This window comes from Triplophysa dalaica, chromosome 21 (genome assembly GCF_015846415.1).
Source record: "Triplophysa dalaica isolate WHDGS20190420 chromosome 21, ASM1584641v1, whole genome shotgun sequence".
NCBI classification, from domain to species: domain Eukaryota; kingdom Metazoa; phylum Chordata; class Actinopteri; order Cypriniformes; family Nemacheilidae; genus Triplophysa; species Triplophysa dalaica.
The window spans coordinates 8,933,019-9,175,032 of NC_079562.1; the positions used below are offsets into that span (position 1 = coordinate 8,933,019).

General features: G+C 37.9%; 7 protein-coding genes and 1 long non-coding RNA gene across 29 annotated transcripts; 4 read left to right on the forward strand and 4 right to left on the reverse strand.

The window, feature by feature from the left end:
• The first annotated feature begins 7,025 nt into the window (after window positions 1-7,025).
• mdm4 (MDM4 regulator of p53) lies at window positions 7,026-14,031 on the forward strand. 3 transcript variants are annotated; one of them, XM_056735076.1, is made up of 11 exons: window positions 7,026-7,175; window positions 7,652-7,740; window positions 7,850-7,924; window positions 8,037-8,170; window positions 8,368-8,417; window positions 8,860-8,924; window positions 10,436-10,541; window positions 10,661-10,821; window positions 10,967-11,155; window positions 11,232-11,300; window positions 11,425-14,031. In XM_056735076.1, the coding sequence occupies exons 2-11, from the start codon at window positions 7,666-7,668 to the stop codon at window positions 11,986-11,988; spliced, it is 1,488 nt and encodes a 495-aa protein (XP_056591054.1). In that variant the 5' UTR covers window positions 7,026-7,175; window positions 7,652-7,665; the 3' UTR covers window positions 11,989-14,031. The 3 variants fall into 3 exon arrangements, with proteins under 3 accessions (XP_056591054.1, XP_056591056.1, XP_056591055.1); XM_056735078.1 differs by having other exon boundaries at window positions 10,982-11,155; XM_056735077.1 differs by having other exon boundaries at window positions 7,063-7,181.
• Window positions 14,032-20,013: 5,982 nt separating this feature from the next.
• lrrn2 (leucine rich repeat neuronal 2) lies at window positions 20,014-67,538 on the reverse strand. 2 transcript variants are annotated; one of them, XM_056734459.1, is made up of 3 exons: window positions 66,990-67,538; window positions 38,130-38,275; window positions 20,014-24,253 (listed from the first exon to the last, which is right to left on the reverse strand). In XM_056734459.1, exon 3 carries the CDS (start codon window positions 23,931-23,933, stop codon window positions 21,765-21,767), a length of 2,169 nt encoding a protein of 722 aa, XP_056590437.1. In that variant the 5' UTR covers window positions 23,934-24,253; window positions 38,130-38,275; window positions 66,990-67,538; the 3' UTR covers window positions 20,014-21,764. The 2 variants fall into 2 exon arrangements, with proteins under 2 accessions (XP_056590437.1, XP_056590436.1); XM_056734458.1 differs by lacking the exon at window positions 38,130-38,275.
• A 46,946-nt stretch (window positions 67,539-114,484) lies between these two features.
• si:ch211-86h15.1 (uncharacterized protein LOC558435 homolog) lies at window positions 114,485-123,063 on the reverse strand. 5 transcript variants are annotated; one of them, XM_056734464.1, is made up of 7 exons: window positions 122,748-123,042; window positions 121,922-122,355; window positions 121,770-121,837; window positions 117,945-119,028; window positions 117,528-117,862; window positions 116,854-116,970; window positions 116,306-116,678 (listed from the first exon to the last, which is right to left on the reverse strand). In XM_056734464.1, exons 1-4 carry the CDS (start codon window positions 122,926-122,928, stop codon window positions 118,632-118,634), a joined length of 1,080 nt encoding a protein of 359 aa, XP_056590442.1. In that variant the 5' UTR covers window positions 122,929-123,042; the 3' UTR covers window positions 116,306-116,678; window positions 116,854-116,970; window positions 117,528-117,862; window positions 117,945-118,631. The 5 variants fall into 5 exon arrangements, with proteins under 5 accessions (XP_056590438.1, XP_056590440.1, XP_056590442.1 ...); XM_056734463.1 differs by having other exon boundaries at window positions 117,433-117,862; XM_056734462.1 differs by having other exon boundaries at window positions 116,303-116,678; window positions 116,854-117,862.
• A 9,955-nt stretch (window positions 123,064-133,018) lies between these two features.
• On the forward strand, window positions 133,019-135,088 carry myog (myogenin). Its single transcript, XM_056734926.1, has 3 exons — window positions 133,019-133,693; window positions 134,291-134,396; window positions 134,628-135,088. The coding sequence occupies exons 1-3, from the start codon at window positions 133,160-133,162 to the stop codon at window positions 134,741-134,743; spliced, it is 756 nt and encodes a 251-aa protein (XP_056590904.1). The 5' UTR covers window positions 133,019-133,159; the 3' UTR covers window positions 134,744-135,088.
• A 270-nt stretch (window positions 135,089-135,358) lies between these two features.
• ppfia4 (PTPRF interacting protein alpha 4) lies at window positions 135,359-209,538 on the reverse strand. Of its 12 annotated transcripts, none has more exons than XM_056734719.1 (30): window positions 208,409-209,537; window positions 164,517-164,618; window positions 163,397-163,561; window positions 163,031-163,105; window positions 160,473-160,556; window positions 156,431-156,652; window positions 155,918-156,052; window positions 154,918-155,052; window positions 153,671-153,754; window positions 151,885-152,016; window positions 150,088-150,150; window positions 149,532-149,623; window positions 149,278-149,410; window positions 148,439-148,665; window positions 146,014-146,242; window positions 145,624-145,659; window positions 145,283-145,413; window positions 144,163-144,281; window positions 143,735-143,816; window positions 142,354-142,435; window positions 141,962-142,162; window positions 141,726-141,788; window positions 141,325-141,351; window positions 140,479-140,654; window positions 140,278-140,375; window positions 138,761-138,936; window positions 138,554-138,622; window positions 138,263-138,443; window positions 137,946-138,040; window positions 135,360-137,294 (listed from the first exon to the last, which is right to left on the reverse strand). In XM_056734719.1, the coding sequence occupies exons 1-29, from the start codon at window positions 208,655-208,657 to the stop codon at window positions 137,982-137,984; spliced, it is 3,627 nt and encodes a 1,208-aa protein (XP_056590697.1). In that variant the 5' UTR covers window positions 208,658-209,537; the 3' UTR covers window positions 135,360-137,294; window positions 137,946-137,981. The 12 variants fall into 12 exon arrangements, with proteins under 12 accessions (XP_056590701.1, XP_056590700.1, XP_056590697.1 ...); XM_056734718.1 differs by having other exon boundaries at window positions 137,946-138,043; XM_056734716.1 differs by having other exon boundaries at window positions 155,918-156,064.
• A 379-nt stretch (window positions 209,539-209,917) lies between these two features.
• tmem183a (transmembrane protein 183A) lies at window positions 209,918-213,281 on the forward strand. Its single transcript, XM_056734839.1, has 8 exons — window positions 209,918-210,114; window positions 210,298-210,387; window positions 210,787-210,951; window positions 211,068-211,227; window positions 211,322-211,502; window positions 211,589-211,669; window positions 211,765-211,920; window positions 212,041-213,281. The coding sequence occupies exons 1-8, from the start codon at window positions 210,051-210,053 to the stop codon at window positions 212,224-212,226; spliced, it is 1,083 nt and encodes a 360-aa protein (XP_056590817.1). The 5' UTR covers window positions 209,918-210,050; the 3' UTR covers window positions 212,227-213,281.
• A 429-nt stretch (window positions 213,282-213,710) lies between these two features.
• tfeb (transcription factor EB) lies at window positions 213,711-241,358 on the forward strand. 3 transcript variants are annotated; one of them, XM_056734793.1, is made up of 10 exons: window positions 213,711-213,916; window positions 223,275-223,358; window positions 229,262-229,527; window positions 231,527-231,808; window positions 232,739-232,831; window positions 235,367-235,484; window positions 236,752-236,808; window positions 237,376-237,451; window positions 237,612-237,759; window positions 237,907-241,358. In XM_056734793.1, the coding sequence occupies exons 3-10, from the start codon at window positions 229,321-229,323 to the stop codon at window positions 238,420-238,422; spliced, it is 1,497 nt and encodes a 498-aa protein (XP_056590771.1). In that variant the 5' UTR covers window positions 213,711-213,916; window positions 223,275-223,358; window positions 229,262-229,320; the 3' UTR covers window positions 238,423-241,358. The 3 variants fall into 3 exon arrangements, with proteins under 3 accessions (XP_056590771.1, XP_056590773.1, XP_056590772.1); XM_056734795.1 differs by having other exon boundaries at window positions 236,758-236,808; XM_056734794.1 differs by lacking the exon at window positions 213,711-213,916 and adding an exon at window positions 221,564-221,915.
• LOC130410222 (uncharacterized) lies at window positions 231,838-233,429 on the reverse strand. Of its 2 annotated transcripts, none has more exons than XR_008904993.1 (3): window positions 233,245-233,429; window positions 232,664-232,808; window positions 231,838-232,537 (listed from the first exon to the last, which is right to left on the reverse strand). It is a non-coding gene; the product is annotated as an uncharacterized LOC130410222 (long non-coding RNA). The 2 variants fall into 2 exon arrangements; XR_008904992.1 differs by having other exon boundaries at window positions 232,660-232,808.
• Window positions 241,359-242,014: the final 656 nt, after the last annotated feature.

Here is a 242,014-nt window from a genome sequence, read left to right on the forward strand (position 1 = left end):
CAAAATGAACACAAGTATGTTAATGTGGGGAAGCATGCATGGGTTTCATATAAAATTCAATGTTTTGTTCCTTTTTTACAATTGTTCTGTATTTTTATATTAAGTACTTTTTAATATTTTGGAAAAATATAAATATAGGCCGGAGAGTTGTGACAACTTAACAAAATAAGCAGTTGAGTACATATTGCAGTTTTTAAATATATATAAATTAATATTTATGCCACGTTTGTAACCAACATGGGGTGTCAGATTTGATGTCTAAGTTGAGAAAGTTGTGTTTACTGTAAGTCAGGGGGCTGGTGAAGTTCTCGATAGAAAAGTGAGCTTTTTTGCCTTATTCCTAATTGTCTGCTCCGACCCTGCAGCCATAGATAAATGTTTTTATGTGCTGGTCATGGTCAAGTCTTTATTCGATATTATTATACCCACATAATTGAATTACACAGACTAAATCATAAGACTACAAGTTTTTTGAGGTACTTCCTGTCTAAACTTAAAAAAAAATGTATTTTATATTGTTTAAGGCAGATACATAATTGTTATTTATGTAAAATCCATCAAAAATGGCAAAGAGCAGGTTATCTAAAATATTTGATTTGATTTGTTTGTCCCCTCATAAAAGCATGTCAAAGAGCTCCTACTCATCCTGCTTTGTGTTGTTTTAGCTCAAATTTGTCTTTGTGCAAACATTATTAAATACATGTTTTTCATGAACAAGGAATGCATTTGATCTTATGTGGAAGTGATCGTGGTTTCCAATTAGAGCTTTATAAAAATTCTGCCAAAGTGTTGTTTTGTACAATCAGTTCTGTTAAAAAGGCATTGTTTTCCCTTCATGTTGTTTTTCATTGGAATAATTTATTAACTGGACTCCATCCTTACTTCTAACGTTTTCTCTTTGAGGACATATGAAAGTACAGTCTTCTCTTTATATTCTTTCATTGCTTGGATGTACAGTAATTGTACACAGTGGGTACAGAAAAAAGCGATCAAATGATCTATCAATTGTTTTCTCTTTATTTTTTGTTCCCTTTAACAGCTCTGTAGAAAATGTGTTATTGCACATGTTTCTCTCTTGCATTGTGTAAACAGAGAATTGCTTCAAGGTGTTGTGCAATAACTTTAACACATTACAACTCTACTGACATTGACTGACAGGTTTGTTTTTTTGGATCGGGAGGAACGATACACCACACCTGTAAATAAAAGATTGTGTTTTAAAACTGGAAAATATAAGATTAAGTTATAACCATTTCTTTTGCCTATATTTAGTCAGATATCATCTTGTGTTGAGTCAAATGCATCCAATTTCTGTTATTCATAAAAAAAGGTAATATACCCTGGTGTTATTTTTGTATAAACATAATATCATCTATGTGGCATGCATTACCTATAAAAAAATTGGTGGTTCAAAGCAATATGTACAACCTGGTGAGATTGGTATTTTTAGTGTCCTGTGTAGCTTAAACCATGCTGTACTGGGGTGGGGGAACTGCATTGGAAAAAAATGTAATTGTTCTATATGTTTGTTCAATGTGCTGCATGATTACATATGGAATGAGGCGTCCCCAAAATGTTTACTGTTTCCAGAATGAATGTTACACACACACAGACACTCGTGCACACATTTACTTTATTAATAGATTCTATGGAGAAACACACACTGACTTAATGCTGTTTAAGAGCTTCATGCTAAAATAATGTGTTATCTATACTGAGATCTAATTTCTTGTCTAGACATCATGAGAGCGCGGCTCCATAACGTTTCCTCATCATTTGGAGTGGGAATTTGGGAATGAATGTCAGAGTACGTGCTTAAAATTTTCTGGTCTTGTTTAACCAGTTAAGTCTCGCTCTCAATTTCTGGCCATGCTGTGTGGCTTTTTAGTGAACTGTCTAATTGCAGAGTGATACAAGCTTTGTTCCGTCACCTTATTGTGTGGCTGCCAACTCCATCCAGACAGCTCCCTGTCATCCATGCATGATCCATCAAAGATGAAAGAGGATAGTGCAGCCCTTCTCTCACAAGTGTGGAAAAACAGCTAACACGTCACGCTAGTAAAACTGAAGGAATTGCATTTTAAAGGTAGGGAACATCCCATCCGATACATTTATTCCCTTGATTCCTTTTTATTCCATCCTGTCCTCATTTTCCTCTGCAGTGAGGGCTTTGAAAGAGAGAGTGACAGGGCGTTGTTATAACAGCTTTAAGATATTTACGAGCTCGGTAACATGTCTTTGGACTCAAAAATGCTGGCAATATGTCTTGCTGTTTCTCTTAATATTGTAAATGTGAGGTGGTCATCAGATGTTCCATGGTCGTTCAATTATGTGTTACGTGTAATACCGAACAAGTTCTCTTTGAGGGACAAGGGCTCTGGAATGTCTGCAAGATGTACATCATCGGACACAAAAAACAATGATAATCTGTTTACAGTAACTGCCATAGCAGAACTGTTTAGTGACAGCAATTTAGTGTTGTGCTTTTACTCTAAACATGTCATCTTTACGATCACAAAAGTGCCAATGGACAAGCTACACCACTGTGTCACCTTTGGGTGATGATTTAGACAACTAATCAATTGAAATTGAACAAGAAACTGTCTTTGAATATTGCTTTTTGATGAAATGTGGCAGCCTTAATTGATTTCACAAAAATCTATGAATATTTAGTACTGAAAAAGCTGCATGCCTGTGCTTCTCAGTTTACAGTCTGGCTGTCTCTTTTAGATTACATGGAAAATGTGTAGTGTAGTATTAAGGGCTATAAGGTGACTGTAGGGAAACACATTGTCGCTAAATCTGTTGCGTCTAATGATGAGAAACTTGTATCTGACTTAAAAAGTTGTGATCAATGTTGTTGGAGCGTAAATGTATTGGTTTTACATTTTCCATCAAAGCATTACTCATTTTACTCGCCTTCCTGTCACAGTGAACGAAAAAAACATCACAAGTAGACACATAAACTACCACAGATTGACAGGAGTAGCTTTGCTAATTTGAATTCATGCTTTAAGTGAATTGTCAAACAAACTTGGTATCTGAAGAGAAAATGATATCTAGCTCTGACTTTAATGAACGGCGTCTGCTCTCAGTGTGTGTTTTAATTGGCAAAAGGACCTCCATTTTGCTTTTCTAACAATCCTTATCATGCTGAAATGTCAGTCCTGCTTGCTTCAAACTATGCAACAGATTCATTGGATTGAAAAACTGTATAATGAATTATGTATTATTCTTTTAGCTGTCGTAACAATGCTCGCTCTCTCTCTCTTTCTGCTTTTTTCTCTGTATGCTTGCGCTCCTTTGTCAAAGAAATTTCCCATAAAATATTACTTAACATTAACGCAAGTGTATTATATATGTAATGTATGTGTGGGATGTGCAAACTTTCAAGTTTTATTTACTTTTTGTAATATATGATCATGTGGAATGCCTTGTTCTCTATGTCCTGTCGTTGAAAATTTAACAGAACAAAAATGGATAAAAGGATAATCAAGCAATTGAAGTTAAAGTTATTATACAAACTATATATACACATATATTTAAATCTATATATATATATATATATATATACATATATAAATAAAGCCATTAGAATTTGAAATACAATGAGGCTGAAATCCTTTTTCTTGTGATATTCTTTTCCAACCCATTTTGTTGAAGGTTTGCTGCAGGATGATGGCTCACTGAAGATGTTGTTTTATGGTAGATATTGGTCATATTTGTCGTGTTGATCCTTTCTTGGATCAGTTTGGCTTTAAAATGTAGCGTGTCTATGTAAATATGAAAAAATGCTTCATGAGATATACAGGCAGTGTTGCTTCAAACAAATGTTTTCCTATATGTGCATCAATGCTTAGTGTTTGGTAAAGGTAAGCATGTTTAATATGGGTTAAATCCTGGCATTTGGGCAAAACAGATATTTGAGCCCCAATATTACCCCCTTGAACTATGTGTTCCTGTATCTTAGTAGGTAAAGCTTTGCGCTAGCAATGGAAAGGTTGCAGGTTCAATCACAACACACAGCCTGAGAAAAGACATGTTTAGACGGAATGCACTATACGTTGATAAGGGTACAAATGTCTGCCAAATGTGTAACATTTAGGGGTGGTTTTCCATACAGGACTTAAAACTATAGTCCTGGAATGAATTAGTGGTCGCGCTGTCTAAACTGATAACACATTGTTTGGTCAAGTTATTTTTTATTTTGTAAGGAATGTTTGTAAAAACTACTAAAATGTCCTAATTTGACTAAGGTCTTTATCTAACCCTGTCTGCGAAACCGTCATTAGTGTGTATACCCCTGAAATATAACAGAGATAATGGCATTATGAATCAATGCTTCATAAAACATACATTGTTGCTTCTGTGCATGCATCAAACTAGCTTTTTTTACTATAAGTGCATCCAGGCAATTTAACCCCAATATAACCCCCTAAAATATTATCCAGTCATGTGTAACATGTAGTCTGTGGTCTTGATTTGGTAGAAGGGTAGAGGAGGGCATTTAAACAGAATTGGGATCGGTCCTTACTTTAACATCACAAGAAGAAGGTTCTCAGAGTTTCAGGCTGATATCAATAAACTTGTCCAATTAAGAAGGGGGAACGTATCCTGACAATTAAGAATGTTGCTGTCAGATGAGTTTCCCCTAAGTTCAAAGAGAAAAAACAAAGACCAGTGGGTTGTTACAGAAAAGGGTTAATTTAGTTAATACTCTGGGTTTGTCGGTTCCAGAACACGTTTGAAAAGTTTAATCAACCTCCTGCAAGATACCCAGAGTTAACTCTGGGAAGCAGCATGAAGATCTTGTCAATGGATCATAGATTTCACGAGTCACCATTGAAACGGCCCGGAAGCTTTAATTTGTTGAGTTTTTTTTTCCCAGAGAAGACTTACATCTGCATCAGTATATATAGTGCGGGATTGAAAATCATAAAATTATTCAAGTAATGTGTTTATAAAACTATGATCGCTATAAATTAATTTTATTAAATATTTTAAATTTATGCACTATTTTTATACTATATTTTAAATATATACTCATCATGGCTATCTTTGTTACATAAAGTGTAGATTTGTTGAGATGTTTGTAACTGTTATTTTAACGTCTCTACCATGGTATTTTACCAATATTCTGTTGTGTATATGTATTTGATTACAAAGCAGTATTAAACCTATTTTATATTCCTTCTATGAATGATCCTTAAAAAATCTATCTTTATTTGGTCTTCTGAAAAAACTGACTTTGCATTGTACCAGCTTTATATGCAACATTGCTAGTCAAATTATAGTAATGGAGACTCTTTTAATTCTAGAAACAACTACATTGGTCATAATTTTGGATTGGCTAAATGTAATTTGGAGAAAGGCCTTTTAATACTAAACTGTAGGATCAGAAAGACATTTTTAAGGAATACAATCAGTATAAAAACATAAATTAAGTCTTAAGTTTTTGTGTAAATGGATTATAAATTATAATTAAAAAAATTAATATGTGAATAATATGCCATGGTGATCAGATTGGGGGTCACCTAATAAAGCCTTGGAAACAGGTGCGTAGCCAGAACATTTTTTTTAGAGGTGACCAGGTAAGACCCAGTGTTTTTTAATTGGGTGACCAAAAAATCCTTATATACAGAAATTCTTTCGTTTCTACCTTTTACACCAATTCTTCATTACACATAGTTTGCTGGTCAAAAACATACAAAAAGAACGTAAAGTAACCAATTTATCTGCAATGCTATCATGGGTCTTTTCTTGCTTACTCTACTTTAATTTTGCCATACAAACAGATAACTGTTGGAACATTACAAAAGGATAAGATGTTACAAATTACAAGAACATTAGCAAGGAGTTATATGAAACAAAGTATGTAAACCAAAAAAACTGAAGTCATTTTCTGTTATCAACCACATGTACATTCTTTTAATTACACATATATTATAGTGCTGTATATGCACATCTTTAAATCAAGAAAAATCGAACATCTTAATTATTTGCAAGACTACATGAAACTGAATTATATAAATCAAATGGCATCATTGCATTTATACAAAATATCAGTACACAGACAGCTGTCACAAGGCGGTTAGCAGCTTTTCAGCTATAGCGCTCAGAGTGTTTGCGTCAGTGCGTCAGCGTACGACATCACATTAATGCGAGAGTGATGTTCTCGCATTACTTTAAGTATATACGTTAAATGATCTACAAAGCACTCCGTAAACTCCGACACATCTTAAAACTGCTTCGCACAACAGAGGTGGCCAGGTAGGTGGCCATCCATCATTTAGGGGTAGCCTTGACCACCAATGGCCACCATGTAGCTACGCCCCTGCTTGGAAAGCTGCCAGCCTGGGAATCGAACTTGCAACCTTGACGTTTTAAATCTGGCTCTCTAACCATTAGGCCACAACTATCTTTGACCCAACGCATCAAATATTGCCAAATAAGTGGACAAGTAATGATTTGCAATTGTTAAAATACTTCACTATATATATACTTTAACTGTTTGTAAGGTCCTTTAAATTGTAAGGTGTGTATATCCAGTGATATTTGGAGATGTTTTAAAAAACCTAATTCTATGTATATACAGTATGTATTATACATACATAGAGTTTAACAATTTAACAAAGTTAAACCCTTCAATTTATCCGGGTATGTAACAGGATTACCCCCCAGCTCACCATGACAACACTCTTACCACTACAGCTCTGAGGCTTTTGGATGGAGCCTGTTTAAGAATAAATGATTAATGATACAAACAGTATTGCTTGTGTGAATGCATCAAACTAGTTGTTTCGACAAATTGTGCATCCACGCATAAATTTGCAGGGGTAGATTCTTGACAGTTTGGCAAACCCGATCATGCCCCAATATAACCCCCTTGAAGCATTATCCTGTTACGTGTAACGTAGTCTGCCCTTGGAATATTACACTGTCTATGAAACAATCAAGGACATACAACGCTCCGTGTTGTGTAAAAACAGGATTATTTATATGTGCATCACACTCCATTTCAGTAGAGGGCGCTAATGTGCCATAAACGGACAAGAGTGCTGAGTGCTGACGTCATACTCAGCGTCAACTGACTACAACATTTTCTCAAAAAAATCATACACCTCTCCCATTTTTAACGAAATGCTGAAAACATGTATTCGTTCACAGACAGCACGGTGAGTGTAAGTGCACTTGGCAGGTTTGTTATTCGATATTTAGAGCCAGATTTCAAAGATTTGTATTCTTCTGTATGCCGCGCGTAAATATCTCGCGCACGTTAGCCTAGCATACTAGCTTAAAGTCACGGTGAAAGAATCATATCTAAAACTCTACCTTATTATGATTAAAATAACCAATATTTTCATATTAGTGCAGTCCTTCTATTTGACTAATTTATTTATTACTCCATATGTTTGAAACTACACAAAATGTGTTATAGGGTCGTTAGCATTTCCTTATCTCTAAACACATATAATGCGATGTGTGAGATGCCTAATTTCAATGTCTTGGGTTTCACAGTGTTTCCTGTTTAGCAGGTTTGTTAAGAGTATGCTTCTAAGAGTATTTTATATATTGCAGCCATCCACGTTGTCATGGTAGGGAGCTCATTGAGCGATATTTAAAATATAAATAATCATGTGTGTGCTCACAGTTCTTGAGTCAATCATGACATCACTGTCATCATCTCATTTGACGGGGTCGAGCTCAACATGCAGGACCCTTCCTGGGGAGGGTAGCCAGGTGACCAATATGCACCATTACATTTCTTTTACGTCGTCCATATTTATTCATATGAGGTTATACCTCATTTGATTGCGCATTTAAACGTATGGTCTGTTTGTTGATGCAGGTCCACCCCAGGGCTCCTCTCCTGCAGATACTGAGAGTGGCAGGTGCTCAGGAGGAGGTGTTTACTCTGAAGGAGGTGAGGGAGAGTTTGAAGCGTATCTATCATAAGGCACCTGTGAATTAAATCCTTGCTAGATTTTAAAGGCTAAGGCACCAGTACGTGAAATAATTGCTGAATTGTTCGTTAGGTCATGCACTATTTGGGTCAGTACATCATGATGAAGCAGCTGTATGACAAACAAAGGCAACACATCGTCCACTGTCAAGATGACCCACTCGGAGAGCTGCTGGAAGTGAGGAGCTTTTCTGTTAAGAACCCCAGGTGAGCTTCTAGATATCACCGAGAATGTTTAATCGGCAGATAGAAAGACGCTTCCATGTATTTGCCTGACTATCTGCTGTAATATTTGTATATGTCAATGTTCAAATCTCTTGGTTATGATAATATTGATTTTATGCATTTAGAGACACAAGTGAGTTTCAGTTGTTCATGTTGTAATTTTCTTCTTTATTTCATAGTCCAGTGTATGAGATGCTGAAGAAGAATTTGGTTATTTTGAATAATTCGGGTAAGTCCATTTCTCCTGTTGTTGAATGTGATTCTGAAGTGATGCATGTTTTGAATGTAACAAAAAGGACTCACGGTTTATCTTGCTGTCATGTTGCACTTTTATTTCTTTCTCTTATTTTGATTAGCTTGATTTTTCATTTTGAGGCTTGTCTGTGTGTATGTGTTTGAATGTGACGTACATACAGTGGGTATGTAAAAACTTTGTATTTTTTCTCTTTCTCCATTAATTATATCATTAGGGATCATGTCTACTATAAAAGTCCTCATGCAGCAACCTAAGAAACCAGAGAAAACGGCTAATAATTAAATAATGTTCACAATTATGCACTTCTGTTTAGGCTTGACATTAAGAGTGGCTGATGTGTGCCTGGTCATTAAAGGGCAGACTTTTTTTTTCTTTCTTTTTTTTGTTTTGTTACTATGTCTTATTTGAAATGCAGATGCTGAAAAGAATCTTTCAGTCGGCAAGGGTTCTAATGAGTCTCCAAGTGAAGATCCTGGTCAGGTAAAACTACAGCATGGTGCACCGGAGAAACAGTGTCTATGTCTCCTCTTCATGGCAAACAACTGTAGAGAAAATCATGATTTGATCAAAATCATGTCAATGAATAAATCAGAATAATTGTTTTTTTCTTTTGAAATGAAATGCTGACATAAGTGGTAAAACAAACCAGTATGTGTTCCAATGTTAGAAAAACAGCTTTTAGGTGCCCTTTAACATTAGCTATGTGCCTCTGAACTGTACTCACAGCAACTTTAACACTTGTGTCAGCTTTGTTCTCTGCAGAAGCTATCTTTTCTTTAATTTTCTTCTTTACCTGTAAACCAGTTATCCTCTCAATCTTACGCAAAACACATGAAGCGATTTTTATTTGTATCTCAGGCTTTTCGCTGCAAGAGTTTTCACACTTAGCTTCCCAGCCTGTTTGCCATGCAGAGGAGAGCAGCAGCTGTCTCCAACAGCCGCATCTGTACAGAGTGGCACCGTCTCTGTACTTCCCCACGGCCGGCCTGGCCTGGTGGTCCTTCCGGTGAAGCCACCAGCATGGGCCTGGCTGCTGGGGGACAGAGTACCTGTCTCTGTTTGTCGCTCAGAGTTTCCTTCTCTGCGTCTTGGTTTCGGAAGGACTGCAGATTCCTTCACAGTTCATTGGCCCTCTTCACACATCCCCCACCCCCGAACCCTGTTATAAACCATCCACATGTAACACCTCTGTCATGGAGATATACAGTTGATGCTGGGATTGGGAGATACAGTCTGGATGAGGTGCTTGGTAGCGCCGTTAATTTTAAGGCGCTTTTTAAGGTGTTGGCATTTTGAATTGACATTCTGTATTTAAAAAGATACATAGTAAGATTTAGATTTTATCATTTAGATAACGGTTTTGTGTAATTGACACGCTCACCTTTTTTGAAAGAAATAAAGCTGTGTACCTGGTCCAGGGGTGCTTAAGTGATAGTTGATCCAAAAAATGATTTCATTGTTTGCTCACCTTTGTCATTTTCAGCCTGTATGACTTTCTTCTCTAGAACACAAAAGAAGATATTTTTAAGAGTGGCTAATCAAACAACATTAGCTTCCCATTGACTTCCATTGGATGGAACACAAACCACAGATACATTTCTTGAAATATCTTCTTTTGTGTTCCACAGAAGAAAGTGTCATACACAGGTTTTGAACAACACTTGGTGAATAAATAATGAGTTTACGTAATAATTATATCCCTTTAATCCTACTGTTGGAGATCTATGTTCCAGGCACACTTTCGCAAACCTGCATGTAATAATCAACGCTACACTTAGCTGGTTTTGGTGTAAATAGGACTGGCTATATAGACTCTTCAGAAAAGTAGATCTCCAGGAAATTTTTCATTCATTCCCCTTCCCTCACTCTCCATATGTGAGGGTGTGGCCTCTTGTTGCCACACCCAAGGGCACCTGCTAAGAAGGAACTGCTGTCTTGCCGAGTGTCTTTATGTTGCTCTGCATTAATCTTGCTTTTCCCTTACTGTATAGGTGTCCTGTGGGTCAGTAAGCAATGGACAATGTCTCAATGCCAGCAGTATGAGCACCACTGCTACGCTGAGCTCCTCTCAACGCAGGCCACGTGATCCAGATGAAGGTCGGTATAAGCCAAAGAATAATCATTTTCGCACACTTTTTGAGTAAAATATAAAAAATATGACATTTTACAATGGTGGTTTGCATATACTAATATGAAATTGTATTGATGATTTACAGATTCTTCAGACGACTTACCCAGGTCGGCTTCCAAGCGGCCAAAGCTGGACGTGGCTGTGGAAGAGTTGGAACTTTCAGGTTTGCCTTGGTGGTTTCTGGGTAACCTGCGAAGTAATTATACTCGGCGGAGCAATGGTTCAACAGATATCCATACTAATCAAGTAAGAAGCCAAACCTCCCAGAAAGACTATAAAACATTTATCCTTTAGAAATATGTGTCTGTTCAATACAATGTGGCAACCCCTTAGAATGAAGTAGTTTTAATAAGTACAGCAAGACTGTTACACAACTAGACTGAGGAAGCAGCTCTCTCCCGTACAGGACGAGGACACAGCCATCGTGTCTGACACCACTGATGATCTGTGGTTCCTCAATGAGGCGGAGAGTGAGCAGGTGAACGTGGAGATGAAGGAGGCCGTGCTGGAGCAGGGCAGTGATGCAGATTCGCCGCATGAAGAGGAGGAGACTGGAAGAGACAGTAAAGATGACAGCAAGGTCTGTTTTTATTTTTTCGCTTTTGAAGCATTTTAGAATGCAAGAATGAGAAATCAGCTTTCATTTTTGCTTTTAGATGAAGGACGACCAGGATGAGGACTCGCAGTGTTTGAGTGATGACACAGATACAGAGATCTCCACTCAGGTAGAACCATGAAGAACAGACCGACTATTAGACTGTCTAATCTTTTATAAGAGGGTTTTAAATGACAATTGACAAAATCTAGAGTGTCAAGTTTGCAACGTTTTTGAACTTCCTTTTTTGGTAGGATACGTGGCAATGCTCTGAGTGCCGCAAATTCAACACACCGCTCCAGAGGTACTGCATGCGTTGCTGGGCTCTGCGGAAGGACTGGTACAAGGACTGTCCTCGACTCGTGCACTCCATCTCCGTTCCGGACATCCCCATCTGCACTTCACTTCCTGAGAGGGATGAAGATGAGGAGGAAGATGATGGAATCGACATGCCGGACTGCCTCAGGACTGTGTCTGACCCAGTTGTACTCCCTTCACATCAAGTCTCTAGAAACCTCCTCCCATCGTCCGCTTCTTCGTCTAAAGGCAAGGGCAATTCACAGCTTCACCACTCACAGGAGAGCTCCGAGGGTGACAGCCAGGACACCCTGGACATGGAGACCGAATGCCATCCCGAGGCCATACTGGAGCCCTGCAAGCTGTGCCGGGTGCGGCCGCGCAACGGCAACATCATCCACGGGCGCACCGGTCACATGATCACCTGCTTTCCCTGTGCACGCAAGTTGCACAAGTTTCACGCGCCATGCCCGGGATGTGGCCAGATTATACAGAAGGTCATCAAAACGTTTATAGCATGACTCAAACAGGACAATTCACAGGCATGAATCACAAACACATTTGCGTATCATTCGTAAAATGGTTTTCGGGTTCATAATGAAGGAGGAAATAAAGGAAACACTGCCAGGCTAAGATGAAAGCATAGATTAGTGTATCTATATTGATTTGCGGTGTTAAGTACAAAGTAAGTAAAAATAATGTACAGAATATAATTTAACTGTGGTGCATTGAAACAGGCCTCGTAATAATGCTTTGCCATCGTTTTTATTAGCATAGGTTTTCTAAATAGAGTAATTTGTTCCTTTTTCTGTTAGGTCAAGACGTGTGCTACTTGCTACTGCCTGATAAGTGAAGAAGGTATGAAAACAAATCAAAAGATTATAATTCATGCAAATGAAATGCGTGGCTTCAGTAAAAGTTCCTGCATAAACATTAAAAACATTATAGTAATTAGTAAAGTTTAGACAAAAATTTATAGAGTTTCTTGGGCAAGCATTTAATTTAAGAGCCCTTTCAACACACTTGACCAATTTTGCTTTTATTTGATAGAGAAAATAATTTAGTCCCCTCCAGATACTGGCACTTAAAAAATAAGACCTTGGGCAACACTGTGGGGATGCCAATGACCTAGTAGAGGGATTTGTGGAAAGGTGCTTTAAACAGATTGTACTGGAATATTTATTTATTTATAAAATTGAGACGTATTCTGACGGTATGACCAAAGTTTGCTTGACAAGAAGAACCTGCTGTATTACTTATCATATAGTGTTAAATAATCTTCAATGGTGTCGTACAGAACCTTCAGCGAGAAGCCTTAACTTATTTTCTATTACAACTTACAGGCTTTTGACATGCTTTCCAACTATTGGTTTCTTAAAGAGATAGTTCACCAAAATCAAAAAAATTAAGTTCTGTCATCATTTACTAACCGTCAGATTGTTTCAAACCTAATTTTTCGGTTTGTTTGTGCAGCTAAACTCAAGTGAAGATATTTGAAAGAATGTCAGTATGCAAACAGATCTCAGCCCCCATTGACGCCCATCGTATTTATTTTCCCTACTATGGGAGTAAGTCGGGGATGAGATCTTTCTGGTTACTGACATTCTTCCAAATATTGTTCTTTGTGTTCAGCGGAACAAACTGAGGGTGAGTAAAAATCGACAGAATTTAATTTTTGGGTGAACCATGACTTTGAGAAGCTCCAATTCCTCTTTGCTTGTTTTTTGATCCCACATAATCCAGGGCTGTTTAGCCTCTTTATTTGTGCCTTTATTTCTGTTTTAGTTCACCCATACCCATTCACTTGTGCCTGTTAAAGGTAGTGTATAGGATACTGGTATGTAGCATGTCATGCTAATTATATGTAGCCTATTTGAGAAGTTAGTGTATGGGTTCCTTTGTGCTTGTTCTCAATATGTCCTACATTTAACTGCCAGGTGAGATGACACGAGAAAATGTGATGTCTTTGGACTGTCACGCTTTTTATGGACAATACTCGTAATGAGGAGTTTCATTGATCTTCTGAAATGCTTGTTTTTATGGTTGAAAGGTCAAAAGGACTAACGTTAACTTGAGCACTTCTCTTCAAAGCCTATTTTTGCGAGTTTATGTGGCGTATTGTCATCTGTTTTTGTTAATACTGCTGTGTTATTCAGTACTTAAGTGAAATGATTAAACTGTTGTGTATGTGCAGCTATAGAGGATTTCATCTGTAATATCGTCCTCACCCACTAGAGGGCGCACGCAATGGATTCACGGTACTAGCTTTTCTATTGCTCAAGTACTCTGTGCTTTTGTTTTGTTCTAGTTAATACTGTGTAATTTAACCTATTTGTGATGGCTATACAAGATAGCCTATTTCCAATGACCAGAACTTTCTAGTGTGGAACATTATTGCTACATCACTGCCATTATACCGCATAGTATGGAATATTCATCCTATGCCAATGCAATTATATAATGAAGTTTGTTTGTGTGTTTTATCCATTTTTTTTCTCAGATTCAATTTGAACATTATTTCTTTGTTTTAAGTAAATAATCTAACCAATAAAAAGATAAAAGATGCTCTTCTTTCCCCTTACTTGCTACCATCGGTCATTGTTTTGTACTGCAATGTCTTGAAATTATTATCTAAGCTGACTGAAACCTGCAAACCTAAATCGAGAAAATGGGTTGGTACAGAAAACAAGATGGCAGCCATAGCTTTTATATCTTTTTCTAAAGCAGTATTAGAACTGTGCCTTTTATTTAAAGACCAACCTTTGGGTTAGTTTGTTTACATTTTATGTGTATAAACGAACACTGTTCGTTTTCTGTCGATGGCCATGAACTTTATCTGTGAAGGATGTGTCAATTAATACATGACATTCTGCTTGTTTCTGTCCGTCAGCCCTGTCCAATGGAAGATGCAGTGATGTCATTGGAAATCAATCATGAAAGTGTCTCTAGAGGTCAGAATCCTTGCTGAAGGATAATTTGGTTCTTACTTTAATCGCACATCTAATCTCTCACCAGCTCAGGTCTTTACCTTAATGGTCTGTTAAACTAACAGAATCTGGTTGGTAAGTGCTAAAAGGTGCTCTTTGCTCACACATCAACACCACATAACACAATGTCCCCTGCCATGTGACGTTTAGATGCCCTCATTGTTAAATAGCAGTCTAAATATTCTTTGGTTTAATAATGCAGAATTGCTGGGATTTTTAAGGTAGGGAAAAGCTGTCCTTGAGAACCCAATCTTATTAATTTCCTGAAATGCACTGATTACCTCTAGTCTTGTTTATTCCATCCAGTCCTTTCTTTCCTCTAAATGAGGAGTTCGAAAGAGAGATAGTGAACGCACCATGTATCAAACTCATGAACAGTCCAACAGTTTAGCTGTAATGACAGTTGACTGTCATTGACTTAGTCTTGCGTTTCTTTTATTTAATGAGTCAAAAATGCATTATACCCAGATCATTACTATCTCTTGCTGTGTTTTTCTCTTAAAGGGATAGTTGACCCAAAAATAGAAATTAATAAAAAAAGTCCTTATTGTATCACCCTCAGATTGTTCTAAACCTGTATACATTTCTTTGTTTTGTTAAACATAAAGGAAGATATTTGGTAGAATGTCAGTAACCAAACAGATCCCCCATTCACTGCTATAAAAGGGAAAATAAATACTATGGGAGTCAATCGGGGATGAGATCAGTTTGGTTACTGACATTCTTCCAAATATCTTCCGTTTTGTTTGACGAAACAAATAAAAGTATACAGATTTCGAACAATCTGAGGGTGAGTAAATAATGACAGAATTATTTTTTTTGGGTGAACTATCACTTTAAAGAGAGTTTTAAGAATGTTTGTCGCCCTCTGAAGGTAATTCTGTGCTACATGTGAAAGCATGTTGACACCAAAAACATCACAGTCCACATCACCGGACCACAACCCCCGCCAAACAACAGACATCAAAAACAAAATCAGAAATAATAAAATTGCTATTTTAGATAAAACACTCCTTGGAATCTACTCTTTCTGAAACGTGTTGTTTACGATTAAATCGTTATACTTTTGTTAAGCACTTTGTGAATGTATTTGGGGTATTGTCGTATTTTTTTAAATGCTGCTGTATTAGTACCACATGATAATGTTGAACCATCTTTTGTGTATTATGCAAGTGCAAATGTTGAGGACTGAAAAAATTCAGCGTCAATATTGTTTTCAGCCACTAGAGGGCAATATAACCTTTAAAGACGATAAGACAGATAAGACAGCTTTTTGTTTTCCTAGAGCAGGGTTTCTCAAATCTTACCCTGGAGGTCCGGAGCACTGCAGAGTTTAGCTCCAACCCTGATCAAACACACCTGAGCAAGCTAATCAAGTTGTTCAGTATCACTAGAAAATCACAGGTATGCAAGTTTGATCAGGGTTGGAGCTAAACTCTGCAGTGCTCCGGACCTCCAGGGTAAGATTTGAGAAACCCTGTCCTAGAGTATCCATTCCTTTTTTGGTAATAATTATTCCTTTTCTTTAACATTTAAAACAAATACATTAGTAGAGGAAGAAGAAAATAACAGATTTATTTATTGTGCTGTTGTCTTGGGAAGCAGTATTGTGACCGCTATCATTGAAGGCCTATACAGAGTGTAAGTGTAAATTGTTGTGATAGTTCACCTTCAAAATGAAACTTCTGTCATCATTTATTTACCCTGTTGTCATTTTTCAAACCTGTCTGACTTTCTTTATTCTGCTAAACACAAAAAAAGATATTTAGAAAAATGTTGGAGACAGAAAACCATTGACATTTGTTCTCTATAATATTAAAATATCTAAAATACTAACTGGCCACATTTTAAGCGTGTTTCCATACATGGGGTTAGCAGTACAGAAATGAAGGTTCTTTTCTACCGTAAGACTACTATTTCCATTTCTGGAGTGTAGTTACGATATGTTCTTTTAGCACAATCCTTGGCTTAGTTTTAAATCTGGCCATCAAGGTGAAACATTTTTACGGCATTTCAGTGACCAGGCTTTATGTTAGGTTGTTCATTTTTTGTGGCCTTTTGATGGTCATGAACTTTGTATATCTGTGAAGGATGTGTCAATTAATACATGACATTCTGCTTGTTTCTGTCCGTCAGCCCTGTCCAATGGAAGATGCAGTGATGTCATTGGAAATCAATAATGAAAGTGTCTCTAGAGGTCAGAATCCTTGCTGAAGGATAATTGGGTTCTTCCTTTAATCGCACTTCTAATCTCTCACCAGCTCCGGTCTTTACCTTAATGGGCCTGCCATCATCAGGTTACATCTGTTAAACTGACAGAAGCCGGTTGGTGAGTGCTAAAAGGCATCCTGCCTGAACATCATCCCCACGCACTGTATGTATGCGCCATATTGTTAGTTAAATGATGAGCCTTTAATATCTTTGAGACATCGATATAGATATTCCTTTGTTTTGTGTTTTTTTTGGTCAATCTTTGTGTTTTTGTGACATGAAGTGCACGTGTTTGTTTTCTCTTTGGCTCTTTCTCAGTCTTTGTTTACAGTATGTGACTGTAAGGAAGATGTAGTGATTGTGAAAGTGGTATTGACAATCCGTGAAGCAATGATTTGACCACGTTGCCCAAGCTTTGGTTGGCACGGTAACATCTTCGCTGTTGCTTCACATTGTTCTCAAAGTTTATTTATTTATATAATATCTTGATATATCAGCCACCCTGTTATGAATGTGATGTTGCATGTTTGCTGAAGCCAGGTTGAAATATTCGTCCAATTTTGATCACATAAAAATACAGTAAGCTACCACTGGAAAACTGACAGTCAGTTAATGAGATTCATACCCTAATCATAAATACTTATTAGAAATCCTAAAATAGCTTGATGCATTTGCTTCTAATGACACAGCTTAGTTCTGCATGGATAATGAATGTTATACCTAAATGAAGCACAGTCGACACATGAGTGATATCTTTTTGTTTTCATTTTGTTGTTAGAGCCAGACCATTTAAATAATTGTAAATGAATTTAATTGAATTCATTTCCTTGCATTTTTTTTTTAAATTGTGTCAGTCACTTATGTAATGAAGTTGTGTTCAGTATGGGGTGTGAGGCTTTTTATTGTTTAGTCAATATGTTTAGGCATCTACTGTTTTCTGCCTTCATGTCTGTACAATGATGGAAAATAGGGAGTTTTAAGAGGTCTGTCAACTGTAAATAAATTAAGGGCGATCCTTAATAAAATATGTTACTTTTGACTCTGTATAGATTTAAAATAAGTGTTTTTGGCCCATTTACTATCTATTAAGTTGTATTCGGCTGCTTGTCAAAGTCTTATCATGACAATAAGGTTTGGCTGAGAGTCGTCACCCAAAAAAGAAATGTACAGTTCACCTAAAAATGAAAGTTCTGTCATGACAACCTTGTCTTTTCAAACCTGTTTGGCTATCTTTATTCTGCCTAACACAAAACAAGATATTTTGAAGGATGTTGGTTACCAAACTGTGTTGCCGATTGACTTCCATTGACATTTCTCAAAATATCTTCTTGTGAGTTACAGGTGTTGATCATTTTTAAATATTTTTATTTTATTTTGGATGAACTACCCCTTTGAAATGTAAAGACCTTTATGTATTTCCCCCCTTTGACAAACATGGTCATGCTATCCTGCAGTTTGGAAAAATGCAAACACAAACATCTCCTATTGTGTTCCAGTAAATGTAATAATTAGTACACAATTTTTATTTTGGGTTGAACTATTCCATTCCTATATTTCGTTCATATTTAAAAAGCAAAATGTAGAGCGTTGGTGTAGACGTGTGCGAGGTGTGGAGATCTCTCATAGACATACATGCCCACACACTCAGGCCCAACCTAAAACAGCCCAGTTCTACTCCATTAACCAGTGTCACTTCCCATTTCTGCGCTCTTGCTCCCCCGTTCCATATTCCATTATCTTACTCACACGGTCTGGCTTCCTTCCCCTTATGGGGAAATCGATAGCCACACTTAATAGATTTCACAATCAATTTTTCTATCATCGTTCCAGAAAACTGCTTCCTGGCTCTGGAAATAGGAACCCTTTAAAGAAAAGAAAAGGAATGGAAAAAGAGCAACAAAATGTTTAAAGTGCTGAATTTGGTGTTGGTGTGCTATCAAAAGGTTGAAGCATGTTTGGGTTGGGGTTTATTCCAAGATTCTCAAGTGTTGGATAGATGTAAGTTCTCAAGCAAATACTTTACTTGACCTGGGGTTTGCTCAAAACCAACACCAACCAATGATTATTTGGCACCCAAACAAATGCAGCCCAATACCTATAAGCTAATTTAAGTTTTTATCATCAAAAAACACATTTTAATTTGTACTTTTTTTGTTATTGTCTTACTTTTCAGATTAGATTTGGGGTGTATATGCGAGTTCCCCCTGTTAATGTGATAGAACTTTTATTCTTATTAACCGAATGTCACATAATATCAGTTTGCTTAGGCAATATATTGCAAGTTTTTGCATAATTTTGCAGTTTGCAATATTATGTATTTTTGGCTAAAACTGACAATCTATTCTCAAGCTTGATGCCTCACGTACTAAAGGGTACTGGGAGGACTGATGATGATGATGATTCTCAAGCTTAAACTCATCACATTCAGCTTAAGTTTCTATGTTCCGTTGATCAGAATATTTAGACAATAATTCCTTTTATTCAGTTATTTAACAAATATGTTTTTTATGCACCAGACTAGAGCTATAGCAGCAGCTGTAAGGTTACAGGGAGCTTGCTATGCATTGGTTTTAATGTTCCTTTGATCTCGCACTGTAAAAATGTTTTCATTTTTCCTCCATTAAACATCAGGGTTATGGTTCAGTGGTGCATTGAGCCTTGTGCTTTGGCATTTCCAGCCTTAATAGGCTGGAATGGATCCACTTGAGTGTAAAGGTTGGCTTTAAAAGTTTTGAAATGGATTCCAGCCACTTTCCATATTTCTTCACGTAACAATAATGTGCAATTACAGTCATCTGCGATTATGTATGATAGCTCCAAAAATCATTTTACTATTGTTACCTCTAAACCGCAGACCTTTGCCAAACATGTCATTTTATATATTTAGGCATCAGTCAAGTTCTTGTTTTGAGACAACAGCAGGGATCATGAGGAACTGTACAAAAGGCCACTGGTGGAGGAAAAGTGGATGAATGTGATACTCTTCCTGTCAACAGCAGAAGTTTCAAGCCTGGGGCTATTCTCTCAACACATTTAGGATGCCGAGGGCTGTTTTGCAATTCTACAGACACTCCTTGCTATGGTAATTTATGCTTCAAAAAAGCGAATGAATAGTGTATGTATTTTTACCTTTTAAAATGATGGACCTTATGTACTATGTACTAATGAATCCATGAAATAACAGTAATGCAAGTGAAAGATTTTGATTAGGAATGAGCTTGAATTATTGTTAGGTGATGTAAAGGCAACATCCAATATTAAAGGTGCAGTAAGTTTCTGGAAAATCGGTGTTGATGTTTGAAATCGACATCTAAACAATTCTTTGCTCCGCCCTTCTTGGTCGTGAAACTATATTGCGTGGTAAGTGTTGAATCTCAGACTGACTTTGATTTATAATAACCCCATACAATCGACCAAACCTTGAGATCAGTCCAAAATGTTTTAATTATAGCTCAAAATAGAATTTAACACACAGTCATCTAAATTATTTCAGAAAGTGGTATGTTGAATAGGAAATTCAGATTGATTTATGTACAGCTTTGGGGAGGGAAAACGACCACTGATCCACAAAAGAAATCAAACCAGAAGGAAATCATTTTGATTGGACAAGACGGTCAAGTTAAAGAGAGAGTCACTGAAACAAGAGGGCACGTCAATCACAAACTGACAAAAAAATGAAAAATCAAACAAAGAAACAGAGTACTATAAAATGACAGACTGTAAAAAATGGATTTCCCCATTTTTGAGAAAGTAGGGTAACAGTTTACAATCCCCAGTGCTGTTGACTTTCCTTCCCTGGATTAAAGAGGAGCCTGTCTGTAACCTCTCTCATGAATTATTTCTCTCATTAATGTAGTTCTCCAGCGGTCACAGCAGTGTTCCCTTATACTGTGCATTGAATAGTCACCTACTATTCAAGAAAAAGTTCATTTGTCTCGTTTTACACAAGAAGAGTTGGCACTATCTTTCCATGAAGTGTCTTCCATTAGCGCTCTGACAGGACTTGTTTCATCAGTACTGAGAAAGATGGAATCTCTGCCGTGCTCGCTTTGTATAAAACATTGTGTGGATATAGAAGCAAATGTCTTCTCTTACCAAATGTTTGGCTTTTTTGTTGAAAGGGCTGTGCCAGTCAGCCACAGAGCATCACAGGAGTTTCACATACACTTTCTCCATGAACCTTCTCTTCCGTAACATATGTCTAGGCCGTAAGTCCATCAGCGCTGAAACGTGTTCGCTTGGGGTTGTTTTTAAGCAAGGGTCTGGGATGTTTCAGAGTGTCGAGTTTACGGACCCTGTCGGATACAAAGATTAGTCCATTTCTAGGGAGCAAAGATATTTTGTGGACTAAAACACATTCCCTTTGCTCTGGGATAGTTGTTACTTTGGAGTAGTCTCTGGGGGCTCCTTCTACAAAGCACAATTCAACACGTTGTTAAAGAGAAAGCACATATGACATTAGTTATAGAACATTTAAGACAACTCTCTTTATATCAGCACTTTTTATAACGAGATCAAGATTGAGATCGCCTCCCAGTTTAGTTGTTCACTGAAAAAGATAAATTGTCAAACACAGCCTGTAGAAAGTTCCTCAGAAGACTCGGACTTGAGTTCAGTGTTAAGAGGCTTGGATAATGTTTTGTTGCTTTGTCTGTCCTTTGTTCTCCTACATCAAGTCTCTTCCTCAGTATTAAAAATATAAAAGTGCTTCTTATCTTTCTAGAACCGTTCGTTCTGTTGTGTCCAACAAAAATCGAGAGGTTGCATATAAACAGACTACGGGCTGTTATTTTTGATTGGCAGCACAGCTGTTGTGTCCTTGGTTGATATATTGTACTGTATGTGAATACATAAACAAAAGCTTTTTATATACATATATGTTTTGTAACTTATTCAAAATAAAATAAATACAAATCTTTTTTCCACTAGACTTGAAACTGGGTTGCTTTTTTTTTGAAGGAGATCTGCCATTTACATTTTTGTCGTTTTTGTGTCAGATGGTCAGTAGTTTTGACTGTCAAGAGCGGTAAAGTAAGAAGCTTTGCGAAGCTTGTACTCAAAGGAATTTTTGTCCATAGTTCTTGAACGCTTTACTCTGCTCAGCATGCCTCATTTGTTAGCCCCTGGGCAACTTGTCCCAGCGAAGTATTTCTGAGGTCTTTGCCTCTGCTGTCTGATAGGGCTTTATCTGGGTTCTGCTGATTCAGGTCTTTTGCCGGTATTTGAGGAACCATGAAAGGTTTTGCCTCCTTAGTTAGAATAGTGGTGTGAGGTTTCTCAAGCTCAGACATGTGGTCTCTCCAAAGCAACGAAGCACCACCATGACATGCTCTTGCTGCCAGTAAAAGGAGCAGAACTGACACAGCCAGTAGGACTGCAGGGGTCAGGTCTGGTAAAGGATTGGTCATGGTCACCTTCTTGGTTGTTAGATGAACACATGAAGTGTTATTTGACTCAATATGAAGACACACTTTGTACTGAGTTCCCGGTTGCAGATGGGTTAGGTTGAATCTTCTGGTGCCTGCTAGAATTCGAGTACTGTGTCTGTGATACCCTTCGAGACTTCCATTGACCACCCAAGAGAGATGGGCAGTGGGGACGTTACGACTTGCTTGCCAGGTCAGTATAGCGTACCTTTCCTTGACATCCTGCACGTCAAAGCTCTCTTCTGTTTTTTGAGTACTTACATGAACCGTTCCACTTCCTTCTAACTGAAGATTCAAGCTTCTAGTATCGGCTCCTACTAGGTTCTGTGCAACACAAGTATACAGACCAGTCTGTTCATTGGTGACTCCCAAAATCTCCAACGTGCCCTCTTTTAGAACCCGATAACGACCATAGCTGCTGGATGGAGTCAATCTCACACCCTGGGGTATGACCCAGTAGATACTTGGCTCAGGCTCCGCTAGTGCTCGGCAATGCAAGGCTACATTCTCTCCATGTTTGACTTCAATGTAAGAGGGGAATGTGCTTGGGGCAATCAAGGGCAGGCAGCTGTCTGCCATCTCTCTGAATGAGACTTCTTTAACTCTCCTGGCTTTGAGCTCAGGAGGCTCAGAGCAGAAAGTGGATTGAGGCTCAATGAAACGGACTGGCTTGTCATTTTCAGCTCCCACCCAGCGGATCAGGCAGTCACAGCGAATGGGATTGCTGTGCAGGCTGATTTCTTGAAGGCTGGGCAACGACCTTATCGTCTGACGATGCAGGGCACTCAGGGCATTACTGTTCAGCATTAGGCTTTCCATGCTTGACAATTTTTGGAAGGCCTGAGGGTGGATATATGAGAGCCGAGGATTGTTTGTGATCTCCAGCTTGGTTAGTTCCGGGAGGTTTTCCATCGCTGAGTGCTCGATGGAGATCAGCTCCTCCATGTTATTTAAGCCAAGTTCCTTGAGGTGAAGCATATTTCTGAAATCTCCTTTCTGGACTAGCTGAATGGGGTTTTTGTTCAAATCAAGGAACTTTAGACCCGGTAGTTTCTGCAGAGCTTCTTTTGGAACTCTTAATAGGTGGTTATCATAAAAGCTGATGCTCTCCAGATTTTGAAGGCCTTCAAGTGCTCTCTCCGAGATCTCACGTAAGCCCATGCCTGCCAGGACCAGGCTGCGCAAAGAGCCTAGTGGTCTAAAATTGAGGTCCTGGATTGTGTCAACAGGGTTTCCGCCAATCATGAGTACTTCTAGTTGTGGCAAAGCATGGAACCAGCGTCTGTCAATTAAAACCAGTCGATTAGAGTTGAGATGAAGCCGTAGAAGTTTATCCAGGCCTTTGAAGGCCCCAGGGGAAATGCTTCTTAGCCGGTTGTGATTGAGGTACAACTCCTGCAGGCTCGGGAGACCAAAGAACGCTGCTTCGGGGAGGTGTCTCAGCTGGTTTTCTTCCATGTGCAGGCTAAGAAGAGCTTCCAGGTCAGTTATCCTCAGGTTTCGGGTACTGGTAAAGCTGTTATGGGAAAGATCCAACTCTGTCAGATTGACAAGGCCCTGGAGTTCTGTCTGGTCCACAGAACTGATGAGGTTACTTTGCAGTCGGAGGGTTTGTGTCTCTGAAGGGAGGGAAGTGGGCAGCTGGATAAGTAGCAGGTCATTGCAGTCAACTGTAGGAGCCTCTCTATACACAGACTGGGGAGAGTACCAGGGCTTGATTTGGCAGACGCACTGGAGGGGGCAAGGCACTCTCCAGGGCATGGATTGAATAACCAAGGAGTTTGCAACTCCAAGCATGAGATGAGTGTGCAGAAGAACCATTGTAATCTGTTCCATTTTCATAATTATACTGATTTGCTGTAGATTCACTGTGAGCTTGACAATTCTGTTTGTGTTCTTATTCCCGTCTCTCACAAGTTATGTGGTTGGACAGCCGAGGGCTTGCTAGAGTTGTGCAAAATAAATTGTCTTAAAGATTAAGTGAGCTCAGTCTGTTCATCACCAGCCTAGTGAAGTAGTCATACAAGTGTTTTAAAATCCTTCTTTGGTCACCTGTACAGTGTGGCAGTTTTTCAGTTAGCTTTAATTCAGTCCAGTCTCACTTCATTGATCTTACATCCTTGCACAGTGGAGTAGGTTTTAGGATCCGTTAAGAGGCACACCTGGAAAGACAAAAATAGGACACTTAGTCAAAGGCTGTGTAAGCTGTTATCACACAGAAATTGCATAATGAGATCCTATACCTTCATATTTCATTAGTAAAAAAATTCATTATTTTCTCCCTTAGTTATTTCCTTTAGATATTAAGCATAGTTTATACTGCAAGTATAAAATTGGTTGCGATTTCGTCATTGTTTTAAAATTGTGATTGCAAAAGCCTCAAATTAAATGTGGAGTATTTGCACTAGTATCAAAACACTTTGCAAGCTTCTATATTTCTCTCTAAAGAGCCCCTCTCAATTAGTTCTGTGACATTGCTGCTGAATTTCAATGCATGTCTTGGAGCTGCTAGAAGATTCGTGGCTTAGGATTTAGCTCTGCAAATAATCAAGGCCTTATTATTACTCATATGTTGGAGGTTTGTAAGTAATGGGAAAAATATGACATGTTTTTGGCAAAATTCGCAAGGCACAGACTCAGAAGGGACATAAAATGCATTAAGGGAGCAAAGCCCGACAGCGGTCTAACCTACTTTGATTAAACCTGGTGACATGGTAAGTAGAGGAAATGTTTCAACTGTCTACTTAGGATTTACAGAACAGTTTCTCTACTTGACAAACCTTCTTATATTGTCCAAACGTTGTACCACTCATAACAGCTCGGAAGGTGCTTGCAACATTGAATGAATGGGAAGTTCGTGATTTGTATTTTAAAGTTTTGACAGTATTCTTTTTATAACACTCCTGTAAGCTCTTATCATCATATTCTTTAATATTACCATATACCAAAAGTTGAAAATGCATTGACAGATGTTATTATTTAGTAAAACTTTCATCAGAGGGATTACACAATAGAACAATATCAAATTTTAATCTTTATTTAGACACTTCGACTGCAAGCCAGAATGGCAGAGGTGCTTGACTTGTTCTGATTATACTATCCACACTTCTCCTCCCTTTGCTAAAGCTTTGCCACAGTGATCCATCCTTCTCCTGAATGCCCAATTAGTCCTAATGTTCTCCTTGTCTTTCTTCTCCCGTTCCCCAGGGATCCACCTGCCGGTTCTAAGAATATTTGTGCTTCCTCTTCCCTTTCTCCGATATGCATACTAGCGCAGAGGGATAGGTGAACAATCCATAGCTATCAACAAGCTCATGTGAGTACAGCCCCGAGCTCTCCCCCGCAAGCCATCAGCGTGTGCACTTCACCTTCGCCTCATTTACAATGTGTCAGCTTCTCAGGCAGAAACCTGGCCCTCATGATGCACCCTGTTACCCTGGACCAGGTGGTCCTGGGATGCGATACGCACCGCTGATCCCCCGTCTGGGTCATAATGAGTTGTGAAGGAGGTTTGAATATCCCAAATGTAAGGCGAATGGAGATGTTTGGATGTGGGTGTCTTCCCCTGCATCCTGAATGTGGTTGTAGAAAGTTAAAAAGTGTTGAAAGGTCACTTGCGTATGATGTGATTTGAACAAAAATCGCTGGTGTAGGTATTGCTAGTCAGCTAGTTCAGCACTGAACAGTAAAATCACTTGTGTTTTCCAACAATTGTGCCGTTCAGCAGGTGGTCCGTCTTGTAGTTAGCATCAACTCATACCTCTTTTAATGCCATTATAAAACATTCTTTACAAAACTATATGTTTCCTCTGAAGCTACTACTATTGTAAACAATCCTTCTACAGTCTGTTCTTTTAGGTTTGCCAGTCAGACATCTTAAATTCTGCTCTGCACAAGTTTCATAAAATCTGACAGATGCTTCAATGTGGCTCTGAAAGCATTCAGTTAATAATAATCTTCTTTTGTTGACCTTAACAATGGACCCGGCAAGCTACCATTATCTCCCTTTCGCAACAAAGAATATAATGAAAAGACATGCTTAAAGACTCCAGCGCAACTGTGATTTGACACACAAAACATGCAATCGCACTCTCACTACCCCGACAAAGACTATTGCATCCCTCTGTACTGTAAGCCTGTCAGGATGAACCAAAACACTGTTACGTTTAATCACAATTTATCCTTATGATTTGCTTTGCAGATTGCAGGGATAAACTGAATTTGTCGCCGTCGGTTTCCCTACAGCCTGATGTTCATTCACGTCACGACTGCTGCTTAGAGAGTATACAAGGCAAGCCACCTCTGGCTGCATGCTGATGCCTGGATCTCAATGCAAAAGCTCCCTCTGTCCTCTCCAGCAACTCATTTCACAGCTTAACAGTGAGTGGAGAAGAAAACAGGTCTGTTTGCTCTGACAGTAATGCAGATTTGCCAGGCCCCGTGAATAATTCTTTGTGGCTGCACACACCTGGAAGTGATTGGCCAGTCCTCAAGGGTGGGTTAGCACATTACATTAATGTCTGTTTTAGGTCAGACTATATTATATTTGTTTATGCCGAGCCAAAATAATAGCCTTACATATGCTATTTAATTCCGCTGGTTTTGTATGATGTTTTTGTCATTTCTCAGGACTTCATCTTTGTCACAATGACGAAATAATAACCCTAACATTTCTTACTTCAGGTTTTGAAATAAGAAGAAGTCAATGTAATGATCTGAAATGATGCTAAATCCATTTATAAGATGGGTTTAAAATGGAAAGATTTCAATGGTCCTCTTTTGTAGTTATGGATAAATAGTTTCCCTTCTTATATTTTATATTGTATATAATTATAATTTGCATATATTACGCTGTAAAAATATTAGGGCCTTAACTAAAAATTGTGTTCCTGTTACATCTACATTTTTCAAAACTGCAAATTATCATTTATTTCTTAATGCAACAGACTGTTGGTTATGTTTATAAAATGTAAACTAGGCAAATAAAAAAATGGAATAATGTGCATCATATGCATACATGTAATAATATATATATACTGTATAAATATAATGCACATTATATATTTTATTAATATGAATATTTTATATATTAAAATTGGCTTTAACTTGAATTTAAATGATATTAACTGACATTAAAAATCTATTTGCAGATTTTATTTCAAAAGTCATGTTTTTTTAATGGTGCATTACAAGTTTTTTAAAACTGCAGTTGCGTTGTTTTGGTTAAGTCAGTAGATAGTAACTGAAAAATTCACCTTATTAACACAATCAAATCTTGATGGCATAATTAAAAGATGACTTTTGAACATTTTTCAAATCGGTGTTATCTGTTATTGCAAACAAACATCTCATATTTTAATATATATCATTTATATATATATATATGTATATATGTGTCTCTTACACTAGAAATCAACGGCTGAAATAAACCGCCCGTCTCTCCTACTTTCGCCTGTACATTGACCTTGCCAGTTTATTTTCTACCAACCCCAATATCAAGCGCTGACAGCACATCTCACATACCCTGTCATTCTTCTTTCTTAGTTTGATCCCTTCTCACTTCAAGCAGCCCTCCGTTCCCTCGAGGTCAGTACAAACAGTGAACTAAAATGGTCCAGCGCAAGAGTGCCCAGGCTCCTGCTGTAAATTATCAATAGCAACTGCCTTTCCTGAATCTGTTTGTGTTTATTTCAGTGCAAGTAATCCTAATGTGTACCAGCGTTCGCAATTGTTGTTTATTTCGTAGGTATGTGGGCACACACCCACATCATTTATGCATACGCAAGCTTGATTTATGCCAAAAGTGAGATTCACAACTGGCTTCACTGACCCTTGAGACAAAGACGAAAGCTTTTGAATAATAACAAGGACATGAAGCCTCAACTGCACGAGTTAATTGAATATTCTGCTTTCTTCAGAAGAGCTTCATATGAAACGCAGAGAAGTTCTCTGCGTGCGTAAAAGATAAGGCCCTGCAACGTTGGACGCTGCCTAGTAAACACCAACTTGGCATCATGGGAGGCAGGATAATTCACCAATACTATGAATGCAATCTGTCTGGGTATGTTCATCATTTCATATGAAATGTCTTTGATGAAATGAAATGAGATTTTTGTTATAGCTGTTTGTGACAGTTATTCTGTAATCTGCCTTTTTGATGTATGTCCTTAAAAAATGTCCTTGTCTCGAAAGAGTCAAGACGTTGTGCACAGATTTGCCAAGATACCAAAATCTGAGATTTCAGTAAGTACATTTTCCAAATTTTGCATCTGTATTCATAATTGCAGTTCTTTTCTCTACTGTAATTCAACAATTGTCTTATGTGTGTCTGCTGCATACATCATTTCAGTAGAAACACCTGAGACAAAGAAAACAGAGAGGACTCTGAGAAAATCTCTCAAACTGTGAAACTGCAACATTTAAGTAATATCATTTTCTTCTGGATGTGCCAACATCCGAGGAAGCCTGCCATACCGGGGCTTCGGGTAATTCCTCCAGGGAAGGGTGAGGTGAGCGCTATTCTATTATCATGACTTCAAAGGATCTCTGGCTGCTGGCTCGACTTCACAGCCTGAAAGGGTCCTCGCTGCCTTCTTTTTTAAAACCCTCTGATTAGACACATGGCTTGGGATGAGACTTATACTAAAGAGCTCACCTACGTTAGAAAAGGAACGCGTGTGAGCTGCAAACACACATAATAGGGTTTCGTAAGCCTCTTTGTATAATTATAATGCACTTGATGGAACATGATGGAATCACTCAGAGCAAGAACGAAAAAATCATCCATTAAAGCTGTGAAGAATTTCACAGATAATACAGATTTGTTATTCTGTCAGTCTGACGTATGAAGGCTGAGATCGGTTATCTTTCAGGCAAAACTGATCTCCTTAATGTTCAGACATTTTGTGATCAGAGTTTTATTAATCATTTAATCACGTCTATGTCGCAACAGCAAAAGAGACATTGCATGAAAGATATGAGAGATAAATGCTAGTCTTACTGTCTGTTTGTTCAGACCAAACGCGAATGACGCGAGTGATTTACACGTTAAATCAATGCAAAGACTCGACATTTACACAGGTTTGGGACAATTTGAGGGTTAGTAAATTATGACAGAATCTTAATTTTTGGATGAACTATTCTGCATATGTCTCCAAGAAGCTAATTTTGTAGTTTCATCTAAACATAGATTCATCTAGCTACTTTCTGAATAATTGGCGACTTAGCGAAACATTCTGCATGACTTCTACCGCCATGGCAGAGCAAGTTTTAGCCTTGCCAGCGCAGCACCGCCTCTCCGTCTACTCTACAATGTGAGCGCCCACCAGAGGGAAGGAGCTGAAGACCGTACTGACGCATGAATGAGATTCACAGTTCCCATGTTCAAACAGTGTTTCCAAGAACTAATCACTTATTGACCTTGATTGAGCATTTATGATTATGAAACGCCAAGACTATTGACGTGTGAACTACAACACAGACGGATTTTAGCTGTTCAATGAAAATAACTGGTGGTGCGTTGTTTGTAGGGGTCGAGTTCACTCACTATAACAAAGTTTTTGTAGTCTGCCAACAGAAACACAAAAATAATTTAGTATAAAACAATTATAGAACTTAAGAACCTATTTATTGTTCATTTGGGTAAATTGTTTTAATATAATACTATATACGACAGCTTAGAGAGTAGAGATATGAAGCAGGCCTGTGTGTAGTGAAGTGAATTTGACACGCGAATGAGGCGAGTAAACTCAAAATGTTGCATTTACAAGAGTTAGCTTTGAAGGTAATATATGTAAAAGAAAAAAATGTCAAAGAAAGAAACACGAATGTACGGCGACAACTCCATAAAGGGTTCAAGGCACTGTAAACACTGAGAAGATGCTGATAGCATTTTTCATGTGTGTGTTTTTTTCTGCATCTTAGCATTAGTCAATGCCACATATTGAAGTGTTATTTGTTTGTCTTATGAACAATTTGAACATTTACATCTGCAGTGGCTTATTTCCAATGGTCTAGCGCCGTGGGCCACTCTGCTGGAGGTCCCTGACAATCCATGGCCGCGGTCCATGATCCGTCCTTTATGAAGACAGAAGACCCTCTAAGCTCAGACCACTCATAAATGATTCGATATTAAAGCGACAGGAAACAAAATTACATTCGGTGTCCTGTAGTCACAGTGTTCATCAACAAAATCCACAGCTGACCCTAAACATGTTCTGTATGTACATCACTTTCCTTTTAAATTGTTTTGGCAAACCTCTGCAGTTTATATTGAAATCTGGATGCAAACTTTTTCTGTTCTTACTGCGGCGTCACCTCCCCACATACTTTAATTTCAGTCTAGTGTCGTATAGTCTCATTCACCTTCTGAAGAATATTGACCTTTGTAATAATGAGATGAGTGCTGCGGCAGAAGTACACATCAAGTTGATAGCAGCTCTTCACAAAAGCTGTGGATTTCTGAGCTCTTATTAAAGTAAATGACTGTATGATCTAGCTGACAATTTGGCTTTCGAGCACGTTTAAATGTACACGTTCTTGTGCTTATAAAAGTTGTGATATTTCTGTCTCTCTCTCTTTCTCTGTTGCTACCCTCTGCAGTGCCACTATCATTTATTTCTTGGAAGGAGCTATTGCAGTGCTTGCTGCAGAGTTGCCATGGAGATCTGCCTCTTTTTCTCACAAGGTCAGTGTGAAAGTTGAAGGAGCTCTGCATAACAGGTCTGCTTCTTCAGGCAGCTAACATTAATCGCCAATCACTCAAATCCATGCATTCATGTGGAACCTTCCTGTATAACATGTCATTTTAAAGCATATCTTGCTTTTTTTAATGTTTCTAGCTGTCTTTTCTTTTATCTGTACCCACATCAAAAAAATGAACAATCATTCAAAATCCATTAACTTCCTTCAGATGACAAATTCCATCAGTACCTCGCATAACCCTCTACCTTGCTGAAACATTTATGCCCGACTACACCATTTGTTAAGTCACCGTGCCAATTATACGATTTTGACTTTTAACTTCTTGTCATGTCGTGGACAGGAAACAATTTCAGACTAGACATTGCTTCCCAACCAGTAATTTCCATCATTGAAGATGTGCATGATTTCACGGAGAAGGCAAAGCTAACATATGACTTTCACAAACAAGAGTAATGACTACTGAAGCGGGGTTTTGTACGGTTTTATTGTAAGAATGAAGGATTTGCTATCTTAAAGGGATAGTTCAAAGAATAATGAAAATTTTGTCATGGTTTGCTTGCCCTCAGGTTGGTCGAAACCTGTATAAATTTCTTTGTTCTGCTGAACACAAAAAGAACTTTCCCTTCAATGCTAATTCAGGGTTGCTAACTGTCTGCCAGGGTTTATCTGTTTTCAATCTGTTGTAGTCGTCCCTTCAATTAACATTGTAAAGAAGGAGTATTGATGCTATAAAACATCACAGATGTTGGTTAAAGTTACTTTGACACTTTACCATAAAACAAAATACACGATCAAGTCTTGGGTACTGATGCCCGTTTTCACGATTCCATGTCACTACAACAAATGTATTGTGCCAAAATTGGATGGATTTTTTTTCTGAACCCAGTATAAGGTCTTCTTTAAAGACCAATGTGGATTTTCAGCTCTGGTCCATGGTTTATTGATGACAGAGAACTGAAAAGTAAAAATACCATTTTTTTAGCAGAAACACATTCAAGCATGAAAGAGGCCAGAATACTGGATGGAGATGCAAAATGACAGCAGTACTTATCAAACAATTTCGGTCCTCTGCTCTCTCAAACTCCAAGCAGTTTGACTGATAGAGAAATTAAGGAGATTTGGTTTTGCCTAACGGTAAGAAAATCTACATTGGACTTGTAAAGAACTGTCAGTTAGATTAGTAAAACATGAGGCACTCATACAATTATCGGTTTCTGGTTGTAGACGCATGGATTTCTAGCTCTTTTAGTTTAAAGATGCAATGTTTCTAAGTACTTGTTTCATAGAAAGAGAAGTCTGGCCTTAGGTTTTTCATTAATGGGCAAGTCTTGAAACAACCCTCATGTTTCATTATTTATATTTCAGGAAAGCCCCGCAGGGGTTCCTGAATATTCTGTGTGTATTTCATTATTTTCCTACTTTTCTTAAATGTATTTGTGGATTTCATAATTTTCACTTTTAACATTGGCTGCATGGTTTACTGTATATTTTAAATCTTTTAACTACTTATGACACAAATATTACTGTAAGTTTAAAAAAAAATTGAGTTAAAATTCTGAAGGAATTGGGAAAACCACATTTTTCAGTATTTTTGAGTTTTCCCTTATTGAATCCAAAACATTTTGCAAAAAGGTCTTAAAGGAACAGTTTACCCAAAAATGAAAATTCTGTCTTCAGTTACGCATCTGTATAAATGTCTTTGTTTCTTATGAACACAAAAGAAGATATTTTGAAGAATGTAGGAAAGCAAACCGTTCTTGGGCACTTCTGACTATTGTAATGCTTATACTATTGTAGTCAATAATGGCCAAGAACTGTTAATAGCAAGAATTTGTCCCCATACTAAAGTGTTAAAAGAAATATTAACAGATTTGGAACAACTTGAGGGTGAGTAAATGTGACAGATTTGTTTTGTGAACTGTCCCTTTCATTTGTAATGAATATGCCCTGGTCAGTGCAACTTAATTCTGTCTGAAAGTATGGCACTACACGCTTATTAGGCTGCACATCATCATATTGCACGGTGTTATACAGTAGTATTATAAACACACAAACCTGTGATAATAAAATTAAGTTTATTGAAAAACCTTCAAATTGTAAAGTACATCTTCAAATTGATCTGACCTACTGAGGGTAAAGAGATCACATACATTTGAACGGGTCATAGCTGTGCTTCATCATTTATCGCTGACTAAAACTATCCATTTTATTACTCCCCAAAGAGTGAGAGCGGGATCTAAAGCAACACATCTCCTATTCAGACTCAGTTCCATTCTTCAGTCTTTATCAGTTGCTTTTTGTTCTCTCTAATATAAATGCAGAGCAGTGAAGAATGGCTAATTCCATCCTCAGAATGGAAACATTATGTGGCAGCGCTTTCCCTACAAAAATACTAAGTGGCAGACACAATCCAATGTGCAGCACAATTAGACAGCTCTACTAAATGGTGCCATTACCAAACCTCAACGATTGCTGACACTTTCATTGCTTTGGGTAGATGAGGGAGGGGTCAGCATGGTTTGCTTGCAAGACCATTCATTATGAAGAAGGAAGAAATGGGATAAAGGGGAGTGGAGTGTGCATCCAGCTGCCCGCTCGGCTCAAATTAGCTCGCTATGAAGCTAGCTATGGTGGCGAAGTCATCCAAACTGGTCCCCTGCTGGTGGGGAGGACGACTCATGCTTGGAGTGACCTTCTGTCATACAGCCCTCAATAATATTGACAGAGGCTTGCCTGTGGTCCTTACATTCATCTTCATTAGTACTTGGTTTTAATCATCAACGTCAGCGGCCGCTCCTGGGAGGCTTTCTGCTATCTCTGACTCTGACTGCCCCAGTCGCTTCCATCTTTCATCCTCCTCCTGCCATTCCTTAGCTTAAAGGGAGCTTAATCACACTATCATCTGAGTCAAGGTTGCGTGCAATATGGGTGTCCTTTCCACTTGTGAAAACTAGGACAAAACCCTTTAAAACACTAGTGGGGTCTATGATGATAAAGAAAAAAACTTGTATAACTAGTTTATGTATACCCATAAATTTGTACGATTGAGTTCTGTGAATTCAAAAATGTTATCTTTTAAAAGGGTAGGCTACCCCAAAATCATCTTTTATTTATCCTCATGTTGTTCAAAACCTGTCTTTGTCACGTTTTTCTTTGGACAAAGATATTTTGAGAAATGTGTCAATTCAAGTCAATGGGCTCCAATGTTGACTGGTTCCAAACATTCTTCGAAATATCTTCTTTTGTTTTCTACTGATGAATTCAAACCATACACGTTTGAAATGAGAGTGAGTAAATGATTATATAATTTTATTAATTTTTTTTGACAAACTATCCCTTTAAGATCCTTGCTGCTACTTTGCATATAGTGGAAGCGGATAGGAGTTGTCAAGCTCCAAAATGCCGAAACAACAAATGTATAATAAACATTTCAGACAGTTTGTGTGCTATACTTTAAGTCTTCTTATGTCATGTGATAGCTTTCTGTGATGAACTCCCTGCTGGAGTTCTGAAATTAAATATCGTAGCATTAGATCCATTGTGTGAAGTTTTACATTTATGATGCTTAGTCACAAGACACGCAAGAACAAATGAAGTTTAAATAAACCTATCAAAGACAATCCCATAACAATCATGTTTAGAACGACATGAGCGTGAGTAAATGATGACAAAATTATCCCTTTGGGGTGAAGTGTTCTCTTAGCATATATGTCCATTACAATTTCCTTTTAGATTATAGCTTTGTGCTGGTGTGTTTTGTGTTTATAGCGCTATGGGTTTATAAAAGATGCTTTACCTGTTTTACACACCCCACGACTTTATATGTGTATGTGAATTTTCATCTCTTGCGCTCAGTGTGGTTCAGGTGACTACAGTGGTTAGCCGAGCTGTAAAACACATTCTTGTATTCCCGTCAGCTTTAGCAAGGTCAGAACTGTGAAGAGGGGTACGGATAATCTTCGCTTCACACTGGTAGGCTACACTTCCCCTTTACCCACAATCCCATTCCCACTGCTGTTTTCAGGCCCTGGAGAACTGTTGTACATGCAGGAAATGTGCTCTCCACGGCTGTTATAATGTGGTCCTATTGTGAATTTAAACGCAGCTTTCTGATGGCTACTGGAGATACCTTCCACTGTCTGCCCAGCTAGTTTTTAGGGACTTAAAATATAAAAAAAATGTTTTACCAGAATTTTTACCATATACAACTAAGTGCTATGTTTATCTTAAGTGTTTACCAATAAAAATAAATCAAAAGTGCTGCCTTTTTATATTTGATTATTACTGCACCATTCTTTATCTCCATGTGCATATTCATACAAGTACAATAAAATGGATAAATCACTCAAAAATTTTAATCATTAAGTTTCATCATTTCTTTCATCTGCAGAATACAAAGAAAGATAGTTTGAACTTCGATTCACTTCGATTGTATGGACACAAAACCAATGGATACCGCCATTGTTCAGTACCTAGATTTAAAATGATGAGTACATGCTGAGAATTTGTATGAATATATTATATGAATTTATACAACTTCATGACTTTATGTTTGAGCGGCTTCGGTATAGATTTTTTCCACTAATCGCATCAAATTGTACAATTTCACAATGTGAAAAAAAATCGTTTTGAAATCAAAATGTAATCCTAATGTTTGATTAGATTTTTTTTGTAGTCCAAATATGTAAACTGCATATGCATAGGTTACATATAGCTATATATTTTTGTTTCATTTGTACTTTTATTAAATGTGTTTTTTCAATATCTGTTCAGCAGCATCCTTTGCAATCAAAATGCAACTTTATTATATATTATGAAATGGAGTTTGAAGCCAGCCTTCTATCAAAAAGCTTCAATGATCACATTTCTCTTTCAAACCCATACACACAAAACCTTCTTTCTTAGCGATGTTTTAATCAATAACAACAACAACAGCAGCACTCGAGCGTTTGTTATATTCAAGCTGAGCAGTTTCTGCCTTGTTTCCTCGTGTCTGCTGCTGCATTACATTACCAGAACTCAAAGTGTTTTTCTCCTGTCTAATATATTAAACTCTGCATCTGCCTACCTGTCAAATGAAGAACAATATCAACCTGCCAGAGTTTTTTCAATGAGGGTCAAGAGTGAATCAGATTAATGAATCGCGGGGTATTTATTTTTCCTTCATTCAGAAAGAGCCTCATTCTTTTTTTTCACCCACATGTTGTTCTTTTTTGACAGCCCATTAAACTTGACAGATTCGTTGCTGCAAGGTTTCTACCTCGTCACCACTGATTTTGTAGGACTGTTTGTAAAAACTGTCTTAACTTGCATACATGCAGTAATAAACCCCCCTGCCACCCCAATTCAGAGGTGTCACCACAAGCCCGGTTTGTCCTGTTTGTTTTCCGAATTTATTTTCATTTTTGTAATAGAATCAGATGGTTCTTCCAGAAGCCAGAGCCATCGATCTGGGCTGGCACTGATGGATGACCTGTTTTTTCCATTGTGCTGATGGATACACTATAGCTCCTTACGGAGTTCAGCCTCAGTCTAGCAAAACCAATGGACCTGGTGCAAGGGTTTAAGTTTGATTAACTAAAACTTCCTGCAGGCCATAGAGAGCAACCACCCTTACTGCTGAGCTATAACCCCAGTCAAGCATTTACTGACCTAAACAATCCTTCAAATCCTTTAAAGAAACAGCTTGTCCAAAAAATGAAGACGTCTTTGTGTATGTTTAAATGAACAATCTTTAAATCAATATGCTTACCTCAGTCAGTGATTCTTGAGTAAACAGTTCACTGGAGGTACATTAGGATATGAAATAAATAAAGATGATAAAGATTAAGATTAATAAAATGTTGGCCTGGTCTTAATACAACGCCGTGTTGGAAGGCGCAAGGACTGATAAGTCATCAACATATAAACAATCGAGGGCATGAAGAATGTATTTAATTTTTTTTCTGCTTTCTAAAGAAAAAATAACTATGTTCAGGTCTTTAACAACATGATGGTGAGCAAATAATGATAATATTAAAATTTTAGGTAAACTAAAGAAGTGTGTGAGAGAACATGTTCATGTTTTTAGTAAAGCAGATATTGGAAATGTATTTGGTCTTCGGTCTTCTGATGATCAAAATATTGGATTGATAAATAAGCTTATTTTGTACTTTACATGGATGTTTATGTGACGGATCCTTCAGACGTACTGCGTGTGCGTGTCTACTTAACAATATATTGAGGACAAAGTTGAATGTTATTTTACTTGTAGAATTTGTTCTGAATGTTTTCTTTTAAATTGAAGGTTAATGTGTGGTTTTTAGGGTTAGATTGCAGGTGTGGACTGACCGGTAAGAGTCAAAGTCTGTGATAGGGGTGGACGTATTATAAACGCAAATGCACTAAACGCAAAGGCATTATCCAGACGGACACGTATGCATGTGTGTGGATGCCATCAAACCCATCAATGCAAACCAAACAAACCCCCCAAGGACCCCCGCCCCCCCCCCTCCCCGTTGACAGAATTGGTCCGATTTTCCTACCCAGTCCGCCACTGTTAGGTTGTAGTGTTTTATAACTTGCCGTGTATAAAAACAAAAGAAGTTTATTGAACTTCTCTACAGTATATACATAGATAGATCATGCAATGTGTGCGTGCCTGTGTGTGTATCCTTCTGCCATACTGGCTGGTGTCACACTGCCTGCACATACAGTTCATGCCATAGGCTGTGATCCCTTGGCAGACCGAGTATGTGCAGAAACACAGCTTGGTTACATGGCAAATTGGCTTGGAAAGAACACTTTGGATGAGAACATAAGATGCTTGGCTTATTCTGGAGACTGTTGTCCATGGCTTAGAGCTACCGCATATAAATGTAATTGTTCCAACTTCCAACTACAAATGCATAATCCTTGTAATGAAAATCATTTCTGCTTGATGAGAAACAATTTGAAGCTCACTGAAGAAATGTACAGTATTAAAGCAGCATATGTTCTCCGGTAGACCACCCCATGTCCAGATGACGTGTTCCTGTTGCTTAGAGGCAGATGACCCCCTCACAACACTCTCTACTCTCCCTCAAAATGATGTCCTTTCCTTTCCAGCGCGCAGTTGGATAATGCGACAGTGCGTTGTGGAAATAATCCCGGCGTGCAAGATGGTCCTTCTCTTACCTCTGGGCATTGATCGCAGCACACAACAGCTAACTAATAAACTTTTAATTTGTTTAAGAGGAGACAGCTTTCGTTTAGAGTAGGATCTCTGATAACATCAAGAATAAGATTATTATAAGACTCGAGTAGTGATTCGTCTATTATTGATTGGTTAACTCTTGTTTTGAGTCTAAAACTCACCGTGCAGTGAACGGGAATCATCCTTGTGCTTGAGAAAATCTCTTCATCAGACTCTTTTCCATTCCTTGCCTGTATTGGCTTGCTGCCCTTGTGGCTCTCTGTTTCTATGCCTCCTTCGAGACCAAGGGTGTGTGTTATCCCATCACCTAAGATAATTGAAACAAAGCCATCTATCAGCTACCTTCGGTAATGCTTAAAGGCTCAATTCTCTCCTGGCTGCCCTGAGGGGAAGACAGACAAGACTCTAGACTCTACCCACATTTGAAACAAGAAACCGTATTGACAATTGTGAAGTAAATGTTTTGCGATCATTATCCAAAGAATGTGATCCGTCATGTACCTATTTTAGTTTTAAAGAGTAAATAGTCCTTTATTTTTAATGTCCTATTTTGGTTTATGAAGTGTCCAACAACATGTTTACCTACATACAAGGTGTAAAAACACCATTATTTTGTTATAATAGGACGTTTTTCTTACCGTACTTACAGACTGACTCTCAAATTATTTGTTTTTATGTAATATGTACTCTTTAATATGCAAGAAGACTTTTCTTCCTAGTATTTTATAACCTGATCTCACTGGAACTCGTACTGTTTTACTCATTTGTACGCTGTGAATCGCACAAAAGCGTCCGATTAAAAAATATGCAATTTTGAAGCCCCGCCCCTAGTAACTTCCGGGAAATATTGACATGAACCACTGTGAAAAAACAATTCCATTGGAGTCAACGGATTTGACACGACTCTCTCTCTCCTAACGGCTCTGATTGTACTAAAATGTACAAATGAGATCATACAAATAAATAAAGATTTTTTTTGTGAGATTGTTTTTTGCGCTGCGAATTCTTGAATCATAAAAACTTTTTCAAGTTATATTCTCTGTAAGCAAGCCTGATTATCTTTATAAAGTTATTTTAATACTTACAAGTATATGTTCATAGTCTTCGAACATTCTTAACATTGACTTGAAAACAAGGGAAATTGCTGATTTATTTATTGCCTTGCATAGTAAGAGATCCCAAATGTCATCCGGCTGTTGCATTTTCTTTCATTTTTGGTGGTAAAGATGTGCTTTTTGTTAATTAGATTGGTTCTTTGATCTATGCAGTAAATAACCTTTGCTTAGCCTACACTGCAGAGTGATCCACAAATGGGTCATCGATTAAGCACCCTGACACATAGCAGAAGATAGCCTGCCAGAGACCGGGGGTCAGAGAGAGAGCAGAAGATCTGTCAACCCTTTGCTCAGGCCAGGGAAGAATTAAGTGAGTGTGCTGAGGCTGCTTTTTTAGCTCAGGACTCCTAGGATAGCAGCCTATGTGCTATAATGTTAATTAGAGTTAGCACATAAAAGCAATGTCAACCCAGCGGGGTCGATCTGTTCACAGATTGTTTGAAAAATCAATAAAATACTAGCGAGTGAGACTGGCTTTTCTCTCAGTACTCAACCGCTGTGTGTTTGTGTGCAGGACGGCAACGGTGCACTTCGGTCAATAGGATGGTTTGCAGTAAAACACAATGTGGCAAATTATAAGGGGGATACAAGGTAATATAAAGGGCATTTTGTCTTTTGAATGTGTTGTGCAGTGATTTTTGCAGCGTACTAACAATTGCAAGCTCATGCTAATAGGAAATGTCACAACTAAGCATGCAGTTTATTAACGCTTGTATTTATTTGATTTTACCCTCTTGGTTGACTTTCATTTTGCATACAAAACTTGATGGTGTTGTTTTTAGGGGTGTATTTGAAGATGCTCAGTAACTCGGTTTTTAGAGACTAATATGCATTTTTCTGTAATGCATATTATACCTGCATATGTTTTCTCACAACCTCAGGAAAATCACAGAGCAAATTGCTGACGCTTTTTTTGCCAACTCAGTTCTCCTTTGAAAAATCCAATACTGTCCAGACAGTGATTGCAGTATATTATTTTTTCACGATTCTCCTCAATTATTTTGACTTAAATTTTGTTGAGACCTGTAAATAAAGCTGCATTTTCTTATGCACCTTCAATATGGATTTGAGGTTTTGCCAGCTTTTTGAGAGCAATGACAGCTGGTGCAAGATACTGCTGGAATTTCATCCAACAATAGAGGTGCATTCCATTAATAAAAGGGCCCGCTAATAATGACCACTGTAACGGCAGGTATAAACATCACCTTTAAGGAAAATTCTGTCATCATTCACTCACCCTCTTGTCATTTCTTGCTACAGCAGAAAACAATAGAACATAATTTGAACAATGTATTAACCAAACAATCGGCGGTACATTCTCTCCTAATGTATGCACACAAAATCAATTAGTTGACTTTTGAACATTATTCGAGAAATCTTCTATATACATGTTGTTATGATAAAATCACAAATACAGCACAGCTCTTAATCCAAACATTGTTTAGGAAACAAATCCTTTCCGAGTGCTTACAGCAGATATATAGAGAATATGATGTGAGATATCAAGCTGACACCCTCCAGTACAGGTGCAACTTTTCTTCTTCAAACAGATTATTCCCTGGCATCTGCCTGACATGCGGTTTTCATTTAGATCACTTCTGTACGCCACCAAAAATCTGCTGAGAACAGCAAAATTGCAACCTTTCGCTATCAGTTTTGTTGCTGTTGACTGACTCTGTACATTTTGAGGACATTTATGAATTCATGTTCTAGTGTGTATTCCTTTTTGCTATGCTGTGAAGTGCTGCACGGTATCCTCTCTCAAATAGTGATGACTCGGCTTATAAAGACTCTCGCTGGCAGGTTCATTGTGGCCCAAAATTGCTTTTTCAATACATCACGACATCATAAGCATTCATCTTCAGCTATACTCTCAACATGATTCCTTAGACTCAGCTTGTCAAACCCACACAAACCATGCATGTGCTTTTATTTGGGGCTCTTAAAAGCTTTGGCAATACTTGGTAATTGCATTTCATCAATGAAATGATTTATGGCCACCATTAGCTGCTGAATAAACCCACACTCTCCGCGTGTGAAACTGAAGCTGTAGAATAGTAAACTATGCGGAAATGAGAGGAATAGTTCTCTCCCAAATATGTTTTGTACCAGGATTCTAGAAAATATTTTTAAGTTAACGTGAATTGCACACTTTCTGTTATTATGTGGGTGCATGTTTTATTAAACATTGACTTTTAATCCTTAAAATGTAACAATTGAATGCGTATAATTTACGAATAGTTCTTCATTCGCAGATGCTCAATTTCACAAGATTTCAAAGCCCCAGGAGCAGCGGAAGAGATCCACTAGGAAAGGTGTCATATCTTGTCTTTGCGGTTGCCAAGTCTTGTTAAACTAACTGGGACAAAATTCAATTAGCATCAACCCGAAAATCCAATGCTAGGTTTAGAAAGATTTCATTCCTCGAGGTGAAGGAGAGGTGAAGTGGATGGAGATGGCACCAAGCACACTGTGGGGCTTTCTGAGGTTTGTTTACAGCTATTTGTGGACAGATCCTCTCTCTCTCTCTCTGTGCACGCACATGTTCCCTCCCTGTGATCAGCATCTTACAGGCTTTGCATCTTTGGTCACTGCAGCTTTTCCATCGACCTCGGTGGCCTGATGTTAGCAAGTACATAGATCAGATAATATGGTTTGGTTGAGAAATGTTGAAACGGAAATATTTGAGTTTTGATCGTGGACATGTGTGAGCAAATCTGAGCACAGTTTGAGATCTTTTCTGAGGGGATCTGTTTCTCAGAACAAAAATCTAAATTTGCTCACCATTTATTCTCAGCCTAGAACTTAAAGAATTCTTATTTGCACGTTTTCGTTGCTACGGGAAGACATGCTATTCATCAAAACAGACAAATGAGAAAAATTGAAAGGAATGGCCTGAAGTTGAGAATGGATTGAGAAGATGAGAGGGCCGTAAATCAGACACCCCTCCACCACCCCTACTCAGAAAATGAGAAAAAGGAAGAGACGAGAGCAAGGGTAAAATCCACTGCTCAGCTGCAGTCATCTATCTACAGAAGGCTGAGGCTATTAGTGTGATGACAGTGCCGTGGACCTGGGTGTAACCACACACTCTCTCTATCTGAAGAAGTCGCTCCTGTATGCTTGTTCTTAACAGTAACACCACTGTGATATAGGGCTGATAAATTGATCTAAAGGACCCATTCTTTAGCTGTTTTTGAGGCTTTGATTATGTTTTTGGGGTGTTTAACAATGGATGTTCATTTTCCAAGTTTAAAAAAACACTTTATATTTCACATATTTTAAGTCTATTCTTTACCGCTGTCCCTCTTTTAACAAAACAACTGGTTTTGTTTTAACAAAACGCTCTGATTGGTAAAGCTGATCAGGTCTGTCGTGATTGGTTCCCCACTTAGAGAGTGTGTCCCAAGATGTCCCACCCATACCATATCAGCGAGCTTATGCTTCTCAGGCTGCTGTGATTGGTCGTTGCCCCTCTCAGTGCATGTGTATTCACATGCTTTGGGTTTTCGCAATAAACAGCAACAATGGCATCAACTTCAGTTCATCAATTAATATCAAGTGTAACATAGGTCTGCTAGTACATGTGCAAACGTCAATCTTTGTTAGAGATCGAAATTTTTTTCCTACTAAAACGAGGGAAATGAGACCGGACCGTTTGGGTCAGACAGGTTATATTAATTAACAAACACTAAGAGTTAGTTAACAGAAGAGTTAGTTTTGCCTTTTTATATTGGATCTAAGTTGGATAATAAAACAAGCAGATTGACCAGGAGACACTTGAAAGCAGGACCTCAAAGGACGTTTCATAGAAGTGTTTTAGAGGTATGCACACAAACACACAATATCAGTGTATTACACAGAACAGCTTTCACAGCCGATGTTAAACTCATGGAAGCTGTTATTTGACAGGTTATCTTAGAATGTGTGTCGCTGAATTCGTATTACCAGCTGTAGGACTGTGATGAAAGTGAAAGTAGTTTAGCGTGTAGCTCAGTAAAATGTTTACGGTCTCTGATAACCAAACACTGCTTCCTCTTCTTTAGGATGGCCTCGCCCCTTTTTTTGCTGTATTCCTTTGGGCAGAGGTTTTTGGAAAATGGTGACATCATTTACACAGGAAATATAGGGTTGTAGTCCGATTCCAGATGTTCTCTGTAGTCCTTGAAAATCGAATTCTGTTGAAGACAATATCTCACTTGGCAGTGAACTTTTAGCTTTATCCTTTTGCAGATATTGTTTATGCTCTAAAAGCAACACTACACACTAACTAAAGTAGAAAAATTGGCATCAAAGGGATTGGCCGCTGTAACATAGTGTGCAATAAGAACAGATGGCACTCCAGTAATGCCAGCAGCCTATTTATTACCGCACTCTTCAGCTTCATCAGAAATGAGCTGTCTTTGCTCATCATGTATAGCCTCCATTAATCAGAGGCGAATCGGTAAATGAGACAACTTGTGAGTATGACCTCAGCACGCACAACTGGCAACACTGTAATGCCTCGGCTTTCGGATCTCCTCTGTCAAGTGTGTGATTATGTTATGGAAGCCATTTATGACCTACGACCCAATTAGTGACAGAGGACAACGACCCTCTAAGCTTGCTTCAGAAATGGAAACTATACTTTTATTGAAAAGATCCAGTATAGAAGTTTTACACTGAACCGTAGCTGATAAGAAGCGACATGAATATATCATTTAGATAAATTAATCAGACACTTGAACTTCTGCATATATATACAGGAATCTGATTAATTTCTGATGTATAAACATATGGTAGCTATACGGTTTCAAAATAACAACAAAAACAAACATTACTGCACATGTCCGCTTTGGTGGCTCAAACTTAAATTCTGGTACACATCCACGAAGTATAGAATCCCGGTAGATCATTTCTGGTAACAAGCAAAACAAAAGTAAACTAAATTAGCTTGCAAGTTAAAAGCATGTCTAGCCACTATTATTTTGGGTTACCAGTAGAAGAACAGTTATTTGGCTAAATTTATAAAACGATTTACACGTGATGTTAAAATTAAGCTAATTGTTCATTAACTAAAATTAACATACAATAAAATTCAACATACTGTTAATTTAATACAATAATTGTACAATAAAATATTAAAATAAATTGATTCAAATATATACTTATATTGTTAGCCACTAGCCAGACTGATAAACAAACAAAGACCGGAAGTTAACTTCGGGCCAGGCGCGTACGTCTGATAAAAAAAAGTTTATACAGTATATGTTGTCTTATATGTATTTTATTTCCACTGTTTCTATATTATAAACATATATTTATAATACACATGTTTTAACTATTTCATGCGTAGGGTGCAAATGCATAAACAATTCTTGGCTTTTGATTTCATGCACATCAACCATCACATTCTATGCAATGTCACGTCTTCACGTGTCCACTCAAGTAAAAAAATGAAAGTGAAAATATGTGTTTAAACATTTCAAGTCTTGTTTTTCATGCCCAAAAAGCATTAAAAACACATAGGAAATAAGATCCTGACTACGGTTGTGATAGTTCATGCATGAAAGGGTTAATGTATTTCCATATGTCAGATTTCCAAATTGGGAACATGTCCAATATACAACCCAGCGTGTGCTCTAAATTGCATTTAATGAGGTCTGAATTTGTCTGTGACATCTTTAAATGAGTTTATCCTATTAACCACCAGTGGCTTTTTAGAAAATGGATTTGAGTTCCGCACAAGTCTGAAGCAAACCTTCAGAGAGTTCTTCATTTCTTGGAGCTTGGAATATTGATAAGTCTCAAAGGAATGCTGCGTAAGAAGTCTACAGCCAGCAGTTTATTAAATATATTTGAGAATTAATGACGATGAATGAATTAATCTTTAAGTAAAGTGCGCTAATTCACTTTTCTAAGTAGCAAGGCTTTGAGAATGTTCAGCTGTGTTATGATTGGTTCTAGAGCCGATGTGCACACAGGCTTTGCTGCTTGATTGTATTGTGTTGTCAGCTATGCTGTTGGCCAGCTGTGGAGATAAAAGCCAGAAAGTTTAAATTAAATGCCATAATCTAGACTCCGCAGGCCCGGGCGTGAATATGAGAGCCCAGTTTTTTGTTCACGTTATAATTTAATACAAGAATTTATGTATATTCAGAACAATTTATACATTAAAAAGCTTACTGAAAGGTCCAATGTGCCATTTTTTGTTAGAAGATGACCTTACATGAAATTCACCATGTTATTTCCTACATGGACAAACCATTTCATAAATACGTTATCTCCTTCGGAAAAGAAGTGAAAACATGATGACATCTTACAGTAGTTTTGTGTCAGCCTCCGTACAGTTTCGAAAGAGAGGAGGGAGATTAAGCCGTTGGTTGCAATTCACAGCCTCGCCACTAGAGCAGCTACATTTTATACACTGGATCTTTAAGTCTCCTGTGTTTCAAATACTTCTCCTGAGAAAACCACCTAGACGTCTACCAAATGTCTACTTTAAAGTTTCAGAAGAGATCACAACAATGTCATATGCTTAGCTTAGATTTGCCAATTCAGTCAATGGTTCATTATGTAAGATCTTTATTCATCTAGTTATTATATTGCATTTCTGTCAATGGATCCGCCTTAATCTTCCAGATTTCACATTTAAGCTGAAGTTTGCTCCCTGTGAATCCCATTGATGTCCAGGAGAAATAATTGAGATAATAAAGAGACCTCATCTGTGATTTTTCTGAAGGGAACCGAAAGACATCATTTCTAAAATTCAGCTTCCATTATGTGTTGATAATATAGCTGTCATATGCTTTCAATTCTGGCAATTTTAAAGTGATTTTTTTTAAACGCTACATATTATAAAATGTCCCCTTATATATGACAGATATCTCTGAAACCGCTGTCTTGAGAAATCACACCTGTCTGTGTGACAGCCCTGGGCCCTGTTAACTGCAAGAGAGACTAGGCACCTTTTAAGCCATTTAGAAACTTTAGCCAATCAGAACTGCTCTCTACCTGTCAATCATTCTGACTGTCATATCTGCTGACATTGGTTTAGCTGAAGGGAAAAAACAGGCGTTCTTGCGCAAGTTATATGAAAATGATCGCTCACGTAAACTTTTGACCTTTTCCATAGGAAATGTTATAAGAATGTTTGGTAATTCACGAACATGATGACAGTCCTACTGAGTTCATTTCTGTTCAACGTGTCTCAAGCAAATGGAGGGAAAACGACCTTCTGCCATAGTAGAAGACCATATAAGATGTCACAACACTAGGTTTTTCAAATGTCATCTTGTGATTGTGGTTCATTCCAGGCAGCAAGGCTGAGGCGAGTTAGGTTTGCAGGAGAGCCTGTGTCTGCTTTGTTGTCAAGATCAAACGGAAAAGAAAGAGCCCTGAAAAAGAAGAACTCCAGCAAGCTCGCTTTACCTCAGTGTGACATACTGTTGTGGTAGGTTGTCACTGCAGCATGTAAAACAGGCGCTCGCACACACGCCCGCGTTTTGCAGACTTACTAGCCTTCACCTGCCTCGCACACCACGTTCGGGGGAAGATTAATGAACGAATCTGTCAGGGTCAGAGCAAGCGAGTTTATCAACTCACTGAGATATGAGGGTTGATCGTCGAAGGCTAATTAAACGCAATTATTAATCATTACTGCACGTCGTTCATTGCGGCAAGGATTTTAACCGGGGTTTCTCTCGACGGGTCAAATCCTCTACATATTATGGTGGAGTCACGTGGGAGGCAGGGACGGATTAATGCACGGGCCTGCTGGGCACACGCCCAGGGAACTAGACCTGCAGGTTGCCCTGGCAAATTTAATATGTGTTCATTTTGGATTTATTTTATTTCCTTAATAAAATAGAGCTGAATACTGTGAGAGTCTTTTTGAAGTTGTGAAATATTAACCGTAGCGAAGAATAAATCAAATAAATAATCCTAATGCAGTGCCGTACTGTTAAAAAGGGACATCTAGAGGCGATTAAAAAAAACACTGTGTAATATAAGCGTGCAGAAGTCACGTGTAGAAGACAATCAAAGGCAAAATAACAAAATGAGTTTAATACCACAGAAATGTGTCAAAGACATCTCAATGGTCTCTAATGGCCATTGAATGCAATCTTGTGAGACAGATTTGGATTACATTGATAAAGCGCTGTGTCATGCATTTTTAGACGCAAAGATGCGTTCTGTGCGAACCGGTCCATCAGTCATATGTATTTGGGCATTGTTTAAAACTGCTTTCGTAAAATAGGATGCCAGGGGGCCTTTAAAACGTCCGTGCCCAGGGCACATCAGAGTCATAATCCATCCCTGGTGGGAGGCTGTCGGAATGCCGCATGTGGAGCTGGTGAAACCCTGCCCCCGTCTGCAGATTGACAGCACTACATTTGACTGTGACTTCTCAGTAATGAGCTGACATGCTCATGTGAAAGGTATATTAATTTAAATTGCGATAACATGCAAAGGTTTAGAGTTAAAACGCTTTAAACTGTGAGTTTTTGACTTTGATTGGCAGCATGCTTAAGAAACACTGATATTTGTATGACGTTGTCTAGTTTGTTATAATGGGCACAGTGTATTGATGCAGGTAGGTTCTGGAGATTTATTTGTATCAAGCAAATCTCTTTTGAAAAGACAACAATACTGTATGTATTTTGGGTACCTGTGTGGTATTGATATATTTCTATAATATGGCATTTATATAAATGTTTATGTACAAGCTGATGCCCACCTGCCCTTACAAAAGTTTTTTCAAGTGCACGATAACCAATGAAGAATGTATACTTTCAATCTTCTTTTCATGTACTTCTCAGAAGCATATTTTAAATTACACTTTATACATGACATAATTTACTTAGTCGATTCTTGTGCTCATTATACTTTTAGGGGCTGAATCTTGATCTGAAGATAAAGTATTCAAAGTATAGATCAATTCAGATAACATAATCTACACTCGTTTTAAGCTAGTCCAGAAGATCTTCCTGTTTCACTACACAACACAATGTATTGTGAATGTTTTGTCTCAAGATGCACACGAGTAATGTTTCACCTGATTTAAATATCGTCGTCCTTGTTTAAGGTAATCCCTGTCCAGGAAATCGCCCGAAAGTATACTTATTTTTGTGAGGGGAATGCTAAACGATGCTGTGGATAATGATAACCGTGTAAAATGTAATTGCAGTAAAGCAGGTAAGATACCAACAGATATCTCACCCACGACTTACCTGCAGTCCACAGGAATTCTGGGATATTTAGTTCTTTTCTAAATGGTGTAAAATCTGTGGGTATCTGAGGCTCTGTTTCCCCCCACAGAGGCCTTCTACACCGTCTATGCTGATCATCAGACCTTGTAACAAGTCGACCTCCGGTGAGTCAGCTTGCCTGTCCTCTCTCATTGCCTTCAATCCCTTCTTTTGGAGTCGAAAAGGGAAACCAGTCGAGAAAAATCCATACCCATTCAAAAAGGCCATCCTCATGACTTGTGCCTCAAAAGAGCTACTGCGATCAATGGCATTTGTGTAATTGGCTGGCCAAAGGGCCGAGACACTCCTCACACTGTAATTTCTGTTTTCTATTGTTTTTATCTGGGGCCAATTGATCACAGTGCCTGATTTTTCAAACAGATGGTGCAAATGGTGACACTTTCCCTCACGGTGTGCTTCAGTTATGCGAGGCCTTGACTTTAAACAGAGATTGTAGCGTATTGGTTAGATAAAAGGACTTGGAAATCACTATGATTTCTCTCACTATAGGCTCTGCATTGCCTTCTGTTAATTCACCTCGATTAAGGCATGATTGCAAGCTCTCTGTAAAAATGACATGTTTCGGCCGGGGATGTGTTTAAAAGCAGCAAACAAATTGGTTATAATGGCAAAAGTTTATATATTGTGTTTTATGAACCAGAAGATGGTTGTGCAAGTAGCTGCTGCGCACAAAAAAGATTGAGCACATTTTAACAGGTGTTCACAGCTGTACCACATGGATTCATAAATGAAATCTATATTACTGGAGTTAGAACCGTGACTTAGTGGTTCCAGTGTTCTGACACATTGAGATTGAGAGTGAGTTTCGACAGTCAAGGCAAGCCCGTCCCACTTCATTTTTTTCATGTCAACTTTAGTGTAAATAAAATGAAATAGTAAATAAATTGTATCAATTAATCAATCTTTTTAGAATGTTATATTTTATTTGATTAATTTTGTTTCAAATGCTATTTGTATAATTTAAATAAATAAATGTATTCTACTATTTAATATTAATATTCATTTGATGCTGTATAATTTTTTTTAAACTGATGCCTAACTTGGTAATGTTATGTTTTAATATATCATTGTTCACTGTTGCATTAATGTTGATCTTTAACGTTAAATACAATACGTTAAATACAAAAAAAATTTACTATAGAGATCCACCGATATATCGGCTAATAATGATGATCGGTATATAGGACCGATATATCCTGTCAATCATAAGAGTTCAGGAAAATGCTATAAATTTATGCTCTGCAGAAAATATTAAGAAACATCAACAATTTGATTTGTGATATTAATAATCATTATTAGAATTGACATAACATTAACATAACATTCATAAAGTTAAGAAATATGAATTTAAAGGGGTCATATTACACGGCTCAAACGAATCATATCAATAGAACATCAGGTTCCAAAGCAATTGTACTGTCAGATGCGGCCACCATATTTGAATATACATTTAGGCGGTCTTACTCAAATCATACCACAAACTGAAGTACATCTTTCCTGTAGCTCAGTGGTAAGAGCATTGTGTGAACAACACAAGGTTGTGGGTTTGATCCCTGGGGATTGCACATATCTAAGTATAAATGTATAGGATAATACAATGTAAATCACTTTGGAAAAAGCGTCTGCCAAATGTAAAGTAGATTTTTGGGAGGTGTGGTTACACGAGACATTTCAGGCAGGTCTGGGTGAGTATTCGCTTTTAGATATGCATCTTTTGTTCCTACACTTAATTTATTTTATTTTTAGGTGTCTAAAGCATGCATGGGCAATTTATAACACACCAAAGACACAGACATACACTTATTCGCGGAACACATAATCCTAAGAATTGGAATCGGCTCTGAATAATCAGCTATCAGTATATCAGCCTAGAAATTTAGTATTGGTGCATTACTTCAAAAGTCTTTCATTGGTATTTTTTAATCATTCATAATTCAACTATTCTGTTAACCAATGCTATTGTATACAACCTAATCTACTTGAAAAAAATATTGCAAATTCAGATGGATTTTGACATTCACCCTACTTTTCTCTAGAGTCATAAAGGACCCCAGTTGACCCACTGAAACTAGATTTGCTGTGTGCATAACCAAGCTTTCTGGATAATTAAAATTTGTATCGCTGCAATGTTCATTGCTATTATTTGGCAGCAATGGACATGGTTATGACAGCCAAACCCAGGGTCCAGAGTCAGTCAAAATGATCATCTGTTGTGCTAAGCAGCTTTCATACAATAGGAAAAAAGCCAAGCCGCAGTTCTATCTGTAACTAGTGCTTATAGCCCTCTGTGCCACCTGTCTGCGTTAACCAATATAGATTTATGCAGTGCAATTTGAGTGGGACTCCACATAGAAATGGAGATGGCAAAGTAAAGGGGGAGGTGAGTGGGGGTGAGGCCGCTGCATGTCCATTGCATTCAATTAAATGCAAATGTTCCTCTCCAGTGCTCGCTGAGAGGGGGCACCTGAGGGGTCTTTCATTCAATCTGCATCCCTCTCTCTCTCCTGGCGCTGTGCTAAAATGTCAAAGCTTCACTCAGATGCTTCTCCATCCTCTGATCAGCTATTATTCGAAGGGACATTTCCCTTCATTCTTCTGGCCATAGGACAACACATGCTAAAGGGAAAGTTTACAAGAAAGAGAAGCAGTTTAGAAGCAGAAGTCAACAAAAGCGCATTTGTGTATTGATTCTTGTCTCATTGAGTTTAGCGCAGTGTCGCTGCTAGGAAACGTTGCTTTGTTTACCATCGCAGTTTCACATGTTAATGTCGCGTTTGTTCTCATCTAGTCTTGGGCTGGTTTTGCTTGTTTATTGTGGGATATTGTAATGCGTGTCCTGCTGAATTCAATTGTGTGATTAACCACCACGGCTGTGGTCGTGGCAGTCCTCATCGGGTGAAGACCAAAGAGTGTAAATACCATCGACTCTACCTCCTCGACTCCACCGAGTAAGGACACTGTCAAGTACCAACTTTTTGCATCCGATTTATTGTCAGCTTTTTTTTACTTTGTCTTCTATATTCCTTATTCTCGGCTTTTGACTATGTGTTTTCAAATCCCTACTGTCACTACAACTCGTAAATCACCTGTATCACGAAGAAGGCAACGCAATACTAATAGTCTGCGCACTCTTTCAGTATCCACAACTACCTCAATTACCTGTTCCATTGGTTTATAAAACTGCCAATCTGCTGTAAACAAAGCAGATTTCATAACAGCCATTGATAAACATTCTGGTCTTTCTCTTTTAGCACTTACTGAAACCTGGATCAAGCCAGAGGACACTGCCACACTGGCCGCCCTCTCCAATAACTACATTTTCTCTCACAGCACATGCATATCAGGGAGGGGTGGAGGAACCGGTCTACTTATCCCTAATGTCTGGAAATTCAAACTGCTAGGACCCTCATTTGAAAACATTTCTTTCAAGTCACATGCTGTTACTGTCATCCACCCTGTTTATACTCATGTTGAAGTTATCTTTCGTCCCCCATGTCAGGTTGTACATTTCTTGGGGAAATTTGATGCGCTTCGGCAATCCTTTCCTTTCTCCTTAATCTCTCCTCTTTTCTTTCTCTGCTGATGTCTCCCCTTGTACTCTGTTAAAAACCTTGTTTGCTCTTCTTTGCCTGCCTGCCCCCTCACCTTCATCGGACTTAAAGCTGATAATTTTGCATCTTCGTACAGAAAACGACCAACATCAGCAGTCAGTTCTCTGCACACCGCCTCTTGAACACGCCCAAACCCTCGACACATGCTCGCTCCCTTCTTTCTCTCTCTTACCTGAAGGTGAAGTTTCCAAGGTAATTTATTCGAACCACCTGACCACGCTAGATCCCATCCCCACCTATCTCCTCCAGGCCATCTCTCTAGTGGTTGCTCCTGCTCTGACCCACATTATCAAATCATCTCTCACCACTGAGAGACGGCTCTTATTCAAAAAGGCTTGTATTACCCCGCTAATGGTGAGAAACCAACTCTTAATCCTGTTAAATAGCTACAGATCGGTAACTCTCCTCCCCTTCATTGCAAACTCCTGAGTGGGTTGTATTTGACCAGCTCTCCTCCTTTCTCATGCAGAGCAACCTCCTGGACAGCTACCAGCCTGGTTTCAAGATCAGTCATTCCAATGATTCTGCATTGCTCTCGGTCGTTGAAGCCCTGAAACTAGCAAGAGCAGCATCTAAATCATCTTTAGATCCATCTGCTGCCTTTAACCCTCAAGGCTATAATGGTTCAAGGCTTACCTCTCAGGTAGGTCATTAACAGTATACTGAAGAGGTGAGGTCTCTGAGTCTAAACATCTCAATACCGGGGGGCCTCAGGGCTCAGTGCTAGGACCGCTGCTCTTTTCTGTATACATGACATCCCTAGATTCTGTCATTTGGAAAAATGTGTTTTCCTATCACTTCTATGCAGATGATAAACAACTCCACCTGCCATTTCAGCCTGACGATCCGACTGTTTCTGCACGCATTTCAGCATGCCTGAGTGACATTTCGCTCTAGATGAAAGACCATCAACTGCAGCTGAACCTTGCAAAAGCAGAACTGCTTGTAATCCCGGCAGTCCCAAAGATGTATCGCAACCTCTACATTCAACTAGGCTCATCAACCATTACATTTTCCAGAACGGCCAGAAACCTGGGAGTGGTAATCGATGATCTGCTAAACTTCACAGACCATGTTGGCAGCACAACCTGGTCCTGTAGTTTCATCCTCTACAACATGAAAAAAGTTACACCTTTCCTGTCCGTGCATGCTACACTAGTCCTAGTCCAGGCTCTAATCCTGCCCAGACTTGACTTTTTCTAATGTACTACTGGCTTGACTCCCAGTTCACACAATCATTTACATTTATGCATTTGCCAGACGCTTTTATCCAAAACGACTTACATTGCATTATCCTATACATTTATACTTGGGTATCTGCATTCCCCCGGGATTGAACACACAACCTTGTGTTGTTAACACAATGCTCTTACCGCTTCAATGAACCGAAGAGAACACATGTCCCTCCTCTCTTCATTAAGTTACATTGGCTCCCTATAGTCGCTCGTGTCAAATTCAAAGCTCTGCTCTTGGCCTACAAGACCACCACTGGATCGGCACCCCCATATCTTCACGCGCTAATTGAGATTTACCGTATGTACCCGCCAGATCCCTTCACTCTGCAAATGAACAACGTCTCGTAGTGCCATCCCAAAAAGGGAAAAAATCACGTACCTTCTCTGAGTCTGTTCCACATTTGTGGAATTATCTTCCCGCTGCTACAAGATCAGCAGATTCTGTAGCCATCTTTAACAATCGGCTGAAAACCCATCTCTTCCGTCAGCACCTGACCGATTAGTTCTGACTTTTATTTCTTCTCTACTATTTTTCTTTAAAAAAACGTAGCTTTGTATACTGTGGAAGGCTATATGAGACCAGTTTTACTGCACTGTTCCAATTGCTTCTATTGTTTACCTCTTTTGTAAGTCGCATTGGATGAAAGCATCTGCTTAATGACAAATGTAAATATTAGCTCACTGAGGGGCATGTTTTCCATACATCTCTGTACCTGATCTGTTCTTACTTTTTTTTGCTAGTGTACATGTAACTTTCTGTGGCACGTAGACTACCCAGTTTGTGTGATAATACAGTATATGTCATGTAAATCTGTTTTTCCCATTCGATTACCCTGCTTGAATATCTGCTGCTGGAAAAGACAGGAAAAAATATGCTGACCTATTTCTCTCCCTAAAATATACCGTATGAACCAATTCCATCAGCTCCTAGAAATTTTAAAGGTAAAAATCTAAAACTTTAACATAAAGAACAGTTTTCTGTACTTGCTGCTTCCTCATTCATTATGGATGAAGTTCCCACTTTTTAAAAGAGAACACCAGCTTCAGTTCTTCACATCTTCCAAATGTTTCAGGGATAGAGCACCTGAGGCAGACTGACCCAGACTGAATAACACCACTGACCCTCACATTTAACTCTCAAGCTTAGTAATACTTCTATCAGGTGACTAATGGAAATTCTTCTTCTTTTATTATTTTTGTTATTATAATATTGAACTTTTGGGTGTGGATGTCATATGAGAATTTGTTACTTCAAATTTACACATGGCATACAAAGTCTGTGACCACCAATGACTAATACTGTAGGCTATATTATTATATTATTATACATATTATATATTAGGCACTTTTTTAGCATGATCTAAAGAGACCACCTGAGCTTCACCTGAACACTGGTACAACATTTTTCATGTTTAACATTTTCTTCATTCTCTTTAATGATCACAGGAAGACTTTCGAAGAGCACATGCTATGGGTCAGAGAAATGTATTAGATTTGAGTCAGGGTTTTCTTTCTCATCAGTAATGGCTTACAAAGCTGTGTGTGTCTTCCTCCAGACTACTGATAAGAAAAGCAATACCGGGCCTGTATCTATAAGTTAGTACCAAGCTACAGAGTGGGGTTGCACAGTTTAACGGTGTAAATGATAGTATCGTAGTACCGTGAGTTATGTTGTATATGCACATTAACGTTCATCTGTTATTTGTGTTTTGCACCTACTGGTTGCTTTATTTTCACATATATAGTAAGCCTAACATTTCCTTCTATAAACAACACTGTATAAATGAAATTTTTTGCACATTTGAATTAGTTCCCACATCTAAAATCTTCTAGTGTATTTTAGTAACTTTTTACGGTAAACTTTTCTAAAATTCATAGACAGTCGTGTCTTACCATAAAACATGTTAAAGTATACTACAGTATTTGCTACAACTACTTCAATCACTACATTTAAGACCACAGAACATTGTAATGTACAGTAAAGTCTCACGTAGCCAGACCTTCATACTTCATACTGAAGGTCTCGAACTTATCGCAGCTTTCTTCGGCCAAGGCCCGCCCAAGAAGCCATTTGACTGACAGGTAAAGCAACCAGTCATGTTTCGTTTTGTGCCACGTCATGTTAAGAGGCGTGGAAATGTCCCCGCAGTAACAGACTGATGAACATTCTCGAACGTGTCAAAAGTGAACAGAAACAACAATGATTATAAGTTTATGCCATAAACCTCACATACTTTTAAGAATTGAGGGTTTAGTCGATCGAGATGAATTCTTATAGCAACCATTGCTAACATGAAATCTTACTTCTTCGATCATAAGGCTTTGTTTGATTCCAGGCGGTCTGCGATAGTCTCCTACCTACACGCAAGAGATATGTCTCCCGGAAATCCTGTGAAAGTCAACCAATCAGATGACGACTATGAACGTTTTGAAGTGTTTCCAGAAACGTGTGCCTTATGCATCAGGCGTTTGGCCAACGGTCTGTGGGCCTGACGTCTGAGGCTGAGACTATGTACAGTATAAAACAGTATACTACATTAAAAAAAATCATTTTGATCTGTGAAATAAGGCAATTTAGTTTATTTTGTAGATTTCAATTATGAACATGGCACAGCACCATGATACTACTTGGTATGTTTATATATGTTTATGGTACAGTGACAACCCTACAACAGCGTGAGGAGAAAAGTCTGAGCAATTCTTATCACCAAATGAATCTGACATATCAGCACATTTTGTACATCAAAAAGAATTGTAATGCCTATTGTGTTATCAGGATTATCAGAAAGTCATATTGCAAATTGTTTGCTTTCTTGTGATGGCATCATCCAATCGAAATTGTCCTCCAGCATAGTGGTTAGTGCTGATATGTCATTTATTGCTCAGCTGATTGGCTCAAAAACAATTGAGAGTCTATGAGCAAAATATTCGAAAATTTTAATGGATCGCTTTCTTTTATTATTATAGACCCTTACTGGATGAGTGATGCGTGAATTAGAGCTTTATGGTTAAGTTTACAATTGGTGTTTTTCAATTGTAAATGTAATGCTTATGTAATATAACACTTAAAGCATTTTTTTTTTCTGTCTGTCTTGCACAACTCTTCTGACGGACATATTTCAACAGACAACCTGTGAATGTCTTCCTTTATTTGACTCAACAGTTGCTTGCCTTTTACTCGATAGGCCATTAAAGTGCCTAGCTTCTCGCTCTTTTTACATGTCTGGCCATAAAGAAGGCAGTAAAATTCTCCAGCCCTGTATTTGTCTACACATCAATAAGAGCAGGATAGATCTCAGCTGACAGCCACATGGTACTAGCTTTCATTAAGATTTGTGGACCATACTCCCTGCACATTAACGCTGACCCGTATTGCATCCGATTGCATAGAAAATCTCCTTTCTTCCTTCTTCCAAACTGAATGTTTTGCAACTGCACTCTAATTGCATGAAGGTGTTTGGGAAATTATCTTGGCGCAATCCCCAAATGACAAATTAGTTTACATTAGTGTGTGGATCCATCCAGATCTTACCAATTACTTCCTGTGTGTAATCAGACTTATTACAGAACCCTGCTGCGTTTGAGAGGTTTCTCCATCATCCAAACCTTTTTGGAGAAAATAAAGGTTTCGTGAACTGTGGGCAGATCATTTTTGTCTTTACATCGGTGATGGGTCTGTGTAAATCAGCAGAAGTTTAAGATGAGAACTGTCTGCTTTTAATAAATGGTCTGGTCATAACTTTCTCTTTGGGAAACAGGCGTATTGAAGAATATAATTTCATTTCGCGTTTAAATGGCTCAATGAATCAGATAAGGATAGCGTGCTCTAAGGCAAAGGATGGCACATTAAATTAAATGGAAGCAAAGGAAGGTAGGAGTGTAAAATGGGGAGACGTCAGCATCAGGCGTGTCTTTTAGATCAATGTGTTACCTATCAGGACTGCTATGCCTGGTAGTCACGGATGTATGATATCTACGAAGAACCGAAGAATGGAAAACACTTTTTTAATTAAAAGTTTGCCAACCTACTAAATGGGTTGCTCTGGCTTTTTTGTCAAAGTACAATATTTCATTTTTAATTAACAGACTCAAACCAAAAGGCTATTGGTGTCTTTTTTGTCTTCGCTAGTTTTGAAACTGAGAAGTCAGTAAAAAGACTTATATTAGGAACTTTTATTATTTCGAATACCTATAAGAATAAGATTTGCAACCACAGTAGTTCTCCTCGGAGCAATCTTATGCAGTTGATGATGATAAAAATGGCTCATTTTAAATATTTGATATTAACTGACTTTGCAGATGTTTGTGTCTCCATTCCCTTGTAAAGCACATATCTGCATTTGTTCAATCATGCACAAACAAGGTTACGTAAGTTTGTTTACACATTTGGCCCAGAAGGCACGTTAATGGACGTGCGTTTGATGGTCCGTGGGGATGTAAACATGCATTCCGATAACAAACAAGTGCTGCTTCCCTTCCACATACCACATATTCAGTGTGAATGTGCAGTGACCCAGCTCTTCAATTTCATCCATAGCCTTTGGCCACGTGGGGCGAAGGGCATGTGCGAGTGTGTGCGTGCAGTGATGTTGATGGAGGTTGTTAAAGGCATCCAAATCTGAGATGCAGGAAGGGCGAGGGAGGGGCAGCATTTAGTCCTTTACCGGGTACAGATGCACCGTGGCAGGACGGATCATGTCACATTGGCGCTGGGCGAAACAGGGGCAAATCGTCCCCTCCCCGCTCTTCTCCACTCGCCGCGAGACCTGTCACCAGCCATTGATGTCAGGTGTCGCTGCAGGGAACGGACTGCTCATTAGGTTTGCCTCAATTTCCTCCACCTTCCCGGACCGAGTGGAACAACATTCAATTTGTGTCACTCATTAAGCTCTTTATTCCCACTGACACTCTGCAGAGGGTCCTCATTGCGCTCTCGCTCGAAATAATGGGAATTACTCATCTTTAAAAGAAAGATTTGTATTGTTCCCAGAAAGGAATGCCACCCTCCAGCCAAAGCAAGCGGTCTGCATGGGCATTAGTGTATATGCCAAAATGAGACATTTGAGTTTGTGTCCTGAAGTTAACCCGTATTTATTCAGAGACCTACGTGTAACCGTCTGCTGTCTAGGGAGGCATTTAGAAAACCTGCCAGTGTCCGCTTGGTTATTATACTGGTGTGAACATTTTTACAGCAGATAAATGTAGCTGAATGCTTACCTTTGGGCTGACTATGGAGCTAAATCTCTGTCTTGCACTTTAACCGTGTGTCTTAAATATGTCCTCTGGCCAGCCTGTTACGGTGTGATAGGGCTGATGTTTTGTATAATAACATCTCTGGCTCTATGAGGCTTTTCTATGCAATTTACAGATATGACATGATTCTGAAGATCATCTTATGTGCATAAAGTTGTTTTGAATTCAGAGTTTATGTAAATGTCATCCTCATATTTCAGTTTGTGGGTTTACGTCTCCTGTTGTATGCGTTATGAAATATTCCCTTGCAATTATTTTCTTAGGCATACAAATCATTTTCTTGCTAAATGTTGCCTGGGAAAGCTTTTATTATGGAGGAATTCTTATTAAATGCTACCATTATGTTGCCTATCAGGAAATTAAGAGATGCAATGGTTCACGATTGCGGGGGAATTTAAATTCTGATATCATAATACGGATGCCAACCTTGAAACGTGACTAACACAGTAATGGAAATCTCAGCGTGCTGAAGTGAGACCGGCCATCCAATTTATGGATATCAGTGTGACCATTATGACTTAAATGGTCTCGACTTGTGGGAATAATTGAATTTCTATGGTTGGGCAAGGGTACATTTGAATGGAGTAATAAACATGCATGTTTTCCTCTTTAAATGGGAGGAGATATAAATGTTCTGCCTGAGTAAAACACGGAGTAAAAGAGCAGATTAGAAAATCGTGCACATCTTAGGATGCCGGGTAAGAATGCTGTAAACATTACGTGGGCTGCATATAAGCAAGATTCATTTAAGCATTGTCTGTACTGGAAGGCCATAATTCATGTTTTCAGGTTTAGGTTCACCTAAAACATTTTCACTGTGTGTGCAAGTTTCTCAGGAAACTGAGGGTGTTTCTACAATTGTGGCCAGTTTTGGTTAATTTGTAACACACTTTTTAAGACACTTTTCACATTCTTATTACCTAATTTGACCATTAAATATATCCATCTGTGGTCTTAAATGTGCATTACAGGAGAATGTTTGACAGTCAACTTAATTTTAAATTATGTTCAATAAAATATAATGTTGTCTTCGTTTTTTTAAATGTAATTATTACACTGTTGTATATTTTTAGTTTTTACAGTATATATATAAATATATATATACTTTTTTTTAACAGTGGTCGATATACAGTAAAGTTTTATAGATAGTTTAATGAGAACTTTAATTTACAAAAAAAGTTTAAATCTGTTGGTCATGAAAAATCAACCACTGGGACATAAAAGTGCCCCTGCTTGAAGAAACATATGCCTGTTCTCTGATGGAAGTTTATGAAATATTCTCTCCCTTCATTGCTTTTGTAAGTCTTGATCTGCTACAGAATCCGAATGTTTATGAGTCTCTTCCTTTTAATTGAATGTACTGGGGTTCCTTATAAATAATTCAGCTGCATACCTTCTGATATTACTTGAATGCCCTGAGCCGCTGCAGCAGACAGCAGCCAGTCTGTCTCTCTCTATCTGCCATGTTAGGCCATTCTACAAGGGGAAAAGTCCATCTGTTCAAGACCTGGTGTGTTTGTGGAACTGGCACCCTAATGAATTTTAACGACGAATTGTCTGAACGTTTTGAAATATGAAGACTAAAATCTAAAGAAAGATGACAATGTTCTGAAACAGTTTGCCTGAATTCAGAGAAGTCCCACTTTTTTATTTTCATAGTTATTGAATTCCCAAGATGATCAGCGCCACTGACAGTGCAACTTTCCCACTCAGCCAGTCTGATGCTGTGATTAGTATTAATTGGACTGAGTTGAAAATGCAGAGATGACCCCGGCTTAGCTGCCTGTGAGAGCAATTAATGAGAAGAGATGGCTTAGTATTCATAACTATGCCCGCCTGAGAAGACCGCTATTAGACAAAGCAGACTATTTTTGTCGTTTCTAGTGGTAGGGGCTTTTTCACTTTTTAATGAATTGTTATTTCTGGAGGCCATGTCACCAACGTTACATTTAAGTAAGTAATATCATCTATGGGTGGCTAAAGGCAGTTTTTTAAACTTATAATTAAAATGAAAATGATAACTTAAAAAGAATGGCGCCAATCACTTTTGTGATTTTTATATTCTCAAAATTAAGTATAATCAATTTGGCTTATCAAGTCATGTCAGTTTACTTTTTCAATTTTGGCCAGCAGTGAGTTGATTTTACTTAAATTATAAGTTGAAATTGCTCAACTTTTTTTGATGACTTGGCCTAATGTAAAATTTGTTGAATTGACTACAGGCAAGTTTGTTGTAACAAGAATTTTAAGGCAGCAAAGATTTGATCTTACTCTTATAAAACATTTGTGTTTCACCAAAAATAATTCCGTATCACTCACAATTGACAGTAAATCAGGCAGTGAGCATTGTAAATAGAGAACATTTATTTCAGTATATAAAGATTTGGATTTTACAAATACCCTGAGGCCAACAACCTTAAAACGGCCGTGCAACGGTGTTTCATGCATTCTGTCATATTTACAATGTTAAACGTTCTGTCTTCTCATGCTTAACATGGTCAACTTGTCAAAAAACGTTTCTGAGTCCCTTATTGGAGAATTCTCCCTGAAAAGAACTCGGCACGGCCACACGGCAGCATGGAGAGCAAGAGAAGGAGCATGCGCAGACATCACTTTCACTTGTAACCAGGAGAAAGAGAGAGCATACGTTCGTGAACTTCAGGTGATTTTTTGTTCACTGCATTTGGTTGATTAATGTTATATAAACTGTGGATATAACGCTTGATTTGAAGACCGTTTGAAACCAATATATGGAGCCGCCCCGGCGCTAAAAGATGCCGGACATGCAGTGAGTGAAACTGATGTCTGTGTTTTGTTGACAATGTGTGCGCACGTGCTTTAGTTCAGCCTACCCCTCCCCCCCGCACACGTCGTATGTTTTTGGAAACAATCGTAAAGCTGTATCTATCTTTTATAAATGTGATCAAACTAAATACTCTTTGAAGATACGAAGTATGCAATACTACTCTATAGGTACTTAAGATTAATATGAGATTGGCAGAAATCCTGTGTGTTACGCCCGCTTTAAACAAAATATATACTGTATATTTTTATAAATCCATAGTCGTGTAAAATATGGACATATTCAAAATATTTAAACAATATTGGAAACATTGCTTTGAATAGAAAATGTCCATATTTGAAGTAACACTGGATTAAAACAACACTTTGGTTTGTTCATATTTGAATGATTTAAAACGAGCCTTTTTTTGAGTAATGCTTAGCAAAGCTGATCTCTCATATTACCAAAACACGAAAGCAACGTTAGTGTGAGGTATGTCAGTGCCAACAATTAACGGTCCATAAGTATTGCTCTGCCAATAAGTCAGCTAGGTATGACAGCATTGTTCTTCTGAGCTATTAAAGCATTAAAATGAAATCTTAATGGCTGCGTGGCTGATGAATCTGTGTAAGTTGTTTCACTGTCACTGTCTGCGATCATCATCAAGCTGCGAAATGGCAGACTGATGTGTTTGCTCATTCACAGATATGCCCTTGAGGCTCATGAGTAGCACTCTGTTCATCTTCTCCTTCAGACCTATCTATACCACTCCCAGCACAAAATGTTTCCCTGTTTGACAGTGTCATATACAACTACTTTGCAGATACAATTTGCAATATACTTTGTTTACAGTCTACTTCATTACATTATATAGAATGCCTCAATGACGACTGAGGATTGAGCCGTATGAAGATAAATCATGAAGCTTTTACATCGGCAATCCAGTCATTCACAGTTATTCCCTCTGATTTCTAAACTCCTTCAGCAGATTTGTTCATGCGAGTGCCTAGAGAAATCAGACATACAGTGGACAGTCTCGGTGCGTGCGCAGTGATGGGCTGTGTTGTGACAGTGCAATTTTTGTCGTTCTCTATGAGACAGATGTCTGTGGTTTCTCTTGCCCGGAGATCATTCGCTCTTTTCAAAGAGGACATGAGGTGATGTCCAGCAGCCCTTATGACCTCATTACACACATGCACAACACACACGGGTCATTTGCTGTGCTGCTGTATCCGTGTAGCCAGAAGTCAACCCTTGCCTGTGGATGTGTGAGACAAGCCTGGATTCAGAAAGATAGAGAGCGAGAGATAGAGAGAGAGGTCAACCCTCCTGCCTGCTGTCCATATACAGTAGCTGTATATAATCCCATATGGCTCATCAAAATAAATAAACTGGCAAGTATACTTCTCGCGCTCCGAGCCTCTCATCTGACCTTCTCCGAATCAATGTGAATGTGGACAGATATTTACAATATGTATGTTATTAAGGTTGGAAATTGTGTGGAATTCAATTATTCTGGGTCTAATTTAGGCGCCATTTATTGATTCTGATTCGTTGAGGATTCTAATAATGATTATTTTAACACTTTTAAGGAGGCCCAGTAATTTGGCTCGACTAAATTAAAATTAAACAATGGCCAAAACAACATTGTTTTGTTTATTTTTAAGCGAAGTATCTTGTCAATAACAACATTTTATATGAACGAGTCAATATTTTTGTTTTCAAATTCATAGTCCAAACAACAACTTATTTAAGTTCAGAAACAAAAAAAAAGAAATACATTAAAAACATTTTACTTTCAAAAAAAAAAGGTGCCTCAGCTTCCGGAATATTGCTGAATTTTTTTAGTGTAAATAAGTTGTTAAATTATTTGTTTTGCTTATATAAAGTGGCTGAATTCATTTGTTTTGTATGTAGCCAGCGAGGACAAATTTTACTGAGTTGTATTATTTGTTGTATTATTTTTTTGTCTTCTTTATTTCCACGGTCTAAATGAACAGCTCAAAACAAGCTAAATTATCATTTTGTTTCGGCTTGTCGCTGTGGGTGCCGTAATGATGCAGGAAACACTGTCAGTGTGTTTTAGCCCTCAAATTAATCCTCCGCTTAAATTTGTAAAATGTTATGAACCCAGTCGATGCCAGTAGTTTTATGTCATGCCCATATACGTCATACTTGCTCAATAGGACCAAAGGATTACGTATGCATTTCTTCTTTTAGAACTTTCTCCCTCAAAGTCTTTAACATGAAACCCATGCTGTTGCTGCTATACATTTTTATTAAACCCAGTTTAATAGGGATTATCTCAATTCGTTCAAAGCACAATTCGAGATAATAAAATGGGAATTACAGCAGCTTGATGACAGAGACATTGCTGGAATGATAAATTAAGCAAGACATCAGCCGTACGTTTAATTCAGTTTGAGGATACGCATGTCATTGTCAACCATACGGAGTGAGAGAGCTGTTTACATGTGGTCAATAACACAAGATGCTATAGCCTTCGTTGCAGATCAATAAACACAATCGACCCTGCTGTTATAGTCAAATGGGCATGTCTTTGCAACAACAGATATATCTGCTAAGCAGCACCTAGTCTCAACGTCTTAATCATGAAAACATCTGGCAATACTGAAGACCCGGCTGTGGTTGAACAGAGGGTGTTTTGTATATGTTTTCCACCTTCACATACTCTTTTATTCTCCTCCTTTAATTCACAGCCTCACCTCTCGTTTTTTCCGTCGTTCTCACTCGGAGGCATCTGCTCCGTCACACCCTTCGGCTCATTAGCGATGCTAACATGAGAACAATTTAACAGATGTTTATGTGATGAACTAAGTCTCATCCGCACACACACGTGTCAGCACTTACCTGCAAGATGAAGACATAGATAGGCTATGTACTATGAAAAATCAGGAAACTCTTTGTTATTATTGCAGGAAGACTATAAATAAGAAAGGAACAATGGCAAAGAGAGCAGGCTAGATGAAGCTTTTGTATTTGAAAGATAACTCTTAATAATTGTTTAGAGCTATACAGCCCCAAGTGGTTTTATTTTTAGAAGGCTGTGGCAGTGTTTTGCCCTTCAGTAGGCTACCATAGGGGATCGTTTCTTAGAGCTCAGCGTAGCTGTTGACTGTGGTTCATAGGCCTTTTTCACATATGGAATGCTCTTTTAAAGGCGATTATGAGACACATGTTGTCAAGTGTGATATTAAAGTCACTGTGTCAGTGATGAGCATTTTCACTAATGCTATCTACATGTACATTTGTAGAATTGATATGTGGAGAGATATTTTCTAGATATCGGAAACAACAGCTTGATGCTATGATGCTAATATATAAATCAACAAATAAACTATTGTCTACTTTTTACCCATCAGTTTAACAAAATAACCACTCAAACATTTATTTTGGTCTGAAACTCTTTTAAAAAGGTGCCACAAAAGCTCTTCACAGCGAAGCCATAGAATAACTATTTTTGCTTCTCCAAATAACTATTTACTCAAAGGTTCTTATAAGAATCGTTTCTTTCTTAGTTTTTTCATAATCTAAAGAAATGTTTCCTCTTTTTGAAACAGAAAGGTTATCCGGATGTTGAAGGCTCATCGTGGAACCATTCTGCCCAAACTGGTTCTCATTGCAGTAAAGACATTATTAAGCAAAAGTAAAAATGCATGTTTTGTTTTAGACAGTTTAAAATTTTTAGACATTACTTTACAGTACATGAGATGTGAATAAGGATTGGTTTAGAGCTGAAGGCATTTTTAAACACCAATGATCTTAAATGTTAACAAAAATGCTTCCTATGCGTATAGGATTACATCACATAAAAAGACATCTAAGCCTGGTTTATCAGATAAAGCTTGAATTAAGCGTAAATTAAGCATATTTAAGTTGCTTTTATTAAAGTGCCTCAGATAAAAACAGAACTAGTGTGCATTTTGAGACAAAACAATGTCAAGTAAAGTCAGGACAATTTATTTTAATTTAAGACAGCTCAAAATTTCATTTAAGTCTGGGACTAGTCTTAAGCCTTTTCTGTGAAACCGGGCACATGGTGTGCTTAGCAATTATTATAAACCACTAAATGATTAGGAACTCTGAAGATAATAATGTTAGTGATGCAATGTCAAAGCTCATAGAGGTCCCTCATGCAAGAGGGATGTGTATATTTGCATTTAGTAATCATGCCCCCATACACAACACTGAGGACTAATCAACACTGCCATAAACAAACTGTGCAATTATCTTTCCAGTCTAGTTGTCATGACAAGTCATGTGTTTAATTTCTTGGTACGACTTATTAAGAATTTATTCATTGATGTCTGTGTGCATTATTTATGAGCTGTCAGAATACTTTCCACCACAAATTGGAATGTTTATTTCAATGTCACCAACATTCCAGTTTAAACCTCAATATCCGACTGAAATGGGATTTCGGTAGGCCTATTCATTGCGGGGAGGACTTGATATAGCCCGGTTCTTCTTTTATGTTCAAATTAATTTTCTTACAATTAAGCGTACAGTATAAATAAATGCTATTTGATTTCCTCAACTGTATACAGTATATACTATGGTTTTATAGTAAATTTTCTAGCACAACACATGCAAATTGACTTAACCAATGATGCAAGTGTGAGACAGGAAGGGGTTTATTTGTGCGATGGCGATTGGTTGGAAACCTGTTTAAAAATTGTCATTATTTTTCAGTTATGCTCTTTTACTCCAGTTGATCAGAAATTACTCTATTTATCTTAAATAAATATACAATTGTGTGCAATTGCTTCATACAATAGAATTAAACTCCCTAATGCTCAATTATATTTTCTTATTTCACAAACATACACAATAAGATCTCTGCAATGCTCGGGAAAGATTCATGAACAATCTGTCCTCATTGTCTCTCTCTCTCTCTCTCTCTCTCTCTCTGTCTCTCTCTGTGAGCTGTATAACGCATCAAGACACCTGCCAGCTCTCTCACGTGTGTTGGTCCGATCTTCCATCATGACACCCACACACGCACGCTTCCTCCCCACACATGAAGAGGCAGAGAAGGATTATCGCTGCGAGCCGAGACCCCTCAGAGGAGATTGTGGAGGAGGACAATAACAATAGCCTCGTTGTGGTGACTGAGAGAATTTTGCAAATTCAACTGCGACAGCGGAACAACCGGGCGACGTGGATGCAGGAAGCCAGATAGCAACAGCGGGGAGGAGGAAGAGGAGGGGAGAGGAAGACAGAGAGAGAGAGAGTTTGTGGATGCTGATCACTTCGATAAAATGACAGATGCGTCCCCCACGTCCACAAACGTACGCACATGCAAATTGGTCGGTCGCTCACTGCGTTACACTTGTTTGTAAAGCTCTGGCTGTGGAATTTCAATGCGACACGAAGCTCCTCCTCGGCCAAGCTAATGTGTGAGTCAGTGCAACTCTATCTCGATGTGCTCTGCATGCTGACCATAACTGCCATGCAGTGGGGTAAAGTCTCAACCTGTCAGGGCAGAGCACAACTTGAGCTCTGTTTAAAACTATAGACACTTGAATGCACAAGATTTTGTGACACACAACCATACAGCAACCAGATACATCCTGAGACAAGTCTGACAGTTTACTAGTCAACGTGTAACTGTGCTTTTTATTGCTGTGCCTCTTATGTTAATAATCTGAATAATTTTGAGTTTTAAAACATATCAGAATGAATCTGCAATTTCATTAAAAATGAAACGCTCAAATGTTTCAGTCCACATAAAAGAAGATAAACTTCCCTACCGTGACAAAATAGATTATTTCAGCATTCATCTCGTCTCGTCTCTTCTCGTCTTCTTTTCTTGTTGTCGTCGCACACTGTTTGTCTTGTTTTCCTTTTTGACGGTAGTCAATCAACCTGTATCCTTTCTCACGGCAGTATTTTAGCAAACCTCCCAGTATCTCATACGGACCCTTTGTACGCATGCACCTGCCTTAAAACTCTGCTCTATTTCTGACACTGTGTAGGCGATCTACAGAGGATGGATCTGTGTGCTGCCTCCGGTTGCTCCCTCTCTTCCTCTCCTTCACTTTCTCTCTTTGTCTGTGTGTGGCTGTTGCTGTCAGTGGCTTGCGTACTTGAGCAAGAGGGACAAAGTGGAGGCAGATCTCTCTCTCTCTCTCTCTCTCTCTCTCTCTGCCCTCACTGTGTAGCCCCACCTCCTCCTTTTAAAGTCTCCCTTTCTTTCCCCTAACCCCTTTGCAGTCTGCTCTATTTTACATCTTCCCCATCATTTCTTTTTTCACAGTAAAAAACAGCATAGAACCTCTTAAATCCCCGTCACTTTCCTTTTTGCCATCGTAGAGTCGCTTGATCATCAGAAGTGCAACTAAGATGGGCTCCCTTCTTCCTCTTGCTTATAAAATGTGTGACAGAATTTGATTAGTTTTGGTAAAAATATGATTTTACAAGCCTTGCAGATATATCCCATAATAGTGTGTTCAGAGTTACCCTAGTTAATGGACAAGCAACAACTTTAATGGAATTCATTAAACCATTAAGTCACTTATGTGCACTGTATTTACGTGCAACCAGTGCAGTAAAGTAAATAAGGCACGTAAAGCACTGAAATAGCGTTATGTTGTGTTTGTAATTCAGTGCATACAAGTTCAATTAGTCAAAACTTGATGCTAAACTTTAAAAAACTGTAATTGTACAGAATTTTACCTTTTATTTTTTCACAATTTTTACATGATTTTGAAATACAGTAAAAATGTAAACTGCTTTTTTACAAGTTGGGGTCAAATAACATTTAAACATGTATTTTTATGTAACAAAACAACTCATTTTAGATTTTTCTGACACCGCAGTAGCCAGAATATTAAATATTTCAACAGGAATTTACTTGACACAATTAGTGTTGCTGGAATACCACCGGCTCTTTTCTTGGTATATAATTTATATTGATTGTTAGTAGTTTTTTAACAAATAAGGATACAATTATGGAGAATATTAGGGATTACGCTTTTATAAATTTAGTTCTTTTGTTCTTTGTTGGCAGTTATCGGATGTGTATAAATCTTTTAATATTTTCAAACGCAGACAGCATATGCAAATAAATTGCTTTTTAATTTATAATAAAAAGAAGATATTTAAAGAATGTGGGAATGCAAACGGGCCTTTGTGGCCATGTATTGGTTTCAATCATTCTTCCATATAACTTTCTCTGTGTTCATCAGAACAAAGAAATGTATACAGATTTGGAACAACTTGGGGGTGAGTAAACGGTGACAGATTTTTATTTTTCGGTGAACTGTCCCTTTAAATACCAATACATGTGTTACATATCCATGACTCATCCACAGTGGTGTATAATATTTGCACCTGGCATTGTGTATTAAATATCAATGAAAATGTGATAGACCCCTACTTTTCTCAATTTAGCCACATTTTACAAGTTTGCCTGCTATGATGAATTTTTTGTTGCAATCTCTGGCTCGATGAATTCTATGGAATGTCTACTAGAATATCCATTACACGCTGCCATGACATGACTCTGTAAAAACTGCTCACAAGACCAACTTTGACATCAATTAAATAGCCTTACAGCTCAGGGGCGTTTGGACCAGCCAAAACGCTCCCTTCTGCAAGGACGCATCACACTGGGGTGGGGGGGTGGTGGTGGTGTGGGTGAGTGGGGGAGCGGATCGGAGCGCAAGAAAGATCACAGTTCACTAAACCCATTTCTGCGGCCAAACTGGCATGATGATTTGTCCTGCGCCAGTTTGAGCGCGAGTGTTTGATCGATAACCCGTGCAGCGCCATCATTATTCTGATGTCGATTTGAATAGATGAGATGAGGCAGGCGAAGAAAAAAGGAAAGCGAGAGAGAGTAATGTGAAGTGTAAGAGTAAGTTTGAAGACAGGGGAGCGTGAAAATTGAATGGCAGTGGCGCTGGGGCCAGGCTCTCGAAGTGGCTGAGCTTTAACCTGGGGCTGTCCTATATCCATTTCACTGCTTATTTTGCTTGTGGAAGGGCTGGTCAAACCTGTTATTGTTTGACAAGTGCTACAGACCAAAATTGACTATACTGCCTTTTTTGCCATTATGTTTTAGATCTGGTCAAACGGCTGATCGTGACTTTATACGAGACAAAATGATTTCTGGGGCCAACGAGGACAAGAGCTAAAGCTGTTGCCTGCGATCCTCATGGCCTCCATTTTCCATAGCCATCATTTGAAGCATGTAATTTCAAAACTTGTAACAACGCAGCAAGCTCAGCAATCACAGCTGATGGGAATATAGCACGGACAGCAAATGAGGTTCCGATCTGCACCAGTTTCAGCACTCTGATTTGTTTCATATTAAAACGGTGCGTCTTACATATTATCACTAGCTGATATGACAACAACAGGGTGAAAAGCTATAGCACATATTAACCGTGAAGAGAATCGGTGCAATAACAACAACAAATCAGGCTGTTTCTCAGACAGGCAATTAAAAGGGAGAACGAGCATGTCTTTGAAGTGCTGTTTGTTTTAATAGTCAAGCTGACCTTCGGCTTGTATGGACACATTTTGAAGTAGCTGATGTGACAGAGAAAACTGTGTGGGTCATTTGCAACACAATGTCTCTCGTTGAAAGGAATAACTGCACATGCTGTGTGGGCCTGCATGGGTACTTTTCCCAAATATAAGATAAAAAATATAAAAAAATAAGTATTTTTTTCATAAGTGTTTATACTATACAATAGCTCTCCTGTTTTATTGTGTCAGATTTAAGATCTTGTATAGTGTGCCGCAAGTTTTATGTGATATATTTTGTTGACCTATGTTTTTACAATCTTACGTCTCTGTTCTGAAAGCTAGTGAGCTGCGCACACTACCAACATCTACCAACAGACTAATTTCTGCAGTTTAACATGCAAATGTCTCTAATGAACATAATGTTTATCTATACTGACATTTCTCATTAATTGATGTTTATCTTTGATTGACATTTCATTACTTTCATTAATGTTTATCTACGACTGACATTTCATAAATACACTCACCTAAAGGATTATTAGGAACATCATACTAATACTGTGTTTGACCCCCTTTCGCCTTCAGAACTGCCTTAATTCTACGTGACATTGATTCAACAAGGTGCAGAAAACATTCTTTAGAAATGTTGGCCCATATTGATAGGATAGCATCTTGCAGTTGATGGAGATTTGTGGGATGCACGAAGCTCCCGTTCCACCACATCCCAAAGATGCTCTATTGGGTTGAGATCTGGTGACTGTGGGGGCCATTTTAGTACAGTGAACTCATTGTCATGTTCAAGAAACCAATTTGAAATGATTCGAGCTTTGTGACATGGTGCATTATCCTGCTGGATGTAGCCATCAGAGGATGGGTACATGGTGGTCATGAAGGGATGGACATGGTCAGAAACAATGCTCAGGTAGGCCGTGGCATTTAAAGTGTGCCAAGAAAACATCCCCCACACCATTACACCACCACCATAATTGCATTAATGAGAAATTGAACAGGTGTTCCTAATAATCTTTTAGGTGAGTGTATATATCTTTTTTTATTACATTTTTTTAATCATGAGTTTGCTACAGTGCATCGCAAAGGATGCATGCAATTTAGCCTTATAATTTTTTACTGAATAGTTCACCTTGCAAATGAAAATGTTATCGTTTACTCCCCCTGTTGTCTTTTTCTTCTGCAAACCACAAAAGAAGATAGTTTGAAAAATGTTGGTAACCAGAGGCTGTTGGTCCTCATTGACCCTTTATTGTATGGACACAAATCCTATGCAAGTCAATGGGGTCCAATGGTATTGCGTCACCAATTTATCAAAATGTCTTTTGTGTTTTGCAGAAGATAGAGAGTCAAACAGGTTTGAAATGAAAATAGATGTGTAAATATTTACGTCATTTTAACTTTGAAGGTGAATTATTTCTTTAAACAATGTATCTTGAACGGCTGCACTGATATTCAAATGACAATCTCTCTTGAAATGTTGTCTCTCTAGGCATCTTGCAAGGGTTTTAAACAGAGCTTATTTCTGTTCCTTCTCTCTCAGATGCAGTTACGTGAACTTCATCCTTTCAAAACTCTTGTTTTCTTGCTCTCCATCTATATCATTTTTCTCTACCTTTGTCAAACCACTGAATCTGTTCCATCTGTTGACATTTGATTTAAAATTTTGTGCGGGTTGGAAGGACAAGCGTGTCAGAAGGAGTAACTCATGCATCAGAGACTTGATCGGTCGAAGAGACCGAAACTTCTGTATGATGGATAAACCCGCTTTCTACCCATCATCCTCTCTGTCTGAGCGCTGGGTTGAGTGATATTGGGTTGGGGTATCTATGACTAAGATAAAAGAGCTGTCTCATTTTACTTTTGGCCTAGTTGAGATTGCGTTTCCTCCTTTGGGTGGAGGTACATCCTGGGTTATGCTTGCTGTCACTGAACATACTGTGAGGAATGATCTCTCTGTTCTTAAAACAGAATTCTTTTATAGATCCGAATGTTGCAACACTCTTTTTTTACATTGCAAAGGTTTAAGTTTGATCCTGGCAAAGCAGAACAAATATTCTTTTCTTGTTCTTTTGTAAACTGGTTGAAGTCTGAAAGTATGAAAATAGCTATTTGAATATTTTAGTTTCTTTTAAAGTTTTTATAATGAATGTAAATATTCTCATTTAACCTGCTAAACAACAAAAAATCAGTTGTTATTCTAAACAAATGGAGCTTTGATGTTTCACTGTAAAACGAATTTCAGTTTAAATGCAACATATTAGCTGTTCAAGTAAGTCAATTGTTGATCTACATTTGAATAAGTGTAGAAAACTAGTGTCATGTGAATTATATGTGGTGGAAGGTTTAGTTAATGTAAAAATTATTTATTTTAACCCATACACAAAAATTCGGTGGAAGCACTCATATGCCACGGTACCGAAATGTGGTTCTCCTAAGTGCTTCCAAAATTACCATGTTGTCTTAAAATCATGGTACCACGTGAAACCTTGGAACCAAAAGCAATAATTGTAGCACATTTTTTGTTAGCAATTTATGGCCAAACGTCAAAAGTCTGCCCAACCCAGTACAACACATGCCTAACATTTTGTGGAAGTCCACACTGGCGGTTTAAATAGCTCTCAAACTTTGATCTTTGCGCAGGACATGCTTTCAACACATTTTTTACAATGCCATTTTCTCCTGTATGTCCAGACAGAAAATACACAGTGCAGTCAGCATATGTCCCTCAGCATTTTTACTCATCTCATGCTTTTAAACTGTGTGCTTCTCATGCTGTGCTTTAATAGCCCAAGGGTTAGTTTTGTCATCCGTGCATAAAAATGTGACTAAATTTGCTAGTGTGAACCCACTAAGGATGTCTCTATGTAGTGCTTTTGAGGCCGACTCAAAGAAGTGCTGAGCTTGATCACTAGCTGCTGGTTGATCTTTCATCTAAATACCTTACATAAACAAGACATACAATATTTACATTGTTGATGTAATTTTCATGCTACATAAGTGTCCGAATTCATAAAGATCATGTTATTGCAATATGATTTTAACATTTTAAGACTTAAAGAGTACATAACTAGGGATTTTTAAGGTCCTACGTTGGTTTATGGAGTGTCCAAAAAAATATTTTTGCACATGGAAGGTGTAAAAACGCTGTTATTTGGTAATAAAAGGCAGTTATTCTTACCTTACTCCTTGACTGACTCTCAAATATTTCGTTCCGTGATTCATCTGTCTAATCCCCTCCTTTCCGCTAGCCTAGTCTGATGTTATTGGTCAGATGGTCTAGTTTGCTGTGATTGGTCTACCGTGAATGAAGCTGAGGCAACTTGGCAGACTGCTTAAATTCAAACCAAGCAACATTACTGGCTACTCTTTAAGTAAAATGTTTTTTTTCAATTAATGCTAATTGTTTTTAGAAAAACAACTTAAGTATATTTTAAATGGATACATTAAAATCGCTATTTCATTTTATATTTCCCTGTTCTGCTTTGACAGCATGGATTCATGCTCCACAAATTTGTGCAAAATTGTTTGATTATCACAGTGTCACATGGGAACTTCAGTGGAAGATTGCAAATCTGACTTAATATTTTACATGGTCCATGTCAGTAACCTCAGATATGATAGTTTCTTTGATGTTGGATTTTGTTTTTCCGAACCCTAAAATATTTGTTTATTTTTTATTTAAATAAGAGTTTTGAATACAAGCTTGTCAATAACAGACATTCTACTGTAAATAGATGCAAATACCGCATATGTCATTTAGCTTTTGTTTTTGATGTATTATATGCCAGTAGTTCACAATTTTTGTAAATTATTTGTTTTCGGAGAAATAGATGCATTTACACAGAATATAAGTGCTTTCATATGATTAATTAAATGGATTTTCTATCCTTTTTATAGCTTACTGTGAAATCCGTGTTGATATTCTGTTTTATTTTGAGGTTGAGTTTGTGGCTTTCAGGGGAAAATGCAACGAAAAATAGAAAGATATGATATTTTTAAAATTCCTTTTAAATCATTAACATTCACTTTATTTAGTACCTTATTTAGTGAGCACAATTAAAAAATTGTTTTTCTAGCATTATGAACTTTATGAACAAATTTTCTTTCTCTGAATTTAAATTCATCAATGTTTTGTTACTATGCAAATTAATGATATTTACGGTCAATATCCTGTTTGGTTTTGTATTATGCAAAATGTTTGTACTATGCTAAATATGTTCTGGACAGTGAAGATTCATCATTGTTTGCATAAAAGAACCAGGTTGCCAGAGGCCTGTTTTATGAATCCCAGTGGCACAAAGTGTGTTTGTCTCTACATCCATATCAGCAAATGAGAGCCATTATCTGTAAATTATTTACATGTTTACAATTGCTTGAGTGCTGAGGCTACATAAAGACTGATCCATAAAACAAACTGTGAAAGTGAAGAGGCACAAAGGTGCCGTTTGCCTCCCCTAAGACACACTGCTGTCGTGCTGTCTCCTTTAAATGCTATGGTTTAGTTAAGGTCGAGAGGTATCAAGAGGACCCTTGAGGACATGGTCATATCAGGAGGTAATCTTCACAGAGGTCCAACAGCAACCTTCCGGCAGTACATTATGACCTTAATGCATTATTAATGGCAGGTTTAGCTAAAGTTTTTGGACCATGGCAAGACAAGGGGCAGAGTCTTGTCACGGTTAAGAATTAGCAATGCTGTTCATTGGTTTCCTGAATAGTCTTTATACTTCACTGGCAAAATCCCAACTTTGCTTTGTCTCCGCCTTACCATGGATAACTCTGCATAATTTCAGTTTTTTACAGGCACTTTGATTTTAAAGGTCCAATGTGTATTTTTTTAGGATCTATTGACAGAAATGCAATATAATATACATAACTATGTCTTCAGAGGTGTATAAAGACCTTGCATAATGAAGCGTTATGTTTTTATCACCTTAGAATGAGCAATTTCTATCTACATAGACTGTGAGTCCCCTAAACGGACAATCTCCTTTAGAGTGCGTTTTGTAAATACGTTATGTCCTTCGGCAAAGAAGCAAAAACGTGACGAAATCTTAGAGCTGTCTAAGCCACCGTAGTGCTTCGGAGGGGAGTTGTGGAGTGAGCCATTGGTTGCAATTTGCAACCTCACCGCTAGATGGCGCTAAGTTTAATACACTGGACTATTTTAAACCTTTGCAAAATCGGTGACAACTTCTTGCTTCCTACATGTCATTTATCCTTGTATTATATCTTCATAGTCCAACCTCTAGATTAAACACTACTCTGACATTAAACATTTTGAAATGTCCTACACAGCAGGTTAACGGCATTGTATGAACTTTCCAAGGCCTTATGAGAGCAACTTCCAAACACAGCAGCTATTTCCAGATTCTACTGCCAAATAAGAAGCAGATCCCGGTCTCCTGACCTTTTGGAGTTTTAGGGAGGCCCTGTCAAGTGAATTAATAGCCCAGTGACACACGCTGCAGCTGAATCAGTCCCACACCAGCCTAGCCCAGCAAGCTTCATTAATTACATTAGTCCTCTCCAAACTGTAAGTCTACCTCTCACACACTCTTCAGCATCCTCATTCGAGAAAGAGTGTGCATCTGTTGTTTCTGCATCTGTGTGTGTGGAAGAGAGAGAAAGCTATAAAAGGAAATAGCTCCCTGCAGTTATGCCATTTCTGTGTGTATTTCAGGATCTGGAAAATACTCAGAGGATTCACTTTCTCAACACACCATCAGACGAAGCAGCTCAATATAAAGCGTGTACAGAAACTAAACACAGTCGGGGGACCCGGATAAAGGTAACTTTCACAAAACAATGATCATGAAACACATGAGGAGTTTGCATGCAATTAACCAGGGTGTAGGATCTGAGAACTGAATTTATAAGTCGTTCTACATTTCTCACTCGTGCTGTTTAAGATCCCATTGAAAAGGACCTTTCCTGTTGACCTGCTCACTAGACTAATGAGAGTCATTTTGTAGCCTTGACATCCCCCACCCTTCCCATCATGCTCTTCTCCCCCCTCCAGCAGTTTAATTGGCTAAGATCTGGTTGAAGCTGTTTTCATGTTATCTGTGGGTGTGATATTCTATACACTATGCAAAAATTTTGAAGAAATTGATATTTTTATTGCCGGCATTGCTTTTCATGGTGCTTCTAAAAAATGGGTCATGGACCAAAGGCTTTTTATGTCATTGTATGATGTAATATATGGGCAGTGGTTTTTAGACGCCTTTTACATTGAATTTTTGATCACTTCTGCTTATGTAAAGCATTACAGCTAGTTCTCAAAATTTGGCTTATAAAGCAACCTCAAGAGATTCTGTATAGATAATAAACGGAGATAAATTGTCAAGGTCATCTCTGTTATTTTGCCTTTGCTTAAAGAACAGTTGACCCAGAAATGGAAATTCGGTCTTCGTTTACTCACCCTCAAGTTGTTCCAAGTCTGTTAAAATTTCTTTGTTCTTATGAACAGAAAATAAGAGATTTTGAAGAATGTAGGAAAGCAAACAGTTGTGTCGCACTTTTGACTGCCATTGTCGTTTCTCCTAATATGGGAGTCAATGGTGGCCAAGAACTGTTTTTGGGTGAACTGTCCATTTAAAGACAAGATATTTTAGTGTAGATCGGGGAAATGTAACAACCATTTTAGAAGAGGTCTAACAGTCAAAAGAGCAGAAAAGGTCTATTGTTATTTACATCTTACATAAATGTATTGTTTGCTCAAGGGCTCTCTGCTCTTTGTTACATTAGGCCCCAATCCAGATGAAAGCCCAATGGTACGAACAGGTGGGAAGTATGAAGACAAACTCCAGGTCTAAGATGAGCGCGAATATTACATAACATGGCATTTTGGCGTTGAGTTTCATCAGGAGTTTATGGCGAAATTTATGGCAGTGCCAAGAAAGCTCAATTCTCAGAGAGCCAGATGTAAAAGGCACAGAAAAGACTGAACAGCTGAATCTGCTGTGATTTGGCGCTCATCACGGTCCTGCCTAAAAATAGATGCCAAATCAGACTTTCAAATGAATCTCTCAGTGTTTGAAGATCAGTTATGTCCACAGGATACATTCTTCTGTTAATTCTCTCTCTCACACTCTCCTCCACTTTCTCATTTACATCAGGCAAGTGACAATTGATTGCACTGTTTTTTTTGATGGTGGTACCACTTTCAATATAGAAAGAATGCACCATCTTGACAAAAATAAATAATATACTACACTGTAAATTCTGGGGGCAAAACACCAGCAAGAAAATAAAACTCACAGAAACGCAAGTGGGTCATGAAAAAGTTTCCACTGATCGTAAGCAAACTTCAAATAGATATCAGTAGACCTCACAAATCTTATTCTTTAGTCCAGTAACGCTTTTATTGTTGGGTAATTTTGTTTTTAGACAATTATGTTATTACAGCTTGGAAAATATAAATGTATTACCCCATATTATGCAGTATTTGTTTTTAGGCAGGTCCAAATGTTTTGATTTGAGCTTTGCATTTACCAAATAACAAAAGTACTTTGATACTTTTCTTTATTATGTTTTTGTTTATATTGGACAATACAGCTGAAAAGAAAACTATAGTTTCTAGAACTCAACTGATAGAGCATGGTGCTTTGCAAAATGATAACATATCTTGAATGCACTGTATTTTTTTTATTATGAAAGGTATTGTCAAATGCATACATGTTCAAGTGATCTGTTCGACAGGCACCTGTGTATCATTTCTCTTGCAGTGCTATTGAAGTTAAGCAGATGGAGTTGGTTAGTGTCCTTGGGAGGTCTCCCGTTTTAGAAATGCAGGGTGTAAGGGAAATGTCACAGGGACAAAAGAAAGCATAATACACAAAAGCGCTGACACTACCTGTTTAATTATTTAATAGGAAAATTGATTTGGATGGACTTGTGGATGGATGAAAGAGATTTAGTCTCACATTTTCCATCTGTTCAAGGTAAACATAATAATTTACATTTTGAGTAACATTTACTTTTATTTGGCTGACACTTTTATCCAATGTGACTTTTTAAGTATAGATATTATCATTGTGAAAAAAACAGTACAGTGACACATAAATTCTTAAGATTTGAGTTGATGGGCACAGCAGAGGAAATTCAGGTCCAGCAGACATTGACATGTTGCTAGCAGACAGATCGTCTTTAATCCAATAAACAAGGGAGAATCACCAGGCTAGTCCAGTAGGAATGGAATAACAAAAGAGAGATGAAATAGGAAAAATAAATAAATAAAACAGGAAAGAAGCCACTTGTGCACTGAGGATCCCAGCCAACATGAATTATGCATTCCTCCGTGAGAAGGTGAAATAATCCTCTGTCTCATTTTTAAGGGTCTTACATTGATAATCCTCCAACTTTCTTCAGAGGACCTGTCTGTTCTCTCTTGAATTCTATCGCTTTTGCCCTCTAATCATTGAAGTTATGGGGCTACAAAAGAATGACTGTAACTAGATTAGGTGAGAAAATATCTCTAGATTCACTCTTGTAATGAGGCCAGTGTGTCATCTGACAGCACATAGAGCTAGAAAGAAATGACAAAATGTAACACATATTATCTTTTCTTAAAAATGCAGTCCCATTTTATTGTAAAGTACATCATACACACATACCTGATGCATTTTGTTGAGTAATCTGGCCACTATCAAGTATTTTAATATTAACAAGATACCACACTGCCGTTACAATGAATGGGGAGGAATGCAACGCTCAATATGGGCACTCTAGCCTAGGAAGTCCAGCCTTCCAGTAAAACGAGTCAATCGTCAATAAGTAAAACCTGAAGATGCTCTGGGGCGGGGCTCTCATAAGGCGATTACCAGCCTGTGCGCATGCAGTGTATAAGGCAACCTCAAAAAGATGATTTTTAACTTAGCAAACCAAAGTTATGATACGGTTCAAGTCATGTATATTTAATCGTTGAAAATATGCTGTTTCATTTAGATTTTTGCCTGCGGTTTTAGAAATATGTGCCCTCATTCAAGTAGATTGGACTGTGGACTTGCAAACATGGCCGCCGAGTGGTAGGACTTCCGTAAACGGACTTTGGCATTATGTGACAGGTTTTCATTTTGTAACAGTTTCGGTCGTGACAGGAGTGCCGAGCAAACTGAATGTGTTAATAAAACAAAGACTAGTAAGAGACTACATTGAACGTGTGAAAGACGTCAAACATAAACGTACCAAACTGATCTCTACGGAATTTAACACTGTTTTCCGTGGTGGCTACCTTATGTGAAATTGTACGATGTGAACCGTACAAAAGCGTACGATTTTTCGAGAAAAGCAATACTGAAGCCCCTCCCCTGACCCCACCCCTAAACCTAACATTACACAATGATAACAATCAATAATTACATCTTTTATGAGAATTTTTAATTATAATGTTTCAAGAAAACAGTCATTTTATGGCTCAAACTAACATAAAGAGCATATTTTGTCTTAAAAAAACTATATTTTCTGGTTTTGCAACCAAGTCCAAACAAAGTTGATTTATTTTATGAACTGAATTGCATTAAACTGTACATTGTAACCTCAGCCAAAGTTACTGCCAGCTTTTTATGTAATCTCCTAAACTAGTGCAAGTAAATTAGATATTATTTTAATTTCTGAAAGTACAGAACACAAATGTTTTTCTAAGCAACAATTCAATTTTACAGACTTGACAAAGGTTTTCCTGAGACATTTTCCTCTAATGTATGAGACCTCACTCAGTAGTTTGTTTATCAAGTCTTACCTCCCCCAAAATCATCATGTTTAAAGCTTCCTGTTCCCTGCTTTGCACAAACAAATTCTGATGTCCATCTACTGGGGCTATTAATGATGAATCAAAATAAGATTTCAATATACTTTAGTAAGAAATGTTTTGATAGCTATGCTGCAGTTGTTCCAAGGAAACACATAGCCGTGCACGGATTTCTGCGCCAAAGTACGTCACAAGTTTGTGCTTTTACTAGAGTGAAATAGGTTACTACGTTGCTTACAGATCCATTTTTTCCCTCTATTATCAATGTAACATTGACAAATAAAGTAAATTGTTAAAACTTAAACACGTGCCCCAGTAAAAGGGATCTTGCGGCGCCCCTGTCTAACGTAATCCACTTTTCCCTTTGCAGATGTAAGCAGGTGATGACATTTAAATCCTGCATTTTGTAAAACAAATACAAAATAATGTTGTGTTGGTAGTATTTCTCAAAACCCAGAAGCGTATAATATTGAGGGGATTATCCAGAACAAGGGAACGAACAGAGGAAGCGATTAGGACTTGATACTTTTAACAGACGCATCTGATGCGTTTGAAAATTCTCATTTTAAATGGTTTCTTGCTTGCCATTGTTATTGTGAGCAGCAGAGCTGAGCTTGGTGCAGTTTGCAGTCACAGAGCTTGCTAATGCTGCTCTTTTTTGATCCAACGGGAAGTTATTACAAATGACTGACACACTGACAGCATAAACCAAAAGAGTTTTGCAACAGAAAAGGCTTTGGATGTACAAAGGTTTGGAAAGCTGTAATCAAAATTGAGAAAGAATACTTTTTTAGCTAACATTTTCCACTTCTCAGCATCACTCAGTCTCACTGTGTAAAGACTTCCAGCATTGTTCACATTCTGTTTTGTGATTAAAGAGATGTAAATATGTGTTGACACTAAAGGCCCAGCTAGAACGCAGAAGAATCTTTGTCTGCGAGATGCTATCTGGACAGTGAATATTTGCTTAGAATATATGCAACTTTTGAAGAAACAGATGCTACAAGGAAACTAGTTGGCTAGTAAGACACACTGAATAGATAAGAATGCCGGATGATAACAATCTCCTCTCACAATAAATTGCCTTTGAAGATCCATTTTGTTGAAAACTTCTAAGCCCTAACAGAGGTGTACTCAGTGGCTATATTTGATATTCACCAAGCAATACATGTGAGCTAAAACTGGGTTTAAGTAAAAAAAACAGGGTGGACGGATCTATTGACAGATGTCCTCAGAGGTGTATAAAAACCTACATAATGAAGCGTTATGTTTTATTACTTTAGAATGAGCTATTTCTATCCACATACACCACAGGTCCCCCTGGAATGGAATTAGCCATTTTCTTTCTTCAGTAGCCGTTAAAATAAATATCTTTTAATTGCAAATATGTTATCTCCTTTGGCAAAGAGGCAAAAACGTGAAGACATCTTAGTTCTGTACATCCACCGTTGTAGTTTGAAAGGGAGGGGTGTAGTGAGCCGTTGGTTACAATTCCCAACATCACCACTAGATGCCACTAAATTTCACTAACTGGTCTATTAATATAAAATGGATTTTGACTGGCTGTTATGTTTCAGTATTAGCTCTGAAACTGATCCCAATGATATTGTGTCTTTGTATTGTTTTCATTGTAGTTGTAGTGTCGAATCTCATTTTTATAAACTCATCTTTATGATTATCGTTCTTGGTGTAAACAAGCTTTTTAAAGTTTTCTAAGATGTCCAACATTGTTTTTGCAGCACTATAAATATGCTGACACACATGTGGAATACTTTTCAGAATAGGCCTCCAAAAAAGGTATAAGACAGTTGTCACGATGTGTATTAAGGGTTTTCTCACAGATGCAGTTTCCAGGGAGTTATATTCCAAGTTATATGATGATATATTTATAGTATATACACGTATAAATTATAGAATGGCTTATAAAATAATCGCTTTGACATATGGGGATGTTTTTAACAATAATAACATACCGCCTTGGTCATAATGTTGATGGCATTCACCTGCCATTAGAAGGCTTGAGAAAAAAAAATAGCATTTTGCACCCCGTGAGTGTATCAGTAAAAGGGTTTTCTCCCTTAATCTCACTTTCATATTCTCTTTCATAGTCATTTGTAATGCAACAACGATCGTTACAACTGCAACAATATAGAGGTAAGAACATCTTGTTTTCCAAAGATTTCACGGGTTTGATGCATCGTACAGACTTGTGTCCCCAGACAATCTCTGCAAATGCTTTACATGTTTAAAAAACAGTTGTGTTGTTTGTTTTTGTGCAGATATCTCCCGGGCGCAGGAGGAGGCAGAACGTTGTTTCTGCTACTTCTTTTATAGTGCCAGATCTGGCAAATTTAAGAGAACTCCTTGACGTTTCTTTGCATCCAAGGGAATTTTGAGTCGGTGTGAATTAGGAGGAGTCCCAGCGTGAATAACCGCATAATTAGGATGCTTAAGGACACTGTCGGCACATACATTTCGCTTTGATCTCTGATACAAACAAATGTCGCGCCCACGTCTGGAACCATACGGCATATCGAACGCCAGCCTTTCACAACTAGCGCCAACTACCTACCTCTCATGCACCAGGCATCACATTATAATCTTACAAATACAGAATAAAGCACAAGAAGTTGAATTAATTCCCCCGTTCCAGTTTTCATATGAACTAAAAACGGTCCATAAACATTTTAACTGACCTCTCTGTGCCTTTAAGCATCGAGTTCTAAATTCAAGGACTCCTTTTAATCAACTTCTCTTATATTCCCCATTGTTCTCACTAATGAGTTAATTTGACCTCTGATTACAAATCAGATTCGCCTCTTGGAAAAGTTTCTTATTTCGCACTTAGCATTAATTAATTTAATTTCGAGCCAGAACTTTAACAGCTCTATTGCTTTTAATTGGGGTTAAAGTGAAATTAAAATACTCTCGGGATTTGCAGGGACATGATGAGTTCTTGGGAATTTAAAAGAACAAAATAAAAATGTTGAATTTTTTTACTATGAATCAGCCTGTATTAGTGCAATATTTGACACATTTTGGATTAATTGCTGATTTTAAGTCGAAACAGTGATGCTCAGCCTGTCAAGATTTTGCATGCGACAAATATACACAGCTCCACGAGACCGCTGGGGATTCTGGGATTGTTTTTTCCCTTGGGTGAGCTGAATCACCAGGCAGGTTCTGCAAACATAAATACACATGTGTTTATATAATACTGTCACTAATTAATTGTGTGTAACTCCAGGCAATAGCAAGCTTTCTATCTCCAGCACCTGTTTTAACTAGTGTGACAAACTTGCTTAACTGCAGAATTGGCTTAACAAGCTCTAAAGAAAACAACATGGCTCGGTTTTTGCAATGTAAGGCAGTTTTATAGCAAAAATGTTTCTCAGGATGCTCCGTTGAGTCTGTTGTCATATTTTAGCTCGACATGCTCACAAAATCTGCAGAGGATAAGATATGATTTAATCACATCACTTTCCACCTAATGTACAATGTAAGATATTTGTTAGCTTGACTCACACAAACCCGGTGTCGTTGCATAAATCAAACCAATTAGCAGATGGCTCTTCTCTCCTGTGCATATCTGTAATTGTGGGTGGTGTTGGAGGTAGAACAGGTTGAAGAGCTGAGAGATCAATCAATGTTCTCAGGGGGAAATGTGGGCTTTTCATCAGATGGAACACATCGTGCAGGACTCCAGCCGATGGCACGAGGGAAAACTGGCGGGCATGCACTTACTTTAACAAGGCTGTTGTCAGTACAATGTGGCTGGCTCATGCTTTCATTCTGATGATTTCATTCTCTGTATCTTTGACCCAGGTCATTCCTCTGGCAGTCTGAGCCTTTGATTTTCAGATGAGCACAGCCCAGCGTAGTGAGATGACCTATTTTTCATGGCTTCTCTTTCAATCAGTTAAGCTCAGAATTTGCGAATTGAGACAAATGATTATTAAAATTTCGTAGATTCGACTTTTTGGCTTAAAAAATCGGAATATTATTACATCATATTATACATGTCATTTTTACGATTTAGATATTACATAACCATTTTGCTATTTGATAATGTTGCTTGTTCTTTTCTTAAGAGGGTTTGATTTCCACAGAAATCTGTGTAAGAGAGTCGCATATTTTTCAGTTTGTTTCCTCAAGGCATAAAAGACGATGGATTATATATACGATTTCATAATTTTAGTATATTATATTAGTACATTAAAAATTTTAAAACATCAATGCTCATTTACATTTAATCGATAAGATTTTTGCTTATTTGTGTTTTCTGCTTAGACAGGGCATATAAACTCTACCCACAAGCTGATTGGCATTCCCAGAAACTGAATTATTCACAGAATCTCTAAGAGGCCTGTAAAATCTCAACCATTTGAGCAGCTTGCGTCTGCAACCACCTCCAACATTTCTGTGTCACTTTACCTAAAATGACAGAACACCCGAATTTTCTCCTCATGGAGGCTGTAGCTTTCACTTTGTTCCCAGAGATTCTCACATTCGCTGGCTCCCCTGTTTGAAGTCAAGCTATGACAACCCCTGGGATCTCCACTGTGTGCTGTTATGTTTATGCTCACAGCCATTCGCATGCCATTGTTGACAGTCTTTTGAACTACAGAATTGCACAAACTTTCCTTCCCCTATTTGTTTCACATTCAGAAGTCAAGCAGTGAACTCAACAGCACCTGCAAATTAACTGCGGCGCAATTTGAGTAGTGCCAAAAATCTCTCTGAAAGTCTCTTGCGCTAACATTAGAGTAGTAAAGACGTTTTAGATTGACTTGAAAGTAAAATTAAAAAACTCTTACAATATTTCAACCTTTTACCCTTTTTCTTTAATATTAAATTTTGTAGGAATGTTATGTACACATTTATATTAAATGATTTTGTTTAAGATTCAGTTTTAATTTATGTTTCATTGTTTTCAAATAATTTCAAATCATTGAACATTGTTTGTGATAACTTTGATAGAAAGAACTAATTAAAAATAATTCAATTAAAATAATTCATAATTTGCATGTATTTTTTTACTATGTATAATATCTTTATCTATACTTACTATCTAATATCTATAAGCAAAATGATTTTTTATGGTTTTACATGACATTTTCACTACAAATTTTTTCATTGTGATTAGTTAAAACAGTGTAATGTGAATTCATACGGAAAAAGAAACACCTTTTTATTCCCAGCATGAAGGAATCTAACACAGATTCAGGGGAGATAAGGCTATTTATCTACTGTTAGTGAAGCTGCAAGCCTTCCATAACATGCTTTTCTTGTCTGAAACTACAGGGAAAGCACATCAAGTGTGTCGAACAAGAAAACCGAAGGGAAACAACACCAGAGGAGATGAAGCTCAGTGGAATGGCAAGAAAGTATATTGGTTTGTCTTTAGGGTCAGTGAACTTAGTTGAACTTTCCAAAGCAAGAAAACTAAAGAAAGAAGACAGAAAGAATGGGAAATGCACTGCTTTACTAAAAGCAGCTCTATTCAGGTCGTTTTTAGCCCCAATCTTTTTCAATGCTTGAATTCACAGACAAAAGTGGTGGGCATCTTTTGATGTGTCTTGAAATGACAGCCTGCTTTCATGTGGCCCATAACCTAATAAACAAGGCGAAGGAAACAAACGTTTCGAAGAGGGAATGGATTTCCAAGCATTTCTAGGCTGCATGTGCAGAGTTATTAAATTTCCTTGATTATTCGGCGAGGGAGCCCTGTGACTCCTACACCGCCTCAAGCTTTTGAATAAGAAAAATGACTACGTTTTTTAAACGATAAGACGGGCCAAGTGAGATTCTTTGTGGACGTATTTCACAGGTCTCTCTATCCTGCCTCTCTGTTTCAGATTGGATTGCCATGGTGACGATGCACAGTTTGCACTTGGCCTTGGTTTGTATGGAGTGCCCTCATTTCCATCTGAAAGGTTTGTTCGCTTTCGCTATCACTGCCGAATCCACCTCAGCCAGCGATACATATCTCGGTTTGCTCTTGCTCGCCTCTGCTTTCTCTCTTGATGTTTTCACCATCCATTTTGCATTTTTCTGCACCCTTTGATGAACCAGGGGGAGGTACTGATTCTCATTTTTGAGGTTCCCGACCCCTATTCAAAGGTCTCTCCAGTCATTCAATTTGTCCTGTAGGGAACGCAGAGAAGCAATCAAAAAAGAGAGCTCCTGTTTTAACATGAAGGAGATATAAACATCTGAAATAGTTAAGGATGCAGCTCATTATAAGGAGGTGTTAATGATCCATGCTGTTTTTAATTTCTCTTGATCTCAGCCGTTTAGTAGTCATGTTCTTCCAATCCAACCCTAATTATGTGCTTTCATTTTGTACATAGTTTCTCATACTTTGATCGTTGGTTTTGCTTTCCTAATATCGCAGACTCGCTTGCTCAAAACGCCATCAGGAAACATCTAAACCAGGTAACCGATCTTCTGTGTGACTGGTCCAACTGCAGATCTGAGAAAATCTGATCCACCTGGCTCAATGTTGCCTTGACAATGTATGTTGTTCCTGATGCAACCGGGGGCAGGAGACCGACTTCTGTCGTGCATTCTGTGTCTCTAATGACCTTCTCCTTCATTAGCCTGATTCATTCAGCATGGCAATCCCGCCACCCCCACCAATGCCAATTCTGGAGCAAGAAAGCAACGAGGCCGAGAACTAGCGTGCCAGCGAGGATCTGAGAGGACATGTCGCCATGGCAACACTAGGGGAGCGTTTCTTTTTCAAATGAGAGAATGAGTTATCTCTATTTCCCTTCGATTCCCGTCGGCTGTGATTTTTTCTCCCTTTTTCCTTTTTGGCACTTTGTGTTCTAGACACAGCTAATTGCGTTTTGTCTCTTCAGTGGAAGTTTTTGTAATAGATTTCTGCTTTTTTTTGTAATTACACATTGCTTTATTGTGACTGTTAAGAATGTGGCGGAAATCATCAACCAAAGTCATAAATCAACAAGTGTTCGCTTTTCAAGTGTTAATGGACCTTTTAATAATGCTGGGAGATTTGATTTAATCTCCGCCGTATCATTGATCGGATCAGTTTACTTCTAATGTTCAGCGTCCGTGCTGTGAAGCTTGTTTTTTGCCAAGTTCGCATAGTTTTGTGCTCTTTTTATTTTTATTAAAACCCTGATTCCTTTTCAAAGCATATATTGCGTGTGACAGGATATTGTTGAGAAAATTGGATCTTTATCTTTGTTTTTGTGTGGTGAGATAAAAAACATATTTATGAAGCAAGCAGTGACCTCCGTCTATTTCAGCAGACAGGGTCAAAACGTGTTTACTGACATTGTTTTGACCTGCGAGACAAGAAGGCTGGATTGAGGACCCACGCTTCGCCATACTAGTGACACTCTTCTGAAACTTGTCATCCAGTGTGCAGCTGTTGACTACCTGATGGTTTTCCCCTGACCCAGAGAGCTTTCTTGGTCTTCTCTCACAATAAAGTCACTACTTCCTCTACAATATGACAGATAATGGCACACTTGCCCTCTCACTGACAACCAGTCTTATGAGAATCTACACATGGGGAGGACTCACAGCTGTGTCATAGCATCACATCACCTTTAGATGCACAGGTTCTCTAAAAAGATGAGCTTCCCCACCTTTACTATGACGAATTAGGATTAGTTCTTATTCTATAGCTGTCAAGAAAGTTGAAGTTGAGTGAAGGGGATGAGACGCACTCGCTCTTTTGAGAAGTGAAAGTATTGGAGATAAAAAGAGGAGGATATGACAGCTCAGTGGTATAACCGGAGATGCTGGCAGACGGCACCACAGGAAGCCCCGGATGGGGATGGATCTAAGGCTCTCTGCCATCTTTTCAGGTAACATAGTGCCACTGAACTTCATTCCCATTATCCCATAAGCTCAAGGCACATCCACTCCAAAAGAATATGAAGGAAAAGTATCTAATGTGAAGCCAATATCCTCTGTGGACCATTACTGGAAGCTTTTACCCAACTACAATCCTGCTTGGCATGCTGAGTTTTACATGTAAAAACATAAAAATATGTGTCAGATTCTTATAATACTTTTTATCTTTGTGCTGTGTCGCAAGGGAACGGCCGCTGCTGCAGTACACTCCCAAATGCATTTATTGTAGATGAAGGAACTTTGTTCTACAAACACCCTCTAAATCAGTCATGATGTTCTGATCGTGGCTATGGCCTTAAAGCAAGCAGTTCTCAAGCAGACGTGACTTTGGTTCGCTCTTACCTGTTGGCATTGTTGTCCACGGTCAGGCAAACAGAGTTACAACTTAATCCGGTTCTGATATGATTTCAGGCAGATGAGACTAACACAGCCAGAGATGTAAGCATGTTTTTGAAGAGCTAGATGTACGTGTCTCTGCCAACCTAGTTTTACAAAAGGAAAGAGAATCCTCATGAATTATTTGTTTTCTTGACAGAGATGACAAGCAGACAACATTTATAGATGCATTTATGGGGAAACAATCCCTTTGGAGAACACAGTAACGCATACTTCAGAGACATTCCACTTAATGCTGTCAGAGGCTGAAATACAAATGGCATTTTTGCACCCTGAAGGGCACGGCGGGAAGGGCACGTTTACTTGTAAAGTCATTGTACGTTTAATCACGCCGCTAAAGCACTACACAAGGAGCAATTCCACAAAACAAAATAATGACTTTTATCGATAAACTCTCCTCTGTCTTGATGCTCATTCGTGGGGGCAGACGACAGCGTTCTGACTGACAACCGGGAAGTACATCTCTGTCTTTACAAGCAGACGCACACTGTATATTAGCCGATATTCACAAAATGTCGATGATTTCGATATTGAGGAAGACTGTTCTGTTTGCCTAACCGTACAAATACGCCTGCGTCGAAGTGGTCTCGTGAACGCGTATCCTACACTGACAAGACAGGGGAGAATAGATCGATTTAAATCGTTATTTTGTTTAGATTTTCGCACATAAAGTATTGTCGTCGCTTCAAAAAAATTCAATTGAGCCACTCTGAGCGGATGGACCAATTTAACGATGACTTTAGTACTTTTCTGAACCTTGACCAGAACTATAACCATAATGTCTATGAGGAGGCCTGGAAATCTCTCGGATGTTACCTAAAATATTTTTATTTGTGTTCCAAAGACGCCAGGAGGTGTGCGTAAAAAATCACTCTGAGATGAACTTTTCCTTTAAGAAAATGCATTTGGTTTTTCAGGCCACATAATGTCAACTTTAAATGAATCTTCCTTATCTCTTAAATAAACCAAAGCATAACTTTTTGTTTTGCATGATCAAAATGTTTTGTTGGCTAATCGTTAAAGGAATTTGACCATTATCTGTTTTAAGTTTAGGTCCGTAAATTCAGGCTCAAAGAATATTAGATTTGAAGGACATCTAGTTTTGTGGACACACCTCCAATATGTGGCCGAGTATGATAGCAAACCGATCTATAAAGACCTGAAGTGACAAAGCGTAAATAGGCTAATCCTCGGCAAGTGTTGTTCCCAGCCGAAATCAAGAAAACAGGGAAGAGGAGATAAGGAAACAAGCCGCAACTGTTCATCTGGGGATGTTGTGAAGTGATGTACCGTTGCTTAATTGTGTACCTGTTACGAGAAGCCCAGATGTGCATTTGAGATGTAGTCAAAAGGTTTGATGAGAGTGGCTAGGTGCCAGAGGAGTTGATATCCAACACAGCACAGAGAACCAATCCAATTAGAGTGAAATTAGAGAGAAGATATGTTGAGTTACACACCTCCCCTGTGTCTGTCTCTACAATGAAAGTGCATGAGAGGTCTTCTTCCTAGTTGATTAACTTCTAAGAACTTTTCTATTTTATTTCTTAGTGAAGACATAAATTTCATTCTTTATATTTAATCAGAATAGAGAACAGTGAGCATTTGTTTTGTGTTCTTTGGAAGAAGCCTATACAAAATGATTATCAGGTGTTAGATTCCTTTATGATTGTCAATCCCTAATCTGGGGCAGCTTCATATGGCTGTTTTTGACCTTGATGTTGTCAGTGGCTATAAAATCTGTCAGCTGCTGTCACTGTAGGGCTCTACGTTATCAAGCTGTGAGTTAATGGATGACAGAGATGATTGGTGGTCAGTACTGAACTGTGAACAGAGGAGTTGGGGCTTTCGGCTGAGTTGTTGTGTTGAACATTTGGGGTTTGTTCGTAATTTGAACTAGGATTTTGGATGAAGCTGTCTCTGTGTCTGTCCTACAGACGGGAAAGAAGAATCAGGAAACAGCAGACCTCTGCTCACTTTGCCCATCTGTGCTTTTGTGACCTTCATGTGGCCAGTCAGTGAAGATAGAGCCAGAATGAAACACACACGTTTGCTCATACAATTGAGGACATTCAACAGACTTCTATTGTATAATAGATCACTTCAGAAGACGTAAACAATTCTGGTCCAGAATAACTTCATGTTTGAACGACATGCAACTAAAAGAACATTTAAAACCGAATACAATTTTTTAAACAAATATCTTTAAGATTAAATTATATATGTAAGATTTAAAAAGATAATTGAAAATGAAATTGGAAAAATGCTGTTGGATGGTTTATATTTTGCAAAGTGGTCTATGTCTAGTTATAAACGCTACAACCGAACCCTTACCCCCACTCCAAACGTAATCCTAACAGATTTTAGGTAAACTTGGAAGAATGAAACGGGTAACTTCTAATGGGTACTTCCATACGTTCTCTGTACTTGTGTTAAGTATTGGTATCAGACTTTGACGTTTGATGACATAGAGCAAGAACACAAGGATGCAAGATCGCTGGAGAACAGCCATAGTTAAGTAGACCCCCTTTACACACTCACAAATGTATTATTTAGTTGGTCCTTCTGTGGTTGACATTTAATATTTTGAAAATTCTAAGATTTTCAGGTTCTTTCATGGAAAGTGAGTAAACAAATGAGTAAACATTTTCACCTATTGCTGAATACAAATGAATGAACAGAGATGACTCAGAGATGACAATGATTACTAAATAATGTAAAGTACAATCAAAAACTGTACTTCACTGTCACAGTACAAGTTTTCCTGGCATTTGACTGTTATACAAGTGCACAATGTTTTCTCTAAGAGCGTTGTGTTTCTTTTTTATTGATCATATATATTACGGTGAGACAGGAGTGGGTGTTATTTAGAGCTTGTGCTTGTGCTGGAATTCCGGCCATAAGTGTCATTTTGGAAGAGGAAGAGACTAATGGACAAGGATTATACAAGATCTATAGTCACATACTGCGGTATTGCTTTAGTTTATGTGGGTGTGTGGAACATCCCGGTGCTTCATTATACACATGCTGCATATCAGTGTTTTAACACTGAATGCCCACATGATCTCACCGAATCCCTCTCTTGCACACAAACACACGCCCGCTTTATTTCTCATGTCATAGAAGAGAGAACAAGGCTTTACAGTGCAAAAGGAAAGAAAATGAGTGAGAATCCGCTGCCATGGCGACTAGCCCAGCAGTATCTAATAGCAACGGGTTGCTAGGTAGCCGGCGCAGTTTGGAAAAGCAGAATGCAGCATAATGCATGTGCTCATGGTAAATGACACAGAGGAAAAGTAATTGACATATCACCGTATAGCCACTAACCATCTGACAAACTACCACATCATTTTCTTTCATTTCATACAATCAAATGCAATGAAATGTATTTGAACATTATGCTCTTTAAAAGTGGCCTTAGACCAACTTCTGAAGAATATCGGTTTGCCCTTATGCTGTAGTGCCGCCCCACACACACACACACATCAACACAACATCCAAATGTTTTTAGATTTTTAAGTGATTTCTGATGGTTAAGCTTGAATTTGAAAAAAGAGACACAGAATCGGTTGTATTAGCCATCCTTATCGTTCAAAATCAGATCTCATTTGGAAGGTAATATTAAAAAACAGTTTGCACGCATAACAAGCAATAAACGGTGATTAGATTTTGAGAGACCAGACAGAAGAGTTTTGTACATGATGTCAGCCCGGTTTACCATGCTGCTGTGACACCCAAGTTGATTCTTTTGACAGCTCATGAATGAGAGTATGAGAATGTCTAATTAATGCAGACAAATGAATTAGTAATAGGTGATCGAGGTGTACAAGGCAATTTAGACACCATCTTACCTGAAAGGATCGGACGTGTTGCCTGTTTGTGTGCACAAGGGGTACAATTGTCTTCTTTTGACATGTCAAGACGATGTACAGTTGATGCACTTCTGAATGCCAGGGGCTTGTTTTTTTTAAGTGTACATGGAGAGGTCTGCTATATGAGCCTGTTAGTATTGCCTGGTCAGTAGGTTCATTTTATTTGGACAGCTCCAGGTTAATAGCCCACAGCTGCAAAGGAGGAACAGCATGTTACAACATATATAGCAAAGCAACTGAGTTTATTTATAAGAAAGTTTTTGTCCAATGTATCTCTATATATAGACAAGTAGACATACATATATTTTAGTGAACTGGAAGTAAACTCATCCCCTATTAAAAAGATGAAATGTGAGGAAAATGGAAAAGACTTTTGGGAACATCTGGAATTGTTTTTTTGTGGACTGTTAAAGTGATAGTTCACCCAAAAATTATACATTTGTCATTGTTTACTCACCCTCTTTTAATTTGTACTAATGGTACTAATGATTTGTAAAGTTCAAGTTTAATCGTTTTTTAAAAGAAAAAGAAAATGACAGTGTTATGTTATGCATTTATTCTTTCTCTTCATCTTGATTTCAATAAAACCATCAAAAGTTTGGTTGTCTTTTATCGCATTAGCTTTTGCTTGTGATTGGCTTTTATTTGCGTGTCATTTTCAATGTTAGTCTATGTTAGTGTGTGTGGGTGACATATATGATGGTAAACAACAAATCATAGGATAAGCTGCACTGTTTTGTGCATGCATGTCCCTGAACAACATATTATTCATAATCATTCTGTGTCTGAAGGGCATGTTTTCACATTCCATGTATATCGCAGAAGACACACTTGTGATTGACATGTTTGTGTAAACGTCACACGTTTTAAAAGGAGTAAAGAAACACACTCCACTTCTACAAACTTCTACATGAACCATCTTGTAACATTCCCATTATCCTTCCTCACTATAATTAGTCTGTTTGCACCGTCTATTTCTTTTCATCAGTGTGCTTTGCTTTCATTGCACTCTCTTTGTATCTCCTATATTGTTGATTGTCAGTGGGTGGGATCTGCTTTGCTTTCTACCTGCACGTAGTAATTTGTGTCACATTTGAGGTACAGTGTATTTCAGATCATACTGGAATCTGTTGTTAGATGCACCTTGATGATGCCTGATGATGTCAAACCATCATGGCAGTGAGTGCAGTACAATTGATTTCTAGCTATAGATTATCCACCCCCTCGCCTATAGTATGATGTCTATTTATTCGTTTAAAACCCAGAACAGAGCTTAAGTTTAAGATGTGGCCAAATTAGCGCACAGGGTTTTTTAGTGTAGGCCCAACGGAAAATGTTATTACCACTGTGCCGTCGAGCAAGACTATCCTTAGCACACCATCTGTGCCACCTAATCACCAATATAACACATTCATTACTGGATTATAATTTTCAGGAAATGCCTTACAAGTTATACATTTTTTATGTACTTCTAGTATTAGTTTTGAATTAGAATTAGAAAACACTTTTGAATTACATTTACATTTATTCATTTGGCAGACGCCTTTATCCGAAACGCCACATACAAGTAGGAGAGCATATAAACATTTCGTCAACACAATAAGCAGTACCGTTAGTTTACAAGGCCATGCTACTAGGAGGATTAAAGCTGGAGTAAGCAAGGAAGAGTATTAACTTTTATTTTATTTTTAGTATTTACAAAATACATTTATTGGTTGGTCAAATAAATCCGGAACAGGTACGTTTTGAGCTGCTTTTTGGAAAGTTGTGAAAGATACTGCAGTTCGGGTGGAGGCTGACAGTTTTGCAAGCGATTTGGTGTCTTGCTGTAATGAAACAAACAGGCGTCGCTCATTTTCATTCCGAAAATGAAGGGAGGGGATGTGACCTGGAGCAATGAGTTAAGGTAAACAGACAAATTTGCCGTTTTCGTTCCGAAGGCCAGTGTCAGGGATTTAAACTCGATGCGGGCGGCAACTGGCAGCCAATGAAGTGAAATCAGGAGGGTTGTTACATGGGTTCTTTTGGACTGATTGAAAACTAGACATGTAGCTGCATTATGGATCATTTGCAAGGGCTTGACTGCATTGGTTGGAAGGCCAGCCAGTAGAGAATTGCAGTGATAGATAGGTATTGAATACTACCCTTTCGAGGGCCTTGGAAAGGAAAGGCAGGAGTGAGATTGGTTTGTAGTTGCTGACCACTTTGTAGTTGCTGACCACTGAGGGGTCGAGTGTTGGTTTCTTGAGTAAAGGTGTTACCAGGGCTTGTTTAAATGAGGTGGGGACAGTAAGAGTGGTGATGGAGGTGTTTATTATGTCTGCGAGTTGAGGCAGTAGAGACAGAGAGTTAGCCATTGGGAGGTGAAAAGGTTTGGGGTCGAGGGGACAGGTAGTAGGCCGGAAGGAAAGGAGAAATTTGGAGACATGAATCTCCGAAAGGGGAGAGAAAGAAGGGAGATGAGGAAAGCAATGGGTAAGAGGGAGATCAGGGATGCATTGAGTAGAGAATTGCCTGCTGATAGTCTCCACTGTATCAGTTAAAAAGTTGGTGAAGCCATCAGCAGTCAGCGAGGTATTGGTGGAGGGGGTGAGAGAAAAAGGGAGAAGGTTAGACAAGTTGACGTGAGTTAGATGCAGTTTGGATTTTGTTTTGAAATGACTTGGTTTTGGCTGCAGATATATTAGTAGCAAAGTTGTTAAGAAGATGTTGATACTTGGAGAGATCAGCAGGGTCTCAAGACTTGTGCCACTTCCTCTCCTCAGCCCTTAGCTTGGTCCAATGATCGCGATGAGTCTTAGATAGCCAGGGGTAGGAGGGTGAACATGTGCATGCCTAGAGGTAAGAGGGCAGACACTGTCAAGACAGAATGTAGGGTTGTACAGAGACTATCAGTAGCTTCGTCAACGTTGAGAGATGAGTAAAGGGTTGTGCTGGGTATGGAGGAAGACTCCATGGATGAAAAGCATGTGGGAGAGAGGGAACGAAAATTATGACGGAAATAAACAGGGTTAGGGGTGGGAGGTGACATCACAGGGTGTTGTAACAAACTGTTAAAGTGAACTTTATTAAAATGGTCAGAGACCAGCAGGGGAGTAACTAGAATGTTATTAGCGGTGCAGTTACAAGTCAGAACAAGATTTAGCTGTTGTCCTCCTCTGTGGGTGGTAGGGGTGTTGGCCCTGTGAAGGTCAAATGAGGAGAGGAGAGCTAAGAAGTAAGCTTCTTGTGGCTTGTCTAGGTGAATGTTGAAGTTACCAGTGGAGTGCCGTTTAAGGGATAGAGATTTTTCTTCTTATAAGAAGTTTCCCAGTTGAACTGGCGGGTGATAGAGACAACATAATGTTTTTTTGATGGAGAAGCGATGCTGATTGCATGGTATTCAAAGGAGGAAAAGACAGAGGAGTGAATTTCCTGGTGTTGGAAACAAGCAAACCTGTTCCACCTCCTCCCCCACAATGATGAGGAGTGTTGGTGAAGTGAAAGTTGGTGGAGAGGGCCAATGGAGTAGCAGTGTTCTCTTTACAGATCCGTGTTTCAGTCAGTGCCAGAACAATGAGATTAGACTGACTGGTGAAGGCCGGGATGAAGTCTGCCTCTTTGACACATGACTGGCAGTTCCAGAGCCCTACAGCCAGACAAGCAGACTGTGGAGGGCTAGTGCAGGTTGACCGTAGATTGTTCTGAGGTCTCCACTGTGTATGTTTGTAAATACATCTATGGTGGACAGTCTGAATGTACTGGAAACAATTCATTTCACCATACTATAGACCACTTCAGGAGACACAATCAATGCTGGTTTCACCTGTTTCACACTAAACAAACGTTTGAAAAAATGAAACCAACAAAACATTTATAGCTGAATCAAAATGTCAAATAAGTATCTAAAATTTTATAATATATTTATTTATAAAAATAAAAACTAGAAAACAGATGTGCTTCTGCACCACACTTTAATATAAGTAAGTTCAATTAACTAATTTAGTTTAACTTAAAAATGTAATGCCAGCTGAAATTGTTGACTTTAACAAACGTCAATCTTTTTTACATGTATTATATGCAAAGCCTTAATTGTATTTTAATTGTACATGATATGATTTGTGTTATTGATACATTAGACCAGGTAGTTAAGGAACAGCAGTCTAACAAGTGGCCAGCATACACTGGAACTCATTTAATAAACATCCCAGGCTTAACAGCCCATGAAGTTTGTTGAGTGGTTGAGATATTGCCCAGAGTCTGCAGAGCTGTAATATAACCAAAGGGTGGCTACTTTGTAGAAGCTAAAATAAAATAAGGCAGTCCCATGCTAACATTTGGATTTTTATAATTTATCATTCATAAATTTGTAATATAAATTGTGTCCCATAATTACTGTATTTAATCCACAAATCTCTTTTCGTTTCATCATGTCACATTGTGAGAAGTAGCTTTGACATCATAAGAGATGATCTAGAATCCTCTGTAAATGGTTTGTAAAAGTAGGAAAGCAATAACCTCGTATTGACTTTAGCTCTGTCATTGACCGAAACATATTCTTATTTACCTCAGTGGATGAGCCTGGATCTTAACTCTTAGCTTTTAGCAGGGGCAAGGACAGTAGGGTTCTCTAAAAGGCATATATGCCCATAGGCTTCACGATCTGAGTTCAATTACAATTTCTATTTGGGTTATGATGAAGAGCCAGCAGGGATTAAGCAGACAGACACAAAGCAGCTTTAATGGTGAAGGCTTATATAACTTCAATTAGTGAAATATAGTGCAGAAACATAGCTGCACTAAAAGAGCTATTCACCTTAGATTACCTCAAAAATTATTGCCTTGCTGTGGCAAAGTACTCGAGCAGAGCTGCTGGGTGGCTAAATTCTCATGTTAAAGATCCCATATTGTCAAAATTATGGTTTTCAGTTTTTTCACCTGTTTAAACTTTAAAGGTCCAATTTAGCGGCATCTAGTGGTGAGATTGAAAATTGCAACCAACGGCTCATTTCCACCTCTTCCATCTCCCTTTCGAATCACTTCAGGGGCTGAAACGGAACTAAGATGTCGTCACATTTTCGCTTCTTTGCCGAAAGAGATAACGTATTTACGAAACGTGCTTGTCCGTTTAGGGTACTGTTTAAACAACACAACGAATTTCATGTAAGGGGACCCGTGGTGTATGTAGATAGAAATGGCTCATTCTAAGATTATAAAAACGTAACGCTACATTTTAAAGTTATGTATATTATTTTGTACAAAATTGTGCAAAATAGCTGTCAAATACTGCATGTATCGGTAGTGGTTTTACATAATTTCTGGAGTGAATTGTTTACTAAATCATATAGTAAATATCCCCTAAGTGACAATCTTTGCTTGACCTTACGTGTATTACGCATGTGGATGTGCTCAAAAGTGCATGTGAGGAGTTCGGACAGCGACGACCTTTTGAGCGCAAGTGATCGATCTTCATGCATTGTGTTGAATAGATTGGTAATATGTTTGGGGTGGTGGACCACTGGTCGATAAACGTAACCTTGCCTTCTCATTTCTGTCTCTTAATAAAGTGGACTGACGGGAATCAGAAGGAACAGTACCACTTATAGAACCATTTCATATGGCTAAGTTTACCCACAAGGGACATAAGGTTAGTGTCCAACAAAATAAAGTAGTGATTTGGTATGGTTCAGATGCACACGAGACATGTCAGGGACAATGGCTATGATTGACAGATCTCTGAGAGAATACCAAGAGTGAGAATGTGAATGTTGAGTTTGCCCTGACATTTGCTGAACTTGGTAAGATGAACAATCTGATAAGCCGCGGCTTCTCAGACAGAGACAGCCATTTGAGAGATGTCACAGGTCATTCTCTGTTTTTTAGTCTGCTCTGGGCGATATGTGTGTGGTGAAGCCCATGCGAAACCTCACTTATAGCTGCGACTGCAGTTCGTGCCTTGGTTAATGTTTATTTACTTGTTTGTTTTTATGGATTGCTTTAGAATAAAGTCAAGAAGCAGGGGTATCTCCCTATAGGCTTCTCGGTGCTTTAATGAGGATGACCTAAAAATGAATTCTAATGTCTGCATTGATTTATATTCTGCGTATGTGAGAAGTTATAAGTCTTTACTGGCTGACAAATGCATTTTTTATATGATGACTTGAAAATCTTAAAGGAATATTTCACTGAAAAATAAATCTCATCATTTATTCACCCATGTCGTTCAAAACCTGTTTATCTTCTGAACACAAAAGGAAGATATTTTGATGAATGTCTCTGTGACCTTGTGTTCATACAATGGAAGACGGTATTGTTTGGTTAGAAGTGTTTTTCAAAGTGTCCTATAGAAGACAGTCATACAGGTTTGGAATCCCATAAGGGTGTATAAATGATGAAAGAATTATTTTTAGGAAGTGAACCATCGCTTTATGGTTTCATGAAGAAATGTATTTCTTGCTTAAACATGAATTTATTAAATGTGATCTCAGGTGTGTGTGTGTCATAACACTTTAAACACAGTCGTCTAACCTTATTTGCACATCCAATGTATCTGTGCAGTATAAATTCTCACCTGCATTTTTCATTTCTTCATTTAAATACCATTAATTTTCTTGATGCTATATCCTTAACATTCCCTTGTGTAAACGCAGCCCTATGTTAGGTGGCCTTCCCCCATCCCGCTTTAGCATCATTAACCCGCCATCTCTTATGCAGGCAGGTGATCTCTACTTCTGCTGCAGTATAGCTGCCTCTGCCAGCACACGGCTCTCCTGGTGCCAGTCGGCCCACGGTTGCCATGATACGCCATCATAAACAGACAGTCACAGAATACAAATGTAAATGTTTTTGAAATAACTATACATTGCGGGGGAAGCGAAAGCAAACCAGACACAAAATAACCTGGAGCAGGAGGTGTTAAAAAAGTCCACATTGCTCGATACAAATTCATCTAAGCCTTTAAAGTGACCTTGCTTCAGGGGAAATGCTTTACCGTGTGGGCTACCTCAAATGTATTTTAACAATAACTGCGTTCTGTTTATTCTTTTTTGACTTTTTAAGTATAGGGGGCCTATTTTTCAGATTTAAGCATATGGTCTATAGCGCAGGGCGCAAGTGCACTCAGGGCGTGTCCGAATCCACTTTTGCTGGTTTAACCACGGGAAAACAGTTGAAGGGGAGAGGGGGAGTGAGCCATTGGTTGCCATTTCCAACCTAACCACTAGATGCTGCTAAAATCTCCATATTGCTCCCTTAAGAGCATTCAGTCAAGATCATCTAATAAGCATGTTTTCTGTTTGTGTTGCCATAGCTCTGAAAAATAAATAATCTCATACTTTTTTATGACTGTTTAGAGAAATACTATATTGTCCTCAATTGTTGTTTTTCAATTTCATTAATTCACTGAATTTTCCAACACATCAAATAAATTATACAAGCATCTCAAGTAAGCATTATGATGGTTGTGTGGTGTTCCATAAGCTGTTACAAGAAAACACATCCAACAGTATTTCCTATAATACTTTGTTTGTTCCGGAATAAAAACAATTTTATCTCTTCAATAAATACTAATGCTTTTATAGGCTAGTATTTATTGTAATACACTGTAAAAATGTAACAATTTAAAAACAAAAAATTCTTCATCTTCATCACATTTTTAAATTAAATCAAATTAGCTCTATGTGTCAATTTATCTTAAATTTAATTGATCTGACTTCAATTAAAATCGATAAGTTCATTTAGCTCATAAATTACTCAAAAATTTAAGCCAGCTGAAATTGGTGAATTTTTAATGTGTACTAGATTTATAATACTAGCGATAATTATTTATACAAAAATGTACTACATGTTGCTTTTGCGTACAGTACATGCTAGATTTTACTCTACTTCTAGAAATTGTGTTTTAATTACTTCTAAGACACACACACAGTATGACAGATGGTAGATGACCAAACAGATTTTATTGCATTGTGGGCATCCAGCAACAAAATAGAGGAAGGTAAAATGTCGGAAAGCCAGAGAATAAGAGTGAAAATATATTTTATAATTTTGAAGACTTACAAAACTATGTTGTAGTGAGTGTGTGACAGGGTCTTTTGAGGTGAATATATTTAAATTTGAGCCTCCGAGCTCAATATGAAGGCTTTTAAGATAGGTCAAAGCAACTGTGCTGCAGGGCTTCTTGAGTTCATACTTTTTAGTTTACAGTATATATTTGGCTTATAAGACTTTTTGATGTGCAGAATTGAATACCGATGATTTCTAACAAGGTCGTGATTTTATTTCCATGTGCAAGACTTTATAAAGTTTGCATTTTCAATGTTATTTTGAACATGATGTAGCATAAAGAACATACAACATTTGCCATGTTATATGTTTTTCTCATTTAGTTAGTGAGAGTGGATTTTGTGTAAGTGACAGAATATTCAAATAGCACTTGCATGTTGTTAAGGTCCTAATAAGAGCTGTATGTCTAATTTATTTAATAAGCTTCAGTGAAAAGGATAAAGAATTAAAGCTCAGCCTAAAAATACAGCAGCAGAATTAACAATCGAGTTTCCTGTAGAAAATGTAAGTGCCTCTTGTCTATGTAAAACAATGCTAGGTTGATGTGGGTGGTTGCCATGGGGTTCGTTATGTATGGTTCTTACTGTGTAGGAAATGTTGAAATGTGTTTAGTGCTGCTAGAGGGTAGTGATGGTTGTGTAAGGATGTTTGGGTTGCTTATTCACGTGCTCACGTCAAAAGAACCTGCCCTCAAATCTCTGTTTTTGGGTCATTGACAGGCTTTGGTCCCTCCTTTGAGACTATGCATACACTGTAAATAATGTATTTCATGGAATTTTCCCTTTGTTTTTCCCCAAAAAAATTAAATACAGTTAAAAGTCGTCAAATAACAAATTACAGAAAAGACTGTAAATTTACGAGACACGAAAACACATGTTATGTTAAAAGGGAAAAAACGTTTTTTTACAGTATAATTCTGGCTCCCCAGCTGCCAGAAAATGTCAGTTTTTTTACAGGTCTACTTTTGAAATATTGTCAAAAAACGTCAAATAACAGAAAAAGACCGCAAATTTTCAAGAAAACAGAGACACTGTTATTTTACAGTATATTTCTGGCGCCCCAGTTTTTTACGGGATTTTTACAGTGTAGACCAATGGGATTTTTTTGAGAATTACAAGACCAAGTGCTTGAAAAAGTAATAGCACCTTCTCAAGACGTGCAATTTTATATAACAGTCATATCCATAGTAAATAGTGTGGAATGAGTTACATATTGAAACTGGTTTGTCAAATTCCTTACCACCAAGTGAGAAATAGTAACTGGGATGCTTGCCTTAGCAACAATAATAAGAGTAATTTCCCATCGGGGGAATTCAAGATGCACATGGCCACACATGCTACTATACATATGTGCACATATGCGGATCATGTGTAATTCCGGCGGCAATCCATGGACAGTAGCAAACTAAATGAACCACCTTACTTTTACATGCACTGGCCATTGGCAATTCACTGAGATGTAAATTATGACTGTAGAGCTACATTAACCTACTTTCTAAATCAGCACACACAACACCCACATAATTACAATAATAGTAATTATTGCAATTTTACTGAACTGTATTTAATTGTGATTTACCTTAAATTATGATATTGCCTCCTAAAAAAGTCCAAAGAGTGTTATCCAGTTTATGTTAACATACTTTAGCTGTTTTGAAGTTTAGCAAAAACAAATTGCATTGAAGATGATTTATTGCTTCATAAGCTTGTGCTTGTACAGTCAGACAGTTCTCTGGTGTTTTTTTATAATTTCCACACTTCATTTTTTCAGGGAAGTTATATATATTGTATAAGCAAACACATTCTGGGTCAAAAAATCCTTGTTATTCATCCCCCCGGCAAGGCACAGAGCTTTAGCATATCTCATTCTGATTTACTACAGAGCCCATACAAATGTTTAGAATGGCCTTTTTTTGTAAGTCTACAAAGGTGTGGTAGTAATTTTCTTTGCCATTACATTGACTGTGAAGCAACGATTACATTATGATTAGATGTGTGAGTTGTAGTGTGACCAACATGTGAGCCACTTGCATTAGTACTTGCACATTTTCTTTCCTGATTTCAATAGTGAGAATACATTATGCATTATCAGTATAATAACTTGGATATGGATATTTTTAAAATGCACTGAGAGCAATGGGAAAAATTGCTATGTGAAAAGCTGATTCCCATGAACATGTTCTCCATATTACATGTCATTATCCATGGTATAACAATAGGAGATATTTCAAAAGGATATTCCTGACATCCCTGGCTTGAGTAGTGGTTTTATTTGTATATATTTTTTATATATGTAAAGATCTTTCACGTCCCTAGTTAAGTCTCAAGTAAATAATGACACATTAAAATGTTTTTATAAATATATGCCTGCAGACCAAATACTGTCTAAATATCTATTTTTGAATATCCCCGGATCATGGTTCGTTTCCCTAGATTAATAAAAGCGTTTTCAAATACTAACATTTAATTGGTCCTGGTGGTTGCTATGAACGTGTTTTTATTGGTTTGTGAGAGTATAAGCTTAAGGGCTTTTTCCAAAAAATACTGTTTGTTACCCCAACATACATTGGAAATCCGCGAGCCTGTGAACCACCTTGTTAATTTACGATTCAATTTCCATTTGTGTCTGCTAAGATTACTGTGGTAGATGTCTCATGCGCAAATAACACATTCCTCAGTCTCTGGACAATTAGGTTTTTGATAGAATTCGTTCTGGTTTTAGTTGTGTGATCTCAGACCTTGTTAAAAGTTCAATCAGTGGCTCCTCTGCGCATAATGGATTAATAGATGAATGAACAACATCCAGGGTCAAAGATGCTATCCGGATGGGAAATGCTTTCGCAGATCAATAGGTTTGAGTTTGTTCATCAGAATAATGATAGTTTATCAGAATGCCAACTATATGCTAGGAAACTCTGTCTGAAAACATGACTTTATGGATTTTCATCATGTGACTTTTTTGTAAATGAGAGATTCATTGAAATATAGCAATAACAGATTTGACAAATGAATTAATCAAATTAGGACAAAAAAGGGACAAAATACTGTATATTTTCATTATTTTTATTGTTTTTATTTCATTAAAATAATAATACAGTATATACATATACTATGCTATTAATTTTATGACTAATTATAAATCTTTTTTTATTATTTTTTTATGAAACTTAAAGCCTCATTAGTATAAGGTATTGTTAATGTAATTTGTTTTATTGTTCAAAGCTGCATTAAGTTCAGGTGTTACGTGAGTTTAATTCAGTAATATTAATGCCTGATAATAATAAAAACTTATAAGTAGATCTTTTTAAAATGTAAAAACATCTAGTACTCAGAATTGCATATTTCTGTATAATTCTTGATAAAAGTTTCCAAGTTGCCAAAGTCTGTGTGAACTTTGGTCTGTGCACACGTCTCCTGTCTGAATCTCTCTTCTCACCATCCAGACAGCACCAAGCAGCACCTAGTGACAGTGAAATAAAGCTTTGCATCTCTGATCAAAGAAGCCCCTAGAGAGATGACTCTGTATCGACAGATTAAATGGAAATGTATTCTGCTTTTTGTTCTGCTGTTTCTCTCTTTTTTCCCCCACCAATTGCAAAGGGGCGGCGTTCCCACAAGAGCAACATGTATCAACTTCAAATGGTCCCTTTCTACCTCATCTCTTTAATGCATACACCGTAGACAGATGTGAAGCTGCCTGCATTGTAAGAGGTGAAATGAAAGAAAATGAATGGGATTCGGAATGGTTGAAACATTGTCTTGGCATGTGCTCAAGGGACCAAACCCCCACCTTCCATCTGTCCCTATCTATTTTAGACATGTACTGTACATAGTAGGTCCCGCATTTATACCAGTCAGCTGGACGGTAACTTTATTAGGAACTACAACAGAATAAAATATAACTAGAAGTTGGGCACAAGTGAAACGTGAGTCAGAAAATCTAAAGAAAATCTGTCACAAGTGAAAAGCAGAAACTTCTCTAGAGCTCATCGTGGTGACACATGTTGAATTTTCCTCGTATTAAGCCATATAAAACTCATATTCTTCAAATAATACTAATATGAAATAAATAGGCAATAACAAATAGTTGTTTTAGGGACAATTATAAATTTAATTAAAAAATAATAATAACAGGTACAGTAAAAATATACTGGTAAAATGGTCAGGTGTGAAAAAAGGTTCATTTCAGTCCTTTGAGTGTTTAAAGAGATGAAAACAAAAAAATGTAGCATCATTTACTTACCCTCTTTTTATTTCAAACCTGTATGACTTTCTTTCTCCCACAGAACACAAAAGAAGATATATTGAAGAATGTTGTTAACCCATTCACTTTGGTTTGGATTGGATTGGATTCAATTTATTGTCATTACACATATACACAAGTACAGTGTAACGAAATGGATTTAAGAAGAAAAATACAGCATAACATGAGGAAAGTGGTGAGAAAAACAGATACATATAATACACAATAGACAAGACTTGCAACAGGGTAAGAAAATCCAGCTCCGGCAAGCAGCCATCCGGTCCAGTGCCATTACGGCACCGATTGAATAATTAAAAATTAGTCTGTATAATAGAAGTAAACGGGTGCCGGTGCTGTTCGGATACCAACTTTCTTCAAAACATCTTTTGTGTTCTGTGAAGGCTACACTTTTGAAATGACAAGAGGGTGGTGAGTAAATGATGATAGAATTTAAATTTTTGATGAACTATCACTTTAAATACTCCCAGGTGATGTGAAACTGTGTTATCATAATATGCATACTGTATATTCTAAGTATGTTTAGAGCATGCTATATTGTTGGCTGCATCCACTCTCTTATAGACACCCAGTAATTTAGCTCTGTGTAATTTAGTTGATATGATAAAGTGTCTCAAGCTACGGTGCTGCTCGCTGTATTATGGAGTTTGCTACACTACAAAGCTCTTGATCAAGAAGGTCAGTGAAACAAGGGCATGAAAGTGAATTGAATCGATCCATATACCTGATCAAGCCTCCATTTGATAGATGGTGTTCCACACAAACTGGCACAGTAATCTGTTTTTCGGGCTAAATTGAAAATTGAAAAAATTGAAAACAACAACGCAGGCTACAGAAAACAGTGTGACGGGGTGGGCGGGTGGCCATGACTAATTCAATGACATGCACAGACCTCTGCAATGGTGGGGATAGATTGGTTTTAATATTAATGTAAATAGTTCAAATAATAATATAAATAAATTCAGTAAAAAGAATCTCGTTTTATAATGGTTTTTGCTGTGAACTATTACTCGTAGTGTTGTTAAATATATTTAACATATATTTTTTTAACATTTAAAATTGGTAGACTCTCTGAACCTGCTCATTTTTACATGTGCATCATATTTATTAAGAGAAGAATTACCCGGTGCTCCATCATCTCCTTGACCTCCAATATCACAATTACTATTCGTTTTATTTTATAGTCTTTTCATACTGTACTTTCTTATCTCTCCTTTCCTCATTTCTGACGTCATTACCCTCTTTATCTGTGCTGACACTTTTTTCACATTTTTAATTTAACATTGATACATGGTTATTGTATTTTAACTATTACTGTTTTAACATTGGACACTTTAAACAGGTGTTGATTATAATGGGAACGTTCTGGTTTTGTTCTGTTTTTTATTAAGAGTAGAGAGAAAATAGCATGAGAGATTTGATTTTCATCCGATAAAGTGTTAGAGCACGTACTGTACAGCTCCAACAACATTTCTCACTGCATATCAATTAGGATAAGATTAAATAATCCTTTGATTTATACATTCAGACATTTGACAAAACCCTAGTCGAGACAATCTACAAAAGTCACGGAAATAACAGATCTGTTTAGTTTTGAGAAAAAAAATCAAATCGTGCTTCTGAACATAATATGCACAGAATGTCTAGTTTGCCGTGACAATGGTCTAAGATACTCAATTCAGTGAATAGAGTATTTGTTTTTATTTGATATTGTTGAAACATGATAGACACAAAGAGGTCAAATTGTTTTTTCAGGGAATCCATCTGTGCAATATTCATTTAATTCAGTGTAGATAACCGGAAAATAGATCTGATCACAGCGGTTAGATCTGTAGACCTTTTTACGAGAGAGCTCCATTAAGTTTATTATGAGCAATATTCAACATGAAAAACATCATAAAATAATGCATATAAATAAGTAGAAAGCAATGCTCATCTGCATTTTATTGCATCTGTTTACACCATTCTTCAGCTGTTCTAATGAAGCTTTTGGAAAGTTTCATTTTTATACCCTTGATGAACATAAAACAATTATTAACATTGTGTCTACTCCGTACGCGATGCGATGCTTGTTCTATTGAAATTGTTGCACCGCATCGCGCTACTTCTGTTGTGATTTTTTTATTATTATAATGTGTTCTAATGCGAACAATTGTCTTTTTTATCGCGCCGCATCTGGTGTAAACGCATTAGAGCTCATCATAATTTTACATTTTGTCCACACTGGATGCAGCGCAGTGCGACGCGAAAAGCCCATTAAGAACAAGCAAGTGGTCATGCTGCATCGCGCCTGTCACACCTAGTGTAGACCAGGTGTATTGTTTTCTGTCGTGTTGCGTAGCGCCTGTCGCGTCCGGTGTGGACACGGTCTTAGACCTCTCATCAATCAGACCTTTCATCACTGATCTGTACACATGCAGTTATACCAGTACTCATATACGAACAGTTCCCAGTTCCCACTCAAAAATAAAAATGATCTCTTGACACCACCCTCAAGTTGTTCCAAATCTGTATATATTTATTTTTTTGATGAACACAGAGAAAGATATTTGGAACAGTTCTTGGCCACCATTGACTACCAAAGCAGCAAACATTCCTTGATAAATTTCTTTGCTCTGTGTACACAAGCATTCTTCCAAATATCTTTCTCTGTGTTCATCAGAAGAAAACAAGTTTATAAAAATTTGGAACAATTCGATGGTGTGAAAATGAAGACAGATTTTTTTTGGGACGAACTGTCCCTTTAATTGTAATTTATTTCGGTAAGTAAGTATACTTGCTCTCTTCTCTCCTTCATCTAGGCAATGGCCTCCAACCACAAGATCATTTTAATCATATTTTTTTAGTACCAAATGTTTTGTCTTCTGCAAGTTCTGCTGTTGTGATTGCTTGACTCTGACATGAGACTATGAAGCTATTTTTAAACAACACTTTGATCGCCAAACCACTAGGAGCAAACAAACACTTTGAGTCCACTGCGCTTTGGAAAACAATAACATGATTTGCAACAACAAGTTGGTGAAATAACAGAGAGAAGAAGACAAAATCTGACAAAAAGTGACACTAATTCCCAAGAGTGATGGCAAGCTGTCACAACACACCAGGTTGAAAAATCCAGTGCAAAGAAATGCATGTAAACTGTCACCTTGACTCAGCAAGATGCAAAAAATAAAAGTAAATGTAGTAAAAAAATATAACCAGGAGCATTCTCTGCATCTTTCCAATAAAAATATAGGAAATATAGTGAATGTTGACAGAGCGAGTTCTCTCTCTTTAGCACAAGATAAATGTTTCACATTATTAGGGAGATGAGCCGGCCAAGCCCTACACTATATTTTCTGTGCCACATCTCATACTTAGATATATTAGGCGTATGTGTAATGATCAAAACATGTGGGAATAATTTTGTTTGCCCTCAATTTTAAGCGAGATAACATAGTGCTTATATTCCCGATTAGGAGCATTTATTGGATTTATCAGCATGACTCTCAGTCGCAGCACGATCAGAGCTGATCTGTTCACTTTTCATGGGTTTAAAGCAGGGCCCGCCCCCTCACATATGAATATCCTAATATGTGGAACTTTGGTTTGGCATGCAGCTGCTGCCTTGGGGTTTTGCTTGCCAATGCGAGTTTATTGTTGTTGCCATTTCTACTGTTATGTGGATGTAGATGTAGGAGGAAGAGAGAAAACGGCAACAGGTATTAATGCTGCTGGTTTCATTTTAGACAGTTTCCATGGCAATTGCAGAGAATTCTTCTCAGGTGGAGGGCTAGCGTGCTTGCTGCAATCCAATAACTGGAGTTTTTTTAAATGGCCAAGGGGGTGAGTGTAAGGGAAGGAACATCGTAATAAACTATGTTTTTTTAGTGGGTTCAAGACCTTCATGCTTAAACTCTTGGGTTCTTGTTTGCAGAATTGCATCATGCTATTTTTTTTAAAGGGAATTATATAAAAAGGAATAGATAGCAGTTAAACAATCATGGTAAATGTCGTCCCAAATGGTGTTTGTGGAAGGTGCCCCTGTACTTCAGAGTTTGTAAATTATGTGTATTATAAGTCAGTCCGTTATTTTTTATATATTTTTTTACATTTTAGAAAAACTAGAAACACAAACTTCTAGAATTCTGCAAAACCATTTATTGCAAAACACTTTTGTAAAGTTTTTAACAAAAAAATTCACCTCCTGATGGATGGTTTTCAACACAATATCAAGACAACATTTCATGTAGAGAAAGGTAAACATTTATTTCTGTGTGATTAAAGAACAATATGATTTTCATCTTATCAATTATGTCTGTTTTATCAACAGATATGTTATGACGACAAGAAAATGATCCACATAGCTGGAATGAATCCCATAGTGTTACCTGATCTAGTAAAGCATATCACAAATACATAACATTGCTTAATTTGATTCCATCACTTTCCACTTTGAATGACAGCTCCCCCTGCTAATTTTGTTTGGCAATTCATGATTTCAATCAAAACGCTGCAAAATTGTGCAAAAACTGAAAATTCTTCCACAACAATTAAGTGGCCAAAGCAGTTGTAAAAAAAGATATTATACAAATATTTAAGTTGTACTAAGATGTCTACAACATAGATATTTATCCAATTAACCATGTTTATCCAAAGTGTTGGTCTTGGTGGGTTTGTCGTATTTGAATAAGGCGCAGTATAAATTTTTTATTGATTTGGGTTTTTCGCTAAGCACATAGACTAGGTTGATATCCACAAGCACATTAATTATTTAATAAGTCAAATAAATTGAATTTCTTACACCTTTGAAGTATTTTGCGCAGGGTTTTACTCACTAAATAAACTAGAGTATTATTCTTGTTTCCCTTGTTATTTTGAAATCAAAACACATTCTAAGGAAATCGAGTAAATAGTTGACAGGTGGATAACTGTCTGTAGCAAGTGATAAAAAATTGCTCTAGACAGACTCCTGAAAAACGCAAACTTTAGAGAAATGAACAAACTACCTACAACTTTGGCAAAGGGCAGCAGCTTGTCATCACCCAGAGCACAGAGGTCGATCCCTCCCATCACACTACCCTGCCCTCCGTCTCCGGCCTTTGCCAGGACTGTAGCTTAGCAACCAACTCTGGCTGGTGACACGTGCAAATGCCTCCCACTTGCCAGTTTAAGAGTGAAAGCACAGATGCTCTAATGTGTGAGACAAAGTCTAAAAATGAGGTACTGATGCTTAGGCAAAAGTCGGGTCACTCATTAGCTATTTAAAAGTAAAGAGTGATTCAGACTCTGAACACAGATGGCTGTGACTAGCCTCATTGGTTTTATTTAAAAACTGGGACCTGTGATTCATCTTTACTCCTTTCACCGTTGGTGTGATGATCAAGAAGCATCTAAAGCATGCGAGTATCTGGTAGATTGTTGTATGCGCCATTGTTTTAATTATCTTTTCATTTGACGGCCCTAATTAAAATGATCAGGACTTTTCTGTGTAGGAATAAAACTCTTATTCATTACACAGATGCACATCTACTACTGCAGAGCTTTGGGTTTTAATGAGAAGACCAGATGTTGAGAATTATAAACACCAGGTCTCTGATGGTTTTGTAATAAAATGGCCGGGTGTTATTGTGACTCGGTTGTAGAGTTTTTGGGATTCTGACCAGATAGGGTTCATTGATAACCTGCACTCTCAGCTTTTAAAAACATGCTGAAATATCTGCACAACTGCATCTGAGGTTCAGATATGGTTATTGGACGAGGCTGAGCCAACTCATCCCTGCCATGCTCAGCATGTCTTTGGGTTCTGACAACAAGATTATTACAGGTCACCTTTTCCATTTCAATTATGATAAGTCATATTCTGAGACAACAATGGAAATGTTTCTGTATAAGTAAGAAGGAATAGATGTATTTCCGATTTCAACAGACAATTTGGGCAAAATTATAAATAAAAAAACAGTCCTTAATGTGATTTTACAATAATTTCTCAAGGTGCGTACGTGTGATTCATATAGAACGAGTGTATGTCTCTCTATCAGATGTAAAATCTATAAATCCCAAGTGATCGTGAAATTGCGCACAGCTGAGCAGTTTCAGATCTCCACCTTTTAATGATATTTAATTAATGCCATTGATACATGAAAAAGCGCCTGTTGATGTCCAAATCCTATAGAAGCAGCAGGAATGAATTATGTTTCCAAAAACCTACGGCACTCCAACAAGCAAAAGTGCGTACGTCTGCTTAGACCGTGATGTAAGCACTTTTCCATTTCAAAGATCATTTTTCATAATTATGAACGTTGCCCTGGATTTTTGCGTACGCACACTTTACGATCAGATCTCCTTTTATAAATAAGGCCCCTGATGAATTTAGATGTCAGTTTCAAATCTGTGTATACTGTTTCGGTCAAAGGTTTATTTAGTCATTGTTCTAAAACCATTGCACCAGCTTATAGATGCCTTCAAGCCACAGTCATACGATTTTGATTTCATGGAATCTTTAAAGAGCACGTTCCCCGCAATCCCATTTTCAACCTTTAGTTAGTGTGTAATGCTGCTGTTAGAGCAAAAATAATATCTGGAAAATGATAAAGCTCAAAGTTCAGTGCCAAGTGAGATATTGTGTTTAACAGAATTCACTTTTCAAGGACTACAGAGAACGGCTGGATCGGACTACAGCCCTCTACTTCCCGGGTACATGATGTCACCATTCCGAGTGCTTTAAATAATCTCCGCCCACAGGAAAACTCCCAAAAATGCACGAGGTCTTCCTTAGAGAAGTGGAAGAGCCGCTTGAGTAGTGTTTGGTTATCAGAGATCGTAAACATTTGCCTGAGCTATGCGCTAAACTACTTACACTTTCATCACAGTCCTACAGCTGTAATAAGAATTCAGCGACACACATTTAAAGATAACCAACGGTCAAATAACAGCTTTAATGACTTTAACATCGGCTGTGATAGCTGTTCTGTGTAACACACTGATATTGCGCATACCTCTTAAACACTTCTATGAAATGTCGTTTGAAGTCTTGCTTGCAAATGTCTCCTGGTCAATCTGCTTGTTTTATTATCCAAATCAGGTCCAATATAAAAAAGCAAAACTAACACTTTTGTTATTAGTGTTTATTAATATAACCGGTCTGACGGCATTCGGTCCGGTGACATTCCCTTTGTCAGAAAAAAATGCGATCTTTAACATAGATTGACGTTTGCTCATGCACTAATAGACCTCTGTTACACTTCGATCAATCCGCATGTTTTTAACTGATAAAGTGAAGTTGATGCCATTGTTACTGTTTATTACTAAAAGCCGAAGTTTATGAATACACATAGAGAGAAGCCGCAACTTTACCAATCAGAGCGTTTCGGAAGGAAGGACTTTATATAGACCGGAAGAAATCCAGTCGTTTTGTTAGAAGTAGGACAGCATGAAAAATAAACTTGAAATATATGAAATATAAAGCGTTTTTTGAAATTAGGAACATGAACATCCATTGTTAAAAACATAATCAAAGCCTCTAAAACAGCCAAAGACTGGGTACTTTACAAAAAATCACAGCAATAATCAAATATTTCACGGGTCAATAAACAAAATCAATTAGTTGGGGGAAATATTGCTGTCACGCATGCAGTGAATGTGGTATGTACGTCGCCCTTGTTTTTGCGACTGCTCATTGGTGTGTCATGGACACTAGACTGATCCTGTTAACTGGTTTGGCTTCTCTTATAGCTGGCGGCCAGAGAGAAGCGTTTTCTGCACAAGGGTGAATATTAATCACGTCAGACTGGACCATAGGAGTCGCTCACATAAATGTTTTTATGGAATCATCAATTTAATACTAACCCGAGGTCAGATGATGGGACGTCGAAGTTAGATGCAGAGGAACATGACAATCCACAAATATTATGAGGCTCATTATGATGTATACTGCACTTTTATTGTTCCTCTGAAATGTACTTAATTGATCTTGTATCAATGGTAACATGAGCTTTAAACTTCTGGCTCAGTCATCGAGTTGACTTATTCTGTCTGATGCTCTTTCCCAATGCCAGCAGGGCTCCAAAGAGACTGGCTGGCATACCCTGTCTTTCTGGCGGGCATCAAAAACACAAACTCAAAGTTAACCCGCTAAAATCTCATTAGGATCATTAACATTAGGATCATTAACATTAAACTTACAATATAAAAAATGTTTAAGTTGTGACTGTGCTGAACCACTGAATTGGGTGGATTATTCTCTTTGTGTTGATTTTATTTTACTGGCTTCAGTTTGAAGCCTTTGAGGTATCCGCTCAAAATAAGCCTGCAGAGCCTTTGTGTACAGCAGCCCAACTCCAAACTGCAAGAAAAATTAGGCAGAGTCCACCACTTACCAAAGAGGAGATGTTGCCATAGAAACGGTCAAGTACCTCAAGGCTTTTTGTAAGAAGAGGCCTTGGATTTGATTGGCCTCAATGTCTAACCGCAGGGGAAAGAGATCAGAGGCAGGTCAGGTATTAGAGGAAAATACTATACTGCTTGATATTGACCACATGTAGCTGCATGGAGAGCTAATGTGTTGTGTTCAAGCGGTCAAATTTGTTTTGAATTTGCTTATTTGTAAGACATATTTGACAATATATGCATGTCTGTGCATATCTATTAGCAAATGACAGTGCCTCAAAAAGATAAGATGAGAAAATAATTGACTAATTAAAAACGTGATGCGACAACAGTGGATACATTTTTGAAAGGATGCAGCGTCTCTTGTCTCATTTGAGATGAATGTGAAACAAAGCACATGTCCATTGCAGCCTTGCATTGCAGTCGAACAGAAGTGATTTTTAAGAGACAAAAACATATAGAATTCAGAAAGGTATTTTATAAGGTCTTTAATGTGTTTTTCCCTTCAACTGTGCCCAAGTCTATTTACAGCCAAGAGCTGCAAAAGAATACCAATGAGCTTTGCAGGCCAAAAGTGCAGTATTTGTTTTCTTTTTATGTACAATAAGGCAGCAATACAGTGGCAGCATATAGACATGATCTGGAAAACAAGCTTTCCACTCATAAGCGTCCTTCACAGAGAGAATTACAATGACTTGGTGATGCGCCATTCAAACAGAAGTATTCACCATTTCCATTTTTCTATTCCTACGTGACGGTTGGTATTGGCAGGTCATTACATCAGCCGATTGGGTCTTAACATCAGTGCATTGTCACCTAACACTCCGATGTGATAAACAACGTATTAACAAGCTCACTGACTCACACACAAAAGCAGCTTTTTTGACTTTTAATCGACCACAATTAAACTAATTAAATTGACTTTCATCTCAAATTATTTTGGTTAAACAAGATGCTTAAACTTACTGCTGTTTGATGAGTTTGCAAATGAAGTTGACCTTTAACACTCAAAAAAGTATCAAATGTAAAAGTAAAAAGCAAACAAGTAAAACAAATAGACTGCACAGTTTAAAACAAACAATGTCATTATCTGAGCTTGTTATTTTGAACTAATGAGTTTAGCAGATTATGCTTATCTTTAATTGCACAAAGAAAAACAATGCAGCCAGGCCAAAGTGGACGTCTGTGCCTGCAGCAAAATGTGTTATTTGTTTAATAGTCAGAATAATTAAATTCTCTTTAGGTGTTGAATCAGACCATTCTTCTTTATATTGGTTTATCTGTGGCCCTCAGTGGTCTTGGAAAGGTTAGGATGATGCACAATAACAGTATGAGTAGACCTCCAAAAAGCAATGTTATAAAAATATTTTTCTTTCGTGTTCTTGTAAAATGGAATTTTGTTTCTTTTGTATTTATTAAGGTCACCAAGAAAACAAATTTCTTTGTGGTACAAGAAACAAATGCCACAAAGCGAGCAGCACCATGAACTTGACTGAGTTTGGCTTAAAGATAATAAACAAACAGCTAGCAGAATTATAAATATTTCATTTTCAGTTTCAAAATTTCTCAGCCGTAAATCCCACACACGCAGAGAAACCTCCTGATGTTCCAGTGATTTGAGCTGCAGGTCAGTTGTGGATTGGTGGTTTACTAACAGTGTTTTTTTTAGTCTGTCTCTGTGGCTTTTTAAGGCTCTTCTATCATTTACAGGCTGGGAGGCATCTGGGTTAGCACAGCTAATCATAATGTAGATTTCTATTGACTTCACAATAGAAGTTAGAGCGGTCTAAATGCAAATGTGTGCTGTGTAAATCCTTTAAAATATAGCGCTTGCCATTTTGAAAGCCCTCTGTGTTCACTCTGACATGAGTTAACCACAAATATTAATAGACTAGTGTTTTGCTTCATATATTGAAATGGTTGCATTGTTTCAGATGACCATCACAATTGTAAACCGGTTTGTTTGCTTCATTATCAATTAACTCAGCTGGATCAAAAAAGACAGTGAATCACTTCTGTCCCCTTGTGTCCAAGATCGGTACAACCACTTATTATTATTCTTGTATAGAAATGAGACACATCATTTTAAATACTGTCAATTAAAAATACAGAATACATTAAGTTTTGATCTGGATGATTAGAATATGTTATAAAAACGAAAAAATGGCTTGATTTTTAATTTATTAGACCTAACACAAACATTGATGTACAAAATTCATCCTTTTAAAATAAGTAAAAAGAACTGTTATCTCTAACAGAGACACAACACTAATGCTGAATGAGATGACCAAAGAAATCTAGTCAATTAATTGAAACTACAAAATACAACAAAAATAGTAACATAGTAAGCACTAATGTTTTCAACTTTAAACTTACTACTGTAGTTTAAACACAATGTAGAAATAAAATATATCCATAAATAAATATCATTTTATAAAATCTGGAGGCATGAGTAGATGTTTAAGAAAATTGCTACCTTTGACATTAAAAATTGAGGCATCTCTGGCATCAGATGTGTCTAAAAAGGTAACTACATAGCACTCCTTCACCATTAGACTCGTATAGTTCCTAGGACTGACAGCTGCAAGTAAGGACAAGAGGAAGAAGCTCTGTCTTGAAATTCTGACAACTTTTTGTGATTTAATTATTTTTGGACCTATTTACTGTTTTGTCACTACTTAAAAAAACATCATGCCAGCGTTGCCACCTGGTCATTTCCAGTATATGAAGAAAAACATTTAGCAGATGCCCCTAACAACTTCACTGTCCCTGCAGAGCTATAAGAACGCATTTTTTAAAGTGTCTGTTTCTTGCACTGGAATCAATAAAAGTCCTTCCACAGTTCTGACAGATGTGAGGTCTTTCTCCGGTGTGTATTCTCACGTGTGTGTTAAGATGACTTGATTGTCTGAAGTTTTTACCACAAAAGCCGCAATGGTATGGCTTCTCACCAGAGTGAATACGAAGGTGAATTTTTAGCAGTCCTGATGAACTGAATCTTCTGTGACAAACAACACAAAAATATTCTCCTGTGCCGTATGCGTTTCCATGCATATCCTGATGAGTATGGTAATTGTCCGACAGTTCCTCTTCATGCTGAATGTTTTCCAAACATAGATCAGCTAGGTTCGTCTTGGGCTCTAAAAAGAAACACATTTACACTTCAGGTTGTTCTTTTAAGAGAGAAGTAAGTCCATCTGAAAATTTCTTACTTTTGTTTACCATAATTCAATTCTGAAAGTAAAGATTAGGGCTGCATTAAAATATCCTTACGTGTTTGAAGGTGTTGTTCTTTATGAAGTGCCACTTCTTCAGTTTGTCTAATCTTCTTTACTTTGGGCATTTCCTCGTACTCAGAGTTATTCCTTTGATTTTCCTCCCAATGTGTTTGCAGTTTACTTGTGGGGAAAGAAAAACAAATTATTTTAGCCTATAAGGACAAAACAAAAAGAGCCACATTAACATGTTCAGGAATGAGCATAATTTCGAAGCATCTAATTGATCAATTTCTACCACATTTAAGAATTCTGTTACAAAATGTTATTAAAAAATCTATTGTGGTGTAATAAAGCCTTTAGTTTTAAAGCAGCAAACAATTCCGCAAAAACACTACAGACCTGTATGTTGGGGTGATTCTCACACACAAACACAAGTCCTGTGAAATTCTACGTTGTTAAACTTTTGTACTAAATATATTAAATACAGATTTATATTTTAACTCTAAAAGGACTTTCTCCAAAAAAACACAATTTAACAAAGGTTGTATCCTGACATGCACCAGTGTCATCTTCTTTATTAAAATATTAAATATTTATTGTCTATAATATAAATTTAACATAAGAGAAAATGTTTTCCACTCATAACTTCCATGATAACCAAATCATGATAGCTTAGAGATAAATGTATTTAATATTACTTGAACAGCAAATAGAGCAAGCGTACATCATGGAAAGGTTTTATTCAATCTTTTATTTCAAAATCGTAAAGTAAATAAAAATACATAAAGCACTGTTGCGCTTTTAAAAATTGCACAATTAATTTGTTATAATTTTTTAATCAGCATTTTTATTTATTTGCATTTATTAATTTCACAGACACATTAATCCAACAGATTTACAAAGAAGAAAAGAAATGTTTTGCCCATAATTCTTGTGTAACACAAACAACCATTAAAATGTTAAGCAGAGGTGTCAGGCTTTGACTCTGGAATGATGTCAATGTCCTCTTTAATGTTGTTTAAAACCTCCTGAAATGTTTTCTTTCTCCTGTGTGCGGCTGAACGCTCCCTCCATTTTTTCTGCTGCCTTCTTAATTCCGATAGATTAAGATCTTTAGCAAACTTCACTTTTCCTTGAGATTTTCGTCTCTGATATCTAAAAAAACAGCAAATCAGAAAATGATTTTATTTCTGTATCTATATATCTAAAGCTAATTTCCATGTTAGAATCCATTTCATAGCAATAACATAGTATTGTAAATGTATGTGTGTTATTGTGATAAGGCATCAAACCTCCTGACAAGTATTTTCTTATAAAGTCTGATCTGTACCTCTCTCTCTCCTTTTTCCTGTATTCTTCTAGAAGTTCAGGATTCCCGTAAATTTTCAGTTTGTGCTTTAAGGATCTAGCTTTCGCTGCAGCCTTCTTTTGCTCATCGCCTGCCAATCTAAACAACGACAAAAAGATAACCTTTCAAACGAATGTAGTGTATCACACTCATTGTAAAAAGAAAAGAAGGACTATTGCTGTCAGATAGAGAAAACACCTCGTTGAATTTTTATCCATTAAAAGGATAAGCCCAAATGATGTACAGTACCACTGTACCTCATTTACCACTGTACCTTATCTCTCCATAGACCATGAAAGGCAAATATGAATTAAAATCTGCAAAGGGGTAGTGTAAAGATTTTTATATAAAATCATCCAAATATCTTATTTAAAGTCGTCTTATGTTAGAACCAAGACAGTAATCAAACTAAATTTTATTAAAAAAAAAGATCTGTATGTTTATGTATGTTACTTGATGAGGGTAAAATCTGAATATAATTTATTTTTTACAAATGAGTGAACAAACTAGAAAAGTCTGTATGCAAAAGACACACATATGACATTTTTATAATGCAATAACCTTATTAATCATTAAAATGGCCTCCAGGACGTCAATACTATCTGCCACAAGAATTAAAATACGAAATAGAACAATTGCAAAACTATTAAACAAACCTATCAAACACACAAGCAACTACTGGGATAGTATAAACTTGTTGTGAAATGTCACTTATGGCCAGTCTGTCCTTCATGTGCATTCGAATTAAGCATCAAATTATGCTTAACATCAACTAAACATTCATTATCTTGAATGTTTGTCTTTTCAAACTCAAGTTTACAGGTCCGTTAAATATTCCAAGCGGATCGACTTGTTGGGCCAGGTAAACAAACTCCAGACTTTGCATTGCTCCAGAAACTTCATCCAGACTCCGCTGTCAGTTGGTGATTTAGAAACTCTGCCCAAATACCACCTAGGTGGACGGGTGTACAGGAAGTCAGCTCTTGTACATCTACAATGAAAAATATGTACAATTAGGTTTCAAGAATGCATTGTATGTTCAATTTGGAGCCATTATGAAATTGTGACTATACCTGTGCTATATGTGTGTATTATATTTCAGCCACAGATCTTCTACTTGTTCACAAGGACGTTGGTTGTTGAATCAGAATTATCATTCAAGGCATTCTGTCCTTCGATCTCAGACTGGTAAAAATCAACTATTTAAACATCTGTGTTCATAGTATGACATTGGCAGGTAGAGACCGTTTGAGTTGAACCACTGGCTTCCATCGTGGATAAAAATCTTACTCTCCCACTTTTGCCAAGATACTGGCACGCGAATCCACGACACCTTTAACTTTCCTTGAGTAGCACAACACCACAATCAAAACAGGTTCTTTTAATACACTTTGTGTAATCACAGTTCCTCACTTTGTGATTGTCTTTGATCTTCAGTTTTATACACACTTGTCACTGTTTGTACCATTGAGAATTCTCTGCAAGCTCTGAAGCTTCACTAAACTTCAGTTCAATATTCACAGAGACATTAGTTTAGGTTTGTATGACACTGAAGAACAACACATCGAGAGATAACACGTCTGTAAAAAAACTAGAAAGCACAAAACTATGTTTTCTGGATTTACAGCTTCCAAAGTTCATGAGCCTTCTGTAGAGATCTCCATGATGATTTTGTTTTTACAGTCCTCATCCAAGTAAATTCTCATGCTACTTTAGGATTACAATAGAATTGCATTCTGTAGTTTTTTGCAACCATCAAACTAGTGACAATAAGGGGTCTCTTCTCCAAGGATGTAGTATTTTTCTTCTTGCGAGACTTTTCTTATCATAGTTGGCGAAAGCTCTTCCTCAGCTTTACACTGTTGTAACTTCTTTATAGCTCTGAGTCTTCTCTGTCGCTCACGATTATTTTCCCGATCACTTTCTCTAGCAGCAGCCGTCTTTTTCCTTCTATACTCTCTTGCTCTCGCAGCTTCCAAAGCTTTGTACTCAGCAAATTTTGCAGGGTCTTTTTTCAGTCGATCCCTCCAGGCCTGTGCTTTTCTTGCATTGTGCTCTTTCCGCTTGTCAGAATTGGACACTTCGCCCTCACAGTCAGATGGATGACTTTTCATACTTTTATGCTCAGAGTAATGGAGCCACATACTTGAAGACATTCTGAAATCAAACAGTTTTACACTGTTTAGATGATTCATTTATACATTTATATCAGTAGAAGAATATATAGAGAATACATATAATGAGTGAAAATATTATATTTTATTCTATATAGATGAGTAGAGGGATTTATCTCAGGGCTGATCATTTAATAATTTATCCATTGCATAAATTAAAAAAAGTCTCTTAAGAACAGAAAATGATGTAAAATATGAAAACCATGAATATCAGAATGCTTAAGTTGTGTCCCAAATGACATACTATACACCCTGCACTTAAACTAAGCAATATGCACTCAACCATGTAGTGTCTGAATTTTAGAAGGGAAGTATCGTCCCAATGGAATACTAAATGGTTTTATTTTAAACGGAAGTATATCGGTTTCCCAGACGAGTGCAAATGCGTCAGTCGCAGGGCACAATGCGTGTGAATAAAAATCTATTTGTTCATTGAACATTTAATGTAGTTTTCATGTATTTTGCCCAAGATTACTTAAGTCATCATTAGATTGAAGCGTTAACACTCTGCAGGATTTTCTCGATCTGATAGCCCCGCCTCCGTTCCGCTACGTAAGTGAACCTGCAGCAGCCGAGTGCCGTTCCACACTTCATATTAGTGCATCATCCGGGTACTGAAAGTGCACTACTTTTTTGAGAATTTTCAATGTGAACGCATTACTCACACTATTTATACTACAAAATGGCGTAGAATAGTGCAGCGACTTGTGGACGCACCTTTAGTCTGTGCATTAAAAATGTCCGTCAAAATATAACGTACTGTCTCCAATACAAACCAAAACATGATGCACGTTCACTAACCCTGCAAAGTTTTTCAATTGGATTGTTTTTTTTTCTCTTTCGCATGTAGTGTGAAGTATTTTATTTAGTTCCCTGATCTATTTCAGTGAGTGAAGAACAAATTTATACTCACGTGTGTTATGTATTAGGTACGTAATCGTCTCTGATAGAAGCACGCTGAAACCGCTCGGGCCATCATTTTCTCCCTCCTTTCTGAAAGCGATGATGCAGTCAATCTGGTAGTGTGGGTTTATCAGGAAATGTCTATGCTCTCCCTGGACCGCAGCTTCTCGCAAATAATTCGGCGTATTGTGCACGTTATTTTTTGACAGACATTGATGTTTCGGTGTGATTGTCTAATAACGTGTACTTGTTAACAGAGGGGTTGTAACGTAGTAATTATTTATTTTATAACCCGCAAGCACACAGTGAAGTGTCTGAAGCCAGTGAGTGTTTAATGCTGACAGTTTTTGACGAACAAATTCACACATGTAAGGGGTGAAAAAGTATTTTTCGTGTTTTTTGGTTAATATTAAACTGTGCTAGACAAGCATACAAAATGCATAAAAAAATATTAGCATACTTTATTATTCTTATTTTATAGAAACAAGTTTATTTTGCGGCTGAATGGGATACTCCCTAAATAAATTTCTGTCATGAAGTTTTTCAAAACCTGTAGAAATTTATTTTTTCTGCTGAATGCAAAGAAAGATATTTGAAAAAATGTAAGCACCTGACATTTCTAGGACATAATTGACTACCATAGTAGGAGAATTAAACATGCCCTATAACTGTGTGCCTAGCTAAATTCTTCAAAACATAGAAATTTGTGTCAACAGAACAAAACAAAAAACAATACAATATTTTTTTCTACTAGTAGTCAATGATGTCCCAGAAATGTCAGTTGCTAACATTTTTCCTTTGGGTTAGGGTTTCTTTTGTTGTGTTCAGCAGAACAAAGAAATGTATGCAGGCTTTGAACAGTAAATGGTGACAGAATTTTTATTTTTGGGTGGGGTGTTGCTTTAAATTAAAATAAATCCATAAATATCACTCAGACACTGACATGTTTGGCTTGTAAAAAATGTTACCTTAATTTGTCGAAAATTCGCTATTAAAAAAGTTTTTACCAGGAATTCAGTGTTTTTTATTGTCTCTTCTTATAACAGAAGCTTTTATTTAAACACATGGAACTGTATATCTTTTTGTAGACTTACAGAGATATCACTATTCAATTTTTTTCTATTACTACCCCTTAGCAAATTGTAACTCATAACCAAACATGCTAGGTGTCATCACAGAGGCCAATAACTGTTGGAGACTTAGGGCTGTTAATACTGAGGCATTCAGCCATAGCTGACGACAATGAACCAATTTGAAATTAAAAGAGCAAAAACAATATTGCAACTCTCAAAACAAAACCAACAACCTGTGACTATACCTGTGACAATTTAACAGTGTCATCTGACATCACTGCCTAAATATATAACGATGATTTTTGATATATTGTTATGTTCATAATATTTTACATGATCGGCATCAACATTTTCCTATACATTCCGAATGCCCAAATGTTACATTAAAGTAGCATTAAAGCTTTAACATCCGGACAAATGATAGTAGAAAAAGTCAATAAGTTAAATTAGATATTGTGAGAATCACCAGACAAAATTACAGACAATAGGCTACAACTTAAAAATGTAGCCTTAAAAAAGTTTCCTTTGTTTTGAAAACCCATTTTATGTATGTAACTTTTGAGGGCTGTTAAAGAAATATGTCAGACTAAAATACTATTTTTCTATTTAAACAGCTTCCTCATATTTCAAGAAGATAACTCAACCTAGTAGGTTGCGATGCACACACTTTTTTTTCACATTTTCACTATGAAAAAGTGAAAATCAGCAGAGACAATGTTTTACAAACATTATAAAAATGAAAAAATACCTCTCTCTAATTTGGGCCAGTTCCATTCTATGCTGCAGTGTTAACCTCTCCTGAGTTCTAGGGGGCAGCTGTAAAACAAGGTCCATTAGTTGTACATTCATTGCAACAGCAAACTTAACTTTGATTACAGCTTTAGAGTACAAGGGACTTACATGAAATGTGTGTGTCTTATGTGCAGAAGAGTCGATGTTGATGACTTCTGTTTTGTCAACACTTGATGCGTGACTTGCCCCCGGATCATCCAAGCAGCGTCTAGTAAATTGCTGTAACTGACAGTCCCTGCCTTTTTCACTTAACCCAGGTTCATTTTTAATCTCAGCAGTTTGGTCCGTGAAGGGAAAATCATTCTCACTGCTGTCCATTATTTGACTTTCAATGTCTTTGTTGGTCATGTGATTATGGCCAGTGTCCATACTTGGCAGTAAAGATGATGATTCATTATAAACAGACATATGGACTATATTCTCCTCTTGCTGTGTGTAGACCTCTAGTTTCATCTGCATTTCTGTATCGTTTCCATCTTGTTCAGACCTCCACTGCTCCTCTGATAACGTCTGAGTTTCTTTTGACTCACAGGAGTGCATTTCTATAATGCAAGAAAAATGTTGTTTTTGGACCAACAAAACCAGAACTTGTGGTTAAGAAAGCTCAATAAGGATAATACTACTAAAAGTGTAATTTATTTCATTAGACTGTAGCTTTACAAACAAGTAACTGCCAAATTTAACAATTTATTCACCATTATTATTCTAAGATATAAATATAGTATAGAAATGAGTTTTACTATCTTTGTATTTGTTCTATTAATACTGTTGACTTGACTGATAGTGTATAGGGCCACTGGTAATAACACAGAGCTAATGTAAAAGCATCAATGAAACTACACTGCTATACAGGTTTCGTTATAACACGCTAAATCAAAACTATGACACGACACAATAAGTGTCACACTGAGTTTGGTTTGTTTATTTGACTTACCAGAGTCGAGCTGGAGCCCAGCCTGCTGCAGTCTCTTCCTAAGCAGCTCAATCTCCTGTCTGGAACGACATATCTCGTCAGTGTACTCCAAAAAGATGTCTTCCACAACCTTAAATATTTCCTGGGCGGCTAAAGTTAATCTTTCCGTTAGGAAAACGTTTAAAATCTGCAGTTTAGCCATGGTTTATCACGACAAGCAGCTGCCGTGCTCTTATTTTTCCATCCGTAACAGATATTTCTCTCGCCTTTTGTTTTCTTCCGCTGAACTGCATCGGTCTTATCGCCCCCTGCTGGCCTGGATGTGCGTATACTTGAGCTCTGTTGCCCTTGTGAAAATAACATACTGTAAATATTTTTCTGCAAATAAAAAATTAAATTAGTAAAATAATACAAATATGTAATTAAAATGAATAAATATTTTACATACCTACTGTCATATTGTTATAGAACATTTGTATAGTATTTCCCTAATATTGTATCCTGTATTTATTCACACTGTATATCCTGCACTTGCTAATTGCACTTCTGGTTAGATCTAAACTACATTTCGTTACACTGTACTTGTATATGTGTAATGACAATAAAGTTGAATCTAATCTAATCTAATTAAAGTAAGAGTAATTAAGTGTTGTCAAAGGCATTGTCTATCTATACAAACGGAGAATTGAATTGAAACAATTAAAAGTATAACAGGTAACAATTTTCTTTAAACTACTTAAATTACAGTAAATGTACTAAAAGGCTTCCATAACACTTCTTAGATAATGCACCTATAGATTTAGTGATCAAAGATATTTTAAATCAAATTCACTGACATCATCAAGGATCTTACATGCAGATTTCGACTCTGATAATCAGTTTTCTGTCAACGTTTATAGAAGCCCTCTCACAGTATGGTCTCTTGGACAGTCTCCCTAACTACAAACAAAAGAAACGGCGATCCCTCATCCCACTCTTTCACTGTGTCAAGTTACACAATACGTATAAATACATCTTTGTTGGTTGATGGAAGCGTTCGAAAAACGCCTTAAGTCTCAGGGTGGCCAGATATGACATGTTTGACGTTAAAGAGCACATTCCCCGCGATCCCATTTTTCAACCTTTAGTTAGTGTGTAATGCTGCTATTAGAGCGTAAACAATGCCTGCAAAATGATAAAGCTCAAAGTTCAGTGCCAAGCGAGATATTGTCTTTAACATAATTTGATTTTCAAGGACTACAGATAACGGCTTGATCGGACTACATCCCTCTACATCCTGGGTACATGATGTCACCATTCGGAGTGCTTCTAATACCCTCCGCCCACAGGAATATTCCAAAAAATGGCCGAGGTCTTCCTTAGAGAAGTGGAAGAGCCGCTGGAGTAGTGTTTGGTTATCAGAGACCGTAAACATTTGACTGAGTTACGCGCTAAACTACTTTCACTTTCATCACAGTCCTAAAGTTGGTAATAAGAATTCAGCTACACGGTCAAATAACGGCTTCTAAGACTTTAACATCGGCTTTGAAAGCTGTTCTGTGTAATACACTGCGATATTGTGTGTGTGTGCGCATACCTCTAAAACACTTCTATGAAACGTCCATTGAAGTCCTGCTTGCAAAGAAGTCCATTGAAGTCCTCTTCGAGTCCTGGTCAATCTGCTTGTTTTATTATCCAACTTGTGTCCAATATAAAAAAGCAAATCTAACTCTTCTGTTATTAGTGTTAATTAATACAACCGGTCTGACGCCATTCGGTCTGGTGTCATTCCCCTCGCCATAGTTGGAAAAAAATGTGATCTCTAACAAAGAATGACGTTTGCTCATGCACCAATAGACCTCCTTTACACTTCAATCGATCCGCATGTTTTTAACTGATAAAGTGAAGTTGACACCATTCTTATTGTTTATTGCTAAAAGCCAAAGTTTATGAATACATGTGACAGGGGCACCGACCAATCACAACAGCCTGAGAAGCGGACGCCAATCACGACAGACCTGGTCAGCTTTACCAATCAGAGCGGTCCGGAAGAAGTGACTTCAATTAGATCGGAAGAAATCCAGTCGTTTTGTTAAAATGGGACAGCGATGAACAATAGACTTGATATTTGTGAAATATAAAGCGTTCTAAGAATTTAGAAACATGAACATCCATTGTTAAACAGCTAAAAAACATAAGCAAAGCCTCAAAACAGCCAAAGACCGGGTCCTTTAAGTTGGGCCAGCATTGTCCCCTCTACCTACACTTCATTACATCTCATATTCTCTTTTCTACGTGAAACATATTGTGGTATTTGTTTCAAATTTATTAGCCAAAGCATAATAAATAAATGTAACTCACGGCTGTATTTAATGTGGATGTTCCTTTACATTTCTCACATGGGTCATTGGATTTAGAAAGCAACCAAATATTTTAGTGCTGCACTGCTGATAAGTTTGTTGAAATGTATTGATTTTATCTTCAGATTTAGTATAACATATTAGAAACCAATGAATGCGATTTTGTACAATTACATGCATGCACACAAACAGACAGACATTTTCTGTCTGTGTGCCACCGAGAGAAGGTTTAGAGCACTAGGCAGTGGATAGTGAAGAATAAGTCATTGTTTGACAGGGCCAGCTGTCAGCTCCAGTCTTCCTCACGACAGGCCTTGCCTGGCCACCTGCCTGCTATTCTCCAACTATGGTCACAAACTCCCTCCTCAGACCACCTCAAATTAGTGCCAAATACATCATAGTTGCCCTTTTGTAATAAATTGGACCGATTCTGTATAGAAAAAATCCTATAACATAAAATTAAAATGCCAGTATGGATCCCCTCACTGATGCATATGCTTATAATCAGTCAAATAATACGTAGTTCCTAATTCACTAATCTTATAGTCAATATGAGTCAATATTATACACAAGTTTTAAAATAACGGTAAATATGTAGTTCATGTAGCAAAGTGTAATATACACTTGTACTAACTCTGGATCTAAAACCAAGGGTTGCATCAGTTCCCGAATCCAAAAAAATATTTTAAAGAGACCGGAGAAAAGAGTAACACATCCATCGCCGCTCTGATGGAACAACTATGCCAAATCATCACAACTAAAACCGAAATGCCATTCTGTGACATCCCAGCGTCCCACAATAACAACATACCATTCAACATACCATATTGGACAGAGGCTTCAAAAACCATAAATAAACCTTCATGCTGTCAAACATAGAGAGTTTGAAGACTGAATTATGTGTGTTTAGGAAGCTATCTTGTCTTGAACCTGTCTTTGTTCATCAAGCCTTTGAAGTCAGAGATAGCGTGTCACTTTCCTCCATTTGCATTCCGGTCGGGCAAAAGTCACAGAGATGTTTACACTACATTCTGTTTATGTCTCTCCTAGTAAGAGTAACTAAATCTGCTTCATGGACATCCTCACCCTGTCTTCAGTGTTGTCTAACTATTTGGTCTCTCCAGAAACCGAAGTGCTAAATTTATGCTCCCGATGGCACAAGAGAAGGTCATTGGAACCAGGGTCGGATATAAACACTGAGGGACGAGTAGAAAAGCTTCTAGGCCGTATTTTTACTCTGTCTATAAAGCCAGGGAGGGAGCTCAACTTTCCTTAACGTCCCTGCTGGAATCCGGACGATGGCTGACGCAAAAAATTAGAAACGTTGCCGGCATAGTTTCCGCAAAAACATTTGAAAGCAGTCCCATCCCAGCCCCACCTTATCAAACGGTTGTCTTATACAAGTTGAATTCAAAAGTGCGTTGATTCAGTATTCATTTGTGGAATGATCAGCTTCAACTGCTGGGAATGAAAAATATCCTCTGGAAGCTGGAATGACAATTTGGAATCTTGGTTCGAAATTCCAAAGACTAATTTTAGGTACATCTAATGTAGAGGAAAAAAGTATTTAAAGGAAGTTATTCCTAGATCCATTTCTGGATATTCGTGGCATTGAGTCAATGTAGGCCCGCATGTGACAATCGAGGGGAATTCAGCAACTCATTTGCAGACGACACACCCAGCTATGTGGAACAAAACAGAATACATTTCAAGAAAATTTCTAAACCTAAATGAAACTCTGATAATGAGCACTAAAACCATTTAATGGGAATCATAGGTCACGTCCAACCGGAATAAGCTGACGTCATAACACACATTTTTCCATTAAGTCTTTTAAAGATAATGCAGCCGTCTGGTTTAATGGGTTTGTCAGCTGTTCTGTGGTGTTGTTGTGAAGAGGTGTTTCCACGTGGATGGTGCTTTTAGAAAGCGATGTATCGTTAACAGCTTGTCTGGTCTATTTAAATGACCCATGAGAGGTCGTAGTCACATTGCCACAGTTTGTGATTAAGAGTTTGAGACCTATTGGAAATACTACATAATTAAAAAATTGGCTTGATGTTCTGTGGTGTGAAAGGAATTTTTATAGCACTTGTTGACCCTCCACTGTACTGACAATTGTTTCTTTACCGAGGCATATGTAGACATGGCTTATTATTAGACTTATTTAATATTTAGTTGAATCCTCTGAGGTTAAAGTGGTAGTTCGCCCAAAAATGAAAATTCTGTCATAAATGACTCCCCCTTGTCATTTTAAACCAATAGGACGTTCTTTCTTTCGAGAAGACAAAAGAAGATATTTTGAGAAATGTTGTCAACCGGCAACCATTCACTTAAATTAGTTTTGTGTCCATAGTGAATGGGGGCCACCCCTGTTTCTTTAACAACTTTCTTCAAAATATCTTCTTTGTGTTCTGTGGTCATACAGGTTTGACAAATGACACGAAGGTGAGGAAATGATGACAGAATTTTCATTTTTGGGTTGATCACTTTAATGATCAATGAATTTTGAAGGTTATAGTCACATTATACAGAAGTTATGTTAACTAGTGTCTATTCTTACTCCTCTAATGACAAAAAACAAGCTTCTTCATATACATATATCTGTTTGTACGACCTCTCTCTTCCTCAAACCCCAGTTAGGTCTCCAATAGAGTTTTTTCTGTTATACAGTGAGCCCAACTCGTTTGTGGTCTCTTGGACCGAGGCTTTTACTAACAGTGAGTAGCATGCCTGTGAGGGGTGAGGCGATCAAGCTGCACAGAGGACCGGGGTCATTCCTGTGACTAATGACACCACTTGCACTAATACATCGACAGCTGCACATGCACATGCTTTCCATTCTGTTTGTTGTAGAGGATTATAACCTGATAAAAGGGCCCAGAGACAGTCGTATTGTAAGGCCCTGGCCACTACTGTTTCTGCTTACAAGACTTCACAGAGGGCTTTACAGAAAAACACAGGTATCGCACTTGTGGTCAAAAATCAGGGATGGAGATACCTGCATATGAATCCAAATGATGTTAACAGACACAATAATAAACATGAACTAATTTACTTATAATACAAAATAATGTGCTCTGCGATAAACTTTGATTCGGAACAGATTGAATCAGTGACAAATGATGGAATGCTTTGTTTATGATGTTTGTATTACAAAGTATTTCAACCAGTGAAAGTAAATGTTAGTTGAGCTTTGGCAATGCAGTTAAACACATTTTTGCTGATGGAATGAAATGTCAAAATGTATTATGATTGCGATTCTTAATCACATTGTTTAATGTTACTTTTTGTTTAATTTTTAGCATTAATGTTATGTGCTTTTGTCATTTCGACGCCTCGGTGTATGACATTGTTGTCAAAATTGAGTAATTCAAATATTCTTATTCTGTGATTTATTTACATTATGTGTTGTTTTTCTTTATGTTGTATACATTTTTGGACTTTTAGTAAACAAAAAGGTTTTATGTTCAGAGTCAAATGGAATGCAAAATATTTGCAGCTTGTTATAAATACTGCTCAGAATGCAGATAGAACCTTATAATTGCAAAAAACAATTGAACTTTTATGTTTTTTTTATTTTGTTTTATAAGTTACATTTATTTTAATTTTAGCTTTACTCTTTGTTTACTTTAGTTCTAGTGCCTCAGCTTTATATTTTTTAGTTTAATGCTAAGACATTCACTTTTTGGGGTTTTTTAAATAATATTTAGACCAGTATCCCATTTCAATTACCAGATTTTTTTAATAAACTTTGTTTTTCTAAACTAGAATCAAATTGTGAATAACAAAGGCAAATAAGGACGGTTAGTAAAACCCCTTTTGTCGAGGGGTTCAAATTGTATTCTTGACAAGTTTTGACGAGAATAAAGATATTAGGCATCTAACCATTGTGTTAGGAATTGTGTTATGAATCAACCCATCTTAAATAATCGTAATGCAAGTTCACAAACTCTTGAAACATATTGTTTATGACATTTTAAATAATTATTGCTTGTAAGACACAGTGGTCTGATATCATTATTAACCATAACATTGTGGTAGAGTTACACATTAAATGTTCTGTACATTAAATTGTATGGGTAAACCTTGAGAGAGACCAGAGAGAGACAAATAGACTGATATGCAAACAGATTTAAGAATGGCCAGAAAGTGACAGACAGACTAACATATGCCCAGTTTCTACCGTCTAGGCTGGCACTTATTTGATGAGGTGTTAGCAGTCATAACAGAGGCGCTTTGAAAAGAGAGAGTCTCCTGACGAATCCTGAACCTGTTGCTGGGCCAGCTCTGCTCTCTGGCCTAGAGGATCCAAACATCTGCTCCAGTCACTACTCCTCCTGAAAGCAATAATGGGCCATAATATCCTTCTTGGGCTTCAGAGCCAAATATTGAATGTAGAGTGAACATTCCATGGCTAATGCAGCCACGTTCTGGGCATTTCTTCACAAGAAGCCAAATCCCCCCTCCTTACTGCCAGCTGTCCTGCAATGTGCTGCTGCTTGTCAGTGAGGAGAAGTGGCATACTGTTCAAGTGCCAGGGGAACACACCATGTTGCCTTGCACCTAAGACCCACTCAAACAGACTGATATCATCTGTCGCCTTGAGGATCCACTCAATCTTCATGATAAACCTGTGTTTCTGCCGTACACGCTGGCAGTCAAAGACTCTTAAGCTTGAAAGAGATGGTGGTGACTCGGTGAAGTCATTTTGTAAAAACAATCAATTCTGTGGTACAGTTATTGTTGCTTTGAACGCTTTCATCTTATGAGCTGTAAATGCGATGCAACACAGCAGAAAAAGCATTTAAATATTGGCTGGAAGAAAATTATGCAGTTGACATTCCTTTCATTTTCTCCCACTCCATTTTTATTTTTATGTGCAAATATAAACTTTAGGTGTATATAATATTTTTTGGTTTTAATTTTGTTTTATCTATACTTACTTTAGCATTATAAGTTTCACTTATTTACCTGTGTGTGACAAATAAAATCTATAAGGCTCTTGTGGATCTTTGCCAAATCGTTGTTGTGTGGTTGCAAGGATGTTTAAGGCTTAAAGTTTGAGTCTAACTCTAATAACAAAGTGACGCACATTTCTCCTCAACAAGACAACAAGTTTTATTCTTTATTCATTTTCATATCTTTAGGACAACTGTTAAATACAAGAACACCTCCCTAACTATCCTGTTAGATGGCACTCTGTGGACCAAACCCATCTTACAACATCCTGAAACACACAATAAACGCCATTTGAACAAACTAATTGTGTTATTTCACTGGCAACGCTGCCACTTTACTAAAATGCTGAGACTGTATTTTTCTCTTCAGAAAGTGCTGAAACTTGCTGACAGTAGGCTGAAAGAAGGTCTGGGGTGAGTGACTCCAACACACAGCTCCCCTGCAGCCCGCAGAGTCACAGAGACCCCATTGTGCTCCCGCTACCATCAGTGATCATCCATCACATTTTAACCTGACAGCCAACTGCACAGCCTCCTAATCATGCCAGGGATGGAGGCTTGAGTTACCATGACGAGAGCACCGTAGAGCTTCCCATTTCAGAACTTGTTCTGGACAAGGGCAATAGACACCTCGCAAGAAAAGTCTGTAATGATGTCAAGCGGCCACCGTGTTGCATGGCTACAGCCATCAATAACATCACAGAAGTGTTGAGCATATTGGCACTCGAGGGAAAAAATCCCCTTTACCGTGTATTACATGGACCTCAAATAGCTGTGGTGGTGTCAGTGACCATAAATAAGCCAGTAGATTCATTATGGGACATAGCGGAAGCTCTTCCGAATTAGCATGTGAGCTATGAGCCCAGACAAGTCCATTAGGCATTTCCAGTCACCGGAGAGTCTAACTCACCGTTTGGGGTCAGGGACAACCAAGGTCTACCTTATTGAACCAATGCCTAATGTTAAAGGTGATTATTACAGGGCTTGTTAGAATGCTTGATTCTGATTGGCCAGTCACAACATTTGCAGATTCATTATTCCTAGATAACAACCTCTCAAAACCCAGATGATGCAAATCATTTTGACAGGTTTTTTGACAATTAAATATAAACATGTCTTTTAATAACAAACATAACGACTTTGTTTTTACAAATGATTAAGCCAAATTGCCTGTTAGTGACATTTGAATCATATTTCTTACCTTAAAGCCAAAAGTAAGCGGCTTTGCCTCGAGGAAGGTCTGCATTCTGTAAAAATTCGCTAAAATTTTTCAAATTCACTTTTCATGTCCTGTTTTTACTTATGTGCCAAGTAGCCGTGTAATAAGCAAGATAATGCAAAAGCAGCCGGCTGTTATCACAAATTAAGCCCCTTCAGTGTGATACAAGACCACTGAATCACACTGTCGAGGCTTATTTCTGCGATAACAATAGGCTGCCTGTACATTATCCCTGACATGTATGAGCAGCATCCAACACAAAAAGTCAAGCTAGTACACTTGAACAGTTACAACATGCTTCACGATTTAACAGAAGAAGAAATTTAGGCTGAATGTTTCTGAAAAGAACGTTTATCATCCAAAAAAACGTTCTGTTTCACAAAGGTTCCTTACATGATAAAAACAAAGAAAGAAATTATTCTTTAGAAACCAAACATGGTTCTTTTAGGGCATCGCTGTGAAGAACCTTTTTTTGTAAAAGAGTGTATTAGAGACAATTGGAAAACAATAGTCATGAGTTAACTAGACAAAGAGTGATGATGCAGTAAAAGACTGATGTACTGTAATGTACAAGCAGAACTTTTTCCAGAGCCAGGCACTGTGATACTAAAAAGCAAGCACAACGGCATAGACCTCCCAGAAACAGTTGGATAATAACCATGTTGTATTTGCATTGCATCTGAAACATCCATTCACAAGGAAATAAAACCTGAGAATGTTTTAAAAGTCCAGTATATGAAATTTAGTGGCATCTAGCGGTGAGGTTGTGATATGCAACCAACGGCTCACTCCACCCCTTCGTTTAAAAGCACTAGTGGCTGACACAGGACTGAGATAATGTCATGTTTTCACATCTTTATCGAAGGAGAAAACGCATTTACGAGTCGCACTCTGCAGAGCAGTTTGTCCGATTTGGACTACAGCAGAACAACATGGTGAATTCCATACAAGAAGACCAGAGGTGTATGAAGATAGAAATAGGTCATTCTAAGGTATTAAAAACATAACGCTTTTATATGTAAGGTCTTTATACACCTGAAGACATAGTTATGTACATTATATTGCATTTCTGTTAATAGATCCTCCAAAAAAATACACGCTGGACCTTTTTAGAGACAGCAACTATAAAAATGTACAATACTAGCAATGTAGCATTTTCAATATGATATGCTTTAAAATAGTTTGAAGCATCATGATCTAAGCAATAGTTTTATCATCTGATACCATCACCTTACCACAGTAACTGTACTTTTTATAGGTATTACCATCTAATGACATCACCGTACCATGATCCTGCCAAAGTTCATGTCATTGTAAGACAATTTAGGAGACATGGTCAATACTTCATTATTCTCAGCTATAACAAGAAACAATTTGCGTCAATAAAAAGGCAAAAAACATGAAAAACAATATATCTGCCTTGTAAGAGAAGGCCATACTTTCAGACGACAGGGATTAAGATCAGCCAATTAAGGAGCCACGGTGGATCTTTCATATCTGCTGTAGCCTGTTTGATTTCCATGGCACACGTATCATGTTCCTGGACTTTCAACAGCGGCCTGACGCCGTTCTCGAAGCAAACCGGTCCCAAATCCCCAGAAGATTGGGGAATGAAAAGAGATGTAAAGTTTAGATGTGTGGCAACAGCTAAACGCAGGGTCAGGTTTCTCAGAGCCCTGGCTATATTTAACCTACTGATCTAACACCAGGCAGAGAGTTTAAATGCCACCAGTGCAGTTGGTGTGGAGCAGTTGTCGTCCACAGATCTTCTTCGGCACGAGCTCGGCTCAGGGGAAGGGATTCGCACACAGTGCACACATACACCCACGCGAGGAGGACTGCAAAGGACCTACAGTGCAACGCATACCGAAAGCAGAGCCGGCGGGCACTAATTTCCAGCGTTGAACGAAAGACATGGAGCTTTTTGAGACCAACCCTTACTTTTTCGCAGACCAGCGTTTTTATGAAAGCGGCGATAACTTTTTCCCCTCCAGGCTGAACGGAGGTTTCGAGCAAGCTGGATATCAGGACAGAAGCTCCATGATGGGGCTGTGTGGCGACGGAAGGTTGCTGTCAACCGGGGTGGGGATGGAGGACAAACCATCTCCAACTTCCAGCATGGGTCTGTCCATGTCACCGCAGGAGCAGCAGCACTGCCCCGGCCAGTGCCTGCCATGGGCCTGCAAGGTGTGCAAGCGCAAATCGGTGACGATGGATCGTCGGAAAGCGGCCACTATGAGGGAGAAGAGGAGGTTGAAGAAGGTGAACGAGGCATTTGAGGCTCTCAAGAGAAGCACGTTAATGAATCCCAACCAGAGGCTGCCTAAGGTTGAAATCCTGCGCAGCGCCATCCAGTATATTGAGAGACTTCAGGCTCTGGTCAGCTCTCTCAACCAGCAGGAACACGAGCAGAGCAGTCTGCACTACAGAGCCGCAGCTCCACAGAGGGTGAGTGATGTTTGGGAGATCATGGAGCAGGTGTCCAGTGGCCTTGCTGAAGCAATTCAGATTGGTTGAATGACAGATAAACAGCATAACTTGTATATTTTAGTTTTGACCTTTTTAAAGTTATGGGTACAGTTTTTTTTCCATTGATATTTGGTTTTATGGCTCAGTATCAAAGTATTGATCGTTGCTCTTAAGGACATATACAAAATAATTACTTTAAAAGTTGAACAACAAAATTGTCCAGATAGTCTAGAATATAGACAAAGCCTAAATACATTTATTCACTGACACACAAAAAAAAATTCAAACAAGGACTCTTTTGTGTTTTAGTAATTTAATAATATCTGTCTGGAATGAGTTTGCATTTCACTTTCATTTGAGAATCTTTCCAAATTTGGATTTATTTAAAATGATACAAATGTATTACAAGCGTAATGACGTTTAACCATTTTAAAGACATTTTAAAGGCAGATTAGAGGTTGTGGCATGTAACGCTTCATCTGTGACTTGGTTATGACTTTGTGGTTTTAAGGGTGTTGGAGGTCCAGTGGTTGGGTGGGGTGACTGACAGTAGTGTGTGTGTGTATTTTGGAACAGGTGTCCGCCACCAATGAGCAGGGCTCTGGCAGCACCTGCTGTAGCAGTCCAGAGTGGAGCAGTACATCCGAGCAATGCGCCCCATCCTACAGCTCTACCCACGAGGGTAAGACCACCACACCTATACTGACTAAACAGACGAATGAAAGTGAATTAATTACATACTGATTCGTCATGTCAGATTTGTCAAATTGCTATTATTGGGCTTATTAAACATATTCATATTTTCACAATTTACAATGGCTATTGTCTTGAGCTATGGTATGGATAAAAACATAATGTTCAAATGACATTGTATATGACATGATAAATCTGACAATGCTCTTGATTTCCTCAGATCTCTTGAACGACGACGCAGAACAGACCAACCTGAGGTCTCTGACATCTATTGTGGACAGCATCACAGGAACAGACACCACCGCTGTCCCATTTTCAGTGGACATAAGCAAATAAATGAGTGACCGCATTATATTCAGACCAGCTATCCATCGCACTATTATGCCCAAGGTGAAAGAAGAACCATAAAACCTTTATGGGAATTCCAGATAAATCATGAGGTCCATATGATTATATTTCCAAATGTTTCCTATTTCTGAGGGAGTGAGAGTTTCAGAAAAGCCCAATTTATATATCTTAAGACAGATAGGCGGATTCCTATTTTCATACTCTGACCTTCTTTCTTGATTCCTTTCCATTTTATTTGTGTGTGCTTTATGCTTACCAACAAACATTCATTTGTGGGTCCAATGTTTAACTCCATGGTTTTGACCAATTTATGCTTAATTTAAACTAGTTGTGAATGCCAGTCCTGTAAATATGTTCCTTTCTTCTACAGAGTGGTTTTGTCATTTTATTTTTTATTTGTGTGTTTGAAATAATTTATTTGAACTTTTATAATAAAGATTGTCGTGTATTTGTACAAATTCTTTTTAAATCTCTTTTAGTCCTGCAAAAAACTTGAGATAAAAACAAACAAACAAACAAAAGAGAAAAACTTTACAAAACATAAACAAGCACTTAAATTTCAAACAAAGTCCATGAAATGATTTATAATACATAAGGTTAATATTTATTTTATATGTTCATATATAATAATTTATTCGTGACAGCTTTTTACATTTAAAGTGAAAAAAACAACAACAACAACAACAGTGTCTAAACAAATTTAACATTGAAAAAAAATCACCTAAACAGACAAACCACATGCTTTATGTGGAATCTGGATGAGCTACTCTAATCAGAACTATATACATAAATCGGCTATTTACAACAATAAACTGTACATGCACACAAAAGAGAAAGAGTTTGCGATGGTGCTAGAAAGAGAGAGAGAACTGCACCTGTTTTACAGTTGACTACCACAGAAGAGCCAAGAACTACATAGCGAAAAATCACTATTTTCACTCGAAAATCACTGCTGCAGCAGGAAAACTCCATTATCATTGTACGCTTGGTCCTTATCAAGCATGTTTAGTAAGCCACTAAAGGATCAAACAGATATGATTGCCAGAGAAGAGCTGACAAAATAAATACAAAAATTAAGCAAAAGCAATAAAACTGGCTGCGAGAAACTAGGCACAATTGGCAGATAGAGGCTTAAAAAAGAGCAGCACACCACAGGACTTCAAGTTTAAGTGTTTGACATAATTCTTTATATCTGTGGTCATGATGGATGACAGAGAGGCAATAAATGCTACAGTGATTGTCAGATTAGTGGCATGCATGCTCCACTAAACACCCTGCCAATAGTGTTCTGCACAGCACAAACAAGGGCACTCATCAGACACGCAAACATAAACATCGGTCAAACCATCATCAATCGTTCCACTCATATTTTAAGAATGATAATTACTTGGCCACATTTGTTTTGTGTATGAAAAGAATAAACAGTCACTATTAATAATACTCTTTTAATAGAGAGCACTTTTTTAAGTAAGAACATGATTTGTCAGCATTGTGTAACACTTTAAATACACATACATACATTTACACATACAGTACGGTAGCTGCCACAATAGCACGACACATCCTATGAATTATACAGAAAAGTTGCCTTACAAAAATGAAATGCCCAACAGATACTCATAATTTGGTTCTTTTGTTCTAGGCTGATCAGGAATAATTTGCTCCCATTGTGATCTTGCAGAAATGATCTTGTGTTCAAACACATTTTTTAATGGTGAAGATGGTCCTCTTCTGATGCTAAGTGAACCGAAGTCTATTGTCTTCTCTGACGTGCAACATTTCTTAGCATCCTTTTTTAGTGTCAATTTTTGAAACCACACAATGTTTGGACGGTGACCATACAAACCCACACCAAACCTGGAAGTGTAGCGTGAAAGTCAGCACTGTTGATGTGAACACATACACACCACTCTCCAGTCACCACCGGTGTTTGAAAAACACCAACTACACGTTTACAGTAACACTGTTCTAGCAGATACTGTAGAGCTGTCTAAACGACAGAAAACAGTCACGACTGAGATTTTAAAATTCATATAATAATGATATATTCATCTCCATATACAAGTCTGATATATATTTCCATAAAAAACATAATAGCATCATTTTCCGTTTTTCATATATACAGATACGTTGATTACTGTTTTGCATAACCAAAGGGGGGAAAGCCTTATACTGTAAAATGCCACACCCAAAGGAACAGACTAGCACTGACAGACTACAGGGCCAAGTACACCAGTTAAGTACGACCACCACGAAGACTATATAACTGGGATTACTGGGTAACAGCTGATATGACAAGATATCTCCTTTACAGGTACTGTGCATCCAATTCCCTCCAGATCAAGTCGAAATGAATCTCTCTGCCACCCAAACCCCCCCCCCCCCCTATTGCACGTGTCCAAGAAAGCGTGGGTGTGTCATTCAGGAAAGGGGAGGGGCAGAGGTGACCCTTCCCTCGTCCCATCAAGATGTCCCCAGAATTTGGCATATCATTCTCGAAAGGCCGCAAGCATGTGTCCATACAGGTAGTGGGAATGCACTGGCATAGAAATTAAAGAATACAAGAAATAAAATAAGCTTTAAAACATTTACATTGAATGATTATTATATCCCTGCTGTCCTTCTAAAACCTCCATATTTCATGATTCTTATCATTTAGCATAAATCATTATTACTAGGCACCTACTATGTTTGTCTCTGCGTTTTGCAAATACCAAACCAATATGAAGTCTTAAAAAGTGTTTGTCAACACAGTATTTGATCATTTTAAAATACAGTGTTCCATTTCCATATTAACAGCGAATCTGGACATCCAAAGTTTTAGATGGACAGCGCAGATATTAACAATTGTTATATGACATTATAATACAAACAATCAAACTAAATATCTTCTAAAATCATGTACTCAGAAAAAAAGTCCAGAGAATCTTCATACAATCATTTGGGATAAACAGGTTAAAGTAATAAAAGGTGGAGAGATTGGACTTGTCAATTACAAGTACAGTAAAGTGCTTGACGTAAAAACAGAAGTTACTTGAGTTTGAGTTGTTCATAAATGAAAAATAAAAGCTTATGATCCAAATGAACTAAGACAGCTATAGGAAAGTATTCAAGTCAACACGACACCATTTCGTTCATGTTGACTGTAAAACCCTAACATGGAACCTAGAGGCTACGCCGAACAGCTTACCTGTTAAGTGTGAGTACAGTGATTAGTAAAAGCAAGTTAGCAGGAATAAGTCCTGACAGCTGATGGGTCTAGTCTCTGCGGGGCCGGCGGCCCGGCTGCTGAACCACAGAGACAGAGAAGAAAACATGCAGTGAGTAAGGGACCCATGTCCCTTTATACACATGCGTCCACGGCATACACATTTTTATTAGTAGTATTGTAAGACACATTCTATTGCCGCTATCAAAGGCACTTATTGTTAGTACCGTACCCTTCATTAAAGTGCAACATGCTAATGGTAAGCCTGAACTCAATTCACCCCTGCCCCCCCGGTCTACCTTCTGGTTGCAGCTGTTTCTTGGGCACAGCAGTCATGGAATGGGGAATGGACATGGCGTTGAGGCGGAAGCCAGCGGGAAGAGTCTCTATAGAGCCTGCCATCATACCCAGACCCTGGCCGTCCCTTGGCCTGAAGCGTTTACGCCATGATGGAGACCTTCGGAATGACTTGTCATCGTTCTGTGATGACATCACAACAAATGGGTTCGGAGTCATTTCTCCCCATTTAAACCACACTGTAAAGCGTTTTAATCAAAATTCCGTGAAATATAGAGAAAATCTTCATCTACCTCTTCCAGACGCCGGTCCGTCCCCAATGATAAGAGATTATTGAACTCCCTCTCAAGAATCTGCCTGGCCTGGGAGACATCAAAATACAGGACTTAGTTGAAAGGCTATTATGATAAACAACCCTATCAATTGAAGGGTTTTACAGTTAGCATTAAATTGCTATTGTCTCCATGTTATCTCAGGCCAAACATCAGTGTGGTCCTCGCCTGAGTGTTCTGCATGGGAATCTGAAGAATGAGGGCCAAGCTGCTGAATTCAAAGGTCTCGTCGAGGGCGATAAGAGCTCCGTGCACTCCGCTTTCCGACAGGTTATTACCGTACTCCTTCAGGCCGATATTATGAATCCACTGCATCACGTGATCATTTGTCCACACCAGGGTATCTGGAGGTAAAAACAAGACTAAAATGTGATATTATCTCTGCAGGACACTTTCTTCATCATTAGGGATGTAACAATATCATAGATATCGTTGTTATCTTATCGTGGTCACATGACTCTATGAATCGATAGGTCTTCCTGGCACTATCATAGAGAATGTTAGAATTTTTTTAGATGTTATATTTGGCAAGGGTATCTGGTGCAATTATTTTATCTTATAAAAGGGATTTTTGGTTAATTTGACCCATGTCATGCTATAACTCATACCTCTGAGCAGTAATTATGATTAGAGGATAAAGAAAAGAGGATGCTGAAGATTCAAAGTCGTCATATTTCAATTTAAATATTGCAATAAATATCGTACCGCAGACTTTATATAAAGATATTATCGTACAATCAATGAGATTTTGATATTGTTACATCCCTATTCAACATAAAAAATAGGTTATAAACCACCAAACAAAAACTCCATAAGGATAGTTCATCATCAAAAATTTAAATTCTTCATTATTTATTCACCTTCATGAGATTTTAAACCTGTATGACTTTGTTTCTTCTGCAGAGCACGAAAGAAGATATCTGAATGTTAGTAACCAAACATCATTGGACCCCATTGACTTCCACTGTACGGCCACAGAGACATTTTTCACAATATCTTCTTTAGAGTTCCACACAAGAAAGAGTCATATAAAGTTTTGAATAATATAAAGGTAAATCAAACAGATTGGAGATGTCTGGGTGAACATTCCCTTTAAAAAGTTTAATAACGACATTAAACTAAAACTACGCAATGCAGCCTGCCGGACTATTTGACGAATACAAATACATCATTTTGACAGTCACTGACAAACACATATTGTTATTGGCTTATAATCTTAGTGCTAAAACAATGTTACGTTTGACACGCCTCTTGAAACGTGCAGTAAAAATCAACAAAGCAAATTCCGAACCAAGTTCAGAAATATCTGTATTTAGGTAACAGTATACATGCAGTCTGATCATTTTGCACAGCTGGTCAGCCTGCATTCAATCCTGTGCATAATGTGCATAAGTGTGTGTGTCTTAAGCAGTTGGTGCGTGTGTGTCTTTAACGAAGAAGATGAAAGATTTGAAAAAGCTCCGACAGCTGTGTCAAGTTCAAGTGTTATGCTGAAGTTCAGCCGGGCGCCGTCCCTTTAAATGGATTTGACACTAAAAAGCTCAGCTGTTGACCTCATACATTCCTCCCTCCACAAAATACATGCACCACGTTTGGCCACTAGATAGTGCTCTTCCCTTCACAACCTAGTGTTAATGAATCCAATGATAATTTGCTACAGAATATAAGCAGAAATTCACTCATACCTTTGAGATCATGCTGGAAATCTTCTCTTCTGCGTTCTAACTCTTTCCTGTCATAGTTAAGTCTTTTTAAACACATGATGCCATAGTGCAAACTTGCCCTGTTGGATAAAAAAAGCCATTTTAGGGCAATTATGCATGTACTATTTCAACGAAGACAGCATGTTTTATTACAACAAAAGGATGAATCATGGTCACTGTTACCGGTGAAAGCTGTCCACCATCTTCAGGTGTGTCCTCAGGTCTTTCTTGGTAAGGTGGTCCAGCATTCGAGCATCCACCAGACACTCCATGAAGTAGCTGCGGTACTGAGGGAGACCCAGACTGGGCAGCCACTCATTCCCAATCCACTCGTGGTTCATGTCACCATATGCCAGCGTCTGAGATAGAGCGCGTTATTAATCTTTGCATCACCTTCGATTTATTTCATCTTTTCATTTTGTGGTAATGCACTAAAGGAACAGTTCACCCAAAAATAATTGCCTCAAGTTGTTCAAAACATGTCTACATTTATTCATTCTGATGAACACAGAGAAAGATAGTTGGAAGAATGCTTGTTACCAAACAGTCCTTGGCCACCATTGACTACCATAAAAAAGAAAATTTATTCTTTTGTGTTCATGAGAACAATGAAATTTACAAAGCAAATGTTCCGACTATGGAGGTCAATGGTGGCCAAGAACTGTTTGGTTATGAGCATTCTTTCAAATATCTTTCTTTGTGTTCATCCTAAGAAAGGAGTTTATACAAATTTGGAAGTAAATGACTGGATTTACATTTTTGGGTGAACTGCTCCTTTAAATCGGGGCCTCAAAGTTTCAAAGGGTCTTCAATAATCTTTGCATTTCCTATATAGAGTATATACAGTAAATACATATATTTTTACACAGATCGTTTTCAGTTTCCTTCGAAGAACATACAGTGAATAAATTTTTACATTTATTGGTTATTAGTTAAAAATGAGATTAGTGAAAGATTAAAGATTAGTCAAATTCACATATTAGACGTCAGCGGATGGCTCTTCGTGGTGAAGACAGTGAGCTTTCTCACCTGAGCCCAACTTCCTTCCTCATTCTCCTGTCAGTCAAATCCCAACGTGACAGCGTGTTAGAGCACAGAGGAGACATCATTAGTAATATTGTACTTCCTAAACCCAGTTTGAAAGAATGAAATGAGCACCAAACTACAGGAGTCGTGCTGGTTGTTTTCGTGTAACATATTCTGCTATACATGCAGTTAGTAAATTTGAAGAAATGTAGGTACTGTAAAGCACAAAACACAGGACTTCAATCCCAGCAGTCACACAGGAACATGCACAAATCACACAAAGGTTTAATAAAAGCAGTGTTTCGGAAAAGTTGCATTGAAGAGGCGGACGGGGCAGTGGACTGGGGTGTGTGTGGCATATGCATGGTACTGCGGGCACACGGGAGTCACCCAGATGGACTAACCATTTTAGTGGAGGATGCCAAGTTTTCCATCTCCTCGTGAGTCACCCACACATTTCCGGAAGACTGCACCGAGATAGAGCCGCACGTAAAGTACACACAGATAGTCAACTTAAACATTGTGAGCTAGTGTTCTAGGAAGCTAGGAAGTGTGCAAGTGCTCCGATTTCAGACAATAAATCAGTTTTTCAGCTTTCTTTAAAAAGTGAATGGCATAGGTAAAAGCAAGTGACTCTTACTGTACGTGAGGTGAGCGGAGCTGAAGGACTCGTCAGTGAAACCATCTCCTGAATGGCCAGCCTCAGCTTCAACCGATGGAGAGGGTTACTGATGCCGATCTCCCGCTGAATCTCTGTGTCTGACAGCGCAGACATGATCGCACCGCTCTTCACGTTGGCACGACACGCCGCCACGTACCAGGCGGGCATGCCCACCCACAGCTGGAGGATGTCAGAGAGACGAGTGTCAAAATGCATCTTCATTACCATCATCATCATCAGAGCGAGTGAGTGATTAGCGTAATTATCGTCATCCGCATCGCCCTGTGATTTGTGCGATTGTAATCATGGAGATCGTGAGTGTCGAGCTCATTACTGCGCTGTGGGAGGGATGATGCTTGATGTCTCTGTACCTCGAGCCAGGAGACGACAGTTGGGCCATCCCACTGAGCGAAAGGAAGTCCTTTCCTCCTGGCATCCTCCAGCAGCTCGTGTCTGATAGAAGACAAAGTCAGGGCTTAGAAAATATACTCTGTAACCCCAGGACAAAACAACAACATCGGTCTGAACAAATGAAGCGTAAACTGTAGAGGCACAATCAGATCACGACGTGACATTTATATAATGACAACAATAGTGTCCACATAGACAATAATAGTTAGTTTATTCAAAGATTGCATGGTGCAGTTTAGAGTAAGTTTAGTTTTTTGTAGTTTTGTTAAAAGTCTGAATTAACTTTCATTGTTAGATTTTCGATTTTTTATTTTTATTTATTTTAATTTCATTTTGAATCTGCTTTTGTCATTTTTGTCAATATTTATTTATGTTTTAAGTTGCTTTTTCAGATATATTTTAGTTTTTGTTTAGTTCCTCAACTTAAAGATTTTTTTGTTTTTTAAACAATATTTCAAATTTTCAAAGGTTCTTTAAAGAACCATATGTTTCTTTCATTTTTATAATCCGAAGAACCTTTTGTGAAACAGAAAGGTACTTCGGATGTTAAAGGTTCTTCATGGAACCAATTAGACAAAGACAACTTATATGGCGTTGTCTTGCAGTTTCACACTTTAATTTTAATCGCATATTATTGTTGCGCTTTACTTGTGATCTCAACTATTATCTTTCTAAATTTGTAACAACATAGTTAAATCAGTCTACTGTACTTATTTTAGTATACAACAATTTCTATAACAATTTAAAATAATCATAATAATATACCAGACTGTACTATCACCTTAAACATTCCCTAAATTCACATGTCTAAAAATAAAATTACTTTCTGAAGGTGCACTTTGCTCTCTACATACATACTACCCATATCTGTAAACGTTGACTGTAATGAAGGACATACTTTGTCTGAACTCTTTTAATACAACACTGTATTCTCTGGACAGAAAATGATTGCACCTATGTGACTTTAAGAGATTTAATTTCCCTTCTAACACCCGTACAAAGTACATTTCGTTCCTTCCAGTGCCAAAGAATGAACACACACTAAAACAAATCAACATGGCAGGTACTAATTAGGAAACCTATTTTTCTGTCACATTAATGGTCAGGCTAAAGAGAAACGGTAAGACAAGTATAGATTCTCCAGTGAGGATAGTAAAGTATACTGGAATGAGGCTTCTCTAACCTTTCTACAAGTCTTATTACATGTGTTACATGTGGCACTTTCCATCTGATTGATCAGTCATTTGCGTTAATTGAGCTGTGTAATTGGGAAATAGTGTTAGTGAGTGTGACCACACTTCCTGTGACCTGAATAACTAATAATAAAGCAGAAGGACCTACTTTTTCTTCATCCTGCGATCTCTCTCTGCCTGTGTGCCCAGTTTGCTCAAGGTCATGGTGTCTCCGATACTCATCTCGAAATCTGAAGTTCAGTCACAACATGCAAAAAAACGTTACAGTTAAGGTGTCAAACACTCTCTGTAATGGAAATAAACACTGATCATGTCTGTTTGCATATCGATGCTGTCCTTCTGAAACCTTGTGTCTCCATATTTATAGTTTTTCATTTTTTTCGTAAATGAGTAATATTAGTCATCCTTTATGTTTGTCAATAGTTAAGCAATAAAAAGTATTAAAAAGTGCTTGTCAACTTTGAAAACTCTGAATTTAATCGTTTAAAAAGAACAGTGTTTTTTCCATTTGCTGAAAAACAGTACATTTGTAAAAAAAAAGTAAAGTTTTCAGCAACGATATATATTTTACACTACCTGTAATAACAGGTGGTGTCATCTGGCCATCCTTGCTCATCTGCTGGTCCAAACGCGCCTTCTCTTTCTTGCCAAAGAGACGGCCAATAGACGACTTTATGCCCTTCTTTTTGTTACCCCTGAGTCAGACAGAGAAAGTAAGAGAACATTTCACATTGACGAAGCACCCAAACTCTTATTCAAGTTTGGTTATTCAAGTAAGCAATGAAAAAAAACAATGGTGATGTATCAACAAAGTTTAACTTTGTTGGCTCAGAAGGCAAATACATCCACCTGAAACATAAATAAAACATGTGTACTTGGTCTCTGTAAATGGTTGTTTATTATGCAAAACATTGTTTTTGCATCACATGTTTAATGCCATTATATGTTCGGTTTTCAATCTTTCAAGATCAAGAAAACTGTCTGTCCTGTTGATAATCTCTTTGTTGGTCCTGCCCGCCTGCCTTTAAATCAGTCAAAGCAAGCGATCAATCAATATGACATGACTCCTCCCCTAACATCATATCAGCATCTATAACGCATTAATTCCTAAGAGCCCTTCTGCAACGGGATGTGCATAAAGCAAAGATTGATTTCTCACAATTATTCAAGTTTATAATAACATGCAGTACTTTGAAGAAGTGTGTGAATATGGATGTTCTGTGTGTTTGTTAACTTAACCAAGACTGGTTGCGGTGTATGAGAATATCTCATTTCATTAAACGAAATAAAGGTTAGACATGTCAAGAGGATGAGTCAATGATAACATTTACATTTACACATTTGGCAGATGCTTTTATCCAAAGCATTTACATTTACATTGCATTGTATTATACATTTGCATTTGACTATATGTGCAATCCCCTGGGATCGAATCCATGACCTTGGCATTGCTAGTGCCATGCTCTTAACACGGAGCAAAGATACAGACTCACGATTGCTCACTGAGACTCAAGTGTGGGCTGCAGAGTCACAAAGAAGTTGAACAAAGGCAAGCTGACAGTAATTAACTAGTTTAAAGACCCAAGAGTACTTTATTGTGTGTGTCTGCTGGATAAATGATTTAATCTGGTTCAATAAGAGCGGGATCTTTTAGCACCTAAGACATGATCGACTGTAGATGTGTGTGTGTGTTTACCCTCGGCCATCCTCCAGACTTCCTGTTAGTTGAGCGAAGTTCATTTGGTCCAGTCTGAGGCTGCGGGGGGACGAGGGGGGCGACGTCTCACACTTTATGGTGGCCTTATCCTCTCGGGCCTCCACAGGGGACTGTTAAAAACACACATTCTTGCACAGTTTGCAACAGCACCTATTGCACAAGACGTATTACACCAGACGGTGCCTTAAACAACTCTGTTTTTATTATTAGTAACTCGCAGATATTTATTTCCTATTCAATTTTCACCCTCTAGACACAATACACACATTGAGTTAAGAAAGGGAGATTGGTTCATTTAGAGACGAAAACAACAAACTTACAGCAACTCTCCTGCGGTGTTTCCTTAGATCGCTAGGCTGATAGCGTTAGAATGAAGAAAGAAGCAGAGGAAAGATTCAAGTAGACAGGTGATCAGTGTTTCAATTGTTAGAATAAGGATTCATTCCTGTTAAACCTCATGGAATGAGGAAAGGGCAAAGTTGTCAGGCGTTAAATTATACGGAATAGTATAAGGGAAGAAGTTAGTGTATTGTAAGCATTAAATAAGGCCTCAACTAGCGAACTTAGCAAAAAAGCTTACAGATTGGAAATACAATACAACCTGCTTATCCCCCATTTTGGGGATTTTCCGTAACTCGCATTAAATGCACTAGACAATTGTTCATGCATTTCTTTTTTTATTTGTGCAGGATAGAGGCAGTCTGTCTCACCAGGGTCATGATGCCCAACTCATGTGCCGCTGAACCAGACGTCATCTTGGGTGTGGATCGGCCGCTAACTGGAGGTGAAGAGCTGGCAAGGGAAAGGGCAGTGACAGAGGTGGGGATGGAGGAGCGTGGCCGCAGGGTCACATTGAGCCCGTCCATGCTGCCGCTGTTCACCCGACTCTCCAGTTCGTCAGCACGAAGCTCTGCATTTTCCCGTTCAACCTGGATCATTCTGCGCGAGGGAGAGAGTAACAATGAAATATGTATTACAGATTACCAGATATGGATTTAGATAATGACTAATAAACGATTTCAGTACAATCTGTAAAAAAATATTCATCTGTATTGACAATAAAATATGAGTTCCATGACTAAAAATCTTGAATACTTGAATACTTCAGAAGAAAAAATTAGAGACCATTTATAAATTATGTACAGTTTTTCTTCATTTACTTTCTATGGTTATTCATTTAGGTAAAATTGCAAATTTTGTTTCATTCTGTGAACAACTATCAATATTTCTCCCAAATTTTGTAGGAAAATACTGTTTCTATTTGCATTCATTTGCAGAAAATGAAAACTGGAGAAACAGGTCAAAATAACAGAAAATATGCTCTGTAGTTTTTCCATATTCCCCTTTAAGCAATACAACAATAATACAGGTGTTGTACATTATATTTGAAAAGTTAATTTTTTTATGGGATAACCTCAATGTTTATTACAGTTTGCATGTGTCTTGTCATGCCGTCAGGCTTTCACATTGCTGTTGGATGACTTTATGTCACCGAGGTTTGATTTGGTTGAAATTCAACAGACACTGGATTGGAATGGCCACAATACATCTAGAAATGCTGATTAAATGATTAAATTGGGAATGGTCTCTTTTTCCATAGCTGTCCTTAAAATGCATGAATAACTTATTCATAGTCAAACATATTCTGGCTTATTATTTATTGAAACACCAGGGCTCATTTAACTATTGATTAATTCAGTATTTATGCAGCAGAAACCTCACAAGTTTATCCCACAGCTCAGTCAGTGAGTCATCTCTATTCTCACACAGCGGATCTATTCTCATCGCTTTAAAGTGATGGTTCTGCTGTTGTCTGGCATTTCTATTCAACAACACCTCATATTAAAGCTCAGCGATGAGCAAATTCATATTATTGACTCATAAATGTTGTCATATATGACAGATGCTCATCTGCCAGTGCTTAAGGCTGCTGAGACAGATCCAGTCAGCAGCCGGATGTCGGAAAAACACTCTAGATTCAGTCAGTAATTTTTAGGCCGTCTGACACTTTTGTTACTGTTTTAGTTCCAGTGTTACTGTTTGTTCCAATGCTCAACAACAGAAAGATTCCTACTTTTATCTGCTTGCTAGGGCTTTGAAACGAAATGAATTCATTCCACTACAAGCAGAATCAATATTTTAACGTTTCTGTTTCAGTGTTTCTTAAGAATTATTTAGTTCCAAAAACTGTTTAATTACAAAAAATACTGGTTAAAAACGTTATTTTTAGCATGTGCATTGTACAAATACAAAGCCTTAAACTTTACATTTTAAACATGTTTTAACCTACAGTAAAGCTATTAGACATACGTCTGTACATGTGGTTGATACTCCTTTGTTTATAACACAGTGTGTTGTGAGGTTGGCGTTTACAGATGTCTTGCGAAATAATTTGCCATCAGAGGACTGTCATATCAAATTGTGTCACATTCTCTTTCACATTATTGTGTACTTAAACGAAAGACATACAATACAGGGCTTTTGTTCACCTGGTACTTCATGCGTTCTATGAAAGCTAAACGCAAGTCATTTTTAAATTGAACCTCATTGAAGATGTTTTTTTTACACCAAAAAGTCATACATTTGTTTCCCTTTTTTCATTTATACCCTCATCTAAAGAAAGGTTGGTTTTGATTCTGTACTGTACGTTTACGAATATACAGGATTTAGATGATTTCTGTTATCGCCGGTTAACGTCATCTTTACAAGTTAAATGTATAACAATGCCGTGAGTATAACACTGAAAACCGAATAGGGTTTGACATATTTGGGTGGTCACACTTTAATGTGCTGACCTTTCTTGACGTCCCAAACATAACACGTGTTCAATGATCCATTTTAACTGCTTAGCTAGTGCTAAGTCTTACACTGAACACTTCAACAGTGAAACAAGATTTTTACTTTTTCAGAGGAAGCAGTTATTACTCCAATTTGCCAAGAAAGAGTAAAAGTAAGCACATCCAAATTGTTTTCAACTGGTGCAGGATCAAAATATATCAAAGTATAAAAATGACATATAGTTCCTTTACTTATAACTGAAGGGCATAGATAACCAGTGGGCCGACTTTCCTTGTTTATCATTACCCAAGTTAAAATGGCCCACTCCCCCAAAATCTGATATCTGTGTCAAATCACCTGATCTCCTCATTGATAGCATCCAGCTGTTCTTGCAACATGAGGGCGAGTGTCTGTGCATCCGAGTGTCCGCTGGGGGACAGCATATCGGCTGAGCTAAAGATGGTCTCCCGGTCCTCATCGTCTAAGTCGGACAACTCAGTGTCGCTGCCCATAAGATGGGTACGGCTGGCCCGCAAGCTAGAAGGTTGAGAGCGATCCCAGTCCTGATCCACCATCGGAAGGATCTGTAAAAAAATACACTAATAAGCCCCAAAAAGCAAGGACCACTTTTTTTGGCCAAGATTTTCTGAGATATCAGCTGGGCGGGCCCAGACGAAATCTGCACTTTTCTTTTTGCATTTTTTAAGCAGAGAAAAAAAACATACACGATTTTTGTGCATGCATAAAAAAGTATCTGGGAATGTGATGTACTTTCTGAATTATAAGAGTTCAATAGATTTCTCTGGCAATCAAAAACAGATTTCGTGAGGGCCTGATGGACAATGAAAAGTGTTACACTGTGGCTCAGAGAACTCAAAACTTACAGTAATTGCATCCAATGAGGCACAAAAAGAACAAAGAGAGAAAGTGAGAGACATGATTGAAAGATTAAACATTGTCTAGTTCTGGACTAGGCCAATGACTGAGCATCACTGCATAGTGACATCATCACAAAATGCACCAAAAGCACCAGTGCTTGTGTCAGTTATGCACAGAAATGCTTCATGCATTCCTATGGATGAAACCGAAAATACATTTTTAAGTGATGAGGCCTGAGGATAAATGCCAATTTATTCTTTTGAAACGAATGTAAAGAGGTTATGAGAGTTATAGATGGAAATGTTCGCCTTTGACACCTTTGTGGGTTCATCCCTGAGTGCCATCCGTCGGCCTTTCTGAGCCCGTCGTATGACACCGGTGGATGAGTAATGATCGCCCTGACCTTCCACCACTGAGAAGCGCAGGTCTGTGGCACTGCCAACATGAGACCTGAGACAGTGTCAACAGTGAGGGACAGACAGTAAGAAAGGTTCAGACCCTCAAAGAATCAATATCATTTGTGCAAGTATAGAACTTCGTGTTGTCTATGAAACTAAAATCTGGGTGCTACCTAGGGTGTGTACCATCTCCATACACACTACTCCTCCGCTTCATATGATCCAGTTCTGATCGTAACTTCTCGATCTCCCCGATCAGCCTCTCCTGAGAGCCGAAAAGCACTTGGTTAGTCTGGCGAGTTCATAATCACACGATTTTCCGCACACATGCTCTCGCGGCTGGGCAGGTACTTAAAAATACTTTCGGGAATTCTTTGACGTCACTTTGGATAAAGACGTCTGCGAAATGCCTAAATGTAAACGTGGTTCATTTTGCCAATACTTTGAGAATTACCACACCACATAAAACACAATGGATTAAATAAAACGTTTATCATAATTGACTTTTGTCACTACTATCTGTATACGTATGTACTGTTTATCTGCTTTGTAACCATGCAACATTGTGGAAAGCACCACATAAACACATTTGAATCAAATTAAAATATAAACTGAAATCTTGATTTGTTAAAAGAAACCCATGTATACGTAACACTTCAACAACCCAGTTATATCTCTCAGCTGTGACAGAACCTGTAGATCGGCACGGTACCCAATTAGCAATGATACCTTAGTGTGATGGAATTCCTCCAGTTGTTTCTGGCAGTTCTCCAGATCATGGATGAGTGCATTCTAGATTGGGGGAAACAGGTTGATAGACAGAACAGACGAAGTTAAGAACAAGCTCAAAACAGCATGTTGTTTATTAAATGACCTACAAGCTCTTTCTCTCTCTCTCTCTCTCTCTCTCTCTCTCTCTCTCTCTCTCTCTGTCTCTCTCTTTCTCTCTCTCTATGTGTGTTGCTTTGCCCTTTCCACTCACATCTTGCCATTCATCCCCTTTCAAAACATATCTGTACTGTCAGTTGATAGCTAAACAGAATACAGGTTTTCAGTCAAGCTTCATTGGGAACCTTTACATTTCTGTTTATCATATGCTGTTCCTTGTGCCCACGCAGTATGGAGTTACATAAAAGCCTGCCTTTCTCTCGGGTGAAAGCAGGGGAGCAAACACAAACATTAAGTTCATGTACATTACCGCTCAAAAGATTTAAGACACTTTATAAAACTTTTGATCTGAAGGTGTATGCTTAAATGTCTTAAATTAGTTAAGTAGACAAAAGTATAATTTTGTTTATTCATGATGATTCATAAACATTTTATTTAATCAAAAGTGCTTTTGAAAAAGGTGACTTTGACTGAATAACAGGGCTGTCTCGGTTATGAAATTTGGCTGACGATTAATTGTCTATTAAATGGTCGTCTGTTTTAAGGCTTTGACACTGTTAATGACAATAATATTTGGTAACACTTTATTTTACGGTGCCCTTGTTACACATGTAACACGTACAATAGTTACAATAGTATTTACTATACATTATGCAAAATTACATGTAACTACCCCTAAACCACAACCTAATCCTTACCCTACAGTAAGTACATGTAGTTAATTATTATTACTCAGTACTTATATGTATAATTACACTGCAACACGGGCACTTTAAAATAAAGTGTGACCTAATTTTTTTCTATAAAGAGAATATATAACTAATATTATTTACTGTAGAGTGACCTCAACAGAGAAGACTTGAGTCTTGAGCACTAAAACTAGATATGAGGTAGATAAAGCAAGTCTGGAAACAAACCAAATCAAATATACAGCTAATGCAACTCATGGGAGAAAATTCATTTGAAAGTTACAGTGTGTGCATATCAAGGACAATGGGTGTAAAATGCAGCAGATACTGCAGATCACCCTCGTTTTCAAAAGAATCCCAATAATTAAGGTTATCTGAAGTAATTGCGATGGCGTTGAATAATTGCAATGAGACGATTATTTCATCATTTTTTGCAGCCCTACTGAATAATGAAAACAGCCAATAAGATTACAGAATAGGAAACTTCTTTCATACTGTTTAAAAAGCATCCCAGAGTGAGACCTCAAGAAGCTGCTTGATAACATGACAAAAAAACATTTCAGAAAATTCTAGTGACTACACTGAAGATGATCAAATGTTTTAGTTGATTGATTGCATTATTTTTAGTTACAACATAATTCCCACAGTTCCCTTTGTTTACTTTGATAATTTCAATCAGTCTATTATTAAATTGGTGAAAAAGTGTCTCAAAATGTTTGACCGGTAAAGTTAATCTGGATCTGCTGACATTTGGCCCGGGAAGAACAGAAAGTTAGACAGTCTGCGCCTCAAAAAGCTTGATGAGCTTATTAAGGGTGGGCACAAAGAATCATTCTTTTTAGGTTCTTACCAGAGTCTGACAAAAAAGGTTAAGAAAATTCAGACTCAAAACCAGACTTGGTACCTGCTTTCCACAAACGTTAATAAATATTAAGAGTTAAATCCATGCCTTGTCTTCAAGTGCAGCCATGCGCTCCTTCAGGTGAAGTTGAAGCCTCTCGTTGGACTCGGTGAGGAGACGGTCCACAGTGTCAGACAGACGCTTGTTATGCTCCTCGTTCATCTTCTCCCTTTGACGTGCCTTAATAAAGGAATAAAGAAAAGAGATTTATGAGACGTTAGAAGAAAAAACATGCTTTCATGTAAATGTATGAGATCACATACAGCACCTCTCCTCAAGAAACCACGCTGTATTATTTATATGTGTAGCACAATTGATTTATGCTAATAATTATAAGGGGGTGTATTTTAATCCATACTATTAAAGATGAGAGATAATATTCTGTGACGATATTGTGTAGTTTGCTGGAGAAACAATAGAGGGCGGTATTACACCCTCAGGCAATATTGTGATCTAGTGGAGGAGTTTAGGATTTTATATGGCTTTAAGTTTACTTCGTGATATAACATGATTTCGTCTGTAAATTCACAGTTTGCGCCCGCAATTGAATTGATTACATTTTCAAATGCATGTGATGTGTATCCGTGCTGATAATCTTTCTAGTAAACAAATAATAATAGAGAACGTAAGGGGTCACTTTTAAACATAGTTGCAGTGCTGGCACTCAGTTGCCTGGCAACAAATTCTTCATGTTTTTTCTGGTGGCAAATGGCTTTTAAGACGTAGTCAAGATGTACTCAACACAGAGCGCTGTGACTATCAGCAGAGAATTGAAGCAAAACTCAGCAGTCCTAAACAAAGGCTCGGTGAAACCCAGACTGAGGTGTGATGTGAATATAAGGCTTTAATTAAGTCTGAAAGAGGATAAAGAGTCTCATTGACTGTTTTAAGTCATTACAACCACCGGCTTGCACACAGAAGAAATTGCCCATGCATGAATTATTCACAATCCAAATATAGCAGCCAATTGCAGCTCTGCTCTCACTGGGGGTGGAGAAATTCATCTGCAAGATGAGCTAAAAATGCCTCATATTCAGAGAGCAATAACATATGGCTGGATGCGTGTGTCTATATAGGAGTGCTAGATTATGGATCTCTGTGAGTTTTCCTGTTGATTTATTCAGATAATACTATTTTGATATCCTAGCTCCAACCCTGAACTTGATATTCATTAAGATGTTATTTAGCATGTTTGTTATATCATTTGCCTTATGGGGAATGAAGGCTGGCCACCTTAACTGTAGGATTTATTTTGCTTGGTCTTCACAATTTGAGAAAACTCTGGGGCCAACTGGAACTTCACAGACGCAAACTGTACATATACATATATATAAAATGGGAAAATTCTACAGACTTCTATCGTTTTTACACTCAACTAGTTCTAAACACTACAGCCGAACAAAAACTCATACCTTAATAATAACCCTTATAGAAAACTTCTACAATTTAAACAACAATTTTACACATTATATTTTTGTAGTGTTCCCAAAAGGAAGTTTTGCTCAGATTTTGCACACTTTTGAAAGAAATATCTCCCCGAAATATGGTTAGTTGAACCCCCAACTACGCTAAGGTTTCAAACATACTTACAAAAGCTTCATACATACACAAACATACAGTACCCGTGTGTGAGCATTCACATAAAAAAATCACTGGGGCATCCTTTCTAATGTTCATTCTCATCTGCACTTCAAACAAAAAAGAAAATTAATACTGTAGCAAAAAAAACCTCAAACACACAAATGAACCAATGAATCTCTCACACACAGCATTCAATTTTTTACTCTTACATCTGTCCACTCACTCCCACACCCAGCTCATCCCCAGTTCTCACCCTGCCCAGCTCCTGGTTCTTCTCCTCCAGCTGGGCCTCCAGTTGCCGCAAACGCTCCTCGACGTTGCCATGGCGTTCCTCCGCCTGCAGGACACACCGGCATTAGTCTATGAAGCAACAGAGCTGAACCAAACGCCTTTTAAAATCTGTGCAGTATATCATTTTAACATTGAAATACTCTCTTTAACACAGTGAATGCATCTTGTTTTCTTCCTTTCATCATTCATTATGTCAACAGTTTACATCTGGTTTGAGACCCTGCCGTGGATTTGCATCATTAGGATCATGAGGTGTGTGATATAGTGTTGCCAACTGGGACTGACAAAATCTTGTCATTTTTAATTAACTGCATTAGTGAGACTCAAAACAAGCCCAACTGCATCTTTGCCTCACCGACAAGATGTTTGGCTCCTTTTGAAAAACACTGTCATTTATGATTCCTGCTGATGCTTGGATAAAATGTGACTGCTGCCGAGTATTTTCAAAACAAACAACAACGACCGTGGAAGTCTACAAAGAAGAAAAATCGATTTCGAATGCAATTTTGATCGTTGATGTACTGAAGAGCTTAAGGGGCTGTGTACAACGAGGCACATTTACCGGCTGAATACGGCAGGAGCTCAGCTGAAAACGCCCGCTCAAGGTACAGCGTTCTGCTCAAAGTTGAACATTTTTCAACTCTGGGAACTCGGTCGAATGCTGGCGCCGATCGTGGGAAAATGCATAGCACCAGTGCTGAGCGGACAAAAACGTCAACTTATGGCTTTTTTTAAAAGCGTGGCGTTACCGTTAAAAACAATTGAAAAAACACGCCGGCCGAAGGAATCTTTTGAATAATTTTTGTTGTTTTTCTCCCGTCTAACTCAGTTTGGTGATCTAAAAACTTTGTCTAATCATCTTTTGAGATTTTTTGAGAACTTTTGACAGAGAATAAGCTTATGAACCGATTACCACATTCTTCTCATAAGCCTGCTTTTTTCTTCCTGGTGTCGATGATTCGAGAGTACGAATGAGAATTGCAAACTAGTTCCCTTTTTTATAAAAAACACAAGAAATGAATCACTTTAATGCTGTTAGGCTTGTCATCCTGCACAGATTCAGAAATAACATATTTGTAATAAACTCTTACAGTGTTACCTAGAACAAAATAGCACTGTTCTTTTATAAATCATCTTTTATGTTACAATCCAGTTGTTTAATGAAGGAATCTGAATTCTTATGTCTATGATGGCTGACTCCGTACTCGCCTTGGTAAGAGCGGCGACTCTCTGGGCAAGTTCAGCTTCCACCTCCGGTAGAGTCTCTGCCTTCCTCATGGTCTGCTGAAGGCGCTGCTCTGCCAACTCCAGCAGCTCCTGGAGGTGTCGTACCTTCTCCTCGCTCTGATGCATACACAAATACACACAGCAAACAAACGTAAGACCAAGAGAGGTTGTACACAATTATAGAGATACACACCTTTGTTTAGATGAACACGACGATATTGACATTAATAAATATGGTATACACAATGTATGCATTCAGACACGACGGGAAGACGGTTACAAACACACGTGCAGAAAAAACACAGTAAACAAGGAAAGGAAGCACACATACAAACGTAATAAATAAGTGCACATAACAATACACAACAAGTGTGCACATATATAATACATCTGACATTTAAAAAATAAACATGATAAAGCATGTAAACTATAGAAATATTATATTCATGTAATTTCATCTGTTTAAATATACATGAACATCCTTTATAGACACACACACATACACCCTACTGAAATAGACATTAAATTATGGGACATTAAAGGGATAATTCACTAAAAAATTCTGTCATCATTTACTCACCTTGAGTTGTTTTAAATCTGTATAACTGTACTTGTTCTGATAAACACTGAGAAAGATGCTTGCAAGAATGCTAATATAGTAGCAATTGACTCCCAAAGCAGTTAAATTCCTTTTTTTACTATTTTTTTGTTTTGTTGAAGACATTGAAGACATTTTGTAGAATGTAGGAAACCAAACAGTTCTGGGGCACTTTTGATGACCATTGTATTTTTTCCTACTATGGTAGTCAATAGGGGGCAAAATCTGTCTGGTTATAAGGATTCTTCCTAAAATCTTTCTCTGTGTTCATCAGGATAAAGAACCCGAAGGTGAGTAAATGATGAATGAATTTTTGGGTGAAGTCTCCCTTTTCACCCATTATTAACTCAACTTTAACTCAGTCCGGCTCTAGGGGTTGCGTACCTGTCTGTAAAGTGAATCCTTAGTGGCTAGCTCGTTCTCCAGCTTGTCGTTCAGGTCGTGGATGGAGGTGGTTTCCCTTTGGGCGGCCAGATAACGTTTTTCTAATGTTGTGATTCGCTCCTCCATGTCTTCCCTCTGTGCCATCGCCTGTCGAACAGGCACGTAGTAAGAGATACAAAGACTTTTGGGAAATAAGACTATATTCAATGAATCATGTTCTTTATATTTTATATTGCATTTATTTTATTTTATTCTTTTTTATATATTACTATCATTCTTTCCATGTGTATACATGCACTATTTGTACGCATCCCAGCTGCAAATGCTATGGCAATTTGAAAGTACATTTTTTTGTCATGTCAATAACGCATGCTTATATTAAAATTGAAATATATAGTAGATGCTCTGTCTTTCAAAATAAAGCAGACCCTTAATGTCATCACTTTCTTAAAGACAAGAAACTATTAGCCTGTCCCCATTCCTTGATCTTCCTCTCCCCTCAATCATTCTAACCTCGCGGATGTCTCTCTGATGTTTGGTGCACATCTCTTCACTCTTCAGCAGGTCTTTACGGGCGGTGGCCAGTTCTGCCTCGAGCTCGGTCATGCGGCTGGTCAGACCGCTGATCCTGTCTCTGTTTTGGGTCAGCTCTTTATTAGCTTTATCAAGCAGTTCCTGTAGCTCCACACACCTGCTGTTGTCGTCATGGGCATCGATGGAGCCATTGGGAAGCCTCTGTCACAGACACAGACAAGGAAAATGTTAGTGGTGCAAAAGTGCTTGTAGCCTGTTAACTGTCACGCGTTCCATATACGGGACACCTAGGTTTGCATCAATATTGTGCATGGAATTTCTAATCGAATCATGACAAACTATGAAAACTGGAATTGTCTAAGACTCTAGAAAACAGAGAGAGTAATTGATTGTTTTTTATAAAGAGTCTGCTTAGATTTTTGTTATCCTTTTTGTTATTCTTTAATGTGTTTTTTAATCAAATAAAAACGTTTTTATTAATTTTTTACAAGGAACCTAACAACATACCTTTAATTTATTTATTTTTGTGTGTGTTTTCTTTTTTTAGCAATAATCAGCTACTTTTCTTTTTTCAAACGAGACCAACCGTAAGTCTGTATTCCAAAGAATTCATGAGTTACCGCCATTTTAGTTCCAACATGCGTTTTCATTGCTCAAAAAGGGCTTTGACATCATTTATTCATCTTCATGATGTTAAAACTTCTATGACCTTCATTTTTTCATTGAACACAAAGTGTCAAAAAAGTTTGTTTTGTGTTCCATAAAAGCACGAAAGTCATGTTTTTACAAGGACATGTTGGTGAGTAAGCAATGACAGAACTAATTCTAAAGTTTAAAACGTTTATTGGTCCCCTGCCTTCCACTTATGGTTCAACTTTTGAATAAGTTTCTGACTGGGACATAATGCTGAGTCATAGAGTGAGAAGCATAGACAGCAAGCTAAGCAAGCTTTACTGCAATTACAGCCCCGAGAGTTCAGAGGTTTTCATGCATATATCACACAAATGTACACAGTCCAGCAAATTAAACCCCCACGCTATTTTTGTCAGACCCGAAACTTAAGTGTTACTGGGAATAACATGACCTGGGTTCGGCACCCCACCTTTTCCCCAATACCTGCTGCTTTTTTAGCTCCAAAGAGGAAACGTCAAGTTCCACAATACCAGTAGAATTCTTGGGGAGATATTTAATGAGAACACCTTCAGATTACTGTCTCAAGCGAAAGGGGTTTGGTTTCACCGTAGAGGTGTCTAGCTCTATCTCACTATAGCAGTGCTGAGCCAGTGACAGGTGATATGGCAATAATGGCCATTATGCACAAACACGCAAGCTTTGCAATTTCTTTTGTTTAGTTATTGTGTGTTTTTTGCAAATGTGTGTGTATGCATTTGAAGGCGTCTGTAACGTTGAGTGGCGGATGATTGGTTTTGCTTCACAACCTTAAACTGAATTACATGCTGGTAAATCAATTATTCTCAAGAGATACAGAAATGCAGAAGGCTAAAATTACCCGTTCACAGTTTTACAGAAATATGCATGTCTTAAAACTTTCTGACATCTCAGCTCCTTCTGAACATCTTACCTATATTTATATTGTATTCAAAATAATATTCAATGCCACTATATGAAAAAGTATGTTATGTTAAGATTATATTTAAATATATCATTTAAGGTTTCAGGTAAAATTTTTGGGGAATAATTTAAAATATTTATATATTTATTTTTCATAATCTATATATTAAAAAATTAACAAACCATTTGTAATTGTAATTATTTTATATAAATGTATATTTTATTTCATATAAATGTTTACATATTTCATATACTGGACCTAATGTTTACCGATAAGCTTGGTTAAATCTAAAGGATTTAGCATTAAAAAAAGCATTTAAAATGTCGATGCATAGGTGTATACAATTTTTGCCCATGACCATATTTTACCACTAATACCATTTCCTTCTGACTTGCCATTGTATGTACATTCACAGCTGTGAGGTAAACTTAAGGCGACTGGCTACATAAAAAAGGGAGACATCCCATTCCAAATTGCTGTTTTAATGTGAAATTTTGATATTTACAAATATTTATAACATTTCCTGTTCAAGTTTTTCAATCCTGTTAAGATTTTCAAACTTTAGTATACACTGTTATCAAGGGGACTCCAGTTTAGAAGAAGAGTAATTATGATGAAATGTCGAAATGTGATGTGAGGTGCCAATAGTCCAAGAAACTTTTATATGCAGCTGTATTTGATTATTTACTCTGCTGAATTATCAAAGCAAATTTGACAGAACACTCTATTTGGAGTCTACTGGGAAAATCCTGTCAGTCTCTTACAGCCTGAACTTTGCTTCAAGTATTTGATGAGTGGTGATCTATGGAGAATCAGTCATATTTCAATCCTCTAGGGAAGCTTCAGCCAGCTCTCCAGAGAAACACACTGGCTGAACCATGCATTTGTCTGTAGGAATCCTGTTCCGTCTGTCTGCTCTCATTCTTTCAATATGGCCCTTTTACATTCGCTGTAATTCATTGTATCTATTTAAACATTCAGTTTAAAGTCAAATATGGAGACAGATGACTTGAGGGGTCTTCTCTGCTGTAATGTGTCCTACATTCCCTGAATGGCTTATTATACAGGACGTGTTTAGATAAAGGGCTTAACTGCAGATGTCTCATTTTCATCATCATCCTCGGAGGGAGTAATATTGTGATACGCAACCTCTCAGGTGCTAATGACTCACGGGAAAAATCTTGCCAGCCCATTTTTTCAATCTTTGTCCTGCTTAAAATACATGTCTACAAATTTAATGAACAAACCCTATAATTTAAGACTAACAAAAAATATGCTTATATATGCAAAAATCACTTAAAGAGCTCACACACACAGATCTTTGAAGAAACACACAATGGGGAATTAGCAGGGGAATGTTTATCCTCATTAGGACTGGTAACATTTCAGATTTCTTTAGAGAGTCAGCAACTGTTCAGAAAAGCTGACATGCAAAATCTCTGAAAGTCATCCACATCTTGGATCATCACAGCTGTAAGATAATGTAAGCATACTTCAAGGTGCTGCCATTTTTTGGAGGATCTATTGACAGAAATGCAATGTAATATACAGAAGTGTATAAAGACCTAACATATGAAGCGTTGTTTTTATTACCTTAAAATGAGTTATTTACATCTACATACAGCATCGGTCCCCTTCGATTGAATTCCCCATGTTGTTTGTACAGTAGCCCTAAATGGACAAATTGTTCTACAGAGCGTGTTTTGTAAATACGTTATCGCCTGCGGCAAAGATGAGAAAACATCTTTGTTCTGTGTCAGCCGCTGTGGTGCTTCGAAAGGGAGGGTTGGAGTGAGCTGTTCTTGCTACTCACAACCTCACCACTAGATGCCACTAAATTTAATATACTGGAACTTTAATAGGTCCTATTATTTACCAATAAGATTAGCACATAGGTGGTGCTATACCTTGTTTTTGGACACTTAAAGGCAAAGCAAACAATCAATACTGCTGCATTGAACACATTCTCTTATTACAGACCACTAATCGATGCCATTTAAAACACATTAATAAAACATTAAGTCATATTTAAGCAATGAACGGGATCCAAGATTAGGAGCGATTTTCTCATATTGACTAGGCTTCTGTTGGCTGACTGTCTGCTTAAAGTGACTCAGAAGTAGGAGACAATTTTGCAGCCTGCGCTCGAGGTTGAAGGGCAGAAATACTTGGCGCATAATCAATGCTGTTTATTTCTCAGTAGCTGGGAAAATACCATCTGTAAGAGAGGTAATAGAGCAGAAGGAATCCTTTTTGGACCGGGAAAAGATAAACAACAGCAAGGTGTAACTATTGACAAAATGTATGGTGTAATAACTTGGCTTGCTTGTAAATGGACACAATGAAAGTCATTTTTTATAGAATGAAGTAGAGTGTTCTTTGAAAACATCAAACAAAAAATCAAAATGTATAAATTGTAATAATAATTCAACTACAGCATGCAAATACCTTCCATGTAGGTTTAGAGCCATCCATCTTTTCAACACCATCTCCTTCCGATCTTCCATCCTTCCTCTGTCTCAACATAACCACCTAGAGATGAACAAACCGGTCACATTAATTATGTTTTAGATATGGGTGGAAACAAACCCACTACACAACATCCACAGATTTAAATTCAAGGTTTGCAGCATTCAGTGTGACTGATAACTGCTTCCACGTCAGAAGCTGTTATGCACTTGCTTTTTTTTTTTTTTTTCACTTGCCCATTATGAGGATGTTACTTTGGTGAAAGGGAATTAAAAAGTGTTCCATTTAATAGCAGCTGAGACTGGTCCTTTTTCTTCAGATGGGTTGGAGAGTCTTGTGGGAGATAAGACCAACAACTCATTTTGCAGAATTAACTTATTGTGCTTAAAAGCTGCATGTTATTAATGTATTAATGAGACACTGGTGGCACATTTGCATTTGAATCCTCATATTTTAAGCCTATTGAAGACGATTAAAATATGTACGCATTCATTTGAACGTCAGTATCTGATTTGGGCTCTCTTTATTAAACATTTGAAGTATAAGACAACGCTGACTGACAAAGGCTTAGTTATTATATCTGAAAGCCAAAACTGATAGCAACACAGCAATCAGTATTGTAAGGCTGAAGATTACACAGCAGCGAAAGAAAGAAAGAAAAATTGTTGTTTGTACTGAGGTAGTAGAATTTTGTCAAAATGCAATGCATGTCACCCACACGGGCTGTAGCCAATGACTTTTCAATTTACCCAGTGAATGAAGTTTTTCAATGGTGAAACAGATTTTTTTTCCCCCTGTAGTGTGTTTTTTGTTTAGTTCTCTGTTGTGCTTACTTTATAGGAACAAAAAGGACATTTGTTTTTTTTATTTACTCACCCACAGGGTGTTCCAAATCCATATACATGTATTTGTTCTTAGGAAGAAAGTAGGAAAAATATAGAAGGAAAAAATGCTTTGTTAATGTATTTGTTCTGTTGAACACAAAAGAAAACTTTTTTGGGGCACTTTTGACTACCATTGTAATTTTTACTACTAAAGTAATCAATAGCGGCCAAGAACTGTTTGGTTACAAGCATACTTCCAAATATCTTTCTCTGTGTTCATCAGAACAAATACATTCATACAGATTTGGAACAACTCGAGGGTAAGTAAATTGTGACATCATTTTTATTTTAGGGTGAACTGTTCCTTCACGGCAAATTTTGTCGTACTTTGGGGATTATGAATGTTATAGTCTCAAAAGCTGTGTTTCCATAGAATCTTTCCAAAGTTCACAAAAATGTAGTTGGATGGAATGATGAGCCAACAGTAAATAAAACATGGCAAGCATATAAAAAATAGACCAGAAAGACACCATCATCAGAAACAGCTGATAAGTCACATGGATTTAACAAATCAGAATTTATTTGGCAAATGCATTGCCATGCCATCTCCCATTGTTTGCATGAACTCTTTCTCAAAAACCTAAAAGCTTTGCAAATTTTGTGTGGTATTTTCCCAAAATTTGACATCACTCGTTTCTGATGCGATACCTCAAAATGATGTTTTAAAAACCATGTTCGGGAGAAGCCGGAGCATATAATTAAGCCCGGCTGGTTCGCTATCAGCAATCAGAAAATCCACCCTATCAGCTCAAGCGAGCCATCTAACAAATAGACCAGAATGTTACCTATGCCATCTCTACAAGTCAAAAACATCCCTCCACCTCCCCAGCTCCTCTACCTGAACTCGCTTTCTCTAGCAGGACCCCGAGGGGGGAGCTCTGGGTTCGGTGCACTCGTCCCTATCAGGGAGAGAGTGTTCCAGGTTCAGAAGGAACCGCGAGAATGGAGCCCGCTCCCCAGTCAGCATGCCAAATACGCATACTACCCCTGCTTTCATTATTATCTACAATGGCGAACTTGTGAAACAGTTGTGGTCTGGATTGAACTGCTGCAGACCCTCATACAGTTTAGAAAAATAAATAAGCAATTTTACCTGCCTTGCATGGAGACAGAAGAATTAAGTAATAACTAAGTCAGGCTGTAAGAAAATTATTCTTTGTCTTTCTTTTCATGCTATTTAAATGAAGCTAAAAAAATCTGTTGTGACTTTTACAAAGCACAGGAAGTCTAAACAAGCTCTTACTGTTTGTCATCCAACTGCAAGAGAAAATAAAATATTTTGAAATAATAACACTACTGAAACCACAGTTTCATAGCCTGTAAATGTATTTATGCCAATATGACGTAGTTTCTCAACTGACATGCTATTGACAGGTGTGGTCAAACTTTATTTCAGAGCCTGGCTGTGTGTAATTGGGTTGTCAATGATAAGCTCCTCACTAATGTAAATCTACAGTATGTCAAGTGCATTTGCTCTGCTTGGACTGCCAGTGGCATGTGAGAGATGGAAGTGGACAGCGTGCAAAGGCTGACAGCAGGGGGCAGGTGGTCAGTGCACAGATGTTAATGAGATCAGCAAATCTATACCAGTGCACATGCATACCTCAACAAACACACACATTCACACACAACCGCGAGTCATATCAGCTTTACCTCTTGAGTGGCGGCTGCCAGCTGTCCTTCTAATGTAGTAATTCTTTCAAGAGCCACACGTAACCTTTCACGCACCTGTGCAAAGTAAAAACAAAGGGCACTTAAATAACAAAATATACAAATGGCAACCCCCCCCCAACTAACCATTCATCTAGTCATGAAATCAAGCACCAGTCCTTCTTCTTTGCATTACACACTCATTGCCAATTTCACATCACTGACAGAGATTAAAATGAGCAAATGTTTTAGTTCAATACTCCAAGGGGTTGATTTTCTAAACCAGGGGATCAAACCCATGATGCAAATTCTCCTGCATTATAGTCATTTTGTAGAACTTATAACATAAAAAGCAACTAGTTTTCTTACTTTCTCATCCAGGGCCTTATGATGCTCGAAGAGAGATTTGAGAGCCTTAAGCACCTCCACCTCACTGGACACTCCAGAGGGTGGAGGAGCCTGCCTCTTCACCACAGTCATCCTCAGCGAACGCTCGTGACGAGACACCAGACACTCCAAGTGCTCCAGAAGAAGCTGTAGATAAAAACAATGTATGTGTTAAAGGGATAGTTCACCCAAAAATACCAATTCTGTCCTCATGTTCTTCAAAACATGCCTACGACTCTTTGTTCCATGGAACACAAAAAAGATACATTGAGAAATGTCTCAACGGCATACATTTGAAGTCAACAAGGGTTGGTTGGTTACCAACATTTTTCAAAATATCTTCTTTTGTGTTCTGCCGAAGAAAGAAAGTCATACAGGTTTGGAATTACGTAAGGGTGAATAAATTACAGTTTTTTAGGGGGGGTTGAACTATTGTTTTTAAATGTGAATGATGCAGAGTCTACCTCAAGGTACAGCAGAATGCAAATTACTGTATGATCAATAAGTAATGACTTCAAGAAAATTCTTTGAAGGACATCTTGTTTGAATTACCGCAAAAAGTCAAGAAATAAAGACGTTACTGTTCTACTGAGGAAACAATGTCAACTACATCTTGGATGGTCAGAGGCTGTGTAAATTAGCAGCACATTTTCATTCCAACGCTTTTTATATAAACAAAATTGATAAATGAGATTTATGGTTTGGATCTAAATTGTGAACACATGACAAACTTGATTCTACATTTGATACTGACATCAAGTACATCACTTACACTCACTCGTGATTTTAGGCAATTTGTTGTCATAACTGTTTAGACTTTTAAATTACTTTCTCATATGGCATTTAAAATACTAGCAGCATGTTCTGTCATTGTCGTAATTATTCATGTGCACGCTGGAATGCTCTCAGTTCACCTCTCAATATTCTAAGGATGAAACGAACCTGTCAAGAACTGCAGAGTAAGAGTTCCTGTATCATGATAGATCATAACAGTGCACATTTTAAAATAAAGTTATTTTCAGCACTTAAACGACAGATAAGGCTAATAATTGCGTTGTCCTGATTTATCAGGACGTCTGGTCATCAATAATCACACACTTACCCTGGTATTGTTCCGCTCTGCTTTAAGCTCAGAAATCTCCTCCTCTTTTTCTAAAAGCTGCTCTCTACACACATTCAGCTCCTTGGTCAGGGTAGCAAACTCCTGTTAACACAAAGTGAGAGAGATAGAGAGAGATTAGCTTATTTCTTACTTAATGCACGCTAATACGCTATTACTCGACTAATACTCAAATGTGGTTAAATAGAGATTTTATGATTCATGAGTGTTATTTTAGGGCTGTATTGATCTACACATGGAACAACAAGCACTCGGTCGTCCATAGACCTCGTTTATGCAGTTTCCATTTAATATGTCATCTACTCATATTTACTGCTGACCTCGACTTGTATAGTCTCCTCTGAATGGTCCGCGAGGCAATGAAAATGAATGGTCATGGCTCATGGATCACCTGAGCTAGTCAAGCTCAACATTTTGGATTCAGTCCCATTTACACATACAGTACTGTGCTGCGGCCTTTTGTTGCACAGGAAGGACCACAAAACACCAGTCACACTTTACACATCAAGAAAGTCAAAAGTTTACTCATTTACTCTCTGTTAGTTAATAGGCTGATTTAGGCTTGTTTCTCCCACAAAACTTTGACATGGAAGTAGACTTTCAAGTCTGTATACATTTCCTGTAGATCAAATCTACAAAACGTTAGAAACGAGGGGAAATAAATGTAACAGACTTGTTATTTTTGAGTGAGATGTTTTAATGCGGGGGGGCACGGTGGCTTAGTGGTTAGCACGTTCACCTAACACCTCCAGGGTTGGGGGTTCGATTCCCGCTTCCGACTTGTGTGTGTGGAGTTTGCATGTTCTCCCCGTGCCTCGGGGGTTTCCTCGGGTACTCCGGTTTCCTCCCCTGGTCCAAAGACATGCATGTTAGGTTGATTGGCATCTCTGGAAAAATTGTCCGTAGGGTGTGAGTGCGTGAGTGAATGAGTGAGTGTGTGTGCCCTGCGATGGGATGGCACTCCATCCAGGGTGTATCCTGCCTTGATGCCCGATGACTCCTGATATAGGCGCAGGCTCCCCGTGACCCGAGGTAGTTCGGATAAGCGGTAGAAAATGGATGGATGGATGTTTTAATGCTGTGCATCTCTTAAGAAGTATAACAGCAGGAACACTTTTGGTCCCTCCAGCGTTCAGGTGCCCGTCTAGCACATCTCGATGGCTCTGTTCTCTGAAGTTTCCCGACCGGGCCTCTGGCGACAGTCCCAGTTGACCCAGCTGTTCCTCATGGTCTATTGGGAAACTTTCAGGACCCTGTTCAAGCATGTCATCACCCATCCTGGTTCAGCACAGCTATGAACATACTGTAGATTCATACAGACTTCTAGTGTTGACAATTCTGGGGGGTGCTAAAAAAAGGGACAGGACTGTAATATGTCACCCATCACAATACAATATTATTTCTTTTCTATTTTCACTTTGATCGATGTGTGAGATTGACTCTTGCTAATAGAGACGACCACACTGACAGCACATTGAGATTGTTTTAGCACAGCTGCAGATTTGGCTATGATCAGCACGCAAAAGGGATGCTTATGGGGTCACACGTTTTGTCAGTGTGCTGTTTTCCGCTTTCTGAATAATGCTGGTTGACTGAAGTGTAAGGCATAAAGGTCCGGGAGGAGGGGTGAAGAAAAATGGGTCAGTGCGTTCATTTGAATTTTTCACGGGAGAGGAGAAAAGAAAGAGGTTGAAACGCACAAACAGATTTTAGATCTTACTGGCGTTTTCAATCATTGCAAAAACCAACAACAGGCAGCCCCGACTGGCAGCAGTGTGATATATGACAGGGAAGGGGTTAAAAATGATCAAATGAAAAAACATGTATCAGAAAAAGCAATTGTGGATACACCACCTCAATAAATGCTACAATAAACAAAAGGAATTGAAAACATGCATCTGGGGTTTGTCATCAGAGGCTGATGTCTCAATGGTAAATGAACGTGTCTCCCAACTATAAAAAGTAACACGAGAGGATTTTCTGTGCTGAGGTTTTGCATTTGAAGTCCTGGATTACATTGCGTTGTGACTTGAGAGCGTGAAAGGCTGAAATCCCTCCACTATTTGGATCTTCTACAACTTCAACGCAGGTTACAATTAAAGTTTGTTTACAAACACAGATAACTGCATCCTTAACATTTTTTAAAAATCATGTTTTTTTATTTTGCATTCCAAGTAATATCCATCAAACTGGTTGTTTTGATTGTCGTAATAACAAAAAATTCAGCTAACTAACAAAATAAAACATAATAACAATAAAAATTCAGGTCACACTGTTAAAAACAAATTATTATATTTCACACTTAACATGAATGTTTTGACTTCAACACAAGTGAGATTTCAGTAAAAGTGAATCACAACTCCGGCAACGGCTACAAACATTGCTCGTCCAATTAGAATTAAGAGTCTGGATCATAATGCAAAATACAATATGAATTGTAATTACAAGTCTGTTTTATAATGCAACACTTGATATTGAATTTATTATGGATACGAACACCGGCAAAACACTTCAGGGGCCTCATTTATAAAATGTTGCGTAGAAACCATCCTAAATGTGATTTTATGATCATTTCACAAAGTGCGTACGTGTGATTCATAGAACGAACGTACGTACAGAAAACACGTGTACGCCTCTCCATCAGATGTGAAATCTATAAATAGCAAATGATTGTGAAATTGCACGCAGTCAAACAGTTTCAGATCACATCTTTAAACGATGTCTATTTAATGTCATTGACACTAATGAAAAAGCACCTGTCAACGTCCAAATCCATATAAGCATCAAGTATGACTTATATATACAAAAACATGCAAAACTGGGACCATCAATAGTGCGTATGTCATCTCAGACCCTGATGTGGCGCTAAGCACTATTCCGCGTCAAAGACCATTTTTATAAATCATTTATGTTTCTGTGTATTCACCGTAGTTATCCTGTCTCTCTGTAAAACAACAACAACATTTTGGTAGATGTAGAGATTATAGAATAATTTTCCTAAAAAAGCAAAAAGTCTCAACAGGATATGAATGCAGTTCATGACAGGTCACATCATGTAAAAACAGTGCAATTATATCTGTCAGTATTTATGAGGTATGAGCTCGGCTCTCAATGAAAAGAGTTAGAACAGCTTACTATCCCAGTTTAAACTACACTCGAGGGGCTTCGAAAATGTCATAACTTTCTGCAAATTGTGCAACACAGATAAAAGAGAAAAAGAAAATCCACGATCAACCAGCTTTAAGCCACTGTTTGACCTTGCGAGACGGCTGTCAGCAGGTGAGCATTGCTCATACAGCTCTACGGATTTCTGTGTGTTTGGTTGGTAAAAGCCTTGGGATTAAGAAATGGAAGGAACATTGCCAAATACAGCAGCGTGTCTGAGCAGAGGATTAGACGCCAATGCAGACTGAATTACTACAAGAATCTACACACAACACTCACAAACTATACAGAGTATTTCAAATGGGAATGTTTCCATAAGATACAGTAGAGGACTTAAATCTGACTTGCAAAAACAGCAGTTCCGACTGATTTTGGACTTCATATTGATTGAAGTAACGTTTGCATGTAGCGTTTGTATATTATCTGGCCACACTGCAAGGCAAAAGTTGTCCAACTATGTCTAGTCTCACTTTATGTAGAAAAATCTTGTTTTTAGATATACATTTTCAATCTTAGGTGACAACAGAAAGCTCACTGTATGTAATTAGGACAAAAAATTCCAAATGCTTGAAATGCAAAATATAATAGAATCATTAAAAATGTAAAATACTTTTTTTGTGTATTTAATATTGTGTTGCAGCTTCACGCATGCTTTTCCCCATAAATTCCCCACACATGCTTAAAGTAAGCTGATTTCATTCAGCCTACACCACAATCCCAACCAACATTGTTGTCTTATGCATGAAATTGGTTTTGAAGAAAGGAACATGTATTGAGAAGAGGCCACACAACTGACAACATCTGTTCATCGTTATGTTCTCTCTGTTTTTCAGTACGACATCTTACTCAAGTCTTTCTGCTCGATTTCAAAAATATATCTTCTGCAGTCCTTAACACAGTCAGACATGCACATATTTAATAAGATGACAGATACAGATAACAGATGCTTAAATGAAACCATATTAAGACAGTGAAAAACATGGTTATATCAAATGTTTATAAACAGCATAATTAGAAAGTGATTATATAGTAATCCGGTGAGTAATTTCCCATAATAAGTGTCAAGGTCTACATAAAAGAGGTTGAAAATGGTTCATCAACTTTATAGATCTTAGTAACGGCCACTTTCGACAAGCCTCAAGTATAAGACAGGAAAATTATATTCGACAGCTTGCAGATCATGATGATTTTGCTTTATTGAGAAAATCTAACATTTAACAGTAATCTAATCTTCTAGATGAGGATCTTAAATGAGCTGCTGTGTAATGTGAGAGGGAAAAAGTCTGGGTGGGAAGAAATGCCATTAGTTATAATGAATCACCTCCAGCTATCAGAGATGTACAGGCAGCCAACTCATACTAATAAAATATTACATTTCAGACTGGTCAAGGGGCGTCAACTTTTAGTAGGTAACAATGAATAAGTAGGTATATGTTTATGAAAAAATATATTTTTTTGTTTCAGTGTGTGGACTACAAACAATATTTTCTCCATATTTCAAATAAAAATATTGTTTCTATTTGCATTTATTTGCAGAAAATGAAAACTGGGCAGACAGGTATTTTTGTACCTCAAATACTTCAAATACTAAATTAACATTCACTTTTAAGCAATACAACAGCTATAGTTCTACATGTATGTAGGAAAAGTTCAACAGTTATTTTTTTATGTCATAACCTCATGTGTCTTATCATGCTGTCAGTCTTTCACATTGCTGTTGGAAGACTTTATTGTCACTCCTGAGGTTTTTGCAATGGTCTCTTTTTCCTGCGGCTGTATATCATGAATAACAAATATTTTGTACTCCATTGGGAAACAATAAACCAAATTAAATACATTTTCTCTATAAAAATATTCAGCCCAAATTGATTCATTAGGTAAATTTGATATAACGTATATAACTGACTGAATAATGTTAAGATCAGGGTTCAGTGGGGAACATACCATCTGCTGCAGCACTCATTTCAACTGAACATAATTTTCATGACTTGATAATCTAAAACTGTTAATTCCTACTGACACACTCTCTATATTGAGCCAAAAAATGTTTTTGTCAAACATCTTGCACTGTATATAGTCATTTAGCGACGCTTCGATTGAAAAAAGAGACTTACAAATAATTAGCATCACAAGCAATCTCATGCACTTCTGCACAGTGCTGTATGACTTTAATCTATCATTTTCATAGAAGGAGATTTTATTCTAAAAGACAGGCTTGCATGTAAAGCCACTTTATATAAACAGACTCTAATATGGAGAAATTACATATTTTGGTTTTCGAGACACGGCGCCCGGAAAATAAACTCACGCCAGCTCAGTAATGAAACAGGGCAAATGTAAAATGTGAAAAAATAAAAGTGTGAATAAGGTCTTTGCATTTAACCTTCAGTCAACTGGTGGCAGCACAGATGGTCTTACATATGATCTAATGTGACAGAAATGGACACTAATCAGTCATGACAGCAGTTTTCAGGCAAATAAATGCAAAATATGTATAGAAGATGTCACACTGATGCATGACTGGTCAACTTTCAGGATTGTGGGTCGACAACTGCACCCCATGTGTAAAGGTGTCTGGGGGCCAAATCAGGGTCGCTGCCAAGTTACAGTATAAATCATTGTTGCCTGTTCTTTGGATGTATTTTCGAGTCAAAGGTCCCACTGGATAACAAAGTAGCGTGACATCAAACCTGATGCTACAGAAACTACAGAATGTCATGGAAGGACAAAATAAAGAACAAAGCTATGAGATGGAGCATTTTAAGGGGATTTTACCAACAATGTTTAATAGACATGTTATCTCGAATTTGTTGCCGATTAAGATTTTTATAATTTAAACCTTAGTTTCTAAACAGTCCAAGGTTGCGTTTCCCGATACGGTTGTCTCTCTCAAGGTACAATTTAACTACAGTTATATCTTTTCTATGGGTGTTTCCCGAACTATACCTTAGGAGGTTACTTTCTTACATCCCATGTTACCAGGTGCTGTCCGTGGCTGTGGTGCTGAATTAATGGATATTGACCGTTAGCCAATCAATTACTCACTCTATACAGGGCCTGCTTCACTGCGTTATGTGATGTAGCAGTGTTCCTTATAAAATAAGCACTTTAGAAATAGTTTAAGTTGCAATTATTAGGACTCATAGGAGAAAAATAAACTAAATAGCAAACTAAATCCAATCATGGATATTATTTAATTGTAAAATGAGTGTGCGAGCCCGCAATCTCATGCCCAAGTGTATAAACCCGCTACACTAACTGGCAGTCATTTATATTAAAGGTTCTCAAACTTTGGGTCATAAGGAGGGTCAGGCAAAGCAACTTGCTGTTGTGGTGCAATAAAAAAGTTTACTCCAGCAACTAAAAATAAAACTTCTATACTGAACATATAGTTCACATGTTTATTATACACGTATATTATCATATATGTTGCTTTATTTATTCAATAAAAGCCTGGAATGCGGAACTATAATCAACAGGTATAGCAGGAAAAACACAGAGAGCTGAATTTAGGGGCTGTTCGATTGAGTTTGTCTTGACAAAGTCAGACCAACAAGATCCAAAAGCTGCTAAATTTGCAGCCATTGCAGGTTAACTTTTCTATAATTAAAATTGCAGCATAAATTGTTGCCAGGTTTTCACAGATTAAATGCACTAAAATGCTCCACGGATGGCGCAATCTTTGATATAGAATAAAAAAATTGCTGTATCACTGCAGTTTGATTAAACTTCCTACCACAATCTTTCTCTTTAAATATACTTTAAATTCTTTGGTTTGCCAGCTGATGCACCTATAGATTTCCTGTAGCTCAGTGGTAAGAGCATTGCGTTAGCAATGCAAGGTTGTGGGTTCGACCCCAGGGTATTGCAAATACCTATGTAAAATGTATAGGATAAACCAATGTAAGTCGCTTTGGATAAAAGTATCTGCCAAATACGTAAATGTAGATAATATAATTAAAAAGCTAACAACCATCAGTCTAAAGACAGTTATATTCTTTGCATTCAAACACGTCAATATAGTGGTGTATTTAACATTAAATCACAGTCTATGCAAATAAAATTATTTTTTTCATAGTGGCAACTAGCGGGGTGAAATCTTAAGAGTGATAAAGTATAGCTTAGAGCGATCCAGACCAACCTTCTGAACTTACGACTTATAGAAGGTATACTTAAGGAAAAACGTTCCAGGAAACACATATTAACAATAAGATGCAGATTAAGGGATGATTTAAGAATGATGTAGCAATAAGAAGGTTTCAGGAAACACGGTCCAAGTCTTATCAATAAAATCCAGACATGTTACACACCTGCATGTGCCCCACAGAGCAACTTCACTCCAAATCTCCGTGGTGGTTGTACATATTTTTATTTGCAGTATCAAATAAGCTTACAGTCTCATATTTGACTGCAGATTCATGGATCACATATCAGATAACAAACAGAGCTATTTTAATTTTGGTTTTGTTACATGAGCATTTGTATGAACTAATGTTCGAAGTTCCTCAAGGAAACCTTATGGTTTCTGTATACACCCTGTTGAAAAAAAAATCATATGCTGGTTAGGTAGGTTTCGAAGCATGGTAGCTGGTTTGTTATGGTCATTAGCTGATTTAAGCTGGTCAGGACCAGTTTAAACCAGCACATGACCAGCTTAAACCAGCAATTGACCAGTGTAAACCAGCACAAACCATCTACCATGCTTCAAAACCTATCTAACCAGCATATGCTGATTTATTCAACAGGGCAGGCCTCTCAAATGTCATTCAGTAAAAGCAAACTTTACATTTAAACCAGTACCTACAAGATAAAGCATCCAATGAAACCTCTTGCTGATCTACGATCAAATTTTTCCATAACCATATCGCTGCAGGCTACGGAGATTGAGCTGATCTGAAAACAGGGCGTGTATGTAAATACAGATTAGTATACTTCAATCTGAGGTGTGATATCAGTACCATGGTAACGGCAGTGAGAACACATCCGCTGTCATCAGATCTGCCGATGCGGCAGAGAAGGACGCCTCCAAGAACCTTTTGGTGTGTGAGCAATACTCAGAATATTGGTCTGTGTCAAAACTAAACACTCCCTAATGCTCACACACACGCACACACACACACACACACACGACTGGACGTACTGAACAGACTCAGCAGTTGCTGAAGCTGAATTTCATCAATCAGATAACTGGACAACTACGCATGGGAATTTTAAGGCATCTTGCAATTCGATTTTGATTCACAAAGGCACCGACTAATGGCACGATTCTCAGTGCATCTCAATTTTTCAGCATGGCTATATATTGTGAGTTCAACAGATGGTTCATCCAAAAATGAACTCATCTCAAACCTGTATGATTTTCCGTCTCCCGCAGGACACAAAAGAAGATGTTTTAAAGAATGTTGATAACCGAAAGAGGTACCTATTCACTCGCCCTAGTGTTGTGTCCGTACAACAGGAGTGAATGGGTACTGCCGCTATTCGGTAACCAACATTCTGCAAAAAAAAAATATTATGCGGAAGGAAGAAAATCATGCAGGTTTGAAATGACGAGGGTGAGTAAATAATGAAAGAATTTTCATTTTGGAGAGAACTATCCCTTTAAAGCTGCCAAACGGCAACATATTATAAAGCTTTACTATAAAGTTAACATAAAGTAAAAAAAGATATATTAATAATACATATAAAATTCCAAATGGGATTGTTTGTTCATTAATCCATAGTTAAATATTGAAGAAATGGATGGATTTCTGAATTGATATTTTTAACAGCATGCACATGAATTAAAATCAATGTCACCAAGGTCTTTAGCTCAGTCATCGCCTCAAGATGTGGAAAACGTCAAAGAAAAACTCTTTAAAGATAAACGTACATATAGAATATGGTCTGACTGTGTAAAACGCCTGAGTATACAAATAGCCGATAACTGAAGAATGTTTTGACAGGGGCACACGCAAGTATAAATCAGTCTTTCACAAATGTAATTGGTACCAAAGGCAACAAAACCTGAGCTGACAAAGTGCCAGCATGCACATTTACTGAAGTGTATTGCAGGACACGGCTCAGTGGGGCCCTTTCTAATCTTGCGGTCTAAATCGGAGAAAGAGAGACGGAGCGATTTTCTACATATATTTGTTTCTGAAATGTTATTCCCTCGTCACGTCATGTAAAATTCCTAGTCAGGGAGACAGTCACAGTCAGTGACACAAGGTGAGACAGAGAGTGACATCTTTCATCAAAAAGAATCTGTAAGTCACACTTCAGTGAAGGCAGATGCTGTGAGTGCGCTCTTGGCAGAACGCCAGTAAACTTCAGTAATGTCCAGTCATCGGGGTCACGGAGAACAAGAAGAAACCCAAGGACTTCAGAAGCAATGTGGACATAGAATAAGCCGGCTACATCTCCCAGACAGAAAGAGGGTAGCATGCCTCAGAGGATTATGGGTAACCAGGGTTGAAGTGAGCCTCTAAATCGGCAACAGACATTTTCAGGTGATGTGACATAACACGGCTAAGGGAACAGTCACGTCGACACCATCGGTTTTCCGGTGAGTTTCGTGCGTCAGTGATGTGACTTTTTTGACAAGCTTTAAAATTGCCTGTATTGAGATACAAAGAGAACCTCTGTCACGGGAGAACACAAAGAACAGTGCCTGTACCCCCTGACAGAGAACCGACGTCAGCTCCCCTTCCACATCATGCCTGAATCTTTCCTGTCAGCAGCAATCCGCCATGTCTTGTTTACTATAAAAACAGAACAATTCGTACATCATTATTTGAAAAAATACCAAGTGACTATTTCTGCCTCTAGAAACTAAAATCTCTGTCTCTCTCTCTCCGTCTCTAGGGACAAGTGACAGAAAAAGCTCAAAATGCTTCCTGCGATAACTATTGTATTCAAGATGCATCTTAGAGCGGGACACTGCATCTGCTGTACTGTATGTACAGTACTAGGGCTGGACATTATACAAACAATGTATAGCAGCAAAGTGCCTATTTTTAGCTAATATAAATTCTGAACAGTGTAAGACGCCACTGCATTTGGTCTATATGTGGATTTGAGATGTTTACAACTTGAATGCATGAATGCATAGATAAACTTGTAAGGACATTTTATGTAAAGGCAACAAATGGACAGAGGTGACAACAACTATTAATACAAGTTAGCATGAAGTGCATTATAAAGCCTTTTAAAGGGATAGTTCACCCAAAAAGCACCCTATAAACACCTTTTCTTTGGTGCAACATTCTTCAAAATATGTTATTTTGTGTTCTGGAGAACATAGAAAGTTGTATAGAATAATAATATAGGAGGTACGTCTTGACATCACAATGTTGAAGCTGGGACTGATACTGTGTGTCCGTAGAGCAATTTAAGATGAATGCGTTCATCAGCAGCCAATCAGAGCAATGTACATGCTTGCACAAAATGTGCACAACCTTCATTATCTCTACACATGTCCCATTCCAGTTTCACCAACAGCGCACATTGGAGACGAGCAACACCTGCACACACGCTTGCACAAGTTTTGAAACATATGATTTCTGATTCGCTGCTATACGTCGGTCAACGAACAACTGGCAAAGCATGTCACAAACCAATCACAATCTTATTTCTCTCCCTTGAATGCTCTACGAAATTGCTCTGCATGCAACTTCTCACGTGTACTTCGACCGACGTTTGTTGGCTCAAAAAGGTGAGACCTCCGACAGCTACCTGTACTTGTGCGACTCACGCATCTTAAAACGAACTTTAGCCGAAAGCCAATGCTGGAACCGCTGCAGCGCTTACCTGATACATATATGTGTTAAAGTAGATCCCATTGTGTAGTTGGATCTTCTGAGAGATTAAGTTCATCTCGCAATAATCATATCAGTACCTGGCTTGGATCTGCGAGCCCCCCGCAGTGAGGACAGAAGGGGAGGGTGAAAGGAAGAGAGACAGAGTGAACGAGATGAGCGCTCCGATTCTAAATCGCTGATGGATGACGGTAAACTGGAGAATAAATAAAAGTCTTCGATGCCGGCACTGCTTAGCGACGCACAACTCTGCAGTGTGAAACCCACATAAAAACGAGAGAGAGACATAAGGGGTGGGGTGGGGGTGAGTAAATGGGGGTAGGAGTGCAGCAAGAGAAAAGGATGCTACGAAATGCAAACAGAGAGGGAAATAGAGCATGGGAGAAGATAAAGACATAGTGGAGAGAGAGAGAGAGATGAACAGTTGCTGGCAGGGCAAGTGTGTCTGCTGGCTGGGGGTACATGGAGATATTAAGAGTTCAAAAGCTGGTGAAAATCAGACCACCTGTTCTGTCCAGGAGAAAATCTGGTCTGCTTTGCGATCTTTATATGGCCAATAACTCTCTGCTTGCTGATACAGGAAGAAATTACTTGTTAAGAGTAAGGGATATGTAAATCAAATGATGACACCACTATAATTGACTGAGAATAATGTGTAAATTGTGTGTAGTCTTAACAGATAATCAGATATATTCAGAAACAGACACAACCCCAATGACATTTTTATAAAATATAGATACCAATTTTTACAGTTCCAAAAGGGCCAATTAGCCAATCATATTGGAGATGGGAATTATCAAAATATTATGTGCAATATGCATCAGATGACATACAAATGATCTGTAAAATCAACCAAGACTCAAAATACAAATATCCTAAATATCTTAACAGGGTTGCCAGATTTGCTTAACAAAACCAGACCTATAAGGCTAATCATAACTATCCCAAAATAGCCAAGCGAGCCCCAGCACAAATATTACAAATTTTTCTGTTGAACACAAAATGAGATATTTAGGAAATATAATTTATGAAAGCAAACAGTTTAAGGGCACCTTTGTCTACCATTTTAGTTTTCCTACTTTGGTAGTCAATGATGTCCCAGAAATGTCAGTTCTTAAAAAATGAGGTATCTTTCTCGTTAAAGAAAAGTCTTGAGAACATCGATATTTAGACCACAGGTGACAGCACCTCCAGTCCCATATTCCTTTATATATTTTATAATATTTATTTAGTTTGTTACTCTGATGCATTAGAATGTATAAAACATGTTGAAACGAAAGGAGCTGTCACAAACAGACCGCAAGCTATTCAAGACTACAGGATCGTTTTCCATCGACGCGTTTAGAGTGAGTAGGTTTGCATCCCACTGGCGATATACTGATACAGGCTCAGATTTCCGCTTGGCCAGATTCATCTCTGTCAATATGTGCTGAGAAGCTAAACTGATCTGGGTACAGATCTGTTTGGTTAGAGGGAGGATGAAGAGTGACAGACGTGTGCTGGGAATGTGTGAAAGAGATTATCAGGTTAAGAGACTTGTGCTGTAGAGGAGAGCGGACGAGGAAGATGACAAACAGGAAGTGCCATGGCAAGACAAGCCCCTCGGGATGCACCGCCGTCAGATATCAGAGGCATCTGACACTGGAGATTCCCACTTGTGACTGTTAATGGCATAACTGTAGTGGTTCTAATCATGACGGCACAAGAACTAGCACTCAGCAAAAGATCAATAGAAAACAGCAAAAGGTAGTTTCAGTGGTGAGATGGGCATCACCAGATTACAGTAAAAACACTGGAGAATTTCGTCCAGTAAGGCAAAGTAATGGCTTAGTCTCATTGCACATTGCATTTAAATGCACATTGATGGCATTTAAATTGTTCCTACTATGGTAGTCAGTGATGTCCCAGAAATGTCCATTTGGTAACATTTTACAAATATCTTTCTTTGTTATTAACAGAACGAATTAATGTACAAAGGCTTAGAACATCTTGGGGGGAAGTAATTCATGACAGAAATTTTCATTTCCCTTTAATAAACCATAAACACATAAAGAACAATATCATTTCATGTGATATATTTATATTTCTCTTTAATTTCAGTTTCTCATAGCAAGAGAGCAATACGGTTGCAATTTATATATTTTTTTTTAAATGCTTTTTCTAGAGGTGCAGCGACCGGCCGGTCAGTCTCACATCTTCATGATAATTTTCGCTCGTGACTGCGTGGTTCCACCGAACTGCACGAGTCTCCGCAGACGCGCACACACATCATGTAGTGCACAAACAATGTTTGACTGTCCAGTAGTTTACCTTCGTTGCTCTGTCTATTTCGGGCAGTGTTGGGTAAATTACTCTGAAAAAGTAATTAATTACTAGTTACTCATTACACATTCAATAGTGTAATTAGATTACTGTCCAAATTACCCAATTTCCAAAAAGTATTTAGTTACTCATTACTTATTACTTTCTATATCCTACATCAACCTTGATTAGTTAAGTGATCCAAGGATACACATGAAACAGCTTATTTAATTCATTCAAATAAATAATATTATTTACTGACCAAAGTATTACAAATGTGAGAATTATACATTTCAGCACAGATTTTAAAATAAGACTTTGAATTTTGATGTCAATTACACTATTGCACACGCATATATTTCACAAAGTATTTAGTTTAATTACATCAAAAGTAACTGTAATTAAATTACAGAAAACATATGAGTAATCCCTTACTTTACTTTTTCAAGGGAAAGGTAATTAAATTACAGTAACTAATTACTTAGTAACTAGTTACACCCAACACTGATTTCGGGTATGTACTACATGCTAACTGTGATGCTAAACTCTGACACATGCTAAACTCATATTGAAGTCGTCATTGAAAACAAATGTTGATTCACTGAGGTATAATGACATTCAACATGATTTGACCAAACTATAAAAAATGAATAAATCAACCAATATTTATGATATATATCTGATTGAGTTCTTTACTAACACAAAAAAGGACAAATACATATACATATTTAGAGTAGAATTCACTCATAAGATTTTTTACTTTTTATTGAAGTGGCAGCTAAAATCAACCCACTTCTTTCAGTACTACAGACTCAAGATAAAGACAAGTTATTTTACATTTCAGAAAAAAAAGCAATGATAGTTTCAGAAACAGAAACAGACAAGAATAAAGTTGAATTATTTTATTGTTATCTTAGACTTTTGTGAGAGTACAAAAATGAAAAAGGTAGATTAAGTTATTAAGTTTAGTTATATTTTATTATTTATACTTATTTTCAGTTGCAGAGTTCTTCAATTTAAGAGTTATTTGGGCAAGAGAAGATTCTGTAATTTAATGCAGGTTGTAGAACTGTATTTAGGGAAATTGTAATGTTCAATTATGTAATGATAATAAAAAATATGAAAAAATGTGTATTTAAGAAAAATTAATGTTTTTTTATATACTGTCAATTATAGTTTGTGGATATAAAACCGGAATCGGCAAAAATCGGAATCGTCTGGTTTCACTTATAATAAAATCGGAAATCAGAATCGGCAAAGAAATTTGCAATCGGTGCATCTCTAGCTTTTACACATGCTCATTCTAATTGACTAGGGCCCTGTTTCACAGACAAGGCTTAAGGGCTGTTCACATTACAACGATAGCAATAACTATAACTATATTTAATTAATTAAGCCTATTTAATTCACTTGAATTAAAATCCGGTAAAAAAAAACATAACTGATGTGCATCTTGAAATAAAACAATGACACAAACATATTTTAAGATAGTTCAGAGCAAGATATTTATTTAGTTAAGCGCTTCAAATTTCATTTTAGTTTGTGATTAGTTTTAAATCTTGTCTGTAAAACTAGGGCTAGATGACTCAAAGTATCAATTTACATACCATATACAATTTCAGATTAAGAAAGAATCTCATAATATACTAATGTCATAATGAAATTACTTGATGATTCTTAATTAAATTGGATTTATTTGTCATCAATTCAGTCGCATCTTTCCATGAGATTGATTCAATTTTAGAGATGGTTAGTTTTACTGATATACAGTACACACCGTGAAAACAGCTATTAGCAATATGAATACAACCGATTACAAACTTGAACAATTTAAGTAAATATTTGTTAATGTACATCATATTGAGAAAATACAATTTATTATAATTCTATATATTCTAATTTCTATATCCTTCATAATAAAAGCTGCTTTGCAACATTACAAAATTGTGAAAAGCGCTATATAAATAAATTGGAATTGAAACGGAATTTATTGAATATATAATAATTTCTATTTAGGTTTAAATTCCTTAAACTCCACAATGTCGTTTAAGACAAGAAACAAGCACTAATGTCACATCCACTAAATGTCCCCACTGCTTCATGATGTTGAGACAAGTCAGCCACACTGTCCTTAAATCCAGTTGTCAAGGAAACAGTAAAGCATCTAGAGAGAACCAGCACCTGGTGTTGAGAAGAGGAGCCCAGCGGTCACTATTTAACATGAGACAGTGGACAGACTGAGCTAATGACCAGATTTATCCAGCACTTTAGATTGCTGTTCTGGAATGTAACTGAGGTAACGACTGAGCTTGAAAAAACAGCCTTAATTGCCAGTTCTAAGCAGTGAGGTTTTCTGATGAGATAAAAAAAACAATACAGTGTGTTTGAGCTGAAGGCCAAACGAAACCAGAGCTCGAGGGCTTTGGCACACCAGTAAAATACATTTCTGTCATTAGACACCTAGACATACCAAAGGCAATAGACAGAGAAAAACATAAAATTATGAAACTCCTGGGGTGTGATCTCATCCCAGGCCACTGTTGGAGACCTGCTCCATCATTTGTAATGAGATTGTGCCCCCTTGTGACTAGGAGGTGTAAGTGCTGATCTGGAAACATTGGTTTTTCATTGACTGCTCCATATGCGTTAAAATCTTCATCAGTAACAATATAAGATGAGGGGATCTGAACTGCAAAGGCATTTATTTGCTTTGTGTGTATCGTAAGATGTGATATACTTATTATGGTGACTAAAGCAAAATGAACATTTTTTATAATTTTCAATTTTAAAAGAATATACAGCACGATGACATTGATAGAATGGTTATGGTGTCATTACTTTATGGTGTCATAAAGAACCTTTAATATTATTTGTTGAAACTTTGTCTCTTAAAAGGTGTCTAAAAGGTTCTTTTGGGGGGGGAAATCATTCTTCTATAGCATTGCACGTTTACTATGTGTGTATTTGAGTGTATTTTTATATGATTACAAAAAACATGACTTTTGATAATTAATGTAGACTTTAAAGCCCCAGTGAAATCAATATGTAAGTTTGTTAAACCGATTTGCTCCAACGCGCCTATTTAGAAGATATAAGTGTTCAAGTCGGGCACTAGAGCTCAAAAAATTCAACAAATTCGATTGCATCACACTGCACATCAGCCTCTCGTCAAAGTTCTCCAATGAAATCCGCTGTACAATCTGAAGAGTGCCGCCCCCTTCATCATGAGAGCTGCGGAAGCGGCGCCGCATATCAGCCACTTGTTCGCACATCTATTATGTTCTTCATGGTGAATGATGCGTAATGCACTAGATGGGAGATAGGAGATGATCCAGACAGGGTAAACACTAACATTAAACCACGCGAGTGGTTGCACGTGAGTGTCCTACGGTTCAGAGACACGATAGCACAGAGCTGATCATATCCGTCGATCATACGCACTTATCCGCTGAGAAAACAAAGCGTATCTGTCTAGTTTCAAGTCTACACAATTATTGAATGTTAAGGCTCTATGGAAGAGATCAGACATCACATTCTCGATGAGTAAAAGTGTAGAAAAATACCAGTGTTACTCACCAACGTAAATAGCAAGCTTCAAATGACACATCATCACTGGCATCAATGATCATCCTATTCTTATCAATCGACTTTTACACCACCGTGGCTATCGCGCTGTTTAATGCAGCTTTGCCAGGCTGACTGTGCCGTAAAATAAACACTATTGGTTTTTTCAAAGGGGGCGGGGCTACTCAAAATGTCTCACGCGCTGTGCATTTTTCGGTTGAGTTTACTTCCACACATCAAATAATGCTGTGCGTTTTAAGGAGTTTCACTGGGACTTTAACAAAACTTCTCACATTGATTGAGACTACGCCAAAGACAAAACACCATTTAAACCAATTCTGCTTTATTACACTAACGATCATGAAAATTCCTCCGGCTGTTCATCACTGGCTCTGTCGCCTTACCATAAGGTGAAGAAAGAGACACACTTGCGGAAGACAGAATTTCCCACAGCTTCCCTCAGCTTCATCCTTTCTCATCCCCGTTGCCCTTACCAACCGGCTTTCTCCTGTGCCTGTTTTTGAAGCACCTCTTCAGATAATCCCCTTATGCCTGAGTCGGTGACTGCATGGCCGGGGAGCCATTTTACAGCTCAGCATGACTCTGGAAAAACATACTGTACATGCACGAGCACATAAATGCTGGTCGTCGCTGTCAGCATAAAAACCGGCAGCATAAAACACACTGGCATGAAGTGACTGCTGCCACACCCTATGTCATATAAGTGAGGTCTAAGAAAATCTTCCACCTCCATGCTTTTGCTAATCAGAAAGATCTTATCTCATTACTTGGCCTTAAATCTTCTAGTTACTTACAATTTCGTGCATATCTTATCTATCAGGCTGGTTCTGGTTGACCTGCTGTTGAGCTACAGCATTAATTTATCACAGTAAAATGACAAAAGCAATTTATGATCTCTCAGAGACATGAGGATGCATAAATCAAAGTTAAATAGATCTCACCCTCTTGTCATTTTAAACCAGTACGACTTTCTTTCTTCTGCAGAACGCAAAAGAAGTTGTTTTCAAGAATGTTGGTAACCAAACAACAGTGGCACCCATTGACTTATGACACAAAAGTCCAAACCGCTTACAAACATTCAAGCAAATTGCACTCTCTCCTTTATGAAATAATAACAAAGGTCGGCTCTTTTCATTACATCATCTTTGCACACCTCTCTTCCTTTCTTCTTCATCCTTCTGTCCTGCATGCACAATTTATAAAAGAGAAAGAGCTCCCGGTACATAACCATGCCATCACAGTTCTCAAGGGTGTGTACCCGTGCCACTTTTCTCTGCATTCTGCATGTCAGCATCTGACATTAATTAGTCAGTCATGCAAAAAGACAAATGGTGCAATTCCTCATTGGCGTCCACTGCTTTAAACAAAGACGGGAAAGATAAATACATAGGATGACATCACAAAAAAGGCTCTGTGAGCCGTGCACATGACTGCATTAACATGCATGCTTGCAGCTTTAACATGTGTCCGTGTTATTATCTCAGAGCGCAGTAATGCATGCTAGAGCGTGGATTTTATGCATTATGTCCATTCTGTTTTGTACATTCGTTGACTATGTATGTAAAAATAAAGCTGTGGGAAAATAATCCTTATTATTGAGCCCTGATTTCTCATGAATAACTGCTCCTATCGATATAGCTTTTGTGTGTCAATCCAAATAACATTTTATTACACAAATGTTCAATTTCATTAGTACATCAGATTTTAATTTCACAGGTGCTCTGTTCAATGTAATATGCCCTGTTAGCGAACAGCCTCTGGTGTAATCTAATATGGGAAAAGCCAGGCATGATCTGATACCCGCATCACATTTATCGATGAGGTAAATAAACCGAAGTGTAAAGTGAGACAGATTAAAGAACGATCAAAAAAGGTGTGATAAGAAAATGTCTGAGTGGGTGTGGTCACAGAAACACATGTATATCACGGCGCTGTGAAATGATAGAAGATGAGCGAGCTGATGGCTATATATGTGCGTGTATATGGATGTGAATTCTGGCACATACAGAAAAGGTCATGGCCACAGATACTCGTGTCACCATGAGTGTGTGCGTCTGTGTGCGTGTGTGATGAAACCCTATACTGCAAGGTGGACAAAAGAACTGGAATAAAAAAGGAAGAAGAAGGTCATGTGGCAGGAAGTGAGGATGGCGCCACAGCAAGAGGTTACAGACAGCAGCCTTCATCCTGTGCATCATTAAAAAGTCCTCCTCATTAATAATACACAGATGCAATGCTATAATAAATATGTAGATAAATGGTGTATAAAGCACTGGTCATTTTTAGTTATGGTGACCTTTGCTTTCAATACGTTCCTCTTTCTTACCCATGAAAACAAACATAGGCATACAAACACAGTAACATACTCGCACACGCAGATCCAGGAAAAGCAATGCACACACAGCAGGACTGATGGAGCACCTGACCTGAATAATTTACTCAGAGGTAAAGCCCTGTATTGAACTTCTTTACAACTGCAGATTAAACCTATAGGGAAAAGCACAATGGTGTGGTTGGGGGTGGGGGTGTTACAGCTACAAACATAGAGAACATCTATACGGGATACACACCACGCATTATGACTCTGGCTTCTCTTATATGCAAACTAAACCTTTAGAGAGCCTTACCTATACCTGTATGTTATCTGATTAGCAATGATATCGTATTTTCAAACCTTTTATGTTTAACCAGTGAAAATGTTTCTCCATCTAGAACAGATTTAGAGATTAAACAGCTTTTATGAGAGTCTAAATAAATACAACCTCACGTTGTGTCAATCACATTTACAAACTGCCTCCGATATATTCTTCAGTCATGAAACAAATCGGACTGGGTTCGATTTTTTTTGCGTTTTTCGCATCCGTAGCAAGCATTTTTGAGGCGTTTTGACAATTCAGAGACACCGAACAAAGACATTTAAAATAAAAAAACAGAACTAATGCAACTAAATAGATTTTAAAAAATGCAATCGTTGACTCATATGAGGGGAATACATCAGCATTTCAGAAGGAGCTAATTCACTCAATTCAATACAACTGTGTCTTTTACAATACATATCATTTTAAAAGCAGTTCTACAAAGACCTTACCAACTGTAACGCAAGTTACATGTGCAAGTTCTCTATATATAATACGATCTTACTCTTGCATGGTGGTGGCCATGGTTCATCATTCTGTCCCAACAGACAGTGCCAGACAGATATATTATAAACCCCACTCCCTGAGACCTGATTTAGATCCTGTCAGTATCAGGACCTGCTGGCTATTCGCCATCCAATCTTCCATCAAAAGCTTTGGAACACGGTGCATTCAACCAAATGTTTTCAACCTTTCTCTAAAACAAGCGTGTACATCAGCCAAAAAGCATTCTTGCTAAATTTCACTTTGATTTATCTGCATCTATGCATAACATTTACTGTCAATCACAAACTGCTGACTGTAAACATGCCTTCTGCTGGGATCACAACAGATTACAATATCTTCCTAATTCTATTGAACAATATATTGTCATCTGGTTGCACTGTGCATCTCGGAGATGGCCCTGGAGCGCTGACATATTGACCTGGATGCCTACTCATCACCTAATGATTATCCTTGACAAGAAGACTAAGCTCCTCAACTTCCCAGCCAAGACCTCCCCCTTGCTCATTAAAGGGATAGTTCACCCAAAAGTGTATGCCCTTTTCTTCTGTGGATCACAAAAGAAGATATTTTGAGAATTACATACAATGGACATCAATGGGGGCCAATGTTGTTTGTTTGCCAACGTTGTGCAAAAGAAGGTCGTACATGTTTGAAATAATTGTCATTTAGCAGTATAATTTTACAAAGAAACAACTTCATTATTTAAAACATATATTATTTTGTCATACATGGCCCATGTGTTAAAAGCAGGAAAGCGTGCTGAAAACTAACACTCAAATCAAGACGTTTTTTAATAAAGCCGTTATTTTTGTTTGTTTGCACACAAAAAGTATCCTCGTTGCAATATATCAATTAGTACTGAACCCCCGGAGTCGCGTTGAAGCTTCAAAACAGCTCCTCAGAAACCAACGAGTGCCATCACGGACACTACATCCTTATTTTATACAGTCTATGGATGACAGCACATAATATTAATAGTGATCTTACTGACAGATAAAGAAGGGCTGGGAATAAAACCACAGACTATAAAGTTCTGACTATATCCCGTTTCACAGCATCACACTTCAATCTATGTGATTTAACGGCATTCACACTGGACATTGTTTGGACAACATCGCTAACATGCGAGGAGCTTCGGGTTCCCGAGCCGTAAAAGAAAAATCACATCTCATAAATAAATCACAAGCTCTCCCTGAGAGGGAGCTACAGCCGTAGGCCACCTGGAGACATCTGAAACGTATGACTTCAGAGCTGTATTTAAAGCACTCTGCAGCTGTGAGCGTACACGTCTGGCAGCCAATGAGACGGTAGGATACAGAAGTGGGCGGATGGAGTAATCTAGGTGCGGGTGAAGTAATGGGGAAGAGACTCTTGTGTGCGTGTATTTCTGTGTTCGTGAGAGCATATGTCAACATGTGAACTTGACATTGGTGCTAAGTGAATCTTCTAAGCTCCTGTGCTGTTTGGAGAACAGTTCTGGAGGACGGCCAAGTTGTGCAGCATGGGACTCGGAGAGGTGCGGTGCTCCTCTCTGAGGTGATAAGTTCGAGTGACCTTGAGTGTTGTCTGCTCGAAAAACTTTTCACTTCACAATGACAAGTGAAAATCAATACCTTTAACTTGTGTAGAATCTCACATACATGTCCTTTAAACCATAAAGAAATAAACAATAAAAGGCTGAAAAAAGCTTGCATTTGTTTATTGTTTTTGGTAGGATATGTCAGGGTAAAAATATATATATTACAGGAAGGATGAAAAGAATATTATAGGAATATGATAAGGATGAGAATATTAAGAATATGTGATAAGATCGAACATGCACACTTGCCATTGAACATCAAACATTTTTTTTATTCTTTACCCCTCATCATTTCAAACCTGTATGACTTTCCTTCTTCTGCAAAACACAAGAGAAGATATTTGAAAGAATGCTTGTAACCAAACAATGTTAGTATCCATTGACTTGCATTGATTTTGTGTCCATACAATACTAGTGAGTTGGTGAAGGCGCTGTTCGGTTACCAACATTCTTCAAAATATCTTCTCTTGTGTTTTGAAAAGACAAAAGGATAAGTCAATTTTCATTTCGTTGTGAACTATAACTATATAAGTATGATCACATCATTTATTTACACGTATAGCATTGTCTCCATTTCCCTTTACAGAACATTTGACAAATATGGACAATCCTTGAAATCCTTTAGATACCATTTATGGTAAACAAATTCCTGCTTGTTTCTATTTTCAAGCTCTTAATCGAGCAATCTGAATGGTATTTTTGGCTCAAGACCGGACTAGCTTGCGAGAATGACGACACAGCTTATGAACACAGCTTCAGTAGTTCTGCGCTCGCTCTATGAATAATGAAGAGACAGTGTACTCAGCCAGACTGTGGATTAGCATTGGTATGATGTAATGCTTTAGAAGCTTCACTGCTTCACTCTTTTACTATGCCACACAAATCTGGAGAACAAAAAAATTGTCTAACCTGACCAAGGAACCGTTTACAAAATCACAATATAAACAACACAACACGGCATTCGAAGACTCGCTTATGACTTTCAGAGTGGCGACTTTACATCTAGCAATCCAATGTCTATAGTAAACACAGAACTGGGTGGCATGGGTCACTCCAACCAAGAGTGTTCGGAGCAAGTGCCAACCCCTAATTCACAACCTACTGGGCTGGCATGATATGGTAGTGGGCACTGGGCAGACAGTGTTTACCCACCCTCCTCATACAAGACAGAATATTTCGGTCAGGACAGCTATAACACATGACCGAGTCTGTCTATAAAGGATGGTAAAAAAACAATCCCATCTTAATATACAGAAACAGGTGTAACATGTTCACCAATTGAACATGTTGATACGTATATATACTATGTTGCGAAGTATATTGTGCCTAATAGACTGGTTGATCAAATAAACAAGTGGCTCAACAGAACTTCTTCCCTGTCTGTATGCAAATGTAAAATTGTCCCCTTAGGATAACAGGGTTAAAAATGCATTTTTCAACACGACACGCATTGTTTGCAATAGCTGTTAAAAGGCTTTAAGGAAAATGTCTTACAGAATAAATAATAGCTGTTTGAATAATTCATGAGGTGCAAGTGTTCAATTTAGAAAGTGTGAATCCAACATTTCCTGGATCTTTAACTATACATTGCATTTATTTTTTATAAGCGACTCTTTGCAGTCATATCCGATATATGCACCAAAATTTGATGGATCTATGAATAAAAAAGGCCTTTTATAGCTTCCAAATTATAAACTTATTTTTTACATTAACAAAACCTCATACCTTGTGAAACGATAAAGTTAACATTTAATTTTTCAAGGAATATTGACTGAAATTCTTTTGACAAATGATATGGCTTGAGAAATGGAATATGGACTTTTATGGTGCTTTTGGTGTGTTTTATGTTATTGAAGCATGACAAATCCTGATGGCATTGAATTATTCGAAAAAAAATGACAATGATGGCAAACAATGCCTTTTCTAACATTCAGATAAAGCTGATACATTCACAGTTGTTGCTTTGTGTCTGTGAGTCGCTGAACGTTCACACCTCTCGGGGTAGATGGGAGATGTAAAGTTGACTTCAGCTGCCACAATGTCTTGCTGTTTCCAAGGAGACAGGATTTTCAGGGCCCCTGGACACAAGCCATTTGAAAAAAAAATAGGGAAATGTACAGAGAGCAAAGAGGCAGAGCTGGATTTATTCTGAATGACAACACAGCGTCAACATGACTGAGCTATGGCGGTTGTGTTTACATACCGCGTGCACTTAAATAGACAACCCCCTCTTATGCTGCAAGCTTATAATAGCCTGTGAGGGCGGTGCCAAACTGCTCCATCAAAACAAAACCCTTTTCAATTCAAGAGGACAAATTAGACTACACATTTGCCTCGCTATATTAAAACCGAATGCTGCTCCCAATTTTAATAACTCTTCAGTCAGCCTACGTTTAAATTCCCAGCCAAAAACTGCCACCATAATGATCCTGCCAGAGCGCTGCTGTCATCGTTACCTCCCGCACAATTTCCGAGAAGTGGCACGAACGCCACGATCCTGTCATCGGGTCCCAATGAGCACGGCCCTAGACAGCCACGGCCATTCCAGAAGGACCTGTGGTGCCACACATGACCCTTATTTTTAATTACAGCTTGTCACTTGTCTGGCACAGGGATGCACACCCACTATCAGTTATACACAACAAGAGCCTATTACAGTGACAATGGAGATTACTGTCGTAATGTGGTAAAGAACATTAGTCACAGAGATTTGGGGGAATAAGAGAAAAGAAACAGACACAGATAGGTGGCTCACATTTCATCTAGCACGACTGTGAGAGCACAGAGCTAGCAACACCAAGATCACGGGTTTGTGCTAACAGACAAATTGAAAAAATGTATGAACTTATTCACTTGGGATAAAGCATTGTGTCTTTATGGTTATATTTGTTTCAATCCCACAGGAAAGCAACCTAAAATAGTGATGCCTGTTTCTAAATTAAGGTAAAGTCTGCAGAAGATGTAGATTATGAGATTCAGAGAGTGCAGAGAAAGCACACAATGTTTGTAGTTATTGGCTTGGTGGTGCGAAATATAGTACATTGAATTTTTTATTCCACAGTATGCTTTACTTAGGACGAAAACACAGAGAATAGCACAGGAACAGGAAATGTTTCAAATAGCACTAATGCTTTTAACTTCCTACTGATGATGTGATAACTAAAGCAACTGAACTCATTTGTGACTGAACACGCCCAAATTTCATCCATTGGATTAATTTTGAGAAGTCAACCTCACAACAACATACCATAGTAATGAATTCTGAGCAGTTTCCACAACTCCAGGTCAAGATTGAGCGTCTTTCCAAAAAACGAATAATTTAAGGGTCTGGGTGCCTTATGCATCATCATTAGCATTGACTTCTAAATTACCATCTATTTAAGTGATTTGGTGTGCAGAAACTTGTTGATGGTCACAGTCTCTCTTACCCTAGTCAACCAGATGTTTAGAAAAGGATGCTGTGGAGTCTGCCTGGAGTCATTAATTTTAAGCTGGCTACCATGGAAACAGTTTGGCATCGCAAGGATCAGCCAGTGATCTATCTTTCACAAAATGTGCCATGTGTACATCACAAGGTTATGCCAGTTTTCTTTATGGTGTCTTTTTCAAAAAGTCTAAATGAATTTGACTTAAATCCAAACAATTTTTACAAGGATTCCAACCAATATTACGAATAAAAAATTTCAGTTTAGATCTAGAAAAAATAGATTGCTGTCTAAGTCATAGTTGTAGTAAGACCACACAGAAAGGTAGCGTGACCCCTTTGAATGCCAATTAAGATAAGCAATCTAAGCGGAAAGGAATGGCACTGATCAGAAGAATGCTTCAATGCCCATCTGTGCCTTGCCAGTGACTTTAGTTTACATGCCAGTGACCGCATCCAATCTGGAACCATTTTAGTGCATAGCCCTTTGTGAGAGAGAAAGAGAGCATGTGTAGGTAATACTGACAGAGGGAAAAATTCTTCGACCTTTGCGTCACAAGGTTGTAGGCAGTTAATGCTCCCCTTACGTTAGAATGGGCTGAGTTCAATTCACAACCGTTTCTTGGATCTTTCCCTAAACCCACACCAACAGACGTGGACAGAAGAGGAGAAAGTCCATAGGTCCAACTTAAAGATTCTGAGGATAACAGTCTTTATAAAATTTCCAAGGTTTGAAATTTAGCGGCATCTAGCGGTTAGGTTGAGGATTGCAACCAACGGCTCACTCCACCCTCCCCCCTCAATTTCAAAGCACTACGGTGGCTGACACAGGGCTAAGATGTTGTGATGTTTTTCTTTTCTTTGCCGAAAGATATAACGCATTTATGAAACATGCTCTGTATAGAGCACCTTGTTTCGTTTAGGGCTACTGTAGAAAAAGCGTGGTAAATTCCATGTAAGGGAACCCGCGCTGTATGTAGATAGAAATAGCTTATTCTAAGATATGAAAAACATAACGCGTCATTGAGATGAAGATCTAGTTATGTATATTACGTTGTATTTCTGTCAACACAGATCCTCCAAGAATTTACACACTGGACCTTTAATGGGCACAAACATGCTGTTAAATTCGTCAGTGAATGTTTATAGCGTGTTTCCCAAGTAGAACACCATGAGAACCAATATTTGTGCCTCTATAAAAAGAAAAACATGTCTTGAGGTAGTTAAAAGCGAACGAGGTTAAGAAATACAGAAAGGAGGCCCAGCAGATCGGGTGTCTTGGACACAGTTGATACTGACTTTCATGGTTAAAGAAGGGTAAATGGTCACATGTGAGGATCACTGTAAATATCTGATGGCTAATCTTAGCAGTTGACTAATATTTTTAATACTTTCTTTTAAAAACCTCCTCTCTCTCCCTTTCCCTCACTCTTTCTATCTCTCTCACACACACCGGACTTCAGCCAAGTGTTCTACATTGATTCAACAAAGACCCACACTGAATGAATTTGTATCGATCGTACTGGGCATGCCTGAAGGTCAAAAATAGCACACTGAAGGAGAAGACCTAAAATACATCTCTCATAATAGTTGCACATAAACATGGCTAAATGCCAGACATTTCCTACTGGATAGTCCAGCTTAAGGTGAACATGGTCGAGCTAATGACCAGTTTAAGCACAGCTAGCAAGCTCGTGGACCATCTCAAGTTTGTTACTGGAACATCATAGCTGGTCCACCAGCCAGTTTTAGGCAGATAAAACCAGCATATTTCACGAAATCTAACACCAGTGTAAACAGAAGTAGCAGGGTTCCTGAGTCCATGCCTCATGTCTCTGTCTGGTCTTCTCTCAAGAGAATGACTAATATAGCAATGGTAAAAATGCAGATTGAGATTGCTAGAGCATGTGCTGGAGGCAAGGCAGGCAAATCCCTGAGTGCTTCTTTATTCTTTATGTCATAATGTCAGATTTGGATTGGAATGCAGGTTATCTTACCCTAACCTTAAAGTTTTATTGCTGCAAATTTAATTCCCAGTACACATGACTCATCCGTCTCCTATAACAGGCCCTGCATTCACAGCGAAGGGCATTGGACACCCCAATTATCGCTCTAATCAAATTAATCACATGGCTTATTTCATGGGCTTTAGTGGAATAGGTTAATAGTCTCATTAGCTCAAGATGATTTCTTCTTTTCCTGTTCGAGTTCTTGTATCCTGAAGCCACAAACTTAATCTCAACTGTTTTAGTGTTTAAAAGCTAGATGTCATGATCTAGGTTAGCTGCCCTTTTGTTACTCACAAAGACTGCTTAAAGCTTCACTTCGTAATGTTTTTGGTTAAAAATATGCAAAAGGCTCCTTTCCATACCCCTGTCATTATTGACCAACCCTCATGTCATTCCAAACCTCTACGACTTCCTTTCTTCTGCAGAACACAAAGGAAGATATTTTGAAGAAGGATCAACCCTGGCCCCCATTGACTTCCACTGTATGCAAACAAAACAATTGAGACGTTTCGCAAAATATCTTCTCATACAGAAGAGTCATACAGGTTTTTACAAAAGGGTGAATAAATGATGACAGAAATTTTATTTTTGGGTGAACTATCACTTTAAATGAAATGGTGACTAGCACTAGCTATGGACATCCTGCTCTATATGTCCAAAAGACTTTGTCTGCGTCCAAAGTACCAACCATTTTGACTTTTAAAACAGTACATTCTATACATTGTGTGGGTGCAGTATAAATACATTCTGGACATGTTTTTATTGTCCTGGACATGTTTATGTGACCTTCATGCTTTTTTACGTATAACTTAGTAAAAACAGTCATGCAAATGATACACTTTGGCATTGTTAAAGGGATAGATCTCTCAAAAATTAAATTTTTGCAATACATTTGAAAAGTGTATATTTTTTCATTAATTATTCACCCTCATGTCATTCTATACCTGTATGACTTTCTTCTGTAGAACACAAAAGAAGATATTTTTGAATTTTGGTATCCCGTCAACATTGGGGCCCCATTGAGTTCCATTGTACTGACCAAAACCACCAAGCCTTTCTAAAAATATCTTTCTTTGTGTTCCACATACAGTACAGGTTTTGAATGACCTGAAGGTGTATAAATGATGACAAAATGTACATTTTCCAAATGTATGGCCTCTTGTGTATAGAAACGTGTGAATGGAAAATAGGTTTGGAAATTTTTGCACATTTAAGAAGTCTATACCGAGCATGGCTTAAAAAAGCTGCCTGGGGATGTTAGCAAGGACATTGATAAGCTTTAAAAAGTGTACCCACAAGATACGCTTTAAAAATATGTTTTCAACCACTATAGATGAGTGAAATCACAGAAGGCATAAGAACAATAGACAAACCGAAAGGAATAAAACAATGGTGAGAAATCGCAATACATATTAATGCACACATTACAGCTGAACTTACCCTTAAGACACTTTAGCAAATTCCAAACAGTGGACTGAAAAAAAAGGAGCTTGAAAATGTTGTGGGAGACATTGAGAGAGAATGTATTACAATACTTTGAAATACTATTTTGCCAAGTGTTGGCTTCCTGAGGACGGTTGGAGGTTACAGCTTTGGTGGGTCAGCAGTGTGTTACTTGCTTTGGCTGCAAGTGAAACAGATTCTTGCCAGTATGTGGAAAAACCGCACTGGGTGCTTCAGAAAGACACTGCATGATGTGCTAGTACAAACTTGTTTTGAGGCCAAAGACCGCACAAAGTTCTTCATCTCTTTTGAATATAATACAATAAAAAAAGATCACGTTATGTAAAACCGGCTTCTTTCAGAAGCGCCAACATCTCCTCAATGTCTTCTCTCCCACTGGAAATCATTAACCTAGTTTGGACCTCATTAAAAGTCTTGTCTAAGTTCATTTCCTCAGCGTCACTTTATAGGAATTAAATTATTCAACAATTATCATCAAGCATCTTAGGCCATACTCCACGCTTCCAAATGTTCCCCTTGTAACCATGTAACGTAATGGTCCACGCGAGTGCCATGCTAAATAAACCCAGCGGCACTTCTAAAAGAGCTTGTCCTATGACTTCTCATGTTCTCCTCATTTCCTGCTCTATCTTTTGGGCATTTTAAAATTGAATTGCTTGGCTCAGTGGATGACCCATTTAGCCAGACAGAGGTGAAATTTACTTGAATCTCCTTTAGATATTTTCCTAACCATTGATTTTTGAATCCAGCTTGGCACCTTCTTGGCCACATGCATGTCTTGAAGTCACGGAGGCTGTATCAAGAGCGATGCATATATGGACACGCTTCTAACCCAAGACTTGAATATTGTTGTTAAGTGAAAGTGTTTACTATTAAAAACAATGAAAGAAAAAACGATCCTCTTAGTATAATTAAATTGGATTATATCCCCCGTGAAAGTCGAGAAGGATATAAGCTGATTTTTAATAGAACGTTCAGCAGTGGCTGCACCATGCCAAAGTAAACTTACTTTGAAAATGGACATGCTCGTGGGAGATAATTCCCACTCGCGAATGCACACAAACAAAGGCCTGGCCAACCGGAGGACAGTTTACATGTAAGCGAATAACACAGATGCAATCTAACAACTGATGTGTCTGCCCGAGTATTACTGTCCTTGACCCATTCTCTACTGATCCAGTTTTAAAATAGACCACTGCGTGTTGCACTGAACCCCTTAAAAGGATTTGAAGTGACTTCAAATGGTTCATCTTGTGCATGAAATCTTCCTTGTCACCTTCTCTCAGTCCAGTGACAAATGGCGATGTTTTTATTGGCTTTTCAGTGAAATGAGGCTATCACATATGTGGCTTGGCTTAGCCACAAGGTCGGGTATGAGAGAAATAACAGGGCTGATGATATAACTGTAACGGGACTAGAAATTGACTGCCACAATAACTATATTGAGTGATTAATCACAGTGCTGTCAAACACTAAAATAGTTGCACTATGTGCTCATGCAGTATCAACTTAGCTAAAACAGATTATTATTTTCAATGGGGAGTTTTAATTACAGTACGCGCGTTCTTATTATGCCATAATAAATGCATAGTTTCATACACCCCTTACCAAACAAAATATATGGGAATAAATTGGAAAATATAATGTCATGGTATTATTAAATGATACAGTTCCACATAATAAAACCCATGCTTATATTCTTCAATATACACTCTAAAAAATGGTGGGTTATTATCAACCCAACGTTGGGTCAAAAAGGGTTATTCAATTGAATATGCATAGGTTGATTTACAACGCAACGTTTGGGTTCATCCCCTTTAGACCCAATGCATTTTAAAGTGAATGAATGAATAGGCAATTCCTCATGACTTATTCAACAATCTAATATATTGTCAATTGTTATATTTTAACTATTTATTATTGCATATATTTTCAAAGATATATTTAACATAATATTGACAGGTCATATAGATAAAAGTATATTTTCTTTGAATAAGGGACATTAAATGCATTTCAACAAACATTAGATCATATTATAACATATTATAAGTGCAACACATTTGTACATTACACTGTACAAAAATCCAGAGCTCAACTCAAACATTTGACATTTCTAGTGACAAGGTGGAGGTCTCAAATGTTATATGATGAATTTATCACTTGTGGCAAAAATCTTTTCAACAGGCGTTTGTGAAATTGACAAAACTTTAAGGTGCAAAGCTGAAGTTTAAGGAAAATCTACAAGTGATAGAAATGCAATCTAATATACATAATGTCAGATGTGCATGAAGACATAACCTACTGTGATGAAGCGTTACGTTTATATTACATTAAAATGAGCTATATCTATCTACATACACCACGGGTCCAATTCAAATTCAAACAATTCAAATGTTGTTTCTACAGTAGAATGGACAAACTGTACCACAGAGCTAGTTTCATAAATCCATATGACAGCATATTAGTCCTGTGTCAGCCACCGTAGTGCTTCGAAAGAGAGGGATGGAGTGAGCCACTGGTTGAAATTCGCAACCTCTCCACTAGATGCTACAAAATTTCGTAAAATGGACCTTTAACTAAGCCAAATGAAAAATGTACATGAAATAAAAGTCATTACTGAGATTTGAGTTGGAGAAGAGTAAGCATTAATAAGGCCAATATGGCCAATACCTCAAATTGGGCTTAAAATAATAAGATTGGTACTTCTTTTATGGCCCATATTTGGAGTTTTTGCGCGAGAGCACCCTCTTGCTTTCGGATGTGGCGGCATTTAAACAAAATTCATTGAGAAACTGAGCAAAATAATTGCACAATAAATCGTCCCAGCCCTAAATGAGGCCATAAAGGTCCTGAATATCCTAAATACAAGCATAATGTGGCTTTAGAAATAATGCAACTGACTTTGTGGAGCGTAAGGCCCTTACTGCAGTAATATCATAAAAATCAAGGAATTGGAAACGGTTTACATCTAGAGTCTATATTAAAGGTGAACTGTGTAAGTAACAGAGACCACTATTGGCGCAGTTGGAAATTGCAACCTAAAGCTGAGCCACCATCCTTTCCCTTCTATTAGAGTAGCTACGGTTGCCGTCACAGGACAAAAGGGTTCAATAAATGATAGCGGCCACTATCGGTGGTGTTGATAATTGCAATCTACATCTCACAGGCGAACAACACACTGAAGTTACGGACACAGGACAGAGATGTCGTCGTCTGAGACAGCAGAGAGTAACCTTTGCAAATCAAGTGACGAGGTTTATTCGGGTTTTCTGCCGTTTTTTGTCTCGACTTCGCCTCGCTGCGTCGTATTTTCTCTTTTTTGAACGAACAGATTGACGCTCTAACGGCTCTTGTGCGAGTATGTGTGGTCCGCCATTAGCGCAAATTTTGCTTCTTACTGCAACAAAGAACCGTTTATATTTCTACTAAAAAACACGACAAGTAAATGCTGTTATTGTTCTTCCTCTTCTTATGCTAATCCTTCTATGTAGTCGCTTTGAAGCTGCCCAAAAAAACAGCCGAAGAAGAAGAACATATTCTCGCGCATCCTTCGTTTTACGAAACGCGCTCAGTTTGTCCGTGTAGTGCTACTATAGAAACATGGCTGTGCACATTAATAAATTACATGTAAGGGTGTGCCCGCGGTGTATATACATAAAATGGCTCATTGTAAGGTAATATAAACATTTCGTTTCATTTTGTAAGGTATTTCTTCACCACTCACAACATAGTTTTGTATTATATATTACATTTAGGTGAATAAATCCTTCAAAATCCTACACATTGTACCTTTAAGATAAAATGTGGATATAAATCAGACTGAGAAAGAAATATTATGAAAGTGAAGGAACAGATCACCTTGCTTCAGTTTCTATAGTAATAGACCCCTCTTTCTAAAAAAACACTCACCTTAGTACTGTCATCAAGATCTTGTGCCAACATGTAAATAACTCAGAATAGACTGTGCATAACAAATGAGCACATCTAAACTGAGCACTGCAGCTAAATTTCCTCATATATGGAGAGATGTGAAGGACATCTTTTATATTCAGTACATGTCAACTAAATGAAGCATGTGATGTCTTTATTACTGTCTCCAACTCCGAGCAGAGAAAGATAGAGGAGACAAGACTGACCCATCTTAAAAATCTTCTCATAAATCCTCCTCTGACACCATTTCCCTCTTAATTTTATGCTAATTCATACAAGTATTAATTATATAACTTATCCTTAAATACCTTACGGCAGCCTCCTCACCATGTGCCAATGCTACCACCATTACTTATTAAAGAGATCTGTGTCCTTTTTAAGCGTTCAGCACTCTTCAGACTACCGATGTGGGAGTGTTTCATAAGGTTTGGAGGGATCTTTCCACCATGACAGGGGTGTTTTTTGTAAAACTGCAGTCACACTGACAGTCTAGCCCTGGAGGGGAAAATGCATTCCTGTTCCTGGCTGGCTGAAAAACAGCTCTGCAGTTAATGTAGTGCTATGGGAGAGAGGACCACACAAGGTTCTGTGCTTCTGTATTTTAGAGCTGGACATGAATCATGACAGATTATATACTGCTAGCTAAGACTCTGTTCACACTAGTGTGTTTTCATTTGAAAACTGAGCTTTGTTTTCAAAACATACTGAAACGTCTGAAAATGCTTAAAATCCCTCCGAACTGGAAGTTGCGATCTTTTTAACTTCCTTATTCTGACACATTTCCTAGTGAAAAGGAAGTTCAAAGGAGAAAATTAGTGGGCGTGGGTTGCGTTTTTCACTGCGAATTGTTTGGATGTTTTAACTATATATATCATACACTTGCAGACTTTTTGAAAGTTTCTGATATTAATGTGTGGACGAAAGGCCAAACCGTACAAAAAAAGATGAGTTTCAAACAAAACCAGAGCAACCAACAATGACACAGCATGATATCATCAAGTTTTCTAAAAGAAAACACTTTATACGCTTTTTTAACAGTGACTGCCGAATGATGAATGTTTCATTGTTTTTGGGCTGTAATTGCTGAGGGTTGTTTATCAAAGCATTAGTCACGGCTTTGTATTCATACATGCCTGAAAATATCTGTATCAAGAAATATAGTGGAGATCGAGTGAGGTGTAATACCATTAGTTGAACCAATGAAAAATAAGCTGAGGGGTGAAATCACTTTTATACAAACCCAACACTCTAACTGGATGGTGCACAAATACCAAATAAAGGGACATTAAAATCGAGGTCGTTGACACATTTCAAACAACAGGTTCACAGTAATGCCCTTAATTCAGGTCTGACAGTTTCTGTGTCGTTTCTAAAATTCACCCCATCTGATGGCAAGAAGGGACAAATTGGCATCTCCGTGAGCTAATCATGCTGAGAGCCTTTGGTGGCAGATGGTTTGGCAAACCTACAGAGGGTAAGACACGGCAACACGCTGTGTGAATGCACTCACGGAAATATTTCATTAGTGTTCAAGACTCTTACGTGGATGGGCTAAAGCGTGCACTCTGGGTAGGGTTGAATGCAGCACAGCAGGAACACCACGAGACACCAGCCGTGGGTGTGGCAGGTGTGTCATATACCATGATGTAAAATTTCAAAGAAATAATAAAAACCCAAACAATGTCCACACCACAGTTTTGTAAAATCTGATTGAAAAATCTATGTTTCTGTACCGTCACACCACTCAGATACCTCAAATTGGGCAGCCTGTAGGGCATAGGTGTACAGGTGTTTTCTGTGGCAATTTCTTCATGGATAAGGCCTGAAAAAGCTTGCAGCTCAATAAAGATTTAATGAAAATAAATACACACTCTTACAAAAACATGCCGTGCCATCCATCTCATGCATTATATTCCCTCTTGCTTGAAACAGCAGACGTGAGGAACACCAAATATCTTTGATGTTCCCCTTGGTGTTCTTTCTATATTATTTTGTCACCTCACTCCGACAAGACATTAAAATGCAACTTCTGTACAATTTCAAAAGCTAACACAAAATAAGTTGCAATAGACGATTTCAAAGCATTAACATAATAAAAATTACTGTGCACGCACATGTTTGTGGACGTAACGTAAAGTTCACTACAGATCCGCAACAATAGAGTGCCAGTAGATTTTTTCTGAAGAACAATTACTTAGCTAAACTTGCCTCTCCTTAATTTAGAATTTAGACTGCGATAACAAGCTCAAGCTGCTCATCTGTTTTCTTTAAATGCGACAAAGTAACACGACCCATTCAACAGATTGTTTATTTCATAAAATGAACATACAAAAAAACTCAGCAAATCGTTTATTTAAAACAGTTAATATACAATAAAATAATGATACAAATTGTGACCCTGGACCACAAAACTTTAAGGGTTAATTGTTTGAAATTGGGATAAAACAACATCTGAAAGCTGAATAAATAAGCTTTCCATGGATGTTTGTTAGGATATAAAAATATATGACAGAGATAAAACTATGAAAATCTCCTTAAGTTGTCCATCAGAGGTGCTTTATCAGGCTATTGCTAAGAAACCAGTTTGTTTTAATGTTCTCTATTGGCGTATCGCTGTAATGACGTTGTGGAGTAGATGAACCCGTGTGTGGAAATTCTAAGCTTCACAAAGATACTAAACTTAATTCCCAAAGTGCGGTCAGCTATGTTTGAAGGCGTGTTTCTGGCAATTTGTGTTTGTGATTTTGCTGATTCCATTTAGAAAAATAAGTTTTTTTTGTATTTACTGCAGGAAATGTACAAAATATCTTCATGGAATATGCTCTTTACTTAATATCTTAATCACATTCATTGGTCGGGTATTCCAATCAATATGACACGAAAACTAATTGATAAAAAAAATTCATCCCATCCCTAAACCTAAAACACTAGGGTGAAAACAGACAAAAACCCTATGGAAAATGTACAATTCATACAAATTAGCTACCTCAAAAACAGTTCCAAATTACTGTGAGACTGTTATACAGCGTACTTAAAATATGCATAAACACTTCGCAAATCTGCATTCTAGAGTGACCTAAAAAGAGCTGTCAAACTGCACTGTCTTCTAAACTCTTTAATTCTCACCTTGTCTCCACCATTTCACAGAATGTTTTTCTGCACACACAGTAACTGCCCTCTGACTAATCCCTTAAGATACTCAGAACCCAACTCTCTCGCTCTCTCCAGAACTCTGTGCTACACTCTTTCACTGTTTGTCAAGTTATCAGAGCTCTCTTCCTAATCCCATGCCACAGTATCTGAGGCTGTGTTACACTCATATCACGCCTGGAGGAAAACACTCTAAAGATTACAGACCAATTCCAAATATACTTGCTTTGGGTCTTTTCCTCTCTCCTAGAAAACGATTTGGCATGACCAAAATAAGCCTTGTCGACCAAGACACACTATTCATGATGCTTTATAAGAACTACTGGACCTATGGGTGTGTAACAATATTCAAATCTAACTGACAAAGAGCAATACTCTAATGACGTAATGAACACCCGCTGCTTCACCATCACAGCCCTGGCCAACTGTTTAAGTTGACCTCACTTTACCTTATGTCACAAATCAAAGTTTTCTTCCTTGACACTTGATTGAATAATAAATATTTTTATTTGTATTTGAATTACTAAATATGATACACTAAAGTGACACACTTAAGTCTCCCGTGGGCACGTTTTGGTTTTCCAGTAGAGTCAGGGCTCTAGACTGCGACTATTGTTCTGCTAGTGCAACCAGTTTTTCTTAATGGTCGCACCTGTGTGATTGCCAAAATGATCAATATATATTTTTTGCGGATTATAAATGTAATGCGAAGAAATGTTAGATTCCGCAAGCGGCGCATTCAGTCACTCATTTTCATCTCCCCCCTTCCCCCAAAGACGTAATGCGCGGGGGGGAAGAGGTGCATTTAATACTTTGATGAGGTGCATGGACCGACAGAGCAAACGAGTGAAGCGCTCAGTCTTGTAACTAAAATAAATACATTTTGCCCCATGCAGAATACAAGAATTTCTCCGGCTAAGGAACAAAACCGCAAAGATAACGCAATGTGTTACGTGTATTGTATGCATGTGCAGCTAAAGATGGAAACATGTGTTTACAGTATAGCTTTCCTGTAGCTCAATGGTAAGAGCATTGCGTTAACAATGCAAGGTTGTGGGTTCGAACCCAGGGGATTGCACATACCTATGTATAAATGTATAGGATAATGCAATGTAAGTCGCTTTGGATAATAGTGTCTGCCAAATGTGTTTAAACTTTAAGCACTATACTATTGTGCTCTATAACAGTACTGCAAAGCATATAAAATATTAACTTTATACATCACGTTAAATATTTTTAATTAATGAGTCGCTATTGATAAAATCCAAACCTGTGTATCAATCCAGCTTTCGTGAAGAAAATAAACGAAAAGCCTTAAGGTCTCGCGGGTTGTTCGAGATATGCGCACGCCCAGGGAGTCAGAGCACAAAATACTAAACTGAGATCTCTTTCACGCCTTCTTACTCTAAAAGGACATATAAACACAAAATTATGTAAAAATTCCCATATTAACAATATTCCTTATAATGGTCCGTTTCACGAACAAACAGTTGGGAAACGAAATGCATGTGTTATGGTGGTTTCACACGGTACGCGGCAGTCGCGTTTGATCAGTTCATTTTCAAAGGGAAACATGCGATAAGCTGCAAAATGCAGGCCACTCGTTGGCATAGCGGAGGTGCCGCGCAAGCGCTAGAAATTAGCTTTCAGAAAGATGTGCTTTAAATATGGTCAAGTGTTAAAAGAGATTAGCTACATATACAATACAAATGATTAAATCCTAAACAATGATTTGTATGAATTTCTAATTGATTTGTTAATGTATTCATGTAACATATTTGAATAAGTTTTTGGTGATTCTTTTTTCTCACCTCACCCCACGACTCTGGTGCTATCAAACTTAGGGCTGGTGCCATTAACTTGGTAGCGCCAGTGCCACCTCTCTCAAATGAGCCCAGAGATCATCACTAATACACAACAAAATATTTGTAGGTCTGGGTGCTGCCAAGTACCACCAGGTATTTTGTCTGGTAGATGGGAGTGTGATCCTGTACCCTAATTCCACTTGTGAAGCCATCTAAATACAAAGGACATGACATGGGAGATCATGTGAGAATATTGTGCTTTTCCAGGCACTTCTGTACAATCAGCTGTACACTACAAGCTTGAGTGCACAAATGACTCCAGACAGAAGCCAGCCACATGCTCCAGGCTGCTCCAGTTTAATTTAATTACACGCAAAAAATCTTTGGAATTTCATAGCAGAACAAAAATTAAGGGAATGCAATTACATTTTTCTTTCAATTAGATGCAGGAGATGCCTATACCATGAGCAATGTTTTACAGTACTGAATGATAGAGGTATTCTAGAACTAAGGAGGTCTGCTATTTTTTTCTTAAAAGAACAATAAAATATATAAACATACTCGCATCAACATAAGGATGTTAATCTTGAAATTTCACTATTTGACATATAAAACAAATATTGTACACATTTTTTCTTCATCAAAAGGCAAAAAACATTCAAATCTGTGCGTGTGAGGTTAAGTCAACAAATGACCTGCAGCTGCTGAGAGGGGTGCTGGAGTCAGAGGTGTCATGATAAAGATTAGGGCAGCTGCCAAAAGTCACGTGATGACGTTTTTACACCTGTGCCAGCAGGGTACCATTGAGCAATGGAGTGAGGATTGATTTCATGGAGACAAAGCCATTACTGTTTTTCTAGTCTTTCTAATATGATAAACCGAGCTTAACTGAATTTGTCTGCTTGACAAAACATAATTAATTCCTCTCCATCTTTGTGATATGATTTACAGTCCATCCCATCTTCAATTGAGAAGAACAATTCTAGCAGAGGAAAATAAAAAAACCTTTTTCTGGAATCGCATTATGCAAATAATATTAGCCTAGTTGCCTAAAAAACTATCCAGTCTGCTGGGTCACGCTGTTTTCTTCCAGGAGAGTGTAAATTTTCAGACACTCTGCAAAAACGGGAAGTCCTCCAATGAGGCGGTGATGAGAAAATAGCATCTATTGATCAGGCTCATCTATCACTGAGGGCTGAGGAATGCTGAGTCGCTCAATGGAGGGAGACTTAACTATTTCAAGAACAGAAACGTTTATCCAGGGGTTAATTAAACTGATTTTTCGGAAACCAAAGCTAAATCATAAAGTATTGAATGTTTGTTTTATCAAGTGATGTAGTGTGATTTCTCACATTTTAGATATCACTATTAGGAATGGGCAAAAAATGATTATATATAAAGAAATAGATCTCCTGGGGGAAGCAGAATATGACATAAGCAATCTCATGTTACACACACATACTACTGCAAAGTCTACCCCCTTTAATTTCACAAAAACAGGTCTTTTTTGCCCACTCTAACTTTTTGCAACACCTGCCAATTGCAAATTAATTTTTAATATTTTTTTCATTTGTTTACATACTATATATTTAAATACATTTTATTTGTCTGAAAAAACATTTAATAACATAATGTTGTGCCAGTAAAAAGAATGCAATGTTGAAAATAAGATTTAGGCATTTTTACAAATATTGTCACATGGAGCATCGTAGAGTACAGGGCTCGACATTAACGCTTGTCCGGGACAAGTGAATGTTTTGTAGAGAGAATTTTACTTTAATTTGGTCTGTGCTAATAACAATGAGCCCATAAAACTAGATGCGGACGTAGAATCTTGTTATTTAAGTATGTAATCCGGATGTTCTGCATGTCTGAGTGAGTGATGTGCACAGATTAACATACTACACAAGTGATGGTCGAGGGTTTTTCAGTAATTTATGTGCATAAATATACATCTATTGTATAGTAAAAAAATGAAATGCACAGACCTGAGAAAAAATTAAACAAATTTAGGTAAACTAAAAATGATATGGCCCTAATTTATCCATCTGTATGAGACATTAATGTCATTTGTCAGTTACCTGCCTATTCATGTGATGAACTGCACTTGCATATTTTTGTAATGATGACAACATACATTTAATACTAGTGCTAAAACCACTGTAGCACCAGTGCTATGTGCAAAAGAAGGTTACTGTACAGCCCTGACACTAATAATAATTACTGCCTTCCTTTGTTCTATATTTTTTTCATGTAGGTGGCCGCAGTGGACAAAATGCTTATAAGCAGACTTGACCAATCAGGACCAGAAACGATTATATTGACACTTCAAATGAAATATCATTTTTTATCTTCGGTTGTATAAAAGTTATATTTGTAGTCCGACAAGTGAATGATAAATGTACTTGTCTGAAGGACAACCACACGACAATGCTTAATGTCAAGCCATAAAGTAGTCCAATGAGTAGCCCAAGAAACTTCTGTCATCACTTATCATAGTAGTTTTTCCCTACTATGGAAGTCAATAGTGCCCCAAGACTATTTAGTAACAAGCATTCTTCCAAATATCTTTCTGTGTTCAGCAGAACAACAAAATGGACACAGGTTTGGAACAACTTAAGGGTGAGTAAATGAAGACAGAATTGTAATTTTTTGGTGAACAATCCCTCTCATTTTTACCCAGGCTACAGTGCTAGAGCAACAAGACCGAGACCTTTAAAATGTATCTGGAAGCGCACCTGACTGTTTAATGATGACCTGCTTCTAAAACATTCTGTTACAACTACTTAGTGGGCACATTAATAAAACACACACTTGACCTTAATTCTGCATGAGGAACCAGATGACTCAGGATAAAACTGCGCAGCTCAAGAACCATCCCTATATGTCACTTCATCTCAGCATCACATTTATAAACAAAAAACAGAACAGAACCCACAGTGCACACAGACCGCCTGGCACTTCTCCCTGGCCTCACCCCCACTCAAGTTCTCCCTGAATGGACAAACACGTTTGATTGACGGCACTGCTGAGAAACCAACATCTGTGATAGACTCTAATTCAAGAGCGAGAAGGAGGATGCTAGCTCTGCACTGTGGTAAATCCCATGAGTGCATGGGACGCATATTTCAGTCAGCTGTCCGCAGCAGTTGTCTTTAAGATGACTCTGCAGAAGAAGTCTGATAATAAGAAAAGTCTGTGTATTAGTGTATCGCCGTCATCAATATTTTCAATATGCTTTTGACTTAAGATGCTAAATGACCAAGGTGACTTTTATGGAAAGGGGAAACAATTAACAAACTGTTTTCTACACAATGCCATAAACAACCAGTCAATAATAATGTAGTTATAATAAATAATAGGACTAATAATCAATGTAAGTTTAACTAAAATTAAAGTGATGAAAATGAAAATTTTGTCATCATTTACTCAACCTCTTGTCATGTCAAACCTGTATGACCTACTTTCGGCATCAGAACACAAAAGAAGATATTCTGAAGAATATTTGTAACCGAACAACGGCAGTACCCCCTGGGCTTCTAGACACAAAACCAATGCAAGTTAAACGTTACTGCCGTTGATAAGTTATCAACATTCTTAAAAAAAATCTAATATCGTGCAGTAGAATGTCATACATGTTGGAAATGACAAGGAGGTAATTAATTACAAAATTTACATTTTTGGGTGAACTAAGGAACAGTTCTACCCAAAATAAAAATTCTGTCATTATTTACTCACCCTGGAGTCGTCCCAAATCTAACTTTCCTACTGCCATAGTAGAAAAAATAACAAGGGTAGTCAAAAGTGCGCCAGAACAGTTTGCTGTCCTGCATTCTTCAAAATATATTTTTGTTCAACAGAAGAAAATAAGTTTAAAGCAAATTTTCCTGCCATGGTTGTCAGTGGTGGCCAAGAACTATTTGGTTACAAGAAATCTTCCAAGTATCTTTTTCTGTGTTCATCAGAACAAAGACATGTATACAGATTTGGAGCCACTTGAGGGTGAGTAAATGAAGACCAAAAATGTTTTGATGAACTGTTCCTTTAAAGTTTAAACACTAAAACAATTTATGCTTCGTTTAAAGTCCGATATGACAAAATGTATTGTTCTTTAGCAAGCGAGTCAGATATTACTTACATACAATCATAACTGATCAAACATTTCATTTTTGCAAACCTAGTCGTCACCACAAAAGCAAGAGTTTTATGAAGAAACAAAATATTTTCCTGCAACATAAACAGGAGCAGCAATACAGTACAGCCTAACGGAACAAAAGCAATCAAATATAACACGCTGTAATTATCTTCACACACTATAGATAAAAAGAAAGGTGATATGTACTAACAACTCTAACTTAAACACTCTATTAACCCTAGCAGTGTATAAAACTTCATCATAATTTAACAATTCGAAAGGACTGAACCACCAGAACTGATTTAGATTTTTGTTGCACTAACATTAAATATTAGCAGTTAGGTCACATACACCTAATCTACAGGTTCTTGCACTGATTTCATTTCACACTTGCAAGCAATAAGCTAAACCACGGGGTTGAAATGTGAACCTCAGCTGTAAACTGGACTAATTGGACTCTTAGCAACAGCCTCACATGCTCCAAAGCATCAGATGAAAGGATGCATTCTGCTTTGAACAGCCCTAGATGATAAAGCACCAAAAACGAAGGCAATTTTCCTCTAGAGACAGAACAGTAAGGAGTTCCTCAGTTGAAAAATGTAATCTTGCTTTCTGATTCCGTTTCTAATGATACCATTTGGGATCCCGCTGCCTTCTTTAAAAACTAGTTTGCTAATAATAAAATGGGGTGTTAAAATGATCCCACAGACAGACCGTTCTTCAAGCTTCGTATTATCCCACCTCTTAACTGTGTGTATGTGCTGGGTGACGTAAACTGGAAAGTAAGATGCTTTCACATTGCTTGCATGGAAGACTAAATTAAAGGAAGGGAGATGTTGGAGGTGGGGGGATGCTCCGCTCAATCGATAAATAACACTTGTGTCCTTGGCGAACGACCAAAAGAGGAATGTGATATAGACTAAAGGAAGACACTAGAGCTAACCCTGTGTGTCTTTTAGAAAGGATTATGGAAAGGCAATGATGCTGAATGAAAAACTCAGAAATCGGGGGGAAAGTTCAAACTGAGGCAGATCATTTACTAACACATATATAATCTCAATAAAGGTTTCAGAACATTCAGACCAAAGACCACACAAAATAGTGTTGCATAAATTTCCCATTTGTCTCATTTTTATGTCATATAACATCATGGACATTTGAACTTCTTTTCTTTGAAAGACAGTCAGTGACATAGAGTCCACTTTCCTTCAATGTCATCAAACTGAGCTACAGTTCAGGAACAGCACTTTAGACTCCTCCTCATTTAATTTCATGAGACTCTTATATTAATGTCACGTTTTTAATTGTTAACCTGCTTGGTAAGGTTGCATTTCATCCTCCTTTAAATAGGAAGCTATAGCACATTCACTACAGCTGACATTTCTGGGTCACAGGAAAACCAAGTAAATGATGCACCTTTGTTAAAAGTAAATGTCTCCCTGCCACCAGCAATACCACAATGCATCCCTAATAATTGTGCGGCTCTGAGTATTTTCAAAGATTGTGTCAACATAAATAATAGATTGGTTCCAGTTCGTCTGCAGAAATAGCTCATCTGGAAACATTTCTTCTTAGGATTTCTTCCCAAACCAATTATCTACAGTAAACAGTGAACACATTACTTAACATTTGTGAAACGTTTTCTTCAAATGTCACTCTGTTAGTGGTCATGTACGCCAAATAAAAACTGTGCCATTACTAAACTCATCTCAATGCCGTTAAAACCCTTTTATATGGAACACAACGCGTGATAATTTAATGACTTTCCCATTGGTTTCATATTCATGAGGTGTCATGGCAGCTGACATGATTTGAATGTGGAATTGCCTACATTACATATTTCATTTTCACCAATTGGCACACACAGACGGTGATTAACCAGCTGGATATTCCTTTTTCTGACACTCTTGTGTGCTTTATTAAGAATTAAAGAGCCATAGTCCATTCTGCTGCAAGTGTAATAAATTCACCAGACTGAATAATTTACCAGAAGAAAGTTACTGACTCTCATTTTTAGATCAACTAATCCTTGTTTTATTGTCCCATCCATAAAATGTAACACAGCCCCATAATTCGGAGTCTAGTCCATGTCTGACAGATTTGAGGATTTTACTAAAAGTTGTCAAAATTAGCATGTCATCACAGAACAATCTGCCCATCCATTGGTAACACACAATATTGACAGATCTTGGAGACACTTTGTCCAATAAAAAGTGTTTAAAATAAGAACACTCCCCTTAAAGAGACAAGAATATCAAAATGTCCAACTCATCTAAGCCTTTCAACAGGAAATACTGTATATCAAAACAAGCAATGATGGATTCTTCAAACACGTCGGTCGGTGGACTTCTTCTGGTGTACCTGTCTCAGGTGAGTGTCATTTACCTGTGGCAGCGCAGAGTTGAGCTGTCTCTGTAGCACATCCCTGTCGTGGAGCACATCCTGAAGTTTGCTTTGAGACTGGCTGAGGGTCTCCTGTGTCTCCCGTAACGACTCCAGCAGCTTATCTCTCTCATCCAACATATTCACCATCAACTGTTCAAAATTAGATTCGGCATCCGTGCCGTTCTGAGTCCCTCTCTGGGAACTCACCGAGTCCCCCTCATTTATGGTTGGCATCACTTCGCACATCATATTGCAAGGTGTTATACTATAATGTCAAATGTAATAACGATTTTGACGATTTTTTTATTCTTGATTCAGGTCCACCACTATCGTTTAGTGCCACTTAAAAGGCACGTTAAACTGTATCTGCGTGTCCGTGTTTTCAATTCATATTCATCCTGTAATTTCACTCATTGTAGCCCTCCTGCCCTGCCAACATTATTCACGCACCTTGACCTCTCTGATCCATGACTGTCGGCCTTCGCCACTCTGGCATTATCCACCCGGTTTCACTTGAAACTCAATGCATTTCTCTACAAATCCATCACAGAGTTAGCCACATGCATATTCCAGCGGAATCGATTTCGGCTTATTAATGCTTCGCGGTTTCGTCGCTTTAACATCCACCAGTTGCCGTTAACCTTTCAGAAAACGGTGAGACGCGCGTCTGCCGCATCCTCCGGCTCCTTCTGCCATCATCATCATCTCCCTGCACGGCGAGCCGAGCGAAGCGCTCCTCCCTCTACAAGCTCAATTCATCCGCCGTATACAACACAGCCATTCTGCTATCTCCATAAGCATTCGCGCATATTTAAAGAAAAATGAACAGGTTGACTTTATGGTTCAAAGTCTCCCGCGTCCTCGGAGAATAGCATATTCAGCTGGCGCGTCACGACAAAGCTTCGCCCAAACAGTATAAATCGGCAGAGTTCCTCACATCAGCACCACGCGACTACATGACTGTCATGCACGAGAGTCGAGACGGGCACGGGGAGTTTGTAAAATGGTGTCAAGCGCAGCGCCCTCTCGCGGCAGTCATGTTTATATAGAAAAGATGGGAACAGTTGTTTAAAAAGATGAAGTATGAATACTAATATTAATAATAATATTTACAATTGTTTCAAATATTGCATTTAAAAGTCGCATATTGGTGGTATTAAAATCTGTATTCAATATAACAACATACTGGTAAAATAAAAAAAAACGTTACGTTTATGATTTATTTTTCTTCACCCTTTCTTATACGTGTTCACCGGTAAAAATACACAACATTTCCACGTTTAAAATGGCCAAAAAAGGCCACTCCTTCAATACCCTTTGGATAAAAAACAGCTGAGATAACGTCATGTTTCGTCATCTTTAAAGCGTAACTTTTTTCCTCTTAAGCATACGGACAATACGATTGGATAAACCAACTCACGTATGATTTTAACCTCCAATTAGCGCGCGGTGTTGTGTGTCCTCGCCTGCTGAAACTTCGCGAGAACCTACGCGATCTTGAGCGTCAGTTCCATAATGGCCGAAGATCCCGGAGGAGCATTCTTTCATTTCACTCTTTTTTTTATCGGTTTTTCGTTACCTCTGCTGGAAAGATGGCAGGGCTAAGCTCATCGATAAACGTCCATAGAACCCCGCCGTCGTCATGCCCAAGAAAGGGAACCGAAAACGGCTGAAATTTAAAGCCGATGATGTTTGCTCGGAGTCAGGTAACGTTAGTAGCAGAGCATTGCTAAGTATAAGGAGAGTGTTGTTTAATTGGGGTATTTGCACTTAAAGTAATGCGCCGATTTGAGAAGTTTTTGAACATTTAGTTTTACTTTAATTGATCCAAAGCATTATCTTTCAACAACCTGAGTTTCTTCTAGTAAATGTTCATCTTTTTTTTGTAGTAACTGTGGCTGACTATGCTAACGCCGACCCTGCCATCGTGAAGTCGGGAAGAGTTAAAAAGGCTGTTGTCAATGCAATCGAAAAAGAAGGTAAATAAGACAATAAACTTAAGATATTAAAGTGTTTGCTCTTTGGTTATTTCCATACAACTCCCCCTATTACCTCCTACTGAACTCGCAAACATCACTGGGACAACGTATTGATCGAACCCGACTTCCAAACAAGCGTTATTTTACGTCAACAAGCAAATTTTGAGTAGTATTAATCAAGTAAACATACAACATTTAGACCGATACTAATCTACATGTAAAAGGACTCCTCAAGAACACACAAAACCCACTGAGAATCTGTGGTTTAGACCATTTTCTTAGTGACAATCTGCTTGGAAACTAGATCAAGTAACGTATGTTGAGTTAAGAATTAATTCATAAAATGACATTGCACAAAACTCCCCACCTAAATATGCCCCGATTTTTGTTCCGTTTTAGTGAAATTACTCTGTGGGCTTGAGGCATCCCAGGGTCCTGTGCAGGAGGTGCTGTCCTCCGCAAGCGGTGTGTGTGAAGAAGCCCCTGGGAGCAGTGATGAACTGGACTCCGAGGAACTCGATGAAATCAAAGGGTCCTGCAAAAAGAAAAGCAAAAGGCGTAAAGGTAATTCGGCCAAACTTTCAAATGTAATGCATTAGATCGTTTTTTGAAATGAGTTAAATGTGCCTGATTATAGATTTTATTTACTTTTTAAGTAAAGATATACTTTTGATTCTCAGAAAATAGTGAGAGCACAGATGGAGAAGAGTATCCTGTTGATATTTGGCTAGTGCTTGCTGCATACATTCGGCCAGAAGATGTTTGCAGATTTGCTCTCATCTGCAAGAATGCTTGGACCACGACATGTACAGCTGCTTTTTGGACGAGACTCTATAAAAGGTTAAAAAAAGTTTAGAACTTGCTTGGAAATGGACATGTCATAATCATAGAGTGTCAGTTATTGTCATCTAATTTTCTGCAATACATTTCATAGGCACTATAATATTGACATGGAACTCCCTGATCACCTTCAGCCTGATTCACTTGCAAAGATGCATTGTCTTCGTGCCCATGTGATTCGCTCGCTTTTTCACCTATACGAACCATTTAGCTTGCGGGTTTCCAAAAACCCTCCTCTGCCAGAATCTACCCCTACTACACTGCTCAATTCCAAGGTGTGTAGTCATACTTGATTTTGTAATATTTTGTTTCATCTCTGTTGTATATTTCAAATCATAAACAGATTTTTTTGCCTTTATAGTGTTTGTTGTTTTGGGTCAACAAATTGCCTTCAAGTAGACCAGAGTCTATGTGGGAATTCAACTTCAAGTTTGTTAGGCTGGTATGCTAACTGTTGTTGAATAAAGCCAGAATATGATCCGGTTCAGTTGTTACATTGTTTTTAGTTAAATTGTCATTGTCTTTTAATATTTCTAGCCAGCCAAGGGGAAAAATGGATGTGACCTGGGTCTTCAGGTGCCCAGGCAGTATAAAGATGTTCACACTAATCCAGACTCTGGCTGTTATTTGCTTCGGGTTACTACCCTCAATTTCATTTTCACTTCTGTTGTTATGGGAATGACATTAACCTTGGTGAGTGATGTTATATGACTATTAACCTGTCAGTTTTAATTTTTTTAGGTTTTAATTATTGTAATAATGCAAGTCAGGCGGATGTCATGAATGACAATAATTCACCTTTGTGTCTTTCAGTTCACTATTAATGTGAGTACAGACATGAGGCACCACCGAGTGCGCCTGGATTTCCAGGATTCACCTGTGATTCGAGGCAAGAAGCTAAGGGGTGATCAGGGGGTGCAGGTAGTGCTGGACCCTGTCCACAGTGTGCGCCTGATAGACTGGTGGCACCCTCAGTACCCAACATTTTCATATAATTAGAGTGAGTTGCTGTGTAAAACTTAAAAGCTTTTGCAGATGACAGTTTATGTTTGGGTTAGTCAATCAGTATTTCCAGTTTTGTCCATTTGGCAGTTTAATTTTACGCATCTTTTGTGTTCACAACAGCATTATACATTCGATAGACTTTTATGGCAAAAGCTTTTTGGTGTTCTAATTTAAATATGGCATCTAAGGTCTAAATTACTATTCCTTTGATTTGATTTAAGACCAGTCTTGCTATATGACGCTGGAACTGACCACTATAAAGCTAAAGCCTGTTTGATGTGTTAAGACTGTTGATAGTTTTATAATAAAGGGCATTCATTAATCCCTCTTGAGCGGGATTAGAAATTTGCCATAAACGGTAATAAAATTTGCATGGCATTCATCATGTAGAAAAAAAGCCAGTTTCTTTTCTCTAGCATACACTCAGACCCTATGGAGATGTTTATGAATGCTAGTCCAGATATCTGTGAAATTGGTAAACCGTTGGATCTGTTTAATTTCAATGTCATTGTAAATGTGAAGATAATTTTGTTGCTAGGAAAGGTGTCATGTAGAAAGTGAATACTTTTGAGTAGCTTTTAGTCTACTAATAGATTAAGAAGGGTATGGGTGAACAATTTATGCATTCAGTGCTTTTTTTTTGGCCAGTTTCTGTTTTAAAATCATGTATGCTTACGTTTTTAAATTCTGGACTGAGCAGGATTTTAGTTGTAAGTGATGTTATTTGAATTTTGTAATTACAATTTACATTTCCAAATTTAAATTGATTTGCTTTTTACAGTCAGACGAAGAAGACTTCGTCAAGTCAATTGTGATCAATTTATTGCAAAGAGATCTGATATTACTCAAATAAACATCCTTATTGTGGCATGTGCTTGTTTGAGGAAGATTGCTTAATACTGACACCCAGTGGCCGTAAACTAAACAACTTCTAAAACCTCCACTGTTCTAAATTTACAGAAAAGGAATTGAATTTCGTTCTACTGCACCATGTTGTTTCAGTTCTGTTTTAATATCAAGTAACTATCAATAAAATGGAATTAAGTTTACTTGGTGTACTGAAGTAAATTAAGTTGCATACACTTAAGTGACGAACATCTGTCCATGATACAAATCGAGGATAAACCGAGCCAAAAAGTCTAAAGAAGCTGCCAAACGTACGTACGTAAAAAGGGCGAGTGAATAGTGAATCTAAACTATGTGATCATTGTAGCAAGATAGTAGGGTTTGAAGACTCCTATAAAATGTTTCCGTATATTCTTTAGCTATAATTGTGTACTGTAATGTGCCAATGTTGTCAATGTGTTTTTGTACTGTAGAAAACGCTTACAGTGTTATTTAAAAAAAACTGTGCTGTAATGTGATTGAGCAAAACTACATTTCCCATAATGCACCGTGAGCGCTGTGATTGGTCGAGGCGACTGTCACAAGTGTATACAGGTGACTGGGACTGGACTGTCACATCACAAGCAGCGCACTTGAAAACAAATCGCAACATCACAGCGGGGATTGAGTGAGCTCTGCTGAAATTATCCAGAAGTTTTAAAGGGACTCTTTGGCAGTTTCACTTCCACACCAAGCAAGAGGGAACCGATACCAGTTTGATTCTGACACTGCACCACTGTGTCGAGCGGCTCATATCCAAAAACGAGGTCCTAAGTTTGTACTTTCTGACCTTCAGCGGGTAAGTGATATAGCCCATAGCGCTCAACTCTGATGCCTAAAAAAGTCAGCTCGAGCTGCGTTAATATCAAGCTTAATGTCAACAATGTATACACGCGGTTTTAGAAGTTACTATAATACAGAATGATTGTGTAATTTTATATTGGAAGTGCGAACATGCTACTTTTAAAGTAACTCAAAACTGAAGTAGTAGCCTAAATGTAAAGAACTGTCATAAAATGTAATCATTGAATTATGAAATTATTATGCAGCGTCAAGTTTGCTAGCTGTGCTTTTTTATAATATTTTATAATAATTAACATGTGATGATATTTAAGACGTTATGTTTATTCAATGTCAAATAAATATTGCAATTTGTAAAAGCCTTGTGCTGCATGGCGCAGTATCTTCGTGTCGCTGGCGCACAGCCATGTGCTTTATTAAGGATACCCGATACACGTAAACTCCAAATATGTTTGCAAGTTTCAACAGCGTTTGCGATTTGTCTTCTCTAGCGAATTTTGCTGGAAAGCTTAGCGCTGCCCAAAGTTTTCCCATTTAAAATTGTAATCTATTTTCGCATTTTGTACAAATATAGTGCGCAGGTTATTTATAGTCAGCAAGAGCATGGCCTGGCTGTGAATAAACGTTCTACCAGAGGCCTTGACGACTCCGGTATAACTGTACATAGCGATGCACATCAAAAAGCGCATTGTGAATTTTTCTCCACAATGTAAGCGCTGTACCCATGTGGAAGTAATGGGCGTATTCATAGACGTCCATTGTTGCATCATACCCTGCTGAATAACCAACAGCAATAATAAAACCATTACAGAAATTGCAATGGTTTTAATGGAAACTATAATAGTCTCTGTGGGTATCTAATGTGTTGGCTTCATTGGTGCATGAATGTAATCTGGTGGAGGGGAAGCAATAGAACACCATTACCTCCGACTGAAGCAATAGAACACCATTACCTCCGACTGGTCCAAAAGCATACAACATAAAGAGGTTTTGTGATGGTTTTAAACAGCTTATGGTTTATAGTAGGGTTATAGAATTTGTAGTATAAAACCGAACTGTCACGATCCACTTTGTGAGTATCCTGGTGTAAGCATGACTCTGATGCACTGGTGATGTAGCTCTCTGAGGCTTTAGATAGCCCACAATGGAAGCCATTTGGCTACATACAGTACAGTGTATGGCTACTGTGTAATCTTGTATTCAGGTTAAATCGTCCGAGAGGACACAACCAAATCAGAGAGGAAAACTCACGTTAATCCCTTGTTTGTTTATTGTTATTTGACTTCCACCTCACATCCTGGATCACAAACATTTGCAAGGAAAATTAAAAGAAATGAAAACCACTAAGGTAGCATAAGGTGCATGTTATTTATTTATATCATTATTTTGGAAAATTGTCCCCCTTTTATAAACTGTTAGATGATGAAGTGATTGTAAACCTTTAGATTTCACAGAAATAAAAACTATTGCCCTTAGCTCTTTTTCCTCCCACTGAATTCGGTCAAAATCTAGCTTCGGTTGCTTCCTCTGTGGTTATAGTTATATTCTTCTGCTGAATCATCCAAATGACAAAATCTCTGACGTGCCAGAAAATCAAGTTCGCCTGTAGTTTAGATCAGATATACTGAATAAAGCTGACAGGTTTATCTATCTACTGATGGTAGATGAGAACGGCACGGTCTTGTCACTGACATGGCGCCACAGCCCTGTCCCTCACATATGGTGAAGCGTTTGACCGGTATGTGTGTCGCAAGGCACTGGGCGACGGTTATGTGTTTGTTTTGATACGATTGAGTGACTCGAATCAGATAAATGCAGAGACAGCATGCTTGGTAGAAGGTAACTCCAGAACACTCACCTCTGACCACCTGCATAAACACTCATTTGCGAGAACAACAATAACCGCATCTGTCGCTGCGCGCTGGTATTTGGGTTGCCTTGGGTTCATTTCCATTACAATGTCATTGAGTCGGCTGCCCTATCAGTATTTTAGTTGAACATAAACTACGCTTGGGTTAATTCTCGATTTGACCCCAGGAATATGAGCTTGTATTTATGGTACTTAATGCAGAAATATGCTGGCGTACAACACAACAATGTATTGAATTCCCAAAATTCTTAATATACTGTATATGCTGAGATCTTACAGTCTTTTAGAAGCGAACATTGTAACATTATAATCATTTGTCAAGCGTAGTTTCTTAAGTCCTGGTGTAGTTTAGTAATGATAGTTATTCTGTGTCCAGCCTGTTACTTAAACAGCAATTTAATGACATAGATGTTTGTCAAGGAGCCGGGTTTTGCACGAAATCATGCACCAAAAGCCTGTCGGATTGATGCAACCCTTTCCTGTAAATGTGAAACCACATTGTGTTCCTCTCTGGTTGTTTGCTGCTCTTAGGCGATACTAAAGTTGATGGAGCATGGAGAGAGAGAGCCATTGGGCCATGTAATGCAACAGCTGTTCTCAACAATGAATGAGTTATTACCAAAGGAAAGGTAGACCGATACAGTTCTCGGCTTAGATTATATGTGGTAATGTCAGGTGGTCCAACAGTGGTCTTAAACGGACAGTTCACCCCCCAAAAAAGCTATTTATCATTTAATAATTTACTTACCCTCGAGTTGTTCCATATCTGTACTAATTTCTTTGTTCTGATGAGCACAGAGAAAGAAATTTGGAAGAATGCTTGTAACCGAACAGTTCTCGGCCACCATCGACTACCATAGTAAAATTGCAATGGTAGTCAAAAGTGCTTTCCTACATTCTTCAAAATATCTTCTTTTGTGTTTAACACAAATGTATAAAACGAATTTTCCCCACTATGGTACTCAATGGTGGCCAAGAACTGTTTGGTTACAAGCATTCTTCCGAATATCTTTCTTTGCGTTCATCAGAACAAAGACATTTATACAGATGTTTAACAACTTGATGGTGAGTAAATGATGACAGAATTTTCATGTTGGGTGAACTGTCCCTTTAAAGCCCTTATGCTTTAACAGTAGAAGGCTCAACCATAAGAACATATAATATATAATTTTATCGTAATGTTTCCTTTATATATTTAGACCTATATATAATCAAGGCCAGTTACAACATTAGTAGGTCAGGGAAACTACTTCCCTAACTGGGCCAGCAAAAAATCCTTATTTATTTAGTCCTGTAATCCTCTAAAAGCATAAAAACAAAGCCTGATTCATAATGTTAATTTAAAGAAGTTATGATGCAAATTACAGAAGTAAAATGATTCAATGATAGTAGGAGCCATATTTGTCACCATTGGCAGAACCAGGCAGTCCTGTTCTAATGTATACAGGAGCGTAATATCCTGTTTCAGTTTCATCCACACTGTATGCATTAGCAGGGAGTAAAGATACAGTGCGATCAGTGGCCACACTCATCTGAGAGTCTTTTCAGGACAGATATATATCAAACAAGAATACAGTGTACAGTACATGGGGGGGCATGGAAACAAACAGGGGTGGGTTGTACTCGGTGTGCTGGGGGACTTGAAGGTCAGGCTGTCCAGGATGATAGTAATTCAGGGCACGGGGCCAGGTTTTCCTTTGGGCATCTACCTGAACCATGTGGAGTCCATTCTCATGTAGAAGGGTACATTACAGAAGCTGTGTATCCATGAAGCCACCCACTATAGCAGTAAAATACAGGAAGCTAATTATTTTGTTTACAATTCATTATTTGATTATTATTTAAACAAACACAGTTTCATTTTGTGGACACTTTTGTGTGTCTTGAATAAACAATTGTGGTACTGTTTTGGGTTACCATGTCATGCCCTCTGTAAATCAGGTCCTGAAGAAAAACTAGGCCAAGTTAAAAACAAATCTCATGAAAATGACAGTACAATTACATTATAATTTACTTTTTCCATATACTTTAATTTTAGACAAATAATAAGCTCATAATAACACAAATGTAACTATAAGGATTATGTTGCGACAAATAAAATAAAATCAAACACGAACAGGAACAGGAATAGTTCGTTATTTTGGCTTGAGTGACGTGAAAAACATCATGAGACGGGGAGTGTCTTCACTTGTCCGTGCCGGGCAAACAGTGGGTGTCAGTGAGCTCTTCGTGTGAATTTCTCGCTCGAGTTGAAATTTTTCAACTTGTGTGGATGACACAATCGGCGTACATTCACAGCAATCGCACGATTCGCGTCATTCGTGTCGCCTGGCGCAAGTTCGCATGTATTCGTATCTTTGCATTGACATCATATGCAATGTACTCGCGCAAAATGCTTAATTCGCGTTTGGTGTGAACACATCATAAGATGTATATTAGTTAACAATGAAATACGTTTTTTACATAATTTTATTTTTACATAATTATATTTTTGTCAATGAAACTAATTTCAGACATTGAAGCATAACACCTCCAGTTGAAAACCTTTTTAATACAATAAGAAACATTTCCTTCAAGTGTTCAAAACTTTTGACCATGTGTATATATATAAAAATAAAAATAGCTTTGTTTGTGTTCATCCCTGAACCGAGCATGTGCAATGGTTCAGTCATATCTCACACAGCTAAACATGGGCACAGTTCCTTTCTTTAAACTCTGACTAAGGGCCACAAGCATGTCATCTCTCTTTCTCAACCCTTCTCTCTCGACATACACTATACGCCAGATAGGCCAAAGGCTGGCCTAGTTGCCATACCGTAAATAAACAGCGCTGGGCCACTTTGCAGTTTTGAGAGGGTGAGCCAAAAAGGGAGTTGGAATGAATAGAAGCGGAATTCTTGGACATGACTCGCCGTTAGCACATTGACAATTGTGAACCGCGCTCCGTCACCAATGTTCCTAATCTCCACATCTCATTCCTTATCTTAACTCTTACAACAAATTAAAGAATGCTGGTAAGCTTTTTATTTGTTTCTTTTAATATCCTAACATGCTTGTTTAATATGTTAGCTACTGGTATGTAACTTTGGGATTCCCCTCTGTCAGTTTTAACTTTAGTTTCACCTTTGATCAGAAACACAGAGGTAACAAATAATAGAAAAGCCAGACCAGCTGGTTTTAGACGTATAGTCAGAGCCTAGAAATATCTTTTGCATGCTTCTCCTGTCCATAGGCTATTGTCATGAACACAACAGTTCCTTGGTCATAAACACAGCCTCCTACACAGGAGCCGGGCATTGCAATAGCCCATCAGCCGTTTCGACCAATGAAAAACATTTTTTTCGCCACGCTCCCTCTCTGCACCAAAGTAATACTGTAAATACATTGTTGTCTGTTTTTAGTTTAATAAACCGCCTCAGTGTATCTGCACACAAGGATAGGCTTGTTTGCGAGTTGAATGTCAAAAAGCGATTGAAATCCTGTTTTTGCTACAATCTGCATCTGAGCAACTCAGTGTTTTTGTTCTATGGTTTCAAAAGCCCCCCAGTAAGATCTCTTTGGAGGAAAGGTCACTGGTGGTTTGAGTGCTCGGCAGAGGTCACACTGCCTGAATAGAAATGCATGGTGGCCAGCCTTTTATTACCAATAATGCACCATCCAAACAAAGCCATAAATCACAAAAGCCTGAGAAGGGATTCTTAAATCCAGAGGTAAATAAAGGTGTTTTTGTGTTGATGTAAACACACTTCAACTAGCCTCTCTTAATATGCAGAGGCAGGTGTACGTAAGCACACTGGCGCTGCGGGTGCTTTCAACATTAGTCTGTTTGTTTAAGCGGTCCAATACGCCAACACTGACATGAATTTGTTTGGCTAACTGATGACAGCTTATTTGCTATTTGACTGGTGATGATTAAAGCAATAAATCAATAAGCAATAGTTTCAATCTGAAGCAATAGATTTGTAGCTTTAGTGCTACAGTTGGATACAAAGAATGCTCTTTTTTGCAATGTATTGAAAACTACAAGAATGTAGATATAATCCATCTAGACTCAAAAATGTCCAAAATGAAAACTGTGTCATGTGTTGTGGCTGAGACACAAACATTATATGTGAAAGGACCAGTCAGTGAAATCTAGGGGCAAGGAGCGCTGCAACTGCAACCAAGGAAATAGCTCTTTCTTGGGTATTAAAAACAAAACGCTTTATCATGTATGGTGGTCTTTATACACCTCTAATATATATATATATATATATATATATATATATTGCATTTCTGTAGATAGATCCTCAAAAAATGATACGCTGGTGAAATAATACTTTCTGTTCTCTGTCAAGGTCTGTGCAGGGTGATTCTATTATGTTGTTCTCATTTGATGATGTTTAATTGCGATGCCTTTACTGCAGTCTGTTACACACTACCATAGTGTGTATGCTACAGTTTCACATTAGCTTGGGATCAAAACAGAATTTTTTTAATTTCTGTTAATCCCTACAGAAAGTTTTGCTGTCTCATTCTAAATCTGTTAACTTGGTTTTGTGGTCTTGTGTATCTGTGATCCACAACCAGCCTTTTTAGTGTCAAATGCGTCCTGTAGCGCTGGGAAATGAAAAATTAAATTACAAAATTAGAAATATACATTGTCTTAAAAAATGTAAGAACTGTCAATATCAGTTCAGAAGTCTCAGCAGAAAATCTAATGTCTCTGTTAATGACATGCATTTCCATAATGCAGAAATCAGGTTGTTTTTCCGCTGCACATGATCTGAAGCATGGGTGGGGATAATTCAGTCATAATGCAATACTCATTTCTTGTAATCAACATCTCGCTTCCTCTTAAATCAGACCTCCATGCTTGTGTTTGTCTGCTGTGATCCTTGAAAATGTCATCATGGTCTGTGGGTCGTAATCTTGTGAGGTAAATTAAAATAGGTCTCTGTGAGTCAGACCGATGTGAACGATCGATGCACAGCACAGGTTTGTGAAAATCTTACTCTGTTACTAAATGAATGGCCCAGTTTCTTAAAGGTAAAGCTTATATTTAAATGTGCACCCTACCAAGTCCATTCTATGATACTCCTTTTTAAATCTGATTTATTTAATTATAAACTGCAATATTTTGCTATTGGTTATATTTCACCACTAGGGGGAGACAGACTGTCAAAGCTGTTGAATTTTTTCATACTTAATTGCACCAGAGGAGAAATCCTTATCCAGGGGTGCTGGAACTTCCCACGTTGTTAGTAAGCAACAGAACTCACGCTATCAGGTTTATCGTTGCGCTGCGGTCATCTTTGCTGCACATGTGACTTTACTGCTGGACCCACCACACTAAAAGAGGAAAACCAAAACATCTGCGTGACACCCTAAGTGTGATATTCATGTCTAAGGGTTTCTTATCATTATCATGTGAGAGCTGAAGATCATTTTACAGGGTTCCCACACTGGACACTCTGGAAAGACTTAATGTGTAGTTTCCAGGTACAAAGTTATAAAGATAAAAAATGAATGACCGCTACTACTACTCTAAGAGAAATTGCTCCTTGTCAATGATACCAATATTAAATCAAAAAACAGTCTTTGCCAATGTAGTTTATTCTATGTTGCTCTTGTTTATAACTTGCATCATTTTAATTCAGGGTTGTATGTATCTCTGTGGTTATATGAGGTGTGTATACATACGTCTTCATGAGGATTTTCTGGCCCACTCGAATTAGTGACTCACCACCCCATACTCCCTGCATTCAACAGATTCAGATAAGACGGAAGAAGACTTAAGGAGCGGGGTCAGGGACAATGAGGCCTCCTTGTCCCTCTCTCATGGAAGCCTGTCATTTAGGGGAAGTGGTGAAGGCAAAAGACATCCGAGAACTTCAGTGAGGCTTCATGACTAAGGATTTCCTTGATTGTTTGATCGCTCCCTCTCTTTCTCTTTCTCCGTGGCTATTGGTCACGAGTGACAGCGGTATAAAAACGATGCATCAACATGAAGGCTCAGTATTGTGTAGCACCGCTGGGTTTGGACTAGGCTGTGACTTACATGAGGTTTGTTTGTTTTTGTGTGGATAACTGGACAGGACGAATATTGACCGGCCCTCTTCGCTTTCGCGGCCCGTCTGTTAATAAGGTATGGCGATTCTATACAGGGAGGGAGATTGATGTCAACTGCAAAATGGACATTGAGGGAATCATTTTTAAGAAATTTCTTCATATAGTTAAATTTCAAAGACCTACGAGATTGAATATTGCTTTTTGGAGGACATGGAACGTTTTTGTTGTGTTTAAGGTCAAGGATAGTAAGAAAATGTTTTGTTTTACTCATGTCACTCATTAAATCTGCTTTGCTTGTTGGTTATAATGTACTGCATTTAGTTTTTTCTAAATCTTGTTTAAACTTTACATAGGTTTTGTATTAATTTATCAAAATCTGTAAAAAAAATTAGGGCACAATATAATATTAATATGAAGGAATTTTCCACATAGATTTGTGTTTCACTTGTGAATTTTACATATTGCTTTATTGTACCGCTGTCTCACCGGTATTTTGAATTGCACTACATTGCTTTTCTATTTAGCCTAGTTATTGTAAATGTCTGTAATATTAACGTCATATTAACATCATATTAACATTAATATTAATGTGTATTTTCCTTGCGGACGATTATCAGTACATTTTCCATTTGATTTGTTTTAGCAGTGTAGACCACATGGCAAAAGTGTTTATACGTATATGAAGTGCATATATGAACTTAAAGGATTGTGATAGACACAACAGGCTCAGATGGAATCTGTGGACTTTTTCACATTCTTGTGCTAATCTGTGGAATTCTGTGAATGATTTTTTTAAATGGTACAATGTGCTGAACACAACTGAGAGTACTGCACTCTAACTGGTAGGTTAGCATGATTTAGTTAGCCAAAATATTTAATAAACAAACATGCAAGGAACAAAGAATGCGTAAGACTTTGTGAATAATACAAGTGTTCAGGGAATGAATTCCATATGGGTATCCCTGAAAAAACCCATATTTCCTCAAGGTCAGCAATAGCATGTATTACCTGTAATGTAGACACCTTGATCAGAACTTACAACATGATATTTATGTTGGAATATGAACCTTTTATTGTCAAATTAAGCCTGACATTTCCTTTGAAAGTGTATATGCATGCAACTATTCTGAAGAGTAGATTTACATAAGGTGTGAATTTGTTAATAAAGCACTCTATTGTCTGACACTGGCTTGGAAACAAGTTTTATTAGATGTCTCAGTGTTTGGCCATGATATCAGGAATACCTATAAATAGATATATTTCAATAATACACCTGTTGTCTTGTTACTTTGGGCATCACAAACAGCACAGCTAAAGTTCTCCGTAACATCCTCGGTTATACTGGGACTCTTTTTTGCCAGACACCTTTATATAGTCCTATATATTGTGTTTGCTAATATAACCACACTCATACTGATCTCTGTTTCTCTTTCAGTTTTTCAGCCCACTCATAGACGGGCACACAGTCATGTAGAGAGCAGAGAGTCGAAGACACCCAGGTCACTTTCTGCACAAAGAGGTAATTGTGAAACATTTCTCACAGAGACACATGAATATTGGCTCAGAAAGCTGTGGAGAATACAGCCTTCAGAATGTGTCTGAGCACAGCTGAGACTGTCTGTTTGGGGCATCCATGTCGCCGTTTGTGTATTTTCCTGTAAATGCTGTCGATTAGATTGGGGTCATAGCTGGGCAGATTTTGGCAATAGGGCAGGGTGAGTAATCGGGGACAAAGGTTGAGCAAATTACTTGAGATGTTTATTATTTTTTTTAAGCGCAAACTTTTCAGTACAGAATTCAGGCAAAATGCAAAAAATGAGATGTATGTAAAAAAAAAACTTGATGATCTACTGTATTTATGGTCATCAACTATTTCAGTCCAAGATTGTTTTTTGCATGTGGCACAAACAGCACTCTTAAGATGAAAAATCTAAACAGTAAAAAGAAAAACATTTAAAAGCACCATTGTCTCTTAATAATACACAAAAATATCCAACGATTCAGGTACAACAAGCATAACATGGTGCTGTTTGTGTTTATTTTGCATGAATAGAGAATATTTTGAGAGCCACTGGTCATTGTAGAAGCTGGGTAATTGGAAATTTGTTATGCTAGCTTGACGGTGTGCCCGATTTTATCTATCATCTTGACACATGTGTACAAGGAATTCAGGAATGGCACTTTCTGTATCTTTTTGCATCTGCACCATTCAGACCCATGATGTCTTTCTTTATTGTTCGTATTAATAACAACACGGATTTGTAAAAAAGTGTTATTTTGGGTTTTCTGGTTACAATGGGAGTGGGTTGTGCACTCCAAAAAGATGAAGTGTCTAACAGTCCTGAAGGCATACAAACATTTTGTGAAGAACAAAAAATTCTTGACCTAAAAATAAACATTATTATTAATATTGTGTTAATACTTCATCTATGATAATATCGTAATTAGTCAAATCTGTAAGAGCAAAAGTTGCAGTGAAATTTATTTAGTTGATTGCGTGCGTTTTGGTGTGAGGTCATCTCTGCTGATGACTCAGCGAGTGCTCAAGAGGCATGACCATTCTGCACATGATCATTTGGTTGTTTTTGGGGATTGTCTTTAAATCATGAGACCCTAGATGTATTTAGCTTATAAAGGGCACCGATAGAAGCAACAAACTAAAATAATCACAAAACTGGTTCATAAGCACTCCCCTTGATTAAAAAAAAAAACACCCTGAAAGGCAGAAGTTGGCATGTTAGGCATGATTAGTCTGAATGCTTTTATTAAATTAGTCATTGGAAATATTATAAAAATTAATTTGCATCTTAAATTCTGTACATGTTTTTACAACAGCACTGAAAGAGTGTACTTGTATTTTAATAGTTATGTTTTGTTAACTTCTCACCAATATTTAATGTGGATTCAGCTACTTTCATTCCCAAGTTTTTAAGTTGTAAAGGATAAGGTTTTTTACACCTAGTTAAGTTTCACTGTAGTATGAGTCAGCCACCATAGTTCTGCATTAATCTCTTTAAAAACAACTCTTAAAGGGATAGTTCATCCAAAAATCTGTCATCATTTACCCTCAGTTGTTTCATACCTATATACCTTTCTTTCTTCCAATGAAAAAAGATATTTGGAAGAATTTCAGCAATCCTCAGTTCTGGGACATCATCCACTACCATAGTATATGGTATAAATAAAGATTTTTTTGTTCTGTTGAACACATAATGAGATATTTTGAAGAATTAAGGAAAATAAAGAGTTCCCCGGCACCTTTGACTACCATTTACATCTTCCTACTATGGTAGTCAATGATGTCCCGGAATTAAAAATGACGAATCCAAATATGATGAGTATGAAAGTACACGAGCGTGAGTAAATGATGACAGAATTTTCATTGTTGGGGGAGCTATCCCTTTGAGGCTGTGCTTCGTCAGCTTAGAATGGTCATTTAATATACTTATTATGCATGTTTTTTGGAAACGGTGTTTACCATAGTACGTAGACACGGGGCAATCGTGGCCTAATGGTTAGAGACTCGGTCTTGTGACCCAAACGTTGCCGGTTCGAGCCTCAGTACCAGCAGGGATTGTAGGTAGGGGGAGTGAATGATAAGCGCTCTCCTCCGCCATCAATACCACGGCCTTGAGCGAGGCACTGTTCTCCACTGTGTGTGTGTGTGTGCTTCGATGGGTTAAATGCAGAACACTATACTTGGCCCCACATCACTCACAACACATTGATACTGCCAGAAGACTGTTTTCTTCTCGGAAGTTATTTTTTCCCCATCTCACCAACGCGAGGGGTGTTAATCCCATATGCGCCCGTGAATCTGTAGAATACGTTACATGAATTGACAAAAGTGTGAAAAGTTCACTGTGTGTGCTGCAGGGACTAGAATTTACACACCAGTGGTCTGTTACCCCAAGGGAACAGAGTGTCTCTAGAATAAGGAACAGAAAGTGTGGCAGTTATTTTTGTTCCGCTTGCCTCACTAGACAGGGCGGGTGATAAATCAGGGAGGGTAGAGGAGGCAACAGACCCCTGGCCGCCTTTCCTTTTGAAGATTCCTGCAAGCCACCCCCCCACTGTCTACCGCCAAGGTTTGATTTATATTTGTGGGTGGCAGTACACTTCAGGATTGATGGACTTGCTCACTAAATCATAGCGCTGCTCATTTCATCCCCATAAAGGCTCTCGGAGTGACAAAAACTGACCGCTTGTTTCCTCCTGTACTAATTTAAGTCAGTGGAAATGTTTAAAACCGTTGCTTATGTTGTTAGTGCATATGTTTTTCAGCAGTGGCACTTGCACAGACAACAGTTTGAGTCTTGACATCATATCCTTTTTGTATACTTCCAATTATTTCCTGTTTTCTGTTGCACTGTCCACATAAATTTGGCAACATAAAAATACAGAAAGCAAGTTAATGCCGGATTTAGCAGTATGTTGCTCTGCTATTAAAAACTAATAAAGACATTCTTCCACACTGATGTATTGAATATTGTGATCTGTGACATCGCATCTTGTTTTTTGGGCTAGTTCACTTTAGAATAAACCCCCATTGACTTTCCATAGTAGGAATAAAAATGACTATATACAGTCTAGGGGGGCTTATTTTGAAGTGAGCTACTCCTTTAATAAACACACATTTATTTCAGATTTCCCTATGAATCTTCCATTTTTAGCCAAGCAGTGATGATAGGTACATGTTATATTACCCGTCATATGGCTGTTTACAGAAACATTTACATTCAGTCCCACATTAGTGATGGTATGATTCTTAAGTTGTTGTTAGCATCAGCCGCCACTTGTTGACCAACTTTTACTCTCGGCAGGGCCTTGTGTTCGCAAATTAAATGAAATACATGCTATTTTTGCCTCCTCTTTTGATGTAGAGATCCCAGGGTTTGATTTGCCACAGAGACAATGGGTCACTTTGATTTGTGGCTCTGTTGGATGTGTGTCTATCAGAGCAGTGTATGCCTGGCATTTGACAACGGGTGGAGTGGGAGAGCTCTGTAGAGGAGCAACGTCATTGATGAAAGTGGTGTGCGAACAGAGCAGCGTCAGTGTATTTTTACATTATGTTTTATGTCATTATGTTAAGAGATCGGCCTGACCTGCTCCACTTTAAACTTTAGGCATACTACATGTAAAAAATATGATGAAAGAATCCATGCACTTATATTATATTGAAGATAATTCACCCAAAAATGAAAATTCTCTCGTGAATTACACAACCTCAAGTGTTCCAAATCAGTATAAATTTCTTTGTTTGGTTGAACACAATGAAAGATATTTGGAGGAATGTTAGCAACAGAGATTTCTGGGACACCATTGACTGCCATTAAAATGGTTGTCATAGGTGTCCCAGTACAGTTTTTTTCCCTAAATTCTTCAAAATATCTTTTTTTTGTGTTTAACCAAACAAAGATGTTTATACAGGTTTGGAACTTCAGGTTAAGTAATTCATGACAGAATTTTCATTTTTTGGGTGAAATCATATGGGCTCTTTAGACTCAGGCCAATGCCACCCAGAACATTGCACGACATGGTTAAAAACTACTAGAAAACATGGAGCAACATAACAATCTTAGCATTGTGACAGCGAGTTTTTTACAGGCAAAAATAGAAATCACATTTTGTTCTGATCTTGTTATTCATGCAGTTGTGCTACAACATCCAAATTTCTGGGGGTCCAGTTCTGAGTCCCAGTCTATGAATTAGTCCAGCTGTGGTGCCTTTCTTTGAAAGCCAGCCTGTCCCAAAGCTCTGCTCTCCTGGAACTTAGTCAACCTTTGGACACAGCCCTGGTGACAAAGCCTGAAAGTGTCCACTGACAAGTGTGAACCACAAAGCGTGCTGTGTGTGTCCCCCCTCCACCGCTGAAATGTACACTGTGGGCTAAACACTGCTTTAGTGGCCTCTCAATTGGAGCTGCTTGGCTTATTGTACCTCTAGTACAATAAGCTTTTCTCCATAGGCAGCGCTGTGCCACGGGCTTGTGCTGTTCGCCCCCTGCCTTTGTACAGTATAGTTTGTGATGTCTCAACGCACGGGACAGAAGTTTAGATGCTGCAAAAGTTCTTATACATTTACTATATGCTGTCATGTTTTCTAAGGAACCTTTGTTAATTCATACCACACGTTGCTGGATTAATTTTTTGTATATAACATTTGTGTCACACTGCAGCATTGCAAGGTACTCTTTGCATACTCCGTAAGCCTTCTCAATAAATCTAAATTCCACTTCCTGTTTGGATCTTTCTCAAAATACATCCAACAGCAAAGTCATTCTTGTTTGCATATCGCACTTCTGTAGCACCTAGAAAAGAGGAACTCCTCTGGTTGGGTACTCCCCAGGTTAGCAGAAGACACAGGGCGTTGGTCTTTCTGTAGCGGGGCGAGAGACATGGGGTTGAGGATGTTTTGGGGTGTTTCCATGTTGAAATTGCCACTCACATGAGTTGAAAAGAAAAACAAAACAGCGCCTGACCCTCACATGACTTCCCCAATCACACTTATTACACACGCATCTGATATGTTTATTCACAGTCTCACGGGAATGACATTCATAAAATGAATGGCATGACAACTAACGATTCTAATAGATGATAATGCCTAGAGTTTTAGAAAGAAACTCTAGCGATAAAGCAAATCATTTTTGTTTTTCTGCAATAAAAGTCATTGTAGAATCATTTAAAGGGACAGTTCACCCAAATTGTTTTAATTCTGTCATCATTTACGAGTTGTTCCAAATTTGTGTACATTTCTTTGTTCTGATGAACACAGAGAAAGAGATTTGGAGGAATTCTTGTAACCAAAAATATTTATAAAGCAATTTTCCCTGCTATTGTAGTCAATAGTGGCCAAGAACTGTTTGGTTACAATAATTCTTCCAAATATCTTTCTTTGTGTTCAACTTCATCAGAACAAAGAAATGTATACAGATATAGAAAAACTTGAACTTGAGTAAATGATAACTTGCACTCTTGCAGTATTCGACCAATCACTACCCACTGGTTGACTGGCCAATCATAGCATACCTCGCTTTTCAGAGCGATGAGCTTTCTAAAATACCCGCACGTTTCAGAGAAGCGGGGCAAAGATGAGATACAAACATGCACGGTATGTGGAAAATACAGCGTTTTTTAACCTTAAATCGTCTATACACGTTAGATTACATCTAAAACAAATGATAATATTCATTCTGCCGTGTCATATGACCCTAGGGTTTAAAATGTGTTTGTTACCTTGGCAATATGTTACCCACAATCATCAACTTTATATTTTTAGTGTTTTACTGCTACAGGGCATTTTTATAACATATTTTAACATAACTAGTGTTTTATTATGATAGAGAGATATGCAGCCCTCCAATTATAATTATAATGGATACATTAACTTCCTCTAACGCACCTGTTTACTTTGCAGACCCCCCTTCACTGTTCGGGCTGGACTGCACGGCAGCCCGCCCCCCGCGTCCCCCAGCCATGTCGTCGCGCATCGGCCTGCGCCTGCAGCTCATGCGGGACCAGATGCAGCAGGAGGAGCAGAGGGAGCGGGAGAGGCAGCAACAACATGCAGCAGCCATGCATTACATGCAACAGCGCATGCCAGTCCCACCCGCACCCTCGCCTGCCATCAGCGCGCCATCTCACTTCCAGGCACCCATGCAGGTCCCTGTTGAAGTTCTAAAGGTATGCATAAATATTATCCGACATGTGTTTTTAGTAAATGTCAATAAGTGTTTTCGGACACCCCCATTCCCATAAATCTCTGCAAATGCAAAATGACATCTAATCATCATGTAGGTGTGTGATCAAGGGCATGAATGAGCTCATCCATGACACCACAATCTATCTTTGTGTGGCTACAGGATGAATAAATTCTAAGGTGCACAAAGACCTAGTTAGGTAGGATTAGGTACTCTCATACTGTGTTTCTATAGGGAAAAATAGTGGCCAAAGTCCTAAAGTCAGTGGGACATGCATGACTGACCACAGGTTTACAGGACTGGATTACATTTCAACCAAGATAAAAAAGAAAACATAAAAAAATATTAAAGAAAGAATGTGGTGGAACGGTAGGTAGGAGGAAATGGTCTGAAAAGAGAAGCCAAATAGACTTGTTTCTTTTACGATAACACACAGGAAGAGATTAATCTCTCAGGTGACATGTTTCGGTCTGATTCTATAGATCTGTTAAAGGAGGCAAGCTTTGTGATTTTCTGCATTTGAAGAGTTCATTTGCAATTACAGATTACTGATAAATATTCAAAAATCATGTGTTTTTTTGATGTTATATTACTCATACTGCAGCTGTTTTTTATTTGATTGAGTAATAATAACTAAAAAAATATAGCTAACTAACACAGTAAAATTCAATAAAACATGATAACGTAATAAAAAACATGATTTTTTATGGAGCTTTTACAGATTAACTCTCCATATACACATGTAATGTTAAAGCATGTGTGATGTTTGCCTTGTTGGTTTCCATTCATGATGTGTTTAACTCCTCGCTCAAAATAAATGGAATGCTTTTCCACATGCTGAAAGAAGAAACAGCTGAATTTTTTGTTTCAGTAGACATAATTTACATTAATCTCAATCCTGTGTTTCCATGGTACATTTACATACAGCTATACACAATTCCATAGAGACACAATTAAAATAGCAGGTGCAGTACACAGTTCTGAGATCATCTTCTAAGCATATTTAATCTTCTACTTTGGGACAAAATATTGTAATGAATATATCAACTCAAAGGTTCAAGAAAGTTATTCGAATTTGTAGATTTTAATTGAGACTGGGTGACATGATGTATTATTTAACATTTTAATGCTTCCTGACTGATAAGTATCAACGTTAATGATAGATGCCACCTTAAGTTACATCAGAGACTCTGCTATCAATTTGCGTTCTTGCTTAACAACATTTTGTGTGTTAGGCAACTATAACCAATGTGTTTTCAAGTGCCTCCACAATGACAGTTTCAGTCAAATCACATCAAAATAATAGTCCTGAGGACATTAACATTTCCAAACTGATCTTGTTTTCAAAAGTGAAACAATCTCCAATGATCTTAAAGGTTTTAATATGAAACAAAAGCTACTCTGATTGTTTTGCATGGTGTACAAGGCAAGAACTTTGTTCTTAGATGTTGTTGTTGTCCCCATGCAACCAGTCACGTGTCATCTCAGGATTAAGCAACATTGTCTCTGGTTTCACACAGCTCCCTTTCATTTATCTGGACATTTACTGCTACCATTCCTAGATTATTTAAAAGTAAGGGATGAAGATATGTATCCGTGTGAAATGACCTTCTATCTAACTTCTGTACCTTCTGTAATTTCACCTCTGAGATCTCAGAACAACTGGCCCTACCCAAAATGCCCTTTGCATGGGCTGCGTGGAGGCATTTAACCCCAGGGAAATGCCCTTCCTCGCAGTGCCAACTTTATAGCTTGTGTCCTATATCCGCACACTTGCACTATAAAGTTTTTATTTGTTCCTCCATGTTTTCTTGTTTTAGTTTTTGTTGGGTAATGGGTTGGATAATATGTCCGTTGTTGTATATAGAAATGTATTTTTATTTTAGAAATGTGTTTAGTGCCATTTAACTCATGATGACTTGTATGCATTCATAATCCTTCGTAAAGCCTTGCTTTCTAATCGGACCTCTTCATGTTAAAAGGTGCAGACTCACCTCGAAAACCCCACGGACTACCACATCCGGCAGTCACAGCGGCAGCAGGTCAAAGAATACCTGTCTACAACCTACGCCTCCAAGCAAGCAGTACACGCTGTTGCAAATTTGGTGCAGCCCTCTCCACCCACCATGGCCCAGGGTCAGACAGGAAGCGTCCAACCTCCCCTACCATCCCCATGCATGCGTACAGAGCAGCTCATGACCTCTGCTGGAAACAGCGCACCCAACAGTCCAATGGCAATGCTCAACATTGGCTCCAGTCATGAGGTAAAGTCGGCTTTAAAGGACTTTAAAGAAATCCCTTTACGAGTGTCATGTGTTGAAGTTTGTATTTACATTATAGAGAGCGTTTGTAGAGAGCGGAGCAGAATGGGTCATTATTACTTTTAGTCTGTTTTAAGACAGTAAATGTGCATTTCAAACTATTTAAAGGAGTGCACTAGAGTATACATGGATTCAAATCTAATAGACATGCACTGGAAGCTTTTTGACCTATTTTTTTTATTTCAGGATTTTTTTTATATTTGTCTTCACATTCCGACACAACATTCCGACACATTTTGCAGTCACATGTTTGTTTTACAATTTACATTTCTCGTACAGTTTTATATTAAGCACCAAAGTTTGTTCCTCTTTTAGTTCAAAGAAATCTGTAGTTTAGTAAATGTCAAGTTCTCGTCATCTCTGAGTGGTCTATTTTTCATCTCCGGTATTGTGAGTGTTATTCGCCCAGGTGCACGCAAAGGTCAGGGTGTTAACTAACTTAACTTCATTGTCATTGGAGTTTAAGTGGCCAATTATGGCCGTCAAGGTATAATTAAAGATTAAAGAGTGACAGGGATCCCACAGAATGGCCCTTTGGAACCAAGCAGACTTTGGTCCTGTGTTTCTCTTCTCCTGTTCCACCAAATCTTACGGGAGGATGAAGTGAATGTGCGATTGCGGCACGTTATCAACTCTTGTGAGCTATACAAGAGAGGAAGCATGTCCGTAGGGCTGTTGAGTGGAATACATCTTTCATCAGTAATGTCCATTGATTTCTCATTAGTTATAGTTTGTTTAGTTATTTTGGGTTCATGAAGAAGATTTGCAATAATCAAGAGAGAATGTATCCGTACCTACTTTGAATGCAAATGCATGATGTGTCCAGATCCATTTTTTTTATAACGTCTTGTTATGCGTTTGTTCTTTGACAAGATGGATGAGGTTATTGATGACATCATCAGCCTGCAGTCCAGTTATGATGACATCCAGGCTTATATTGACCCTGTGGTGCAGATGCCAAATACAGTAAGTAAAAGCCGTTGCTCATAGTCTCGCTAACTCCTCGGCATTTCTGCCGGTGACTAACGTAGATACTGTAGCCGAATCTCCAACGTTAAGTAGAAAATTAAGTGAATGATTTCTCTTTATGATGCACAGACTGCGTCTTATTGTCGCTGAATACTGTAAGTCTGTTTTTGAAACCCCCACAACCTTCTGCATTGACAATGGAGGAATTATGCAGGATCATTTGTTGTGCACTTTCTTTTTTAAATCACGGTTTAAGAGATGAAAAGCCTCTTTGTGATGTCCACCAAAAGTCAAATCTAATTATAGCTGAAGTTAAATGATGCAACTGTTTTGCTCTCATGCTAACTCAAAACAACTTAGTTTTCTGTTTAGACCAAGGCAAAAAAAATTGAATGGGTATTGAATCATACCTCATTTACTGGACAACCAATATAAAGCCATTTCTAGGCTGCCTTCAGCCTCCGTGATGGAAAAGTGTTTAATCGACTTAAATAGTTTGACCCGATTCACTTAAAAGAAGAGAAGACTTTCTGAAAAAGTAAAGTGGAAGCACTGTGCTGTGTATCTAAAGCATCTACTCAACATTAACAATTAAGCCATACTCGGTTAGAGATCAACTTGTTTACAAGGCATTTCGTGAAGGTGGGGAAGCAGGAGAAGGGGGGAGGTTTGGAAGAGAGAGAGAGAAGGCTCGGGGAGGGGAGGCTGAAAGTCCAGATAGGGGAAAGTTCAGAATTTAGTGGTTATGAGAAAGTAGAAGAGAGAAGGTCCTGGAGCCACTCAGGTCAGTCTCTCTAGAGAGGTCTGAGAGGAGAAGGGGGTGAACAGCAAGTGCGTGCCGACCATGAGAGATTCAGAGGCAAATATGAAAGAATCAAGTAAAACCTATGCCATCGTGGAGGTTATCGATGGGGAGAATATTCAACTGGTAAGACTCTCTGTGAAGGCCGGGCAGGGGTAGGAAAAGGGAAGTAGGGTTGTGTTTGCTTAATATATAGCCTATTCCTTGAAACCAAAATGCCAAATGCCACTTTAAGGTCACTGGTAACCTCTGTCACATGCGTTTAGCCATGCAACCTGTTGCTGATAGCTCGAATGTGCAAATTACTCGTTGTTTATGACTGTTGTTGAGTTACTAAGTATTATCGCCTCTGCTATATTTACAAATTCTTTGTTTGCGTGATGGGGGATGTAATGTAATGGGTATACAGTGTTGACTGAGAGTTGAGTGATTGACTTTTCTATTGATCAGTGATCCTGGGGATCAGTTTCCGAGTTTGATGACTGATCTTTTGTTTCACCTGCTCTGTGGGATTAGCTGCTTGTTTGCAATGAATTTTTTTTTTGAATAAAGTGGATTGATTAAGAACGTTTTAATGATTGTATTAAAGAGGGAAGATCATTTTTATTCATATTTAATTTGATTTGATTTTTTATTTCAAACAAAGATAAATATATGTAAAACTCAGTAAATATGTTGCAGCATTAAAAAAAGAAAAAAGAAAAACATCAACACAGATCTGCCAAAAAAAATATTATTTTCAACTTCCCGTTTGTTGCCTGAATTTTATATTTGACAGTTTTTAGTATTTTTCCAGGTGGTGTATTCTCAAAGAATATTTAGTGTGCGAACTTTGTTTCACATGGGGTTTAAAGGTCAGATGAGACATTGGGGTGAAGAGGTGGGCTTTAGACGTGACTCCAAATCTGCACCAAAGACCACCCCTGACCTCGTGTTTGATCACTGCTTTAAAACTCTTTGATCAGTGACTTTAAGTCTTTCTGAACGGAATTCACAAACCCAGCAGAGCATCCATTGCTTTCTCTGCAATGTGCAAAAATCAGTCATTAATTATCATGAAGCGGATTTAGTTTTTAGCCTTATTTCTGCTTTTAAAATGCTTACTGGGCACAATATCTCCCAGAAGCCGCAGCCTCGCAAAACGGGTCACTATCTGCGGCGTTCTCTTCGTCTGGCTTTTACTGTTGATTTATGTTTGTTTGGCATTATGCTTCACAGTAGCGCCTGTGATAAGGTATCTGAGCTCTTCCGATAGCAGATTTGTCCGTCGCAGCTCATTAGGAGCTCAGAGCTGCATCAACTGAAACTCTGCGATGAAATAAAAGACACAACCGGTGTAAAACAATAAAGAGCACGATAAGAAAGAACTGTTATAGTCAATCATTTCTCTCACCTCAGGAGCAATAGTGAGTTTTATCTGTGTGTTATCTCTAGAGTTTATAGCTTCGCACTGGAGATAAGATGCGTGTTTATGAGGCTTCCAATGATTGTGATGATTTACCAGGGTTACGCTGAATATTGCTTTGTAAAAATGCCATTCGCAAGACATTCTAGTCTTCTCCAGTGAGGAAGGTTTAGATGGTCTTCTCAAGCAAAGTGAATGGCTATGGAAATCCAGTACTCCTCAAATGCACGAGATGCATCGTATTTTTGGGTTGAATTGTAGCACATTGTCAGTGTTTTATGCAAAAAAACACTCACCCTGACTCATGTTTCTTTGTACACTGTAGCTCCCTCTATCTGGCAGTCATTTGGACGTGTACACGGGGCCAGGTATGACCAGACCAGGAGTCGCCATGGGGAGCAACTCTTGCCCTGCCAATCTGGCCATCAAGAGGGAGTATTCAGGTAAAGCACATCTCTAAAACCATACACTATCATACTGAATACAGTACTGATTCACACATAGGTATAGTTTTATCGTTTTTTACGAACAATACTTTATTATAAGGTTGTATTTCTTAATGTTAGTAAATGCATTAGCTTACTGGACTAACAATGAGTAATACAGTTCTCAGCATTTATTAAAGGTCCAATGCGTAATTTTTGGGAGTTTCTATTGACAGAAATGCTATATAATATACATAACTATGTCTTCAGAGATGTTTAAAGACTTTACATAATGAAGCGTTATGTTTTTATTAACTTAGAATGAGCTATTTCTATCTACATATACAGTGGGTCCCCTTACATGGAATTCGCCATGTTGTTCTACAGTGGCCCTAAACGGACAAACTGCTCTACAGATTGCGTTTCATAAATACATTATCTTCTTCGCCACAGAAGCGAAAGGTGATGACATCTTAGTTCCGTGTCAGCCACTGTATTGCTTTGAAAGGGAACAACTCGCAACCTCATCGCTAGATGCTGCTAAATTTCACAGACTGGACCTGTAATCTTTGCTGATGTCGACACAATTGTTCAAGTTCATGGTGCATTAACTAATGTTAACAAATGCAACAGTACACCGGACACGGCATGGCTTGACATGATAAAAGACAATAGTATGCATTAGAAACCATTTATCATTTCAAATTTTGTCCATATTGGATGTGGCAGGATAATAACACTGTGTCTACACCAGACTGCGCCACAGTGTTATTGTAAAGTGTTAGCAAGAAGGCACAATTTATAGCTGTGCTTTGTTCAAGATTCTAGGATCATCTCTCTCACTAAATTTAATTGATGAAACTAATGACTTTTATAGGGGGTTATACATGTACTTTACTCTATCTGTAAGTGATCTGAAAGTTATGCTTGTAAAGAAACATCAAATCACTGTCACAGAATAAATTGTTTTCTGTGTGTGTTATATGCGCATCTTAAAAAACCTCACGCAAAACTTTAAACTCTCTTATAATGTCTTGACATACTAACCTGAAATGAATAACAGAATATTAAGCTGAGCGTAAACAACAGTGCTGTAGGACCCTAGTAAAAGATTCATTACATAAGCCTGTTGGATAAAGTTTAAGCAAAGTTTCACCGTGCCTTCGCTTACCATCAGCCTTACAAAAAGTTCAAGGAAATCCATGTCAAAGCAGCTTTTACACCTACACCAAAACACGCTCACAATCTGAGTAAATTAACAGGATCGCTTTGTGTTTTTGACAAGATACAGATCCCCGTGTCATGGCTAAAGAGAGACAGAAGAAAGACAATCACAACTTGAGTGAGTATGCGCTTTTTCCTCCTCATTTCTCCGGGTTTACAAGCGATCACAGTTTAAAGTACAGCAGCTCTGCCCTGCCATTGACACCCTTCATCACATCTGCCCCTGCACAAATTCAGCTGACACCGCAGAGCACTTTAGTGTATTGTTAACTCGGACGGATCCTGCTGCTTTGGCATTAAAATGTAATTGCCTGTGACAATTGGCAGGTATTGGAGTTGTACAATAAGACAGAGTAATTCTGCTAAGATGTGCTAAGCTTGGCCTTTTCCCAAGTACATCATTATAAGATAGTATATAGAGCCATATCTCTTGCATTATAAATTGCACACTCTAGTGTGAGTGCGTGCAGTGATGTTATTGCCTTAAACCTCACCTCATTTTACCTCATTAAAAGTTTGAGTCAGAAAACAAATATAAGTCTTTATTATGGTATATTATGTCAAAGTCACCTCAAATTAGGAGACAAACATGTTGTAAAAAACTCTAGATTGCATGAAGAGTGTACTTTGTAATACTTGACATTTATATTGCCGTACTAACAAATCCATTTTCCTTTTCTTTAAGTTGAGAGGAGGAGAAGATTTAATATTAATGATCGAATTAAGGAGCTGGGAACCATGATCCCCAAAACCAATGACTTGTAAGTTTGCATTTGTTTGAGCGTGTGGACTTCAGTATTTGTTATTTCATCCAGCCCAGATGTGAATCTCTCTTTAAACTGCATGGGTCCCCTTTAGTATACTTTCAATAGCGTTATTTGATTAATAATCAAATGACCATCTGGAACCTCTCATGTTCAGGGACGTGCGCTGGAATAAAGGCACGATTCTGAGAGCCTCTGTGGAGTATATTAAACGCATGCAGAAGGACGCCCAGAGGTCCCGAGACGTGGAGAACAACTTCAAAAGGATGGAGATGGCAAACAAACAACTGTGGTTCCGCATTCAGGTGAACATGTGTTCAATATACTGTACATACGATGTGGTAGACAATTTAGTTTAATTTGTTAGCTTTCATTTTTTGTGTAATGAGTTTCCACAAATTCGGATCAAAACAGATGACAGTAAATGGTAAATCTGTGGTTGTTCTCGTCAGGAACTTGAAAGGCAGGCCCAAATGCACGGGCTTCCCAACAGCTCTCCATCCGGTCTGAACAACGTTGAGCTTCTAAGCCCCTTCGTCAAGCAGGAGAACAGTCCAGAAGAGAACCACCTCCAACATCAGCCCCACCTCCCCCCTCACTATCCCCAGCATCAAGGCCAGCCGCAGCCACACCCCCACAACCAGCTCCATCAGCACCTTCACCCTCAGCCCCCACTGCAGTATCCGGCTGTGGGCAGCTCTCAGCACTTTGACTATGCCCAGTCACTGGACTTGTGTGACGTTGGCATTTCTGGATATCAGGATGCGATGGGGGGCATGGGGGATCTCGGCTCGTTGGTAGGAGGCCTTGCATCAATGGGAAAGAAGAGCGAGCTGGGTTTCTTACTGATGGATGAAGCCCTGTCGCCTATGGGAGGAGACCCACTGCTATCCGCCATGTCCCCCGATGCATCTGTGGACAGCAGCCGTCGTAGCAGCTTTAGCATTGAGGATTCAGACATACTATGATCCGCATATACACACACAGATCTCGCACATATCACAGTTAAAGGGACAGTTCACCGTTAAAATGAACACTCATTATTTACACGCCCTCTTGTCATTTTAAACCTCTATGAATTTCTTTCTTCTGCAGAACACAAAAGAAGATATTTTGAAAAGTGCTGGTAGCAGTAACGCGTTGGTCCCCATTGACTTGCAATGTTTTTGTGCCCATACAATAGAAGTCAGTGGGGACCAACGGATTTTGGTTAACAATATTTTTCAAGATATCATTTGTGTTTTGCGGAAGACAGTAAATCACACAGGTTTAAAATGACAACAGGGTGAATAAATGATGACTGAATTTTCACTTTGAAGGCGAAACTATTGCTTTAACAAGGGAGGGTACGATAAAGTTGCACATTGCCAACTGCAACACGGTTTAGGTACTTTTTTTGTTTGACACAAGAAATTCATGCTTTTAGTATGATTTATAACTTTTGTATATAAACCCTGTTCGCAAAAATCTGAATATGCACACAATGATACTTGCAATATATACTGTAACTTAACAAACTGAAATGTTCGAATCCTGTCACTCAGAATTGGCTTTATTGTACAAACGTCCAAACACTGAAAACTAGCCAGCTTCAAATGATTCCAATTGAACATTTTTTTGTAACTCCAACAAATGTAGCATTTAAACCATTGAAATAATTATATTCACCAATCAAAACAAATCAAACCACTCTTTTCTCTCTTGCACTCCTCCTAACTTTGACATTTATCACTCTTTCACTAGTGTAACTGTCACAGTTTATTTTATAATTAGTATATAGAACGATGGCATTTTCAAAAGATGTATATTATAACATCTGAGCTGCTGAACAGACAGAGAGGAAGCCTGCAGTATTGAAACAGTTCCTCAGATTTCCCACTATCATGAAAATATATTCAGAAATTTTAAGATTGTCTTTTGCAGTCCAGGAAACGAAAAACATTTAAAAAATGTTGTTGAAAATAGATTTTATAGTTATGATTTGTTAAAAAAACAAGTAACTGGTTGTTCTTGGGTATAGAGTAAGCCATGACAACGCTTTATTTCTGAGTGAATTGGCTTTTCCACATGGATCTGTCCAAAGTATTTTTCCAACAACGTTAAAATCCTCTCATACAGTTGTCACAAAGGACTAAGATATGGTCATGGGAAAGTAATGGAAATTCTTTGGTCAAAAAAGTGTGATCATGGTATCATGTAATATTTTCGGTTATTTACATACTCGCACCAACCATTGGGGAACTCACCAAATACTGAAAAATACCAAAAATAACCTGCCATAATGCCTAAAGCACTTGTTGATTTTAATGTAGCAGCACTTACCATTGTTGAGGACAAAACATTGCTGGCAGGCTTTGTTTATTTAACAGGCCAGACCAGGTGCTAGTGTGACAGTCAAGTCAGTAAACATTGCAGAATGCCACATAAATTTACTACTTACACTTGTTGCGACACACTCCTATAAGGTGCCTTAAAGCCAAGGCTGGATTCTTCAAAAAGCACAAGGTGAAATGTCCTCACATGTTGGCATGCCGTAAAATAGAGCCAACAGCTGTGAGTGGCATTTGCCAAGCTCAAGTTTAAACCGCTCAAGGTGCCTTTCAGGGAACCTGGATTAATTTTCTGTTTAGTTTATCCAGGTTTTTTGTTTTTTAAGCTGAACGGTAAATGAAGTAAAATATGAAGAAAGGATATATTTACTTATATGAGTTTTCTCTTTTTTTGTTCCTCCCAGAGCACTGGAAAAACCAATTATAATTTTATTGACATTATAAAGATTTTATGAAGTGAGTTTTATTTCAAATGTTTTATGCCACTAAGCCACTTAAATGTATTCTATCTGTCCTATTTTTATTCTGAAAAATACTTTATCTCACTGCCGAACCACTGAAATATTCAAATATTTCATCTGCCATTCTATTATACAAATGGCTAGTGCGGAGCCATATTATATAAATATATATATATATTTTATGTACAAAATCGTTAAAACACATCAGGGTTTTGAGAAATTAAAAGAACGTGTAAATGTTGTTTTTATATATTGATTTGATTCCTTTTTTTAAGAAAAACAGATATTTTAAGAAAATTTGAGTTAGCGATTTATTGTTTTCATTAAATTTGAATTAATACTTGCCGAATGTGAATTTTACGTATTGTGTTATAGGTTAAACTCAAGTTGGTTTGTAGACTTCGTTAAACATGAGCTTTAACAGAAGCCAAAACATGTTCCAAATGCAGTATGATTCTAAGCAGCTCCCTCTGTTTTACTGCTTTATTTTTTTAAAGGTACAGTTCATGACCACTTTAAACGTTATGATTTAGCTTTGAAACTACAGGGGAGACACCATCAGTGAAAGTGTGTTTTAAACATCATTGTAATTGCAGGGGTTTGTTGTTATGACTAACCACCTGCCCACTGCAGCAATTATGGATCATAGAATTCAACCAAGTTATAACCAGCCAACTTGTTTTTCATCTGGTTACTGTATGCAAATCTTTGACTTGGTTACCTAAAAAACGAATAGAAAAATATATATAAAAAAATCGACGCAAGGGCATTTTTGGATAGCTAGCATGGGGCTTCTAATTTTGCTTGTGTGATGTTTTTGTCCATAGCTGTGCGCCGAGAATGAGAAGGTTTGCTATTAGGAATGAAAATAAATCACTTGAAGTGAAGAAGTATGCTTTGGTAAAATATCTTGATGATTAAAAAAACTTTGCCATTTCATTATACAGCATGCTGAAAGACAAAACAAGCAGAATGTGACTCAAGTTTTTTACCAAAACTCTCTGAAGGCCGTGAGAATGTTTCATTACTGTGGATGTGTCATGTATATGGGATTTGCTCTTTAAAAAAACTCTGGATGAAAATGACACCTCTCATTAAATGTATTTAAGTTCATGCGAAGACGTCGGCTTGTGTGTTTTCCTGTTATTTTACAGTGGTCGGAATATGAATTATCTTAGCATTGCCAGTAGAGGGCAGTCTACACTAACATTACACTACAGTGTTACAAAATGTACTAGTATACTTAACAGATATTACACAGCTACTGCATACTGCCAATTTCGTAGACAGTATACGCAATATTGCGTAATGCATTATTATGACCTCATTACATGTTTACTAGTCAGCAAATAAATAAACAGCAAAAATCACATATGTGACCCTGGACAACAAAACCAGTACCCTGCTACTTAAGACTTGTTTTGTGATCCAGGGTCACATATGATATGAATAAACAAATAAGAGGTCAAGTTCACCACGTTGCATTAGGATACAGACACTCATAAATCATTAGAAATTTTCAGAATAGAAAAATTAATGTATGCATACTAAATATGGCTGAAATAATAATACAAAAGCAATATAAAGGTAATAATAGGCAAGGTAATGCTTATTTGTAGAACAAAAACGTTTTCACTAGAGATTATTTAAATGTAGCTTTATTTAGGCCTATTTATGCAGTTATTTATTATGTAAGAGATTAAAATATAATAATTTAATATAATATCTATTAAGATAAAAATTGCTCTTTAGGGTTTTATACAAAAACA

Excerpts from the sequence above, each read along its gene's own strand:
- mdm4 (XM_056735076.1), top strand. The coding sequence starts at position 7,666 with ATGACATCACTGTCATCATCTCATTTGACGGGGTCGAGCTCAACATGC. Across the intron at positions 8,925-10,435 it reads CAAGTGAAGATCCTGGTCAG|GTGTCCTGTGGGTCAGTAAG; the intron begins GTAAAACTACAG and ends CTTACTGTATAG. Across the intron at positions 10,542-10,660 it reads GCCACGTGATCCAGATGAAG|ATTCTTCAGACGACTTACCC; the intron begins GTCGGTATAAGC and ends GATGATTTACAG.
- lrrn2 (XM_056734458.1), bottom strand. The coding sequence starts at position 23,933 with ATGAAAATGGAACAGATTACAATGGTTCTTCTGCACACTCATCTCATG.
- si:ch211-86h15.1 (XM_056734460.1), bottom strand. The coding sequence starts at position 122,928 with ATGGCTAAACTGCAGATTTTAAACGTTTTCCTAACGGAAAGATTAACT. Across the intron at positions 115,704-121,769 it reads CTGGCCCAAATTAGAGAGAG|TAAACTGCAAACACATTGGG; the intron begins GTATTTTTTCAT and ends TTTCCCCACAAG. Across the intron at positions 115,446-115,578 it reads AGAACAACACCTTCAAACAC|AGCCCAAGACGAACCTAGCT; the intron begins GTAAGGATATTT and ends GTTTCTTTTTAG.
- myog (XM_056734926.1), top strand. The coding sequence starts at position 133,160 with ATGGAGCTTTTTGAGACCAACCCTTACTTTTTCGCAGACCAGCGTTTT. Across the intron at positions 133,694-134,290 it reads GAGCCGCAGCTCCACAGAGG|GTGTCCGCCACCAATGAGCA; the intron begins GTGAGTGATGTT and ends ATTTTGGAACAG. Across the intron at positions 134,397-134,627 it reads CTACAGCTCTACCCACGAGG|ATCTCTTGAACGACGACGCA; the intron begins GTAAGACCACCA and ends TGATTTCCTCAG.
- ppfia4 (XM_056734715.1), bottom strand. The coding sequence starts at position 208,657 with ATGATGTGCGAAGTGATGCCAACCATAAATGAGGGGGACTCGGTGAGT. Across the intron at positions 140,655-141,324 it reads AGGAAGGAAGTTGGGCTCAG|ACGCTGGCATATGGTGACAT; the intron begins GTGAGAAAGCTC and ends GCTCTATCTCAG. Across the intron at positions 138,937-140,277 it reads TTTCCAGCATGATCTCAAAG|ATACCCTGGTGTGGACAAAT; the intron begins GTATGAGTGAAT and ends TTTTACCTCCAG.
- tmem183a (XM_056734839.1), top strand. The coding sequence starts at position 210,051 with ATGCCCAAGAAAGGGAACCGAAAACGGCTGAAATTTAAAGCCGATGAT. Across the intron at positions 211,503-211,588 it reads CTACACTGCTCAATTCCAAG|TGTTTGTTGTTTTGGGTCAA; the intron begins GTGTGTAGTCAT and ends TTGCCTTTATAG. Across the intron at positions 211,670-211,764 it reads ACTTCAAGTTTGTTAGGCTG|CCAGCCAAGGGGAAAAATGG; the intron begins GTATGCTAACTG and ends TAATATTTCTAG.
- tfeb (XM_056734793.1), top strand. The coding sequence starts at position 229,321 with ATGTCGTCGCGCATCGGCCTGCGCCTGCAGCTCATGCGGGACCAGATG. Across the intron at positions 235,485-236,751 it reads CATCAAGAGGGAGTATTCAG|ATACAGATCCCCGTGTCATG; the intron begins GTAAAGCACATC and ends GTTTTTGACAAG. Across the intron at positions 237,452-237,611 it reads ATCCCCAAAACCAATGACTT|GGACGTGCGCTGGAATAAAG; the intron begins GTAAGTTTGCAT and ends TCTCATGTTCAG.